This window comes from Sciurus vulgaris (genome assembly GCF_902686455.1).
Source record: "Sciurus vulgaris genome assembly, chromosome: 6".
NCBI lineage: Eukaryota > Metazoa > Chordata > Mammalia > Rodentia > Sciuridae > Sciurus > Sciurus vulgaris.
The window spans coordinates 159,988,262-160,268,635 of NC_136466.1; the positions used below are offsets into that span (position 1 = coordinate 159,988,262).

At 43.8% G+C, this 280,374-nt stretch overlaps 3 protein-coding genes and 1 long non-coding RNA gene across 11 annotated transcripts; 2 read left to right on the plus strand and 2 right to left on the minus strand.

Moving 5' to 3' along the window:
- Positions 1-89,034: 89,034 nt before the first annotated feature.
- Positions 89,035-94,147, minus strand: LOC306663934 (uncharacterized protein). 6 transcript variants are annotated; one of them, XM_079144587.1, is made up of 4 exons: positions 93,480-94,147; positions 91,603-91,733; positions 90,494-90,520; positions 89,035-89,617 (listed from the first exon to the last, which is right to left on the minus strand). In XM_079144587.1, exons 1-4 carry the CDS (start codon positions 94,140-94,142, stop codon positions 89,569-89,571), a joined length of 870 nt encoding a protein of 289 aa, XP_079000713.1. In that variant the 5' UTR covers positions 94,143-94,147; the 3' UTR covers positions 89,035-89,568. The 6 variants fall into 6 exon arrangements, 3 of the variants coding, with proteins under 3 accessions (XP_079000713.1, XP_079000714.1, XP_079000715.1); XR_013764593.1 differs by lacking the exon at positions 89,035-89,617 and adding an exon at positions 90,920-91,011 and having other exon boundaries at positions 90,504-90,520; XR_013764592.1 differs by having other exon boundaries at positions 90,494-91,011; positions 91,603-94,147.
- Positions 94,148-94,253: 106 nt separating this feature from the next.
- ANKH (ANKH inorganic pyrophosphate transport regulator) lies at positions 94,254-227,661 on the plus strand. Its single transcript, XM_079144578.1, is given in 13 exon segments — positions 94,254-94,636; positions 171,057-171,273; positions 181,260-181,309; positions 181,311-181,379; positions 184,687-184,770; positions 190,573-190,743; positions 192,463-192,597; positions 194,681-194,773; positions 198,421-198,516; positions 221,025-221,154; positions 223,742-223,865; positions 224,466-224,565; positions 225,650-227,661. Coding segments are annotated over 13 exon segments (1,479 nt in total). The 5' UTR covers positions 94,254-94,540; the 3' UTR covers positions 225,764-227,661.
- Positions 227,662-236,533: 8,872 nt separating this feature from the next.
- On the plus strand, positions 236,534-237,926 carry LOC306663937. The gene is made up of 2 exons (XR_013764595.1): positions 236,534-236,723; positions 237,279-237,926. It is a non-coding gene; the product is annotated as an uncharacterized lncRNA (long non-coding RNA).
- Positions 237,927-247,535: 9,609 nt separating this feature from the next.
- OTULIN (OTU deubiquitinase with linear linkage specificity) lies at positions 247,536-280,047 on the minus strand. 3 transcript variants are annotated; one of them, XM_079144584.1, is made up of 7 exons: positions 279,739-280,047; positions 272,468-272,544; positions 266,317-266,411; positions 262,544-262,687; positions 256,253-256,378; positions 252,056-252,325; positions 247,536-249,866 (listed from the first exon to the last, which is right to left on the minus strand). In XM_079144584.1, exons 1-7 carry the CDS (start codon positions 279,888-279,890, stop codon positions 249,672-249,674), a joined length of 1,059 nt encoding a protein of 352 aa, XP_079000710.1. In that variant the 5' UTR covers positions 279,891-280,047; the 3' UTR covers positions 247,536-249,671. The 3 variants fall into 3 exon arrangements, with proteins under 3 accessions (XP_079000710.1, XP_079000711.1, XP_079000712.1); XM_079144585.1 differs by lacking the exon at positions 279,739-280,047 and adding an exon at positions 276,499-279,718; XM_079144586.1 differs by lacking the exon at positions 272,468-272,544 and having other exon boundaries at positions 279,739-279,871.
- Between the last annotated feature and the right edge of the window lie 327 nt (positions 280,048-280,374).

Sequence of the window (280,374 nt, forward strand, 5' to 3'; positions counted from 1 at the left end):
GACTAGCACTTTGGATATAAATAAAATAAGAAAAGGTGGATAGGAAAGGATGGGATGGAACGAGATAGGATGTGTAGGAAGGAAAGAGGAGAAGAGAGAATGGGTAATATGGGATAGATGGGATCAGATAGGATTGGATAGGTCAGGTTGGATAGGATAGAATAGAGAATGGATGGGAGAGGCAAAAATGAACAGGATGCCGGGGGAGAGGATGCTCCGGATTGGACTGGAGAAAATGGATTGGATGGGATAGGAGATACCATGTGTAAAAAAGGGGAGAGGTGGTCTGTGAGACTTGGAAGTTTGGTGTGTAGTTGAGTGTGCATACATACACAAATGTGATCATGTTCTCAGCTGCAATGTAAAATGGATCTTTCATAATTAAAAAGTTTGGTAATAGTTTGATCGTAGAAATGAGTAATAGCATATACCAGGTGTGGTGGCACATGCCTGTGATCCCAGTGGTGCAGGAGACTGAGGCAGGAGAATCTCAAGTTCAAAGCCAGCCTCAGCAAAAGCGAGGTGCTAAGCAACTCAGTGAGACCCTGTCTCTAAATAAATTACAAAATAGGGCTGGGCATGTGGCTCAGTGGTTGAGTGCCCCTGAGTTCAGTCCCCAGTACCCGCCCTCCCCGCCAACAAAATGAGTTACAGCATAGCAGCGAGACTTCTCTAGACAGAAGACTGGTGGTCTCCAGTCTTTCACTCTTAGACAAAGAACCGCTTGTGTTGTCTTAGAATTTCATCACCATGATTATCCAGCAGTGTTGGGAAATGAGGGGAGCCCACCGTGGCTGAGCAGAGCTTCTCCACACTGTGATTCTCTGCAGTGTGGACTTGCCGGAATATTGTCGAACCATGTGTTCTGGGGTTGAAGGAGGAGAAATCCGACAAACCCCAGGACTTATTTTCAAGATTTCTCAGAAATAGTGTGTCCAGGCCACCCCACACCTCACTCAGCCCCCATGAGCAAACACCCAGGCACCCTGCCCTGGTCCAGCTTCTGATGACCACCCCTGGGCAAACCAATGAGCAGAGTGTGCATTTTCAGTTACAAATGTTGTTTTAAGAAAACACTTAAGTATTACTTTCCAAGAAAATGGTTACAGGCAGTTCAAACCCAGACATTCCCATTTGTGTTTTCATCTTCCATCAAGACCAAAGGGCTGTTAGGAAAATTTTCCTTTCTATGCAGCAGGTTTACCACCACACACTGAAAGGACACAGGACTGGCCAGCAGAAGGCCCTCACCCCTCCCAGCGGCTCTGTCCCGCTCCTGCGTTGAAGTTCACGGATGTGCACGGGGATGCCTGGGCTCCCCGCCCACTGACACGCAGGATGAGCAAGTCTCCTTCTTTATTCAGGCAAGAATATTGCAAAGCTGCTGCTGTTTTATCCTTCTTAGAACTCTCTCAAGATAATTTTGTCATGAGAATAAAGATCAAAATCATTCCTTCCCCTTTTCCTCTTTATGTTCAGTGATAGGATTCGGAAGCCTTAAAAAAAAAAAGTCCAGGGTTTTACAGAAACACCATGCTCAGGAAATATCAAAGCAGTTCACCAGGTGCTTACTATGTTATAACACAGAACTTGGTTTTTAAGTTACGTTTGACAAAATGCAGCTACATAAGAGAAGAGAGGATCAAAATAGGTTTTGACAGAAGAACTTCTACAATCCCACTTGACAAACCATATTTAACAAATAAATTTTGAGTAATTTCTTCCCTTCATGTTGCACTTTTGTTAAGTCAACACTTAATGACCACAGAATAGAATCTAAGCCTAAATTCAAATTTATTTCTTTTCTTATTGAGAGTATATTACATTCATTCTCATTGCATTCATTTTGTATATTCCAATACAACATACACTAAAGACTATAAAATTACTAAAGAAATTATATCAAGTCACATTTAACATTATTCTGCCTATTTTAAAAATGATGCTGATCCATAATGCAGGGGAGGGATGAATGGAGGAACTTTGGATTGGGTAGAGGGGAGTGAAGGGAGGAAAGGGGACAGGAGAGTGAGAAAGATGGTGGAATGAGATTGACATCATTATACTAGGTACTTTGTGATCACACAAATGGTGTGACTCTACGTCATACACAGCCAGAGAAATGAATAGTTGTGCTCTCTTCAGGTAAAATGAATCAAAATGCATTCTGCTGTCCGTACAACTAATTAGAACAAATAAAAAAATTTAACAATTTTTAAAAAATAAAAAATGAGGCAATACATTCATTAGTATTTATCAAAGAGGATTAAAATCAGCATGCTATAGCTATACAACCACCTCAATATTTATAGCAACACAATTCACAATAGCCAATTGTGGAATCTGCCCAGATACCATCAATAGATGAATGGATCAAGAAATTGTGGTATAAATACGACATAGCGTCTTAGCCATAAAGAAGAATGAAGTAATGGCATTTACCAGTAAATGGATGGAAATGGAGAACATCATGCTAAGCGAAATAAGCCAAACTCAGAAAAACAAGGGTTGAAAGTTTTCTCTCATAGGTGAAAGCTAACGCAAAGTAAGAGGGGGAAATGGGGAATGGAATATTTTGTTGAGAATGTTCTGTAATGCTGGCTTTCTTTTTGTAAATTCTTTTAGCTTTTGTTTATCATGGAAGGATTTTATTTCATCGTCAAATTTGAAGGTAAGTTTTGCTGGGTATAAGATTCTTGGTTGGCATCCATTTTCTTTCAGGGCTTGAAAAATGTTGTTCCAGGACCTTCTAGCTTTTAGGGTCTGGATTGAAAAATCTGCTGATATGCGTATTGGTTTCCCCCTGAATGTAATTTGGTTCTTTTCTCTCACAGCCTTTAAAATTCTGTCTTTATTTTGTATGTTAGGTATTTTCATTATAATGTGCCTTGGTGTGGGTCTGTTGTAATTTTGTGTATTTGGAGTCCTGTAAGCCTCTTGAACTTGATTTTCCATTTCATTCTTCAGATTTGGGAAATTTTCTGATATTATTTCATTGAATAGGTTGTTCATTCCTTTGGCTTGTTTCTCTAGGCCTTCCTCAATCCCAATAATTCTTAAATTTGGCCTTTTCATAATATCCCATAGTTCTTGTAGATTCTGTTCATGATTTCTTACCATCTTCTCTGTTTGTTCAGCTTTGTTTTCAAGGTTAAATATTTTGTCTTCAATGTCTGAGGTTCTGTCTTCCAGGTGTTCTATCCTATTGGATATGCTTTCTATGGAGTTCTTAATTTGGTTTATTGTTTCCTTCATGTCAAGGATTTCTGTTTGGTTTTTTTTCAATATCTCTAACTCTTTATTGAAATGATCTTTTGCTTCCTGTATTTGCTCTTTTAACTGTCGATTGGTGCGATCAATCAATGCTTGCATTTGCTCTTTCATCTCATCATTCAATGCTTGCATTTGCTCTTTCATCTCCTCGTTTGCTTCTCTGATCATTTTAATTATGTACATTCTGAACTCCTTTTCTGTCATTTCTTCTGCCATGCTGTCATTGGGTTTTATTGATGTAACATCTAGATTTGTTTGCAGCATTTTCTTTCCTTGTTTTCTCATGTTGTTCAGATATCAGTGGACCGCTGAGATATTGCAGATTTCCTCTGTTGATTTACAATGACCCTGAAGATTTCTATATATATCCCCTCTTAGCCTTCAGTAGGCTGAAGTCTTGGAGGAGGTTGATAATGCGGTGCTCCACAAGGAAGCTGCCTCTCTAGGAGTGGTGGCCTTCAGGTGGGGTATATTCCCTGCTAGTGGGCAGAGGTGCCTCCACTTGTTGACCAATGGTCATCCAAAGGGGACCTAGGCTGTGGGCTGAGGCAAGGCCTGTTTGGGCCTGAGCCTCTGGTTTTACTGTCCTTGTGGGAAACCTCACCCAGCAGGGAAGACTCACCCGGTGGGGAGGTCTCGCTGGTCAGTTTCCTCCTAGAGGTTCCCCTCAATTTACATCTACTGCCTGGGCTGGGCTGCCTTCCTCTGCAAAGTTTCCAGGGGCCCGGCCCTACCTCCTGGGCCTGGGAGCCTCACCCTTCGCAGATGAATCTCCTTAGGCTGCCCCTCCTCAGAGAATTTGCCCATAGGCCTGGAACCTTCGCTCCGCCCTAAGCCTGTCTCTGTGCGGCTCTTCCACCCAGAAGCCTCCTAGATCCTGGGACCCTGTTCTGCACCTAATCGCCTGGCTGCGTGGCCCCTCCTCTGAGCAGCCACCTGTGGCCCCGAACAATCGCTCTGAGTCCCAGAGACCCGCCACAGGCCTCTTCCTCCAGACAGCTGCCCAGTATGCCGGTGCGGTCACTAGGAGTCCAAGAAACTCACTTCGTGCCTCCTCCTCCCACCAACCACCCGTAGCCCGGGGCAATCAATCACTCCGAGTCGAAGTGACCCTGCCCGTTCCTCCTCCTTCTCCAGATAACCCCCCGGGTGTTCAGGAGCAGTCCCTCTGAGTGGCTCTGAATCCACGTGACCCGCTGCACGGGTCCTCTGGGCCACCGCCCGGAGCTCTGGTGTGGTCCTTCAAGACCAAGCGTCCCACCACGCTTCTCCTCCAGGCAGCCCCCCTGTGTTCAGGAGCTGTCACTTTAAGACCAAATAACTCACCACTCGCCTTCTCCTCTGAGCAGCCGCCTGGAGCGCTAATGCAGTCACTGCGAGTCCAAAGGACCCGCCGCGCTCCTTCTCCTCCTTCTCCGGGCAGGCCCCGGGGTTCAGAAGTGGTCAGGGTCCAAACAGCTCGCCACGCAGCCCCTTCTCTGGCAACCGCCTGTAGTTCCCGTATAGTCGCCCGAATCCAAGCGGCTGCTCCTCTTCCTCCTCGTCCTCAGGGCAGGCCCCGGGGTTCAGAAGCGTCGTTCTGATTCCAAACAGCTCGCCGCGCGGCTTCTCCTCTGGCAACCGCCTGCAGCTCTGGCGCAGTCTCTCCGAATCCAAGTGGCCACGCTCCTCTCCTCCTCCTCAGGGCAGGCCCTGGTGTCCTGAGTCCACACAGTTCTCCCCGCCTCTCCTCCCCCGGGCAGCCGCCGGAGCCCCAGTGGCAGCTCCGAGTCCCAGCGCTGTGCCAAGCGGCCTCCTCTATGGCGCTCCAGCGGGGGGAGGGGCGTCTCGCCGGCAGTTCTACTTCACAAAGTTTCCTGCGTTCCGGGACCCCCGTCCCATCCGGGATGCCCCCCCAGGGGGTGAGAGTCACCCGGCTACTTTGAGTTGGTCCCAAGCGTCTCAATATCTCCTCTCTTGAATCCTGAGTTCTGGAGCAACACGTAATGCAGCCACCCTCTAGGCCGCCATCTTGAAAACCTCGGAAATGGGGAATGGGAAGATCAGTGGAATAGAAGGTAGAGAACAAGAGGGAAGGAGGAGGGATGGAAAAGGGGAGGAAATATGGATTCAATTTAACAAAATCGTGTTATATGCATATCTAAAGGTACCGAAGGGAATTTCAGCTTTATGTATAGGTAGAAAGCACCAATCGAAAATAAATAAATAAAGGAGTGAAAGGAAGACCAGTTGAGTAGAGGAGGGAGAATGGGGGAGGGGAGGAAAGCCAGGGGCGGTGGGGATTGGAATCAAATTCCTTGCATGGATGATTTTGTCAAAATTATACCAACCACTGTGTATAACTGTGCTGCTCTAATGAAAAGAAAAGGAAATGAGGCAACGGTAAAAGTTTCTACGTAATAAAGATGGGTCGGCCACATGAATATCTTACACTTTTGTCCCTCTGTTCTCCCCGCCCCCACACACTCACACACATTCTCTTCGTTCTAAAAGGAAACATTTGAAAGTAAGGAATGCATACTCACAAAAATCTCGTTCATTCTCATGTCATTTGAATCCAGGGTTCTCCACAACTGATCCAGATCCTACATGCCCAAGGCCATTCCCTGCACAGGAAGCAAAGGAAGAGAAGAAAAGGGAAGGCTGGTGGAGAAGACAGGTACTCATTCTGCGCAGCTGGTGTGAAAAAGGAGAAAGTTCTGCCCTAGGCACCAGTGTCCCCAGCTCAGAGGCATAAGGACCATGATGACAAGCTGGGCAGGGCCTGGGCTTTCTCTCACACCAGGACTCCATGGGGCGTCAGAGCCAGGGGGTGCCAGCGACCCTCAGGACTGATGCTGCTCGTAATGAGCACCCTCAGTGGCATCTCCAGGTAATGCCACTCAAGCCAGAGGAGGGTTCCCATGATCAAAGAAGAACGGTGAATCTTAGGTGTCAACATGGCAAGGATCTAACACCCGTTATTAGATCGAACACTGTTTTGGGAGCTGCTGGAAGCTGTTTTGCAAACATGGTTAAGAGCTGCAGTCAGTTGGCTTTAGAAAAAGGAGATTATCCTCTATAACCTGAGTGGGCCTCAGCCAATCCATAGAAACGGAGGTTTCCCAGTGAAAGAAGAGATCCCACCTGTCAACCACAGCACCAGCGCTGGCCTGGCAGAGTTTAGTCCACTCTTCCTGATGGCCTACCGTAAGCAGGCAGACCGGCCAGCCCCACAGTGGCTGGTCCTGTTTCTCTGGCGCAATCCTGACTGCTACACCCATCTACTGGTCTTAGATGCTATCAATCTTTTTCATCTAAAAATAGTCTCTCTTCATGCCCTAAATTTTAGATGGTGCCATCTCCAGAAACATTGATTTTTAAAGCTGTAGAACACCGAGAAGCAGACCTTTAAATGAGAGCTAGTAAGAATATACTCTGCACAACCAACCAGTCCCAGTTTCTACCCAGTTTAAAAGACACTTGAAATGACTCCTTATTCCAGTTGGTTTCCATTATTTTTAAATGGTTTCCGTCTTTCAAGGCGGAAAGGAACATGTATGGAATATGGTTTCTGAAATGCCACCAAAACCAAAGTCATCTAAAATAAGTTTGACTATGAATGCTTAAATGAAATTGAAATTGGTTTCAACCCATTTCCCAAATTGCAGATGTGCCTCTGATAATTCCACCTAACCTTCCTTATTTTGGTAGTTTCCTGGAGGGTTTTTCTCCCTGTGTCTAAGAAGGAAGTTTTACTCTTAAATTTTACACACAAACTATCACTGATGCGCCTTAACGGTCCTGTGCTCGCCACGAAAACTACAACTTTTCCTTCTGCTACATTCCTCTTTAGCCAAAATAGGCCCCTAGGACGGGGTGGTTTTATTTTGTTCCATCATAAGAGAGTTTAATATAAGCTTGTCAGGAAAAGAGACAGCAGTGACAGTTAAATGGAAAGTGGCACCAATTAATGTATTTATAGAATACCAGGCACAAACACACAACAGATGGGAAGAGTATTTATACACGGGAAAACACATCGAGCTTCGGCGGTAGTGGATTTGCCCAAAGGCCTGTGCCCCTGACAAATAATCAGTGAGAGAAAACCCCAAATATCAAAGGAGCATAAAATGAGGTCATTTTCCCACCACCTGACTTCCCCTGGACCAGTCTTGCAGCCGAGGAGGTGGTGGCAAAGCGCCAAAGGTGATCAGAAAATGGGTCGGAACACCATCAGTGACCTATCCAGCTTTCGCCGGGCAGTCTGAGCACCTGTGGCTCTGGTTTTGGGAACAATGGAAAGATCCCCACTCTGTGCTCTGGACACTGCCCAGGCGTGATCCTACACTGGCAGACTGCCTTTCTCTTCTTTGCTTCTTTCTCTCTGCCACATGGTGCCTCTCCCAGCCCGCCATTCCTGCTCTTAAGGAATAATCTAATATCTGTCATATATTGAGGTCCGTGTGTTCCCGTGGGCTCTCGGCTGTAGGATCTGTTCCTTACAGGAGGGACTCTGGCATCGGTAGAGGTCGGGGTGGGGAAGGTGAGAAGGTAATTTACGGCTAGAGGACCTCCCGGTTCCTGGACAGCTCTCAGAGTCACCTCTGCATTATTTGTGTCACTCTGGAGCTGCAGAAGGAGGTCTAGGAAGGAGATGCTCTCTTATCCCATAAGACAGCTTGGAAGAAAGAGGGTCTGGAGCTGGCAATGGGGTCTCTGGAACAAGGCAAGCTCTCTCCCACATATATTTCCACATATGAACTCTAAGCCACACATGCTAGTTGGTTTCTTAAATGACCCAAGGTTTCCCCTACATCAGAAGATACATGCATGAAAAGCATAATTACAGGACTTTCAATGCTGGCTGTAATGGAGTTGTTTTAAAATGATTTTATTATAGTTAATAGCATGTATTGTTGCACAAAGCAGTGGGTTGCTTTGTGACATTTTCAAATGAGCAGTCCACATGGTTTGATTGTATTCACCCTCTCCGTTACTTTCTCTTACCTCCCCTCCTCCAGTCTCTTTTCCCTTCCCTGATGGTCCCCTTTCTCCTATCATGCCCTCTTGTTTTTTCCCCTAGATTCCTCATATGAGAGAAAACACATGATACTTGTCTTTCTGAGATTAGCTTGTTCTGCTTAACGTGATGTCCAGTTCCATCCATTCTCCCATGAATAATGCAATTTTATTCTTTCTTATGGCTGAAGAGTACTCCACTATGTATGCATTCTGTATTTTCTTTACACATTTCTGTTGAGGTGCTTCTAAGCTGGTTCTATGACTTGGTTGATGCGAATATTGCCAAGAAAACATGGGCGTGCAGGTCTTTTTGTATGCGATTTTGATAGCTGGATCATATGGTTGTTCTATTCTTAATTTTTGAGGAATCCCCACACTGTCTTCCATAGTGGTTGCACTAATTTACATTCCTACCAATACTGCGTAAGTGTTCCTTTTTCCCCAAATCTTCACCAGCAATTTTTTACTTTTGTTTTCTTGATGATGGTCGTTCAACCCGGGATGAGATAGAATCTCAATGCAATTTTGATTTGCATTTCTCTGATGGCTACAGATGTTGAGTGTTTTTTTCATTTATTTATTGGCAACTTGTACTTCTTTTGAGAAGCCTCAGTTCTTCTCCTTTGCCTAATTATTGACTGAATTACCAAAAGAGTATTTATGTAGTTCTTTTTATATTCTGAATACTAATCCTCTCAAATGAAAGGCTAGCAAAGATTTAATCCCATTCTGTAGGCAATGTCTTCACCTGTTGGTTGTTTCCTTGCTGAGCAGAAACTTTTTACTTTGAGGTAATCCCATCTGTCAACTCTTGATATTATTTCCTTGAGTCTTATTCATGAAATCGTTACATATACCAACATCTGATGGAGTAGTCTTTTAAAAGGAAAACTAAATAACAGATAAAATCTTCTTCTGTTTAAAGGCAAAGGAGAACCGCCAAGACATCCAGGCAGAATGTGAGCACTACTTCAAAGAAGAGAAGCCTTAGGAGTGAACCAACTTTCACAACCCAAGTTCACCTTCAGGGCAGGTATCAGTTCTTGGTACTGAACTAGAGCCTGAGAAATTGGGCAGAAGGTGCTCTTGTCAGAGAAGCCAGCAGAACTTCAAGCAATTTTACAGGAGTAGGAAGAGAGAATGAGGTTGGAGACTACAAAGGCAGCTTTGAGAGGCCAAAGGGAAGAGGAGGACAAGAATGAATCCAGCTGTCAGCAGTGGATTTCCCCATGTGTCCAAAGACATAAAATCCAGATAGGATCGATGAGGTTCACATGTATGTAAATCTAAATGAATAGTAATTCTACAAAATAGTAATAATATCTTGTGGCTACTTAAATGCATGGATAATTGGACTATGTGATGACAAAATAGCAAAATGAAAGGCATGGTCCATGGAGCTGAAGTACTTTCAAGTCTTAGAGCTGTCTTAGAAGAGGTAAAGCGCTCGTGTTAGACTGGAATAAGAGCAAGCTTTTGAATCCCTAGGATAGCTTCCCCCAAAATAGCATAGGAACAACTTAGAAGAAAATTCTTGTTTAAAAAAAATTATTAGAGGGGAAGATGAAAAAATTTTAAGACACTTAGAAGAGAAAATGTCTAAATGGGAAGGATGAAGGGTTAATTAAGTACATGGAGCATTTTGAGGAGCCGAGGTGGAAAGTAGGGAGCCTCCCACTCTACTGACATAGCAGGGTTCTAGTTGAAGGCAGGCCAGGGTGGTCATATGCCAAGGGTAAGAGGTGAGCAATTCCATCAGATAAGGGGGCAGATTGGATTTCAAAGGATCCTCTCTAACTAGCTAGAGGGAATCCTCTCTAAACTGGCTCAGCAAGATTCTGCCACCACTGAACTCTGCAGACCCAGCAAGGACAATGGCTAAGGTCAAGATCTGGTGGAGAAGAGGATTCAGAGGAGCCTAATGAAAGTGTGAGCAAGGAGAGAACTTTGTCCACCTCAGATGACTTCCAGAAGGGATTTCTCCAAACGGCTAAAGAATAAATGATGCCAACATTAACGAACTTTTCTACAGGATGTAAAAAAAGAAGCGACAGCGCCTTACACGTTTAATGAGGCCAGCATAAACTGGACACCAAAATCTGAAAAACACATCACACAGAAAAAAAAGAAGAAAGAGAAAAATTGCACATCAATCTCTCTCATCAGGAAGAGGACCCTAGAGAAAAGCAGCATGACATCTAGGAGCAGGATAGCACCAAGGGCTTGGCCTTGCTCTTCCAAGAGCTGGCCTGGCACCCACATCAAGACTCCATATTCTCCCACTGAACAAAACCTATTTCACAGAGCAGCATATAAGGGTGCTTTGTAGCCTTGACGGATCAAGACAAAGTAATCCCACTTCGTGTCCATGCAGTATACAAAGACATGTTCAAACCGTGCCTACTGCTTCTTTATCAATTACAACCGTGACTTCAATCTACTCTTCCAGTTGTTCAGATAAGATTATTAAAATCTCTATTATAGAATTCCTCACTTTCTGACAGTATGATGGGAGCAAAGCTCTCCTTCCTTACACTCTCCCTGAAAACATCAAATCCTATAGTAAAACCTTCCTAACTCCCTCTTTCTGAAACATGCTTCCTATTATGTGCATTCTCTCTTCTGACAATGAGCAATAAATCCAACTTAGACTTCAAATGCATTCCTGGTGGTCTTTGACTAAAGGATATTAGCATTTACTAAAGCATTTATCAAACATTTACATATCAAATCCATCAGCACACAAAAATAACAATATATTACAACCAAGTTAGGGGGATTCCAGGAATGGAATTCAAGATTAGCTTAATCTTCAAATGTCATTCAATGTGCCTGTAGAAAAGAGGCCCCAGGTAACTCCCTAGCCTCTTCCACCTTGTAAGGACAAGGGCCATATCTGAAAGCCATATGTGCTCCGGGAAGAGGCCCGCACCAGACACCCGGGTCTTGGACTTCCCAGCCTCCAGAACTGTGAGAAATAAATTTCTGCTCTTTATAAGAAAAAAAAAAAAAAAGTCAGTGCAATTCATCACATAAGCAAGAAAAGAAATGTGACATGATCCTAGTAACAAATGCACAAATTGCAGCTGATGAAATTTAGTATTTACTCATGTTAACAAAAATGCAAACTCTTGCCAGATGCAATGGCATACATCTGTAATCCCAGTGGTTTGGGAGGCTGAGGCAGGAGGATTAAGAGTTCAGAGTCAGCCTCAGCAACTTAGTGAGACCCTAAGCATATGACTGAAATCTTGTCTCCAAATAAAATACTAAAAAGGGCTGGGGATGTGGCTCAGTGAGTAAGTATCCCTGGGTTCAATCCCCAGTACAAAAAAAAAAAGCAAACTCTTAGCAGGGTTAGAATAAAACTTCTTTTGTCTTAATATACAGACCTACAAAAACTACGCATCAAGCCTCAAACTTCATGGTAAAATTTGAAAAAAACTTCCTCCAATATAGAGAATAAAATAAGTATTGCCACTATGATCACTTTTAACTGATCACAATAACTAGAGATATTAGTCACTGTTATAATGCAAGAAAATAGCTAGAAAAAAATCCTGACAAAGATTTATAAGACTCTTACATGGAAATTTACAAATATTGAGGAGAAATATTTAAAATCTTTTTTAAAAATTATTTTTTATTTAAATTTTATTTTTACAGACTGCATTTTGATTCATTGTACTCAAATGGGGTACAACTTTTCATTTCTATGGTTGTACATGATGTAGATTCACACCATTCATGTAATTGTATATATACATAGGGTAATACTGTCTGTCTCATTCTACTATCTTTCCTTCCCCCAAACCTAAATTAGTAAAAAGCTATGCCAAAACAAGCTAGGCCATTCTAATGAATTGAAAAATTTAATATTACAAAGGTATAAGCTATTCCCAAGTAAATCTATATAATAGCTTTTTTTGTGAAAATTGCAATCTAATGTAAAACTTATATGGAAATACAGAAGTTCAAGAACAATTGAGACCATCTACAAGAAGAAAAAACTTGAGGTTTTACATGAGCAGATGCCAAGACACATTACAAAGCTAAGGCAACTCAAGAGAGTAAGGTATTAGTTCAAGGACAAAACAATGGACCTATGGAACAGAGGGTGTAGCAGAAACTGTCACTTGATTGCTGACAAAGGTAACGCACCAGTCCAATGAAGAAAGAAAGACCTTTTCAATAAACTGCACTGGGCAGACTAGAATCTATGAAAAAGAAAATCTTAAAATCTCTACTTCACATCTTATCTAAAAATCAACCCCAGGTGGATTGTAGCCATAAAAATAAATATAAACACAATAGAGATTCTAGGGATGGGAGAAGGAGAATATCTTCATGACCTTGAGGTAGGCAAAGTATTTTTGGGGTTTTGTTTTTGTTTTTGCTTTTGTTTTTGTTTTTGTAACTGGGGGTTGAACCCAGGGGCATTTAACCACTGAACCACATCCCCAGTCCTTTTTATTTCTTTTATTTTGAGACAAAGTTTCACTCATTTGCTTGGGGCCCTGCTAAGTTGCTGAGGCTGACTTTGAACTTGCAATCCTCCTGTGTTAGCCTCCTGAGCTGTTGGGATTATAGGCATGCGCCATCATGCCCAGGAAGCAAAAGAATGTTTAAAGACACCACAGTGATAAAGACAAATGAACTGATGGATAAATTCAACTACATTACAAATAAGAATTTCAACCAGAAGAATGAGGAATTATATTCCCTTTATGTATGATGTGTCAAAGTGCATGCTACTGTCATACATAACTGATTAAAACAAGTAAAATATATGATAAATAAGAATTTCAAGAGTATGGAATATAAACATGATTTATTATTCTATGTGTGTATGCATTTTCCTTTGTTTTTTAGTTCAATGGGAAACAGAAAACATTTTGATACACAAATTCAATTAAATTGTAAAATATATTTGCAAAAGAATAATAGAAAAAATAAACAAATTGATAATTTTGGTTCACAGAAAAGACACCATCAGTAAAGTGAAAATGGAAATGACAGACTGGAGAAAATATTTGTAAGGCACATATATCCAACAAATTACTCATATATAGAAAACATAAAACTTCTTATAAGCCAGAAACCAATAGAAAAATACACAGACTTGAACACGTACTTTACCAAAAGAACATCCAAATGACTGTTCAACATACAAAAATTTTTGTCAATATTTGTCATGAAAATGTGCAATGAGATGTCACCATATACCTACTAGACACCAGTTTCAGGCGAGAGTATCTACCAAATAGATTTTTCTTTTTTTGGTGGGGGAGTACTAGGGATTGAACTCAGGGGCACTTGACCCCTGAGCCACATCCCCAGCTCTATTTGGTATTTTGTTTAGAGATAGGATCTCACTGAGTTGCTAAGTGCCTCACTTTAGCAGAGGCTGGCTTTGAACTTGAGATCCTCCTGCTTCAACCTCCCGAGCCTCTGGGATTACGGGCATGTGCCACCATGCCCAACTCCAAGTGGATTTTTCAAAGACTGCTCTTAGAAAGTAAATTAGTACAAGCAATTGGAAACAGCCTGGCCATATCCACTAGTGGTGAATTCATGCTTCCCCATGGCAGCAAGGCTTCTTGCAAGTACATCCCTAAAGCGAATGAGTACATGTGTGTAGCAAAGGGCATGCACCAGAGTGCTCAGAGACGCACCCTACATAGCAACCAAAAGCTAGAAACAACTCAGAAGTCCACCAACAGTAAACTGGCAAATTGTGGTTTATTTCATATAATAGAAGCTGAGGAAAAATGAGAAAAAACAAATCCACCATGTGTCATGGCATAAATGCATCTCAAGGCAATATGCTGGATTTAAAAAGAAAAAAATGAGACAGACATCTTTACCCTCTGTACATGTATGATTACACAAATGGTTTGAATCTACATCGTGCACAACCATAGAAATGAAATGATGTACCCCATTTGTGTACAATGAAAAAAAAATAAAAAATAAATTAAAAAAATAGAGAACCTGAAGAATACCTGCTTTCTAACTTCATTTATACAAAATTCAAAAGTCTGCAAAACTATAATCAGTGACTGAAATCAGGATATTAATTCACTTAGGAAGTAGGGCTGGAAAATCCCAGGGAAGTGTTCTAAGGAGGATTCTGAGTTGACAGAAATGTTCCATAGCTTGGCCTGGGTGGCATTTATAACATGTATTCACCTTGAAAAATTCACCACATGCTTTCCTCTTCTCTTGTACACTTTAATAAAAAAGTCTATTCTTATTTATTTCTTTTTATTTATTTATTGCTAAGGATTGAAGTCAGGGACTTGTGTATGCTAAGCACATGTTCTATTGAACTACACTCCCAGCCCCAAAAGTTTATTTTTTTTAATGCATGTTTACTACTGTATAAAAATGAGAGTAAATGTGAAAGGAAAATAATTTTCTTCAAAAATACATAAATGAAAAAAAAAAATACATAAATGTAGGACTAAGGAAGTGTTAGTTTTGCCTGAAATTTTAATTGGGAATTTTGGGAGACTAGAAGACTATACAAATGCTCAAATTACTTCCAAAGTCACTACACAATTCCTTTGAGTCTTTATAGTGACCTTTTGTTGCTTTATTTCTCTTTCCATTCTTTCCACCTAATTTTCTAAACGCCCTAAGAAATCTACATAATACAATAAACAAACTGTGCTCCTTGTCACTGGATCATTGACATCACATCCAGGCCTGAGCAAAAATAATTAAACTCTTAAACCCAAATCTCCCTCCCCTAACTCTCTCAGTGTCACCGGAAGCATTACAATGGCCCAGAAATGGAAACCTGTGTCTGGCCGATTGTGCTGAGGGATGTCACGAGGGCTCACTGTGGCATGGCCAAGGGCCAGGCTTCCAGGGCACAGTCCCTCAACAGGAAGAACTCGCCCTCATCCTGGCCCTTCCAGCGTGGCCTATGTTGATCCCACTGCACAAAAGAGCTCTTTTAGGTTTCAGAGGAGAGAGTAAAGAAGGAAATGGGTAACACACCAGGGAAACGCTCCTGAATTTAAATTCTAACTAGTTGTTTCATACCAGGCAGCTCACGGTGCCTATCTGCACTCAGTGTCTTGCTCTGTAAAGTGGACCTCTGCCTGCATGGTCACTAATTCCCTTCCCAGCGTGAAGTTCCCTGGTACCCTGGGGAAGCCTCCAAGGTGACTTTCGTTTGCATTGTTCGTTGGTCTTAAACCCAGCTTGACACCTTGGCACTCGGGCTCTGAGGCAGCACCACGTGCTGGCTCTCTTCTCAGGATGGTTTGTTCCAATGGTTCCTCACACTTACTGGAACACTAACTAGACGTGTTGAAAAGCCGCCATCCTTCACGTCTTCCCTGCCAGGGAACTCAGGTTTTGAGGACCTAAATCTGTGTTCCCTCTGCTGGAGACTCAACCGGGCATTTGTACTGTTGAAGCTCCTGACTTCTGTTTTGTTTTGTTTTGTTTTGTTTTCCACATAACACTTAATTAAATAGTCCACAGTAATAATTAGTATTCTTAAACAAAGCCAAAAAATTTTAAAAAGCACAATTCTTTTAATCCAACTGATTAAATGATCATTAAACAGGAAGGAAATTTTTAGTTCTGTTTTCCCAAATATTTGGACAGAATGTGGTTTCCAATTAGGGGCATGTTAAATTGTTCTGTGCAGAATTTAAAACCTGTATCCAATTAACATGTTATAGGAATGGAAATCTGTCTACTCGCGTCTCCCTGTATGGACACACTAGACGGCCTTCAACCTTAATTGTTGTGAGCATGATATGCCCAATGTGGTTACAAGCTCCCAATCACTAGGGACCAGGTACAGATGGCTACCTTGCCATCCCAAGTCACACCCCACTCTTCACACTTCACAAGCCAGTACTATCAACAGCTTTGTGTTTCTCAAAATAGCCCAAGGGCGGACTGCACAGTCATTGAGAGCTTACTGGTGCCAAACGCTCCTCTAAGCACGGGATATACACCAATGCACAAAAATAGACACAACTGTTGACTACCTGGGCACGATACCCCGGGACGATGTTTAAAATCAACCATCATCAAAGCTCCTCTTGACTAAGTGAATGCCTGTCTATATCTTCAGTTTTGAAAAGAGCTCATTAATTTAGGACTTGGGGGCTGAACAGAGGAAGCAGTATTATCGTTCAGGGTGACTTCCATGTTACTGAGGCCGACCATATAAGACTCAAAGGACGCCAATGAAAAAGACAATATGCAGCAGGGAAACAATCTCTTGTAAAGAACTCATACTCTAGGTTTATGAACTAAGTCATGATAATTAAGATTTAAGAAGTACAGTGCTTTCCTGGAGAAGAACAGATATACATAGAAGCAGGAGTCTTTGTCACCTCCTTGGTCTGGTACAACATGGTGGGGGAGAAACCTGTGACCCTTAAGAAAGCTAAGAGATTTATGACGATGGAGTTCAGAAGATGCTCTGATTGGTGGAGAAGAAGAATAGTTCTTTTAGATCTTGTTTTGAACTTGGTTCTTACAAAGTTTTTCTTTTTTTTTTTTTTTTTTTTTTTTTTGTAGGTTCCAGAGGAGGAGTCTAGGGAGAGTCAGCGGCTCCAGGGCTCGTGAGCAGCCAACACCAGCGGCCAAGAATGCAGGAGAGGCCGGGTGAAGCCCAGGTGAGTGACAGAGGGCAGGGAGTGAGGCAACCAGACACTGGCACTCTCAACGTCAAGTGCTGATCGTTCCCTGTGTGGGCAAAAAACCCTCTGCAGGGAATTCCAAAAATGCCCTATTATTTGATCAAGTACAATGACCACTTTGAGAATGGGTACATATGTTATGATTTGTTTAAAACAAACCCCATGACGTAATTCATATATTTCTCTAATCAAAAAAACAACGAAAGAAGAATACAACCCAGAAATAAGTGCTGTGCTTTGCACTGGACAGAAAGGCTTGCTGTGAGATCCGCATCGCCTGCAGAACCGTGTGTCTGAAAGCCCACACCATTTATCTGGAGCAGAGTGCAACTTTTAGGAGAAACAACAGAGATCAAAGGGTTAAGAAGTCTGTGTAAAGGAAATTTTTTTCAGCTTCAAAGAAGAATGAAATTATGGAATTTGCTGGTAAATGGATGGAGTTGGAGAATATCATGCTAAGTGAAGTAAGCCAATCCCAAAAAACCAAAGGCCAAATATTTTTTCTGATCTGCGGATGCTAATTCACAATAATGGGGAGAGGGCGCTAGGGAAGAATAGAGTTACTTTAGATCAGGCAGAGGGGAGTGAAGGGATGGGAAGGGGTATGAGGGTAGGAAGGATAATAGAGTGAAACAGACATTATTACCTCATATACCTATATGACTGCATGGCCGATGCGATCCTACAATATGTACAATCAGAAAAACGAGAGATTACACTCTATTTGTGTATGATCTATCAAAATGAATAAATGCATTCTACTGTAATATACAACTAATTAAGTAGAACAAATTTTTAAAATTTTTTAATTTTTCCCCCAGTACTAGAGATCGAACCCAGGGCCACTCTACCACTGAGCTACATCCCCAGCTCATTCTATTTTTTATTTTAAGACCGGGTCTTACCAAGTTGCCCAGACTGACCTTGAACTTGTGGTGCTCTTGCCTCAGCCTCCCAAGTTACTGGGATTTCAGGTGTGTGCCACCAAGCCAGGCATGACACACATTCTGTATAGCACCAGGTAAGTGCTTCCCCAGGGCAGCAGCTAGAGTAATCAGATACCTGACAGATTTTCCTCAGAAAAGTCCTTTGTTCTGTGCTCCTGACTTACGTCTGTTTGTTCATTTGATGTGTGTTGTAAAGAAAGCGAGGCAGAGTTAGGGAAGGTGAGAATTTGAACGATGCACGAATCTCTGCAACTCTCAAGGCGGCTTTGTCTGACTGGTTACAAGGCCCTTGGGCTGAATTAATGCATGTGTGTTTAAGGCTCTGGTGTTTCTGTTCAGGTACTTCACTCATAGTTGGTTAAATAGAGTCTCACTTCTATGAAAAGTTCAACCCCAATGCAGTTCTGTTTCACACCAATATTTCAAAGTACAAATCACTCCAGGTAACAACTCATTTCCTAAGCATGAATCCCTCAAGTGGTATACACATATTGGTGAAAACTCATCTGAATCCTAAACAACAACAAATCTGAACTTAAACTTCAACATCCCTAGATGATTTTAGGAAGCCATTCAATAATGTGGTCTTGTCATCTCTCCAACCTACGCTTCTGAGGATTTGATAAATGTCACTTTGGTGAGTAAGGTGAAGAGGCCAAACTATATTTAATGTGACTTCTGTAAGGAGCTGTCAGACCGGGGGATTTGAAGTCAGGTAACCCTTGCGCTTTGTCTCAGTGAATACCTGTGGATCACGCAACGCCCTCAAGACCATGAAATGGGGAGGGGACAACTCTGAATTAGGGCACGAGGATTTGGCTGTCAAACGAACTTCTGACTTTGTTTACCTTAACTACTGTTTATTTATTTTTGCTTAATGGAACTAAAAGTATATCAGATGACCTCATTCTCAAATTCTGCCTGTTAAATGGTAATGGGATAATGAATTCAGAAGGTTATTTTTGAACCAAGCTGATGTCACAGTTCCAAACTGCTGAGCTGTCATTTATGCTGAGAAGTGAAAAAGATAACCCAGAAACAATGTCTAAGATAAAAAGTACATTTGATTTGATAGGATAGTTTTCCACAGCAAATGAAGAACATGCCCTCCATGACTATAGGCATCCTGGGTCGATGAGCACAGGAGGGGAGATTTTCATCTAGATGTGGTCTCTTCATTTAAGCACAGAAGGTGAGAGAAGCAGAGCATCCAGGTACCTGTTTCAGGATATTACACCAGGTACTTCACTTCCTTGTACCTTCAAGCCATAATGTGCTCTGGGAGGAATTAATGTTCCCTTGAAGCTAAATATAATGCTAAAAAGATGACTGCAGTCAATGAAGGAAGTATCTACCACTTTTATCTTCTTCTAATTCCAAAGCATAATGGAAGAATAGTGTCTGTCAGAGATCTCTACCTTCTCTATATTAAAAACAAAAATGAAAGGCAAGGAACATGCTGTGAATATAAATTTTCAGAAAATATTTTCATAGAAGCATATGATAAGGATGTTGTTCTCCAATAGAGAAAAAAAGTTAATGTAATGAATGACTTGAGTTAGGAGCATTTAAAAATAATCTCTCTTGATTAATTTGTCAACCTCAAGCTTCTTCTTATTTTGAAGCTCTTTACCATGATACCATGATGTTTGTAAGGACAACATTACGGAGTTTTTCAAAAAGACATATTCCAGGCTCTGTAAAAGGGTTCTTGCTAGGCATTTTGAGATTACAGGATGGAAGCTTCTACAAAAGAAACGAGAAAAAGCTACTCAGGTACGACTGCTAGGAAACATGGAGAACTTTTTCCTAGAACCTCTTGGAATCATTACCCTCCGTCCCATTTAGATAACTATTAGTCATAGTTCATGGTTAAATGATCAGTAGATGTTTCTCTGGAGAGCTTTTGTGCTTTGTCATAAGCACACTGAGTTATTTTTGCTGCAACATCAAAAGTTCACTCAAATGTAAAAAGGGACAGAAATCAGTAAAAGCCAAATGCCTGCAAGCTGAGCTGCACGTGATACTATGACCAAATTCTAATCATCCAGCGAAGCAGAACATAGCGGTTTAGGTAGCTTGTACAGACCAGAAATTTACCAGATTATCTGCATTGGTAGTGGCAGCTTTGGGTTCTCAAATATTTCCTCCAGGGCACTGAACTCTAGAAATCGTTCTTCATACCAGTGTGGCTAAGATGACGAACACCATAAACAACTTCCTTTGGTTGAATACGTAGATGAGGACATGAAATAAATAAGGATTTTCTTGTTCCAGCAAGCTTCCATTAGGAAGAACATTTCCATTGCATCAAAACATATATAATGTAGCCAGGCATGGCGGTGTACACCTATAATCCCAGTGGCTCAGGAGGCTGAGTAGGGACCAGCCGTTCAAAGTCAGCCTCAGCAATGACGAGGCACTAAGCAACTCAGTGAGACCCCGACTCTAAATAAAACACAAAATAGGTCTCAGGGTGTGGCTCAACGGTCAAGTGCCCCTGAGTTCATTACCTGGCAACCCCCCAAAAAATATATAATTTCTCGCTGACTACAGCTTTTTTATCAGGTAGTAATTGTTCCTTCACCAAGGAAGAGCTAGGAATGCCCCTTCTTGCTGGGTTGTCCATTAACACAGGGCGACAGTGTTCCTCTGGATTAACTATAGGCTGCTACATAGGTAGCAGCTGAAAGAGAATCCATAATTGCACAGGACTAAGGAAACACAACTTCATTTCTTTCCTTTCAAGAACTTCAGAAATGCAAAAGTCACATCAGATACATCTAATCCTCTCTTGGGATACTTCAGCTATAGTTTTTCCCTTACAAGTGCCAGAAGAGTAGACGTTCTCTTTTATCTCAATGGCTTCAATTAAAATTGTTGACCCAGTCTTACGGAGAAACAGAGAATGCGTGCAGGGCTTAAAATGTATTGCAACAGGACTTTGTCTTTTCATGCATCAAAACAAGGCTGACATTTCCTGGCTCCACCAAACTTTCCAGCCTGTTATTTCCCCAAGAAATGATAAGTTTCTTGTCACAAAGATGCACAGTTCCTCAACCCTGTGTCTCTCCAACCTCTGTCCTCCCACATCACAATAGGAAAGGGCACTACGTAAGAATCTCAAAATAAGCCAACTAGTGTGGCAACAGAACAGGGACTATACTCTCAGTTTCTTCACCTGGGTGAAAAAAAGTACAAAATGACAGCTATATTTTGTCATCTCCTTCAATCAAGCAGACCTCTGAGAGTCTCTCTGCTGGAATGGAAGTTACGTAGTGTCAAATGGCTCAATCCTTCTTCCAATCTGCCGTATGCAGAGGTCTTGGTGATGGACTCCCTAAAAAGATTCTACTCCAATGGTTAGCCATATTATATTAGCTTCATGTTGCAACAATTAACTTGTGAAGACAAAATATTTACTTAGCTCATGGTTCTGGAAGTTCAAGTCCAAGGCCCAGCAGCCCCATTGGTTTGGGCCTGTGGTGGGGTCAAAGAGGGCAAGGCAGAGAGAGCATGCTGGAACAAACTGCTTCCATCCCCATCCAGGAAGCAGAAAGAGAGAACAGGACCAGGGTCCCACAGTCTCTTTCAGAGGCAGAGAAATACCTGGAATGAGTGAAGGGGGAAAGACCTCTTTTTCTATCTTTTGCACATGCAAAACAAGAAAATGTTTAAAGACTGAAAGAAAAGCTTGATGCAAGTGTGATTGAAAATCATTTTAATAACTCTTTCCACAGTTCTTTATGCTGTGAAAAGCATTTTATTTTTTTAAATTTTTTACAGACTACATTTTGACCCATTGTACACAAATTGGGTACATCATTTTGTTTCTATGGTTGTACATGAGGTAGATTCATACCACTCATGGAATCATACGTGTCCTTAGGGTAACGATGTCTGTCTCATTCCACCGTTTTTCATACCCCCTCCTCCTTTCCCTCTATGTAATCTAAAGTTCCTCCATTCTTCTCTCACCCTCAGCCCTCCACCCCCATTATGTATCATCGTCCACTTATCAGGGAACACATTTGGCCTTTGGATTTTGGGGATTGGCTTGTTTCACTTAGCATGATTTCAAAGTGCTTTCACGGCCATTGTCCTGGGATTCAGGGAGGTCCTATACTAACTTCTGTTAACAAAAAAATTAAATAAACTATGATTTAGTGAAGACACACCTATGACTAAAACCTAGATCCCCTGGTTTGCCTCTCGATGCTTTTTCTGTTTTTATAATGTCCGTGGCTTGGGGTTCAGTAGCAGAGTGAAAATGGCATGAGCTTTGATTCCAGCTCTGCACCAACCATGACAGACTGACCACAGTCCCTTAGGCTGACTTCTTGTAGCTGGTGCAGAGTAGGCATTCACAGGGGACCTTCATTACAGTAATTTCCCCTTCTGCTAGGGGGACATGTTACGAGACCCACAGAGGATTCCTGAAAATAAGGGAGAAGGATTATTAACTGTAAGGTCCTGCTCAAATCAGACAAGTAACCTTCAGAACCTTCACCTAAATTAAACCATGCCTGATTTTTAACCACCATTACCTTTAGCCCTTGCAATCATAAATGGCATTCACGTGATGAAGCATGTTCATGTACGAGCTTTTATTATCTCATTGATTGCTTATCAAGGACGTGTCCAGGAGTAAAACCATTCCTAATGAGAAGAGTTATCCTGCTCAGTTCCTGCTGGTTCCTGGAAATTAGTCCAGTTACAGTCATATCTTAGGGACTTCCCACACGTGTGGGTCCTGGTGGCTCTGAGGTGGTCCCGGGTGGCCTCACTGGCATGACATCTGAGAGGGGCACAAAGATGGACCAAAAGATCTAGGCTGAGACCTGATCCTCTTCACCCTGTTGAGCGTGAACCTAAACCTCTCAGGCAGCTCAGTCCTGGCCACACTGGATTCGGGTTGGCCTCAGTCCAGCCTCAGGACAGCAGGAGGGGCCACTCTAGAAGAGCACCTGGGAAGATGGAGGGCAGCAGCCCTGAAGATGGACTCTGACCTCATTTTCCTCACCAATGGCAATCCGGCTTATAGCACAGAAGAGCAAAAATTTCTCTTGCTGCTAACTTTCTTTCATAACAAAGCAGTAATAATGATGAGGATAAAAATTCAAATGATCCTCATGGTTCTAGTTAAAATACCTAGCCACCTCTCTCGGTGTGCCTAAAACAGTCCTAGTTTATGCCTATTGTCCTGGTATAATTAATAATATTTCCCTCCTTCCTTAATGGTTTCTTGGTTTGGGTAATGAAGAAAGAGGTCTCCCAAGATTGAGTTGCTTAGGAAATGACCATCTATTCCCTGGACTAAATATTTACCAGTTGAGCCATCTTCAAATCAGCCCCATGAAGGCTCTTGTAGAAGAAAAATATCAATCCAATTTTACAGGGATGATACTGTGATGTTCAGCGTTCTCTCTCTTCTTCATCAGAAATGCACCAGAAGAACTCTATTTTAGAAGGATGATCCCAGCAACTTGGGAGGCTAAGGCAAGTTTGAGACCAGCTGAGCAACTTCGTGAGGTTCTGTCTCAAAGCAGAACAGGACTGGGGAGGTGACTCAGGGGTCATGACCCCGGGGTTCAATACCTAGTACTGGGGAAAAAAGCCCTCTATTAAGATTGTTTTATCATTTCACGTAATGACTCATTTCCCAACATTGACAAGGAATGAAATACATGATGTAAACATAAAACCCATGAACCTGAAAACTTTCCCTTCTGAGAACTTTAAAATTTTTTGCTTATAGGACTTCCTATGTATACTGAGTACTTCATGCTAAACGTAGTTTTGTCTTTCATCTAAATCAAAGCCATGATAGAAGTCTATTAATTATACGGCCCCCAGCAGCCCAGAGTGTCCCATCCCCATTACCCCGACCTGCAGTGGCCAGAGGTCCATGGGAAGGGTGCCCCAGAGAGCCTAGGAGCAGGGCTGGGAAATAGACTCTAGAAGAAGGAGGAGGAAAGGGAGGAGGGGAAGAAAGAGAGAAGGAAGGGGAGGAGGGGGAGGAAGAGGAGGAAGAGGAGGAAGAGGGGAAGGAGGAAGAGGAGGAAGGCGAGGAGGAGGAGGGGGAGGAGGAAGAGGAGGAAGGCGAGGAGGAGGAGGGGGAGGAGGAAGAGGAGGAAGGCGAGGAGGAGGAGGGGGAGGAGAGTTGCCGGTTGCATCATTGCATTAGGGGGCAACGTGATAATGCCACAGGGCCACTGAAGGAATAATTGTCATTTCACTTTTCACTGAATTCCTTTAAACTCTGCTTTTTTCCATGTTCTCCCTTTTTGCCAACTGCCATTTCTCCAACTGTCTGCTATTGGCAGTTCCAAATTCTATCGCCTTTTAAAATTCATTATACGTAACTAAAAAGACCAAGAAGAGTCTAAGGAAATCACCACACTTACTGGATTGGTAGCCCTAATTTTAAAAACAATCCTGAGTCAGTGGGCTCCCATCAGAAAGAAGATCCGCTTCTTTTAGAGTAAGACCCAGCCTTGAGCCAATGGTGGTCTCCCCGCTGGGGGACCCCTCTAATATTTCTACGTCCTTAATGATGTATATCTCATGCAGTAAATTTGCCCAAAAGTCTAACCTCAGAAAAAGTGGAACATTGTCAAATCACTGACTTTAGTTCGTGAATTGTGACAGATGGGAATTTTCCTGCAAAATCCATTCCCTGCTGTAGAAAGTTGGATAGCCATGGTGAAAACTAACACCCTTGTCTGACTGCTGCCTCGCCACTGCAGTTCAGTATTTTAAAGAAAGTTTTAGGCAGGGCAATTTGGCAAGAAAACAAACAAAAGTTACCTAAATTGGAAAGGAAAAAATAAAACCGTATTTTCTTGCAAACGACATGATTCTATGTATAGAAAATCCCAGATAAACTATTTAAAATTATGAGAGCTAATAAATTCAGCAGAGTTGCAGGGTACCAAACCAACACAGAAAAATAAGCTGTATTTTGAAAGACTTTGTGTAATACCTGTGCTATTCCTTAAATTATTATATATAATTCACCAGGATGACCTTTGGAAACAAAGTTTTCTTTGTAAGAAAGATTTTAAGTAAAAAAAATCCAATTTTTGACAAATAAAGAGAATGGGGATATAGCTCAGTTGGCAAAGGGCACAAAGGCACCACAAAAACAATCAAAAAAACAAATAAAGGAAAATATATGATTCCAAAAAAAAAAAAAATTCAACAATCCAAAAAGAAAACTAAGAGATCAACTCCATTTACAGTAGTATCCAAAAAAATAGAAACTCGGTAATAAAGTTAACCCATGAGGTGTACACTGAAAACTAAGAAACGTTACTCAAAGACACGAAAAAAGAACTAAATAAATGAAGAGACATCAGTGTTCATGAAAGGAAGACTTAAGACTGTAAAGGTGACTGCACTCCCCAAAGAGAGCTACACATTTAATGCAATCCCTATCAAAATTCCAATGGCAATTTTTACAGAAATTAAAAATTCCATCCTTAAATCCACATAGAATAACAAGTGGCTCTGAATAGCCAAAATAATAAAAAATAAAGTTAGAAGACTCACACTTTATGATTTTCAAACCTACTAGGCTACTGTAACAAAACAATGCAGAGCTAGGAGTTTACCTCACTGGAGAGTGCCTCCTAACAAATGGAGATCTGGACTCAATCACATGCTCATGTACACACACACACACATACATCTGTGCACACACACAAATGTAGCAGAATAAAGGTACACATGTAGACCAATGGTTTAGAATTAACAGGGCTGAAATGAACTATAATATTTATGACCAGTTACTCTTTGACAAGACTACCAAGATCATTCCATAGGAAAAGAATATTCTCTTCAACAAATAGTTTTGGAAAAACCATATAATTATATACGGAAGAATGAAGTTGGACCCCTTCCTCATTCCATGATAAAAAATTAACTGAGAGAAGATCAATGATCTAAGGAGCTAAAAATATAAAAATATTGGAAGAAACCAGAGGTGAATTTTCATGATTTTAGATTTGGCAATGATTACATAGATTTGACACCTAAGTCATCAGCAATAAAAGAAAAAACAGTGATTTGGACTTCATAAAACATTAGAACACTTTTTAGGATGTTATGGAGAGAGAAAAAAGACAACCTAAAGAATTGGAGAAAATGGTGGTTCCATTCCAGGTTTTCTGAGGAATCTCCATATTGCTTTCCATAATGGTTGCACCAATTTGCATTACCACCAGCAATGTATGAGTGTATTTTTTCCCCCCATATCCTCACCATTTGTATTTTTGATAATTGCTATTCTGACTGGGGTGAGATGAAATCTTAGAGTAGTTTTGATTTGCATTTCTCTAATTGCTAAAGATGTTGTACATTTATGGAACCACCATTTGACCCAACTATCCCACTTCTTGGTTTATACCCAAAGGACTTAAAATCAGCATATTACAGGGATGTAGTCACATCAATGTTTATAGAAGTTCGATTCACCATCACTAAATGATGGAACCAACCTAGGTGTCCTTCAACAAATGAATGGATTTTTAAAAATGTGATAATACCCATTCTAATTGGTGTAAGATGAAATCTTAGAGTTGTTTTAATTTACATTTCTCTAATTACTAGAGATGCTGAACACTTTTTCATATATTTATTAATTGCCTGTATGTCTTCTTCTGTAAAGTGTCTGTTCAGTTCCTTGGCACATTTATTGATAGGGTTCTTTGTATTTTTGGTGTAAAGTTTTGTAAGTTCTTTATAAATTTTGGAGATTAGTGCTCTATCTGAAGTGCGTGTGGAAAAGATTTTCTCCCACTCTGTAGGCTCTCTCTTCACATTCTTGATTGTATCCTTTGCGGAGAAAAAGCTTTTTAGTTTGAGTCCATCCCATTTATTGATTCTTGCTTTGATCTCTTATGCTTTGGGAGTCTCACTGAGGAAGTCTGATCCTAATCCAACATGATGAAGATTTGAGCCACTTTGTCTTCTATTAGGTGCAGGGTCTCTGGTCTAATTCCTATGTGGGGAGTGAGAGAAGAATGGGGAAACTTTTGATTATGTAGACGGAAATGGGGGGGTTTGAAAAATGGTGGAATGAGACAGACATCATTACCCTATGTACATGTATGATTCTATGAATGGTATGAATCTATATCATGTACAACCATAGAAACGAAATGATGTACCCCATTTGTGTACAATGAATCAAAATGCAGTCTGTAAAAAAATTTTAAAAATATATTTTTTTAAAATATGTGATATATGTATATATATATATATATATATATATATATATATGATGGAATATTACTCAGCCTTAAAGAAAAATGAAATGATGCATTTGCAGGTAAATGGATGGAGCTGGAGAATATCATGCTAAATGAAATAAGCCAATCCCAAAAAGTCAAAAGTTGAATGTTTTCTCTGATATGCAGATGCTAATTTATAATGTCAAGGAGGGTAGGAAAGAATAGAGTTATTTTATATTAGGCAGAGGGGATTGAAAGGAGGGAAGTGGGTACAGGGATAGGAAGAATAGTAGAATGAAACAGACATTATTAAATTTAAAAATAAATAAACAGAGTATATCATTGAAAAAATAAAATTGGAGAAAAGATCTGCAAATCAAATATCTGAGGAGAGCTTAGGACCCAGGTAAATGAACAATTGTTGTAGCACAAGAACAAAAAGATAAAAAGCTTGGTTTTAAAATGGACAAAGAATTTGAAAGATGTTTCTCTAAAGAAGATATACAAATGGCTAACAAGTACATAATAATATTTTAAAGCATCGATCATTAAAGAAATACAAATAATAGTCACAATGGAATACTTCTTTGCACACCAGAATGACTGTACCCAAAATAAGAAAAACTGTGTTGGTAAGGATGAGAAGAAAAAGGAACCCTTATACATTGCTGATGAAAAGTTAATGCTGAGCCACTGTGGATAACAGTTTGATGATTCCTTAAACAATAAACACAGAACTGTCCTATGACCCAGCCAGTCCACTCCCAGGCGTATACCTAAAAGAACTGAAAACAGGCCTTCAAACAAAAACTGGTTCACAAAGGCTCATGGAAGCACTAGTTACAACAGCCAAAAGGTGGGAAAAAAATGTCTATCAAATAATGAATGGATAAACAAACTGTGGCATATTCCTACAGAGAAATATTATTCAACAATGAAATAGAACAAGTTACTGATCATGCTACACATAGGCAAACCTTGAAAGCATTAGGCTAAGTGAAAGAAGCCAGGCACAAAGTTACATACTATATGATTCTTTTAAGTGAAACATCCAAAGCACAAATCCCCAGGGACAGACAGCAGATAGGCAGTTCCCAGGGATGGAGGAGAGGAGGGGGAGTGACCGCTATATGGTCTGTTCTTCTGGGGTAATGAAAAAGTTTTCAAACTAGAGAGAGGAGGTGGCTCATGACATTACAAATGCACTAAGCACCACTAAGTTGTGCACTTCTAAACAGTTCACTGCAGATTTCACTTGGGTGAAAGATAAATCCATTAAGTTGTTGGTAATAGTACATTTTTTTAAAATTTATTTTTATTGTAAACAAATGGGATACATGTTGTTTCTGTTTATACATGGAGTAACAACACACCATTTGCATAATCATACATTTACATAGGGTAATGATGTTTGGTTCATTCTGTTATTGTTTCCTTCCCCCCACCCCTCCCACCACTCTTTTCCCTCTATACAGTCCCTCCTTCCTCCATTCTTGCCCCCCTCCCACTCCCCATTATGTGTCACCATCCGCTTATCAGTGAGATCATTCGTCCTTTGGTTTTTCGAGATTGGCTTATCTCATTGAGCATGATATTCTCCAATTTCATCCATTTACCAGCAAATGCCATAATTTTATTATTCTTCATAGCTGAGTAATATTCCATTGTGTATATATATATATATCACATATATATATATATCATATATATATGTATATATATATATATATATATCGCAGTTTCTTTATCCATTCATCAATTGAAGGACATCTAGGTTGGTTCCACAATCTGTCTATTGTGAATTGAGCAGCTATGAACACTGATGTGGCTGTATTTCTGTAGTATGCTGATTTTAAGTCCTGTGGGTATAGGCCGAGAAGTGGGATAGCTGGATCAAACAGTGGGTTCATTCCAAGTTTTCTAAGGAATCTCCACACTGCTTTCCAGAGTGGCTGCACTAATTTGCATCCCCACCAGCAATGTATGAGTGTACCTTTTTCCCCACGTTCTCTCCAACACCTGTTGTTGCTTGAATTCTTGATAATTGCCATTCTCCCTTTTTTGCATGCTAACATCCAATTTCTTTTGATTACACTCTCACCCTTTCTATTATCTAGAACTTCTCTATATTCTTTTCTTATCCCATTAACAGCCACATTCTACATCCCTCTGCATCCTCTTTGTCCTCCATTAGAAACTGTAGACCTTATTGCAAATCTGTTTGTTTCATTGAAGATAATATTTGAACTCATTCTGTTTATTATGACAATTTTGTTATTGTCCCCATAGGGGCTATTTGGTCTAGGATTGCATAGTGTCTGAACTGGGCACTGCTAATATTGATCTCCCCTTAAAGAAAGGGTTTTGGAAACCTATAGGGCCACTATAAGCCTATAGAGGGGAATCTGCAATACCCCAGATCTGCACTGCTAGAGGGGAAGATACATGAACAACATGAAAAAACAAGGGAAGAAAATGATCCAAACAAACCTAGATTCTATATTAATAGAATCCAGTGACAGTATGTTAAAAGATGGTAAGAAATCATGACCAGAACCTCCAAGAACTATGGGACATCATGAAAAGAACAAATTTAAGAATTATCAGGATTGAGGAAGGCACAGAGATACAGACCAAAGGAATGAACAACCTACTCAATGAAATAACAGCAGAAAATTTCCCAAACCTGAAGAATAAAATGGAAAATCAAATACAAGAGGCTTACCGAACACCAAATGCACAAAATCACAACAGGTCCACACCAAGGCACATTATAATGAAAATGCCTATCATACAAAATAAAGATAGGATTTTGAAGGCTGCGAGAGAAAAACATCAGATTAAAAGTAGGGAGAGACCAATACGGAGAGCAGCAGATTTCTCAGCCCAGACTCTAAAAGCAAGAAGGGCCTGGAACAACATATTTCAAGCTCTGAAAGAACATGGTTGCCAACCAAGAATCCTATAACCAGCAAAACTAACCTTCAGGTTTGAAGATGAAATAAAATCCTTCCATTATAAACAAAAGTTAAAAGAATTTACAAATAGAAAGCCTGTGCTACAGAATGTTCTCAACAAAATATTCCATGAGGAGGAAAAGAAAAACAACAATGTAGGTCAGCAAAGTGGGGAACTACCTTAGAGAAAAATCCATTCAAACGAGAAGGCAAGTCAAGTTAAAAACCAAAAATAAGCCAAATGACTGGGAATACAAAACATATCTCAATAATAACCCTGAATGTTAATGACCTAAACTCATCAATCAAAAGACATAGACTGGCAGAATGGATTAAAAAGAAAGACCCAACAATATGCTGCCTGCAAGAGACTCATCTCATAGAAAAAGACATCCACAGACTAAAGGTGAAAGGATGAGAAAAAACCTACCACACACATGGACTCAGTAAAAGAGTGGGGGTTTCCATCCTTATATCAGATAAAGTGGACTTCAAGCCAAAGTTAGTCAGAAGGGATCAAGAAGGACATTTCATACTGCTTAAGGGAAACATAAATCAGGAAGACATAATGATTGTAAATATTTATGCCCCAAACAATGGTGCATCCCTGTACATCAAACAACTCCTTCTCAATTCCAGGAATCAAATAGACCACAACACAATAATTCTGGGTGACTTTAACACACCACTGTCACTACTAGATAGATCTTCCAAACAAAAACTAAAAAATAAACCATAGAACTCAATAACACAATCAATACCTAGATTTAACAGACATACATAGAATATTCCATCCATCAATGAGCAAATTCACTTTCTTCTCAGCAGCATATGGAACCTTCTCAAAAATAGACCATATGTTATGCCTCAAAGCAGCCCTTAGGAAATGCAAAAAAATAGAGATGCTGCCTTGTGTTCTATCAGATCATAATGGACTGAGAGTAGAAATCAATGACAAAATAAAAAACAAAAATTACTCCAACACCTGGAGACTAAATAATATGCTATTGAATGAAACATGGATAACAGAAAACATCAGGGAGGAGATAAAAAAATTCTTAGAGGTCAATGAGTACGACGATACAATATATCAAAATCTCTGGGACACTATGAAAGCAATACTAAGAGGGAAATTCATTGCATGGAGAACATTCCAGAAAAGAATGAAAAGTCAACAACTAAATGACCTAACATTACAGCTCAAAGCCCTAGAAAAAGAACAGAACAACACCAAAAGTAGGAGAAGACAGGAAATAATTAAAATCAGAGCTGAAATCAATGAAATTGAAACAAAAGAAACTATTCAAAAAATTGATATAACAAAAAGTTGGTTCTTTGAGAAAGTAAACAAAATAGATAAACCCTTAGCCACACTAACAAAGAGAAGGAGAGAGAAAACTCAAATTACTAAATTTCGTGATGAAAAAGGAAATATCACGTCAGACACCACTGAGCCACAGAACATAATGAGAAGCTACTTTGAAAATCTGTATTCCAACAAAATAGAAAGTACTGAAGACATTGACAAATTTCTAGAGACATATGCTCCTCCCAAACTGAACCAGGAGGATATACACAATTTAAGCAGATCAATATCAAGCAATGAAATAGAAGAAGCCATTAAAAACCTACCATCCAAGAAAAGCCCAGGACCATACGGATTCTCAGCTGAGTTCTACAAGACCTTCAAAGAGGAACTCATTCCAATACTTCTCAAAGTATTCCAGGAAATAGAAAAGAAGGGTACCCTACCAAACTCATTCTATGAAGCTAATATCACCCTCATACCCAAACCAGGAAAAGACACATCAAGGAAAGAAAATTTTAGACCAATATCCTTGATGAATATAGATGCAAAGATCCTTATCAAAATACTGGCAAACCATATCCAAAAACATATTAAGAAAATTGTGTACCACGATCAAGTGGGTTTCATCCCTGGAATGCAAGGATGGTTTAACATCCATAAACCAATAAACGTAATCCATCATGTCAATAGACTTAAGGATAAGAATCATATGGTTACTTCAATTGACGCAGAAACAGCGTTGGACAAAATACAACACCCCTTCATGCTCAAAACACTAGAAAAAATAGGGATAGTAGGAACATACCTGAACATTGTAAAGGCTATTTATGTTAAGCACATGGCCAACATCATTCTTAATGGAGAAGAACTGAAAGCATTCCCTTTAAAAACAAAACAAGACAGGGATGTCCTCTTTCACCACTTCTATTCAACATTGTCCTCGAAACTCTAGCCAGAGCAATTAGGCAGCCTAAAGACATTAAAGGGATACGAATAGGAAAAGAGGAACTTAAGCTGTCACTATTTGCTGATGACCTAGTTCTCTATTTAGAGGATCCAAAAAATTCCTCCAGAAAACTTCTAGACCTCATCAATGAATTCAGCAATATAGCAGGCTATAAAATCAACACGCATAAATCTAAAGCATTTTTATATATAAGCGATGAAACATGTGAAAGGGAAATGAGGAAAACAACTCCATTTGCAATAGCCTCAAAAAAATAAAATAAAATACTTGGGAATCAATCTAACCAGAAAGGTGAAAGATCTCTACAATGAAAACTACAAAACATTAAAGAAATTGAAGAACTTAGAAGATGGAAAGATCTCCATGTTCATGGATAGGCAGAATTAATATTGTCAAAATGGCAATACTTCCAAAGGTGCTATACAGATTTAATGCAATTCCAATTAAAATCCCTATGGCATTTCTCATGGAAACAGAAAAAGTAATCATGAAATTCATGTGGAAGAACAAAAGACTCAGAATTGCCAAAGCAATCTTGGGCAGGGAGAGTGAAGCAGGAGGTATCACAATACCAGATCTTAAACTCTACTATAGAGCAATAGTAACAAAAATGGCATGGGATTAGCACCAAAATAGACAGGTAGACCAATGGCACAGGATAGAAGACACAGAGACATATCCACATAAGTACAGTGAACAAAGGTGCCAAAAATATGCAATGGAGAAAAGATAGCCTCTTCAACAAATGGTGCTGGCAAAACTGAAAATCCATGTGCAGCAAAATGAAATTAAACCCCTATCACTCACCCTGTACAAAATTCAACTCAAAATGGATCAAGGATCTAAGAATTAGATCTGAGACCCTTCACCAAATAGTAGAAAAAGTAGGCCCACTCTGGAAAGCAGTATGAAGATTCCTGCGAAAACTTGGAATGGACCCACCATTTGACCCAGCTATCCCACTCCTCTGTTTATACCCAAAGGACTTAAAATCAGCATGCTACAGTTATACAACAATATCAATGTTCATAGCAGCTCAATTCACAATAGCTAGATTGTGGAACCAACCTAGATGCCCATCAATTGACAAATGGATAAAGAAACTGTGATATATATATATCACATATATATATATATATATATACACACACAATGGAATATTACTCAGCTATAAAGAAGAATAAAATTATTTACTGGTAAATGGATGAAATTGTAAAATATCATGCTAAGTGAAGTAGGCCAAGCCCAAAAAACCAGAGGCTGAATGTTTTCTCTGATAAGTGCATGACAATATATAATGAGGGAGGGTGATGGGGGAAGGGAAGAATGAGGAACTTTAGAAGGTGTAGAGGAAAATGGGGTGGAAGTGGGTGGAGAACAGAAACACAGTATAATGAAACAGACAGTATTACCTGTGTACATGTATGATTACATAAATGGTATGAATCTACATCCTGAACAACCACAGAAATGAAAAGTTGTACCCCATTTGTGTACAGTGAATCAAAATGCAGTCTGAAAAAATAAAAAAGATTTTAATAATAAAAAAAGTTACTTTTAAAACTGACAATAAGTTGTTGAAAGAATTGACCAAAAATAGATATCAAGTAAGGCATTTTCCCAGTGTTATTTTAAAAAGAAAATTGCTCCCACAATAACATATTGACATGAGCCCAAATGTGGAAAATTTCTTGTCAGAGCCCAATTTGCCTGTTAAGTGTTTGTAATGGCTGAATTGTCTCTACAAAAGAAAGAAATCAGAACACAACCCACCCCGCAATTCTCAGTGCCACCCAGAGAAAGTCCTTGCATGTTCCTCAGAGGACTCGAACATGAGCAACGGTGAAGCAGCAGATACAAAGAGGGAAGAGGAGGGAACAAAAATAAGAGACTGGATAAAAATGTGAACGAGAGTCTCTGCTGGAAAATGGGTTCCTTGGCTGCTCCTCACTGGACTACAGATTACTGATCTCCATCAAAATGCCTTTCAGTTAAGTCCGAGCCAGGAGGCTGGGGCAAAAATTCCCAGCGCCATTTCCTGAAGAGAGGATCCTTACAGTTGGGGAGGGAATTGGACAAAGGCAACGTGGGTGAGCCAACCTCCGGATGGGGGACAAACTCCTTCTCCTTGTCTCCAGCCCAGGTTTGTCCTACACCGGTACTTGGTGGATGCCCTGGGCTGCTCTCTGTTCTTTTCTCTCACTAGTGCATGTCAGTCCTACGGAATGGGCTTCAGGGTGGCGTATTCACATCCACGTAGAACACGCTTGGCTCATTTCCACCCCCTCTGGACTCCTGGCCCTGCCCTCCCCACACACCTCCTCTTCTCTATTAGCCTCCCTTCTAGTTTTATGTCCTCTTTCCCCGCCCCAACCCCCAGATTCCACGTGAGAGAAAACACACAAAACTAGTCTTTCTGTGTCTGACTTATTTTGCTTAATGGATGATCTCCAGTTCCATCCATTACCCTACAAAGCCATAATTTCGTTCTTCTTTTTTTGTTGTTGTTTATTCTATTTAGTTATACATGATAGCTGAATGCATTTTGATTCATTGTACATGAACGGGATACAACTTTTCATTTATCTAGATGGACACAACTTACAGTCACACCATTCATGTGATCTTACGTGTAATTAGGGTAATGATGTCTGTCTCATTCCACCATCTTTCCTTCCCCCGCCCCCTCCCTCTCCTCATTTCCCTCTATACCATCCAACATTTCTCCATTCTTCACTAAGGCCTTCCCGGCCCCATCATATATCAGCATCCACCTATCAGAGAAAACATTCAGCGTTTGGTTTTGGGGGTTTGGCTTATTTCACTTACCATGATATTCTCCAATTTCATCCATTTACCTGCAAATGCCATGATTTTATTCTTCTTTATGGCTGAATAATATTTCATTGTGTATATATACCACAGTTTCTTTGTCTATTCATCTATTGAAGGCCAACTAGGTTGGTTCCACAATCTAACTATTGTGAACTGAGCTGCTAGAAACATGATGTGACTATGTCACTGTAATATGCTCATTTGAAGTATAGACTGAGGAATGCAATAACTGGGTCAAATGGTGGTTCCATTTCAAGTTTTCTGAGGAATCTCCACATTGCTTTCCAGAGTGGCTGCACCAATTTGCAATCCCACCAGCAATGTATGAGTGTACCTTTTTCCCACATCCTGACCAACACCTATTGTTGCTTATATTCTTTATTATAGCCATTCTAATTGGGGTGAGATGTAATCTTAGGGTGGTTTTGATTTCCATTTCTCTTATTACTAGAGGTGTTGAACATTTCTTCATATATCTGCTGATCACTTGTATATCTTCCTCTGTGAAGTGCCTGCTCAGTTCCTTAGCCCATTTATTGATTGGATTTGTTCTTCTTTATGGCTTAATAAAATTCCATTTCATGCACACGCACGCGCACACACACACACACACACACACACACACACACAGGCACATTTTCTTTGTCCATTTATCTAAGGACAGCACCTAGGTCGATTCATGTGGCGATCATGAATTGTGCCATGATGAAGCAGCAGCATTATCACCACAGTACCCTGAATTTAGTTCCCTCAGACACATATACCAAGGCATGATGTGACTGGATCCATTAATTTTTAATTGTGGAAAACACACATAACATAAAATATTACCATTTCACTAACTTAAAGTGTCCAATTCAATGTCATTCAGTACATTTACAATACTCTGCAACTATTACCACTATCAAGTTCCTAAGCACTTGATCACCCTAGAAAAGAACCCAGACTCATCAAACAGTCATGAAGTCCTGCCTAACTTTCATCCCACTCACCAGCTTTTGGCCTCTATGGATTTACCTATTTTGGATTTGGGGTGGGGACGGCAGGAGACTTGGGATGTAACACAGGGGCACTTACCACTGAGCCACATCCCCAGCTCTTTTATTTATTTATTTATTCATTCATTCATTCATTCATTCATTCATTCATTCATTCATTCATTCATTTATTTATTTATTTATTTATTTATTTATTTATTTATTTATTTATTTATTTTGAGGCTGGGTCTTACTAAGTTGCTTAGGGTCTAGCTAAGTTGCTGAGGTTTGCCTCAAACTTGTGATCCTCTTGTCTCAGCCTCCCTAGATGCTTCTTATGATAGAATTTTATAATATGTGACCTTTGTGCCTGGCTTCTTTCAGTTAGCATAATGTTTTCAAGGTTCATCTGTAGTGGGATTTGTATCTGTATTTCATTCTTTTATGGCTAAATAATAATTCAGGATATGAATTACTAAGGTCTGTTTATCCATTTACCTTTTAATGGACATTTGAGCTATTTCCACCTTGGGCTATTGTGAATAGTGCTTCTGTGAACATTCATGCACAAGTTTTTGTTTCAACATCTGTTTCCGATTCTCTTGGATACATATCTTGGAATGGGATTGCTGGGTCACATGGTAATTCTATGTTTGACTTATTGAGGAACTACCAAACTGCTTTCCATGGTGGCTAAACCATTTTAGATTCCCACTAGCAATCTATGAGTCACACTTTTTATGTCTTCAAGTTTGGGGGTCCATTATAAAGTCATTCAGAAGGTTTTTCAACCAATATGATTTTTTATTTTGTTTTCTGATGATTTTGCATGTTCTACAGTATTTATAATAACAAAAAGTAAGAAATAAATATTAGAATAAATTGATTTGTCTAAATCAAGAATGCCAAATAATGACATAAATCTATTCAGTCTCTTTACTACTGCATATAATAATCCTTCAATCTTGGTATAGATAAATAATAGCTATTTTGACCGTTTCCCAAGTTCACTTGACCAAGAAACACTCTCATGACCTAGCAGGAACTAAAGTAAAATAGTTTTGAGTTGCTAAAAGAAATGATTTAAAATTTAATTGACATTTTGTAAACTTTTTAAGAAAGCAAAAAAATTGGGAATTTTTTAAATTTTTAAGATATAGTTAGAAAGAAAAATGACTGCGAAGTCCAGTCTTGATCTAAGGTATAGCATAAATAATAACTGCTACACATGGATAATCAGCACTGACCATTTGCTGCTTACGAGACACTGCACTGGTTTCCATTTCACATTCAAAGCAATCCTTTGAGGTCTCTGATTCTGATTCTTTCACTCCATAAGTGACCTTTTGATCCAGCTATCCCACTCCTCGTTTTATACCCAAAGGACTTAAAATAAACTTATTACAGTAATGCAGCCACATCCATGTTCATAGCAGCTCAATTCACAATAGCTAGATTGTGGAACCAACCTAGATGTCCTTCAACAGATGGACAGATAAAGAAACTGTGGTATATATACACGATGGAATATTATCAACCATAAAGAAGAATAAAATTATGGCATTTGCAGGTAAATAGATGGAACTGGAGAATATCATGGTTAGTGAAATAAGCCAATCCCAAAAAAACAAAGGCTAAATGTTTTCCCTGATAAGTGGATGATGATATATAATGGGGTGAAGGGTGGGGAGTGAGAGAAGAATGGAGAAACTTTGGATTACATAGAGGGAAATGAGAGGGGGTGGGGGCAGGGGTATGAAAGATGGTGGAATGAGACAGACATCCTTACCCTATGTACATGTGTGATTACACAAATGGTGTGAATCTACATTGTGTACAACCATGGAAGCGAAAAGCTGTACCCCACTTGTGTAAATGAATCAAAATGCAGCCTGTAAAAATAAAAAAAAATTTAAAAATTAGAAAGAAGAAGAAAATGAGACAGGTTAAATAACTTGCTCAAAGTGAACATGAGTCACTGGACTTTGGGTTTGAACTGATTTCATTATCCTAAATCCCAGAATCTCAAAAACTCCAAGTCCACACTTTTATAACTTGAAAAGTCCTGTTTCTTAGCGGTGCACTGTGACAAAGAAAGAAATGTAAACTGCTGGTGTTATGATATTTGTATAAATAGGAGTTGTTACTTTAAAATGTATTATTCATTTCCGAATAATTTTTATAAAAACCAAACTGATTATTGTCTTTGAAGTATTCCTATTTTAGCTCCTTTATATTAGACATAATTGGAGTGTCAGAACATAGCACAGGTCAGTAGTCTTCAAAGATGGTATTCAGGGCCCGGGGATGAGCTTAGCTGTAGAGCACTTGCCCAGCATGCACAAGGCCCTGGGTTCAATCCCAGGGCCGCAGGGGAAATAATAATGAGCCAGTGGAAGGCTGTCATGGTCTCACTGATGGATGGAATGTCACGCATGTTAAGTCTTCTGACATCCAAATTTTAAATACAATTTAGGGAGCAAAAAAAAAAAAAAGAAAAATCCATGGTAGCATTTCCTTCATATGGAATAGCTTATGGCATCTCATAGAACCAAATGGAAACTTTTACTAAACCATTTGAATGAAAATTCACCCAGAATGCTTCCAGTGAACCCCTTCGGCACGAGGAGACAGCAGTGAGAATCCTGTCTCCTGCTAGGTGTACGCGTGTTTTCCACTTAAAGCAGAGTCATTCGTTCTTACCGTGAAGACTCTATATTCCCAAAACTTTCTTTCCTCGTTCATTATGTAGACCTGGAATCCCCCAGAAATAGTTTTTTTTGGAAAGCTCTAAGAGGAGAAGATAAAAATGTGATTCACTTTCTGATCTTTTTGAAGTAAATAAAGAAATATAGGCCCATTCAGATTTTGCGCTTTATAACATAGCTTTCCTCAAATTATATTGTTACATTATTTGTGTGTACAAACATGTAAAAATGAATTTCACTATTGTATAAAATAATAATGCACTAATTAAAAAAAAGAAGAAGAAAAACCAGCCTGCCTCAGGAATTTCATTATAGTAAGGAAAAATGGGTTGATAGGGAATAATTAGAATTTAAACTATTTATAAAGAAATGTAATCCTCTTCAATCCGGATAAAGTTATCATGACTTGACATTATCCAGGATTGGAAGTCAGTCTTCCCTTCAATAATAAAAATATTGTGGGTCAGAGGAGACTAAAAGGAGTTAAGCAGCTAAAACATCTGGAAATCACAACAATCCAAAGGTACCAATAATAATATTTTGTTTCCATGGAGCAACTTGCAGCTAAGATGCTCATAGCTGAGTACAGTCAGAGACACAGTCCTCTAGAAGTTCTTTGGATGCACAGAGTAGGACTTCAGGTGGTGAAGGCCGATGGTGGGTACTGGTGGTAGAGGAGGTTTGGAAGGAAGAAAGCCACTGAAGAAATGGTGATGCAGGCAAACGGGCAACTTCCACTTTTCATGCTCACTCCCCTCCCAAGCTCTGAGCCAGTGGTCCCCTGCAGAGCCCCAAGCAAGGGCCTCTGCCCCAGAGGAAACCCTGTCACCCAGTTCAGCAGAAGTCCCATCCTAATTTAGAGTCACCATCCCTAATAATTTATGGGCCCATTTTTTAATATAATGAAATTCCTGAGGCAGGAGCTGGTTGTATTTTTTTTTTAAGTATATATTTTTAGATGTCCATGGACCTTTATTTATTTATTTATATACTTACTTATTTATATGTGGTGCTGAGAATCAAACCCAGTGCCTCACATGTGCTAGGCAAGTGCTCTACCACTGAGCTACAACCCCATCCCCATGTGTTTCTTCTTTTTTATTGGTGCATTATAATTTTACATAATAGTGGAATTCATTGTTATGTGTTTGTACACACAAACAGCATAACAATATAATTTGATGCAAGCTACTTTACTAAGAAAAGGGGTTTGTTTAGCTCACAGTTAAACAGCGTGCACAGGCTCTGCACAGGCCCCTTGGCTGCATTACAGCATACTGGAGCACATGCATGGGTCTGCGTGGTCCCTCTCCCCCTCCTTTTAAGACACCAGAATTCAATCATGGGGTCTCCATCCAAGTGGCTCAATCTGATCACTTCCAAAAGATCCCACTTCTATAGCCATAGTTGGATAAAGTTTCCAATCTCTTATTCCATTAAGCCTTTGAGGATTAAACTCCTGCATGAGTTCAGTGCGAACAACCATATTCAAACCATCGCAGTAGGCATCTGACAATTTTGCTCTCACGTTGACTAAGATGGCACCTCTCCCAGAGGGTATTGGACTCCCAAAAGAATTGACCTCTCCTAGGGAGAATTGTAGGGAAGTAGTAGAGGGAGCCTGGGAGGCTAGAAAGGACACAACTGGAAGGCAGGAAATCTGTACCCTTTTGGAACTGACCACCAGACATTCTTCCTGAACCCTCATTCCATTGTCTTTTTACAAAGCAAAGGGTTTGAAGGGATGGTCTCGAAGTTCTCCCATTCTACACTAGAAGACCCCAGGAGGACGATGGTGCCTTCCCATTGCTGGTGAGCTGGAGGCCAGCTCTGCCTGTGGACAAACAGGGCAGACAGAGGCGATGACTAGGTGGCAAGCACAGGGTGAGTCAGCCTGGAGGTCAGGAGAGGCCGGCCAGCCGGAACTCGGCCCACACTGGGTAAGGATGTGTGGGCGGAGGAGAACTGTTCTCTCACACCAGATCTCTCACCACAGCTGTCTGTACTTCACCTTCCTTGCCCATCCTGGGAGATGAGAAGCAATGAGTAAAAAAACATTCAAAAGGAAAAGGTGGTGATTAAGCCCTCTAATTACAAAGGGGACTCTGCCACTCTCCAGTGGTGAAGCCATTAACTTCACCAGGGCTTCCGGACATCTCAGTCTCTTGCCTGTATGTGAAAGATGCCAGACTTCCACCCAAAGGTGAAATGACTGATACAGATCCCCAGATAATTCTGATCTATTTCCTGAAAAAAAGAACGTGGAATTTTTTTTTTTTTTAATAGCCACTTCATCCATCATACTCTGCACCTTCTCCCTGTGACTGAAGACCCACGTGCAACAACATTAGCAAACCTCTTTGCCCTCGCACCTGGTTTTAAATTTAGGCTGAAGAGTAAAAAGTTTTATTGTGTACTTGTTTTCAATAGTCCAAAGTTTATGACAGTGGAGGAGTGTGTTTCCTAATTTCCTAATTTTTGTTTGTAATGGAAGCCACAGGTAGATGTTTAAAGCAAGAATAACAAGCTGACACCTCTCCTTCCTGTGCTTGAAATGATAGGAAGTGATTTATAAGCTGACATCAGGGTCAGCTCAGCGAAGCAACATCACCTTTTGCTGCATTTGATGAGCATGATCTAAAACTCTTGGCAAACTGAAATAAAAAGTATAGTCTTTATTGTTTAAAAAAAAGAGAATCACAATTCCAGAAAGTTTTTAAAAATTAAGAGAATTAAATATGTGTGTACGTATATATAAAATATTTAAAATTTACATTTAAATATTATATTATTTAAATATTATATATTGATTATATATTAAAATGTATTTATATGTATCCTTTTTAAAATACAGGCTTACATGTAAAATTGAGAGTCATCTCAATTAGGTGCTGATTGTCTATAACTCAAATCTTTAGGGAGTAAGTAATTGCTAGAGAGAACGAGGGAAGTTTGACAATGAGAAGCTAATGTTATTTTTACTAACCTCTAAAACTCAGATATGGACTACACCTGAATGTAAAATACTAAATGCAATCATTGCAATGAAAAGTTTAATAAAACAATAAAAACCTTATTGCCTAGTGAAGATCAAGCCCATTTTCCAACAATTGATTAATTCAAATAGAATTCCCCACCTTTTTGATTTTGGCCCAATTTAATCCCTCTACAGAAAATTGCAAAAGTTCTATTTAAGAGTGTGGCAAACCACCAATTCAAGCGAAGTTTAGATCTTACGTAATAGAAACTCCCAAATATTTGTTGATTAACTATCTTACAATGTTACTTTATGCCATTCACATTAACCAAAAAGTATTGTCTTGCCCCCAAAATAGAGTAGCCTGTTTGAATGTCATTAGACATACATGGATAAAAACCTAGGCATCATCAAATCAATACAACTCAATTTATTTGAAATATAGAGCACTGAACTTTCAAAGGACAGTGGTCAAATAGCCACCACCTCCAAGAATCAAGAAAGGAAGGGGGAAGTGCTGGGGAGTGATATTGTTCAAATTATATTATTATACTGTGTATTGTGTACGAGTGGGAAGACCCAGCAACAAATGTTATCAGTACGTACAACGAAAAAGCACCAATTAAAAATGAGGGGGGAAAATGTTCAAAACTCCCACCTGTGGATGATAGAATTATAATGTAACATCATCACAGACGATTACAAAGCCATTGGCAAGGCGAAGAGGAGGTAGAGCAATGGCCTTGGAACATCTCCAGGGACGGTACTGAGTGCAAAAGATAAGCGGCAGGGGCATATTCAGAGCCTAACTCTGTAATCTACAAAAATGCTCATAAAGAACCTAATCAAGCCTGTGTCTAAATGTCCATATACATGTATTCCTGTGACATGTGTACTCATACACGGTTTTATATATATATATATATATATATATATATATATATATATATATGTGGTTAGGTAGAAAACAGTACTAAAGGGTGCACACCAGATTGCTAGCACTTTTCCTGGGGAGTTAGAAGGTGGGAACTGTAGATAGGTACAGAGGGTAGAAGAAAAAGGAAAAAGGAGATTGAGCCAAAAAGCATGATTCCATTTGTGTAAAAGTATATGTGTGTGTGTGTGTGTGTGTGTGTGTGTGTGTGTATCAAAGAGACTAGAAAGAATAGAGACATATCCATAAACGTATAGGGATGGCTTTGGAATATTTTTTAAATGTTACAGAGAAACATCTAATATGATCCTCTTTTTTTATTTTTGAAGATCGCTTTAGTCCTTTTTATAAAATGAACACTTTCTCATTGCAAAATATATCGGAAAAATAGAAGCAGAAGAAAAAAAAAGTTCTATCATTCCAACAGGTATGAGCATCAAGTTCCTGAAGTACGTCCTTCTGGAGCTTCTCGTTAGGGAACTTGGGCTGCTGCACACTCTGCTATCATCTCCCTGTCTCCCGTCAAATTTAACGATCAATGTCAGCGAGGTGTTCCCTCTTGGCTGACCTGGCCTCCCCATCTCTCATAAGCACAGGAGTTGCCAACACACCTCCTTCTCCTCTCACCTACCTGCTGATCTATCCCGCCTCCTCAGCCCCCGACAGGAGCACGAAGAAAATTCTAGGCCCCATCCACACCTCGAAAGCTGGAGCAACTCGGGCTCATGAAAGCCTGGCCCCTCCCTGTTTCCTAGTTTACTTCAATGTGGCTGTCCCCAGCGGTCCCCAGCTGTCCCCAGCTGTCCCCAGCTGCCCAGGAAGCCAACCAACTACAAGACCATCTCCAGGATAACATAAAATTAGAGCAAATCCCCAGCTCTCCGTGTTCTCAATTAAACGACGTGCTCCTTTCTCTGGATTCTCTTCCAGAAACACAAGACGTCTTCTTCCTTCCCTTTCTGGGTCTTTCTCAGCCTCTTCTCCCAAGTCACTCCTGAACAGAAGAGGCGGGTTTCAGACCATGATTTGCTATTTGGGGGAATCCAGGGCAAAACTTGGTCTTCAAGCCTATTATTTGGCAGCAAAAGCCTATTTTGAATGTCAGAAGCGGATAATTGCCTAAATTTCCTTGGACAACTTTTGTTAGGTCTCCAGATCCCCATTTACTCATCCCAGGGCTATGTCCTAGAGGCAGACCAGGGATTGGGTTACTTACCAAAAAGAGCACATAGAGAGCACAGAGACTTTTCCCTAACAGTGTTCTGTTTCACAAAGAAACCCTTCATGAGCATCAATCCAAGCCTAACCAATCCAAGCCTATTCCTGGCTGCATTGCAAGGTCATTAGTTATGCTACAAAGTAATTTAAACAGAAAAGCAATCCTCACCCTCCAGAAAACAAACCAACCCTAAAATCAGAAGGTGTGCCTCTCAGGGATGAGAATCTCTTCCTTTCTTATGGCTAAGATTCAGGCTGGGGCTCCCACAACAAAAGACAGATTAGCAAGAAAAGCGCACATGAATTTATTTAATATAACTGCCAGGAGGTATGGGAACCTTCAGAAATTAAGACCTAAAACCATTAGTGAAGTGTGTCTTGTTTATGCTAGGTTTGATGAAGAAATAGGTAGTTGTAGAGAAATACAACTGGATAAATGTACAAAACCCAATTCTTCTGTGTCCTGTGTCTTTGAAGACAAGGATGCTGTTTTCCTGCAAGTCCAAGGACAGCAGGAAAAGACCCTCTCGAATCAGAGTCTGATGATGTGCTTCCAAGAAGGGGAAAAGGGGAAGATGTGAGTGGTCCTCAGGCTTCTGCTGTTTTCTCAAATGGCAGAGGCCATATTTTGGGTAGCATGACTCCCATTGTACGCAAGAAAGCAGACACTCTCCTTAAACAGGCCAACAAGCACAGTTTAAAGGATGTCATCAAGTGCCAGGCGTGGTGGCGTACACCTGTAATCCCAGTGACTCGGGAGGCTAAGGCAGGAGGATCGAAAGATCGAAGCCAGCCTCAGCAGTTTAGCGAGGCCCTAAGCAACTTAGTGAGACCTTGTCTTTAAATAAAATCTAAAAAATGGGCTGTGGAGGTGGCTCAGTGGTTAAGTTCCCTTGGGTTCAACACTTGGTACCAAAAAAAAAAAAAAAAATCATCAAGATCATCAAGTTACTTAGTTTTATCTAATTAAAATGTTGGATAAAATATTGGTTTTCAAAATGTGATGATAAAGAGAGGTAGAACTCAAAAATCTCAGGTCCAGATGTGGAATAATCAAAAGGCGCCCAGAGGGAGTGCCCTGCATGATGCCATAGGAACTGGGCCTTAGCTTTTCCTTCAGCCAAACAGGCCCATGTGGGGACAGCCAAACCAAATGGGCTCCATCGCCGCCCAGGGACAGGAAGCGCCACAGGGCAGGACCTACAGGAAAGGGCTGTGGCAAGGACAGAGCTCAGGTACCCGGACTAGACCAGAGGGCCCGGAGGAGCTTCCAGGTCCTTGTGGAGAAGTCAGACCGTGGCCCTCACGGGTGCAGGTCAGAACGTGAGCAAAGCCAAGGCCGGAAATCGGGACCAAGCCCCGCAGTAACAGGAAAGTCCAGGTCAGAGGCAAGCAGGAGGCTGGGACTGAGCTCGGGACTCTGATGGCAAGAAGGCAGCCCACAGGGCAGGGCATGAAGTGACTTCTTGGAAGTGGACCGGCCGTGGCATGCCCTCTGACTTACTTCAAGCAACCTTCCTGGCAAGGGCATATAATGGCTGGCAGGCAAGTGTGACCACCAGAGGAGGGACAGGCCTGACCCCGTTAGCCACTGCAGCAAATCTCTGGGGAAACTTCCTGGTTCCAGCAGAGAGCCAGGGAGTTCATGGGAGTTCAGGAGCAAGTGGAAGCCACACTGCCTGAAGAACAAAGGGGATCCTGACACCAGGCGTCCCCCGTCTCTGCCAGAGCCACAAACGCCAGCAGCCACAGGAGTTAGGACCAATGAGGCATTCATGAATTTTAAGGTACCTCTAATCACAAAAGCCTTTCTGCATGAGAATCAAAGTTATAGGGCAGTGTGCTCCTGGAATGTGTGGCCATTTATAGCCAAAGAAGAGACAGAGACAGAGACAGGGACAGTTAGAAGCTGTAATACTAGGACAGTTGGAAAAGGTACAATGACTTCCTAGGTGCAAAAATGTGGAATTAAATGCCATTTCAATAGGTCTCTAATAAGTATGGAAAGAAAGACACTGTGGAACCAGATGGTGCTCAGAAATTCAAAAACAATGAATATAGCAGCCTTCTCAAAAAGCCGGTTCCTAGCAATTGCTGGTGGCTGGCCAACATTCTCAGCTGGAAACTATAAACTCACTTTATTTGGGGACATCTAAGGCCTCAGGGCAGGATGTGATGAGTCCAATAAGTGCGGATGGTCCTCCCTGCAAACTTTTCCAGAATGCACCACCTCCAGACCCATCTCATCCCGCATTTGAGTCAGCCCTCCTCAGTTCTCACCTGAATCACAGAAACAGCCTCCCAAATGCAGGTCGACCTCAGCCCTCCACCCCGACCCCCAGGGGCTTCTCTGTACCATGGAAGTACCAAACTGGTGTGCCAGGGGTTCTCTCTCCTGTGCCCGGAAAGCCCTCCTGGTCCCAGGTGGGTGGATCCCCTGTGCACACGTGCAACGCCCACCCTGAGGAAGGGGAGAAGGGGGACGTGTGCGCACGGTCTGCAAAACACCTGCCATCCCACGCCCGCCCTGCGCTGGGCTCCTAGCTCAGCCGCCTGGGCTTCATGTTTGGCTCCAGCATAGGGGTGGTATTTATGAAGTGCTTCTCTGTCCTCCTCTGGCATGCAAAACTTCAATTCATTAAGTTTTCCCTCTCTCCCTCCATTTCTCCTTTTATTCTTGTAATAAACATCAGTGGCCGCATAATACGTGCCAGCCTAGATTCTCAGTTTGGGGTAGCACACTAAACCAGTACGGACAGCACTGTGGTGGCCTCTACCCTGGATGGCTCACTGCCATGACCCGCAGCAACTTTAAGCACAAGAGTGGCAGGACCAGAGAGAAGGAATATTTTGTGACTGGCCTGCACTGAGGCCACATGTCTGAAGAATTCTCTTAGGGGAAACTCACCTGGAACTGGTTTTCGATATTGGCTTTTGCATCTGGCACAATACGCTTGTCTCTCTTTTCCCCTGGTCTAACTTCCTGGCTCCTGGACCATCTCAGGACGGGGACACTGACACCCTCGCCTATCCTGGGCAGCCCCTGAAGTTGTTCCGTCCAGAGTGTTCCCTCTTTTGGCCCTAAGTATCACCACAGGACATCAGCTGAGCATCAGCTGTCACAAAGGATCTCCCAGGGTCACTCTTTTCTGCCATAAAGTGTGAAAACAGCTTTAAATTTTCGGAGACTTGAGTTCCGACCCTCATTCACTCAACAGCTGTGTGACCTTAGCCAAGCTGATTCATATCTCTGAGCCTCTGAAAACAGAGAATTGTAAGAACTGTCACAAACATGCAGATTACCCTGTCCTTTGTGCTTCACAAACATTACCCAACCCAAGGCTCCCAAAGTCCCCTCAGAGGACATTCTACAGACGATGAACGAAACCGAGGCACAGAGAGGTGAGTGCCAGGGTCGGGATAGGAGGAACACAGGCACTCTCTCTCCAGAGCCCAAGTTCTCAGAAGCCCTACCACCTCGCCTCCTGGCCTGTGGACAACAGGGTCCACGTGAGGGGCAGCTGGGGACCACCAGTGCTTCCCCAGGCGCCACTCGCCATCATTGCCCACCACCTCCAGAGAAGCTGGGATGAACTTTCCAGGTCTGGGTCGCCCTTCAGGATTCAAATGCACTTAGACAAAGTACAAGGAACCTAAAATATTGAAAAACAAGCCTTTATTTTACCTCCTCCTAGAAGAGCTTGTGGCCCCATGAGACATGAGGAGCTCGCTGAGTGTCGCCTGCTACTTTAAGGCAGCTCTTCAAGAGTAAGTAAAAAGCACTGCGTTCTTTATCACTGCCCTCTGCAGCCCTGGGGCTCCCTGAGTCAACCAGCAGTGCTGCAGACCCTCCCTGGCAAGATGGCTGTGGTGAAAGGCTCAGCTCTGGGATCTGGCAGCCTGGTGACTGCTGGCCATTACCACAAAACCACCAAAGGGTGGTCTTGCAGGGTAATATCTGCGCATTGCACCTTTGCGCAGAGCAATGCTTAAGCCATAGGAATCCGTTCCACAGCCAGCTGGGACCAACCTCTTCAGGACTGCTGGAGACATGTACCCTGCAGACCCACGGTGTGGGTTCTTACTTCTCTCCTTACAGTCCTGGAAGAGCCGCTGGTCTAGTGAAGGAGGGTGGACTTTGGAATCAAACAAGCCTGGCCTCCGCTCCATTCTGTCCCCTACCAGATGGGTGGCCGTGACCCTGTAATTGAACTTCTCTGGGCCTGTCCCCTCATCGACAAAACAGCCAGAACAAAACCACTTTGCTGGATTGCTTCAAAATTGAAAGGAAATATGGTGGCCAGATCATAAGAGTGTCTGCAGCCGGGGAGACATTCAACAAATACGTCTGACTTTATTTAAAAAGTTCAAATCCTTTGATATGACCATTTTTCCAGGTCTCCGTTTTATTTACAATTTAGCGGTGTTCATAAGAGATTTTTACAAGAGGCATAAAGGATATTTATACCCAAAGTATAGAAAATTCTGCTGCTCTCCACTATCCAGACTGTCCACACATCTCTAGTACAATTATAACTGTTAGTCATGACCGTGACCCTCGAGCCACTGCTGTCTACTGAAGTTATCTTCTGAATCATCGGAAAAAAAAAAAAAAACAGATTGAATTATGTTTTAAGTGGCATGTTTTCAAAAGTATGTTATGCTGTTTGGGGGATGCACATTTGCCAAGGATACTCCTTCTGTTATTTGAAGACTTAGTCAAATTCCCCACCCCACCCCATTCCTTGTTAATCTCTAACTCTAACAAGAGTTAATGAAGCTAGTTCACCCACTCAAGGTTAGAAAACACAAACCTTCAAAGAAAGTTGTTCGGTAGTCAAAGATTCAGCAGGAAGTGGGTGGAACACACAGACCAGGGGAACCCCAAGTGAATACTCGCCTGACCCCTCTGCCACCTCCAATCTCCTTTTCTTCCCTCCCACTGATTGCACCCAACAGGAGGCCCTGCAGCAAGAGTCACCACTGATGTAACCAGACCTGCAGGGCACAGGCACACTAAAAAAGGAAAAGAGTGGATTCTGAGGGGCAACAAAATATTCTTACCCCACCGTCCAGTGATAGACTGTTGCCATGAGGAAAGTCATTCATTTGTTAATTAGTTACAGTGTAATGGCTTAAAATCCTCTGACATACACAGAAAGCTTAAAAAGCAACCATATAATCATGTAGATATCACTTTCTGAATCCCTAGAATAAGTTGGACTGCATTATGTTCCTTCAGAAGTCTTGATGTCATATCTGCTTGCCACACCAGCATTTCCACTGCACTGAAACTTCTGCTTCTGCACGTTTTCAAAAATCATGCATGAAAATTACAGAAGACTGGGTGGACCTCTCCAAAACTATGCAACTTTGTAACCAGAGTCCTCACAAAAGCAATAATTGGTTCCTGGGGAGATAACTTGAAGAGACCAGGCAGGTAGCTCAGCCTAATGGGAAGCTCTGTTAGGGAGGCTGAGGCAGGAGGATCTCAAGTTCAAAACCAGCCTCAGCAAAAGTGAGGCACTGGGCAACTCAGTGAGACTCTGTCCCTAAATAAAATACAAAAGAGGGCTGGGGATGTGGCTCAGTGACCAAGTGTCTCTAAGTTCAATCCCCAGTACAAAAAAAAAAAAAAAAAAAATCCCCAGGAGAGTGGCAGGGTACACATATTAGCAACACTTGAACACTTCAGAGCAGAGTTGTAGAGTGCAGAGGCATGCAGAGGAGGCAGGAAGAGGAAGCCTGTGGGCTGCCTGGAGATGGGCCCAGAGTCCCATTTCTCAAAAAAGGTGCCCCAGAAACAGGCCCTTATTTTAATTCTCTTACAATACAGCCAAAAGTCTCTTGCTCCTTGGACATGGATGAGTCAAAGTTTTCTAGATGAAGGTGTTAGCTCCACTCGCTTTCCTGGTGCAGGAAAATCATGAAGGAACCAAGATGACTCCCACACAGTAGCACTGTCTGTCACCAGGGCTTCACTGACCAGGAAGGGGAAAAAGAGGCTGAGCAGATTTGGAAAGGCACAGACTGAGTTTAGGGCTGACATTATTCCCTTAGCCACAGATTGCAGGCGAGGAAACTCAGGTCTCAAAAGCCCACATTACAGTAAAATAGATGGCCGGTGTACCTGCCAGTATTTGTTCAGCGTATCAGATTGTACCCACAAAGCTTACCAGGACTATTCCACCTGAATTCTCCTACCCTCACCCCTAAGCTATGCTTAGTTGGCAGCAGGGTGACTTTATCACATGTGGCATACCATTCCTGGTCAAAGGCCGTCAGTGCCCCTCCAGACCTTTGTGGTGGATGAAATCCATGCTCCATAATTTCACACACAAGTCACATTTTCAGCGATGTCCTTTCCAAGGGCATCTTTTCCAAACCAAACCCAAGAGCCCTCTAGCCCTCCATCATTTACTCCCTGCCCATCCCCTTTCCCTGCTCCTCTTGACTCTTCCCAGTGCCCACTTCTGCCAGGAAAGGCCAGGGATAAGGACCCGCAGGCAGGAGACAAGAAAGGGATAAAACAAGGATCACATTCCTGATGAGCCTGATCATTATCTGCGGATTAACTGTACGGACTTAGCATCTGTTCTCAGATTAAATTATGCAGCTTGAAAGTGTTCCGTGATTCACCCAGGATTGCCACATACTGGAATGTAGGCTTCAGGAAATTTTTATCAAATTACATATTTCCATGTCTTTCTTCACTCACTCATCAAGTTTTCCAGAATCATAGGGTCAAAGATGAGTCCTTATTTTCTTGCATTAAAAATGGATATCAGAAGCCTATGAGTATACAAATGGAGAAAAAATAATGGCTGTCAATCTGTTCTCTGTCATTTGAATGAAATATCTGAGACGGGGTAACTTATTTAAAAAACAAAAGGAGGCTTATTTTGTCTCATGATTCCAGTACTAGGTCAAAAAAATCCATGTCTGGTGGTGGTCTTCTTGTTGACAGAGTCCCACGGCAGCACATGGTAACACATAGGAAGAGACAGGGACCACACGTGTGCATGTGTGTGCGCCTCTCTGGGGGCCCTGCTGTGTGGCTCCGATACCAAAACTCCAGTAGGCATCATCCAATCAGGAGCTCTCTTCTTTGGGGCTTCCTAGGCTTTCCTTTGAAATCCTGGTGGAAGCTACCCTGACCCCCAACCCTTGCATTCTGCACATCTATAAAACCAGCTCCATGCAGACATCAGGGTCTTCCGCTGAGGAGACTGTGCCTGGGCCTTTTGGAAACACCACTGCAGACACAGCACCTGGCCCACTGAAATCCAGGGGCAAATTTCCAACTCCATGGAGAGTGCCCTGGCTCAGCCCCTAAAACCATTCTTCCCTGGAAGTCTTCTGGGTCTGTGAAGGGAGGAAGGAGCAACCTCAAAGATTTCCGAGACACTCCAAGGCTTTTTCCAACTGTCGCTGTGAGCAGCATTCCTGCTATTCTCTTTAGAAAGCAGCTGCTTGTCTGTGCCCTCCTCTCCTGAACACTCCTTTTTTAACCAGGCTATGAATTTTCCAAATCTTTCTGCTATGCTTCTTTTGTTCCTGAGTCTCACTATCAATCCGACCAAAGCAAACAATAATACCCATGCCACAGCCTGGATCCTTTCCTATCTTGAACTCTCTTCCAACAGACAAATTAGTTCATCATTTTCAGGTTTGGCTTCCATAGTCTTAGGACATGGACACAATGCAGCCAAGTTCTTTGCCATGGTATAATAAGGCTGGCCTTTGCAGTTTTCAACAGAGCGCTCATTTCCATCTGAAATTAGTTCCCTGTCCACTTGGCTTCCAAGCCTTCACCAGAATCACTTGTGATGGTCCAGTTACAGCATTCTAAATTTGTGCTAACCTCCTCCTCCACACTTCCAGCCTTTGCCCATTGCCCAATTCCAAAGCCACTTCCACATTTTCAGTTATTTGTTATTAGCAACAACACCCCTGCTCAGTACCAATTTTATCTCTTAGTTTGTTTTCTGTTACTCTAATGAAACACCTGAGGCTCCGTGAGTTATGAAGAACAGAGGCTTATTTTAGCTCACACTTTTAGAGGTCCAAGTTTGAGGGCCTACCTCTGCTGATGGCCTTAGTGTGGCAGAGTCCCAAGGTGGACACAGGACATCACATTAATAAGAAGCAGGGAAAGCACATGTGTCTCCTCTGGTCTCTTTTCTTTTTCTTATAAAGTTACCAGGATCTGATCATGGGGGCGCCACCCTGATGACCTTGGATCGCAGCCCAAAGGCCCCACCTCTAAACACCATAATCAGATTAAATTTCTTCCCTCTTAATATCTCATGAGAGAGACTAAATTTCAACACATGAACCCTTGGGGGACACAGAAGCTACCCCCACACCACAGCAGTGGGGATGTTGTCTCCCTGGGATTCTCCGTACTTTTGTGTCTTTGTCAGGTGCTCATGCCGGGCCAGTGCTGGAGATACTTACAAGTGCATCTGTGCTTCACATCGTACCAGCTGTGGGTGGAATGGCAGCCCAGGACCCTCTGTAGACACCTTGGCGAGTGATCATCCTGTCCTCTCTGCCCTGCCTTTTGCTTGACTGGGCTTTATCAGAGGATGAGGTAAAACCAGCGAGGCCCTCCCCCATCTCCTGAGACATTCTGTGCGTCCACTCTCCATCTCTACACCTCGCTCCCCACTTACTGGCCCCATGCGTTATCTGACATGGCTGCTGGTGAGCATCCAGCAAATCAAATGGATCAAAACCCATCTAGGTTCCCAAATTTGTTAAGGATGCTGATCTCAGTACTTTAAGCTCCAACTCTTCCATCGACTTCCATTGACTGAACAGACACCATTCCATGGACCCCGTTTTTTACCTGGTTATGTTCCTCTAACCACTGATAATCCAGAAAAAAATGGTAGTAAGTTTCACAGGGGAAAATAACGAGAGGGAGTTGGGGAAGCTTCCATGAGCAAATAAGTTTTGGGAAAGACAGGATTATATACAGAAATGTCTTCTGGAAGTGACTTTGACTAGGATTTGTGAGACCATCTCTAAGAGCGGCACTTGTCCACGTTTGTTAAGTGGGCTAGAGGACGCGGAGAAGACTTTGACCGTGAGAAGGAGGTCCTATGCAGACCGGGTTTATGAAAAGACATTTTTCTATTGTAACCATTGTTTTGTGTGTGCATTTTATTTCTCATTACTGTATATATAGTTGAAAATGCTAAGTACTTTTTTTGAAATATCTAGGCTTTCTAGATGTTCTATAGTGTCTGATGTATGTTAAAAGTAGAAGTGGTAAAATACAACACATTCTGTAGATTTCTTTTTGTTAAAATTCTTAAGAAATGTTTTGGGGTGCAATCACTAAACCCCCTGTCGAGTAACATGGAGTTGTGTGCTGGTCCTTGGGTGCGCTTACCATGAGCTAAGGGTTATACCTTATGTCTCTGGGTTTTGTTTTACTTTGCTGTGCACATAGTGTATATAAAGGACAAATGAGCCCTCATTTACAGTGTCTTCCTAGATGTTACCGAGGTTGCCAGTCTATGAAAAAAGTAGAATTAGTAAATAAATTTTGTACATTTTGTGTTAAAATTCCTAGGAAGGATCGTCTTCCGAAAATTTGAGCATTATAGCCCAATAAGTTGGTGAAGGGCCAGAATGCTTATATTTTGAAGACATTTTCAAATTAGAACTATTGTTACATGTGTGCAGTTTATTCAAGACTGTTGTGTACATAGTGGATAAATTGAGTCCTTACTTGAAACATCGAGTCTGTCTTGATGTTTAGAAGTGCCCAATGTATGCAAAATGTGGAGGTAGTAAAATATCACTTTGTAAATATCTTTTTGCTGAAATTCATATGAAATAGTCTTTTGGAATGGAACTGTTAAAGCACCTCTGTGAGCAATATAAAAAAAGACAGGATTATACAGATATGAAAAGATATCCTTGCTTCAGGACTTCTCCTCATCTTTATTTTAAGGTGTACTGTGATTCTCCCTCCATAAAGGGGCCATAATATGCAGGGCTTCTCTTCCCATTGCCCTCCTTGTTCATAATGATGGTTAATTTTATGTGTCACTTTGGAGAGTATTTTGGATTGAGATTAATATTTAAATCAGCGGACTGTGAGTAAAAAAGTTTGCCCCGCATAATGTGGGCAGGCCTCATCCCCACACTCTGAACAGAACAGAGAGACTGATTTACCTAAGCCAGAAGGGGCTCTCCAGCAACCACCTTCCAACTTCCTCAGCACGGTTGGGACCCCAGGTCTCCAGCCTACTGGTCCTATCACGGATTTTGGACTTCAGTCTCCATAGTCAGATGGAGTAACCCTGGTTAGCACTGCAGAAAAGTATGTTTGCTTTCTTCATGAAACAACTATTAACCTTTGGTGATACACTAGGAATCTAAAAAGAATAATTGCCTAGGGAAATACACCATAAACCAGAGCCCAATAGAAGACGTGTTGTCTCACAAACACAGAGTATCAGTAAGAAGGGAATCTGGAAAAGAGCGAAGAACTCTAGAGCAATTATTTAACACCACCGGTTGTGAAGATTTCCTATCACCAGGCCATTCTCAGGATAATTTCTACACCCCTCCATAGTTGCTAACTCATTTACATATCTCAAAAAATAAAATTGTGACACAAGGGTAAGCTTGGGTTCAGGAATTTTTAAAAGAGTCTTCTTCATTTGGCACCACTCTGTCCCATTATACATGCATAACTGTTTCTCTCTGAGTGTTAGTTTTCACGAGTGCAAGAGCCCAGTCTGTGACGCATTGATGCTGACAGACATTCCATGACAGTGCCCGGATCTGGCGTGACTCATCCGGCAAGCTCAGACTGCTCGCCCACCACTCCATGTGCTGAAAGACAGTTTGCAAAGGAATTTTCAGTTGTCCTCCTCATCCCCTAGCCTCTAACAGCCTCGTCCTTATGCAAAACATACCAGTTGAGCAACAGTACTAAGACAAATACAAATCCCTTGCTAAAATGCATGATAAAATCATAAAGGGCATCAGGTATTTCAGTGATACAATTAACACTACCTTCATTCCCATCTTGAGCAAAGGCCATAACCCTTTTTTGCTAGAGTTAGAAAGATTCCTTCCCCATTGGAATTTATTGTTTCAGTCACTAACATCCTGCGACTAAAATAACTATATAGTTCTAAAATATTTCTAATGTCCAGGAAGTTCTTCCCCCAGAAGGGGAGAGAAAATTAAACATTTATTTATCAACCATTTATAAATAAAAAGATTTCAGTTTTAGAAATCCTACTTTTCTAGAGCAAGCCCTTATGGGGATTTCTTTTCCACTACACAGCTAATACTTGCATAGACTCATGAAGTGTCTTTCTTTTTACAGGCGATACTAATAAATCATCCACTACAAGACAATTTTAAATATATCAGATTTCTAAAATTCTACAAAGTATTGTTCTGAATGATGGTGGAGGGGTGACATTTGAAGAACATAAGCCTTCAGATCTCCCCAGAGATTGATGGCTCTGATGGATCAGGCAAACCTAGGAGCAGATCAGATTAGAACACTTTGAAGTTGGGCTTTCCAGACCAAAATGCCAAATTCCACCAATGATTATTCCAGAACTCCTCTAAAGCCAGGTTCTTTTACATAATTACAAGAAAGAGGCAAATGAGAAAATGTGGCCTTAGAGAGCATTATCCCCACAAAGGTCACATGAAGGTGGAGTGCCCTTCAGTTTAGAGGAAAACTTGGTCATGGTTTTTCTATGTCCTTAGGCATCATATGCAGCTCTTCAAATAATGCCCTTGTCGCTCTGATTCCAGCCAGAGATTAGTCAGCATTTCTAAAAGAGCACTGGATTATTACTAAGATATACGATCCTTTCTTTTCATATTACATCTGGATTCTATTAATATGGCAGCAAGGTATTAAAATAGCTGCTGTATATCACCATTTGTGAATTTTACAATGGTTAAAATGGTCCTTGAATAGAAATTTAAAATATTTTTCAAGTAGTTTGAGTCTCCAGCATTGAAAGTAACTAAATAATGGGAAATGTATTATTTCAATTGAGAGTCTTTTATAGAAAAGTAATGGGTTTGGAAAAGTCCTTAAGGCAACTAACTCTATTTGAACAAAAGTCACAAGACTAAGAAAGAGCTCAATAATGACAATTCTCATTCTATAACTTGTAAGAAATCAGGCAGGGATTTCTTAAGGCTTGATGAGAGGTTACCCACATGTTGATTTTTATTAGCACCTGGTTAAAAAAAAAGCAAGGAAATCCAAACTCAAGAACACCTTGTCCTATCAGCTTACTTTAAAGATACACTCAGGGCTGGGGATATAGCTCAGTTGGTTGAGTGCTTGCCTTGCAAGCACAAGGCCCTGGGTTCAATCCCCAGCACCGCCTAAATAAATAAATAAATAATAAAGATACGCTCATTCCCGTGTTCGACAAAACCCAGTTCACAATAGCCAAGTCTATAATCTACCTAGGCATCCATCAACAGACGAATGAATAAAGAAAATGTGTGTACACACCATGGAGGTTTTATTTGGTTTTTGTAACACTGGGAATTGAACCCTGGGGTGCTTTATCACTGAGCAATATCCCCCAACCCTTTTTTTTTTGAAACAGGTCTCTTTTTGCTTAGGGTCTCCCTAAGTTGCCAGGCCCCTGCCCAGGACTTGTGGTCCTCCTTCAGCCTCCCAAGGCTCTGGGATTACAGGTGGACACCATCATGCTCTACTCCACAATGGAGTTTTAGTCCAAATAAGAAAGAAATGATATGATTTGCAAGAAACTGGATTAAACTAGAGAGCATAATGTTATACAAAACTAACCAGACTCAGAAGGACAAGAACTGTAAGTTTTTCTCTCATATGTGGACGTTAGTAGGACAAGGAGAGAAATAAAGATGTCATGAAAGTAAAAGGGAGAATAATAGTAGGTTAGAAGAAGGGCACAGGAGGGGAGAGGAGAGTAATGAGCAGAACTGGGAGGGAAACGGATCAAATTATGTTATAGTCGTGTGTCTATGTGCCACCACAAGTCACCATTCATAATTAATATGCACCCAAAAGGAAGAGCACCTTGCTCTGAAGCAGTTCCCAGATTTACTGTTACCCATGAGGCCAGCCCTGAGGAGGGAAAATCCCACTGATAAACAACCTCACAGGGACCTGCTCATAGCTACCAAGAGTCGGGTGATGTGGAACACAGAGCAAGTGACATAGCATCTGTCACCGAAAATGAGGCCATTTTTGCAGCACCCAAAAGTGAAGCTGGTAATGCAGAGAAGGAGGAAAAGATAAATGATTTTTTACAGAATAGTTTTGACAGATAAGCAACTTCTCACCTGTCACTGAGATAGAAATATTTTCTAAGGGATCTGCACAGAAGAAACAGCAGCTAAAGACAATTTAGACTCACTCCTTCATTCAAGCTTACATGTGCCCTTTATTCTAAAAATGTGTCCATTTATTTTATCCATTTATTTAAAATTATTTTATCTACTTCACACCCCTGAGTGGGGTCTTTGACTCAGCTCTGTAACCAGAGACACTGCAAGAGAAGAAAGAGCCTACTCAAGTTCACCAAATTCAATGGACTCCACATTGAGATTAGAACTCATGTCCCCTGATCCTTGATCTTATTCTAACACTTACAGGGAATTTTCTGATCTTTTAAAATTCAAAAATCACTGTTTTGACTTTTTTTTTTTTTTTTTTTTTTCAGTACTGGGGGATTGAACACAGGGCCTTGTGCTTACAAGGAAAGCACTCTACCAACCTACTTTTTGATAATTAAAAAAAATTAAGAAGTCATCTAAGAAGCAGTGAAACCATATTGCTTATTGTTCAGTGACTGAACTTGGAACCTGTGCCTGCTACAAGATAGTGTTATGAATGTAAGACAGGCGCTGACAAAAAAGGTTGGATTCGGACATTATAAATGTACATAATTTTAAAAGTGCCCAAAAAAATTATCTTCAAAGAAATACCTAAAATTTGAGGGATCCCTGAAATGTGATATGGAGACCTCGAGAGGCCATATAGCTTACCAAATAATTGGTTAGGGCTCCCTAAAACACCATGAGTTTCCACCTTCAGATATGATAGGCACTGTCCCCTGGGACACCTATTTTCTTGAAAGCTGGTGGAGTCAGCCCAGTTCTCAAGTATGAGGAGTTGGGTGTCCTCACTCTGTGGCCCAGAAACTACAACTGAGAAGGCAGCAAGGCTTGAGCTTGCCCAAAGGAGACTTAAACCGCGTCACTCAGCCAGAGTGATTCTATCTTCAGCTCCTGGGCCTCGCGTCTGAATTCCATCCTCCATGCAGAAAAGCACCAGAGTCATTTCAAACTGGAGGCCGTGTGCAAGCTAAGCATTGAAGGTGTGCGTGAAGGGGCACACGGCTAACCCTCACCTGGCCACGTATGGACACCCCTCCAGCCATAAGAAAACAGAAAGGGCCTTTTCACCATCAAGCTAGTTCAAAGCAACACCATACACAAAAAGTAAATTGCCATCACAAAAGAAGATACTTTCACTGGACACCTTGTGTTTTGTCTGCAGATTTGATTTATGTGACAAATACCTTTTACTCTTTTTAGTGCTTTGAGCTGAAATCCTTTACATTCCTTTTGATGTTGTGTAACCAAAAGGCAATTTACTCGCTGTGTGTGCACTCTGTGTAAAAACTACAGTCTAGAGATGAATAAAGTGGACCCTAGGAGTCTCTCTAGGAGTTTACGGTCTAGAGAGAAAACCAGCTTGGGGCATGTCTGACAGTTCTGAAATAGGAAGACGGCATCGAGTGCTGTAGGGTGCACCCAGACTGTGGCTTGAGGGAGGTGAGCGTGTGGGAGATTCTCCCAGAAATTAGAGGAGACTGAAACTGAGGCCAGGCAGGGAGTCAGGAATAAGCCAGGGCTGAGCAGAAGGACCTGACATTCAAAAACTTTGTGCATCAGACAAACTAGTTTAATTGACTTTATTCTCTACAGGATAATAAGAATAGTACCCTAGCTGGGCATGGTGGCCCACGCCTGTAATCCCAGCAACTTGGGAGGCAGAGGCAGGAGGATGGAGAGCTCAAAACCAGTCTCAGCAACTTAGTAAGGCCCTAAACAATCCATCAAGACCCTGTCTCTAAATGAAATACTAAAAAGGACTGGGGATGTGCTCAGTTATTAAGTGCCCCTGGATTCAATCCAGGTACCAAAAAAGAAAGAAAGAAAAGCACCTTAGTGGCTCCTGGCCTTTGGCTTAGCCACTCTCTGCAGAAGGCCAGAAGACTGAGATGAACATACTGTGGCTTGGCTGGATGACTCCAGGGACAACTCTGTGCTCATGTGTTCAGCATTAAACTGAATTAAAAAGGACAACTGTGGGGGTGGGGGGTGGGGGGAGTCTGACGTAGCCAGGGAACTAAATTGGGCGGCACCAGGCAAGAAGTAATGAAGGCCTGGGCCAGGTGGGGGCCACGGAGCTGGGAACGCCCTACGCAGTCTCTGAGAATAAACACGCTCCCATGTTATTCAGTGAAAACATAGAAGGGACAGCAATAACATCCTAACCACAACAGAGAACCGGCAAGCGCAGGCCCACCAAATAGGGGGTCTCTCTTCCCTTAGCTGTTTAGCAAAGGAGCCAGGGACCGTCTGAAGAGGGCCAGATCCCTGGCCGGGGCTTCTTCCCTTCATGCAGGAGGCAAAGACCAATCAGTTCTGCTCAGTTAATCTATACTGTTGGCAACTATTGTGTTCACCATATCTCACTGAATACTGGGGGTCAAAGGGACGGATCAAAGCAGCATGTCCTTGAGGAAATACAACCCACAGGCTAAAAACAAGCTTACAGAACAAGGACAGCATTAATAGTAACACAAGCTCATGGTCCACCTGTCCTTGCGCTGGCAGCCATGCGTGTGTGGAAAGACTGTCCTTCCCTCATGATGCTCACACATCAATGGAGAGACAGACATCAAACACCACTGACCCAGATAAAGCCAGAATCACAAACCACAAAGCATCCCAAGCAAAACCACAAGATGCTATGATACTATAAATCGGAGTCCAGACACAGAGGCATCAAAGACAACCTTTTCTGAAGATGTGAAGTTTTTAAGTCCTTCTCGATGATTCCAGTGAGACAGAGTTAGGGAGAGAGCTGGGGTGGAATCTGCTCGGTCAGGAGCCATTTCCAGGAAGAAGCAGCCTATTCTACACCAAGGCAACAGCATGTGCAAAGACCCTGAGATCAGGGAAATGTTCTGTGTTTGAGCTCAAGGAGGAAGGTCAAGGAGGCCAGAAGGAGAGAATTCTCATGAAGTGAAACTGGGTAGGCTTGTGAGTCATGGTGAGACTGTAGCTATTTATCCTGAGAACAGAGGAAGGCAGCTACCTTTTTACTTTAAAATGTTGAATAGATGGAAATCTTACAGTTGGGTGTACAAATAATGCCTGCTTTATAGATGTGTAAGTTTAAAAGCAATTCAGTCTAAGTAGGTGAAATGCTCTGTCCAAATAGATGGGGGGATATTTCTACAAATAACCTGGGAATAAATATGTGGCTATAGCAAATACATGTTACATGTACATTAACAGGCTGGGACTGAACCATTAGGTCCCCCACTGACCCACACCGTACTCATCAATACCCCTTAAATGGAACCAGTTTTGGACATGGTGAGGTACTCCCATTTAGAAGGGAATTTTGCCACTTACAGTGAACACAGCTGGATTATTGAACAACCACTTAGGATGAATACATCTTTTTTGCTGAGAATATTGTCCCTGGCTTCCTATTGATACAAGACAGCCACAACTACAAAATAACAGGTTGTCCTTCCTCTGGGAAGGAAGACTGTAGTCTGTGTGTTAGCCACAGTGTAGGAGGTGGTGAGCAGTGACAAGACGGGCCTTCAGCCTAGTGACTGGAAGTGACTGCATTCACCAGGGGGGGGCTGGCTCTGAGCTCTGAGGTTTCCACAGGAGGGAAATCGCCCACCAGGGCTGCACTCCAGCCAGAAGCCACGCCCTTCCTGAGTTTTGAACTACTGCTAGAGGAAACCCAGAAGAAAACAGGCCCAGAGGACCAGGAAAAACAAATTAGTAATAGAGATGGGTGAGTTCAGGAGTCTTCACCTCCGATTAAAGGACTTTAAAATCAGAAAGCCTCTCATGTGCTCCTGACGAGTGAGTGAAGTGCTCTAACCCTTTAGAAAACCAGTTTGTCAACAGACCTTAATAGTCTTCAGTAATTTAATAGTCTTAAATAGGGCACATGCATTTGAACTATAACTCAATTCCTAGTCATTTACCTTAGGAAATAATCAGAAATATACAATATTCACAGCCCCATTATTCAAAGTGACCGAAAGGTGGAAACAGTATATGTGTCCAGTTACAGACAAATAACAGAATAGATTTTAGGATGTGCAAAAGAGGAATTGTTTTTTAGCCATGAATAATCATGATTTGGGTTTCAAATTGTTTTATTTTTAGACAACATACACAACACATTTTTCTTTTTCTTTAAAAGCAACTCATCCACCCCAAATCAATCATGGTCAAGATAAAGCCAGCGCTCAATGCTGGGTCAGACCCGTTTGTCTTGAGCCTGGTGTCATGCGGATGACAAACAGCAGCCAGCAATGACAGCTGGCAGAGCCTAAGTAATTGCCAAGTCTGCTTACGTCTTTGCATCTCCAAGCCATCCTTAAAGGAAAGAACACACAGGGCCACCCCATCTTCACAGTCATTCAGGGGAACAGCCCTGCCATCCTGAGTCTCCTTGTCACCAACAACCATCGGGCGGTTCTGAAGTTAACAAGGGTGTGTCTACTTTGTTCTGCAGTCTCTGTCAGAAGTCTTCACACTGTCTGGTCTCCGCCTTCAAGTACACCTTCAAGTGATTCCGTGTACAATCGATTCCATGTGCTTCTTGTAGGCTTCTGCTCTGAAGCTGGCTTCTTGCTCACGATGGTTCAGGATTCAACAGCAGGGATCACTGTGCTTCCAGAACCTTCACCCTTAGGCTCTGCCGCTCAGGCATTTCCACCATGAGTGAGCCCTAGGTGCTCCCTGGGTCCTACTGATGATCTTCCCCGCCCCCTCCAGGCACTGCCTGCCCACCATCTCCTGGATCTTGTAAATGCAAAAGAACATCTCATGGTGGCTGACGGTAGAGGGTCACAGTGGCAGCAAGAGGAAGACAGTCCTGGCTTAGCAGGAGCCGGGAGCAAGCTTCTGGGGAGTGGGAAAGTGGGAAGAATAGCTGACGATCTTGTCTTTGAAGAATATTTAATGACATGAGAAAATATAAGACCTAACGGTCAAAATCATTGTAGAAGACTATATACAGTGCCATTTCACATACACATCGACACACATCAGAGTAGGACAAAATGATTATATGAGTATAACTGAGGACAGGTTACTTTTTAAAATGCTTTTTATTTTCTGAATTTTCCATAATGGGCATGAAAGAGTTTGTTTTTGCAGGTGAGTACTGGGGATTGAACTCAAGGGCACTCGACCACTGAGCCACATCCCCAGCCCTATTTTGTATTTTATTTAAAGACAGGGTCACACTGAGTTGCTTAGCACCTCTCTTTTGCTGAGGCTGGCTTTGAACTCACAATCCTCCTGCCTCAACCTCCTGAGCTGCTGGGATTACAGGTGTGAGCCACCGTACCCACACCTGGCAAAAGTATTTTTTAAAAAGGGCTGGGGAAAAAGTACAGGGAAATAATAGACTTTCCCCCAACCAACAATCAACAGTTGTTTTGTTTCAGATGTTCAGTAGAGGAATTGAATGTTGTAAGTGAAGTTTGAGTCCCATTTGTTCCCAGTTCCACCCCGACTGAGTACCCTTCTGTCTAGCCTGTGCTCTTGTACTTTTTAGAAGCTCCTTCTTTCATATGCTACTAGGAGGGGGAGGCAGGAAGACCACAAAGTTCAAGATCAACCTGGCAACTAGCAAGACCATGTCTCAAAGTAAAATAAAAGGGTCGGGGGATGTAGCTCAGTGATGGAGCACTTTCCTAGTCCATATAAGGTCATGAGTTCAGTCCACAGCACTGAAAACATAATGTTGCTCTTTGTGTTCTTCAAAGGTTTTTGTAAATTTTCTCACACTGTGGCTTATTCTTTTCTTTTTTATTTTATTTTTTATTGGTTCACAATAGTTGTACATAATCATGGTATTTTGTTACACATCCATACATGTCTTCAATAGAGCGATATAATTTGGCCCGTATCCTACCACTCCCCAGTATTTCTCTTTTCCTTCCCTCCTCCCCCGACCATCCCTTTGTTCTACGCTATTGATTTTCTTTTAATTTTCGTGAGATCCCTCGACCTTTCTTTTCCTTTTTCCTTTCTAACTTCCACATGAGAAAAAATATACATGACCCTTGCCCTTTGAATTTGGCTTACTTCACTTACCACGATGTTCTCAAGTTCCCTCCATTTTCCTATAACTGACATAATTTCATTTTTGTCTATGGCTGAATAAAACTGTTGTATATCTATACATTTACCTTGTCCATTCAGCCACTGATGGACGCCAAGGCTGGTTCCATAGTCTGGCTATTGTGAACTGTGCTGCTGTAAACATGTGTGTGCATTTATCACTGCAGTTGGAGCACTTTAACTCTTTAGGATAAACACCAAGGAGTGGTATAGCTGGGTCATGGGGGGTTCCACACCTAGTCTTGGGAGGAACGTCCACACCGATTGCCATAGTGGTTGTACTAATTTACATCCTGCCAACAGTGTGAAAGTGTTCCTTTTTCTGGCTTTCTCTTCACTAAACATGAGGTCTCTGTGAGCCTTGTCATGAGCTCTGTGTCAGACCAACTCATTTATTTGAAGTGCTGCAGAGTCTTCATCAAACAAATAACCCACACTTAACCTACCCATTCACTGGCTCATGGACAGTTTCCAATTTTCACCTATTACAAATAATGCTGCAATTATTCAGAGTCTCTATAATCAGGGGCCAGGAATTTTAGGTTTAAAACATCAGCAGTCTAAACTGGAGAGGTGCTGGAGGATTCTACTAAACCTACTGAAGGAACATTCCTATTCCCCAGTCCGGGCTTTTACTCACTTTCCAAGCCACTGCTGGGCCTGGACATCTGGAACAGCTCCCCCATGCCTTCGTCCGGAAGTCATAAACAGCTGAAGATCATGTGAAACACAACCACCTTATCACCTTATTGGATCTTCACAACAACCTCATGACTTGGTACTGTTGTGAGTTCCACTTTTCACTGGAGGATGAGGTTCAGAGAGGTTAAGACCTTTTGCAAAGTCACACAGCCAGTAAGAGGTGGAGCTAGACTCAAACCCTTTGAAGCAGTGACTCCAAAGTCCACATTCCTAACCCCGGTGCTGGCACCCTTAATGTTCCGCAGGCCCAAACCTTATCTCAGGTTCTATTTTACAACCTCGCCTCTCCCCTGCTTGAAGGGAGAGGAGCAAGGCCATCCTGGATCTGGACTCTGGCTCCTCTCCTTGGTTATCAACCACTCCAGCTACTGTGCTCAAATTGCTTTGTCCTCTTGATCACTATTCCCCACACCTCCCCCAATCTATGTTTGTATTTAATTCTAATCTTGCAGAATTTATGTATTTGTTGACCACTCAAATCCTGAGTGTGTAACACGAGTTCCCTTGATGCCTGGCACTATATCCCTTGGCACTTTGAAACTTACATGTTTTTTCTTTTTTCCAGACCTTTTCCCTGACCTTCTCCCTGATCTTCATTTCCCTAAACTTCTCCTCCCTGATCTTATCCTCTCTGAATCAACTCTGTAAAAACCCCCCTCTTCTGATTATGGGCAGAATCACAGCCTCTGGGACAGGAGTCCCCTGTGTTTCTTCTTTGCTAGCAAAGCAATACACCTTCTTTTCCCTTTTTCTCAAAACTGTGTCCTCATTATTGGATGGGCATTGGGGACAAGGACCAGAGTCCTGGTTCTTTCTCCTGTGGTGCTAATGTCATGCCACTAAACAGGGGAGAATAGGAAATAAAGCGGGAAACTTGCAAGTGATCCTTGGGTCCTCATTGAAAGTCTGTCTAACTGGTGCAAGGAGGAGTCTCCTTGACAACAGAAGTAAATAAAAAACAGGCCAGCATATGGGAGACACGTGCCGTGAACATCCACCTGTCAGGGTCAGAGACTCCTCTGCGGTTGTCGAGATCATTGCTCAATTTGTTGCTGAAAACTCGGAACCTGCCCAGCATGCCAATCCGGTCACAAGGACATGGGGTTTTGAGAAAAAGAAAAAAGTTTTATTTCTTTGCTAGCAGAGGAGATGCACAGGGGACTCCTGTTCCAGAGGCTGTGATTCTGCCCATCGGCAGGAATAGGGGACTTTTAAAGAGGTGACTCAAAGGCTGCATTCCGCATGTTCTCTGTCAGAGTTGTTAATCTGAGAGAGAATCATTTCTGAGATCTTCTGCCATCCCCAAAGCCTGGATTACTTTGTCCCTGTGGGGGTAGGTGTGTGCTCAAGGACAGATAACTCTGCCTGGAATGGGGAAAAATCCTGCTTCCCCTGAGATTAGGGAGGGGGAGAGATGAGGGAGGAGCAGGGGGAGAGGAAGAGAAAGACAAGGAATGTTCCCCAAAGCTGGTGAGTTAAAGGCTTAGTCCCCAGCACAGCGGTGTTCGGAGGTGGGACTTCTGGAAGTCATCCATCACAAGGGCTCTAACATCGACAATGGATTAACCCGTTGCTGGATTAACAGTTGGGGAGGTCATAGAAACTGCAGGTGTATGGTTAGTTCCAGGAAGTAGATCACTGGGGGCCCACGCCTTGGAAGGGCTTATCTTGTCCCCGGCCCCTTCCTGTGACTCTCTCTGCTTCCCACTACAGGAGGTCAGCAGCTTTGCTCTGCCATGCCCCTCTGCCATGTTTCTGCCTCACTTCAGGCCCAGGATCAATGGAGCCAGGTGACCATAGGCTGAAACCTGAAGCCATAAACCAAAATAAATATTTCCTTCTCTAAGTTGATCTTCCAGTTACTTTGTCACAGTGATGACAAACTGACTAACACAGGGCTTATGGACAGCCTTGGGATGGGAACCAAGGAAATGATTAGAGATTTACAGCCTTCAGCCCTGCTATCCTGGAGGAGAGGGAGGCTAAAAGTTGAGCTGCTCGCCAGTGACCAATTATTTAATCAAGAAGCTTGTGTGAGGAAGACTCCATTTAAGGAACAACAACAGAGCAGTGTTTGGAAAGCAGAACATTTGGAGGAGTTAAGAGGATTGTGTACCGAGAGGTCATGGAAACACCATGTCCTTTCCCCATAATTTGCCCTATACATTGCTTCCATTTTACTGTTCACCCATATCCTTTGTAACATCCTTTGCAATAAGCCAGTAAATGTAAAAAATAAAATAAAATAAAAAAATCAGGTGCAGTGCATATTGATGTCAGTCATTAAGATAAAGTTGGGCAGTCCTGTTGCTCAAATTTATTTTTCAAAATCTTTTATGTGTGGTGAGTTTGGTTTTTTCCCTGCTTATTCTATCAGTTACTGAGAGAGGAGTGCTGTGAACGTCCTAGCTGTGATGTGGTCTGTTTATTTGCCCTTTTAGCTTCTCATGGCTTAAAGCTATTTTGCTAGTTGGACACACTTCAGGTCACTTCTGAGTTCCTCTAGAACAGCTCATTTCACCAGCGAGAATCATCCCTCTTTCCTGACGGGCCTTACCTGCAGTCTGCTTGATCTGGCACTAACAGCCACAACAGCCTCTGCTGGTTTGCTGATTATTCTCCATATTCTCCTCTATTGTTTCACGCTTCATTATACTCCACTTTTTTTACATTCAATTCTGCATCTCCAGATAAGCTAATTTTGAAAACATAAAAAGAATAAAGTATGTGTCATATAAAGAGCCTGAAGTTGCTTCTCCTCCTGCACAATGATCTCTGTCTTCTTAATTGCAGTCTTCGGTCCCTGTCCTAGTTTCCTAGGGCTGCCATAACAAATCACCAAAAACTCAGTGACTACAGGAATTTACTCTGGGCTCTGGGTGCTGCAAGTCCAAAACCAAGGTGTTGTGATGACTTGGAACGTGGGATCTCACCAGAACTCTTTGGCTTCCTCCCCCAGAAATACATTGTGGGTCCGTCTTCTTGGTTGCCTGTGTCTTGGTTTCATTGTGGAACCTAGGAAGAAACCCAGAAGAGGAGTTTTGGGGTGTGGCTCATGAAATTTTAGACTCCATTGCCATTTCACGAGAAGGGAAGAGGAAAAAGGAAAGCAGAATTTAGTAAGTACCTATTGTCTTTTTATGTGTTTGTCCTCAAAAACACCCTGAGGCAGGAGACTGTGGGAACTCCTTTCTTTTTAAACTTTTTTCCTTGAGGCACCTGGCTTCAGCAAGAGCATGTAAAATATTTTCCACCCGGAGAAAGCACTCTAATTCTTAGCCCACGTGTGCAATGTGACTATATAAAGCTAAGTAGCCTCCAATTTGGGGGGAGCTTGTTCTTCAGAACTGGAGGGGATCCTGCCATTTCTCCAGGATGGCGCCCAGCCTTGGAGCTCAGTTTCCTTGCTAATGCCACCCCTCATCTGGTGCCTGAGAAGGGACTCTCCGCTCTATTATCCAGATATCTTTAGCCTGTTTCAGAAAGTGTTGCTTGACATCCAAGAATGGCTTCTAGAGTATTTCTCACAGGTTCTAAAGATGTCCCAAATAGGGCCCCATGTTGTACAGTGCAGTGGTGATGGCATTGGACCAGGTGGAACTTTCTACCGGGCCAGGCTGTTCCAGATGAACAATCATTTATCCAGATACCTTCCTGGTTTCTCTTTATTCTTCAATTAATTAATTTGTTATTGGGGATTGAACCTAGGGATGCTTAACCTCTGAGCTGCATCCCCAGCCCTTTTTAATTTTTATTTTGAGACAGGGCCTCACTAAGTTGCAGAAGCTGGCCTTGAACTTGCCAGCCTCCTGCCTCAACCTCCCGAGTTGCTGGGATTACAGACATGTACCACTGCGCCAGCTACTAGTTGTTTTTTTGCTTTGTTTTGTTTGGTTTTAAATTTTCCCTAAGCAACTTTGTGAGACCCTGTCTCAAAATGAAATTTAAAATATCCAAACCAACAGTGTATAAAAAAGAGGAATAAGAACAGGTGACTTTCCTGCCTCTAAGCCTTCCTTATGGAGAAACACCATGGAATGTTAACAATTGTTTGCAACATTTTAGGTTCTTTGATGGAAGTCTTGACCTGTCCTAAGGATTCAGATGACCAAGAAGCCCCATTTCCCCCAGGAGTTGGAGTGAGGCTGAACGTGAAGGCCTTCCAAGTGAACAGGTCCTGGGCCCTCCCGGGGCCAGCGGAGTCAGAGGCTGGCCGACACTGACTGGGTGGCAGTGCTAACTGGCTAAAGGCCACACTTTCTCCTTTTTTTTCCCTCATTTCCAAAGCTTCTGCTGTGTGGGTGAATAAAATGAAGTATGCAAAGTATTTAAAAATACAAGAAGAATGCAGTCATTTTTAAACCAATAGACTTACTATTTTCATAGAGGAAGAAGAGAGGGGGCAGCAGGACTTTGCTTCCTTGGAAGGCTCAAGGAAGAACCTTCCTCGTATATCCTCAATCAAGGGAACAAGAAGCCATGCATCCACCCTTTTAGCTCCTCAGTGGAGTTAAGCTGTCCATTAGAACACCACAAATTGAAATAAATGTGTTGTTACCACTTATCATAATCAGGATGCATTGCCTTTCCCGGATTTAGGGCGGTGACTTCTGTGCGTGCTTTTTCTTTGGGAAGGTTTCAGCTGTGTCCTATTTCTACCACTCTTCACAGCTTCGTTTTGATTTTTGGGTGTCTGAAGTCTTTCCATTCTGTCTCCAGGGTTATATAAAGGACTAATCAGCCTGCTGCCCCATTTTTCTAGCCAAACACCTGCAAAAACACTTTACAAAGCCTCCCAGACTATAAAATGTGAAGCTCATGATCATTATGGCCCTGTTAGCAAAGAAAAAAGAGCACAGTACCTGTTGGGTAGGCAAACAAAAGTGTCTGTCTGCAGCAATAACGTGTAGAATAAAAATCAGACTCTTGGGTCTGGTTTCAAAGCTGCTCAGAGTCTAAGTCCTTCCTGTCTTCCAACCAAACACTGCAATCGGCATCACAGGAAACCCTGTGTTCCATCTGCCCCAGAGGATCCCACAGAAAAAGCCCTGCGCTTTCATACGCACTCCTTTTCATCTGAAAGAGATGCACTACATCTCGATCTGCCCTACTTAATGGCTAACATAGCAAATATTTTTAGGCCATCTTTCTGGACCCCATTCCTGAAAGTTCAATGCAAACCCTTCGTGTTCCATGAAGTCCCGTCCCAGCTGAGACAGACCTCTCCCTTCTCGTTTCTTTTGCATCTCTCTTCAGCCCTCCATCATTTTTTTAACCTTTTTCTAGAGTTATGCACAAATGAGTCTCATACCCCTTCTTGACTGTGAGTCCCCTAAGAGCAGGAGCTCCGTCTAACTTGTTACCACCTTGTCAAATATCAGGTTCGCTCCGGGGAGACAGATGTTGAGGGCGTGCATCTTCTTGGTGTCTTGAACTCAGAGAACACTTGTATTCAAAATGCACAAATACTTCAATCCTGCACTCCCCTACGAGCCAAGAAAACAATATAAATTTGGTCCCTATCCTTGGATCACATCTCTCACAGTGAAATGATATTCCTGGACTATTATCTCTTTTGCCAACCAGAACCCTGTCATTATTGAAAAGCAGATGTGAATGTTACCAGATTTGACACTTGACCATAAGTAATTTCAACATCGTCTGGTTTGGTGGGGGTGGGGGGAACCAGTATGCAACAGAAACAATAAACCCATTACAGCATTATATCACATCATTATCCCAGAGAATTTAATCACATTCAATCTTTCCAATGCTGCTCTAAAGCTTCATAAAGGTGGCTTTTAACTTTTGAGCTACTTAGCAATGAGGGGTAATTTTACTATCATGGCTTAGAATACTGTTGGCTATAAACTGTGTCAAGAGTTTATTGGGTACAATGATTCATGACTCACCTGGGGGACAATAAAGACTAGGTCAGCCCCGCCCACACAGAGGCCTCCTCGGGTCATGGTTAGCGCATCACCCGGCAGTGTATCTTCTGCGCTGCCACTTACATGACCACATTCTTTTTGTAGTTGTGACACCAGAATAATTTTGCTCTGTTGGGCTGAGGGATGTGAAGTGTGGGCAAGGGAACCCAAGATCACCTGTATCTGTCATTCCAATCACCTGATGATGGTGAGAGAGGCAGGCCTGTGACCCTACCCTTTCTGGGTTAGAGAAACCTTAGGAATTCCATCAGCTCCTCTGCCACTTCCCCTTAGAAACTGGACTTTTTCTGATGACCTCGTGAGGGTTTGATTGTGGTGGTTGGTGTGTGTATGGTTTTTGTGTTTATTTTGGATCGGGTTTTTGCCTCAAGGTAGATCAACAGGTGAAATTTGCCTTCCCCATGTTTTTATCCTTTTTGTTCAGCTTCATCTGGGCATCCCATTACTGATGACACTCTTGCCAGCCCTGTTCCCTCAGCTGCAGACCCTGGCCTGCTCAGGCAGTGCCCCTTCCCCTCCCTCTCCTCACCTCTTTTCCTTCACCCTATCCAGAAATTCTTGCTGCCTTGTTCTAAACCTCTATAAATGAAACTCTCTAAGCAGGAATTTTCTATTCCTTCCAAGAAAATGAAGTAGTCTGTGTGCTATGGTTTAAATGCTTATGTCCCTCCCCGCAAAAAAAAAAAAAAAAAAAAAAAATTATGTTAAAACTTAACCCCAGGGCCTGGGGCTATAGCTCAGAGGCAGAGCACTTGCCTAGCATGTGTGAGGCCCTGGGTTTGATCCTTAGCACCACATAAAAATGAAACAAATAAAATAAAGGCATACTGTCCATCTACAACTACAAAAAAAAAAAAAATTAAAAAACAAAAACAAGAAACAACAACAACCAAAAAAAAAAAAAAAAACCTAACCCCAGAGTTTGGCATTTGGAGGTGGAGCCTTTGGGGAGGTGATAGGTCATGACAGCGGCCCCCTTATGAATGGGATTGTGTCCTAACAACAGAGACCCCAGAGAGCTAGTTTGTTCCTTCCACCATGTAAGAAGGACAGGGTAAAAAAAAATGCTTTTTTGGAGAACAGTATGAGCTCTCCTCAGACACAGGACCTGCAAGCACCTTGACCCCGGACTTCCCAGCCTCCAGAACTGTGAATGATAAATTAACCTGGTCTAGGTTGTGTTGCTAGAGCAGCCCAAGGAGACTACGACACCGTGCTGGTGGAAGAAAGGCACACGACACCCAGGGTCCTCTTCCCACCCAGCCCACACTCACAAGGGGCCCACTCAAAAAGGGTGTTCCTTTAGTGAATTTGGCTTTTGAAACAAGGGCTGCTCAGAATACATGGGTATGGTGGGAAGAGGGCTATTTATGAGCAGGAATTTTTACTGCAGTCTCAAAATTATCCACTAAAGGTACCTGCCTACTTACTCTCAAACAGGCGCTCAGTTGTTTATAGCTTCCTGCTTTCTCTAGCGTAGTCATTCCCAGACACTGGGATTTCATAGTCTTAAAAAAAGAACAATAGGATTCCAAATGAGTATGGTCAGTCTATTTTGCCAAGTAAGAATGCTTGAAATGCTGGGCATGGTGGCGCACACCTGTCATCCCAGTGACTAGAGAGGCTGAGGCAGGAGGATCACAAGTTGGAGACCAGCCTGGGCAATTTAGTGAGAGACCCTGTCTGGAAATAAGAAATAAAAAGGGCTGGCTGGGGATGTAGCACCCCTGGTTTCCATCTCCAGTAACAAAAAATAAAAGAATGAAAGAAAGAAAACAATGCTTGAAACAACCACCACAGTCAATTACTATCACCTTTACTTCATGAAAGAAAGGTCGTTTGACCATGAAAAAAAAAATGGACATTATTCCATAGTTAAGGTAGTTCTTTAATTGAAGAAAGTTAACGTTATATTGCTATTTTCCCCTTATCAAGGACTGATGAATACTTGGTTCTGAGCTGGCACCAACCAATGGACCAGAATTGGGATATCAGGACATCAGCACATTTAGCCAAAGCTAAGATTAGCCACCTCTGTTTTGCAGCTAATGGTGAATGAGATTCACTGTGGGTGCATTTACTCATTTGGACATCCAAAAGAGTTTAGGAAGTTTCAAAAAATAGAGACAAATGCATCTGCTTGGGAGGCCCAAATCCTCCACTCTTGCAACTTAGCAAGACCCTGTCTCAAAATAAAAATAAAAAGGGCTGGGATGTGGCTCAGCAGTAAATCGTTCCTGGGTTCAATCCTCAGTACCTAAAAAATAAAAAGGAAATGAGGATTAGCCAAAGTTCTCTGCTTTAACAAATCAGTAATTTGTAACTAGAACTGTCTGGAAATGGTTACTGGGACTGTAATTTGTAAGTACAAATGTTACTAAGACCCCTAAAACATGGACCTTTTCCTTCAAAGGGTCCACCATCTACAGGAGGCCCCTGCCAAGGACAGCCAGAGATATCAAACCCAGCATTAGGACAGAGACAAATGCTGTTGTGGAAGCCAAGGGGGCTTTAGAGGTTAAGAGTAAAGAAAAGTGAATAAGAGAGGCCTTTCAGGGACTGTGAGGTCCAGGCACACTCTTAAGGGACATAAGATTAAAACAAAACAGTAATAACCAATTAGACTCTTAAATGAGAATTTGCTATGCCTAAAATGGGCAGGTCTGGCAGACTAAGTGCCCACCCCCCACCCCCCACCCCCGTGATCCTGGGCCAGCTGCTTACTGAGTGAAGAAGTGGCTTTCTTCACAGCTATCATTTCTGTGGCCTCCTAGCCTCCATTCTATTCTAGTTGCCTTAAGGAAATCCCTCCCTGACAATTCAGAGAAGTGAGCTTTCAGTTCAAAAGGAAAGAGAAGTTGCAGTGGATAGTTTTAAAGGAAATCCTCAACATAAAACTGCTAGGGAAAGCCAGGTATCTGGGAGACTGAGCCCCAGCGTACCTGGCCCCTCGCTACTCAGGGTGGTCCTCTGTCGAGCAGTGTGGTATCACCGGGAACTCAGCCCAGCCAACAGTGCTGATGAAAGTCTGCATCTAAATGAGATCCCTCGAGCGCCGGTTAAGCACTCTGGGGTTGAAAAGCAACACCACAGCCCAAGTCTTGGAGAATAAAAGAAAAATCACCCCAAAGTGGGCAGCATGAAAGCCCTTCAATCTGACTTGGATGGACCTAACCTTAACTTGCTTGTATTTATTGCTGTCTGCATGCATTACAGATGAATGGCTGTCAACCAGAGAAGGACTCTATGCTGCTTAACACTCCCACCATGACCTTATTTATATTTCTAGGCCACCTGTACTTTCTGTCTCTTTTGTTTTTGTATTTACAAAACAAAGCTCAGAGACATTACATGGCTTGCTGGGACTACACGGGTCCTCTGGTTCAAGTTCAGGCTCCTTCATTGAGCCAAGCAGACCATCACCTGCCAAGCTGAGAAGATGGTCCCACCTGCAGGGTTCAGACTCCATGTGAACCAGGACCAGTCAGTTTCAGAGCCTGTTGCCCCTATCTTCAGACCCTGAGTTTCCATTATCAGCACCATTCAGTCCATGGGTTCTAAACTGCCTGACAGGCCTTCTCCCCACTACTTCCAATTCTTCATCCTTTAAGTACAGCTTACATACGACCACCAGAAACCAGCTCTTGGTAGCCTCGTTGGTTAACTCAGACTTTGGATTTTGTCAGCAAGGTCCCTATGGGATTCCTCTTTACGTTCCTCACAAGCCTACTTCATGCCTCTTGGGGCGGAGTTGAGTAGTGGAGACTGACAGATACTAGGGCGGCTACTGAACAAACCAGAAAAGCTGCAACAATCTGGACAAGAGGCGAAAGCAGTAAGGGCAAGAACTGGGGCTGGGAGTGTAGCTCAGTGGCAGAGTGCTCACCTGGCACACGCAAGCATCCTCCACATGGGGGCGGGGGCAGCAGGGTCAAGGACTGAGTGAATTAGAAACACCCTGAGCCAGGCACCATGGCGTATACCTGTAAACCCCAGGAATCAGGAGGCTGAGGCAGGAGGATCTCAAGTTCAAAGCCAGCCTCAGCAACTTAGTGAGGCCCTAAGCAACTCAGTAAGACAAAATTTTAAAAATTTTTTTGAAATGGCTGGGGATGGGGCTCAGTGGTTAAGTGCCCTTAAATTCCTGAAATGCAGAGGCTTGAGCAGACTGGCTGGCAAAGGTAGGACTTGAGGAAACAAGCCAGGGGTCCTGCTTCCTGCCATATCAGGGGGCTCCAAGGATTAAAATGGAAGGCTGAATGGCATCAGGAAGTGAATCCAGGCACCCTGGCTCTTCACAGGCAGAAGGGGAACCTCAATGTTGGTAGAATCATCTAGACATTGAGCTAGGGGCTTTACATTTGGCACCTCTTTGACTTCCCTGTGACACTCCAAGGTCAGTATTATGACTCACATGTCACATGAGGCTGAGGCTAAATTAAGGAAAATTGCCAAGGTCACACAACCAGTAACTGGCAGAATCAGTTTCCCCCAGGAGCCTGATGCCGAGCACATTCTCATTCCACTTCACTGTGGGACACAGAGACCTGCAAGGAGGGATCGCAGAGGGATCAAAAAAGTTAAAAAAAAAAAAAAAAAAAAAAAAAAAAAAAAAAAACCTTTTTGAACCTCTGGCACGATGACATGATGCTCAAAAAAGTTCATATTCTGCAGGTCAGGGTGTAGTTCAGAGGTGGATCATGTGCTTAGCATGATCAAGGCCATGGGTTCAATTTCCAGCACCCAAATTTCAGATCAGGGAGTGTTTCCAATTTTTGGATCAAGAATGTTCAACCAGGAATATCTGTGCAAATATTCCAAAAATCCCAAATCTGAAACCCTTCTGGTCTCAAGCGTTCTGGATATGGGACGCTCAATCTGTGTTCTCTTGAATGGGGATTATAACAAATGCTTGCTAGAGCAGACACCTGAAGAAGACCACACCATCAACCTCTAGTTCCTTCCCCTGGCTTTTTTTACCCCAGTACTGGGAGTTGAACCCAAGGCCTTGAATTGAAAGGAAAGCACCATATCACTGAACTATATCCCAACCCTTTTTTGTGGTGTTGTTGTTTTGTTTTGTTTTGTTTTTCACATAAGAGATTTTATTAAGCAGATCGGCAGAGTGTCTGCCTTCAGGGTGAGAGAGAGAGAGAGAGAGAGAAAGAGAGAGAGAGAGAGAGAAGAAGAAGGAAGAGGAGGAGGAGGAGGAGGAAGAGGAGGAGGAGGAGGAGGAGAGAGCCCCAACCCTTTTTATTTCGCTTTTTAAGACAGGGTCTCACAAAATTGCCCAGACCCACCTCCAACTTGGGAGTCTCCTGCCTCAGCCTCCCAAGTAGCTGGGATTGCAGGCATGAGCCACCATGCCTGGTTCCCATTATTTTGGAGTATAATAATGTATAGTAGGTTGAATGGTGGCCTCTCAAATATGCCCAAATCCTAAGTCCTGGAGGTTGTGAACGTGATCTTATTCAAATGAACAATGTATGTAGATAGTTAAGTTAGTAATCTCCAGAGGAGATGGTCCTGGATTTAAGATGGGCCCTAAATACCATCACAGTGTCCTTTCAGAGAGAGGCAGAGAGAGATTTAACAGAGACACAGAGAAGAAAACGTGTGAGGACAGAGACAGAGATTGGATTTCTATGGCCGAACCAGGGAATGCCTGTCACCACCCAAAGCTGGAAGAGGCAGGGAACAATTCTCCCTGGAAGTCTTGAGAGGGAGCATGGCCTATTTACACTGTGATTTTGAACTTCTGACCTCCAGAACTGTGAGAGAATAAATCCTTATTGCTTTGAACCCTCAGGATTGTGGTGATTTATTACAGCAGCCCTAGAAAACCCATTCAACACCAAAATCAACAATCTTTCATTTTTTAACTATCATCTAAAAATCTATATTGGCACCAAGAACCTATAAAACTCACTCTAAATCCATTTATCTTTGGAATGAGAAACCCCAGATTTGGAAATCTATGTTCAAAGTATTGAGAAATTTCAGTAAGAAATACAAGTAAGAAATTAATTTATGTATATATGTGTATGTATACATGCGTGTGTGTGTGTGTGTGTGTGAGTGTGTGTAGGGCAGTTTGTTAACCACTTTGTTCTCAAGAGGAGGAAACAGAAAATGCCTTTTTATGCAAAATATTTTATAGTGCATAGATAACATTATTTAGGAATGAGGATTATTGATGCTATTCCTATAGTATCCTAATTAGCTTTTCTTTACTGTGCACTAAGCATAAAGGAAAGAAAACGAAACAAAACCAACAGAAAGAGCTTAGATTTCACCCACAAATCTGTGTTGTAGCCTGCAATCTGTCAGAAAAGCCTGCAAAGCCCCCGCTGAATTTTTTGGTGCAAACACATTTTATTTTGAGCCTTTCTCTCTCATGCTAATAAGAAATTTTTAAGCAATCATGAGCTAAAACGGAAGATAAGTGGTAAAGCAGGCTTCTCCTAAATGCTCTACATTCTCCTCACTCTGGCCTCATTTTGAATCATTCTCAGAAAACTCTGCCATAATCTTTCATCCTCCAAACGGAGCTGAGCTAGGCTTCTTCACTGGAGCATGGCCACATGCTACCTGGGAGTTGTCACAAAGTCCCAGATCTCACAAACCAGAAGTAGGAAGAGGAATGTGTGACCAGGGTAGTCCTGGTCACAGAGCAGGGGACTCCAGGGTCAAAAGGTCCAAGTGTGACTCTAGTTCTCATTGTTTTTTGTTTTTTGGTTTTTTTTTTTTTCAATTGAAACATGTATTTATTGCAAAGGATCCTTTTCATAACATCCTGGAAAGATCCTTTTGAGAAACCACTTTTTTGACGCTAAACTAACATGAAACTAAGCATATTAATCCCTTTACTTTGGATGTTAAGAAGCTTAGGATATTATCTTCCAATTCTTGAAGCTCTCAAAGTATGCATTTCTCTTCCTCTTATCTCTAGCTTCCATTCTCCTGTCTTTTTCTTTCACTTGAATTCTGTTTCATTTCAATCTTCCAAGTTACAAGTTATCTTAGCTTATTCTCATTTTGAATGAGTACCCACCTTCAGTAGCTTCCTAAGAAAGGGCAAAGGCTGTATATGACAAAACAAATATATAAGAAAACATCAAACTGGAAAACACTGACATAATTTCCTTTAAAATCAGGAATGAGACATGGCGGCTTACCCACCACTCCTATTAAATGCAGTACTTGACATTTTAGCCAGAGCAATTAGACAAGAAATAAAAACATACAAATAGGAAAGGAAGTCAAATTATCCCTTTTTGCTGACAGTTCTATACACAGAAAATCCTAAGGGCCACATCAGAAGTTGACTAGTATGGCCGTTTTAACACTAATTCTCCCAGTACACAAACATGGGGAAGGTCTTTCCATCTCATAATGGCTTCTTCAATTTCTTTCCAGGTTTGTTCTGTTTTTGTCTGAAGTGAATAAGATAATTTTCCTAATTTCAACAAGTTCATTAATAATAGTGTTTAGAAAAGCTACTGATTTTCCTAAGTTAATTCTGTATCCAGCTACATCACTAGTTCAATTGTTTTGAATTGGTTAAGACTAGTTTTGTGACTTAATATATGGTCTATCTGAGAAGGACTCATATGTTGATAAAAATGACCATGTATTCTGCAGCTGTTGGGTGGAATATTCTACAAATGTCTATAATGTCCATTTGATCAAAAGTATAGTTGAACTGATATTTGATTTTTTTTTTCCTGGATGACCCAGTCAATGGTCAGAATAGGGTACTGAAGTCACCCACTATTACTCTTTTGGGCCTATCTCTTCATGTCTAGTAGCATTTGTTCATCTTCTGGTTGTTTTGAATATTCTGTTCATTCATTCGCCTTACATACTTAATAGTTCATGATATTGACAATGTTTGATTCTTCCCTATTTCTCATTTGCATATCTACTCTTCTAATCAGATTTATTCTTTTACATGTTCTTATGATTGTTCTTATGATTGTCCTTCCTCTTCTTGTAGGACTCCCATAAGTATGTTTTGTAATGTAGTTCTAGTGGTCACGAAGTCCCTTAGTTCATGGTTATCTTGGAAGGTCTTTATTTATCCATCAATTCTAAAGGATTGGTGAATACAATACTCTTGGTTGGCAATTTGTCTTGCAGGACTTCAAATACATGGATCCACAGCCTTCTGGCATTTAGAGTTCCTTCTGAGAACTCTGCAGTTAGTCTAATGTGTTTGCCTTAAATGTGACTTAACACTTCTCTTTTGCTGCTTTTAATATTCTTTGTTCATCCAGTATGTTTGACAATTTAACTGTAATGTGTGTCAAGGAAAAGTTCCTTTCTTATCACATCTATCTGGGGTTCTAAAAATGCTTCATGTTGTGTGGATGTCCATGTCCTTCTCAAGATTTGGGAAATCTGGTGCTATTATTTCATTAAATAGGTTTCTCATGCCTTCAACCTGTAGCTCTTCTCCCTTGGGTATGCCAATGAACTGGATATTTGATCCTTTAATGTTGTCCCAAATCTCCTGTATGGCTATACCATGCTTCCTCAATTTTATTTCTCTACTTCTGACTGAGCATAACATTTCAAAAGTCTCATCTTCATTATCTGTTATTCTTTCTTTTATTTTATTCACTCTAATGGTGAGAATTCCAACTGAATTTTCTATCTGACTTATTGAGTTCTTCAGGTCTTTCTTGAATTGTTTTGTTAATTCATCCAGCTGTTTCTATCCTCTCTGATTTCATTTACTGCTTTTAACATCATTCTTCTGAAAGATTCTCTGTATAGCAGTTCATCCATTTTGATACCTTTGGAATCTGTAACTGGAGAGTTATGAACTTTTGGAGGTGTCCTATTATGGTTAATCATATTTTGTGTGCTTCTAGGTTAAGATTTACCAATCTGTTCAGTTGAACTCTCTTCCACTTTTATGTGATGGCCTTCTTAGTGGGTGGCTTTCTATTGATGATATGTCCTATGATGTTAAATTATTGTGTAATATTGAGTTTATTTCCAATTAAACTCTAGTGTAATGTCCCAGGGTTTCTTAGGGGGTCTGAACATAATGCATGCCATATTGGAGTCTGAGGTACCCACTATCTGTGCAGGTCTCACAAGAATGGGAACCCTCTCAAAATTCAGGCAGGTGTAGTATAGGCAGCAAGTACATGGAGGTACACCCTCTGGAAATCCCTACTAGGTGGTGGAAGTTTCTACAGGCACTGTTGATATTGGCTCTATTACACAAAAGCAATTCTGATGCTGATTACTCCAATTATGGTGAAGGGCCTTAAGTTCCTGTTTCATGGGGAAAGTCAAGGATGAAAATCACAGCTTCCCCTCTGTGGTACTCACATCCAGTCTTGCCAGGAATGCACAATCTAACATATGAGTGTGACTGATGCAGAGATGTGGTATCCACAACAGTTGTATTATTTCTCTCTGCTGTTATTGTTAGAGTATCCACCCAGGAACAGAGCTTCAGACTTCCACTTGAGGGCACATCATTGACTAGGAGTTTTTGACCTTTATATTCTTTTAAGTTGAAATATCCACCAAGATTTGACCAGAACTTGGTTGTGGTTAGAACTGGGTACAATTCCTCAGCGGGGCTGGGAGTATAGTTCAGTGACAGAGCACCTGCCCAAGGCACATGCAGTCCCAGGATCAATTTCCAGTAAGATTTACATGATTCACATCATCATCCCCCAAGGCTACCTTTACCCCACATCTAACTTTTCAGTAGTTTCCTCAGCCCACCCTGGGGAAACCGCCCGAACTAAAATTAGAAACCAGCGTGGTGCATGCTCAGGTGCGCGCCCTCATTGTTTAGTAATGTGATCCTAGGCAAGTTCTTTTCTTTTCTATTTTTTCATACCAGGAATTGAACCTAGGGGCACTTAAACATTGATTCACATCCCCAGACCTTTTTATTTTTAATTTAGAGACAGGGTCTTGCTAAATTGCTTAGGGCCTTGCTAAGTTGCTGAGGCTGGCTTTGAACTTGCAATCCTCCTGCCTCGGCCTCCCAAGTTTCTGGGATTACTGCACTCAGCATTTTGTTTTTTAATTGATAATTTAACATCGCATATTTTTGTGTACAACATAAGGTTTAATATAGGCGTACATTGTGGAATGTTAAATCAAGCTAGGTAACATATGTATCACCTCATATTCTTCTTATTATTATTTTTTAGTGAGAACACTTCAAATCTGCTCTCAGCAATTTCCAAATATACAATATGTCATTATTAACTATAGTCGACATGCTGTGTAATAGATCTCTTGAACTTATTCCTCCTGGCTAATAGATTTTGTACCTTTGAGTTTGACATTTTTAGTCTCCCCCTATAGGTAAGATCAGGTGCTGTTTTATTGCCCTGTGACTGGCTCATTTCACTTATGTTAAGATCCCAGCATTTTCTTCTTTTTTTGAAGACCAAATAGTATCCCGTTGTGTGTGTATATCACATTTTCTTTAACCACTCTTTGGTTGATGGACAGTAGGTGGATTCCCAATCTTGACTATTGTAAATAACGCTACAGTGAACATGGGAGAAGACATCATCTATTCACCCCTCTGATTTCAGATTTTTGGATATATAACCAGTAGTGGGATTGTTGGATCCTATGGTCGTTCTGGTTTTAATTTTTGAGGAACCTCCATACTTTTTTCCATTCAGGCAAGTTACATAAGCCTCTCTGAGTCTTGGCTTCCTCATTTGTAGAACAAAGATAATAATAGTGTTCATAAAGTTTTGAAATCCATGTTGCTAAACCCTGTGGTCAATCTCAGTTCTCATCTTAGTGTATCAGTGTTCTTGGTCACTTTCTTCATTTTCTATCAAAACGAGCTCTCCTGGGTTTCCACCTCCTTGAATCCCCTTAGCATTTGTGCCCCTCCTATAGGTGGAGATTGGAGCACTTAGCGTTTGTTCCTTGGACCCCACATCTTCTCCCTCTCCAGGCTGTCTCTTCCTAGCCTGTGGCCTTACCTGTCACCTCTAAGTGAAGGCTCCTGCACTGTGATTCCCGCCTCTCTCTGAGCTCCAGGCTACTTCATCCCCTCAAGTCCCTATGACAGCTCTACCTGCTGTCGAGCAAGCCACACAATTGACACATCTGCTCCAAACTCCGGATTTCCACCTCCAGGATGGTTCAGCTCCTCCTCCCATGCTAAGCAGACAGGAAATGGTACCCTTAGCTCGGGCTCAAGTCCAAACGTAGATGTCATCTGAGCCTTTTCTGTTGCTCTCACACCACATTCAAATCCATCTTAACAGGTTCGGTTTTGGTTTGGCTTGACTACTGGGGTCAGATCCACTAATCCATCTTCTTGGAGATTCATAGCGGTTGATTTATGTATTATAGTTATTGCTAACACACACACACACATACACACACACACACACACACACACACACACACACATATTCACATATATATTTTGTAATGCTGGGGGTTGAACCCAGGGCCTTGAGCATGCAAGGCAAGCACTCTACCAACCGAGCTATAATCCCCAGTCCAAATCCATCTTATTCTTGCTGCAACTTGGGAGAATATACAAAATCCACTGCTCCTCATTTCCTCTGAAGTTTTAGCTCAGGGCTTCAAGCCACCACATCTCCCTCCTAGACTGTTGCAGTAGCCTCTGACCTGCCTCCTACCTCCAACCCCTGCCCCTAACCTGTCTTTTTTCCAACAAGCAGGCAGAGTGATTCCTTAAAATCTGCATCTGTGTATGTTCCTGATCAACACACTCTAAATGGCTTCCGCATTTTACTCAGACCCTCAGCACCCCAAGGGCTCATCCCCCACCACTTTCCCCTTGCCAAGTCTTTCCAGTCAGGGTCAGACTGTCAGCTCTGCTTGGAAAGCACACGGACACCCACTCCACAGAGCAACCTCTCTGGGAGCCCCTGTCTGCCTATCCCCTGGTTCCAGTGATTTTCCCTCTTAGAACTCCCCTACTTGGTATTGTATATGTATGTGTTTGTCGTCTGTTTCTTTCCCTACTAAAACTCAAGCTCCATGAGAGCAGGGGCTTTCATTCATTGCTGTGTCCTTGGAACCTGGAAAGCTGTTTGATATTTTAACTGTTGGTCAATCGCATGAATAATTGAGTGAGGTAATGCATGTAAAGTTTGGCATGAAGCATATAATTGATAAATGTCACCCGCTGCTGGCCTCCTTCTTTTTATCAGTAGTGATCATGTGCCCGGGAACTCTGCACATCTCGCCTGCTCTCTTAGCCCTACAACTTTTTGGCCTTCCCATTCTCTTGCCCATTCTTCTCCACCAGAGGCTAAGAATGGTAAGAAGAAAGTGACAGAGATTACTATGGCAAGAAAGAATGTCCCTGGCTAACCCTCCTCTCCTGTCACCAGGTTTGACTCTGCCAGATAGACACAGAAATCGGATGGTGGGACTAGATGGCCTTCAAGTAGAATCACCAAATGTTCCGAATGTGGGTTTCTGTGGCTTTTTTGGTTTTGGTTTGGTTTTGGTTTTTTGCAGTAGTAAGGATTGAACCCAGAGACACTGTAGACTGTCACATCCCCAGTCCTTTTTATTTTTTTTATTTTGAAACATGGTCTCACTAAGCTGAAAAGGCTGGCCTCAGATTTACAATCCTCCTGCCTCAGACTCCTCAGTTGCTGGGATTACAGGTGTATGCCACCCACCTGCCCCTGAATGTGTTTTTTGAACAGCCTCACTATAAATAATGTGTTCTGTGACTTTTATATACTAGCCAAAACTTAATTATTTTCTGCCTCCCATGATGCCTTCCAGACTGATGCTGAAAAGTAGCCCAAAATGGTATTTTTTGCTCAGAACACACAATCCATCTTCCTTTTAATGACCATTATGCTGTTTTGGAGATTGTATAAATTTACATATATGGAATTTTGTGGGATTAACTTAGAAAAACCCTGAGAAAAGCAAACCAAAAAAACTTGTAGGGTTATGCACATTGGTAACTGGGATACAAATCTAACTCATTATTGATCCATGCATTTTTTTTTTTTTTTTTTTGAGCTTTGTGCTACTTGTTCTGCATGAACAAATCAAACAGAAGCAAACACATACTCTGCACACCATTGCTTTCGAAGATCATAGAAGAGTCCTTGGAAGACACTGGAGCAGGGACAAGATGTTTCTCTTTCCTTCTGGGATGTGACCTTTCGCCATCAGTCCCTCCAAGCTGGTCTGCAGCCAAACCACCCCAAGATAAGGACTGTCAGTCAGCGCGCTTCATGGACACCTGTTACGGGCAGACAGCTCCGGCTAGTGTCGGGTCTAGTGTCAGGTTCAAACCAAACGCCCACCTGTGGGCCCAGTGCTGGGAGGGACCTGGAAAGTTACTGAACCAAAGGCCAGGAGGACTGGCTCTCAGCCCCAAGCCAGCTGATCCCTCATCTACCCTGAGGACAAAACACTCTTGGGGAGACAAATTGGCCGTAACTCAAGGAAACCAGACCCTCTGGAGGGGCTAATCCCTTTAAAGCATGACTGGAACATTTTGGGCTGGACATTTTACTGGAAAACAAACAACTTCACGGTTCATCTCCATCCAAAACAAGTCTCCCTGTGAGCAGCCCAGCCACTGCCTCCACCCCAGGTCTGGCCACACCTGAAGCCTCTTCCTGAAGCTCCAGTCCTCACCTTGACCACGTGAACCACAGCCTGGCTCGTCCCAACTTCTGGCCTGCTCCCGACCCCGGCCCCCGCCTGCGTGGTGTCCTACCTCAGTCTGGTTGGGGCTGCCTCCCTAAGCAATCCACCTCCAGATATTGCCCAAACCCTGCATGGATGTATATGGTCAAGTCAGGGGAGCAGAAGAGTCTAGCAGCTGAGAGAGCTGGCTTTGGAATTGGAGACCAAAAATCTCATTTCTACCATGTTTCAGTCAACTTTTTCACTGCTGTAACCAAAAAACTTGACAAGAACAACAGAGAGGAGGAAATGTTTATCTAGTGCCCACAGTTTCAGAGGTCTCAGTCCACAGATGGCCAATTCCATTGCTCGGGGCCCAAGGTGAGGAAGACTATCATGGTGGAAAAGTGTGGTGGAGGAAAACAGCTCAGGACCTGGCACCAGGAAGCAGAGGAAGGGGGTGGGTGTGAGTGCTTCTTTCACCAGGGACAAAATATAAATTCCAAAGGCAAGTCCCTAGTGACCCACCTCCTCCTGTCACACCTTGCATGCCTATAGTTACCACCCAGTTAATTCATGTCAGTGGGTTAAGCCATTGATTATAGAAAAAGGGAAAGCAGAGGAATAAACACCTTGGGCTCGGTAACCTGGAACACTATGTTTTGTGCCAGCTATCTAGGGGAAGTCTGTGAAAGGTCAGCTGTGGACACCTTGGCCATGCCTTGTCCTACGGGTAGCTGAATCCAGGTGCAATCCCTTTCTCTGGCAGTCACGTGTGTGTGTGTGTGTGTGTGTGTGTGTGTGTGTGTGTGTGTAGGGGATAGTCTGCAAGGTGCAGTCCTTGGATCCTACTACCTTATTACTAGGAAATGGAAATGCAGAAGAGTCAGTCACTGGGCAGTCTGCTTGTGTGTTTAGCTGAAGGTGGCCACTTATGGTTTAGATGTGAGATGTCCCCCAAGAGCTCAGGTGTGAGACAATGCAAGAAGGTTTGGAGGTGGAATGATTAGATTAGCTCTGCTTCTTCTGTAAAAAGAGAGATTCTGGGTGGGGTCCCTCTACTAGAACATGACCCCATGGTGGGTTACAGCTCTGTCCAACCTAAGAATGAATCACCACAAGATGCAGAGAGAACAGAGAGCCTTTGCAAATATACACACAGGATTTTGAAGATTAAGTAGGAAAAAAAGAATGTGAAATTTCCCCCATTACTGTTTCCATGTTAATTAGATGTTATGATAATGTTTTGGAACATTTGGTTAAACAAAATACATTAAACTTAATCCTACCCTTTTTACTTTATGATTTTAATGAAACTTGGTGCAGTAGGTTAAATATTGCCATGCAAGCATATCTATTTCCTAATTCCCAGAACCTGAGAACGTCACTTATGTGGAAAAAGGGTCAATATTTCCTTTTATGGAAAAAAAATTGAGATTGACTATGAACCTGATGTCAGTATCTCCGTGATGTACAGGGTGACTGGTTGTAACCTTGACTCATTCTGCTGGACGGAGTATAACTGGGATAGGTGGGCTTTATTAGAAGCTAGAACTAGTTGATTTCTCTTACCTTCTATCAAAAGAATCAACAAGGATTCTTTTCCTAAGTTAGTTATGGAAAGTCAGAATGACTTTGTGTGTGTGGTACTAAGGATTGAACCCAGGGCCTTGGCACGTTAAGCAAGTGCCCTACCCCAGAGCTACAGCCCCAGCCTGCAACCGACATGAAGAGACACTGGAAAGGCTGGGGGTAGGGCTACAGTCAAGGCAACCTCATCACTTCTCCAGCTGGAGCCGGTGACCCCTGCCTTCTGGGAAACCCTCACTCCCTCCTGTCTCTTCTCCCATGCCAAGGGCACAGGGTCTAATTGCAAGTTGTCCCTCTCTCCTTTATTTCTGAGACACCACCTCCATGGCTGCTCTTTTTCCTTGCCTCTTCCTTTTAAACTAAAGCAGGTTATACTATTGGACTAAATCATTTCTAAAATTCTTTGAAGTTGGGCTGTGGATATAGCTCAGTCTAGCACTTGCTTAGAATGTGCAAGGCCCCTGATCTGATTCCCAACACTGCAAAAAGTAAAATAAAATAAAATTCCTGGAAATCTTGCTATTTTGTGATTCTGAATCTCTTTCATGGTCCTTACCACTCTACCAGTGAGACCCAAGTATTTCCAGCCTGCACATGTTCTGGAATCTCTCAAGTAAATCCTTCCCTTCTAAGCAACACAGAGTCTAGCTTCCCTTGCAAAGTAATTTCAGACAAGAAGCACTATAGACAGATGTCATAGTGCATAGTCTCCCAGCAACCCCAGGAGACTGAGACAGGGTGATAGTAAGTTCAAGGCTAGCCTCAGCAATTTACTGAGACCCTGTTTCAAAATAAAAACAGACAAACAAAGGGCTTGGGGTGTGGCTTGAGTTCAATCACCAGTACAAAAAAAAAAAAGGAAGAAGAGAAAGAATGAGTAGTTTCAATCAATGCCTCCGTTCCTCAATTTCATCACGTACAAAATGGGGGTGATGATCCCTACCTTGGAGGATCTCGAAGAGTGCATGTAACAATGACTGTGACCTGCATAACACTTTTCGTGGTATGTAAAAAAATGCTCAGTCCAGGAGTTGTCAATAATAACCGGGAAATAGCAGTGCACACTTTTACATTCCAACCTTTCCTGAGCCTCACTGGTCCTTTGCTAGCCACCTATGTGCTAAATATCAGCTCCATAATCTCATTCCTTTGGCACCTTTGCTGAGCTCTGAATTCACTCCCCAAGTTCCCCTTTCTCTCTGACCCGCCCATGTTTTGGTTAATGCTGTGACACCCCTCCTATTATGGTTTGGGTTTTAAAAGTCCCCAAAAGGCCATGTGTTGAAGACTGGGTCACCTGCCTGTGGCACTACTGGGAGGTGATAGGACCTTTAAGAGGTGGCGCCCTGTGGGAGGAAGATGGGTCTCTGGGGATTTGCTCTTGGAGAAATAGCCCCTCCGTGTCTCTTTGCTTTCTAGTCAACATGAGGTGAGCAGCCCTCCTTTGCCACATGATTCTGCTGTGATTTACTGCCTCACCAGGGGCCCAAAAGCAACAGGGCCAAGTGACTGAAACCTTGAGCCACGATAAACTTTTCCTCCCTATAAGTTGATTTTTCTGTCATAGTGATGGAAACGTAACACACCTCCTGCAGTGGGCCGAAGCGTTCTCCACAAGGTCCGTGCCACCGAGCTTATGCTCAGGAGCCCCGGGTGGGCTTCACCAAGGGACCATCTTTGGAAACATTACCACCTCTTGCCTTCTCAGCTGTGGATTCTTCCAGCCCCTCTTGTTTCTGTGTAAATCTACTGATGAGACCGGAGCAGAGTTGGGTTGCTTCCTGTCAAATCCAACTTCCACTGAGAGATCGTGTTTCCCCATTTATAGTTACTGTCTAAAATAGAGTTTGTATCCAGAACACTGGGAACAGTACTCCCCGCCCCCACCCATGCTTTTGCTTTCCATGATTTCAAGTGCCCACAGCCAACCACTGTCTTAAAATAAAGTCCAGAAGAAATTTTGAGAGTGAACCCACGTTCACATAATTTTAATACAGCATATTTTTAGTTGTTTTATTACAATATTTAATAATATTCATTATTAAACAAGAGATTATCAATCTCTTACTGTTCCTGATATATAAATTGAACTTTGCCATAGGTATGTATGTATGTATGTATAGGAAAAATGAAGGTCCATCTAGGGCTTAGGGCTACCCAAGGTTTCAGGTTTCCACACAGGGTCTTGGAAGGTGCAAAGAGAATCCATAGCCCATACAGCTGAGGTTGTTTGTGTGACCTGCATTGGAATCTCCTGCAGTTCTTGTGAAAATGCGGTTCTCCCAGGACTCACCCCCATCCTACAGTCTCAATCACCAACCCTAGGTGAGGGCTGAAACCGCACACTAAACGTACAAAGTTTAAGAAGTCCTAGCACAGCAATTAATGTCTTTTAAGTCATGAGTATCAGGATTGGAGTACCAACATTGCTGCTTATTAGTTGTGAGAGTCTAGACAATTTAATTAACCTTGTTACGAATACTTCTACTTACACAAATATATACTCTCACATACAAAGAAAGAAATGGTAGTAAACTCATAGGATTACTTTGAAGATTAACAAGATTACACCCTCTGTCCTTGCTAAGTGCACATTAGTTCTGGTGGCTTTCTTGTAGAATCTTTTGGATTTTCTATGTCAATCATCATGTCATCTATGAATAAGAACTTAGTTTTTCTTTCCAATGTTTGCCTTTTGTTTGCTTTATGTGCCTGGTCTCACTGGCTAGGATCTTCACTACAGTATCGGAGTATTCAAAGAGCCCATCTGCCCTGTTCCTCATTTTATGGGATCACGTCTGATTTGTTCAATGCTGTAACACATTCGGCATCTTGTACAACACCTGGCACATAGTGGAACTCCGAAGAAGTTGCTGAATAAATTAAGCAAAGTTAACTGATCTATATAGGAATAAAAATGACATTGGTCTCATTGTAAATGAAACCAATCTATTGAATCACAAATAAAAGCCTATAATTAGTAGGGGAATATCATCTTGAAATCAGGAGCAGTTCCAAGTGTAAAAATCCTCTAATGGAAAAACAAAATCTCCTAATGGGGTTCAGGAATTTAGGGATAAGCCATGTGCGTCACGTGTGCTGATACTGCACGGCTTGCTTGGCTGATGAATTCACACCTACTCTGAATTAGTAAACCTGAAAAGGAGAAACCGTTCTGATTAAAATGCAGGGAGAGTCCAGAAAACTGTGGCTGCTCTATCTCTTTCCTGAGATCCAAAGTCTAAGGGAGCAGGAGAATCTGGTCTCTATCTATTATCAGAATGCTAAAGAGACGTAGTCAGTATTAACTGTGTGGCAAAAAAGATAACATATTTGTCATCCAGAGATTAAAGGTAAAAACATAAAAACTTGGGAAAACTGAGCTCAAATGTATTATTTCACATATATTATTGTTGTTGTGAGAAGCAGGAGGAGGTGAAAGGAGATGGAAGAGCATTTAAATAGGCCCCACCTCACAAGAGTTAATATTTTGGGGTAGACAGCAGACTGATATGCTAGAAATGGAAACTAATGCAGCTATTACTCTTTTTGCCAAAACATAAAATGAAAAAGAAATGATCAAAGTGAAGCTAAAGGTATCTCTGTGAAAGATATAATATTTCAAAGAGCTTTTAAAAATTAACAGACCCTGGATACAGCAAGAATAAAAATTTAAGCTTTATTAAATATTTTTTAAATACAGCACTTTTTTGTTAGTCTGGTCATTTAAATAAAGCAAGCAGAAGTTGAAGAGAGGGAAAAGGAGAATGGAAAGCAGTTATATTTCGATCTTGGTTACAGCTCTCTGTTCCATTCTGTTCATGAAGAATTGCCAAACCTCAGGTTTGCACAGCCAGGATGAATTATAAAAATTCATCATAAAAATTACTTTTTATATTTCACCATAATGAGCCAAATACAAAGCCCTGAATTATCAAATGCTCACCTGTATAAAGCAACTTACTTTCAAAATCCCAAGTCAGTTTGTGGAAGTGGCGTCATTTTTGTGTGGCAAGGACAGAGATCATTCCAAAACTTGATTCTGCTTTTAGGCCACTTTTTAGTGGCAGGAGTGAGTTAATGGTTTACTAATGCACAATGCCATCGGGTTACATAATGACCTGGCAATGTAACTCTCCAAATGTTTTATTGTCTAGCAATTACAAAGACATAAAAATTCATAAAAGTTCATAAGGCAAATATCTGTGATTTGATTGAAGCTGCATCAAATCCTTTCCTTGGAATAAAAATGGGGGAAAAAATTGTATGATGTTTTCATCTGCAATCCACAATTTTTCTATTTATTTAATTTTATTATTTCAACATGTAAAACATGAATGTTTCCAAAGCCAAAATCAGATAATAAGGTACATTCAGAGAAGTCTCTCTTCCATTCTTATTCCACTCTGTTCTTTTCCTCCCGTTATAGATAAACCTATAATCAATGTTGGGCTTATTCTCTAGTGTGTTTTTCTAAAATATAAGCAAATTCACATGCACACATGCTCTTCTCACCTACATTCATATTTCTCTCCCTTTTTGTCTGCCCCCTATAGTATGTCAGTTTATGGTTTGGCATGTTGCTTTCTCACTTAAAATATTCTGAAGATCACTCCATTATCAGTATGTAGAAATCTTCCCTGTTTCTTTTGAAAGCACATTTTGAAGCCTTTGTGTGATCTCTTTGAAATATTATTAAAGAAGTCATTAAGCCCGGTGTGGCAGCCCATGCCTATAATCCCAGTGACATGGGAGGCTGAGGCAGGAGGATCACAAGTTCAAGGCCAGCCTCAGCAATTCATCAAGACCCTAAACAACTTAGTGAGACCCTGCTTTAAAATAAAAAAAATAAAAAAAGAAGACTGGGAGGTGGCTCAGTGGTAAAGCATTCCTGGGTTCAATTCCCAGGACCAAAGAGAAAGAAAAAGAGAGGGAGAGAGAGAGAGAAAGGTCATTAAAAGTAAGAACTGTAACTCTTGGCAGAATTTAACTAGCTAGTTCTAGCTCATCTACAGAAAATTTCAGTTTGGGGATAATTTACTCCTGCCAGTCACCTCCTGCCTCCAACTATAGACATGTGCTGGGAGTATAAAAACTGACTTTGATCACTCACCCCAGCAAACTGCAACTAGGATTTGGGCTGAAACGACACAGAGATAGCAAAAGTAAAAGTTACAATTGGAGAAAGGGAGACACTTCTCTTCTTGCTCGCTCTCTCTGGAAGCTAAAATCTGGACAGAAATCATGACATCAACTAGAGGATGATGTTTTATGGACACCATTAAATAGGTTAGAACTGAAGACTTCCCCTTGCCATGGAGCAAACCGTAGTAGGTCCAGGTGCAGAGCTCTGAGGCCTGGATTTATATCTGTCCACTCTATGTGGGCAGCTCATGACATGTTTGAAAATCAGATATCAATCTCCAGGACTGAGCCTTCCATCAGAACTGTCAAATACATTGATTATACTAAATACAGAATATAGGGTAATTAGGTGTGCCCAGTGTAGATGATTCCATCCGATCAAGCTTATGCCAACCTGCATGGCTTCTGCTTCCGAACCACGTTCACCACTTCAATCCCAATGGGATGCCATTGGGTCCCTCATGTCAAGGTCTGAGTTACAGAGTTCTAGAACCCGAGAGTCAGAAGCATGATACTGAATTCCGTCCTTGGTAACAGATTGCTCCTTGAGGGTAACTGGAACTTATTCATTTAAGAGCAAGTGAGGGATTGGGTGTCGAGTGGGGATGGGGAATCAGACCTTTGTTATGTTTATTCTTTTTGCATTAGCTTCTTCAAAATTTGGGCTTAACAATAATTTTGGGCACTAAAATGATACGATATTGCTGATCATTTATGAAGCTGTTTGGCAAAAAGAAACTTTTCATGCTCCAGAATCAATGCTAATTTGCTCTTTCAGTCTTCTAAATTTTTTTCTTTGTCGTGTGTGTGTGTGTGTGTGTGTGTGTGTGTGTGTTTGCAACATCTCCAGCCCTTTTATTTTGAGACAGTCTCACTTAAATTGCTTATGCCCTCACTAAATTGCTGAGGCTGGCCTTGAACTTGTGATCCTCCTGCCTCACCCTTCTCAACCATGGGGATTACAGGCATGCACCACCAAGCCTAGCTAAAAATATTTTTTAAAAACGTCTTTTTTATAAACTTACATATTCTCATTACGTTAAACATAGAAAAGTACAAAAAGAAAGTAATAATTACCTGTATTCATTCCACACAGTTATCATAATGACTGTAAGTTGTTGAGCATATATTCTATTTTCTCCCAGCATTTTTTCCTGTATGTACATATGTACACTGTTGAATGTAGAGTCTTTAAATTTTGTACTTGGCTAAAAGCAATCAAATATAACTTTTAAAAAGAGAAGACAAAGCCGTATCATCCAAAAGGTGAATCTAATTTGAATAACTCTGGGATCTCTTCTTGACTTCTGAGTTATTTGGAAAACTTTCCACTCGTTATTATTTGTATTATAGAATTATCTTTTCAAACAACTGCAAAGTTTAAAGCAGACAGAACTCCCTTTAAATTCTGTTATCTGATTTTGACTGATGCTACATTCACTTTCACAAATCTCAAAAGTATTCTTTGATTTAATTAAAGATGACATGAAATCACTCATTTAAAAGTATGCTTTTAAAATACACAAGGATAACATTTTTTTTATTTTTTTGATACTGGTAATGGAACCCAGGGCCTTCTGCAAACTAGACAAGCACTCTACCACTGAACTACATCCCAGCCCTGGATAACAGCCTTTGGATCACTAGAAATTTCTCACAGTTGTGATCAAAAGTGTGCTTTTACATTACCAACTGCAGGGAAGTGGCAGACCCTGTCTAGAGACCAGTGAAAGCAAACTGGCCTTGATGAGGATCGATCTAGAACCTCATCAATCCTACATTCTACACAAAGGTCGTGTCATTAGATCGCTTTAAGTGAAATGAGCCTGTGAAAACCTAGACTAAAAGAATGACTCAATCAGGAGGCCATATTTGCTTTGCAAAAAGAATTCTTTCCCAGAGAATTCCTTTAAATAACTCTGTATACTTAAAGTCACTGTCAACTCCATTGAAACACACCTTTCAGGAACTTGCTCCTACAGAGAGTAACCTACACAAGAATTTCCTGGTTTGCTGGAAAATCTTTTATATGTTACTGTTTGACACATTTAACACAATAAATAACGACTAAAGCTTCCTTTTGATTATAGGCAATATCATGTGGGGTTACATGCAGTTGGGAGGTAAATTAGCTTTCCTTGTTCAGATTATGTAGAATTTAAAGACTATTTTCGAAGGGCAAAAAATTCAGCAATATTTAACACTTTCAATACTGTTGTGAAATACCTGCATCAGAACCCTGAGGTCTCAAGCTCACTATTCACATGAAGCTTTACAAAGTTAAATGTGAGGTAATAGGTTCATTTCTAAGCATAAAGTACATCATTATTTTCAATAATAAGCTACTTTAATTCGTTATGCTTATTAAACTTAAAAATAATGTAAGGGTTACAAAATAAGTGCAGGGCAGCCTACAGAACTTGCCCAGCCCAGTACAAGATTAAAACGCAAGGCCCCTTGTGCTCAAATTAAAGAGTTTCAAGAGCACAACAGCAGAGGGCTACACCAATGACAAGTCCTGCTAAGTGCCAGGCCCGAGGTGACTGCACAGGTCACATGCCCATGAAGCCAGTCCTGCAAAGAGGCCCTTGTCATTCCCCAGGATGCACCTTCCCCTGGTAGTGAGGTGGGGCGGGGGCGGATGCTGGCTTTGGCGTACAGTTGAGTTTTAGGGAAGCCTCTCAGCACGTCAACTAATTATCTGGAAATCACCATGGACACAGTATTATAAAACGGAATTTTCTTTCTTTCTCTTTAAAGAAAGGCTTTACGAGGTGGCTTTTTCTTTTTCGAACAATAGTTGCACAATGTTAGCAAACTGCTAGGGACAAGTCTGAGCTCCTCCGAAGGCAGCCGGCCCGGGCTTGGGAGCCTGCAGGGTCCCTGCTGCCCTCTATTTCCCCAAAGGGAAGCGGGCCACCGCCGCCCCTGGAAATCCTGAAAGAGAGGCTTACTTCCCGGCAACCTTGGGCTCTCTGGCCCGCGGCACCTCCATTTCTCCCGGTTCCCCAGCTCCGCGAAGCCGTCTGCAGAGCCGGCCGGGAGCTCCTCGCCGCTCCTCTCCGCCCACCTCCAGGCCAGCGGCCCTGGGAAGGGGTTCGGCGGCTCCCGCCCGGGGGTCGGGGGCCCTCCCCGTCCCGCAGCCTCCGGACCTGCGCCCGGACCCCAACTCGCGCGATCCCGCTCTGGTTGCCTGCCCGGGTTCCCGGTCGTCCCGAGGCCCTGGTCCTCCCGGGATGACGCGGAGACACGAGGGCCGGCCGCGAAGCCAAGGCGGCCCGGGGCCTTAAGATGGCCCAGGGCCCTGCCTTCCCCCGCCGCCCTTCGCGCGCGCCGGGTCCCCAGGCCTCCGCGCCGCGCCCCGGCCCCGCTTGCCCTGCCGGCTGCGCCGCCGCCCCTGGGTCGGCAGAGGCACCGCGGCGAGTCCCACCCCGTGCGCCCGGACGCGGCTGCGGCGGCCCGTGGCCTGTGCGTGCGCAGCGCCCCCGGCGGCCGAGCGGAGCGCAGGCGGCGGCGGGCGGGGGAGGAGGCCGCGGTGCGCCCGGCCCGGCCCCCTCCCCGGTGCCCCCAGCCCCGCCCGGGTCGCCGGCGGTGTCCGCGCCTCCGCGCCCGCCCATGATTTCCTCCGCGCGGCGGCGGCGGCGGCAGCGGCGGCGCCTCGTGCGCGCGGTTATTTATTTATTTCCGGGCCCCAGAGCGCTTATAATGGAGCCGCTGTCAGCAGAACCTTCTGCTGCCGCCGCCGCCGCCGCCGTCCCTCCTCTTTTTTTTCCCGGCAGATCTTTGTTGTGTGGGAGGGCAGCAGGGATGGACTTGAGCTTGCGGATCTCCTGCTAGAGCAGCCGCGCTTGGAGAGGGCGCCGCAGCCGCGAGGAGGAGCCGCCGCCGCCGCCGCCGCCCCGAGGCCCCGCCGGACGCGGCCTCCGTCCGCCCGCGCCCCCCGCTCGCCCCTTGCCTCCCTGCAGAGTCCCCTCGCGGCGGCAGATGTGTGTGGGGTCAGCCCACGGTGGGGACTATGGTGAAATTCCCGGCGCTCACGCACTACTGGCCCCTGATCCGGTTCCTGGTGCCCCTGGGCATCACCAACATAGCGATCGACTTCGGGGAGCAGGTAAGCCCCGGACGCGCCCCCTGCCCGCCCGGGCAGCGCCGCCCGCGCCCTGCACCCTGCGCCCTGCTAGCTCTGCCTGGGCCTTAGACGCCAGGCGCCGGGGGATGGACCGGAGGGGATCACCTGCTCCGAGACCCTTTTCCCCTGGAACATTTGGTTGGGTTTGCAGCTTGTCAAGGATGACTTTTCCAGCACCCCGTTCCCTCTCTCCCTCCCAGTTATTCAAGGGACTTTTCCAGCTCTCTCTGGAAAATGGTAAAAGACCAAAGACCGGGTGGTGTGAACTTCACCTATAGAAGGGGTTTGAGTGCACAGGAGGCGTATTATGTAATTTGAGATTATGTAAACCCCAGGTCCTCAACTCAAATGTACTTTCTAGTAGCTTAAGTGCTGGGGTTTTACTTACCCACAGCTGGTAGGGACGAGGATGGTGGGGAGATTTTGTCTTATAATGTGTACAAGTTAATTTTCCAGGTACTTCTAATTTTTAAATTGTTGTTAACATAGCCTAGGAGTAGGGGTGTCCCGAACGAGTCTTGTTATTTCGACCATTGACTGTTTTCTCTGTACTCTGGGGTTTTTGACACCCGCCCCCAGGCCTTGGACCACTAAAAAGGGGGGAACACATTTATGTTTGGTGTTGCCTTCCCGTCCTTGTTTCTTATGTTTTTCTCCATGTGGCGTCATTGCAAATCTAGCGCTGCAGGCTCTCAAGCGGCAGGGTACTGTACCAGGCGCTTTGCCTGTGGGGACCGTTTTTTTTTGTTTTTTTTTTTTTTTCCATAGGGCCTCTGGCGGGATGCAATTACATTCTAAGGCCCAGGAAGAGAATATGGGGATGGGACCTGCATATTTTTACAAGTCTAACATACAACTACTTTTTGCTAATTGATTCTTTTCTCCTCTTTATTGTGCTTCAAAGAAGTTAGACTAAAATATTCTTCTATTTGGTAGAGGTTTTTTTTTTTTCTTTTCTTTAATTGTAGTTCTAGAGGGATGGACACATGTAGGTCCGGCCACCCAGTGGGCAGGTGTACTATGCCTCAATGTGGTGATGGTTAATAAGTAATATACAAACCCTAAGTTGGAGAGGTGACTGGGGAGTACAAAGATAAATGCAGCCACGGTTTTGCATGCTTTGGAGATGGTTAAGGAATGCAGAATTAAAAATTAAAGCATCTCATTATCTTTCACGCCTCTGACTTGTCAAAGAACAAAAGGACAGCAAATGATTTTAATGTTTCTTGGCTGAGGGTTTTTTTATGATTATAACACCAATTTGTGATGCCTTCAGAAAATGTGAACAGAACTTTTAGAATGGAAATGCTATGTGCAAGATTGCACTGAAAGTTGAATAAGCTCCACGTATGTGGCCACATAAAGGAATCACACGCTGATGGTCTCAGAGCTCTTAGCATGTGTGGAAGGGGGGCTACCAAGAGGCCTTGCAGCGTGTTCTGTGCGGTGCTCCTGACAGTCTCCACCAACATCATCTCTCTGTATGATCATGCAAACCAGACGCTGCGTAGACAACATTATCATAATGTACGTAGATTTCTCTGTTATTTTTATAGCTCGATCAGAAAGGAAATCCATGTTATGGAGAATTTATTCTCGAAAAATGTATTATCACTTTTTTTGTGGCTTTGACAGAGATGTTGAGGGTGGGCTTGAATTCTATACCAAAGAAAAATGTCATGGAATAGAATGGCCTGCTGTTTAATATTGAACATAAATACCATAGGAAAGAATGAGAATATATCTATTATTGCAGAAACTAGTGATCTTCTAGGTATGTAAAACACTTTATGATAACTGCATATGGAATTATCCTTTTGTCTCCATTCTTACAGGTTGCAAATCTAAAACATTATTCACTTACATTCATTGAGCACCTAGTATGTGCTTATAATATTTCAGCACATGTTATATCTGAGGGAAGAATGGGAACTTTAAACAAGGCAAGTCATTTGCCCAAGACCACATAGGCAGTAAATGGCAGAACTGAAGTTCAAGTTCACACCCACCTGGCCCTTATCCCTCCACTGTGTGCTTCCTCTAGTTAGGTTTACACAATTAAATTTATCCAGGGTTCTTAGAAACTTGGAAATAATTTCGAGCTTGTCAGATTCTCAGCCTAGGTCTAAATTAAATCTTGTTATATTTTGAAGTTTGAAGACTCAACAGATATAGGACAATCTGAAAGAAGACTCCCAAGAAAAGAAAATTATAACCAAAATGTTTGTTATTCAAATAATTAAATCAAAACTGTATCTTATTTTAAAAAGGTTGGCACAGCCATTGATCAAGGGGAGAAAATGAACAAGTGATAACCTCAAGATAAAATTATTTAAAGTTGATGTTTATCATTAGGTCGTTACAGGTTGCTAAGGGAAGAAGAATGATTCTGCTTATACTTTAAAGACCCATGGGTCTGTTTGATTTCACCATGCTCAAAGGACTATTGTTTGTTTAAAATTAAACTTTAAACAAAATTCCTGATCTCCTTTAATGCCCAAACCACCAGATTATGTAGAATAAATTAGAGAACTCTTTTGAAAGGTACTTAGTAGCACTTAAAACGTTAAGGACTCCTTTGCTGTAAAGACTTTGAAAAAGGAAAGAAAGTTGCAATTGCTCTCAATTAAGAGGAAAATTGTTCTTCAAAGGGTCCCATAATCCACTCTCCAGCCTCACGAGGTAATGTCCCCTATTCAGATGGCTCTGAATGAGTCACAGAATTTGATAGGGTCCAGTAGGATCCTTCCAAGATCCAGGGTGTTTGTCTGTGAATGAAGAGTTTTGCATATGGATTGTTACAGTTACTGGAGATGTGTAACAAGAATGTTAAGATGTTTCCTCAGCCCACCCTTTCTAATGAACTCTAGAGTCAGGTTTCCAAGTATAAGAGGGTCTCAAATTATGAATCTCACAAAAATGGGAAAGAGAGAGGGAGGGAGAGAGAGAGAGAGAAGAATGAGGAGGGGGGGGGAGGAGGGGAGAGGAGAGAGACAGAGAGGAAGAGGAAAGAGAAAGGGAGAGAGGGAGAGAAGCCCCCCCAAAAGAGGTTAATGCATGTTCTTCCTGTCTACTGAGTAGAGAACCACACCGCCCCCCCCCCCAAAAAAAAAAAAAAAAAAAAAAAAAAAAACCAGAAACAAACAAAAAATTCCCATTAGACCACTAAGTATGGGAATGAACGAGGGTGAGTATAGAATGGGAAGCAGCTTACTGGGGCTTCCTTACTGGGAAGGGGCTCTTCATCCAGGGTCACTGAGCCAGAGGAGCGACTACCCCAGGCCAAGCTTGCCTTGAGTAATAGTAATCCAAGCATCCTTTTTTGATCCACTTTCCAAGATGCTTAAAAACAGGAATGTAAATCTCAAGCTCTCTCTCAGTACTGTAGGGAGACTTCTGTTTTTGTCTTCTACCCAGTCTAATCTCTATTAATGAAGTAAATTTCAAAATAATTGTTTTTTTTTTCTCATTATAAAAGTAATATATGCCTGTTGTTTAAAGTTTGGTAAATACTGAAAAGGGGTGGGGGCAGTACCTCTAATTACTCTCTGAAGAGAAACTCCTTTAATAATTTGGATCTCTCTTACTAACCTGTTTTTTAAAATCAAATTGAAGTAGTGTGTGTGTGTGTGTGTGTGAGAGAGAGAGAGAGAGATCAAAGAACACAAGCATTCTTCCCATTAAAGTCATTAAAATGTTTAAATATGATTTTTAGAGGCAGTGTAATATTTGACGACCTGAGCGTGCTGTAATCCCTCTTGCTGTGTATTGTGCTGTTGTTTAAATGTGGAGGTTTCTTGTTTGTTCTTGGGTAATGTAAAGTTTCAGTGGACATCCTTGTGCCAAGGGGATGGCGTGCTTTCTCCATCCACCTTGGACTTTCTGCCTGGCCTGCTTTGATCCCTATTTCAGCTTCTCGTTCATACATAGAAAATGAGGTCACACCTTCCTTGCTATCTGAACTTAGTCAAGGACACTGTGACCTCCTCAGTGCAGTTGATCTTCACTTCCCAGCTATGTTTCCCAAGTCTCTTTGGATGTCCATCTACAATTAAAAGTTACTTCTTTTTAGATGGCTTGGGTAAGTAGGTTGTTTCAAGAGCCACAAAGGTATAATCCTGTGGTTAGTAGCTTGACTCATTGTTGATCTGTTGAGGTGGTTTGATGACCAGCCTAAATGCTGCTCTGTCAGAATGCTTCTTTCCAGGAGTGTCCATCACACCTGGAATCAGGTCTGCGTGTCTTTCTAACAGCAGTTTTTGAAGCATGTGGTACAACATTGTTCCCATGCCACGGCACCTGTCAGATGCGACAAGCGTAGTTTTAACATTAGTGGTCACTCATTTGGTTTCCATTTCTTTTCATTTTCTTGGTGTGTGTGATCCCATGCCCACTGACCCCCGTTCCCAGTGCTGGGAGTTGATCCCAGAGCCTCAGCCTGCTAGGTAAGCCTCCACCAGTAGCTGCACCCCAGCCTGGCTGTTTTGTTTTGTTTGAAATGAGCCAAGCTGGCCTCAGACTCCTGGGCTCAAGTGCTCCTCCTGCCTCTGCCTCCTGGGTAGTGGGGACTTCAGGCGTGTGCCATTGCACCCTGATTTCCTTGTTGGATTTGAGTGATAGGCCAGGTCATGTTGGACTGTGGGGAGGAGAGACCCTGGAGTGTCTGTCCTGTGTGAGTTGGAATAAATAAAAATCTTTAAACTCCTGGCATAGCGTACCTAAGTGACTCGGGTTGGATTTTTTTTTTTTAATAAATCAGGTATTTTTGAACACCTGTGATTCCAGTTGCTATGTAGAAAACCCTATTTTCTGCAGCCTTATCTGGATAGGAGCTACCCACATGAGTGAATTTTCTTGATAATTGAAGTTGACCCATTTAAGTGTAAACCATTGAGTTTTCTTTTTTTTTTTTTAGTATGAGAACTAATGATGTTGACCATCTTAACCTATATTGCACAGTTCTCTACTTTAGTAAATAAATGTAAAATATGACGTAACATTTTTGGAGACCTGTGAATGCCTGTCTTGTGCTGAGCAGTCAAGGATACCCTGACAAGTGACATGCAAAATACTGAGCAGAGTTTGACAGCTCGCGGGAACTGGCTTTGGCCAGACCTGAGCCCCGTGTGGCCATTACTCCTGTGGGCCTTGTGAGACCACTGGATGTGTGGTGGGGATTTTAAAAGAATATTTTGAGGTCATGTATCCGCTTTTATCATTTTTCTCCTAACCAGTTGCTGACTATTATTTTTTTTCTTCTTGCTGCATGGGGTGTCCACCTAACCACTTCAATAACAACAACAAAAACAGAACAAAAAATAGCCAATATGCGTTAAATTCTTCTAAATTTTCTTCACCAGGTGTGCTCTAGGCCAGAAACTAAAATTCTCTAAAATACCAAGAAAAATTAAGAATGAGTAACTTTCCCAAAGGAGACCCCCTTTGGGAAAGAACATGTACCACAGTGTGACACTTGTTTTCCTTCACTAATTTTTTTTTTTTTTTTTTTTTTTTTTTTGTATCAGAGACTGAACCCAGGGGTGCTCTACTACTGAGCCACATCCCCAGCCCTTTTTACTTTTTAGTTTGAGACAGGGTCTTGCTCAGTTGCTTGGGGCCTCACTAAATTGCTGAAGCTGGCCTTGAACTTGCCATCCTCCTACCCCAGCCTCCCAAGTTGCTGGGTTTAAAAGGATTACAGGTGTCCATGTCCTGCCACGCCCAGGTTTTCCTTCGCTAATTTTACTTCTGTTCAAGAAAAATTCTAAAGTTAATGTCACTGAAGGATCCTTCGAACAAGAGAAGGGAGCATTGCCATCTTTGACACAGCCCCCACCCTCAAATCGCTTACATCTAGGTTAAAAGCCAAACAAACAGCCATACTTAGGAAGCCTTGCTTTACAGTCAGAAAGCCAAAGCAAGCTGTCTCACTGGACAGCGCAGCTTGTGCCCGGCGCTCAGCCACTGCTGCCCAGCGGTGAGTCTGGGGCTGGTGGCAAAGCAGCCAGGTGTCTGGACAGGGTTCAGTTCTCCTGGGAGGTCGCAGCCCTGCCTCTTCCCTCTCGATGCTCTGGTCATCCAGGTGGATAGCACTGACCTACAGAGATAAAGACACGACAGGCTGGGTCCGCAGGCAGCATCCTATGAAGCTGTACAGACACAGGGTTTGTTTTTGTTTGCTTGCTTTTGCTATTTCCATGGCTTTGGGGTCATTCAGGTCCTAGTCCAACAAGCAAATACCACTCATGGTACTGTGGGAAGAGATGAGCTTAAAGTGAAACAGACAACATTAAAGACTTCTCTCCGTCAACTGGAAGGTGTAGGCTCCACAAGTTGATACGATTGCCTCTTTGTACCAAGCATGTTTCTAAGCCCATCCTGGGAAGGCAGATGGCTTGGTTATCTGTCAGAGCCAAAGCAGGTATTTATTACCATAGATAAAGACTTACCTAGAAACAGCCTATACATCTGGGTCAGGAAACGGCATGGGGTCCTTCGCTACAGATTGACCAGCTCTTGGGAAGTATGCATTTTGCTTTAAGTTAGCTTGCAGGTTCCTGATCTTATTTTATTTTTTATTCATTTGTTTGTGGGACTGGGGATGAAACCCAGGGGCTTCATTCTCAGTTCTTTTAAGTTTTTATTTTGGGACAGGGTCCTACTAAATTGCCCAGGCTGGCCTTGAACTTTCAATCCTCCTCCTCAGCCTCCAGAGTAATTGAGATAACAGGTGTGCACCCCTGCACCCGCTTATTTTTAGATTTTTAAGGGTGTTTTCATGGGACTAGTTTGGCGAGGCTTCTGGTGATTGTGACATCCTTGGCACTGTGAAAGGACTGCTTTTCTGCACAGAGGTCACATTTTGGGTAATAATCTGTAGTCTTCTGGGCTGGAGTTGTAGCTCAGAGGTAAGAGTGCTTGCCTAGTATGTGTGAGGCTCAGGGCTCAATTCTCAGCACCTCATATAAATAAAGAAAATAAAGGGTTGTTGACAACTAAATAAAAATATTTTTAAAAAGAAAAAAATTTTCTCCAGTCTTCTTCCCAGTGTGAATGACATCTTTCCCAGGCCTCAAGGCAAGATGTGTAAAGCTCCTTATCCTGCAACACAGGAGGTAGGGCAGTGCCTGAGTACCTCCCTCCCAGCCCATTGTCACCTCCTGGCCCCCTCGGCCCCTCCCACCTGCACCAAGATGAGCAGCAGTGAGGACCTTTGACTGGGGCTTGGGGGGGGGGGGGGGGCGGGAGTTACAGAGCAGGAATGCCGAATAGGAAGCCGAAGGTGACTTGAGGGACGAAGCCAACCTCAAGACATCTAGCCAGAATTAAATGACTAGAAAACAATCTGTGGGTAGTTTCATGAGATTTTTTCAAGGGAGCAAGATCAGGCTAGAACGAGGAGGGCAGAAGTCAACTTTGGGATGACAGTTTCCGGAATGTTTTGTAAAGGTAACTTATTTTGTGAGTGACCCAAAGAGCAGTATCTTTGGAAGCTTTCCGGTGCTATAATTCTGTGTGGGCATTTATGCCGAGGCTTGGTTGCTCCAATTTATTTTCTTGAACTAAAATGGTAGTGAGTCCACATCGGCAAGCTTCTCAGAGTCCCTGCTCTGTTTTTATAAAACATGACATTAAGTCGAGGGAAGTATTTGAGTCCCTGACTACCATGTTCTAATTTGCCATTTGGCCTAGGTGTGGCTGTTTTGTTTCTAAGACTGTGTTTAAGATGGTAAGAAGTTGGTGTGCTCTTTAGTAAACAACTCAGCAAGCTCTTGGCCACTGGGTCATGCATTTTAATTTGGAGAATCTGAAATAGCAGATCACACACACACACACACACACACACACACACACACACACAACAAAACCTGACTTCTAAATGTCTTGGTTTGGCAGGAAATTCACCATAGCTAGAATGTGCGGCCTCCCACAATATGTGGCCCAAACTTGACATTTTGTAAAGACAAACTGTGCAAAGGAGAGTAACAAATAACCACGCTTAATAGGAAAGTAGTAAGTCACCTCTTGGTGGTCCTAGCCACGTCCAGCACCACAGTAACCCAGAAGGTAGCCTGCAGCCAACCTGATGAGGGCGTCAACTGCAGACCTGATGCCCAGATAGCACAGGCTCCCTCATGCCTTCCAGAGACCTCATTGTTTCTTTGGGGTGGGGCGGATTGGGATGCAGCTTTGCATCACCTGGGAAGACACCTGTCCTGTCCTGGAGCCGGACCTGCAACAGGACACACCCGTTTCTACTCCCACACAGACGTTCCACCACCCAGGTTCACACTACTGGGACTGATTCCTCAGTGTGGGCTGGTGCCCTGGCCTTGCAGGTGGTCAGCCCACCACATGTTTTCCAGACCCTCCCAGGAAACCAGAGCTTCGGCAGTGAATAGAAAGGGATCTGGGCCTACTTCCAGGGCCACGAGAGACCCACCCCGGGCCTAACGCCGCTGTGAGCATCCATGGCTGCATTGCAGGATCCCCTTTGTTTTCCTGTAGTTCTTGTTTACTCTGATGTGGGTTCTTTCAAAGAGGGGCTGGGGACACTGTTTTTCTTTTTTTTAAAAAAAGTGAAGTATAATTTATATACAGTGGTTATACATAGCTCCAAAGTGTACAAGTCCATTAGTTTTAATAGATGACAAATGCACAGCCATGCCAATCCACACCCCGTCAGGATATGCAACATTTCCATCAGCCCAGAAGGTTCCCTGGTCCCTGGTGCCCCACTACTGTCCTTTTCTTTTCCAGTCCTGGGGATTGAACCCATGGGCACTTTACCACTGGGCTATATCTCTAGTCCTTTTTATTTTTATTCTGAGGCAGGGTCTTATTCAGTTGCCTAGACTGGCCTCAAACTTGTCATCCTCCTGCCTCAGCCTCCCAAGTAGCTTGGATTACAGGCACCTGCCACCTCACCCCGCTTTAAGGACTTTTTGACCACCTCCCCTCTATTCTGATTTCTGTCTTGGCCTTTGTCACTACTTGTACAAAATGGCATACCTTGAATACCCAGGGTCAGGGCTGCTCCTTGTTATTAGAGTGTATAGCACCTTTTTTCCTCCCTATTCCAAACTACAGCTTTTAGTAGCATTTAGATAGGCAAAGAGTTTTTTCTTTCTTTCTTTTTTATTTTTTTGGTACCAGGGATTGAACGCGGGGGCACTCAACCACTGAGCCACACCCCCAGTCCTTGTTTGTATTTTTTTTTACAGACAGCATCTTACTGAGTTGCTTAGCACCTCTGTCCTTGAGGCTGGCTTTGAACTTGCAGTCTTCCTGCCTCCCGAGCCACTAGGTTTACAGGTGTGGGCCACCAGGGTTGGCCTAACTTTTTCTTTTAATTTGCACTATTTGATGTTTTAAATTCTCCTGGTGATAAATGTCTTAAATTTTATGAACTGCTGATCATTTGAAGATTCAGACATAGTTAAAAATTAAATTTGTTTTTAAAAAGCAAACATGAAACAAATCATGGCATACACATACAAGGGAGTATTATTCAGGTTTGAAAAGGAATGAAATTATGATGTACATTACAATATTGGAGACCCTTGAAGACATTCGCTAAGTGAACTAATTTTCAGATGCAAAAATACAACTGTGGTGTGATTCTCCATGTATGAGGCCCCTTAATCGGTAGTATTCAGAGAAGTGGAAGATAGACCAGTGCTTATAGGGCGGGGGAAAGGGGAATAGGGAATTGTTTCCCTTTTATATTGAGATGATAAAAAGTCCTAGAGATGGGATGGTGGTGATGGTTGTACCATAATGTGCATGTCTTCAATGCTACTGACCTGTACACTTAAAAATTATTAAAATGATAAATTTTTATATTATGTATATTTTCTCAAAAAATCTTAAAGTAACATCATAAGCTACTATAATAACATGCAGTATCTCCTTTTATCTTCCTTTTAAAAGGATACCCATTAAAAATAAACCTTATTAATTTTATTCTAGTTATGGACATAGTTCATTTTTATTATAGAAAAAAAGAAAATACAGGTTATCAAGAAGAAAAGAAGAATCTCAGGCAAGCCCAGCCCTGGAGACCTGTATCTTGTGGGCACCGTCTCATCTCATTTCTGTGCCTACAGACACGTTAGAACAGAATCGTAACCTTTTTCTACTTTGCATCATAGGCAATTTCCTTTGACCGAAATACTCATTTGAGATGTGATGGTTGACGGGTGGCATTCTGTCACATGGTATGCCACTGTTCCTCTAACCAGGTCTCTGAGTTACATGTTCAGGTGGTTTCTGTTTCATTCCTTATTATACGTGGTGTTAAGAAACTTTTTTGCACACAAATCTTTGTACATGTCTGTCCCTTTGGATTAACAGCTAGGAGTCCCGGTCACATGCATGCGCCTTTTCAAGGCTTGTGCTGAGTGATGCTGAATTTTGCTGTAGAAAGTTGCCCTGGTATCCCTTGGAGACACTGAATTTGGATGTGTTCCTGTTCCTGGCACACAGTGAATGTTCCTTCCCTGCGATCTATTTTATGGCATGTCACTTCTACATGGAGAATCTGCATTTTAGTTCTCAAGCCATAGGAAGTTGAATTTCTTCATATAATTGCTTTTATTAAAAGCATGCTTTAATGCTGATCAATTGATTATTTCACAATATAACATTTTAGAACTGTTCCTAGACTTTCCTTCTTTTCAGTAAGCATGTTTGGTAACAAATATGTCCTGCCTGAGGACCAGACACAAATTCAGTTAGTTCCACTGGCCTCTCCCTGGGAAGATGTCAGTTTTTGCAGGTTTCAAGGCAGAGAAGAGTACCTTCTTCCTCTGAGTTCCTGGATGCTCAGGAAGTTTTGCTTCCTTGCAAACACATAGGTGGGAAGAAAGCAAAAGGTCCAACTCTTCCTCTGAGCCAGGCCCTGCCCTGGGTAAGGGGCCTCCACTGTGGACAGTCCCCCGCCCTTCCTTAGAGAAGAATGGATCAAGGACATAGCTTGTGGAGCCAGGCCTGTCTGATAGATGGCTCACGCTCAGAGTCCCAGGCGAGTGTTTGGTGTTGACAACGTTCTAGAGAAATACGGTTAGTGATAGAGGAAGAGGAAGGCAAGGTATTTCTTCCCTTTATTGTCACACTGGTCTTGGCTTCCATTTTCCCTGGTCTTGCCCGTTAGAGCCTACCTTGGAGGAAAGGGGATGAGAAAAGGGAGACCGGAAGGGCTCCTGCCGATGAGGGAGTCATCTGTGTTCCTGTGGCTTTTTCTCTGCTACCGGCAGCAGCGAGCAAGCTGATCAGAGCACAGGGTACAGAAAGAACCCAGAGTCCTGGATCCCACCTCTGTTTCTGCATCCAATGACTGTGTCCTTGAGCAAAGACCTTGACCTCTGTGGGCTTCTGCTTTCCTAACTGTCCAATGGTGGGGATAAAGGAGCGAACCACTTTTTTGGATTGTAGACCAAACGGATGCAAAAGTGCTTTGAGAAATAAGAAGTGTAGTTTGTATGAAGGCAGCTTTGCTAAGCCGCCTAGCCTAGCTCGCTGCAGTCACACCTGTTGACCTATTTACTTTTGCACATACTGGACTACCCCATTTTAAAAAAAAATTCATTTAATAATTCACGTTACGGGGATTTGTTAAACTTGAGCCGGCTGGGTCAGGGACAAGCAGAACCATACAGATGACAGATGCTGAGGACACTGAAATTGTGTAAATTGTGTAGCATGTATGTCAGCATGTCACTTTTTTTTTTTCCACTTTGGGGAAAAGACATTTAAGGCTGGATTTTTTTTTTTTTTTTTTCCAGTAGAGTTCTTTCTTAATTGAGTTTACTAGGGTTTAAGTAGCATGCTTTTTGAAATGTTAAATTTCCTTTTCATTATAGTCTGCTCTTGATGCAAAAATGGCAGCAGGGTTGCGCTTGGTCCATGGACCCCTTGAGACCAAACCTTTCTCAGTTTTATCAGCAATTGTGACAGTAACACACAAAGATACTTTTAAACAACATATGATGCCTGCCTAATGAACTAAAAGATGTAACTCACTCTCCCAGGCACTTGTACATTTTGGAGTTTTTCTACTGTCAAAGAATGGGAAATATGGACCACAGAGGGCAAGAGTGCATTCAGAGCTCATTCATTCAGCAAAAGTTTCTTGGACAACTATGTACAATGGCCCAGCACAGTACTAGTCACTAAAGATAGAGTTTGGGAGCCGGGTGTGGAGGTACATGCCTATAGTCCTGGCTACTCATAGTAAGGCTGATCGCTTGAGCCGGGAGTTTGAGGCCAACCTGGACCAGACAGTGAAACAGTATCTCAAACATTAAAAAAAAAAAAAAAAAAAAAAATGATTTGGGAAAAGGATAGGGGCTTCATTCCCATCAAGCAACTCTATCTAGTAGGGCATATGAACAGCAAATACGGTTGGCGCTAAGAGGGACAGGACAGAAGATTGCTCTGGAATCCTGCCGGAGGCGTCCTTACCCCTCCTGAAGGACTAGGGACATGTTGTGTTCAAGCTGAGACCTGAAGGGAATAGTATGTCCCCGTTCTAGAAAGCAAGAGCATTCCGGTTGAGGAATGAATGATGCTTTGTGTGCTTGGGGCAGGAACAGGACCAGGAGAGTGGCAGGAGGTGAGGATGACTGGGGAAGGAGACTGGATTGGGAGGGCCGGTCAGGGCAGAGTTGGGACTTGATCCTGAGCAGCGTGGAATGCCGAAGTGTTCTCAGGAGGGTGCGGTGTGCTCAGATTTGCATGTTTCACAGGTAATTTTGGTTTCAGTGCGGTTAATGAATTAGAGGGAGGTGAGACTCTGGGGTATGTGGTAACCACCAGGGAAATGGCAGTAGTCTGGAATAGAGTCAGGCAGAGGAAGGGCTGACCGGGAAGCCAATCTGGATTGGGTGGGGTGGGAGAGGGTGGGGTATTTTTTAAATGTCGGATGAGAGTGAAGAGTCCTGTTTCAACCATTGTTAATTTGTTAATAGGTTTAGTGAAATGTTTGAAATTGCTTGCAAATTAGGGAGAGTGAACAATGACAATTACAATAAATAGTTAGTATCTGGATTTCTCTTTCTCCCCGTAACAACTTCAGTACCTTCCATGTAAATGAAAGCTTTTCTAGATCTTCTTTTTACCTAAATGCAAATGCTGTGAATATTTATTTGTTCCTTTAAAATATAAAAATGCTTTCTTATAATACTGTCAGTTCCCAGCCAAAGCCTTAATGAAAAAATGATATGGAAAATTCAAAACAATTTGTGAATATTTGGCATTGGAATACATTAGGACGTTAGAGAAAGCAAATTTATCTGCATCATCGTCATCACGCTCTGCTAAGGATAATATTACAGTTGGACCAGGTGCCTGGTGACAGCAGAGAGATGCCATCTGGAATTAAATTTACAATCTCCTTGGTTTGTTCTGTCTTTCTGTATATTAAATGTTTGCTGTGTAAACAGTAGGGAGTGGACTCACCTTAGAGGATTTCCTTTTATGGTTTTGTTTTAGGTGTTGGTTGTTGTTAGTATTATCTACAGTTTAGTAGTGGTGACATAAAATTCATTTGGAATACATTTCCCTGTTAAAATAAGGTTATACATTGTGATTAGATTTCTACACTACTCTGCTGTAGTTGTGTAACCCCTAATGTTATTAAACTACATTTACAATGAGTAGTGGTAGCAAGCCATACTTCTAGAATAGTTGTAATTGGGAAAGCCGTATTATTGATAAATACATATGTTTTTTCTCTTTAAAAAAGTTGCTTTAATTACCATATAAGGTGGTGATACAGTTTGTGGGGGGTGGTTTGGTGTCAAAGGCCTTAGAGACTGAATTAACTTAAAACCAAGCCAGTTTCAGGAGCACACACCTGTAATCCTAGCTCCTCAGGAGCCTGAAGAAGGAGGATCCTAAATTCAAGTCCAGTCTGGACAATTTAGTGAGACCCTGTCTCAAAATAAAAAGGGCTGGAATGTAACTCAGTGGTTGAGGGTACCCTGGGTTCAGTGTCCAGTACTGCTAGATGAATAAATAGATAAGTAAAATCCAGAGTAGATCTAAATGCACAAGACTCTTAGCTGTGATCAAGATCATGTGGAAGCTCAGAACCAAGAGAGGAATGGGAGGCACGCTCCCAGAGGGGTACCTCGGCAGGACTTGGAGGCAAGTAGGATGGTCCTGAGATGGATCTCCTGCGGTAGAATTCACAGGTGGGACTGAGGGAACGTCTCGGGGGCCGGGGTGCCCTACAGAATATTCCAGGGCATCTTGCATGCTAGTCTTGCACCCAGGGCAGCTTGGGTGTGCCGAAATGGAAAGTGGGATAAGAAAGAGTGTGTGCCTTCTGCCGTTTGCAGGGAAGCACCTTCTTTTGAGGGTCACCAGTCATGGCCTGTAACTTGCTGCAATATAAAATATTGGAGCCGTGAGTTTCTGCTGCTTGAGCCACATGTAAAGCAGCTTAAAATATCTTAGCATTGGAGGTAACTCCCATTTCTTAGAGAACTGCTTGCTCTGATTTTCACTATCGGTAGCGACTTGGACTTTAAAATTCATGTCCCTGCCCTGTAATTTATTTGTGAACTAATCATGTCCTGTGTGCCTGGCAAGTTTCCAAGGACCTTACCACTTCCATCTTGGGTTTCATTTTCCTTAGCCAGCCCTTCAGTGGCATTCAGTTCTATGTGTGTGTGATTGCTGTGCTTTCTAGTGAGAGTAAAATTTAAAAATACCTGTATCCATCAGTTTAGGCTTACCTGTTATCTCCATTCAGTTGAGATATAGATAAATAGATAGATATGCATGTATGTGTGTATACATATATGCATATATATTTTTTTCTGCAAAATAGGGCAATAGAAACATTTAATGTGAGAGGTCCCCAAAATACTAGGAAATTCAGTATTTAAAAATGAGAATTTGGTAAGTGAAAAATCTTTTTTGTAACTGGTCCATATCCATTTTGTACAAGGACTATCTCTAGTTATATGTATTATGGGCCATACTTTTTATTTATTTATTTATTTTTTAGAATCAATCGTGTCATCTCCAATGTAAGACAAATAGTTTTGAACTGAGGGTATAGAAAACAATTACTTAACCCATTCTTTTATCTTTTTAGTTCAGCAGTAGTGGACAGTTATTTCAGGATGCCACAAAATGAGCATTACCCTCCTTGCCTGGTGCCTACTTCACATTTGTAGAGCTCTTCACATTTTGTGGAGTGTATTCTCATTAACTGCAGTAGTTCCTCCACAGTCCAATGGTCTGCCCAGAAGCAGAGCAGGCTGTCCCAGAGGCTGTCTACAGAGGCGTCTGGAAAGTCCACTGGCCTCAGACCACCTTAATTCCCTCCTTCGAGATGAGGCCCTTCTCCCTTCCACCCTGCATGGCGCTTCTTAACAGGGCTCCTCTCTGAGCCTGGTGGGGGATCTGGGCTCCGGTGCTAGTGTCCGAGACCTGACCAGGAGAGCAGAGAGCTGCTGACAGCCTGCAGTCGGGCTCCCAGCTCCCAGCCGGCCTCTCCTTTCTGAGGGTGCAGGTGTCCTGAGTCCCCTCTCCCTCTTCTCTCGAGAGCTGTGCTCTATCACAATGAAGAAAGCGAGGTCGCTGCTGCCGCACTGAGCCGTGGCCTCCACACAGCCTCTGCAGGACGCGGCATGGCTGGTGGGACAGCCCTGGTGCCCCGGGATCCGCAGTCACCTTTGTTGCTCTCTGGTTAGGCATTCCGAGCACAAGGCTGCGACTTGCACCCTGCCTGCCCCTGCCCCCCTGCCCTTCCCCAAACGTGAGCACGATTCCTTTCCCATCTAGACCCGAGTCAGTGTTCTGAAACTCTAACCGAGGTGAGCTCTGGGCTTCGGCCGCCTCGCCTCTGGCAGACGTGGCCGTTTCCCTGCTTTTCAGCACCTTGTCATAAATCAGGTGGGTTTTAAAGGGTTTTTTTTTTTTTTTTTTTCCTTGCAAGCACTCATGAGCTTCAGATCAAGTCCCCGGGTCGCCGCCGGATGGCATGCCTTCTCTCCACAGCAGGAGGGTCCAGAGGAGGCAGAGCCATTGAGTTTGCTCTCTGCCACCCTCCTGGGCAGTGCCACGCACCCCCTCTTACACGGGACGTTACACCTCTGTCCCCATCTCCCATGAGCCCAAGGCAGAGCTGCCGTAGGATTCCACCTGCTACTCCGGTCCCACCTTCCCACCCATCGCACTCAGCACACAGTAGGAGCTTCATGAGGGCTTGAGTGAATGAGGCAAAGGGCTGCCTGAGAAGCGAGGCACCCCACGTGATTTTGCCAAGGCTAGGGAAGAGGCTCCTGTCTTCCGTCCCCACGGAGGGTTTATTAGCTGTTTTCCTAACCGCACACCTTGGCACACACGTAGCGCAGGGTCTGTGGCCAAGAAGCTGACAGCACGTTACTGTGTAAGTTGGACGTCTCCTTCCCTCCCCACCAGCAAGGAGCTCCCTTCAGTGTGAATCTGGAACCAGATGGGGAGTTAGTGGTGGCCTGAACACATTTGCTAACCGGTCCTAACATAGGTGCCAGTGAGACCAGCCCCTGTGAAAAACAGTTATTCTTGTATTTGGTGAGAAATAGATTTCTTTTTTCTGCCTTTCTTATTTTTTCTTTTTGCTATAGTGGGATGGAATCCAAGGCCTCATACACGCTAGGCAAGCTCTCTACTACTGAGTCGCATTCCCAGATCTTTTTAAATTAGTTGCTAAGGCTGACCTCAAACTTTTGATCCTCCTGCCTCAGCCTCCTGAGTCACTGGAATCGTGGGTGTGCACCACCATGCCTGGCAGAGAAGTTATTTTCTGGTGAAAGGAAACATGAGTTTTCTGTGCTGCAATTTCACCTTAGGGAATAAAGTCAGGGGACTTGGCTTATAGAAGGGCTCTCTGTTCAGGAGAAAGTCAGCCCTGGCGGTCCATCAAGGGGAGGGGAGAGGGTAAAGCAGGTGGGGATGCAGAGAGGGCTCAGGACCACCCAGCCCTGAGGGGCCACAGGGAAGACCAGCTTCTCCTGAGCATGCACATCCAGGGGACCATGAAACCAGTATCTTCCTGGATGGCCCTCTTGTTTGAGTGACAAGTACAAATCTTCATCTGGGCCAGAGGGATGGTCCCCTCCAACTGCGGTTCCACAGACTGAATAACCTGGTGTGAGAGGCAACATTCACAGGAAGGGTTGTTACTATGTTTGTCATTGTCTCCCCTAAGTGCATTCTGTGCCATGCTTTGTGCTTGAAGTCCTCCGACGGCTATGGCCAAACCAAGAAGCTTTTAATGTGTCATCAACTGTCAGAGCAACGAGACCTGGACATAGAGTAACACTGAAGTCACAGTAATCTCATAGCTAGCAAACAATACTTCTTACAGAGCCCCCGCCCACCGATAACCGTGCGGCTTCGGGAGCTGTGGTAGTTTTTGGTGCAGGCATTGCGGACAGCCATGGTTGCGGACTGACTCGCTGTACGTAGTTCACATAGCACGGGGGGAAGCCCTCTGCTGTAGGGATTTTGACTTTGTTGCATCACTTACAGTTGCACAAAGGTAAGAGCATGCCCAGAAATAGAACCAGAACACTGTCCCTCCCCCAAGTCTAGATGGCATGATGAAAGAAAGCATAGCTGGGACTTACCTGTGGGCAAATCTAGCAGAGAAGAAAGCTGATCCCTAGCAGGAGCCAGTCCCTTAGCGCCTGGGTAGAGGCGTAAATCCAGAGGGACGAGGGCAGGAATCAGCTATGTTTTTACAACATAGCTCTGTTTGTAAACTAAACCCTGCCCCTCCCCACCCCAACCCAGAGCAGTAATACCTACTTGTTTGGGATTATTTTAAAACCAATGTTTCCTTTCTGAGGTTATTAAATCATTGGTTACATAACCTTGGCAACATTTTGATAGTTTTCTGTTGTATAAGGTTTCCCTGAGCATGATATAAAATACTTACAGACTGTTTGAAATAATCCAGATTATTTTTTAAATGGGATGGAGTTCAGGTTGTTGTTGTTGTTGTTTTAATGCAAAAACAAGACCTTAGAAAACATAGCAGTGGGCGCTTCTGAAATAAAGCTCCCCCAAGACTAGAGGACAGGCAGGTTCCTTGGGACTCCAGACTCCACACTGTAGAATCAGTTGATGTCACTGTGACTTCCCAAAATGTAGAAATGACATTTATCCATGTGCTTTTGTTTTTCCCAGGGCTGGACAGCAGTGAAAGCATCTTTCTTCCTTCATCTCCATTTAGAGGGTTTGGGGGAGTTTGTCGATTGGTCTTTGTTTACTTGGGGGGAGGGAGAGAAGTGAGATGGGGGTCGAAATAAAGGGGAATAAATAAATTTAGCTCTTTCAACAGATCACTAAAAATAATTAATAACATCTCTCCTTCACAATAAACTGTTCTCTTCCTGATAATTATTAATGCTTCTTGCAAAAAGCTACATTAATGACGAAGTTTTTCTAGTTCATTGAATGGAGCAATAAGTTTAAAAAAGAAAATTGAAATGCCAGTTGAATTTTCTGTTGTCATTTTCCTAGTGTCATGTAGTGAGCAGTGGTTCTTTGAAAGTTTATGGTTCTCCTACACTGAGTAGGAGAAAATCTCTTTGTTGTCAGGAGACTGGGTCCCAATCTATAGGTACAGAATAAACCAACTCTTGGTCTACCAATCCACATCCTTTGGCAGCCTGAGCAGTACATTGTCACTCAGTTCAGGTGGCCCCTGGCAGCAGTTATGAGCCTAAGGACTGATGAAACCAAGGCCCAGCCTGCCAGAGCTGGTTTCAGGAACAGGGAGGAGGGCCTGGTGCACCCTCCATGACGGCAGCCCCTGTTTAGCTAGCAGCCCTGTGAACTTGCTCCTTGATCTACTGCAGCCTGGGCTCCCAGAGGACCCCAGGGTCTTGTGCAGTCAGGCATCACGGAGCACCTCAGCTCCACAGCAAGGAGGCTTCTTCAAAACCAGTAACAGTGCTCTTTTTCCTTAGGGACCCCTACGTCTTTTCTCCTGGCCTCTTCATCATTCATTTCGAGGTGTCCACTTTTCCCCCAATATGGTTGAAAATAACACGGCGCACCTTGTGCTTCTGTCAACAACTCCGTGCCTTTTGTGGTTTGTCAGCTCCCTTCCAGTTGCTAATGCTTGGGCCCTGCACCTTACAAGGTAAACTGTGAAACTGTCATTGGAAAATCCCAATCCTGAGTGTCATTATTAGCAGAACATGCCACTATGCGTCAGATGTGTATACTTTCTCAGAAGTTACTCGTGGTGGCTGATGTGAACGTGATCGCTGGTGGAGACAGCTCAAGGGACAGTCAGTTGCTTACCTGGGCTTTGCTACCACCACTCCATTGCCCACATGGGAAACAGTTCAAAGACAAACCCTTTAAAAAACAGAGTGACTCAGCATCTCATAACATGAGTTCTTAAATAAATCTTGTAGTCATAGCCCAGACTTGACTGTTAGGCTGTATGCCTATAAAGGCAGTTGTTAACTGTGCTCTGTGCATGAGGCCTTGCTTGCTGTAGGGAAAACTCAAGGTGACTTGTGGCAATGCTGCCTTAAGTACCTGACTTGTAGAAATAATATTCTCAGACACTGAGGTAACAGTCTTTAAACTTTTAAAATTGTAACCACTTCCTAGCAGTGTGACACTGCTGCATCAAAATAGGAGGTTTACTAGAAGTTCAGAGTTAGTGAGAAGCCTAGGCAGGGGTTTTCTGTGGCCATGTTTGCAGAATTGGCAAAGTAATGTATCATCTTTGACTCGTAGCTACTCGGTCATCTTGCATCTATGATCTTTGGCCAGTGTTCTAAGTCATTAAAGTTTCTGGTGTACCTGAGAGTCCAGTGCAGGGAGAATCAAATGAGGCTCAGCCTGGCTTCCTCAGCTAGGGTTGGACCAAGGGAAACACCAGCTCTGTGCCGCACCTCCGAGGACTGGACCCACAGTAACTTCTTTTCAACTCAAGTCCTCATGGAGGTTGCTCAGAAGGTCCTGCAAGCTTGGGACCATGTGGTGAGAGCAGGAGGCACTACAGTCTTACAAGGAAATCCCACGATAGCTCTTCCTGCACAAACACAACTAAACACACACAAATCTTTCTGTTTAATTCATATTATGCTATCTTCTCTTGTCTTTTTAAAATGAAGCTAAGTAGGTTAAAAAAAAAAAAAAAAAAAAAACAGGTTTTCTTCTGCCAATAGTAACACCTTCAAGACATCCATACTGTGGTTTCAGGCAGAGGATAGGTGGACTGCTCATTTATTCATCCAGACTAGACTCTTGGCACATTTACTAATTAAACAGAGGTTAAAAACAATACTCACTTTTGTTCTTTCCCAAAATAAAATGTGTGTGTGTGGGGGGGTAGGTCTATTAGAAAGCATATTCCTATCAACACCATTAATCTGGGTAGGTAGCTTATTCATAAAAGTCTTCTTTGAAAGTTCAGATGTAGAGAAGGAGCTTTCTTTCTTTTTTTCCTTGCACGCTTAAGTAAGCAGGAATAGAATTGCAGGAAGAAACTGATAATATGATAGGTTAGTAGGAATTTCTTCCCCTACCCAAAGAAACATTTTTAAGTAGAAAATTGATACCAACCCTGTGGTTCCAATCTTCCCTGAAAGACTCCCAGAAACTGAGACAAAGCAAAAGCATTGCTCTGTATAAAGAAAAGTGGGGGAACATGAAAGACAGAAAAACTCTCAGACTCAAAATGAACACGACATATCCGTAAAGTCTGAGGACAGTGCCCACATACATCCCGAGTCTGCAAGCTTCTTTTGTGCCCCTGTGAAGCAGAAGGTCAGAAATGGTGGAAGAGTCTTGTCTTTAAGCAGCACCTGTGTCTAGCTGGTCCAGCTTCCCTGGGCAGTCGGAAAGAGAGAGGCTACCTTTGATCCCTGCTGTTTCTCCAGATCTCTGAATTGTAGCTAAGATGTGCTAATGAAGGCTACACAGCTCCCGAGAAAGCTTAGCAAAGTGAGAGCAAGCAGAGTACTGGAAGACAGCAATTTAGGTAGAAATAGCAGTAATGGCCTAATGTCTTTATGAGAAGGAAGGGAAGTTTGTGTCTTTTGAAACTGGTAGCCAAGAAATTTGGCAAAAGCTCTGAAATGCTGTGTATCTCTAGAAACACCTTAGGTCAACAGTAAGGTCAGAGAAACCTAGTAAGTGGAACAAAATTCTGCTTTTTGAAAACAAACAAGCCTATTTGCTCATTGTGCAGAGAGAGTATGGACTATTGGAAAGGTACACAAGATTCAACCGGGATAGTTTAAAAAGTAGACTTTAGGTTGCACCTGACTTCCCGGAGCTCCGGCCTGAGGCAGGGTGAGACAGATCATTGCCATCCAGCTGACAAAGTGATTCTGCTCCACAGTCCATTTACTCGTCTGCTCTACTGTGGTGCTGTTGTAACATAGTATCTGGTACAGAAAGATCACATTTGGGCATCTAAAAGAGTTTATCCCTACTTCCCTGTATGCAGAATGAGTGCCCACTGTGTGAACTGTGCTGTGGAAGTTCTGCCACTGGAAGTCAGGACTTTATTATTATCCTAAGCTGTCCTTCCTTTCTGATTGTCTTATCCACTCTTTCATAGTGATGGTCCATCTCCTCCCTCACCTCGAGAACAAGCCTAGAGCCAGAGCACATGGAGGAAGTAAGTGCAGGGTTGTTAGGATGAGACAAGAGAAGAGAGCCCACCTTGATCTTGAGTTTCCTCCTTCCGCCTGTTCAGTTTCGTCTTCTGATCAGGGTCTGCTCCACTGCTCTTGCTTTGGCATTTCATACTTCATCTTTTCTGTGACAGTGAGATGGGCTCCTTAATTTTTTCTCTTTGGCCAATCCCTGATGGTTGTTTGGGAAGGGAGCTCACTGCTGGGGTCTGGTGCATTTTATAAGAGGAGAAGCCCAGTGGGACAGACTTTGTTAGGGGGCTGAGTGGCCCAGGAGATTTTCAGCTTTTGATCTGCAGGCGTTTATCATTTTCGGGGGGCAACATCTGCAGACCTCAGTTGCTGCCCGGCATCTGGCCACAGCTCAACTCATGGGCCCCTTACCCCACAGCCCTCAGCAGGCTTAGTGGTCCTACAGCACAACCACAAGGGAACAGAGCATGCCCAGGTAGGGGTGGTTGGGCGGACGGGTTTCCTATCTCGGAATCTTCACGTGTACTGCTTGTAATGTTCAGAACATTCTGCTCTGGGTGCAGAAAGGGTGGATAGTCACCATTCGTGCGTGACCTGACACTCCTGCCAGGCTCACGAGCACTTCGTGAACAGAGGAGACTCTTCCACGTTTGTCATTCAGACTTGGGCTAGACAGAAGACTCCCCCTCCTGCCCCGCAGCTTGACCCATTCCAAGTCCAGCCCAAGACCCTTAGCTCAGTGTTTTCTCAGGATGCTGTGAACTGAAGCCTTTCCCACTCCATATGTGGACCATCCATTTCTTTTTGTTCCCCCAACTTTTGTGCAGATCGACACATAGCCAGTTCCTAGGGGAGATTCTAGAAGGGATTTATGTCCGTCCCATAAGCCTAGCCATGCCAGCCAGGACTGAGCCACAAGACCATCCTGTAATCCAGCGACAGTGTTGAACTGGCTCAGACCTGCCATGCCAGTGTCCTTGGGGTGGTGCTCGCCCCTCCGTAGTGGCCTCAGTGTTGCATGTGAGGGATCCTGCATGCCCGTCACATACGTCCCCCGCCAAGCTCCCGGGGCAGTTCCAAGCATGTTCTGAGGGGTGAAGGCAGAGCAGTCACAGGGAGGGTGTCCGACTGTTGGGTTACAAAACAGCTAACACACATGAATGTGGGGCAGCCTGGGTCCTTTTTCTGTGGCTCCCTCAGAAATCCCGCTTCTCCAGTCATTTTCCATGATGTAGGTACCCTTGGAGTCACCTTCCAGGATGCACCTTGGCTACCTTTAGGTGTCTCCTCTTGGGCTGATGATGAACAAGGCTGCCAGGGCACTGTTAGTTAGCTGGGGGAAACCCGTTGAACCTGAGAAATCAGTAGAATTTTAAAGCAGAGAATTTGAAAATGGAGTACTTGCTAAATCAAGTCATTTGTCATTTCTAGAAACCATCTTACAAAGCAAATTCCTAAGCATTGAATTTTGCTTGAAACAGGCGACTAAACAAACCCTTCGAACAACTATTACAAATCAACAAATGATCAGCTTGATTTACCTTGGACCCCAAATCTAATACGGTAGAAACCAAATTAGGAAAGTCGAAATTTGGTGGAGCTCTGAATCCAGAAAATAATTTGTTTGTGATTTTTCCATGTTCAATAGTCTCCTTCCCAGAAAATCATAGCAGAAGCAGTTTTGTTTTTTAGAAGCAACTTTCTGTCCTAAGCTGACATGGAAGGTGGTAGACAGATATATCCTGTGACAATGACATAACATTCCTTCTTTAAAATCTTTAAACCTTATTCTGGATACAGAAAGAAAAAAAGGAACTCTTATATTTAAATGCTGTGGAAATTTCTTGCACTGGTCAGACCCTCCACTTGTTGAGGATAAAAGATGTTGGGGTCCCTTCAGGAGCAAACCCGAATGATGAGGAGGAAAGCAAGCGCAATCCCCACCACTCTTGGGACAGGAGCCGCCTTCTTAAGACATGAAGAACTTCTCATGTATTCCCTTACTCATCCTGACCCTCTCTGACACTTGTAGAGGGGTGTGGCTGAATGTCTTGGAGAAGGCCACCAAGACACTTATTAGGTTCAAGCGCAGAAAGGACGATACTGGTGACTTTCTGTGGTTGGTTCTGATGTTGGTTGGATGGTTCTTTGCAGTTGAGTTAGTTTTGGCCTCTGATGGGAAGTGAATGGGCTTCCACTTTTATATCCCTTCCCAGGTCCCACAGACAGCCCAACGTACATAAAGTATCTTATTCATGGTGCAAAATTAGAATATGGAGGATGAAAAGCTAAAAGCAAGTGCCATTAGGAGTCTGATTGTGTCATCCTGTGTTCCATAGTTTCTTCTAGGAAAAAGAGAATCTAGGGATGGCGCTTTGTAGCCTTGATTGCAACATGAAGGTAACATGAGCTGGGACACTGATCAAAATCTAGACAGCCTTGGAATCAAAACTGAACAAAAGTCCTTTATTATGCTGAAGGGGCGGGGAAGGAACCTGTGTTTGTGTTGCTGTTGTTGTTGTTCTTAACTGATAAAACTGTAAGATTTGAGGCCAGATGCTTGGCTACGGCAGAGCTGCCGATACACCTGTACTATTCTTCAGGAAGCCCCGTGAGACCTGAACCGTGTGTGTTTTCACCCTTATGAAGTTTCAGCTCGTCTCTGTTAGCGCTCTTTTTTCTGTCTTCACTACATTTGATATTCAGGATTAAAATAAAGTAACGTAATTGTTCCTTTCCAGGAATGAAACATCAGTCCGTATCTTCCTGAACTCAGCTCTTAGGCCTAAGTCTAAGGATTCAAGGCCGGAGGTGAAAATGCAAGGTGGCCAGACTGGCTCCATATACACGTCACTCCCTTGTCCAGCCCTTGGTGACTTTTAAGATATTTGCTGCATTGAGCAAACACAGTATGGGGCTCCATTTGCTCAAAGTGCCATAAAGATGGAGTCGGATCACTGGGTCAGAATGGCTCAGATTTTCATGGATCACTTTTCACTTGGGTTATTGTTGAAAGAGTGTGTGATGTTGTTCACAACCCCTGGTTCCCAGGGCTCAGGCCCTGGGTGATCGTTGCCTTCATGTGGATAGTGATTTCGTCCCTTGGCCAACAGACACACAGCTCAGGGGCCAGGAGGGACTTGGCTGGATTTTTGCCTGGACACACCTGCAGTTTGTATACACTGGCAGAAAAATTCACACCACGGAGTGTTTTGTTATGCTCATTAAGAGACTTATTGACAAAATAAACTATTTCTAAACTTTCCTTTATCCGAAAGCATGCAAAGAGTCATCTGCCAAATCAAACAGTCCCGTTGGTGTGGACCGGAAGCCCCCAGGGCCTGCCTGCTTGTTTGTTGCAGCTTGTCCCCTCGGTCTCCTCTGTGGTCACCCGCACAGGGGTGTGGCCCCGGCTGCTGCAGCCCACACTTGCCACCTCAGGCCTTTTCATTCCAAGCTCGCACCTGAGAAGGGCACGGCTCCTGAGTCGGAGAGACGTGTGGGTTGGGGAGTTGGAAAGGACAACTGCGTAACGTGATCCTGTCAGGAGACAGAGGGCAGAGGGCGGCTGGGTAAGCAGAAAGACCAACAGGAAAAGTCACCTGTAGCCAGCAGAAGCATCTGCCAGGAGCGTAGCAGCCAAGAATGTGCAGTACTGTGGTATCAGAGTTTCTGATGGAAACCAGGATTCGCGCTCCATTTGCCACCAAACACACCAAGACATCTGCAAGATTAATGGCCCGATTGAAAAAATGGGTTTCCAGTCAATAGTGCTGGATTTGGAAAGCTTTTTAACACGAACCAGGCTGGCCATGGGCAGGAACTGTCAGGTTTTTCAAAGGGTTCGTTCTACAGTGGGACAGACTCTGTCAAGAGACAAATTATTCTGATGCTTAACCAGAGGTGCCACATCCATCTCTTCTGGCAACATTCATCTCCTTTAGTCTCAACAAAATTAAAAATATATGTGGAAGCACTTTAAAAAATTTAAAAAGCTCAGTACAAATCCAGAATGTTTTTTTAAACCTTGTTAAAAAGACTGTATCCCTATAAAAATGAAAATGCATTTCACTAGTATCAGAAGTAATGATGATCCTGCATGATTTATTGAAGTTAGTAACATTAACAATAAAAACACAACTTCTCTCCACTTTGGCTGTCTTCTCAAGAGCAGCGATAACAGTGGTTACAGTTGCACAGCCTGACTGTGGTCTGGTGCCTTCTGTGTACCAACTTAGCCTCTGAATAACCCCACGGGGCAGCTACTATTGTTATTCTTTCTCAAAATAAGGACACCAGGGTACAAAAAGTGGGCTTGCCTAAGACTTCACAATGGATTTTTTTTTTGAGAATCTCAAGAAAGTCCCTAGTAAATCCCCAGAATATACGGGGCTTTCCTCCATCATAACAATGTCCTCTTCTCCCTGTCGTCCTTGAGCCTGGTTGCCTTTACTGTTGCTGGCATCAGTGGTGATAATGGCCATGCCCTTCACTTATGAAGGGCATGTGACTCTTGACAGTGTGCAGATTGGGCATTGTAAGGCTGCTGTCCCGGGTGATGCAGGTCTTGTTACTATCTCATTTTACAGATGGGGAGACTTAGGTTAATTTGTTAGATAACGTGTCCAGGGTCAGACAGCAGAGCTCTTATCTGTGCCCAGGCAGGCTAACGGTCACAGCACACGGTCCTTTCATTGTACTTTCAAATTTCGTACAGAATCGCTCTGCTCTGCCTCTTTGGTTTCCAGATGGCTGGCATTTGTAGGAAGGGAGTGTGTTCTGAATGTGGGCCAGGTGGGGCACAGAGTGAGAGCGTGTCGTCGTGACCCCACCTAATCCCGGGCTGTTCTGTTGGGTTTCCTAATTCCTTCCTGCTGCCAACTCTAAGGCAGTTGAAAAGAGAGAAGGTGGCATGGTGCTGAGGACACAGAGCCCCCACAGTCCCCTGCACGTCAGTAATTGTCTCACCTGAATGAAGGAATGATCCACCAAGGGGTGTGGTTTTGCATGAGGTAGTTTGCTATTTCGCCTAGTATTATACAAGCTAAGAAGAGCCTGCAGGCCAACCTGGCCCTGTTCCCTCCAGCCCCACACTGGCCTGTCCACAAAGGAAAACATCTTGGCTATTCTGGAAGGGCTCTGGCACGTATCCGCACTTGCCTTTGGCATTGTGCAACAGTGAATGCCGCACAGAATCCTCCCCCTTAATTCTGAACTGATCCTGGACCCCATACCCAGACTAGGGAAAGAGCGGGCAAGAATCTTGTTTCCATGTCCCTTGCTCCGAGTGTTTCACAGGCTGGCTTTTCTAACAGCCGCACAGGCTCTGCAGGGCAGCAGATGAGAGCTTTTGCTAGCCTGCTGCTGGTTACCGTGAACAGCCCACACCTTGTCCTGAGCTTTCCAGAGCAGAGGCTTTTGACTGCTGAGACAGGTACCTCATTATTAAGCCAGTTCTTCTCTTCAGTTTTAGTTCTCGGGTAGAACTTCCAAAATATGTGGCTGTGCTGGGACATAAGAGTGGAATAGGTGTTTCCACCTGCCTCTGGGACATCTGAAGACACGACCCCTCTCCAGCGCTACCGCCTGTGATGGTTCTGCGTGCTGCCGGGCCTGTTGTTGGAGTGTCCCACGGAGCAGGCTGGCCAAGCCCCGTGTCCAGCAGAGCAGCACTGGGACTTCATGGACAGACGGAAGCAGTAGTCCCAGAAATCCTCACTCAGTCCCCCATGCATGGCTAGACAGGTTTTAATTGTCTGTTGGAAGGTAGGCTGGAAATAATTTTTGTGGATTAAATTTCTCCTTTTCAAAAAGAGTAGGTGTTAGTATGTTTCCCAGTGTCTCGATGATGGCGTGTTCTTCTTCACAGCTGTGGCAGGAGAACAACTGTCATTGCCTCCTCCTCTGAACCTGTTTCAGCCTCTCTGCTCCAGATGTTACCTGCAAAGATGGTATTTCCAACAGTCCCACAAGCTATATGGGTAGCACTGGGTACAAGCTTGAAAACTAAGCATGGATAGTAATTAAAACCTAGCTTAACCTTTGTTGGAAACTTACCCACTCTCTCTCTTCCTTCAGCACTTTTAAATAAGTCTATTAGATTATCCCATTAATTCTAGGTGACCTGAACAGGTCTCTAAATCAGATTCTTTTCTGAGTACAATCTGTTCGTTTTTACTTCCCCCTGTATCTAACTACCCTTTGAAATATTAACTGGCAATTTGATGATTGGCTTTAGTTGTTGAATTTTTTAGAAAGGATACTGCTTGCTTACAATCTAGGAATATTTTCCCCTCATTGAGTCTGTTTTTGGAGCTTAGGACACATGAACATAGTAGAAATAATATTTATTTGCAACTGGAAAGTTATCAGAATTTTCACCGAGACAAATTTTATTTATGTCCATGGCAGCGACCTTTTAATCACTTTTATGTTTTTGTTTGTTTTATGTGTTTTGGTTTTAGAAGTATGTTCTCTTTTGGAAAGATCACTACTTAAGGACTGATCTCTTACTATGATTCTTAGACCAGAAAATATTTTAAAAACATGTATTTGGTATAACACTATTAATCTAAAAATTCCTTTTCTTGGAAGGGCTTTGCCAGGAAATTTCACTGTGATCTTGAGTAGAACTGGCACAGTTGCTATTATGAACTGTTGAGAAATACCATAGAAAATTGGAAATTTCAGTGGGCAAAGATTTTTATTCCCAGAAAAAATTTAGGGAATGTTTTAAAAGCAAAATACCTTGCCTAAACTATTAATTTTTGTTCTTTAAAGGTTATTTCTCTTTCTTGTTTTTGTTAATAGTTTAATTCAGTGATGAATGACTTTTTAAATTTTTTTTAGTTGCCAATGTTTTTTTTTTTTAGTTTATTTTTTTGATTTATATGTGGTGCTGAGGAGCGAACCCAGTGCCTCATACATGCTAGGCAAGTGCTGTACTACTGAGCCACAACCCCAGCCCCGATGAATGACTTTTGTCTATGGGAAATAATCTATGGTTTGGTAACTTCTATGGTTTGGTAACTTGGTAACTTAAAAGATTAATTTTCTAGTTGATGAAAGATTGTTTTCAATTCTGCAAATACCTTAGTTGCATGTGTTTCCTACGTGTGCGGTAGGATAGTGAATCTTTTGACCCCTGTGGTAGTTGGGGCAGTGTTCTGTTGACTGCAGTAAAGATGGTTTCCTGCCCTGGGATTCTCAGGGGACATCTTGCAGAGCCCTCCTCAGGCATTGGGGTGTATACACCTTTAACACCATGGTAATCACTGCTATAAATAGATGCCGCATAATGACGCTCTGACCAACGATTGACTGCATGCATGACGGTGGTCCCTTAGCAATTATATAGCCTAGTGACATTGTAGTCATTTTAGTTCATGTAAAGAACATTCTCTGATATTCATGGAGTGGCAAACTCTCCCAATGATACATTTCTCAGAACCTATCCTGATCATTAAGTGACCCATACTGTGTATCTTCTCTCTTTTATTTCTCTCCACAATGCTGTGAGGCAGGTATTTTTTTTTTTTTCCATAGGTAAGGAAAGTGAAACACAAAGAGTTTAAGAAATCTGAAGTACACAGTCATTCAAGTTGAGGATCCTGGGTGGGGTGCAAACTGCAGTCTAGCCCTAGAATTCATACCCTCAACCACCAGTCTAGACTGACTTTTAAATACAAATGTGCAGCACACCATTTCCTTTGGCTCCCTGAGACTCCCCTGTAAAGATGGTCTTTGGACAGCATTGAGTCTCAGCCTTTGTTATAGTTCTCCACTTATCCAGACCACTGTCCTAAGACCTATTTATTTGGGATCCTGATCACTTTGCAATGTGGCACATTGTGTCAAGGTTCTCCTTCACTCAGATTATCCTTATTTCAGCAGAGGCCTTTAGGTTACAGTGCCAGGGTCTGAAATGGTAGCATAGTTGCCATTGTCTCCAGCTAGGTGGAGGAGCCACCTGTGGCCAGAGAGCACCTGGGGCGCACCTCATATCACACCGCGTCCCCTGTTCCAGCACAGAGTGTGCTTGTTACCTACAAACTGCAGATTCATCACCACATTTCCAGGCATTGGGGCAACATCCTACTCTTTTTCTGTTTTCCTTTTTGTGGTGCTGGTGACTGAACCCAGAGCTTCGAACATACTGAAAGAATGCTCTGCCACTGAGCTACACCCCTAGCCACACCCCACTGCTTCAAGCTACCATCTACTTTATGCTATTTGGAAAAGGCACCCAGGTAAACTCACTTCCCAAGTAGAGATTAACAATACACAACTGGTCAGCATGAATACTGCACAGGGATATTTCCTAGCAAGTTTGCTTTTTATCATAGTGCAGTTCTTTGGGCCTGTACCATGGAGTCAAACCATCATCAATATGGAAAATATGCTTGTGAAAACGTTGCATGGCCTAGACTCTGGACACACTGGTGGAAAATACTAGTTTATTAAAGTTATGCACAGCACCTTGCATTGTGTCCAAATCAAAAGTAAAACGATAAGTTAGAAATGGTGTTGCCCAAGTCCGTGTCTGTGTCCTCATGTGGTAGTCATTCAGAGGAAGCAGTTCCAAAGCCTGGGCCTCAACTGCAGTTTTAGTTGGTCGATGACTCCTCTTATCCATTACAAAGAGGCAAACAACAGAATTCAGAAGGACTTATTTGCTACCAGGTAAGCATTCTTCTTGCTTGATCTAGTCAAAAATTCAGTATGACTCTATGAAATATGTTTCACTATTACTTCTTTACCATCAATTTACAGAGGAGGAAGCAGGCTCGGGGAATGAGGAGAGTCACGTGGCCAGCGGGTGGTGAAGCCAGGCTCTGAACTCAAGTTAATTCAGTTAATTCACTTTTAGCCACCATTATACTGCATGTAACCAGAAACAGCTTATTTTGATAAAGAGATGCCCAAAGTCATCTCTGTTTTTCTTTCTCAATTGTGGTGGTCAGGTTTCTAGAAATAATCCAATCAAACCATCAAAAACTGAATATACAGTGCAGTTAAGAATCAGCCTCTACTGGAAAATGTCAAAGTTGTACAAATAGTACAGGCTCTGAGATACGAAAGGAAAAGTGTCAAATCCCTGCTTTATAAATAAACTGCCAAATGCTTAGGAAGGATGTGTTTGGGCGAGCTGCCTGTTCTCCTGCAGCAAATCAACAGGAATGCCTGACGTGTGATCTAGAATTCACTTCTGCCAAGCTAGTGTTGCTCAGGCATTACGCATCATGTGTGTTGAAAAAAACCTCCTCCCAGAATCTCACTAAATAGGAAGAGCTGTCGCACATTCCCTGTGTTTTCCTTAGTCAGGGACCTGAGACAACATAGGTTGTCCTTCCAATCCTCAGGATAAATAAGATAGAATTCATAAAGGAGCCTAGTGTTCTCATTGGAGTTCATCATCTTGTAACTGAATAATAATTTCAGACAGGAAACACCAGCCTCACCTCTAAAGTGTTCATTCTCAATAGAGGAAAGCTGGCTGTTTTGTATAAATCAGAGAATTATCACCGTGTGGTTGGTTCTGGCTTTGCAGTTTCCGCAGGTGATGGGGAAGACCCCTTACTGTTCTTGACCTGCCTGGTGGATGGAGGGATAAGTTAGCATGAGGGAAGCCCAGTGTTGTAACTTGGAAAGCACCTTGTGCACCTCGGGTGAGTGTGAATGCTGCACTCGCAGCCCTGGGACAGACTGAGGACATCACTGAAGGATGAATCGTAAGCATGTACTTTTAAATGGGCGTAGAAGCGGAAATTGCTACATGGAAGTTTTCCCGTGTATTTGAGGCTGCCCTTCAAAATGATCTTCTTTTATACCTGGGCTCACTGGGCAGCGTGTTTTCCTAGCACAGTGCCATATCAGACCAAGGATATATTGCTTGCGGCTTGCTCCCCTTGTTGGCTCCTTTGTGCCATTTACACTCACCCATACAGACACAAATAACCCAAGGAGGGGGCGACATGAATAGGAAGTCAGGAAAGCATGCCCCTGTGCCCAGGGAAGAGGCCAAACCAAACACACCTCTGGGCTGTGGGGGAAGGAAGTGGCTGGAAGGATATTCCCTGATGGGTTAGGATATTTAAAAGTGGAGTGGGAATGAATGTGTGTTTGTGTGTACGTGTGCCACTTTAGTGACAAAAAGCAACATGGCTAACTTAGGAAAAATAGTTTGGTCATAACTAAAAGAGAACAGCAACAATAGATTCAACCAAGATGGCAAGAAGCAGTGAAGGATCTTAAGATTGTTGGCTCTTCCCCAAACTGCCTCCCACTGATGATTTTCATAATCCCTGTCCAGGAAAGAATCTAGCTGACCCTCACTGGTATAGCATGGAATTGCCACTTTACCCCCAGCATTTAGCCTGCTTGGCATTCAGAAGCCACCAGTGGTCCTGGCTTGCCTGGCACTAGCCTGGTTTCAGCCCTGAAAGTCCCACATACCTGCAAGCCCTCAGTAAAGTTGGTCAGCTGCTCATTCTCAAGGTGGCCCCTGTCAAATCTTTTTCTCAGTATGGCTTAGTGAAAAGGTGGTTAAAACATTCTTTTTTTCTTTTTGTGGACATCCTTTGAGCTAAAGTGATGTCTTTTGGTAATGAGAATGTCCAAAGGAAACTGTATCTTCTATTATTCCCTATGCTGAACCATGTCTAAGGTGATAAATCTCCAAAATGTGTTTAAAGGCATGTGTAAGCCTCTCAAATATTTTTTTACATTAAGATTTACTATTTAATGACACTGTCAGTGGTATGTTCACAATCAATTTCCTTTCAACTCCAACCTGCACAGTGTTGCGATTTGTGGTTCAAGAGAACCCCTGGAAGAGATGCTGCCCCAAGACACAGCATCCCGTGGAACTGTGCCCTGCAGCGGGGACAAGTCAGAGGCAAACCGGCCCTTGAGTCATCCCCAGGATCCAGGCCCCCTTTACCAGTCCTAGAAACCTTCCCCTCTCCTTTCTCCTCCAAGAGACGCCAGCTTCCCATGTTTGTGGCTTCCCTCCTGCTTTCGAAGAGGAGGCGAATGTACAATGATAAAGACTCCAGCAGAGCGAACCCTCCAGGAAGGATTGCACTGACTTCCTTATCCTGGAACCACCATGATTTGGCCCATAAATTTGCAGCAAAATGCCCAGGCCACTTCCCCAGGCCTCTGATCACCCCTATGGTCCTCAGTGACCCCAGGATGCCTGAGTATTGTCAAGATTTTTTACCAATTTTGGAGAAACCAGAACTCTTTCTTTCAGTGAATGTTTAAATACATTCTAATCATTTGCAGAGATCAGGGATTCAAGAAAAGAAAAACAATCTCTGAAAATATCTCCACTCCAAAGTGGTGTTCCCACCTGAATTTCGGTGCCAAGGTCTTCCTCTTGAATTGATCAAAATCAAGAATGGTACAGGACCATTTTTGTGAAAGAGGTCCTATTTGGGCTACAGATGGAACTGGCATCCTGTGTCTAACTCAGGAGACCCGTGGAGGAGCCCTAAAATAAAGAGTGAAAACTGCATAGAAACCAAACTGACAGTCAACACTCTTCATTCCTGGTTGGAGAAATCCTAAAGTTTCAATGCACCATGTGTTTTTAACAACAAGAATATGTTCTGAAAAATGCATCATTAGCCGATTTTGTCAGTCATTTCCTGAACACCCCAGAGCGCTCTTGCACAAAACTGATGGTACAGCCTATGACACACCGAGGCTACTTGGGCTAGCCTACTACTCCACTGTCCTGTGTGCAGTCCATTGTTGACCAAAGTGATTATGCAGTGCACAGTGTGTGTAAGGCACTTAGATGTTCAGCACCCAGTAAAAACATCCACTGTTACTGTTACTGAAATGCGGTTGAGTCGCACCTAAGGGAGGGAAGGAAGGGAAAGCCGTGGAGTTGGCCCTGCTGACTGTCAGTGCCCACAGGCTGACTTCTCAGGTATCCAGCGTAGTCCAAGCTTCTTTCTTTGGTGGCATAGCCGGGGTATTTGGGGTGACCTGACTCCATGCAGGCATCCAGGGATCTTGAATCCTTGAATATAATAGTTCTGCATTCTAGGGCCTCTGAGTTCTGCACTCATTTGCAGAAGCCAGCCAGTGGGTGGCGGGGTGATGGTGGGGGCCAGGCCCCCATTCCCACACTTCCCGCATTCCATTGGCTCCACCTTTCCCACCTTTCACTGGCCTCCCCTACCCACAGAGGAAACTGGGAAATGTAGTTTAACTGTGCACACAGGAAGCAGAGGAGAGCTTGGATAAACCAATAGCCAGTTGATGATTTTTCACTTCACTAATGGCTTCACTATAAAGCATGGGTAATTTTTTCAGTTTTATTTTAAGAGTTAATATTCAAATCGCCCTTATTTGGCAGGCAACATGCAAATTATAATGTTCATGTGGGAATTCAGCTACATTATGAATAAAATAAGATCTATGGGGAACTTGGTGTGTACTGAAATACTAAGTACTTTACGTACTTGTTTGATCTTCTTTAATAAGATTGAACTTATTTAATTCCCACTGTAGCTCCTATGAGGTGGCTACAAGAATTATCTACATTTGATGAAGAAACTGAATCACAGAGAAATCGTTAATCCAAGTGACAGAATGTGAGTTAATGAAGAATCACAGGCAGGATTAATAGAGCTGTTAGTTGATCTTGTTTGTTGTCCCTTTAATCCATAACCTGAAAAAAAATTGGTAGTGAGAGAATTTTAGTTGTTTACTCTGTTTTCTGTTTAGAGGAGGCCAAATCCAGCTATATTGCAAAAGTGTATATAAAGTACAGGGTGTTCACTTGTTCTGGTACAGCTCCCATTAATTTGTCATGAGCTGGTTGGCATGTCTAGAAAATCTAATGCACATGTGCATGGAAAAACACACAGTAGTGTGTACTTTGTCATTGGGTTTACTTTATTTGCTTATTGGGTTAACCATGCATATATTGCACTTATCTGAAAAAGTGGCTTTAGGGTCTTACAACTGTGCTCTTTAGTTATTCCTTGAAAAAATCACCCTTCATTGGATCTGCAGTTATTATTTTAACCATAGAGGTTAAATGACTCAAGTCACTGATATTTGAGCTGTAATTTTTTTGCATATACTATGACAGATAAAGAAAGATAAGGCACAATTCTATAAACCCCTGTAAATGGACAGTGTTAAGACTGATCTTAGAATTAGGTGCCTATTTCTTAAAAGATTCTGCCTGATCGGTTTGGATGAGTCAGCCCTTTGCTGACTTTATCAGTTCCATTGATTCAGGTCCCTCTATGGAACTAAGAAATGTTTGTAAAAGCTTTGAGACATGGAGATTTAAATAGATGTTAGATGGAAGCAGCCCCAGATGTGTAATAGTACAAAGACTTTGGCAGGCCGTGGAATAGAGTTTCTATGTGCTCACCGATCTACTTCAACACTTCTGGCCAAGTCACAGGACAGGTGAAGGTGGCCCCATCCTTTGCGGCCTCAACTACTTTTTGAAAACCTCTGTAAGGGCAGCCAAATGAAGAAAGCGCCTGTTCCTCAGGATTTCTTTGACCATGTGGGTGGTGGTGGTCGGTTTCCATGCTGCTTTGTTTAGATTTTATAAAAACCTGAGGAACAATTAGAGACTGTCTAATCTCTACATGACTAACAGCTGGTAGCCCCATGCCCTGTTCACTTCTAGATATCAAAGCATTTTCCACTGTGAAGTTATTATTCTTTATCACATTTGTTCTTTGAAAGAAGTAATTTTCATTGAGTTGAAAAGGGAATCTAGCCATGAGGCACTGATAGGATATTTGACAGGCCAGGTTTCAGGTCAGGGGCCAGGCGGAAAATAGAAGTATCCAGGGCCAACTTCTTGGGCTGAAGCCGTGGTAATTTAGTGGGGACTTCGGACTTGGGACCTCATTCTTAGAGCCAGGGTCCCTTTTACAACACAGAGGCAAACGGGAGTGTCGGCAATTACTCATATCAGTCATTAAATAACTTCCCACACTGCGGGACTTCTCATCATATTTATTAACCCCATTGTTGGCCCTTTTCATTGTTACAACATGGCTGTTCTCATTCCATGAACTGGTATTAAGGATCTTGTTTGGTTCTCTGGCATAATGAGCTGCTGAGTTTTAGATTTCATAAACCTGGACCTGCATTATTCTTCCTAATTCAGATGTAGTTTAATTTTAACACGAAGGAAGAAAGGATATCTCCTTTCTTCTATTCTTGGGGAAGGGGTCAACTGGTCATTATTGCCCTTTAGGCTCTTGTCCAGTTTTGGTTTTGGTTTTGGTTTCCAAGCAAGAATAAGTTATGTGCAGCAGATAAATCACACCAGGCCAGGTCTGCTCAATTCTATTTCCTTATTTCATATATATACATATATATTTTTTCCAATGAGAAATTTGAGGGATATCCATCATTTAAAAATTTTTCCCTATTAGTATTTCATTGAAACCTTTCCCCCTTTCTTTTAAGGAAGGATGGTCCTGATGGGGGATAAAAAAATGATTTTGGCCTTTATATTTGTGGAGCCAAATGTAATGGAGATGGTTTTGTCCTGCAGTCTGGCGTCTGGGGCTCTGCAGACTCCTGGTCAGTGTGAGATATTCTTACAAACCACCTACTTGCTCAGTGGGCTTCTGGCTGCTGCTGTTTATTTGGGTTACAGCAGCACAGGAAGAAAGGCATGTTTAAATGTGGAAACGACTGTGTATGCATCATAGGCTATGAACTTGGAAGTCATTTGTGAATTTCGATCTCCAGTTTTCTGGAAAAGGTCTGCTTTTCCTCTATCATTCTCCCAATTACTGAATTATTTATAAGAGGATCACCCACTCCAACTCCATGCTGTATTGCTTTCTTGCTATATATCCTTGTAAATTCTTTATTTCCAGGGCAAATTATTTATGTTATAAATAATCTCTCATATTTAATATTTATCTTTAATTATTCTTGTTATTCCTGATATTTGGGGTGATAGATACACTGACACTTAAGTTCTAAGCAATAAAATAATTGAACAAAGCTTATTTTCTAATAATGTGGTAGAAAACAGTCTAGGTTCAGCTGTCTGATTATCCAGGCAACTGTTCCAGTAATCTCTGAAGTTCATACTTTGCCCTTTGCGGCAAATATAGTCAATGTCAAATGTGTGAGTGTTAGGTTTTATTTAGTGTTGTAAAATTACATAAGAGTGTAATTAATATCACCAAGCCCAGATAACCTCATATTAATTTTAGTACTAGTGGTATTACATGGCAGATACATAGGGCACAAGAAAAGGGCAAAAGTGGCTTTTGTGTACTTCTTGGATTTGAAAATTTCCGTTGTTTGTTGGCAGAGTTTTTACTACTGTGGTTAGTATTGGTGCTAAATGCATGCTGTATGTCATGAAAAATAAAGGCCACTACCTTTTATTTATGGTAAAAAGATTATATAACAGAATTGAATCCCTATCAGAGCAGATGGGCCCATTGTAGGGTCATTATGTGATTCTGCTAGTGTGCTATTTCTGGAGTGTGAAGTATTCATTCTGTTCATATGGCTACGAGAAAACAACCTCCCCCAAGGAAATGTCTCATGCAGCACTGTCCAACAGAAATGTCACATGAGCCACATAGGAAACTCGAAATTTTCTAGTGGCCCCATTTAAAAAAAAAAAAAAGTAAACAGGTGAAATAAATTTTAATATTATATTAAACCCACCATATCCAAAATATGATCATTTTAACATGCAATCAAAACATTTTACATTTATTCCTTTTTTAAGACAAGTCTTTGAAATCCAGCGCATGTTTCCACTTAAAGCCTATCTCTGTTCAGACTCGCCACTTTTCAAGTGCTCAGGAGCCAGCTGTGGGCTGTGCTGGCTGTGCTGGGCAGCACAAGTCTGCTAGTCTCAGAAAGTGAGTCCTCTGATGGTTTGATGGCAGCTTCAGGAGGAAGAGAGGGAGCCTGTGACATGTCCATTCATTTGCAGAAAACTAAATGTCACTTCTTGAAAAGGAAAATGTTGACAGGGCTTTCTGGAAAATATAACTATTTCTGGTGTTTATTTGCACAGGTTGAATGCTGTTCCACAGCAGAGCTGACTATTTTCAAGGAGTAAAAAAAAAAAGGGGGGGGGGGGGAGAAGCCTCTGATTTAATATTAGTCATTTCCTCAAGGAAATTAAAAATTCACACCAGAGAGCCTTAATGTAAAGTATTCCTTTCTTCACTCACTCACCTGGGTCTGCTCTTGTCATGGCCACATGGATGGGATAGGATAGGAGTTTGAGACTCCAGTTATAGGTGTAGTACTTTCTTTAATTTTTAGATTACTTTTCAACTAAAGGCTGTTTATATTATATCAACCTTTTTCTCCTGAAAATAGAAAAGCATGCTTAAACATTTATAGAAGATTTATGGTATTGTTTTTGTTTTGTTTTGTTTTTTTGTACTGTGGATTGAACCCAGAGCGCTTGACCACTGAGTCACATCCCCAGACCCTTTTTTATTTTTTATTTAGAAACAGGGTCTTGGTGAGTTGCTGAGACTGGCTTTAAACTCATGATCCTCCAGTCTCAGCCTCCCAAGACACTGGAATTACAGGCGTGCACCACCGCACCCTACTAAGGTTTCTGTTTGATTGCTTTCAGAAGCTTCAAAGCCCTCACTTATACTTGTAAACCATAATTTACTGAAAACAATGAGTGTTTACTCATACCAGAACTAGTCACAAGTTCTATCTGATCCCATTGTCCTCCCTGGGGCGTCTCTGGAATGCTGGCTATTTGATGCCACTCATCTTCAGAGGGTCATTCCAAGTGAAGGGATAACTAACTCTGACTCCCCAGCCAGTTACTAGGGTTGTTGTCAACCAGAAGCTATGGCTTTTGAGTTCATGACTGTTGATTGGAGGTAGAGGTTTTATTAGATTATTACCATCAAGAGATTATTAATAGAGGTATCTGCTCAGAAGTAACTTGAAATGTATCTACGGAACCACAAATCTGTCTCCCATATGATGTTGGGCTCTCCTAACATCTTGACATGTTCTTAGAGTAAGCAATAATGATTCCTTGATGGAACTGCTGGGAGGCTCCTCTGAGCTGCTTTTTCAACCTTGACCTTCTGGGTCTGTCCTTGCTTGGCCTGCCTATAGCAAGAATCCTGCTAAGAATCTAAAAATTGCTTGAGTGAGGATCCTCCCACCCTTGGTATCTGGTCACCCTGGGTATCTGATTAAGTTCCCAGTCATGGATTGTCCTCAGGAAGAATTCCTCTACCCCCACATGTCCTCTTAGTAATTTCCATCCACAGATCCCTTCACTCTTCTGGTTGACAATAGATCCCCACATATTCTTTTATTTAGTCAGCCCAGTCCCATAGAGCTGACCCTTATTACAATAGAGTCTTCCTATTATAATAGAACCGAATAGAGTCTTCCTTACCATTTTAACAAGTGTCAAAAGACCTTTTTTCTTTAACAAAATGACTCACAGGTTGCATAAAAAGCACATGTATTAAAACTTAAGGGCAGTTTTATTGTAGAAAAATACACAGTTAAGTTCTTATTTCACCCCATTCAAGGAGCTAAAAAATACTACCGTAGTCAGGCTAATGTAAATTCTGTGGTTAGATATGAAGCCCACACTTAGAAAATTCACTGTTTATTAATCCATATATATACATATTTTATTATACTTGAATGAAAGGGTAAAAACTGACCTAAAGATTCAAAAAATTATTTTTTAGGAAATCCTGAGTTTCCCTAGTCCCAATCTTATAGAATGTTTTGATTTAGTGGGAAAATGGCACATTTCTATCAGTTGTCCTTAATTCACAACTTGGTGTTCAGCATGCATCACCTGCTGATGTTGTACACCGAGTTGCAGAGATTTTTAGATTAGGCTTAGTGTATTTTAATCCACTTGTAGGAAATCACTGGGGGCAGGGGAGGGCGCATGCACTGGCTCTCTCTAGAAATCCACCCCCTGAAGTGAAGGTGATACAAACTACCTGGTAACCTCAGACAGCCCCTTTTACCAAGGAGAAGACCTCCTTATTTAAATATTAGTAGTGTTTATTTCGTTGGAAAGTTCAGGCCCTTGTTTTTCACAACCATGTGACAGTATTAACATCCCAGATAGACACAGATGCATTGTGTGTCGGCCAGTTTCCTGCCAAATGTCTTTACTCAGTGCATAGTTATCTTAGAAATAGGTGGAGAGAGCAGAATAATAATGTAATCTTGGTATATTCTTTTTCTGAAGATAATTATGGAAACTTCTCAGAGAGCTACTCTTTAAGACTATATCAGTTCCTTCAGAATGCAGGGTGCAGTGCCCATTCCTGACGGGCGAGGGGTTCACTCATGCTGGCAGCCTGATCAATAATTTCCTAATCAGAGCTGAGTCATTAGTGCCTCATGGTGAGGCCACTCTCAATCACTATGTTTAAACCTCAGTAAAATGCTGTGCAATTATTTTTAGACTAGAGTATTTCATGATTTCAGGAAACTAGCTCTTTCCAAAAGCAGAACTTAAATTTAAACTGTAGGTGATGGCATTTGTTCAAGGTATCCCCTACTAAGTGTTCATTGAGTGCGTATTTCAAAATGTCCTAGACCAGAATGATAATGTTTCACTGAGGCTTTTCATACCTTTGTGAAAAAGAAGAATCAAGGGCAGAATTGCTACATTCCCATTAGGAAAGTGGTAACTTGAGACTAAGGTCACGTGAAAGCCAATGTGCGTGAATGCATGACTCTTTTATTTTTCTCCTTGTGCTCCTTTAAAAAAAAAAAAAAAAAGATAAAATGGTGCCAGGAGGAAGAAATGGGCCAGATGGGGGACTTACCATCTGCCCTACTGGTTCTGCTGGAAAGTGATTAAGACTTAAATATGGAGATGGTCAAACTCTGGGCTTCCATGTTGAAGAGAGCAGGAAGGAGACATGAGCTGCAGGCGTGCAGTGAATTACAATTATTGGTACAGACAAGGAGCAAAATGTTCCTGGCAGTGGGTTTCTTTAAATCCCACTCTTTCTGCAGCAACTTTTGCGTTTTAGATCTTACTGTTCCTGTTACAACAAGCTCCTGTGGAGTGGCGAGTTGACACCTCTATCCAGGTGGAACTTGTCTCTGCTGAGTGCCGATGATACAGGGCATGTGGCTGTGTCTGAGACTTGGCTGCCACTGGAAAATGGCTTTCTTGACACAATACCCTGGGGAAATAAGCAGCCTTTTGATTCTTCACACTTGTGAACCTAAACATATAAAACGATGGCAGGTGTCACACTTTGTGAAGCCAAGTCTGTCTTCTTGTCTGGCTCTGCGGAGGTTAAATACAGGAGGAGGTTAGAGAGTAAGAAGAAAGCTGGTTAGACTATCTCCAGGGAAGGCAGTGTCTAAAAGGGGGAAGATCAATTTAACACGACAGATGTGTTCTTACAGTAGTTCAGGAACACCTCTATTCCTTCTTAAATTCATTTTAGCTTTTTATCCTTTCAGTCCTTTTTTGCTCTTCTTTTGATCCTTGCATTTCACTGATTTACACTCGTGTTTAACAGTTTCCATCACTTGTGCATCACACGTGGACACCTACCACCATCAACCAGCCCCACGCGGGGCCAGACAGCCTCTGACACATCTCACGCCAGGCTGCCAGAGTGCGCCACGGAAAACCAAACAGAATCAGTAAGCTTTGATTCATCATTTCTGCCCTGCAGTGTCCAAGCCTAGACTCTCACACGATACATCCTTTCCATCTGCCTATTTGGCAAAAACAACAGAAAAAGGAGAACTCATGTCTCAAGGAATTGAAGCATTTTATCCAGTGAAATGTTTGAATTTAGAAAAAAAAATCACACCCCAGAATCATCAAGGCAGATTTCATATTCATTTTTAATTTCATATTCATTTTTAACAGAAACGTGCAGCAGTCTGTTTATTAAAGATCCATAGACTAAAGTAAAAGCACTCGCTCCCAGCCTGTGGCCCTCCCTTCGTTCCGTCACATCCTGAGTGAGTGTTTTTCTTTCCCCAGTGGGACAGTTTGTTTGCAGTCACATTGCCTATCGGCCAGAGCTTGGCAGGGCCTGCGGTGCCGACTGCCCTGCCACTTGGTTGGGAGAATTTTTGAGAGGCTTTTCTTAGAGACAGACCGGCCTGCAACAGAGCCTGCTGAGGAATGGCCAGGTGTACTTGACATGAGTGTTCCAGAAATCATGGCGGAAACACTTGGGCCTCGGAAGGTATTGACAGCTCAGGAGAAAAACCTTTTGTGATCGAGTAGAGCCAGAGGCACGAGTCAGCCCCCAGACTCTCTTAAGATGGTCATGATTCATCCTCACTTCTAAGTTTGACACTTGCTGAGCTGAACCACTCTCCTGCCGAGTTCTGTCCTCTCATGCCTCAAGTCACTCTGGTGCTAAATCAAATTTGGGAGCGAAAGCGCTATGAGAAAGAAAGAATCATCAACACAGCGATTTGAGGTTCAGACGGAATTCAACTCAGACCCACTGAAGGTGGCTTCTGTCTCATTTCTTCAAACTTATAAGCCAAGCTCTCTTTTATCTTGGATCTGAGGAAACTGAGGCCCAGAGATGTGACTTGCCAAAGGAAACACACTCAACTGTGGCAGATCCAGCAGTGAAATGTCCTCTCCTAAGACACCAACCTCTTTCCTCCAGCCACTTTAAGTCAACAAAGTAAAGGAAAATGTTTTTTGGTTTGAAAAATAAAGAAATTCAGCATAGCATGCTTTTCACGAGAATGAGAACTGGAGATATTTCATACCTAAGTTAAGGATTTTTTACCAGTTTATCTTCAGAGCTTTTCAAACTGATACCAAAAATGCCTTTAGCCAGAAACCAGGATTGAGCAGCTTTGTGAATTAGGATGTACAAAAAGAAAAATAGAGGACTGGAGTTCAGAATTGGCATTCCCAACAATAAATCTGTCCACCTTGGGCCTTGTGACTGGTGTGTTGACCAGAGCCCTTGATCTTTATCTCAAGAGTGACTGGACTCAACCAGGCAAGATTGGGACCCTTTCTGACCTGAGTTTAGTGGTAAAGTCAACTCTCCATATCCCAGAGCTTCTGTACCTGCAGATTAAATCAACCTTCCAATCAGAAATATCCAGGGGGAAGAAAATGGTATCTCTGCTGAACATGTACAGACTTCTTGACATTTTCTAAACACTAGAGTGTTTAGATTTACAGAACATTTAGTTGGGTGGGTGCTATTAGTAATCTTGAGATGATTTTAAAGTATACAAGAAGATGTGCATAGGTCATATGAAAATATTGCGCCATTTTTTTTATAAGGAACTTGTGCTCCTCTGGATCTTGGTACCCAAGCACGGGTCCTGCAGCCGATTCAAGGGATGACTTGTATTTGGTCTGCATCTGCTGAGGCCTCTTGGGCACGGTGGTCACTGTGTCTCTCTGCCTCGTGGCCCCTGTCTCTGTGGATTTGCTTGGCATTCCTTTTTCTGTTGGTGTATAAGGCCCAGCTGTGGGACTCATCTGATAAAGAATACTGCTTGGTAGGAGCTCAGGAATGTTTTGTCCTTCATGAAAACTGACTCAGGCATGAGAAGCAAAGAACTGGCACACTTGTCAGGAAATGTAGAAACCACAAGGTTCTCTGGGAAATTTTGCAGACCTTAAGTTCTTTATGTTTTTATAATAACAAGTGGAGAAAGTACAGTTGAAGCAAGTAAGACTGCAGATGAAACATGTGACTATCAGTGGGCAGATTCCAGCCAGTGGTCGTTGGCTTGCCAGACACACATGCACACTTGCTCACTCACACTCATACATGCAGATGAGCTTCGCCCCCCTGGTGAACCCGTGAGAAAAACAGCCCCTCACGATAGCACGACGAGCATCCACTCTTAAGTGTCTGCATGCGGGTCAGCCTGGGAGACACACTGTCTGTAAAGCATCAGCCCAGAGTACTGCTCCAGCCCAGTAGGTCTCATTATGTGGAAGGTATGAAGGTGAAACCATGTTCTCATACTGCTCCAGAAAGTCACAGACCTAGAACATTGTGCATGATTTTTCCCGGTAGAATTACAAAAATTCCAGATGGCCAAGTGACATGTTCAGAAGGATAGTAATGAGAGGCTAGCAAATAAGAACATACTTCCAGGGTTAGGAATCTTCAGACCAGAAACACTGGAACTCTGTCAAACACTCCAGTTCTGTCTGTAAGTATGAGAGGGAAAAAAGGGCTTATTTAGTAAATATTGGCATTCTGAGGTTAAGAGAAACCTCTCCATAAAATCTGAAGGAAGTACACTTTTCTTTAGAGAGGGGAGGGAGTGAAAACTGGATTAGGCTGCTGTTAGTGAACTCAGTGGCTCCAGGAGGTGTGGAGATTGAAGTTAGGGCTGCATGGGTAGAGTTTTAGATGGGCAGGTCCAAGGCATGTCCTTGAATTAGAGTCTAGGACTGCTGTGAGAAGCATCTTGGTGTCAGAAACAGACTGCGTTAAGCTGGCAAAAAAATAGGCTCTGACTTAAACCATCCACTTTGGGGTTTATTCATTTACATTTTTGGACACCTGATAATTTGCCAGAAGCTGAGCTAGTACGTTGATGTCTGTGTCTCTCACTCCCCCTCTGTCTCTCACACACACACACACACACACACACACACACACACACACACACACACACACATGCAGACACCTGCCCTCGTGTCATTTGTGATCTAGTGAAGGAGGAAAACAGAATTACTTTTAAAAGCCCATGTAGGAATGAAATAAAGGTCAGAAAGTTATTCAGAGACTGACAGTTGTCTGTGAAGACATTGAGAAAGGCAGTGTTGGTTCTGGTGTGAGTGGGATAAATTAGGAAAGTAGAGGAGGGTAGCCACCTGAGGAGGTGCTTCGGGTACAGAGGGGCCAGTGGCAGGTGTATGCCTGGGCTGGGTGGTAGTCAGGGAGAGCAGGGGCAGAGGCAGGGACAGAGCATAGAGCAAGCTGAAAGAGCATGACAGATCACCCACGGACATGAGTTGACATATGTTGTTGGCAGTGGGAGGCCTTCGAGGGTTTTGGAGCTGGAAGTGGTGGATCTTGTCTGTTTGGGGAAGGAGATGCTGAAAAACCGTAAAGCAGTTAGAGAGCCGAGAGACTAGGCGGAGCTGAGAGGCTGTGGCCAACATGCGAATCAGGGGTCTTGTCCTCCTGAAGCACAGCCTCTGAGAGGTGCCCTGCAGGGGTCCCAGGGAAGCTCCAGGCATTCACGGCCATCCTGGTGCCCACCAGTGCGTTTCTTCTCCTCTGCACGTCAGGGGTTCCACCTCAACAGTACAAGGCCGAGGATGCTAGTACACTTTTTTCCCCCCTGGGTTATGGTCTTGCTGTCTTACCTGGGCTGTGTCCCTTACTCCTGGATTCAAGTGATCCTGTCGTCTCAGCCTCTGAGTAGCTGGGCCTGGCTGTGACACATTTTAATTTGTTTATCCTTCCTTCCTTCCTTCTTTCTTTTTCCCTTCCTTCCTTCCTTCCTTCCTTCCTTCCTTCCTTCCTTCCTTCCTTCCTTCCTTCCTTCCTTCCTTCTTTCCTTTCTTCTTTCTTTCTTTCTTTCTTTCTTTCTTTCTTTCTTTCTTTCTTTCTTTCTTTCTTTCTTCCTATTACATATTCTGAATATATTTTGGCCAAAAAAACTCTGTAATAACCACCTGAACTTAACATTTTCCTAAGAAATTCAGGTGACGATTTATTACTAATCTGCACAATGCTTTTGCCAAAATTATGTTTTAAATATGGACCTCCTCTTTACCTATGGATTTATCTTATCTGTGGACCTAATTTTAAACCACCCTCTATCATTCTAGGAGCTACATGTACTGAGAAATGGGTCGTGCTAACCACGGTCCTGCCCCTCCCTGTGTAAATATGACTGGGGTGACCACACTGGATAGAACAGACCCTGGCCCCTCTCACCACGACAGCACTCATTTCACACTGTGCTGCGTTCACACTGCTTGTCGCACGCCTGACAGATAGACTGTCCATGACTAGAGGGCAAGCCGGTACTTTCTATTCATTTTTTAGTTAAAGAAAAATTATTCCTTCACATTAAGGGGAAAAGTTAATTCTGACACTTATTAAACAGTAAAGACCATGAATATTCAGGACCATTTCCAGAGGTGTCAATATGATCCCAACCGCAAATAGAAGAAGTAGAGATTGATAGTCTGCTGCCCCTGGAGGGCACCTGGCAGCGGTGAGCAGAGTGAGGTGTCAGTAATGGAGGATTACGAAGAGCAGACATGGAGTGCAGGAAGATTCTTGCTAAACCAACCTAATCCAGGGCTTGGGTATCAGGAGTAGGGGATGAGCGAGGTCGTGGCTCAGTGGTAATGCACCGCCTGGCACAGGTGAGGCACTGGATTCAACCCTTGGCACCACATAAAGATAAATAAATAAAAGAAAGACATGCTATCATCTACAACTAATATGTATCTATCTATCTATCTATCTATCTATATATATATGTATATATATATATATATATATATATTTTTTTTAAGAGTAGGGAATGAGGAACTTCATCAAATAGCAAAGGTGTTTGGATTTTAAAGTGGGGCATTCTCACTAAATAGACGCAGTAGGGTCCTTGCTGCCACCGGACTGGGCAAGCTGAAGCCTGGGCCTAAGGACAAGTCCAGGAGGGGGCTCAGGGAAGCCGGACAGAAGTTTAGTCAAGGGGAGAGCCTTGCCAACCACAAGTCAGCGTTTCAAACAAGTGTTTCTGGAGATTCCTTATGCCCAGGTACTATTTCCAGACCCGGATGTGTCACAGACTTTGTGCTTCTCACGTCCCAGGTGTTACCATGGGCAGAGAGAGGTCTAGGGCATGGCCCCCATCAGAAGCACTCGCCCCAAATTCGATGACTCATTTTACTGACATTTTGGCAAAAAATAAATAAATAAATAAAGTTTAGAGTTTTCATTTTAACCTAAGGAAACATTAACCCTTAAAGAAAAATCTGTTTTCCCTTCATAATTTTCAAACTTTCTAGGTCCTTTTCTATTTTCTTTTAAAGGACAAAGACACTACCTTCAGGATCAAATGATGAAAAGTGTCTTAGCAAAAAATAGACATATAGATGGAAGTAGGGAAGAATGAACCATGAGAAATAGTACTGTGAATTGAACGAGGACCATGTAGTATTTTCTATAGTCAGACTTGAAAAAGTACCCCCGATGAGCATCTGTGGTACCATTTATTTGTCCTGATGCTTGTAAGCCTTGAAGAATTAGGAATAGAAATAAGGCAGGTTGTATTGAGCAAGGGCTCTTTAGGAACAAAGAAGGTGATACCCCAACTCTGGGGCCTGGCTGCTGTGGGTGATTTGGTTGGAAAAGCTTACTCATGCTCAGTCATTTGTCAGGAGAAAACAGGAGTCTAGGGAAAGGTGATAAAGTTCCTCCTTGAGGTAAACCCAGGGACAACAGGGGAAGAAGTTTTGAAGTTTCACCTGAAATACAAGCAAGTTAATCTATTAGTAAACTAAAATTTCCATGGATTGCAAATCAAAGTGTCAGTTATTCTTTTTGCTGTTGTTTCACTATGCAAGGTTAATTCTTTGCTTATATTGGAGGACAACGTGTGACACAATCAGAATGCTCCTAAGCTGTTAGTTCCAGCAGTACACACCCACAAGGCAAATCAAAAGGAACCCAGTATACTGGGATTTTTATGACCTGAAACCAGCAGGTCATAACACCATCCTGGTGGACCCGAAGGCTTTGCTGGGGCAGTGTGGTGGGTGTGGGGGGTGCAGTTGTCAGAGAAAAGTCCTGGTCCTGTCCTCCCCTTCCCATCTCTGTGCTGAGTTAGGTCATCCCTGACTTTCCTTGTGTGTGAAGATGGACATGAAGTAACTGAGCTTCTGTCTCCAGCAGAGTGGAGACTTTGGAAAGCCCAGTGCCTGCTTTGTTGCCAGCGCAGTCTGCAACTCAGGGCAATGCATTGATTCACTTAGGAGGACGTGTCGTCTGCACCAGAGGGATCGTGACCTGTACTTGCACAAACATGATTTATCTTTTACTTTTTATAGTCCATTTGTTCCTCGCCTACCTTCTTCACCCCACAGTGCCCTCATGAGATCATAATTCTCTGTAAAATGGCCTTTTGTCACCATGGAAATGATAGCATTGAATCTGGAATTTTATGAATGCACTGTCCCATCCAGTGGGCTAGGCGAATAAGAGGTTGAAGCATGACCTTGACAGTGATTTGCAAGGTTTCATTTCTCCCTAAGTCTCTTTTTCTTTTGCAGACTTTTATATTTAGTTATGAAAAGTCCATCCTAGAATAATAAGTCAGGGAGTCAGACAAGTAATGGCTTCTGAGGGGACAGAAAGTAGATGTGAAACATGTAGCTGTCTCTGTGGTTTCTCAGGGCTGCAAAAAATTCCCAAAACCTGAAATTACCAGGATAAATAACCAGGCACTAAGTTTATGGTTAATGTAAGTCATGTCCCTTAGGTACTTTAAATTCCAAATCAATGGAAGTTAATTCTGAACTTAACAGTGCAACTGTGGGCAAGTACGTTCCCTGCTATTGTAGCTTACATTTTAAAAAGTTCCAAACCCCCAAGCTTTCATAATGTTATTCTTCTTTTCCATGAAATTCAGACTTGCATCTTCCTTCCCTCGGAGGGGCTCAGAAGTTGTTGGTGTCACACAATGCCCAGGAAGTCAGAATAACAGCCACCGGAGCAACCAGGGACTGAAAACAGAGTCCGTGTCTGTGGCTTGAATTCAGCTGGCATCCAAAAACTAACTTCCTGTGTAGGCTTCTTTGTGAGCAAAATCTTGGTTTCAGATCTTAATTTTGTTTTGGCTGCAGAAGGCCAGTGCCCACTCTAGGGTCACCCTGAGACCAGGCTGACTCAGAGGAAGGATCCTCCTATTGAGTCATCACCCCACTTCCTGTGAGTCCTGAGTTTTCTCTGGAGGCCTCCCTTGCAATGCTGCCTGAACTTAGCCTGGAAGGTCTGGGCAACCCAGGAAGATGAGAATCCAATGTTCACAGGTCCTATAGACTTCTGCATCTCAAACCTACAGAAAATCATCTTTTCATTTCATGAACACTGGATTTAAGGAGGCCTAGAGAGTGGTGGAGGGAAAAAAATCAAGAGCTTTCTGTGATGATGTATGCTCATCTCATCAGAGCATTTACACTCTGCCCCTTCTCCCTTCAGCGTGCCGCTGTGTCAGCATGCAGGCTTTCTGCAAGGAGACCCCGTGCTTGCCTTCTAGGGCTTTCTCATCTATACAGTGGCCCTTCTGCGAGTGCATGTAAACACATGCACACAAAAGTGGAATGTATTTCACAGCCTGTTCTGGTTATTGACCAGAAAACAATGCTCAGGTGATAGTATAATCCCTAAGAAAACAATGCTCAGGTGATAGTATAATCTCTAAGCCCTCATAGATTCACCATGTTGACTTGACCACATGATGGGGATTATCATGACAGACCACCCAGGACGGCCACGTAGGTGTGACTGGGTAACTGAGACTTGCTGATAGTGGTTTAGTGCCTGGGAAAGAGGAGGTGCGAGAAACATTTTCTCACCTGTAATGAAAGATTAAAAATAAGACTTGGCTGTATAGAGGGAAAAGAGAGGTAGAAGGGGTGGGGAGGAAGGAAAAAATAATGGAATGAATCAAACATCATTACCCTATGTAAATGTATGATTGTGCAAATGGTATGCTGTTACTCCATGTACAAACAGAAACAACATGTATCCCATTTGTTTACAATAAAAATAAATTTTAAAAAATAAATAAATAAGACTTGGTTGGTGGTGTGTAGTGCTGAGGATTGAACCCAGGACCTCACTCTTGCTGGACAAGCACCCTACCTCTGAGGGCTGTGGACCCCTGTCTTTCAAACCTTTATTTTATTTTGAGACCAGGTCTTGCTAAGTTGTCCAGGCTAGTCTCAAACTTTCCATCCTCCTGCCTCAGTTTCCTAAGTCACTGGGATTACAGGTGCACCCCACTATGCCCAGGCTCTTTTTGTTTTAGTTAAAAGTATATTTCCCCAATACATGACAACCAGTGTTATTCAGAATGTGGAAAATTCACCTTATAACTAAAACAACTTGGAAGGGAGACCAATAGAGTAGAGGAAGGACATCGAGAAGGTGGGAGGGAGGGAGGCCATGGAGAAGTCTAACCGATTATACTATATCCATGTATAAATATACCACAATCTAGGTGGGGGTGACCCCATCTATTTAATTCTATAATTTTAATAATAATATATGCAATGCACTAATTAAAATAATAATAATAGAAGGGAGAACTTTACAGTAGAAGAAAGTGGATCGGGGAGGGAAAGGGAACATGCCTGGGAATGAGATCGACGGAGTTGTCATGTGCACGAATGGATAGGCCATAATGAATCCCGCTACTATGATCATAAATGCACCAGTTTTAAAGACCTTTAAAAATCACATGGACTTCTTGAGGCAGAGAATTCTCCAGTGCAAAGGCCCCACAGGCCATGTTTCTTCCTCTTCCTCTTATTACTTTATCAGGAATCGGTTTGGGGACTCACCGCCTTATCCAGTGTTTCCTTTTTCTACTTACAAGCGGTTATAAGAGGACAGTTAAAACCACCGATGTCCTCGGAGGGGTCACATCTAATAGAGAAGCCCCTTCCCATTGGCAGGACCACCAAGAGGAAGACACAGGAACTCTGCTCTGTTCCTGGCAGTTCAGAGGCATCCCTGCCCTCCTAGCATGGGCGTGGCGGGGGGGGGCGGATTCAATTGTACTCCCAGGTAACTGTTGAGTAGTAATTATTAAATTTGGGGTGAACATTCCTTTTAAAACACTCAAGTATCTTGTTTTAATCCTGAATAAACAGCAGGCTTATATGGATTGACTTTCCCCTCAGCCCTTTTTTTTTTTTTTAATTCTTCTTAGTTATGATACAACACCCGGATATGCCTTGACATAATCACAAAAGCACGGACCCCAGCTCACTCGGGCTCGGTCCCCAGCACTTCCCCCGCCCCCCCCCCCCCGCGCCCCCTCCCTCCACTCGGCTAATCCCTCTTCAACCCAGTTACAGTCCATGGTTTTTCCCTTCATTAGTGTCCTGTGGGTACACCTGCTGCTGGGATCCACCATGCCACGTCCATACGTGCACATAGGGAAGTGTGTTTGGAGTATTTTGTTTGTGGAAGGAGGAGCCCAGTTGGAAGGAGGAAGAGATGCTTCATGGGGGATAAGCCCCTTTAACTGACCAATGTTTTACTTTTATTCAGTTGTTATTGAATTAAGCAGGTTGTATCCTAAGTGTTTTCAGGGCAAGAATGTTGAAATGGCAGAAGAGTGGAAGAATCCTATTTTGTGATTACGAAGCTGCCCCCAAGTTGTATGTAACTATGTATCTACTTGTGTTATATGTATATTAACTATGTATCTACTTGTATTAATTATGTGTCTACTTTGTGTCACATACTTATATTAACTATGTCTACCTATTAACTATGTATCTACTTATATTAACTGTGTATCTACTTTGTATAATGTAAGTTTTATACACTTACCTAGATTGTAAACAAGTCAGAAATGACCTCTTAATGTTACATGTATCTTCTCAAAACACTTAGCTAAGTGATAACACAGGTACTTAGACACACAGCCTTTTGGGTCTGGAAGACTTCAGAACAGCCTGAGCCGCCCCTGGTTAGACAGGGAGTTTGACTGTACTGAGGCGAGCAGCAGTGCCTGCTAGTCTGTGGCAGTGTTATTTCAACTTCTGAGACAAGGGAAGGTGGATATTTTGCATTGTTTAGAACCATCTACAAAATTTTTATATATCCAGCTTTGATAACATGCCAACTAGTCCGTGTGAACCACCATCTGATTGTGGGGGAAAATGTACACATTGGGTCCATAGTCAACAACAAGGTCATTAAAGAAGGCCAGGCCAATGCTATGCTTGCAAGCTAGATACCTCAGAAAATGAGAGCAAGAAAGACTAAGCTGAAAAGTCAGTCCTTGGTCATCTCTAGTGGTCTCAGGCTAACCTTCACATATACTGAGAATCAAATAGAGGACCTCAAAGGACATCAGAATCACACAAAGTGACCCAGTGACTTCCACAGTATCCCAAAACCACTTGTGCCAGAGAAAGAACTAGATCCTAGGCCTGCCGATTTACCACCCAGCATCCCCTATTTGAACCATCAGTGAGCACTGATCATGAGTCTTCATCCCCTGCTCAAATAATATGAAAGTATCCATTTCCTCTGCCGTATACACACCTAGAGAGAGTATATTCTGTTTAGAAAAGTCCAAAGTGATTTTACAAAATTTTGTTCTGTCTTCAACCCTGATGAGTCTCCAGCCACATTTCCAGTCCGTCCCTGACAATTACTTTACTTTCACTGAAGAAGCCAAGCAATCAGAGCGGCACGTACTCTTACCGTGGCCACCTCCTTCCCTGCTTCATTCTTGTCTCCCAATCAGAGACTAGAAAACTTCTCTTCTTTCTGCCATTCGACAAATAGAGGCAGCTCTGCTCACCTCGAACTCTGAGCCACCTGTGAAGGTAGAAAGCGCACCCTCAGAGAGTAGCTGAGAGGGCAGGTATGGAGCTGAGGAGTCCACTACAGGCCAGGATTCAGACGGGCTCTCTTGATTTGAGCTGCGTTGTGCCGCCTGGGGTGATCTCTTTGTCTTTGGCATACGGAATCAGACAAATAATAGGATCGACTCCGTATGGTTTTTTGTTTTTTCCTTTTGGCAGTGCTGGGGATTGAACCCAGGGTCTTGCACATGCTCAGCCAGCTCTCTACCACTGAGCTACAGCTCCAGCCTCATCGTAAGATCATCGTAGGACAAGTGGTGAAGCTCGTCACACATGCCTTGCTGATAGCAAATGGTTATCGTTGCTGTTGCCTCTGCCACTGCTGCTGTTGCTGCTGCAGCTGTTGGTTTTAAGGAGTGTAGAGTTAGAGGGAGCTGGAGAGGTGTCAAAGAGGAGCTCGGGAAGGAGCACTTGGGTGGAGAGGGAACAGATGTGAACATCACCATGGTCATAGGACAAAGATCAGGGGAGTATAAAGCAAGAAGAGGTATAAGATATAATAATTTAAGGCTAAAGAGAAAAGATATTAAAATGGGACATTGACACTAAAGACCTTAAAGAGCTTAAAGTCCGAGGCCTTCAGCTCCTGCCTTACAAAGCAGCTCCATCATAGGGCTTTCAACGTCTTGACCACCCGACAATAATACATCTTACATTACAACTCAGTATACGTGCACACACTGTCACCCAAGCATCTAAACAATGTGCAAGCGTGGGAAGGAGCCCATCAAACCAACTTTATGTAGAAGGAGAAGAGTGGTGGAAAGTGAGACCCGAGCTTTGGAGGGCTGGTGCAGACATCCTCCTTCCTGGCATTCCAGTTGGATCTTCTTGCCCCACCCTGCCTTGCTTCACAGTGGAGCTGAGGTCAGGACAGCATTCCCCAAAGTGTCCCAAGGAGGATTGTGTGACATAGCCTCAAAGACAGGGTCCTAAAGGCAAAAACATGGGAAACTAATGCCATTGTCCCTTTGGAGATTTAAAGCACACATTGGCAGATTAAAGTCTGAGAAATTCTGTAGTTTAAAAAAAAAATTAACTTAGTTTCCTACAGTAACTTCAACACACACACACACATGCACACACACACACGCAAGCATACATTTTATCTCGAAAGGCATAGATATAAATTTCTTTGTAAAATATCAAATCAAAACATTGGATTTTTTTCAGCTGAGGTCCACTCTGACAATCTAGAAGAAACATGTGTCCAAAATTATTTTAATTATAAAAGGCTCTGTGAAATAGGACACTAGTAAGGTATCAGGTTGTAATGAATAATTAATCAACCCTACAGTCTCGGGACTCAGATCAAAATATTTGTTTTTCTACATTTTTTAGCTGTAATCTGCTTTTGCAACATCCCTTGTACAATCCTTATTTGAAAAGAGTGAGGGTTTGCTTAAAGAACCCAGCATTTATGCCAGGGATTGTGGTGCACACCTTTAATCCCAGCAACTTGGGAGGCTGAAGCAGGAGGATTGCAAGTTCAAATACAGTCTCAGCAACTTCCTGAGGCTCTAAGCAGTGTAGTGAGACCTTGTCTCAAAATTTAAAAAGGGGGCTGGGGATGTGGCTCAGTGGTTAAGCGCCCTGGGTTCCACCCTGGTCAAAAAAAAAAAAAAAAAGGAAAAAGAAATTCAGCATTGTCTGTCTTGGTTTTTAAATTTGCTATTAATTAATTTCATGATTTTGTTATTATTTTCACTTAAAATGAGCTTAGGGACCACAAACTGTTGTTACAGGGGTTTCTTGAACTCAGGATAAAAGCTGTATTTATTTATTTTGTCAAATGCAGAAAATTCTGCCTAATCAAACAGTGGCCGGCAGTGTTTCATCAGTCACAACTGGATGTCACTGTCATTGTTGAAGGCGCATTTTTTTCTACCCTCGTGTTGTTAAGTATATTTTTTTATGCTTGGCAGTAATGACTCCAAGTTGGTGACTAAACTTCAGATTGCCATCAGCATGCCACCGAGAAAATGGAAAATATTTTTGTGCACAAACATGAAGGACTCAGCTCCAAAAAAAGAGCAGCTGTTTGCCCTAGTGTATGGCCAGTGAGATGCCGTGGGCAGACGCACAATGGACCAGGCCGGGTCAGGCATTTTTGTCTCCGACAGACAGTATGAGACACACACTGTTTTTCTGCACCCCCTTCTAGTTCATTATCTCGGAAAATGCACAGGACAGCCATGGAAACACAGGAGTCTGCCTTCCACAGCATAGAAGGAATTCCATTTCTGTTGCTCACCTTGTACAGAAGCAAATGCAATATATATTTCTTTGAAGTCCTAGGACAATGTAATGCTAAATGCAGCCTTAACATAATTCCCAGAAAAGAAAACTGGTCGCTTCCAAGCCTTGGATTGCAAATTAGGAAACCATATCTGTTAAAAAAGCAAGCTCATTATACCATGACTTGCAGCGGGCTCTCTCATGGGCTTATTATGCTTGTCAGCTCCATGAGCAAGATAATTAACTGTACCTTAAGAAGTGATCTGCCTTTGGGAGCCAACTTTTAACCACGGCACATTTCCAAATTACAGCAGTTAATAAATCTGGGGACATTTATCTTTAGACTGTGATCTAACAGTAAACAAAGGAGTTCTTATGGTAGGAGATCTGTTAGGTAATTAGCGTGAGAAAGAAGAAAGGAGAAGGAGAGAAGAGGCACTTATTTCATCAGGCACCTCAAACCCCTACATCGTCCCTGTGCTGCACTAACTACCGAGTTCCCTTTCCTGGTCAGGGCTGCTCTCTGCCCCACCTCCCTGCTCCCAGGGAAGTGCACTATGCCTTGGATCCTTCACCAGCAGCTGCTGCATTCAGTTCCAGCTTGAGAAATTCAAGTCTCCACTGTGGCTAAAATGGTGTCGTTGGAAAATAGGTTCTGCTGCCCCAGAATGGGCTGGTGTTCCCTGGACACTCCCCAACAGTACTTTCCTGCAAAACTCGCAAGGATTCCCTGGAGTTGGCACACCAGTTATCCTTTGCTTGAAAGAATGGAGTCCTGCAGTTAGTGGCATTGACTCCCTCCGCGGCCTTGGAGAGTTGGTTCTCACCCGTGTAAACAGATCTTAATGATATTTCTGTTTATCCCAGCCCAAGACTGCTATCAGATAAGTGTTAGCTTAGCAAACACATTTGCTTTACAGGCCAGAATGCATCATTGGTTAGCATTACTTCTTCCACTTAGAGAAAAACATTTTTCATCCCGTGGGCGGTGGCTCCATTCATTGTTCAACAGTCAGCAACACAAAAATGCAATGATAGCAGATGTCCAGGGAGAGGTCTCACTGCCCCAGGAAGAAGGCGAGGGACAGGAGATAGCTCCTGCCAGGCCCTCATTTGCCGCCTCCCAGGCCACCCAGCTGACCAGCCCCATAGTCACCACTTGCAAACTTCCCCAAAAGACTCATCTGGGACTGGATTTTTTTCCAGGACAAGAGTTGCTGAGGCAGTAAGGTGGGACAGCCACGCTGAGACCTGTAGCAACTGTTCCTGTAAATCCTGGTTCTGGCCACCCGACCTTTACCTGTTGCTTTGCCTCCTCTTCCCCTAGGCATCTCCTCCTCAATCTTTTACCACTGCCCCTCTGGGGAACTCTACTACTAGATGTCCAGTGGTCTCACTGGCCTCTGATCCTACAATTCTTACCCTGCTGCCAGTTCTGCATGGGCTCTGCACCCTGGGAATCTGGAAAATTCCCATGAGCTACTGGGTGAAGTCACCAAAGGCAAAGAGCCTTTAGGGGTCTGGTGCTGGCCATGCTTGGGGTCCAGGATAAGTGGGATCTTGTGAACTGTTGCTGCACATGTGCAGAATTGATGTGAGTTGACTGAGGACAAAGGCGTGTCCTTGTTGGGTCTTCAGCATCTCACAGTGTCCCTCTAAGCGTCTTCTAAGCCCCGAGTTCTTAGATTGGTGTCAGGGTCAAGGCAGACTGAACCGCCCCCCTTCATACTTGGATAAGAATGTCCACCTCTCCTTTAGTTTAGGCTTCTTGGTAACTAAGTATTGGTTTGTTTTTCATCTTGTGTGACTTCAAGAATGGGTAGTCAGCCCAGGTAGAGTTTCCAGCTGGCGTTCCCCAGTAGCCAGTCGTAGGTGGGGATACCCTGCTGCTGCCTCTGCCAGCAGCCCTGAAATATTCTCTCCTTTAGTCCATGTTCATTGACAACCTTGATGCAGGATAAAGTGGGTACAATCCTCCCTGGGGGAGATTAGCACAGGGAAGGGGGTGCTGGCCGCAGACTTGTATCTCACATAAAAATACATGTTGTCACCTATCCTTTTCCCAGCTTCAGCATAGGTCCCAGGGGAGCCTCTCTTGCCTGGGTGCTGTGACAGGAGTTGGCTTCTGATTCTGTTGACTTACCGCTCTGTCCCTTGTGCACATCCCACTGGCCCAGTCTCCTCACCCAGGCCCACAGTCTTTCCTGTTGCCTGTCACACCGAATCTGAACTCTGCCCTGGTGCACACTTCTCTTACCTGGATACCAGACTCCCCTTCACCCCTCCCTGAGCCCAGAGCAGGCTGAGCTTGGTCGCTCCCACCACCCTGCTCAAAGCCCTCAGCCTCCTCCGCAGATCCAGGACCCGTCTCTGTGCTCCTCGAGCACACAGTGTGCTCTCAGCAGCTCAGTGTCCTTCGTATGTTCTATATTATTATTGCAATCCTCTCTGAAGGCACAGGGTCTGCTCTGTGGTCCTTGCTTTGAACAGCACCAGGCACATGATAGATTCTGAGCAAATTCATTCGTTTAGTGGTTGCTGCATGGCCCAGTCTTACTCTGGCACCTGTGTGGCAGAGATTTGCTGGCCTCTTAAGGAAGAGTTGGGCTGGTCCCCAGCAGAGGCCTGGGGAAGACTTACCTTCATGAGGTATGGCAGAAGCTGCTTTTGCCAACGTGAAACCAGTGCTTCACTGCACGCACTCTGCACACCTCCTGCCAAGCGGTCAGATCCATGAGGAGAAATGCTGAGTGAGGAGAAGTTTGCTTGGTTTTGCTTAACTTCTGTCTGGGTGGCTGCATTTATTCAAAACTGAGTTTTACTCACTTTTTAAAGCAAGAGAGCCCTGTTTTTAGAAAGAATCTGTAAAGGTTTAGCAAAGATAGAGGACCCCAGCTAAGCTGCAGAGGGATTGGGGAGAGAAGGCACTTTGAGACTGACTTTGTTGAGTCTGTAATTTTGCATTTTTAAGGAAATATCTAGTCGGCTTCTGCAGTTCCTCTTCTTGCTGTCCCTCTCCTTCCTGCAGAGCAGGATAAGTAAATCTCAAACAGTCTGGGTGAGCATGGGAACTGCTGGAGGGCTCAGCTTATCCATCCACCCCAGAGTTAGGGGCCTCCCCATCCCCCTCCAGACCACACTAAGGGGTTATACAAGTGTGACCCGAGAGATGGGGGAAGTGACTTTTGGTCTGAACCTGTCCCCAGGCTGTGGCATTCTTAGGAGTCAATACTTTCCAGAAGGCTTCCAGATATGCCAGAGGTCTCATGCCTCGTGTTCTGTCTTCCCTGAGCCAAAACTGCATCCTGAGATCTGCTAGGATCCTTGGGGTTCCTGACAAACCAGAGTGTTTAATTTAGGACTCATGCCTCCAAACCCTGGCATTGCCACTGTCCTTGTTCACGGAGGCTGAGTGTTGATGATTGCCTCCATGGTACATAATATTAACTAACCCGAAACTCTGCCCCACATCCCCCCTCCCCCCAGGAGACAGATTTGGGAAAGCATTCCTATTTCACTCTATTTCACTGAGGATACTGGTTCTCAGAGAAGTTGTCATACACCTAGGATAGCACAGCTGGAATATGGGGAAACTCAGATACAAACCTTGGAGTTCACAGGCTTTTCAACTTCTTTGTTGGATTTAGACACCAAAACCCCATAAACCCAGTCTCCCCATCTTTCACAAGAGCTAAGACCCCATTCTTACTGGATTTTCAGATCAAATAAAATGTGATAACTTAAGAGAAAATGCCCAGCACAGACCCTTGTACATACATCGAAGGGTACTTGAAAACAATTCTGCTAATCTTTTTAGGGATGAATGTGAAAATAATTTTATAGTTCTACTTAGCAAGTTTCTTTAAAAGATATTTGACAAAAAGAGAAAAAGAAGAGTAAATAAGTAATTTGGTCTCATTCCAGATATATTTTAAGGTTCTATCCCTCTTCAAAATTTACAGCCAATGTCAACAAACACTTAGTTAGTCTAATCTTTTTGTGGTCTGCATAGAAGGTGGATTGCGTGTTTTTCAAAGTTAGGACTTCCTGTTTTTCCCAGATCAGTGTTTTTCTCTTTGAATTCTTCAATTTTTGCATCAGCCAAAAAACATGTAACAGTCACACAGGACTAGTCTCTGGTTCCTTGTGTGCTTGAGAGGATTAAAAGCTAGGTGATAAAATAGCTTGTCATGGTTTATCTGTTTAGTTTACGTCCATCTTTACTGGGAGTAAATAACAATAGAGAAGTATTTTTGTTCTGAAAGACTGGGGGGGAATCTTAATGTGTTTTAACTTGTGAGAAGCATCATATGCTATATTGTGGAATTAAAAGGCATCAGAAAGCTTCCTTTAAAGCATATGTAAACTGTATCATCAGCATGATTAATTTTATACAATGAGAAGATCTGTGTCCTACACAAGGTACAGAATTATCATTGTTTTCATCCTTAAAGTGCAATTTTAAAAAAGCTGCATTTGGTCATTTTGAAGTTTAACAAATAACCCTGGGAGAGTCCTCTGAATAAAATAAGAAGGAATGTTTGCTCTGGTGTATTTCTTAGTGTCCAGGAGCAGTTGCCAAGCCAAAGTACTGAACTCTTCAGAAAATTTCTGAAGAGACACAGCTTGGAAAGGGGGTTCAGCTTTTTCATCCCTGCCAATCTGGAGGCACAGCACTGGCTTAGAGTAACTGTACTGGACCCAAGTGAGACTCAGGACTACTAAATTTGCTTTCAAAAAGTACACTTAAGCCAGAGAAAGCCTCAGAGTGAGACTTGGTTAAATAGTGCTTACATCGAGATTGGAATGATGCTTAAAATCCTAAAGAAAGGTGGTTCTATATAATGCCAAGTGGGTTTAGTTGAAGTTACACCTAAAGAGCCCCAGTTAACCTCGTGACATGGGAAACGTGCATTTCCCCCCCTTCGCATGGTTATTTGGAGCGCATTCCATAAAACTTAGTTCTTTACTGGGGATTGAACCCAGAGGCACTTTACCACTGAGCCACATCCCTTGCCCTTTTTATTTTGAGATGGGGTCTTGCTAAGTTGCTTAGAGCCTCATGAAGTTGCTAAGGCTGGCTTTGAACTTGTGGTCCTCCTGCCTCAGCCTCCCAAGCTGCTAAGACACAGGTGTGTGCCACCACACCTGGCTCATAAACCTTAGTTCTGAAGGTCCCCTTTCCAGTCATTTTGGTCAACTGGAGTTCTCATCCCACCTGTGAATTGTCTAGTCTTCCACCCACATCTGAGCTTGTTTCAGTGGCAGTCTCCATCTTTCCCGTCTTCTCCCCATCTTCTGCATCTTGAGCTCCTTGAGTCTGTTCTTTTTTTTCTCATACAAATGTGTCCTGATCCTTAAGACAGTTAATCAGCAACTGTTACGTACCGACCCCCAGTTCTAAGGTTTGCGAGCACGTTGTCTGCCTGGGACTGTGCTGTCCACTGACCCTGGTACACAAGGTGGTGGCCATAGAAAGTCAACACAGGCATGGATCAGGCATGACCATGGTGTCAGGCAGACACATTCGCTAAGCGTATCTGTTATGGTTTGGATGTGAGGTGTCCCCCAAAAGCTCACGTGTGAGACAGTGCAAGAAAGTTCAGAGGAAAAATGATTGGGTTGTAATCCAATCAGTGAATTAATCCCCTGATAGGGATTAACTGAGTGGTAACTGAAGTGATAGGTTGTGGCTGGAGGAGGTGGGCAGTGGGTGTGTCTATGGGGTATACATTCTGTATCTCAAGAGTGAAGATCCTCTCTCTCTGCTTTCTGATCAACATATGAGCCATTTCCCTCCACCATACTTTTCTGCCATGATGTTCAGCCTCACCTTGAGCCCCAAGGAATGGAGCCAACTGCCTATGGACAGAGACCTCTGAAACCCTGAGCCCTCAAACATTTACCTTCTCTACATTGTTCTGATGGGATCCCACTGTTCTGATGGGATCATTCGGTCATAGCAGTGGAAAAGCTGACTACAACAATACCTGAATGAATGAATGAATGAATGAATGAATGAATGAATGAATGAGAATGTTCTGTGCATCTTTGAACCATGACAGTGGTACCTGAACTGAGAACAGCTGAGGGGCTCAGCTGGGTTAGAGGAGGATTCCTGGGAGGGCAGTGACTTGATCTTGTGCTGCGAGGATAGGCAGCAGGTGCTGCCAGACATTCAGTTGGCATTTCATCCAGGTTAAGATAACAGCAAGGAAGTTCAGAGAGGGGGCTTTAAAATCTAGAGGTTTAACCAGGCAGGACTGATAGTCCTGTTAAGTTCCTCAGACTCTGCAAAGCCTTCAGTGACCTGCAGACTGGGTTAGATGACTTTGTGCTCCGAAGTGTGTTGCAATTGTTTTACCTATTTGTAAACAAATCTTGACTTAAGCGTGACATCAAAAACTGAGGAAACAGGCCCTGAAGAGTTTGAACAAGTGTCAGCAGGAGGGGAAGTTGAGCAAAGAGAAGATTCCTGCATTTTCTCATGCCCAAAGATGTAGGTTTGGGAACCTCACTGCTGACCTTTGGCCAGCGCCCAGCTCCTAGCGTTTGGCCTCGTGTTCACCACTGTTGGAAATCATCAAGGAGGCGAACAGGGAGGCCTCTGCTTGGAGCTGTCCTCCCAAGTGATCGCTAAAACCATGCCCGCTGCAACACATCAGCATTTTCTCTGTGGAGTGGTTAGTTGGCTTTGCAGCCTAGCAACTTAGATATTTCATTTATTTTATGTGCCTTGATAAAAGTGCATTTATTTTCATCATTATAAACAATAAAAATAACATCTTCTCTTTGTAACAAGTAAAACAATGCAGATGTGTGTAGAGTTAATGACTCCCCCCTTCCTGCTCCTTTTACTCCCAGCTTAAATAGCCAGTCGTAGCAGCTTGGTTCAGATCTCCCCCCCCCCCCGCCCCCCATTACACAAATGTATGTATTTCCATGTTCTTGAGAGTCTTTGAATTTTTTTTTAACAGAATGCACTCTATTGCCTGAGGCATGACTTCCTTGGCTTGCCACTGTGTGGTGGGGGTCCTGCTAGCTCAGTACACTTGGCTTCACTTCCTGCTTCTTGTGTAACATCCCGCTATGGGGATCTGTCATGATTACTCAGCCTTTCCCACGGTGGACAGTCGGAGTGTTGTCAGCTGTCTGACATTACAAAGAGTCTTTAATGACATCTTTGTATGCATGTCATCATGTCCTGGTGCATGTGTTTAGATAGATTTCCAAAGGGATTATCGGATCAAGGAGTTGGCACACTTTAATACCTCCTGACATGTTCTTTTTCCTCAACGTCATGGCAGTTTACACACCTGCCAATAATATGAAATTCGCTGTCGCCCTTATCGAGGCGAGCACTAGATTTTATCAGTGGTTTTAATTTTTTCGTGGGCTAGCAGTCTCACCTCAGTTGTCCCAGTGCCTGCGGTTGAGGTGGGCCCCCTTTCCGTGGACGCACCCCACTGCTGCCCTGTGAGCTGCCTTCTCCAGGTTCTCCGTCAGGTGAGGCCAGTACTCCTCACTGGACTCCATGTCTTTCTTGACTTTTCTCCCGTATGAAGTTAAAAATCATTTTGCCTGGGTCCAGGTGAACATCTAAATTCAGAAAGATCCCTTGACATATTCATGATGTTGTCTGCTCCTCAGTAAACACAGTTTGGTGCTTCTCCATTTTATTTGGATTTTCCTTTATGTATACTGACAAAATGTTATTTTTTTTTTCCTTTAGGAATACTTGTTGAATTATTCCCAAGAAATTTAGGGTTTTGTCTCTCTTGTAATGGGAGAGAGGCAACCCACTTCCCTCTGCCTAATCCAAAGTACCTCTATTCTTCTAGTCCTGCACCATTGTGAATTAGCATCCACATATCAGAGAAAACATTCGACCTTTGGATTTTTGGGATTGGCTTATGTCACTTAGCATGATATTCTCCAGTTCCATCCATTTACCAGCAAATGCCTTAATTTCAATCTTTCATAAGCCTGAGTAATATTCCATTGTTAACACAGGTTCTTTATAAGGGCCTCCAGGTCCCCAAACAAAACAGCCATGTTATAGAAATGAGCATTTCCTTGTGAATGTTTGGAAGGTCATACTCCTTGCTGTGTGAGGAGGACACGCACACCCCTTCCCCTGCTTGGCCAGGCCGATGGCACTGGAGGCGCTTGTCCTGCACTCTTCCCCTCCACCGTCTCCCACTGGCTTTAGAGGGAGGGCGAGCACCAGACTAGCAGGCCCTTATAGGAACCAAGATCTTTGGGCAAGGCCTGGAGTCTCTCTGAGCCTCAGTTTCCTTGTCTACAGTTGGGGAGTTTCAGTACTTACCCTGTTGTTTTGGTGCTAGATAAAACCAGCGAGAACATGAGTGAATTCCTGTCCGATCTTGCAGGGCGGCTACCTAAGAAGCTGTCCTCCTTCCTGTGACCTGTGAGCACTCCTGGAAGGGATCGCTGCGCCCTGCCAGCAGATTTCCCTCTGATGCAGCAGCACCCTTGCAGGTGGGCTGAGTGGACCAGGCTGGAAGATGTTTCCTTCCCCTGTCCCGTTGTCCCCTCACCCACGTAGGTGAAAGGACTAGAGCAAGAGGGTTTCATAACATTCTGGGCTACTGATTTTCAAAGATACAAGTGCTACATGGTAGGGAATTTGGATTGACAGAATGAAGCTCAGCAGGTGCATTTGCTACCTCCTATACTGTGTGTATGAACCAGTAATGGAGAAACATGTCCATTTGCCTATCTTTAGATATTTTCAAAGGACTTTAATTTTATCTACATTGTTCTTTAGCCTATTACTTTATTATATCATGTTTTTCTGGGTGAAAAATGTTAAGCATAAACCATGGTTGTAGCTTTAAAGACAACACAAATTTAGGCTGTGCAACTCTCAAATCTCAGCTGCAGCTAATGAGGCTGTTGGATGCTTCTCTGCTTAGTCTGTGCCTGACAGTGTCCTTCATTCTTTTCTGGAACATGCTCTGGATGGCTTAATTCAGCAGCATGATTCTACTTGGCCTTGAATTCCATAAACCAATCATTTGGACCAATAACAGCAGTGGGGGTGGGGAGGTGGTAACACAGGGGTGGGGGGATGACAGGCCTCCTGTAGAAAACACTGAAGCAGCTTCGTCACAATTAACTGTCTGTTTGAGGCTCACTGGGACCCCTGCCCAGCGTGTGCCCCTCTGTGTGTGCGTGTCGTGTGTGTAGAACAGAGGGCCCTTGCTTTGTTCTGCGGTGGTTTCTCGTGTCTTTACCGTTATGGGCCATGTTCTGTTCCTAGCAGACTGGGCTTGGTAGGGCTCATCATGGGACAGATGGACAAGCTTGTTCAGTGACCGCTTGTAACTTTCTCGTATTCATCTCTGAAAAACAATCATGTCAAAAGTCCCAGATCCTTGCAATTCATTCACAAGACTTGGTGTGTGCCAGTATATTAAATTCCAACAGTGAGTTTAACTGGACCCCCCATGCAGAAGTAAATGAGTCCTGTAACTGAGAAGCAAATAAAAACATTAAATAAGGCAGGCCTGGTGGCTCACACCTATAATCCCAGAAACTTGGGAGGTTAAGGCAAGAGGATCTTAAGTTCAAGGCCAGCCTCAGCAACTTAGTGAGACCATCTCAAAATAAAAAATTAAAAGGACTGGGGATGGGGCTGGGGTTGTGGCTCAGTGGTAGAGCGCTTGCCTAGCATGTGTGAGGCACTGGGTTCCATCCTCAGCACCACATAAAAATAAAGGCATCGTGTCCATCTACAACTAAAAGAGAGTGGGGGCTGGGGATGCAGCTCAGTGGTTAAGTACCCCGGGCTAAATTCCTAGTACCCCCCCCACCAAAAAAAAAAAAGGCACCACTAAGCAAGTTAGTCATGAGGCTGAGAGGATGATGCATTAACCCGCGTGGCAAGGAGCCCGCGACCATTCTTGTCCACGTCTCTACCAGGCCTCCGTAGAGAGAGCTCAGTATCCCACCTGCTGTGGATGGCGCAGCCCGTGCTGAGCCCTGCTGGCCGCCTGCACAGGGCTGTGTTCACAAGCCTCGAGCTCTTTTGAGCTGCACAGTACTGATTGCAGAGCATCACTGACCTGGTCTCTTCTGTTCATTTTCTTGGGGTGACTTGAATGCATGATGTCTTCAGCCACACTTGGCTCATCCTTCAGTTATACTGTAATATTGTCACATGGTACTGTTTTTAAAATCATCTTTACTTTAGGATCTTTGGAATTGTTTTCATAAAAATGGTCTTTTTCCAAAAGTTCTCTTTGATCTGATGGCTAGTCCTCTCTGTTGGAAGTATGGGTATGAGGCAGACTTGGGCCCCACCTGGAGTATTAATCAAAGTGAAAGGAGGATTTGGTCTTCAGCTAACAGAGGGAGGCTTACAAGCTCTAGTGGACAGCTCTGTGGAGTCTTCTCCCAGCTGTATGTCCACCCGGGCAAGTGACCTGGCCTCTCCATGCAACAGACCATCACTAGCAAGTCAGAATAATGGCAGCTTCCTCCCAGGGTCATGAGGAGAAGAGCAGCTCTCACAGCGGTGTCTGCCCAGGCCAGGGAGCGTGAGCGTCATTGGATTTGACAAGGTCCAAATGCGAATAGGCGTCCCTTTTCCTTCACTTGGTACACACGCATTTAGGAAAGTCATTGGAAGGCTACAAGTGACACATCTCAGTGTTGCAGCTAAGTCGGAAAAAGGAGTGGAGGTTCAGAGCTGCTCAGAGACCCCTCGCCAAGGTTTAGGTAGTAGAGTAACCAAGGAAAAAAATCTGTCACCACCTGGGGAAAAGTAAGTGTGAACAATGGTAGACTCCCAGGATCCCAGACTTAATCTTTTATTCCAGACTATTATTTATAGAGTTGTTGTTGTTGTTGTTTCTAAGCATAAAATCCTTTAAAACTCAGTTCTAAAGTGAATCGACATATTCTTGAAGTATCAACCAAGAAATATCATTTGGGGCCATGTATCTTAATAAAAATCTAAAAGATTAACAGAAAATATGGGAATTTCGGTAACAGTAAAGATGTGAGCTCAAGGTGAGGAATATGTACAAGTTTTCAGGTGGCACAGAAGCATTTGGGTTTAAAAGGATACTCAAAGTTTTGTGGCAATATTCCTTTTTTGTTAAGCTTTCCACCATCTCCAATGTAGATTGAATGTGTTCAGGTGAACAGGTTCATGTTTCCAAGAAAGATCAGGAGGATTTGGGGAGGGTCCTGTGACACTCAAATATACCCTGTCATGGAGAGAAGAAGAGGGCATCCTCTTTTGTCCCCAGACACACTGGAGAGACCAGCGGGAGAAGCTGAGGCAGCCACACTTCGTCACATCTGTTGAAGGGTTTGTCTCTGTCCTTTATAGAAACTCTCCTTTGGGTTTGTGAAGTGACGTGTTTTGGCCTGCTGGGGTCATTGGGGTTTTCAGGAAGCATTAACTGGGGACAACACTGCACAGAGCGGCCACCTTACTCCCCGGCTGCTGGCCCCTTGGCCACAGCCTCTGTGTGGGTGTCAAGTTCATGCTGGAGCACCCGCTAAGCAGAGCCAGGCTGCCTCGTCTGGAGCAGTGTAGATCCTCGAGGACCTAAGACAGAGCTGGAAAACTACCGAGAAGACAAATGATCTAATTTAACCCAAACCACTTTTTAAAATACAGACCCACAGAACAATAACAGTGGAAAATTACAGGACCCAGCTCTGGAGAAGAGTGTAGGCCAAAGTGACCGACTCCCCCGTCCTGGGAAGAGGCTGTCTCCTCAGGTGGCTGCAGCTACATGTGGACTTCTGAATTTCCCACACTTCCACCAATGTGAATTTTCTGATTACCGTGGGTTTAAGGGAGTTTTTTTTTTTTTTTTTTTTTTAACTATTTTTACCTGCTACGGTGGCCGGTTGACTTCATGGCATAATAGGTGTAACAGACAGATGGGAGCTGTAGACGGGGAGTCATCTTTTATCAAAGGAATTAGAGGACAGTGTGGCTATTTCCTGGCAAGACAAAAGAGAACAGTCTCTCTAATGCAGGATGAAGCAAGCAAAGATTCATCTTACCGAAAATCTTGAAATGGGACTTTTCATATTTCATATAATAATCTCTTGGTATTTAAGGAACAGTACCCATTTCCAGCTGGACACCTTGTTGTGGAAGAATGTGAAAAGCATTTCCATCTGAGCGACACGATCGTTTCCCCACGTGACTGTGGACGTCAGATCCAGGATCAGGCCCCAGGCCCTTTGCACCTCCTCAGTGGCACAGCCATCCGCTTGAATATCAGCTGCCCTCACATGTACCCATTTTTCAGAATATGGAGATTACCGCCCTGGTATCAGTCAGTGGCACACCCAGACCTGTGTTTCGTTTGTTTAGTTAACGGTGCTGGGACGAAACTCAGGGCGAGGCAAGTGCTCCACCCTGACACACCCACCACACACTCCACCCTGCACAGGGTTTCCTGGGTTTTCCAGGGTCCAGTCAGAAAAACTGTCTCGTCCTTTGAATCTAGACCTGATTTTCTTCTTACAGTAGTTAACTTCTGCTACAAAGTTTGACTCCACAAAGGGCAGTTTGTCCTGTATCCCAAAAAAAGTGCAGAAACAGAGTCGAAAACTGTGCTTAAGCTTTACCTTTCAAAGGCTAACGGTGTGGCCCCAGGCCGCCTTCCCTTTGTGCCTGCGGGTCTGCAGGTAAGCAGCCTCCTGGGTGCCCCGCCAAACTAGCAAGGCAAGCCCCTGCCTGTCCATTGAGAGCATCCCAGAACTACAGGGACGTGGACAGCAGTACTGTCACCACTTGGCCTGTTCCAAGCATGTGGATTCCACCAGAAGTCATGTGGGCGGCTTTTGAAAACTAAACCTGCAGTTGGCGGAGTCTGTTCACGAATAACCCAGTGTAAGTCCCAAGGCAGGCGGCATGGCATCCTTCACGTGCCGAGTTCAGCTCTTCACGTGTCAGCAGATGCAGGAAAACCAGCCCCCGCCCCAGACATTAACAGCCTGGAAAGGTGGCCCACCAAGTGGACAGGCCACCGGCGCTCACCCTGGTGCATGCAGCACGGGGGCTGGGGTGTGGGCAGAGGGCCACAGGGCACAGAGGGAGGGAAGGTGGACGGGGTAACTGCAGGGAGGGTGGAGGTGAGAGAAGGCCTCTCTGAGACTTGGAGGTGGGAGAGGTGTCTTCAGCGTGAACCTTGAAAAGAAGGAGCCACCAAGTCACAAAGATCAGACAGGAGGGAAGACGCTGAGTTTGACCAAGTCTCCTGAAAAGATCAGCGGGACATAGGTGCTGAGCCCCAGATGGGTGGCCCCAGACCCGCCTGGTCCCACTGGCCTCTCCATTGTTACGGCAGTGAGGTGGTGAGGAAGGGCTTGGGCTAGGGGACGTGTCTGGGGTTGTGGGTGGTGGTCTCTTTTGTTTTAGGAGAAAGAACCGCAAGCAATTGAGTCTACCCGACGAGGCCTTCCTGCAGATGGTGTAGGGGCTGAGGCCATCCGCTGAGTGGGGCCACCTGGGAGCAGGGAGGGACAGAAGGGGGGCCCACAGGCCAGCCAAGCAGCCGTCAGCCCCTCTGAGGCTGAGACCGGCGTGTGCAGGGGCGTCGGGCCGTGTTGTCTCGTATGGCTCCAGCAGCTCTGAGAGTGGAATGGGGGAGCTCAGATGAATCCAGGGTGGAGCTCCCAGGTCTGCCGAGGCGAGTGTGGGGGTGGGAGGGGTGTGGCTCGGTGACAACCGTGGAACAGAGGCTAGAGGAACAGGAAGGGAAGACGGGGGACCCGAGAGGGAGGAGTCCAGTGTGACCAGCTTGATGAACTTTAGACCCACGAGGTGGCCAAAGATTGCAGCCAGAGGGTTCCACTGGCATCCAGATTTGAGTGGTGGATCAACTCTAAATGAAGAAGCCGGTGTCGCCGTAAGGGTGGTGGCTTGAGCGTCGCAGAGAAGGTCACTGGCGTGGAACTGACAGACTGTCAGCGGGTTGAATGTTAGCTTTTGAAACTTTCCCCCAGAGCTGAGGCGCAGACAGGGTCACAAGTCGTGTGGCACGATGCCCGGTGAAGGTCAGAGGGACTAGACGGGACCTGCCTCCTCTATCTGACATTCTACGGGGCATCTCTGAGGGTAGTTGAAATTAGATGGGAACGTGGCTGGGTGGAGTGAGTCTCTCAGAAGCAGCAATTCTATAAAAGAGCAGAGAAGGAATGATCAGAAGCCAACAGGGAAACCCAAACTGCTCACCCCACTCTAGAACTGGAAGGTGGGGGAACCTGAGCCAAAGCAGCTGCGGGGCCCTTGCCCTCACCCTCACCCTCCTTTTGCTCAGCTCTAGTGAGCTGTTCAGACCCCGTAAGGAATTTCAACTGGTGGGTGGACCAAAGGCTGTGCAGGCCACTCTCGGGAGGAGTGGGAATTTGATGAGCATGACCGAGGCAGACCCCAGGGACTTCACTGGGTCAAAACCCCAGGGAGAATGGCAAAGGAAGGTCATCATCCAGACAAGCCTGCTCCTCTGTTATTCTGGCATGCTTGCCTTTCATTGACTCTGACTTCGTACCAAGTCCAGAAAAATAACCTGTCTACACGTCAGCACCTCACAGTCTTCCCTGTGCACCAGACCTGCTCTCGGGGAGGACTCTCTGTCCATGTGGCCCCAGAGGACAACCACCTTCTTTCCCCCTTGAAGGGATCTTTGCACTGACATCAGCATAAAATGACTGGCAGGTTGGGGGGGAGTTGGTGACTTGTCCCAAAGAATTTCAGTCTGTAGTGTAGAGATTTTGCTGGTCTCCGGATTCCAAATTTAAAATGTCAGGAAATCTTCACTGATCTAGACAACTCATACCAGAGAGATCAGTTCATACCTGGGGGATTTGGTAGCCATTTCCACGGAGGTTGGAGTTTTTACTTTTTAATATCCTGTCGTTTTGCAATCTTACGGTGGGGGAAAAGATCGGGCAGCAGAACACCATGAACCTGGGAGATAAGATATGAAGGGGTATGTGACCCACTTGGAGCTTTCTAGAGGCAGCTGTGCTTCTCAAACATTCCCGGCCCTCACCCCCAGGGCATGGGGTCTGATGTATCAGAAAAGGCCCAGGCTGCACAGTCCGGGATCAGAACCCAGCTGTTCTAATCTGAAGTCACATGTCTTTACTTTGCAAAGCACAAGGACATTTAGGAACTTCCCTTTAAACAGCAAGTGGCCTTCTGTGTTTATGAAAGTCTTGGGCTGGAACCCTGCCTCAGGGCCTCGTTCATTCCAAAGACCTCTCAGACCCTTGCCAGCTGAGTCTCAAGGCCATGGCTAGTCCTCCTTGCCAGCCACAGCACCTGTCCTTCCTAAGCTGGCTAGAGCTACAGCTGTACTGGGGTTGGCACTGGTGAGAAAATGAGCTAGCCATTGGCCACCAAATGGCAGCCCCATCGCACAACTTCACACAGAAGCCTTACACATCCTTGACGTGTTTCCAGAGAGCCTCAGGGCTCATAGCTTCTCTTGTGCTGGGCTAGCTCACACGTGGGGTAAAGGCGCAGAGTCAAGACCCAGACTCCGGGAGTTGGGTGGAAGCAGGCTTATGGCGAGCAGCCTGCAAACTCATTTATTGTGGGAACAGCTATACATTTTATAGGTTTCTTGCCCGATCACAATGTGCTATGGGGGATCAGACCACCAGGTTCCTATACAGGTTCCCTAGGTAACACTGAGTCAACTTGGGGCAGTTGTGTACTTTCCTAGGTGACCGAAGCAGAACGCTTCTCCCTGCAAGTTTTCCTTACACACTTGAGATGTTCACTGCTGCCAGCCAAGAACTAGGATTTCTCCCAACAAGGGCTGAGTCTTAGGCTGTTTCTCTCCCTCTCTGTATCCTTTTCAGATGACCTCACTTAGTTCTCTGACTTTAAATACCATCTACATCGCACATGCTCCACCAACCAGCAACCCTGTGCTCCAGACTCCTGGAACCAACTCTCCGACTTGACTTCTCTCTTTGGAATTCTAGTGGGCATCTCAAAGGCAGTACCAGTCTGCCCAGGGCACCCTGGCCTTTCCTGACCTCCACCCCCATCTCCCCACCTCTGTAAAGAGCTGCACCACTGGTCCAGTGACTCAAACTAAGAAGATTCAACATGCATCCACGGTCTCTCCCTGGCCCTCATGTCCACCACGTCATCCACCTCCACATCTGATGACCAGTGCCCAAACACCCTCCCATCAAGCTACTTCTCTCATCTCCTCTGCTCCACCTCATCCAAGTCTCCTCCTTCCCGGTCTGAACTCCTGCAGAGCTCTTGACTGCCTGCCTCTGCCCGTCCCTCTCCAGACCACTCTTGTCCCTATAGCTGGCAAGAGCCTCTGTGCCCTCTGCCATGGCCTTTCCTGAATCCTCACAAGACACATTCCTCGCCTGACCCAGAATGAGCTCAACATCATCTGCTTTTCCAAACTCACCTTCTCCCCTTCATTTCTCGCTCTGGCCTCTTTCTGTTCCTTTAACACCAAACCTCCTGGAGGCCTCTGGTCTCCTTCAGCTCATCACCTTGTTCTTGTCCATTCCTGTTCTTTGGGTCTCAACTTGAATGTCACCTCTGTAGAGGGGTCGCCTTGTCTATGTCCGTAAGCTCCCCAAGGAATATCCAGCTGATTAGCATCTATTTTTCAGGATGCATCACAGTAAATGATTATACCGCTTGTGTGCATGTTACTCCATTCGTTCAGTGTTTATGGATCATATATCATGTGATGCTCTGTCGTGTCATAGGTCTGCGGTGTTGCAGTAAAACACAGCCCCCTGCTCCCTGGAGCTAACATTCAGGTAGAGGAAGTGGACACAAAGACAAATATCAGAGAAGCACGTGGTACATCAGGTAGTGAACAACAGGCTGTGAAGAAAAGCAGGACAAGTAAACAGACAAGAGATGCAGACAGTAGGGGCCTGAGGACAGGCAGGATCTGAGGACGGGTAAGAAACCGCCTCAAATAAATGGGTGGTGGGTGGTCAATTTGATAAGTGGTTCTGAAGAAATGTGAACTGTTTTAAGGAAACTAATTTTGATTCTTCTCTCACATCCTAAGTTCCATGAAGTCAAAAATTAGATGTGCAAGGCAGGGCACAGTGGTGCACACCTGCAATCCCAGCAACTCAGGAGACTGAGGCAGGAAGATGGCAAGTTTGAAGCCCTCTGCAAATGAGCAAGACCTTGTCTCAAAATAAAAAATAGAGAAAGGCTTGGGGATGTGGCTCAGGGGTCAAGCACCCCTGGGTTCAATGCCCAGCACCAAAATAAATAAATAAAAGTTAAGTGTGCAAATGAAGCCATAAACGGGAATGAAGTTATCTTATATGAGGATGGGTAAGAAAGGCAAAGGCTAGAAGTATGGAAACTTACTCCATAAAGTGGTGGTAGACATATTATTATCCCTGGTATCAAAATAAAATCATGACATTATAGGTGGACAAATTGGGGGAAATACTTGCTTTATAAATGGGAATTTAAAAAGGCAAATAACATTACTATATTGCTTGTCCTCAATTCTGAAATTTTTTCTCTTGCATTTTAATATTTCTTGAAATCAGGATGAGATTTATAGATGATGTACACATTTAATCTGATCATGAAAAACATTAAGTCAATGGTTTATCTTCCAAGCAATACCATCTCATAGTTGAAAGCTGATTTTTAAAAGTTTGTAGAAATTAGTATGAACATTAACATTCTTGGTAGAATACAGCTAATTTGATTGTTTATTCAGTAGATATTGGAGGGCTTACCACACCCTTCACTTACAGTGATAAAGAAAATAGACAAAAGCCCTTGCTTTCAGATGTCTTGTCTAAGCCAGTCACTGCTTGGTGCCCTGTACGCCACCTGCCCATGTCTCATTTAGGATCAGCAGGGTTATTTCAGGGAGAGTAAGTTCCTTGACCACTCAGCAGTTAAGTGTGGAAGCAGATTCCATCTCAAGCCTGCATGCCTCTGAACCCTGTGCTCTTTCCTGAAATTGCCATAATTGTTGAGCTAAATGAAACTTTCTCACTCGTCTTTCGGGCAGAGCTATCATTACCTGTGTTCTCTCTCCTCCCCCGACCCTTCAGTGCTAGGTTTAGGACTTAAATCAAGGAACTGATGGTGGAAATAGAAAGCATTGCAACAGAGGCCCCAGCCAGGGCTGATTTTTTTTTTTTTTTTAAGCAAAAAATGAAGTTTTGCCAAGAAGACACATAAACAATCTAGTCCTGTATTATTTAGTTGCACTACTAGGTGCATTCGAAACTTGTGACAAATAATATCTATTGTTTAAATTTTAACTTGCATTTGACAGGTAAAAACAAGTAAACAATCCACAATTTCAGATTTGGGGAAGATGGGAATGAAAAAGAATAAAACTAGACACAGTTTTCAATGTCTGTGAGACAAGTAATTAGAAGCTGTCCTAAATAGAGTTCTCTAGAAGCAGAATCGGTATGCGTGGCCTCTTGTGCATTGTGATTTAATGAGCAAGTGCTTTCAGGAGGAGGAGAAGAAGTCAGAATGGGGTTCTGGGGAGAAGTTAAGCAAAGATTGGTCTCCCCTGGAGACTTCCCTCTGGTCTCATAGGAACTCCAGGGCATGAACCTTAGCAGAGTGGCTCACATAGAAGCAGGGAGCTCATCTTCTCTCCCTTGTGTCAGTCAGTCATTACCTTCCTGCTGTCTGGGGGTCCAGTGGGGGTCAGTTGTGTTTAATCCATGCAAAAGGGCTGGGGTACTTCTTCCTGAGAAGGAGGCGTCTGTGAACCACAGCTCCCAGCAGCTGGGGATGGGTGCACTTCCTGGTATTGGGTGTCCAGGTGGGGTACCAAGTTCAAAAGGAATTGATTTGGTCATTGATTAAGCGATAAGTTTTGATACATAGCAGGAGCCCTTGAACTAGATATGCCTGTTGAACACAGAATTTATTGTCAGGGAGTTTCTTGCTTTTATGTTGCTTTAGAGTGTTAAGGTGTCAGTCAACTTGACAGAAGGGAAAATTTGTTTCTAAGGGAGGCATCATAGCAGGGGTGCTCTGCAGAGGCTAAGAAGGTGCTCATGTGCCAGATGTAGTGACACACGCCTGTAATTCCAGCTGCTCTGGAGCATCTTGAGTTCAAAACCAGCCTCAACAACTTAGTGAGGCCCTAAGCAACTCAGTGAGACCCTGTCTCTAAATAAAATACAAAATAGGGCTGGGACGTGGCTCAGTGTCGGAGTGCCCAAGTTCAATCCCTAGTACCTAAAAAAAAAAAAAAAAAAAGAAAAGAAAAGAAAAGAAGGGGCTCATAGAGGTTTTCAGGTTTTTACTGGAAAAAAAGGGGAAGGAGAGGTTTTCAGGTTATTACTGAAAAAAAAGGGGAAGGAGAATTAGAGACATAATTGGAAACAATTATCAGGAGCTAGTTTATGTAATGCCAGCTTTGTCGGGAGGATGACAGTGACTCCCTACAGCTAGCATACATTTTTATTGTAGTCTTTTCCAAAATCATTTTTACATATTGGTATTTTCCTCTATCTCTTTTCCCCTAATAGGCTCTGCAAAGACTGTTCAACTCTGTCAGTGTCCATGGTATCAGTCAGCATGTCTCCTGGGAAAGTGAATGGAACACAGCACAGGCAGAGACTGGGCCCTTGGGTTTTGCTGGCTCATTCCACCTGTGCTTGGGTCAGTGCGTGCTGGAGTGTATTGAATGAGAGACCAAAACCTAGATCAGCCTTTGACACTGAGGAATGCTTTCAGAGTACATGAAATACCTCCTTTCATAGATTCTGAGCCTCCCCCCACCACACACACACACACACACACATTTTAGCATCTGCAGTCTGGATGCGTCTTACAATTGGCCTCCAATCATAATTGGGAGCACTTTTTCTTTCTTGGTGGTATATAAATTAGTAATGTACCTTATGATCGATAGTGTCTTAGAGTCAATGAAACACAACAGATTGGGCTTATTTATTTTGTTGTAATATAGTATGATTCCTAAATATTATGTGCATCTGAAGATTTATCCTTGAATATATTTGTTATATTCAGCCTTCACTCCTTCAAGCTCCTATGGGCTCACTTAGTGTTTGCAAATAAACTTTAGCAAGTATAGCACGGTAGCACTCAGACTGTGCTATAATCTTATGTTCGTAGGGAAAATTATGAACTGTTACCTACTTAATACAAATAGAGAACAGACAGGAAAAAATGCATTTCTTTCATTTCTTCTACTTTGAGTTTATATAAGTAGAGACTGAATATTGAATATGGGTATTATGAATGTCTTCATTGGATGAATGAAAATGGCAGGCAAAGACTTTAGCATGTCATTGATGGTGGACAGATGCCGTTCTATTTGTCAAAATCCACAGAATGTATAATACTGTGAGTGAGCCCTGATGTAAACTATGATCTTCGAGTGATAATGATGTAGCAAGGGTTCATCAATTGTAACAAATACAGCAGTGTGGGGCTAGGGGTAAATGGGAACTCTGTAATTTCCACCCAGTTTTACCATGAATCTAAAACTGCTCTTAAAGTCTGTGGTGTGTGTGTGTGTATGTGTGTGTGTGTGTGTGTGTGTGTGTGTGTGTGTGTATGATGGAATATTTCTCAGCTTCAAAGAATGAAATTGTGGCATTTGCTCAAATGAATGGAGCTGGAGAATATCATGCTAAGCGAAATAAGCCAATCCCAAAAAATCAAAAGCTGAATGTTTTCTCTGATATGCAGATGCTAATTCACAATAAGGGGTGGGGCTGCTAGGGAAGAATAGAGTTACTTTTTATTAGGTAGAGAGGAATGAAAGGAGGGGGAGGGGTATGAGGGTAGGAAGGATAGTAGAGTGAAACAGACATTATTACCTCATGTACATATAAGACTGCATGGCTCTGTGATCCTCAATATGTACCATCAGAAAAATGAGAAATTATACTCCATTTCTGTATGATTTATCAAAATGCATAAATGCATTCTACTGTCACATACAACTAATTAGAACAAATTATTTTTTTTTTTTTAAAGTCTGTAAGAACACCCACTCTTTTGGATGCTAACTTTCTTGCTTGGTTGCCTGGTCCTAAGGACAGGTGATGTTCTGGAGGGATTTTAGGCAGAGTGCCATCCACCTGCACACCTATTCCTACCATCAGCAGCATTATCTAGTTGTCTGCTAGGTGGGAGAGTTAGTTTGGAAATGGTATCTGGATGATTAGGTGGTCAGAACATTCAATGACTGCATCATCCTGAATGTCATTGTAATCCTTCCAAAGGTGTTCTTTTCATACATATTGGTCTGCACAGAGTCCAGAAACGTATTTCAAGTTAAAGTACAGCAAGAATCAGATGATTCTATGCAATGCCTTTTTCATAGCATAGGACTCATTCTGCCAGGAAGGACACTTACATAGTATGTCAGTTTACCCAGGAACACTTGAACATGTGCACATACACCTTCTTTAAAGTAAAAATCATCACTCGTCTAAACAGGTTGGTTCACTTCCAGAATCCTGTTGCTATTAAGTACATTCAACCTACCAATAAAATTTAACATAAGGTGTTTTTTTTTTTTTTTAAGATCAACTTTTAACCAAAATTTTATAGGATTGTTTTCTAGTATATTGTTTTCTAGTATTGTTTTCAAAATACTTACTGGGGTTTTTATTTCCCCTGTTACTTTAGCCCCAATAAACAGGTATCTCCCCCACAAAAAGATTCTCAAACTGAAGCCAATATGGATGAAAATGAAAACCTTTATCAAATTACAGTGAGCTTTACCCTACAAGCTGCTTAGCGTTTCTATAGGAACACGATCTGCAGAGTGTCGTGTTAGAGGTGTGATTCCGCAGAGATGAGACTCCATTTCTAATGCCATTTGTGGCTTTTTCCACTTCACAGGCCTTGAACCGGGGCATTGCTGCTGTCAAGGAAGATGCAGTTGAAATGCTGGCCAGCTACGGGCTGGCCTATTCCCTGATGAAGTTCTTCACGGGCCCCATGAGTGACTTTAAGAACGTGGGCCTGGTGTTTGTGAACAGCAAGCGAGACAGGACCAAAGCCGTCCTGTGCATGGTGGTAGCTGGCGCTGTGGCCGCTGTCTTTCACACCCTGATCGGTAAGCTCTGCCGGAGCCGGGCAACTAGCTTTGGTCATTTCTTACTCCTCTTCATGGATTTGAACGTATATCCTGAAATGAATGATTTCTTCAGCAATTATCAAATGTTTTTCATGAAAATTTTTCAGGGGAGAGAAGGATGGGAGTTTGTGTTCCCAGCTCAAGAAAATAACTGTAATTTTTCTGGAAAACTTTAGTTTTGTGTCTCTGACTCTTGAAATCAGAGAAGAAAATTTCATCAATAGGTGATCGGACCTAGTAAGGTGCACAAAATATCAGCATTTGTTAGAGACATGTGTGTGTAATTGCACTGAGAATAAAAGTAGAATGATTCTTATTTAGAATTAATACTGATCAATAGTGAGGACAGGGGCTGGGAAGATAGCTCAGTCGGTAGAGTGCTCGCCTTGTAAGCACAAGGCCCTGGGTTCAATCCCCAGCACCAAAAAAAAAAAAAAAAAAACAGTGAGGACAAATGACAGGTTGTTTTATTTATTAAAATCAGTTCGTCCTAGGGCTCCTCTCTGCTGTTTTATTCAAAGCCAAGAGACTAAGCCTAACATTCTTTCCCTGAAACAAGCAAGTTGGATCACACTTACAGTAACTAACTGCCTGCAGCTTCACCGGGACAGGGAAGAGCTCATCCCTTCACGGTGGGGTTCTCATTCCGTTGCCTTCTAGGTCATAAAACCCCAATATTGTGATCTCAGAATTTCTGGGCTTTCAAACGGCCTTGCTGCCCTTGGCATAGCATCTGCCGAAGCTGGTCACATAAACTGGCTTCATAAACCCATGTGTACCTTAAAAACATTGCTGGTCATATGAGAAGCATGGATGTCAGTGGTGAAGGGGAGGCGGGAAGAAGAACCCAGACCTCTTACAGTGTATTTGCAGGAGCTAATGTTTACTCACTTAATTGTGAATCTCAAAGTACATGGCGTGAGCCATTTGTGGTTTTCCTTCTTTGTATGGCATAGAATTCTATTCCGAGGGCAGTGTGCAGAAGCAGGTCTGCCAATGGGTCAGTCTCCCAGCCAGCACTGATACTGACCACTTCATCTGAGCCCAGAGCCTCTGGCTGTGGGCAGGTAGGGTGTCTCCTCTCTTTCCCTCAGTTTTTGCCCTAAATGCCAACCATGAGTGTTTGAAGAAAATTTTTGCTGCTAGATTTGATCTGGGCCATTTCCAAAGATGATTGTATGTATTGAGAAAATTCCATCCATTTTTAAAGCAAGGGGCCTTATCTAAATAAGTAATTTAGTTCCCTTTTTGCTTGGATCTCTAAATAAACCCATCCATTTCCTATTTTAGCCATGGGTGAATGAGACTTTGGGATAAATAGTAAATTACTATCTGTCAATAACTGGGGAGGAAAAAAGCTGAGCATACTGTGTTATTGAAACTGGTGGAGGAAATTGTAGTCATTGAAATAAAACTGAATATCACTATCCAACTCAAATCTAAGTTTCTTGCTTTTAAAGTAGAATCATAAAGTATTAAATTTAAACCCAAAGGGTTCTACATTTCATTTACATTTAATAATCACTTTTATCACATTTGATTTCTTTTTACAGTTAAAACTTTTATTCCTTGCCTCAAACAGATGATTTCTTGAGTTGCAAAGAAAGTACTTATCAATTTCTTTGAACACCTACAACTCAAATTTTAAAGCTTTCCCTCTCCTAGATTGCCAGACTCATTTTATTTTACGCCCCACTATTCATTTGCTTTCTCGTTTTCTGCTGTCTATGCTGGTCTTTCTCCCACTTCCTTTTTTAATGCTATGTAAGATCTGGTCCACTCTTTGTTTTCCATAATCATGACCATAAATCCACAAAGGGACATTGCTATCTCTCCATCCGCCAACTCTTCCTGTTACCATTTCCTACATCAGTGAACATTTCCCCTTCCAATTCCAGTCTCTACTTTATGTGCCACCTACTGTAAGATACTTAGTCCCCTTTTTACTTCTTAGTACTACCAAAGACAGCTGCTTACATTTCTTCTTTGACAGTCAGCTCTTGGATAACTGTGCTTGTGACAGGGGAATATTGACATAGATAAAACAAAAACACAAGTACTCCAAATGTGCTTGGCGTGAGAAGCCATTGCCTGATCTGAGGCTGTCTTCCTAATCGTCTCTGTCTGGACTGATAGTGAAATGAGCATGTATTCTCTGCATGAACAGCCCCCAAGTGGGATCTGCAGTTAGCAAGAAGTTACACGTTACAGATTCACCATGCTGGATTCACAGAGTGGAAATGTGTACTGGAGAGATCTAGCTTTAAACTTAATTTTTCTATATTCGTTTTTTAAACAATACTAGTCGGATTGCCTTATGCATTTCTTGAGGTGCTGTTTCTCCATCACTTTAAAGAACTTATTTCCTTTCCTCAAGTTCGTCTCACTTTTCAGTGGCACTTATGTAAGGACACATGAGGGCATAAAGGCCTTGTGGATTAGCTCTGAGAGGATGAGTTGGATTTCAGCACCACCCTTTCTAATTTTTGCCTTCTCTTTGATGCAAAATGGAGTCAAGCCTTTGACCCTGTGCTCTAAATTGACATTTTGCTACATCCATATGAAATTCCCAGTGGTCGCCCTTCCTGCCTACTTCACTTCTGTTCCTGTCTAGCATCAGACTTGGTTCATGACCGTTCATGGCAATTTGCATTTTTTCAGTTTAATCTTCTTTCCTTTTTGTTGTGATTTCTACTTTACCTATTGGTTTTACCCTTTCAGGTATTAGTATCTCTTCCCAGCATAATGCCTCCTGTACATTTGATGAATATTTCTCCTTTTAGATATTATAAAACTGGTAAATGCATCCATTTCCCTGTGTGGTATTGTTAAATATGAAGTGAGACATTTTTACTACACAGATCACGTCATCAGGATCACTAGAGCTCGCCAGCCTACTCTGAACGGTGGGGGTTTTTATTTATGAATCACCCACCCCCGACTGCGAGACCGAGAACGGCCCTTCGTTTCAGTCACTTTGCAGTGGTCCTGTCCTCGCTGTCCTGTGCGGTGGTTCAGCAACACATGATCACGCATATCACTTCAGGACCTGTCGATCAAAAGTTGGGACTAGACATGAAACAGGAACAAAAGAGAGGGTGGCCAGAGACACCCTCTCCCTGCGCAGATGTGGCTGAGCGGAAGCGAGTGTGGTTTCTGGGACCCCGACACAAGCTGTCTTCAGCCGGTGAGCGCGTTCAGAGAAGGCAGAAGTGAAGGACCGCCAGGGCCGGGGGGTTTCGACGCCCTCCTGCCCCTGAGAGAGCAGAGTGGCCCGGGGGGGGGGTGAGAAGACGACGGGAAGCAGGCGGGTCCCTGCCCTCACGGCCAGAGGAAAAGAAGCAGCAGAGTCCAGTGCCGCCCGCAGCAGGGGCTACAGTGGACGCCCTGTGCTCAGGCAGATGGGTAACCAGGTAAAGGGGATTTGGACCCCGAGACTAGGAAGAGCTCTGTTGACTCCGTGGGAAGCCAAAGGGAGGGCAGAGGAGGCACAGCGTAGAGAGAGGGAGCCAATCAGGAGGGCATCGAGGCGCAGCTGTGGGCTTTTCTGTTTGTTCGTGTTTGTTTGTTACAATATCTCAGAGACGACCTTATTGAATGAGGCAAATTCGTTCTTGCGTTCACATGCGTTTAACACAGCTTCAACCAGTAGAGGTCAATGTGTTCTTCTTAATTACATCATTTATAACTTCATGGTTTCTTTGTACAAGGAATTAGAGTGTCTGCCCGTCTCCTCGGTTGTGGACTCGTGCCTTGGTCGGGTTCTCTGTGATTTCTCTCAAGGTCTGTGTATTCCCATGATTCTTCTGGGCATTGCAAAAATCCTGGTTCCCAGTGTGTGTGATCTTCTCTAGCTTAGATTTTCACCAGTCCAGATGAACGTGAGCACTTAGATTTTCCAGTATTTACTAATAATCTAGCCATCCCTGGGGGATCGTCGTCACTTAGAAACCATTTCAAATGTGACCATCCCCAGGATATGTAGCTCCTCCCTTTCACAGAGGATGTCCTCTGTGCTCATCAGCTAATGGGTCACAGAAGGACAAGTGAAGTAGGCTCAGGTCAAAGGACACTAAAAGCTTTTGGTAGTGTCATCCGGTATTAATTGTGTTTGTCACCGACATAGGAAATGACCTTTTGCTGGGCTCTCTTCATTACATTTGCTGTAGTTAAGGAATTCTTGTGCATTGTGTTTCATATTTTTTCCGACTTACTTTTCTTTCTGGACCCCACAGATAGGCACAGCACTCTCCCATCTTTGGGGCATGGGCACCTAGGTGTGGGGTTCCCCAGGCGTGGCTGGAGCAGATTCCATGTCCTCGAGGGCTTCCCCGGAAATGCCCATAGGGCTCACAGGGAAGGTGGCTGCAGACCAGTGCTCAGTATCACCTCCCACCCCACGGCAGTGGGACAGATGAGTAGACATTCGGAGCTGCGCTGCATCTGACAGACCTGAAGCCTAGGAGGTTCACTGGCCCCAAAGCTCCTGTCCATTCTATGCATACCCACAGCCTGGCTCTGGCTACCAGAGGGCAGGGGCCTCGGGAATATTTCTTGGCCCTCTTGGGCAACTGCCAATTAGTATCGCCTTTTAAGCTTAATTATAGGCATGACTGCTGCCGTGGCTCACCCACGAGACACCATTTCTAACAGCCACAGAGCAGCGATTTGCTGCCATGGCACTGTAATTCAGGCCAGCGGTCATGGTGCAGGTGAGACCCTGTTTCTCACTCTTGTGAATCTAGGAGAGGAAAACTGGCTGACCCTGCATTTCTTTCATTTGGATCCACACTAATTTTACCTGCAAGGAAATTAGTCTTTCCTGACCGCCTGAGTTACAGAGCACTAGGAACCAGAGCTGCGGATTTCAGCCTTCTCTCCACGTCCATTCTCCACAGTGACCTGCAAGGCCTTGCCCGTGTTCCCAAGCAGCCTGGGCAGTCAGCAGGACTCGGGCAACTAAACGTCGTAGGTTCTGTGTACCAGTCTTCTCTTTTTAAACTTTTCCTTATTCATGTGTTATAAGCAAGCCCTGTAAAGTCCAAATGGGTCCGATTTAACATAATTCACATTTGAAAAGGTGCTGGGGATGAACAGTTTCAGTAGACTATCACCATTTGTTGTTATCTTAAAAACCATACCAATACTCAGAGGCTCAAAGCACAAGCATTTATTTTTGCTCACCAGACCATGGGCCAACTGTGTGGTTCTTTTGGGCTTGGCTGGGCTACTTGCTGCCTCCATGGTCAACTGAGGGTCAGGAGGTGGCTGAGCAGATCTTGGGGGGGAGGGGCTTCCTGGGTGTGCTCAGCTGGCCGTAGGCTGGCCCAGGTGACTCTGCTGGACAGCTGAGCTCTCTTCCACACAGTCTCTGTGGTCTAGTGGCACTGCCTGGACTTTTGGAGATGCCGTGTCCAGACTCCAAGCAGGGGATAGAGGCTACTAGGTGTCCTGAAGCCAAGAAGCAGGGTGGCGCTCCATCACCTCCAGTGCACACCACCCACCTGAGCACATGGCAGACCAGCCAGGATCCAGGGGTGGGAATATAAATTCCAGCTTTTGACAGGAAAACCAAAGGTGGAGATGTAAGGACAAAAGGATAATCGAGAATTTTTATAGTCACTCATTTTGGAGATGATGGATTTGTACATTTATTCGATTGACATTTATCAAACACTTTCTGTGCATTTGGTAAACACTGGCATGAATCAGACTTGTTCTCTAGACAGAAGCAGGTACCAATGATAGAGTATGATCCCACTCCATCAAGTCTTTTTGGGGAGTCGGGGTACCAAGGATTGAACTCAGGGGCACTCAGCCACTGAGCGACATCCCCAGCCCTATTTTGTATTTTATTTAGAGACAGGGTCTCACCGAGTTGCTTAGCACCTCGCATTTGCTGTGGCTGCCTTCTTCTGCCTCAGCCTCCCGAGCTGCTGGGATTACAGGTGTACATCACTGTGCCCGGCTCTATTAGGTCTTAATACCAATGAGGTAGGATTTTTGTTCTTGTGTTATAATTTCACATTCACTTTAGTTATATCAGGCACAGGTTTATGATAGTGCTTCCAGACCTGGGCCATGTTGGTACTTACCATCCCCAGGTTTTCCTGGCACGGATCGGAGTTGGGTGACATGTCAGTGTCCCATGTAGAAAACCATCACCTTCACAGCTGGGCTAGTCAGCACAGTGCTAATACATAAAAGTCATTCGATATGTATTTGTGAAGTGGTTTAAATGTGGTTACTAGCCCTATAAATAAATACGCACACTTTGGAAATGATGCTTTAGAAACCTGGGGGTGAAGCTGCCTCTTCCTATGAACAGCCTTGGGTCAGTAAACAGTACTGGTGAGACTTTGAAGCATTGACAACTTGGGAATTTGAATTAAAAGAAGGGGAGTCAATTTTGTATATTGGAAACGCCCATATTATCCTGTTTCTGCAATGAAGGGGAGGACTTTTTCTCAGTCCCTATGGGAAAGTGTATGTAAATAGACTATTATCATCAATGTTAATATTTTGTGGTTTACAATAAGTGCTAGTAACCACTGGATGAGCAAGTTTGGGAACCACTGATTCCAGAAAGGTCTGTTGTCCTGGTTGGCTGAGGTCAGAGGAGCTGTAGACTTGAAGGCCCTCCTGTCTCTCCTTGTTTGTGCAGGGTTGGAGCCACCTACCTGTAAACAGGTCAAGTCAGCGTCCTCTTGGCATTACACTATCATAAAACTTGCTTACCTCTGTTCAGAACCCTCATTTAATTTAGTTTTATAACTTTCTGCCCTTCATGAGGAACACACAAGTTGTTTCAGGACAGCCTTGGCATGGAAGCTGAAGGTCACTCAGTGTGGCTAAGGCAGCTGGCCTGGTAATTATGGACTCCATCAAAGCACTTCAAGCAAATCACCCCCAGCCAACTGCTCTCACTGGAAATAGCTGGAACGAGCCAAGGGCTGGCACTGGAGGGAGGGAGTTGGGGGGCGGAGGAGACATGGAAGCAGGTGCTAGGATTTTACACTCACCGCTCCCAGGTGGAAACAACCTCTGTAGTAGAAATCAGAAATCTACCATGAAAAGGAGGAAAAGTCTCTTTCTTTGGCCTCCAGATTTCTCCCACGTAACTGAAAGGGGAAGAGACTAAAATGAAAAGAAGCAAAAGCAGCCTTGCGCCCTTAAGTCCCCTGTGCCCTGGCACCTGGGGTGGGGAGGAGCCCGCAGGCCCTGCGCTAAGAGGAGGGAAGGGCTCCTATGTCTCCCAGGGGCAGAAGGCCCAGGAGCTCCTCCCAGGAAGAAAGGGTGGGGAGCCCTGAGGCCCTCCCGTTCCCCATAAACTCCGTGGCCTCTTCCAGTTCCCTGCATACGGGCATCATTTTGATGTCTTAGTCAAAATCGCGAGTAAGAGGCGATTTAGAGGGATTTAGAGGGAGGGGAGAAGCTCACTTCCGTTGGTCACTAGTCCTGCTCTCCGCCACGCAAGCCCAGGTGTCCATCTTCCCTTGCCACCACCCCAGAACCTAACTTGGAAATTCACTCTCCCTCCCTTCTCAGAAGGGCCTGTTCTCATTTGTCAGGGCTGCTGTAACGAAGCACCACAAACCGGGAGACTCAACTATAGAAACGTGCTGTCTCGGAATCTTGGAGGCTGAAAGCTCAAGACCAAAGTGTCGGCAGGGCTACTTCCACCTGCCCTGGCTTCCTCCTCCTCAGAGACCCTGTCCTGTGCCTCTTCCCTGGCTTTGGTCGGTGGGGGGGTTTGCTGGCAACCTGTGGCATGTAAGGATGTCACCCCAGCTCTGCCTTCATCCTGATGTGGTTCCCTGTGTGTATCCAGATTTCCCCTTTTGAGAAGGACACCATCACACTAGATTGGGAGGCCTCACCACTTACCTAATTACACCTGCAGTGACCCTCTTGTCACATGAGGTCACATCCTGAGGTTGGAGGTTAGGATTTCAGCGTCTGAATTTTGAGGAGACCTGGTTTGACCCACAACACTACCTTCTTGGCCTCTGCCTTGCCCCAGTCCCATGTCCCTGCTTAGGTCACTTCAGGCAAGGCCACTCAGCTGGCATTTTGCACTGACTGTAACCTTCCCAGGGAACTGTGGCTCATGAGCTGCTCGCAGCCAGCCCCACACTGCTGCACGTGACCGTGTGCCCCCCTCTCCCCCAGCACGGCGCCTTTCTTGTCGCCCCTGCCAGGGTAGGCACAGTGGAGCAGTAGGTGAACTGTCCCCTGCAGGTTCCTGCACAGTGAGCATTTGTTGACTGAATGAAAACAACTCCACAAATAAACAGCAGCGACAAACTTTGAGGCAGAATTTCCACAGCTCAGCACCCAGAGTAGACCTGTGTGTGGCTCAGCAGCGTCTTCATTCTGGCTTTGCGCCTCAGTTGGCAGAGCACTGTGGGGGTTCACCCTGACCTGCAGACAGACTGTCGCTCTCCCGTGCTGCCTTCCAGGGTCAGCTCAGGCCTCCTCTCTCCACTCCCCATCTTTGTAGGATTTCTGGTCCAAATGACAGGGACATCACAGCCGTCCCTTGCCGTGCCTCGCCCACCTTCTCTGTCTCTTCTTTCTGCCCAGTGATGCCCACTCTTCCAGCTTTCTCCTCTTGCTCCCACAGTGGCCTCCATGGCCTTGCCACCCTGCCCACCTGCCGCTGGCCTCTTGATTTTACACTTCCGTCCCTCCTTGGAGGATGGGAACTTTCCTCCAGCCCCTCCTGCCCTCACCAACTCCAGCCCCACCTCGCTGTATGGAAACCGTGGCCATCCCAGCCCACTACACCTTGAAGCCACCTGCTTGAACCCTGCAGCCTCCGGGGGCATTTCAGCATCCCCATGACCTCACGTGCTCCAGAATTCCTGTAATTCAAGGCTAATCCTGATAAAGATTGGAGCATTACTTCACTTTGCCAATTAAGGTGGTAATAAGTCATCCTCTAAACTTTGACATGTGGGAGGATTCCTATTTCACATAAAGTGAGGCTGCCCTCTAGCTCCACCTGATTTCGGATTGGCTTCTGTGGTTGTCAAATGCACATTCCTAATCCCAGTTACGAGAGAGAGCAGAGGGACCACTTAGTGTTGCAGCACTTAGAAAACGCGGAAAGCACGTAGATTAGTATTTTCACGTACAGCCTTAGCTACGTCAGTGAGGTTGAAAATTGCCCATGTTTCATTGAACGTTTGCTGATGGTATTTGTCAGGACGCTGAGCTAACGCACTGGGGCGGCCTGCGTCTTTCTCCCGTAACTACTGGGCATGTTCACCTTGAACCGCCCACAGGGGTGGAGGGCCGGCTATTTCCAGTCCCGCACTGTGGCAAACCCTGACATAGGAGAGACTTCCAGAGTACCTCCTGCACGTCATTTTCCAGCATGTAAGCCTTCACCCAGAGTTGCCACTCTCCTGCCGACAAAGTAGAAGGACTGACAAGTGTGAAAAGCTTGCTTTAGAACTTGTATGGAAAGGCATGTTAACATCTGGAAATTTCCTCTTAGTAAATAACTAATATGTGCAAACATTTAACTTCAGATCTGTCCATCAAGCGTTCTTTTGTAGTATCAAAATAATATAAATGTGCAACAGTAGGAGGTTGCTAGTAAGTCAACCTACATGAAAGAATTCAGTTCATGGAGAAGAATTCAGTGACTTGGCATGCAGAGGCATATCATGGAAATACGGTCTGGTTGTCAGAAGAGCATACGTAGTAGGATCCCATCATTATGTCAAGGTACACACAAACTCTACACAACCATAAAAGAACTGGGCAAAGAGCCCAGAGTGTTAGCTGTGACCCTTTCTGGGTAGAGGGATGAGATTATAGATGATTTTCTTATCATTTTTCTAATTTTTTACAGCAAACACATGTCACATTTAAAATTATTTTAAAGTTCTTAAAAGGCATGGGAAAATATCTGTTTCTAATATTCTCATACATGTCTTTTTGACCCTTTGCAGCTTATAGTGACTTAGGCTACTACATTATCAATAAACTGCACCATGTGGACCGAGTCGGTGGGGAGTAAGACCAGAAGGGCCTTCCTGTATCTTGCTGCCTTCCCTTTTATGGATGCCATGGTAAGTGGGAGAAACTCTTCACTTTTCTCTTGTAAATGACAGAATATGCATAACATGAAATGTACCATTTTAACTGTTATGTGTACAGCTCCGTGGCATGAAGAACATTCGTGGTTTCGTACAATCTATCTGGAGAGCTCTTTTCATTTTGCAGAACCCAAACTCCATATCCATCAAGCAGTAATTCTAATTTCCCCTTCCCCCTTTCCCTGGACCACCATTCTGCTTTCTGTCTCCATGAATTTGACAACTTTAGATACCTCAGATAAGTGAAGTCATGGCGTGTTTGTACTTCTGTGGCTGGTTTATTTCACTGTGCATGATATCCTCAAGGTCCGTCCATGTGGAAGCACATGTCAGATTTCCTTCCTGGGTATGGCACGCTGTGCCTATCCATCCATTAGCACTCCTTCTGCATGGTTGTGTGTCTGTGGCCACTAACACTGCTATTTGCATGGGTGTACCAGTACCTCTGTGGGTCCCTACATTCAGTTCTATCGGATACATAACCAGAAATGGAATTGATCATATGGTAATTGTTTTTTCTTTTTGGTGCTACAAATGGACCCAGGGCCTTGTGTGTGCTCATACGCACTTGCTCTGCCACCGAGCTACATCCCAATCTATTTTTTTACTTTCTAGAGGAACCATCATACCGATTTCCTTGACTTCTAAGCAGTCCAACTTCTTTCAATTTATTTTATGAGAATTTTCTGTATTTGCCACAAGTTTTGCCAAGCAGAAAGAAAGCCCATTTGAAAAATTTGATTCAAATATAAAGTTCTGTTCTGATATCTTCAGGACTGAGCCATCAGAATAGGTCTCTGATAACTTACCACTTGTGTAGCCTACATTCCCGAAGCTGTAAAATAAGAATCTCCTGAACAAACCAGTAGGATTTCGTTACTTTAGTACCAGCTCTACTACGTTAGCTAAGGACTGTTCATGTCTGTGAATCACGATACCAAAAATGGTGCTGTTTTTCTTTCCATCTGGTACAGATATAAAGAGACTTAGCACACAAAAATTTCCAGTAATGTCTGATGCTGGAAAATAAGCCCTTTTTTTGGGCTTTGTTCTAAATTACTTTTGGAAGGAGACTTAAGAATACGTTGGTCTGCATACCTTTATTGTTCCCTACCTCCAGTTTAACGTGTGATAGACACAGAAGTAGTTGAACTCTGTGTGGAGGTGAGGCCATGCCCCAAACCCCGGAGCAGACAGGCAGGTCAAACATCCCTGCTGAAGGCCTTCGGAAGTCTTAGGTGGCCTGTGGTCAGATTATTGCCTGGCCTCGGTGGCTCTGATGACTTTCTACTGGTCTGCAAGGAAACCTTAAATATTAAACTAGTTGTGACACAAAGCTTCTGGTTCTCAGTGTGGGGATGTCCCTGTAGGTGAGAGATTGGGTCATCAGTACACTTGCACCTGTACCTTCTTCTTACCTGTTGCTAAGTGGGGTGGGGGCACCATCCCTGCAGCCTGTCCTGCCCTCCAGGAGCACAGGGCTTTGTCACGGGTTAGAGAACTGAATGAAGCACCTTTATCACATTTCTGAAAGAGTTAAGACCTGACCCTGGCTGAGGCCACCATGCCACTGTACTGTCTGTCCTCCTTCTGAGCTGGAAGTGGGGACCTAAATACAGAGCACTAATTATATAGTGAATTCCAGGAACGGGGACTGTTAGCAAAAGTGACTCGCGGACTCTCAAAATACTCTGTCTCCCACTGTCCTTCAATTCTGTTTGTCATGAGAGAATTTCAAAAACAGTACAGGTTGAGCATACCTCATCCAAAAATCCAAAATCCTGAATGCTCCAAACTCCAAAATTTCTGGAACACGAACATGACACCCCATCTGGAATATTCCGCAACTGATCTCAGGCGAAACTATGTTTCATGCACAAATTTTTTGAAATATTGTACGAATTTACTTTTAGGGCTATGTATATAAGGTATGTATAATGAATTTCATGTTCAGACTTAGGTTTCAACCTCAAGATACCTCATTCTAATGTATGATCACGTTCCAAAATCTAAAAAAATTTCAAAATCTGAAATACTTCTAGTGTCAAGCATTTTGGTGAGGGAGTCTCATTCTGTACAGCACCAGCACATTGTTGACTGGTAACTTTTCTTCCATGTTTTAAGTCCCCCAAAGACCTTAACATAACAGTAGGAGAACTGCTAATAAAAACTAAAATAATGAGCATTTACAATGAGCAGGTCATCTCTGTCCTCTCCCACCTACACACACATATGTACCCGAGAGTTGGTTGGAGAGATAATATTTGGAAGCTGGGAAGCTTATTATCCAGATGGCTTTCGATAACAGTCAGCCCACAGGTGATGTTTGCAAATGTTATCTATGGTTTGTATTTCTTTTAACATTTGGCATCCTGCGCCTCTGAGCTGAGGACATAGACACAGACCTGGGGGATAGATCAGACTTATCTGATTGTGTCCATCTCAGATGGAATTTTATTTCTAAATCAGTCTAAAGGTAAGAAGGACCATCAGTCCCTAAGCGGATCCTATCGAGAACACCCAGCCTTCTCCAACCCGGCTGCAGGGCTTTGGGTTGCCTGCTGTTATAGCTCTTTTCATCCTAACTTCCCTTAAAGACACAAAGGGCCAGATCAGATCCTGCCCAAACCTGAAGAAAATAGCAGAACCTCAATCAGCTAGTGGGAACAGGCATGGCTGTAATCCGCTTAACTAAGCCGGGGCCCTGGTTGTAACTTGCTTCCTGGAAAGATGGGTTGCATCTGGGATTCACACTGCTCCAAGAGTGATTGTGTTTTCTCCACTATTGCTATTTATTTAGCTTCCTGCCAGGCATGCAAACAGAATGAGTACACTAGTCTGCATCTAACTGTACTCACTCTTCCACTTAAAAATCGAATGTGGAGCTAGCCTCCCAGATCCGTAACTAGCTGAAGATTTATCAAATCTGTGCTGCTGCCAGGTGCAGTGGCACATGCCTGTAATCCCAGCAGCTTGGGAGGCTGAGGCAGGAGGATCTTGAGTTCAAAGCCAGCCTCAGCAACTTAATGAGGCCCTAAGCAACTCACTGAGACCCTGTCTCTAAATACAAAATAGGGTTGGGGGTGTGGCTCAGTGGTCGAGTGCCCCTGAGTTCAATCCCTGGTACACACGTACACATACACACACACACACAAAACCTGTGCTGCTAAGACTTGGGGGGCAGGTATAAAGTGTATTTCCGGAATGCCCAGTAAATCATAATGAGAAGCAGGAGAGTCCCAACCGTGTATCTCATGGCAGATTCTTTTCTTTCTGGCAGGCGTGGACCCATGCTGGCATTCTCTTAAAACACAAATACAGTTTCCTGGTGGGATGTGCCTCAATCTCAGACGTCATAGCTCAGGTAACTGCAGTCTTTGTGTCAATTAGAGGTCCTCGAGGTCACCTGGTGTAACAGAGCTGACCCATGGTGCCATATTTACATTCAGGCACGGCCTGGGGGCGGCTCAGTGGTAGAGCGCTTGCCTAGCATGCACTGGGCCTGGGTTCCACCCGGTGCTGGGGCTGGTGGGAGGGATGCATTCACACTAGCTCAGCAGCACTGTTACATCAAACGTGGACTTGGACAAACCACAGATGATAAGAGAAGGAAACCTCCTGTAAACAAACGGCACTCTACCGCTGCACCACACGCCCAGTCTTTTCATTTTTATCTTGAGACAGGGCCTTTCTGGGTTGCCGAGGCCAGCCTTGAACTTGCAATGCCCCGCCTCAGCCTCCAGCGTTGCTGGGATTACCCATGTGCCCACCACACCCCACCTCCTGACCATTATTTCTGAAGAATGTGCATGTAACAGACTTCAGCCTCACACCTGGTACATGGTAGATGATCACAGTGTTGGGCGCTTGGCCAAGTGCCCTCGGCATGGTCTAGCCGTGCGCAGCCTGTCACTCGATTCCCGAGTGAGCACTTAGGAATTATTCTTAAAGGGTGTTTCTTATGCGGTTTCCATAGAGAGCTGCCGTTCACACGTCATATTCTCACATTTAAAAAGAACCGGGGGACTGGAGTTGTGGCTCAGTGGCCCAGCACTTGCCTGGCAGGTGTGAGGCCCTGGGTTCCATAGTCAGTACCACATACAAATAAGTAAAAGATCCAATGACAACTAAAACAAATATTTTTAAAAAGAAGAATCAGGAGTGGCTTCACTCTCTGTTCCTGATGTCTGAGGAGGAGGCTGCCCCTCTCCTGCTGGGTCCAGATCTGAGGGCCACACCCAGGCCTGGTTTTCTCCTCTTCCCTTCTTCTTCCACTGAGGATGTCACACAAAAGCGTCAGTGGAAAATCATATTTCATTCCTATGATTTGTCAGTCAGGCTCAGTTCCTCCAATCGGGACTCAGTAGAATGATTCCTTATGGAGGGGTTTCGACCATAATCTCTAAGCGCCCTTCCAAATTCTCGAACTTCATTCTAGAACATTCCCATGCATTGCCCCTCCTCTGCTCCCTCATCTCTAAGCCACCTCTTTGAAATAATCTGCTGTTGAGCTGTTAGATTTACCTCCCAATAGACCAAAAGTTAAACTTCCAAATTAATTGCATTTCCTCCGTGGATCACTGTTAGCGTCATTTAAATCAGTCCTTGCTAACGCGGTGCGCACCTGGGGACGGCTGGCGTCGGCTCCGATAGGCGTCCCACTCCTAGGCTCCTTCCCGTCTTGCCTGCAGCACCTGCTGAGAGATGAGCTTCTTTGCTGGCTCCTTAATTTGAGGTGAAGAAAGCACCTCGGCATCAGCCACTCACGAGCACCTGTACAAGTGAATTATTTTGAGGACAAAAAGAAAAATAAAACAGAAGAAAGTGTGTCACTTTGCCTAAAATAAACACAGTAGTCATCCAACGGCAGAAGAAACAGCTACTCCCAAAAACGCCCCCAGCCGTCTCCTGGCTGGTTTCGGCCGATCTTGGCCCTGCTTGTGGAATAAGCAGATCTGGTTAGAAGAAGCAAGTGGGGCTGACGGCAGATGCCATCTGGCCTCAGGCAGTTCCTGGTGGAGTGGTTATTTTAAACCTCCTTGTTTGAGTTCCTACCGCAACTTGGTTGGGAGAGTAAATTCCATTTTTGTTCCTAAGTCTCCCTCCCGCTTCCCGAGCTTCACGTCTCCCGTTACCTGAAAGCCCCTGGTGGTTATGTGATTTGGTGATTCGTAGATGGATCTATGCAGCACTGGCTAGTGAGCTATCGCCAGTGATAAAATGAAATCTGTGAATAATGCCTTGAGTTTCAGTGGCAACTCTCATTAAAAAAAATAATAATAGCAACTACCCTAAGCTAATTGATTTCACACAATAATACAAAAAAAGTCCTTGGTTTGGTTCAAACAGGATACTTTCTGGGTCACCATTGTTATAACATGGTTTCAGTTGTTAGGATTGATGGGATTGCCAAGGGATTTAGGAGAAATATTCCTGTTTTGCTTTATTTCATGTTCATCTTGGCTTTCTTAGCTTGCTCAGTATTGAAGTGAGAATCCGCTTGAGGTCATTTGTGCTCCCTGGGACCTTCTGTCCTCTGCCCTCTGTGCTGTCATCTGCCCTTGCCCTGAGGTCAGCAAGACCCCAGATCAGAATCTCCAGCATTATTGTCAGTTCTTTTATCTGCTACTCTTTTCTCTCTTTTTATCTTCTGGCAAAATCCCAGCCCTGAATGGAACCCATGTTGTGCACCCTCCTCCACCTGCCCCGGGAAGCTAAGGCTTCTACGGAAACTTGCCCAGGGCACGGAGGACCAAATCACAAGTGCCAAACCTCCTCACTCCCCGCAGCTGTCTCCTAGGAACTGTTTCCGAGGGTCTCCATCTACCACTCACTTCCAGCAAAGACCTCCATTCCTGCATCATGGAGAAAATTGAACCTAACTTATGCCCACTATGGAGCAGTGTGGTGTGTCCCCCAGAGGTTCATGTGCTGGAGGCCTGGCCCTGTGTGCTGGTGTGCTTAGTGGGGCTCAGACCATTGGGGGAATGCCCTTGGAAGCAATTGTGGGGTTCCAGTGTCTCTCTGTTTTCCTGTTCTCAAGGGGTGATCATTTCCCCCTATCCATGTTCCCGTGGTTGCCATCAGCCATAATAGCCGTAATATGGCACAGCCAAAACAGGAGGAGGGGCCCTTGACGGAGCCCTTGCTAGAGCCCACACCATGCTGTCTGGACTTTCAGCCTCTAGAACTGTGAGTTAAGTAAACCTCTTTAAACTTTAATACATATAAAGTTAGCCTGCCTCAGTTATTTTGTTATAACAACAAAAACAGACTGATACTATACTCTAGGTTAATAACATTTATAACATGCTCCCTATTAAATATCTGCATCCTCTCCCTTCTCCTCAGAGTCCCCAAACAAGGCTATCCAAGTGTCTCAGTGGTATTTCTACTTAGATCCTTCAAAGGTGTCTTTGGCCTAAATTAAAAAACTTCTGTATGAAGCATTTTTCTCTGAGTAAATTGGTGGCATTGCCATCTGTTCAGAAACCCAGGAGCCACCCTTGAAAGGTGCCCTTTAGCACCAGGACTTAGATGTTACTCCTAGACCTGTCTTGGTCTGCCATCTCTGCTGCTCTGCCTGGTCTGAGGGGCCACCCTTGCCAGCTAAATGCTGAGAGGCTCCCTGGCCCTCTGCCCACCTTCCCTGCTCCCTCCACTCTTCCCCCAGGGCCATAGTGGACTTTTCTCAGTGAAATTCTCACTGTCTCACCACCCGCTTAAAAAATTGCATCCTGGCATTCTTGATAAAAATCCCAACCCTGATCTCGGCCTCACAGGGTGCTGAAGACTGACAGGCTGCAGCTGCAGCCCAGCATGCACCTCTCCCCACTTGCTCTCTGGTCTGCCAACCACAGGTCCTGGGCATGGAAGAGCCATCTCCTCAGGGTCTTTGTGGGTCTGCTCCTTCTGCCCAGGAGGAAGGCTCTGCCTGGGTTTCCCACCTCCCTCCCACCCTGACCCCTGCCCACTCCTGGCCCAGACAGCTCCCAGCAGGGACACCTCCTCCCCTGCTGCTCCACGCTCTGTCCTTCTCCACCTCATCTGCCTCACTGCAGGCTGGCTGGGGACACTCACTGGATCATTGTATGATGAGCATGTCTGCCGTCTCCATCAGAATGACAGCCCCAGAACAGACCCTATTATCACTGAACCGGCACCTGGCACAGGGCCAGCAGATGCCAGCTCTCCCTGGGAAAATGCTGTCCACCGGTTTCCTCAGAAAACAACCTGATGTGTTTTTGATGGCTCGATCAGATTCAGAATTGTAATTCTGGGTTGAAATGCAAAGGGTGCACATGATATTTTGAGGTGATAAATGATACATTCTGCCCTGAAGACATCAGCCCTATCACACATGCTGGGCCACGTGGCATCAATCTGTCAGAAAGTCAGGGGAGGCTGGCGACATCTTCACCGTGGCCTTGGGAACTCCACTGGCTGAGTCCTGCACCCTCCCTCCCTCCCACCCCGGTCCACTCGGCACTTCGGGATGCTGTCTTGTCATCGCCCCACTTATTTACTCTTTGGCTGTGTCTTTCCTTTTCTCTCATCCAAGTCCTCCTCCTCGGCCCCACTTGCTCCTCAGGCTTCTGTCTTGCACGGCCATCCTGACAGCCTGGGCTTTCCTAGACTCGGCAGAGGATGCATCGATCTTCACGTATTCATTTTTCAAACAGTTTGCAGCCCCTAAACATCCCGTTGTGGCGTAGGCTGTGGGTTTTGCAGAATGTGAAGCTTGCTGTGGTTATTCTTCCTCCGGGTCTGCACGTGAGGGCACCCTAGGAGACTTAGATCAGGTAAATCAGCCGGCATTGTGTCTGCGTCACAAAGCTCCAATCCTCTGCTCCACACGTGCAATCTGGCTAGGCATCTTTCCGTTAACACGCTATGGTGGGTCCACTTGGAAGCAGCAATCACAGGGAGCGTCGTGGGCATCCTGCTTCCATCAGTGAGTGGCACTGTGTCCCTGGCAAGTGTGTGTGAGTGAGTGTGAGTGCCGCTCCGATGTGTGTCCACTAACGTGGCCTGTGCTTCTGGCAGGCAGGTCACATCCATGTGGCACCTCTGTGCTCTGGGCTGCCCTGAGGACTGAGTGGCAAGGTCAGCCTCACTGGGCTTCAGAACGACAGCCTGGGCACATGTATCAGTCTGTGCCAAGAGCAAACCACCCCAGCGTCTGAGACTTGGATTTCGCTCAGAAGAGTTCTCTCCATGGCTGCTGCTCCGAGTTCCCTGTGGCGGTGGGAATCACAGACTCCTGGGACCACAGATCCTGGCCTGGCTGCGGCTCATTTTGCAGCTTGCTTCCTCACTGCGTCTTGATGATGCAGCAGTCACGGTGACTCTTGGGCCAGGATGGCCCAGTGGCATCAGATCTGACCTGTTTATTTTCCCATGGATACTTGGCCATGGGAGTTGTCGGTCAGGAATAAACCCCCTGCCCAATAAGCCTATTTTTTCATGAAGTATGCTTCCAGAATCTTCTGAGCATGGGTCCCAGGCAGTCTCTGGGCAGAGGCTCCTCTGATTCTCTGATTTCTGCTGGATGGGGAAGTTAATAAATTGTTAAATTTGCTCTGGAGATTGTACCATTCAATAGAGATGGTGTTTGTTATGATTTTCACCTTTTACGCTCTGATAATTTCAACCCCTTCTACTTGTATAAGTTAATACTTAAGTTTTAACTATTTTATAGTAATTCCTGGGGGTGCATCTGGCAGCATAGTGACTTCCATTCTATGGATGTTCTTGTCCATCTGTCTGTGCTTTACCACTGACCACCAGTGCTTCTTCCTCAGGTGCCAGTTACATGTGCAGCCCAGTAACCAGCCTCCACAGGAGAAAGCTCTACCATGTTTGGGGAGGGAGGTTGGGAGGCCAGAGAGTCTAGATATTTCTTAAGCATTATCCTTAACCAGAGTCACTGTGAAAGGAACCTTAACGGTGGATCTAAGAAAACCAGGGGCGAGTTCCTCCCATGAACCCCAACACCTGCACAGCAGTTGGAGGAGAGCAACGTGGAGCCCCGCTCGTGTTTCAGGGCTCTCCCTCAAAGTCGAGGTCCTCGCTGGGGAGGCTGGGTGCGCACCCTGCTGCCCGGCCCCTCCACCTGCTGACCGGCCCCTCCTCCTGCTGACCGGCCCCTCCTCCCCTCTCGCAGGTTGTTTTCGTAGCCATTTTGCTGCACAGTCACCTGGAATGCCGGGAACCCCTGCTCATCCCCATCCTCTCCTTGTACATGGGTGCCCTCGTGCGCTGCACCACCCTGTGCCTGGGCTACTACAAGAACATCCACGACATCATCCCTGACCGGAGCGGACCAGAGCTGGGGGTACGTCCTCACCTGCGAGTGGAAGGCTGCTTTCCACACCTGTACACAGTAGGCACTCAATACCATGGGCACCTGCTCCATGAGGTCGTTCCCAGCGGCCCGGTGCCCGGTGTCCTCAGGGAAAGATGGTTAGTGAACTCCAGGAGTGATCTCAGAGGTCACTGGGCAGCCTCCCCACTGCCCCGCGAGGAGACCGAGACACAGCACCTGGGTCAGGCCGCGGATGGGAACCACACTCAAGCCTCGTTTACTCTCCGTTGTAGGTTATTCTGCAGTCAAGAAAGTGTTAGGACCCCTGGCGCCTTGGAGCCCACATTTTATGACTTCTAGTCTCAGAGCTGACATCTAGACTTCATTCATAACGTCTGTTCAGCCAGCCTCAGCCTCTTGTTCGTGAACCTACTTCCTAGAGACCGAACAGAGCCTTAGGTAGCTCAGGGTAGCAGGGGTTTTGAGCTCTACCTTTGAGCAGCTTTCTAGCCCATGTAGCAGGTAAGACCAACACAGAAGCAGCATTGGACATGAATCCGAGATAGCACCTGAGCTTTAATGAGAGTGTAAGAGGCTCCAAAGCCAGGGAAGGAACGTGGGACTGTCTAGGAAGCTCCTTGGAGGAGTCAGGTTTGGCCTTGCCTTGGAAGTTGAATAAGAAACAAGCAAGAGTCAGATACAGATCTTCTCCCCATGGCCAGTCTGTTCGTCCCAAGTATGAACAGTATCTGATGTATTTAACGCTAATTTTTCCACTCACAGGTGTTAGACATCGTTGGGTTTCTTTCCATTTTGCTGTCAGGCAGATGAGCATGCCCCTGTGTAGCCCTGAATAACTCCCCAATCTCCACCACACCGCACCTAGACCACACATCACTTTTGTCATGTCAGAACACTAATCACGTTGACCACTTACCTCCACCTGAGGTCAGCCCCTCAGGGGAATCCTCCCCTGTTATTTCCACCACTGAGCCAACCACATCAAATTGGTCCTTACAGTAACAATCCATCTCTCAACATTCAACCACCAGCAAAGGGAAATAAATCAAAGTGGCTGAGATGATTCCATGACGTAACTCAAACCCTTTCGAAGAATCAAAACCCAAAGAGCACGGCGAAAGCCAGGCTTTACCAGGAGTACATACCTTGGCTGCAGAGGTCTCGGGAAATTACTTTTCTTTCTTCTGTTTTGCTTATACTTCTGAGTAGCTTGTGTGCCTTCTGTGAAAACTTTGAAAGTAAGAACCTCTGTAGTCAATTCTCAGAGTGCAGAAATAATTAGGCACATTGATATATGCTGACTGATTCCAAAGTAGTTCATCATAATTTTCTATTTCTAAGAGCAGCCTCCTACTGACATGGCTTCTAGCCAGTCAGTGTGGTGATATAAACAAAGACTAATTTCAAACCCGTTTCTCAGGCCGTTGGCCTGGGTTATACCTTGGCTAGAGATTCCCTGTATAGAGGATTGGGGCTAAGAACCATCAGGCTTCCGTGCCTGTGTTGATTTCACATTAGCTTGCCAACTGTCTGAATTAATTTCTAATAATACTATCCATTTTATTTTAATTCAATCTGTCTTGTCTACAGAGGCATTTCCTTATATTACTGTTAAGTGTAGTGAATTGACTCATGATTAGCATAAAGTGGAAAAGTTTTGATTCTAAGCTGATTTTTCTGTTGTATTTCTGGGGTTTAGCAAACTTTTATCTCCATTTCTTAATGCAGGGAGATGCGACAATACGAAAGATGCTGAGCTTCTGGTGGCCTTTGGCTCTGATTTTGGCCACACAGAGAATCAGCAGGCCCATTGTCAACCTCTTTGTTTCCCGGGACCTTGGTGGCAGTTCTGCAGCTACAGAGGTAGGCACTTGGGGGTGGGGATGGGGGGCTTTTGCAATCACCTTCTTGGGGGGAAAGAGGATTAGAATTTATTTCCAGTTCATCTCAAGAGCTGTAGTGATTCTGCAATATTAAATCATGGAAGTTGTAGTAGGAAGCCAGGAAGGGCTCGTTCTGTGACTTATGACCACGTAATTTTAAGCCCTTATGATTATGGAACATCTGCTTCATCCTCATTCTCAGAGGAAGGCCCAGAAGGGAAAGGTGAAGGGACAGGAGTAGCTAGCCACCGGGTGAGTATTAGAGCCAGGTCTTCTGACCCCCGCACAGTGGCTTGCCATGCCTCCATGGCGGTGGCACGTGGCCTGTTCCCTGTCGTTGCAGAGAATGATGGAATATGTCATGTGGTCACAGGTGGGACAGTACCGGAGGGAGCAGGGCCAGCGCCTCCGTTCTGACCCTGCCCACCCTCACCTGCGTGTCACCCCCTGCAGCACATGCACCCACCCATCAGGACCTACCGTGCTTCTTGGCAATCTGCCTTCCTCAAATGAGGCTGCCCTGTATTTACTCTCTCACAACTCAAGAAGTTTATCTGGAAACTGGCAGCTACTCCAAAGACGGAGTTGACTCATTTTTTCCCTCTTTTCAAGCTGTATGAACAAATAGAATGACTTCATTTGTTTCCTCCTCCTCAGCCTTCTGGAGAATCAATTCCATCCCTGGCATGGCCGATCCTCGAGGAAGGCTGGTGGCTGCTCATTAGGCCTCCTGTTTATAAGGGTGGCTTTTGCCGAAGCGCAGAGCCCTGGCCTGCCTGTTAGCAGGGCTCCAGCCTGGAGCATCCTGCCAGTTTCCATGTCCTGGAAGCTGCTCACATTGGCTGGCAGGGGAAGCCCGTAAATCAAAAGCAGAATGCTTTCTCTCCCCTCAGCCTGCTCCTGGACTTTGTTTTCTGAGTCATGGATGTCCTCTTGGGTGGCTTCTGTAACAGCCACTTTTTATTTGAATGCTTCAGATTTCCCAGAAAAAGTATCGGACCCCCATGACCTGTGTACTGGAGTCCCATCTTCCCCTTCAAACAAATAAACAAAAATAAATAGCAAATACTGTGGTAGAGCCATTTGATAACTGCTGGCAGTGGCATAGGGGCACAGCGTGCCGGGTACACAGCTGACACTTAGCCAGTGTCTACTTATGTGGCAGTATCTGTGTGCACTTCATCAACTCCTGTCAACCCTGTGAGGTGAGTGTTAATATTCTCACTGTTCTGCTGGAGGAACAGAGAGGAAGTCCCTGGAGGGCTCATGTCACACAGCTGGTGAGCTGTGGGGTGGAGGTTGGATGAGGGGTGCCTCTTCACGGCTCTGTACTGTGCCCCCCACTCACCACACTGCCACATGGCACCACATGCATGTTCCTGGCATGCAGGGCCCTGCGGCTCTGCTCACTGAGAAGGTGCAGGCTTCTTCCTCCAGGTGCGTTTGAGTCCAGCGGGGCCAGGAAGGAGCTCCAGGTGCCGTCTTCTACTTTTCCTTTTCATTCACATAAGAAAAGAAACTTTCATTTTTGTGGAAATATAGGGATAGCTTTTCCTATATGGAATATTTATTAATTTTACTAAATTAAAAATGTTAATTTGGCCATGCTAGCTGAGTATCCTGGAATGAGTTGAGGTAGAAAGTAGCTCAAAGCTACAAACACAGTGTCAGTCACCGTGAAGGACAGAATGGGGCTGGAGAGGTGGGTTCTGAGCAGCCTCCAAAGAGCAGCGGGGGCTCCCAATTTCATTTTGAGACTCAACAACTGGCCTGAAATAGAGAGAATTTATTTGGGCCCAAGGGCAAAAACAAAGATTCTGGATTCTGAGGAACCCAGGCTGAAACCGCAGCTTCCCCAGCCAGTGCTCCGGGCCCGCTTCTCCCTGGATTCATATAGGGTCACTTCCTCCTGGAGCCACCTCTGCTCCATTCCGAGCCATCCTGTGGCTGCAGGATGCTGCTCCCCAGCGTGGTGGGATCTGCTGCTGGCCTGTCACGTGGTGCTGCGGCCACTGGAGAGCATGTGGACACCCACCCTCATGCTGCCCTTCTTCCTCCTGCAGGCGGTGGCAATTTTGACAGCGACATACCCCGTGGGTCACATGCCATATGGTTGGTTGACAGAAATCCGTGCCGTCTATCCTGCTTTTGACAAGGTGAGACCTGAGTGGCTGGTGTCAGGAGCATGCTTTCCACACGACCGTTTGACAGACAGGGTCTCTGAGGAGGAGCACGGCTGCTTCTCAACCCCACGTCCCTTTTAGGGTTAACTCAGGGTTGGGGGTGTTGACGGCCACTGTGGGGAATTCCCTGTGAAAACAGGGCGCACTAAGCTTACGTTGATGCTTCTCCAAACTGATACTCCTGTGGCCACTTTTAGGTTATTCCTATTGAGAAATTGCTTGCTTGCAAAAGGAAAAACAAACTCTCAAAAACACTTAACATATTGTATTTTGTTTCTGTGGTTTGTTTCCTTAAACTACTACCTTGTTGACCTGGTACCAGATGGCTAAAGTACAGCCATGAACCTGGGGCCTTGAGCTCACAGGCACATAGGTGGCTGTCTTTCTGTGGCTGGGTGACACACGCCCACACGGCCGGTGCAGCAAGACCGATGCAGCCCACTTACTCCTGCTGAAAGCCTCGGTGGCAGCAGCTCTGTCCCTGCCCGGCTGCTGGCCCCACCACGGGAAGAACCTAACCCTTCTGACCATCCTGCTTATCATTCAGCAAATATCTCTTTCATGACAGCTACGTGATTTGAATCTATAAGCCTTTCCAAATGACTAGCCAAACATATCAAAACTAACATGCAAGGTTTTAAAAGGAAAAATGAGAAGAAGCGAACAGCCTGCCCCTTGTACCGTTCCTTAATAGTGCTGCTGTGTCTTTAATTTCCATAGTCCTAGCTCAGCGCCATTGCTAACACCGCTTTATCTTAGCCCAACAACAGCTCTGGGACGTGAGGAAAGCCCATGACTGGTGTGCACTGCAGGCCAGGCCTGGCCAACTAGGCAGTTTGGGCTCTGAATCTGGCTAACACTGGAACCTCTCTTTCCTGCCCCTCCTCCTTCACCCCAATTTCCCATGGGTACAAGACCCTGGGGAGCCACACAAGCAAGGCCAAGCTGGAGGCTACAGCCTCCCCTTTCCTTTGCATAGCCACCTCCTCTAAAATGCCCCCCTGAAATGGGGCCTGAGCTTCTGAGAGGGGCCAAGACCTGTGGAGTGGGGACCCGGGGAGATGCCAAATCCACCTCACCCCCACCTCACAGAGCATCTCAGATGGGGCTGAGGTGGAGAGAGAGGGACCATTCACTGTTCAGCCACCTCCTCCTCTGCTCCTGGAGGCCACAGGCAGGACTTGGTTCATGTTAGTTCGTGCTTGTGTGAGAATACATGCCCCCTTCTCTGACCTCCTCTCTGACGTTCCTCCACACTGCCCAGCCCCCTGGGGTCTTCTGTGTCCCAGTCACCTTCCTCCGCTGTCCCTGTGTGCCCATGCTCACCCATGAACTCTAATCCACCTCCACACAGTGGAGATCCCAGCGGGCAAGCCAGCATGAGATAGCGGGTAGAACTCCTCAGCAGCCTGTCCGTAGCGCCCACCGCCTGCTGCAGACAGTCACACGCAGCTTCCAGGTGCACAGCTTCTGGGAATGTTCTTGATTACAGCCCCATGGGGAGACTGGATGGAGGAGGTCTGAGTCACTTGCAGGAGGAGGGGACACCCTGTGTTGAGCGGGTTTATGCAGTCTAGGGATAAAAATCACTTTTTTCATTTCAGGGACCAGGCATATAGAGGAAAACCAAAATGGATATTATTCTTCTTGCTAATTCTCAGTTCTTGCTCTGGAGAATAGGATTATATACTGCAATTTGATGTCATAGGCAGGTGCTGAAACGGCACAGCCTCCTGGCGAGGAAAGTCCCATCCGAAACTGGTTTTGGCCATCTTGAAATAATAAAGCTGAACAATATCACACTGTATGGCTTAGTAAGAGCATCCAAGGAAAACATTGCTTTGTTCTTAATCACAAGGGTTAGGAACTATGAAAATATCCCTTTAATGAGCGCACCTCTGGCCAGAAACTTGAGTTACTCAGAATCCCTTTAAAATCTCGCCCACTGTTTCCACTCATTCCAGGGAGGACACCAAACCACGACGGGAATACCAATATCTAGCCCCAATATCTTGGACCCTCTGGGTGAACTGCTAGAATTTATTGCCTTGACCATTAAAGTTAAGAACAAAAGACTTGTGGGGTCCAGATTAGGAGATTTAAATTTTCTCTAAGGTTCAGCTATCATCCATGAAAGAGTATGCTTCTGAACACATCAGGCCAACAAAACGAAAGAACCATGCTAATTTAATGATGCGTGTGAGTTCATTTCAGTCACATTTGCAGAAATGTTTGCTATTTTACAAATAAAATATTTGCTGTTTCACCAATAAACGTGCCCCTGCAGAACCTAGCACATTGCCATTAGCACGGGTGGAGCGTGTTGTGAGGTGGCCTGGTCCCCTGGGTGTGGCCCCCCTTCCACTCCACCACCAGGGCACCCTCTTACAGGCCCCTGGGGTGGATGAGAGGTCACCGGCATGGTGGGATGTGTGTGGTCTCTTATTCAGAAAAGCAGACGTGCTTTAGAGATGAGAATTTTAAAATGTACAGTCACTCAGAGGTTTGTGCTGGTGGCATCCACGAGGGGAAGAGAGATGACCTGAACTTCCACAGTGAAGGAATCGCGGGCATCTCCCCAGAGCTCCTGTACTCGCTGTGCGTGAGTCTGTCTCATTAGGCAGGATGTGGAGCCAGGTGTTGTGGACTGTTTTTGTTTGTCAGTTCTGGGACTAATTGGATCCGTAACGAGGCAGGGGTTCATTCCCTCTGCTGATTCTCCTGGCTGTGGGGCTGACGCTGGTTTTGATGGGGTGAGGATCGTACTTGGCAGTGGTACTGCCAGAGCCTCAGCAGACCTCAAATTAGCAGCCCGTGAGAGGACATCTGAGCCACCTGCAGTACTGGCTGAAACTTCAGTGTAGCAAATGCTCTTTGAAGACCTTCTCTACCAGAGAAGATTGTACTCGGAACTTCAGGGCCGGAGAGGGCAAGATGCACAGTGCTTGATCTCAGAGGTACGCAGCCTCATGGGGACGGAACGTGTCCCAGGACTCGGGCTCCACCCTGAGAGAGCCCTGGGGTCAACAGTACAGAAGGCAAGACCGGAAGGATGGCCTGGAGGCCGCAGGTCAGAGAGGTTTTGGGTACAGATGGGCTGGGGAGATGATGGCTCTTGAGAGGCGGTTCAAGAAGCAGGAGCAAGAAGAAGGAAAGCACAGGTCTGCCGGGGAGAGCAAGGAGCCCCGTCGGGGAGGCAGGTGGAAAGACAGTGGAAAAGTGAGTCTGGGTCCAGCTGTGTGGGGCCTTGAGTGCCTGGGAAATTTCCGTTCATTTGGTAGGGAGGAGAGGAGCCCAGCATCAGGGAACAGAGCTGTGGCAATTAAGGAGGCAACCCTGGGGACCAGACAGCAGCTGCTGGGCTGGGAGGGGCAGCCTCAGACCCAGCGCTTGGGAAAAGACTGAATGAGTCCAGAATTCGCCCTGGTTAACATGGCAGGAACCTGACAGCCGTCTGAGAGACCCAAGGTGACAGCCATCTTCCCTGCTGTCACTTGGAATCGGTACTTCAGTCTCATCAGGGAAAACAGGATGCTCTTTGAGACCCTAGGGGGTCAGGGGGTCAGCCAAGGATAACCAGGGCCCCATCACCACTGCCTTCTCTCGTTCTCTTTCCCCAGAATAACCCCAGCAATAAACTGGTGAACACAAGCAACACCGTCACGGCCGCCCACATCAAGAAGTTCACGTTCGTCTGCATGGCCTTGTCTCTGACGGTAAGGAAAGACAGTGTGCAAGCCCCTCTTCCTCCCTCTCTCTCTCTCTCTCTCTCTCTCCCTCCCTCTCCCTCCCTCCCTCTCCCCCTCCCCCTCTCTCTCCCTCTCCCCCCCCCCCCCGTTTTGTAAATAGGGAAATCGCTGTTTTAAAGGAAGCAATCATGTGTTCCATAATGTGGTGCTATGCTATGCCAAATTCATCAATACCCTCTTCAAAACATTTTATCCCCTAAATGTGAATGGCTATTCAGTGAGGCCATCAAATCTAGAAATAAAGGTTCCCTCCTTCTGGCATTTCTCAGGGCTTCTAACTGATCAAGAAAGTCAGACTTTGCCTTCAATTTGAAAAATACTCTTGTCTTGCTAAACTATTTCCAGCCCAATTTTTAAACATCCAAAACCAACTTTATAACCATTTCCTGTCCCTTTCCCAAATCTAATTGGCATTTTTTCTGTTTCCCTAGTAAAAGTTCCTTTCCTGTTATATTATACTGATGTCACCATAATTTGTCCCTCTCTGTTGAGTACCCCCTGGATCCCAAGCCCTGTCTGCCTAAGATAGAGCTGTGAACAACTGTGGGTGACGGCTGTTCGGGCATCTGTGGGTGACCAGGTGCACATCGTTAAATGACAACATATGCCCTTCTCTTATCACCGTCCCATGAGGAATTCAAATGTATAAGATAAAATTCAAAAATGGGGAAAATATGTATGTTTTATAATCCAAGGACATGGTAAATAATTTCAGGTGGTTCATAACATCTATCAACTGTAGCCAAAAACATGTCTACGCAACCTTACCTGGCAAATTGTGCCCTTGGGTTACAAAGATGGAGATGAGACGAGGAGAAAAAACTTGGGATCAGGCATGGTAGTGCACACCGGTCACTCCAGTGGAGTTCAAAGGCAGCCTCAGCAACTTAGCGAGGCCCTAAGCAACTCAGCGAGACTCTGTCATTAAATAAAATACAAAAGAAGGGCTGGGGATGTGGCTCAGTGGTCAAGCACACCTGGGTTCAATCCCCGGTACCAAAGGAAAAAGGGGGGGGGGCGGTCTTTTGAACCCAGTTCGGTTTTCCTTGCTTGCGTCGTGGCTGCCCCTTTCCCGTTAAGTCCCGTAGAATATGTCCCTGTGTATGTAGGCGCGTCACAGAAGTGCCTGGTGCGCAGCAGGCGTCATCAACCATCAGTGAGGACTGAAGTTTTCTAAGGTGCCGGGTGGTGCTGAGGGCAGGACCACAGTGAGGGCCACCCGACCCTGACCACCAGTTAGCTTGTCACACCTGTTAGTGGCCTTGAAAATCAAGCCCCACACATCGGAACCCTTCCCAGACCTGCCTCCCAGCCTGCAGCTGCATATTCGATGCACCCATCCACCACCTGAGTAGGCTGTGACAGGGACAGCTCGAGACAGCGGCCCGTCGCGGAAGGCCTCTGACCCCTCTGAGTCACAGCTCCGCGTCCTTAACTGCCCATCACCACTGACGGGGCCCCTCGCACCCGTCTGTCCCTTGTGAGGTGGGGCTGTCCAAAGCCTCTTCAGGCTTCCACCCTGGGAAGCTCTGATGGCTGGCTGGAGTGGGGCTGGTGACCCCAGGCAGCCCTGCCCCTCCATTGGCATTCTCTCTTTCTACGGTGTGCAAGTTTTTCCATAGTTCCCCAAAATATTAGCAAAACACTGAACAACTTTGAAACTGTTTAAAAGAGTATTTTAGGAAAAAACAGAGAAGTTTCTATTCTAGGAACAGACCTCAGCTTTTGGAGACTTTGTTAAATGACTGGGAGTTGAAGGTTGAGTCGAGTCCGCACCGGCTCTGTGACTTGGACTTCATGCGCATAGAAAGCCAGTGGCTCCTGCCCATGCCGGACCTGCCGCGGAGGCCCACCTCCTGCCTTCCTCCCCACATGAACACCTTCCCACGGCTGGAATGCCTGTGATGAGAGCTTTACTGCACCGGGTCTGAGGACAGTCCCGCTCTCTCGTGGTTCATGGGGAATGATTTGCATGTGCACATTCATAGTGCTGGGCGTGGTGTGCACACCTGCAATCCCAGCTACTGGGGCGCAGGTGGGAGGACTGTGCATTCAAGGCCAACCTGGGCAACATGGGGAGACCTGCCCTCCCCCCCAAAAAAAAGAAAGAAAAAGAAAATAGAAAAAAAATACTCCATAGCGAGTTCATTTTGAAGTGGACTTTGGATCTGGAAAAATGCTTACGTCTCTTAGGTAGAGAGGTTTATGTATTTAATTATTCTACTCCTAGATTGAAAAGCCATCTATAACTAGAAGTACCTCAGAAAATTTTCACCTGAGAAATAAAAGACTCAGAATTCTTTTTTGGAAGAGAACTTGGAGATGAACTGGTCAAAACCTATAATTTTTCAGAAAAGGAAATGACTCAGACAGAACAGGCGGCTTATCCAAGTACCCAGTAGTAAAACTGGCCAGAACTCAGCTCTCCTGGGCCCTGTCCTGTGCACTGTCCTGTTCCCAAAGAGTCAGAACAAACACTGGTCCTCAGGCCCCAGACTGGAGCACTTGACATCATGCTTAACAAAATGGTGGCTTCATCAACGTGAGAAGCCCTGCGGTTGGAGTTTGCAGCTTACAAAGTTCTCACAATCGGTATCCTTAGGGTGATTGAATCAGTCGATCCCGCGACTTGGCTAGAGGAATTGCCATCCAAACACATGTAGAAAAACATAAAGCCAGGTTCTTACAAATTCGCCGTGACGCTTGCTTTCACTTGCCAGATTCATTCTTCCACATTCACTGCCGCTCCTGGGCTCTGAGCTCCATGGGGCCTGCCACGTGGTCCCTCGGGTCTGCCATCCTGCCTGGTAGCAGGGGCACAGTAGGTGGGCAACCAGCCAGCTCTCAACTGGGGAAAGGGTCAGCAAGACACACCCCACCCCGCTGCCTTCCTGAGCCACAGCCTCTTAACTTATGCTCAGGTTTTTCTATTTTTAAAGCTTCTAGGAGGCCCTTTACTCTTGAATCTATTTCTATTGTTTGACTTTTAAAACATCTTAATGTGTGGAAATTAACGTAGCAGGGGTCATGGAGACAAACTCAGGAGCAGAGAGCTCTCTGTTTATTCCAGGGGATGATTCTGTGTATAAAGTGTGAGCCTCATTATGACTACAGCTTCCTATGAATCACTGAACAGTTATATGATTTCCTGTGCTTGGCTCTTTGGGGAAGTTAGCTCTTGTCCCTGAGTCTTAAAGAGGGCTGACCCATTGGCCCTGCAGACACTCAGTGACACAATGATGCTAACTGCATTTGGGAGTTTGTTTTGTTTTGGTACCAGAGATTGAACCAAGGGGGTGCTTAACCACTGAGACACATCCCCAGCCCTTTATATATTTTCTTTTGAGACAGGGTCTCTCTAAGTTGCCGAGGCTAGCCTCAAACTTGCAATCCTCCTGCCTCAGTCTCCCAAGTTGCTAGGGTTATGGTTGTGCACCACCAAGCTCAGCACTACCTGCATTTTGAAGAGAAACTTTTACTGTCCAGAACAAAATTCATCCTTTCCATCATAAAGGACTCCTTTTCAGGCCATGATATTTTGGCTTGACCTATGAAGAATACTACTGTCACTTTTGACAATGAGAGACTGATATTTCAGTGTACTGCAATGACATGTGTTCCCTATTATAGATCTTCCATTTAAGTTTGAAGGATCTACCTACTCCAAAAGTTGCTTCCACCCTCATATTTTTACCCAAAAAGGTGTTTTTTAATCACTAGGTTTCAAGAAAAGCGACTAATATCCTCTGCCCAGTTGGAAGAACTGGTGAATTCAGGAGGAGCCTAGAGCAGAGAAACAGGAGTGGGTTTCTGTTTCTGTGAGCATCTTGCTTTCACTCCTTCAAAGATGCTCCACGGGAGATGCTGACTGATCTCACTATCCGAAGAGAATGAGGATAGGGAAAGGGGCATCTTTAGCCAGTTCAAAAGATTTGCTTTAAAATGGTAGACTGGCATACAAAAATGGACCCCCTCGAGAGCCACGGGGAGTGGGCATGATACAGACTGAGATTAGCAAGGCGACTGAAGACCGGCGAGCTGCTGTCTGAAGTGAAGGACATCATGGTCCAAAAATATATACAGAGTAAAGCCATCTGGAAGGACAGCTTCACAGGGTGTGCTTGCTCTAGGAAGCAAGCCAGTCGTCGCCACACAGGGGAGACTCAATTACAGACGGCGGTCCAGACTCAGAGGAGAGGGCAGAACCTCGAGCAGCAGAGGCTGCTGGTACGGTGTCCTGGCAGATGGCCTCTTAGTCCTGAAGCTGCCTATAGAGCGTGGTCCCTGTTGCCAGTGTTCCTGGCTGCAGACACAGTGACAGAGTGTCCTGAGAAGCTGTGCGTCTGTAGCTAGTCAGGATCGTGAGCTGAGAAGGGTGTCAGCGACCTGCTGCCCAGAGGGGAGCTTCAGGGAAGGACACCAGCCACGCTAGCGTATGGGACCTGCCTCTGCATGCCCCAGTGAGGCCCATCCTGATCCCCCAGGACTCTAGACTTGAGGGTGATTCCAGGCTGCGCCAGGGTGAGGTACGTCTTTCCAACAGGACTGCTGATGGGGAGAAGGGTCCAGAAGGGTCACCGACCCCCCCCCAGTGCCTGGATTTCAGGCCATTTTGCTGAAAGTCAACAAATCAGGCTGCTAAATTGACCAAATTTGCCAGTTTACCCAAAACATGTCTTTTTTTTTTTTTTTTTTAACTTTCTGAAGTTCGTGACACCCATGCTAAATGGAGAAGCTTGAATGGTTTTGGTGGCTTACAGTTGACCAATTTTCATTTTGACTTCACCAACAGCGTTTTAAGAGCATTTGGTGTTTCTCTTCTTAAGCTCCCTGCTGTTTCAGCTTTAGAGAGCTGGTGCCAAGAGCCGGGGCCCCTCTGGTTCAGGACATGGAGAAGAATCCATGCAAAGCACAGGCTGCTGCCGCCAAGGCCTCCCCAGACCCTCTGTACACAATGGACATGGGCATCCGTCCAGATGGATCCTGGCAGGCAGAGCCAGCAGGGCACTTTTATGCAGTGGACAGCCTACACAGCCATACCCAGCACCCCCTGGATGCCAACCCCAAGAAAGTCAGAGGAGCGAGAGAGCAAAGATCAGGAAAGGGAGAGAGACTGAGTGGGCTAAAGGCCGGGAGAAGAGAAAGAGACAGTGTTTGTTCACAAAAGAGGGAGCCTGCCACAGAAAGAAGGGCAGAACGGGGTACAGACAGGCGGGGGGAATGTAGAGCCAGCGGCTCCAGGCTCTCACAGTCCTCTGCAGCTCTGCCAATCCTTCCAGTACAAGTTGCTATAAACTTACAAGAATTTAAGAAAGACGTAGTTTTAAAAAGTCAATGAATTTGACAAACTGTCAGTTGGCAAATCAATTATTCCGCAGACTGATTTTCGACGTACTGACCTGTTCCAAGAAGGTGGGTGAGGACCAAGCATGGTGGCACACACTTGTCATCCTGGCTACTAGGGAGGCTGAGACAGAAGGATCTCAAGTTTGAGGCCAGCCTCAGCAACTTAGCAAGACCCTGTTTCAAAATGAAAAGTAAAAAGGGCTCCATGGTAGAGTGTTTGTCTAGGGTGTGTGAGGCCCTGGGTTCAGTCCCCAGAACTGGAAAAAAAAAAATAGTGCATGCATGGTATGTAACTCCCAGCAGGCTTTGCACATGCACATTCAGTTTATGCCCATGTCATGAGACTGTGCCAGGACCTCAGACTGCATCTTGTGGGCCACCCAGGAACTGACCTCGCTCAACTTCAACAGTGGAGGAGGGGCATGTGGGGTGGGGGTGTCGCTGTCAGAGGGAAGGCCAATAGGGAAGCCTCCCAGATGCCATCCAACTGCAGTGCCTCACACAGCTGGACCCAGGGGCATCTGAGGTCAGTGGCTGTCAGTATTTAAGGATCCAGTTCCTTTTTAAAAAACTTTTACTGGTGCATCAACTATACCTCATAGAGGAGCTGGTTGCGGCATATTCGAATGTGCGTTAAACAAAACTTGGTCAATTTCACACCAGCACCTCCTTTTGACCGCGCCCCGCTCTCCCCTGATGGCTTCCTCTACCCTAGTGGCTTTCCCTTACATTTTCATGAGGTCTCTCCCCCCCCCCCTTTTTTCTCTCTAACTTCCACATATAAGAGAAAATATCCGACCTTGACTTTCTGAGTCTGGCCTATTTCGCTTAACACGATGCTCTCCAGTTCCATCCATTGTCCTGAAAATGACATAATTTTGTTCATCTCTGTGGCTGAATAAAACTCCATGTGTGTATATGCCACATTTTCTGTGTCCCTTCATCTGTCAGCAGACACCTAGGCTGGTTCCATCCTTGACTATTGGAATCGAGTTTTGGTAAACATGGGTAGGCTTGTACTACTGAATATGCTGTCTTTAATTCTTTAGAATAAATATAATCAGTGCTATAGCTGGTCCTATGATTGTTCCATTGTGAGGTTTTTGAGGAACCTCCTTACTGATTTCCATAGTGGCTATGCTAATTTGCACTGTCCCCAACAGTGTACAAGTATTCCTTTTCCACATAGTTGCCAGCATTCATTGTAATTTGTATTCTTGATAATTGCCATTCTGACTGGAGAGGTGTAGGGGTGCCAGGCTAGCTCGGCGCAGGTAAGAGCCACGTAGTCAGAACCCAGACCCCAGGAGTTGGGTAAAAGCAGGCTTGTGGTGAGCAACTTACAAACTCATTTATTGCAGGAAAAACAAAACATTTTATAGACTTTCAACCCAATCACAATGTACCACGGGGGATCAGACCACCAGGCCCCTATACAGGTTCCCTTGGTAACACTAGGTCAATTTGGGGGCAGTTGTTTACATTCCTAGGTGGTCAGAGCGGAATGCTCCTCTCTGCAAGTTTACACACTTGAGACATTAACTGCTGCGAGCCAAGAACTAGGATTTCTCCTAACAGAGAGGGAATCTCAGTGTGGTTTTGATTTGCGTTTCCCTGATTGTTAAAGAAATTGAAGCTTTTTTTTCATATGTTTGTTGGCTCTTTGTACTACTTATTTTGAGAAGTATCTATTTAGTTCAGTTGTCCATGTATTGAATGAGTTGTTTTAGTTTTCTGGTGTTGTTTAGTTTGTTGGAGTTCTTTATATATTCTGAATATTAATCCTCTGTGGGAAGAGTAGCTGGCAAAACTTTTCTCCCATTCTGGAGTTCTCTCTTCATACTGTTGTTTCCTTTGATGTGCAAAAACTTTTTAATTTGATGCCATTCTATTATTGGTTCTTGGAGTTATTTCCTGGGCTATCAGGGTCCTACCAAGGAAGTCATGCCTGCCTGTATGTTACAGTGTTGACCCTATAAGTTTTCTTGTAGCATTTGCATTTTCTGGTTTTATTCTTAAGTTGTTGAAGGATCTGATTCTTTAAAGAATGTTAAAATAGATTTTCATTCTTGATCTTTCTGAGTCTTGCCTTTTGCAGTTAGTAAGAGAGAAAAAAAAAAGAGACCGTGAACCAATCCTAGGACCTTCTATTCTGATTATTATGGGTTACAGTGTGTTATGTCTGCCAAATAGTCATGCATGGAAGTGCTAAAACCCACTACCTCAAATGTAATCTTATTTTGGAAACAGGGCTTTGATGAGGTTCTGAGCCTGGGAGCAGCGTTGCATACTTGTGATCCCAGCTACTCCAGAGGCTGAAAGTTCGAGAATAGCCTCAACAACTTAGTGAGGCCCTATTTAAAAATAGAAAATGATAAAGACTGGGGCTGTAGCCCAGGGTAGAGCACCCCTGGGTTCAATCCCCAGTACTGGGGAGAGGGGGGAGAGAAGAGGTTCTGGCAGGTGACGGGGGTCCTGACCCAGGATGACCAATATTCCTAATAAGGGAGCTAAGATGACACCAGAGATGATAATTTATCAGAGATTGCACTGTGTTCTTGGCTCTTTTGTTCTTGCATGAAAAGATTTCAAGTGAGACTTAGTAAAAGTATAGCAAAGTTTATTAGAAGAGAAGGAAGAAGAGGGAGCACCTCAGGGAGAGGGTGGATCCACCCAGAGAGGAGAGTGACAGCACATTTCTTTTGTGACAGCTTACTTCTTTGTGGCCTGGATTTTTACTGCAGTAGGAGGGAGATTGTTAGAAGTTCCCACCCAAGTCTCACCACTGGGCTCTAGGTTAGCTAACAACCAAAGGGTAACTCTTGGCCATTTAGGCCTGGCTGACAGGTCCTGGCTGGCAGTGGTTTTTATTTACGGTGGGTGGGCTCGATCTTAATCATCCTGCTTTCCTCTCTGGGAATCTCTCGTCTGTGTTCATGTAGAATGTTGAATTTAAGACATCTTGGCAGTTGGGCCCTTCGGTACAAACATCTTTGTCCTCCTCTGAATTTATCTATCTTCCTCCTGTTGCAAGAGGAATAGCTTATAGAGCTGAAAGAACAGCCAGGGTCCTGAAGCAGCTATTGTGTCAGACCTTGAGGCACCACTGAGGCATTAACTGAGCAGCTCTATGCTAAGTGTTTTCTTAATCCTGACCCTGTTCATGTCTAACTGCTATCTCACGTTCTCTTAAGGAGGGAAGTTTGGGCACAGGTGCAGGGAGCACGTCATGCAAAGGCTGGAGTTCAGTGACCACAGCAGAGGAACTCCAGATGCGGGGGAAGCCTGGACTCTTCCCCAGGACCCCCAGAGGGAGCATGGTTGTGCCCACAGGTGATTTCCACTCCACAGCTGTAAAACACTAACTTCCTGTTGTTCTGAGCCACCCACTTGTATTTGTCACAGCAATCTTGACAAACTAATACGCTGATGTTTCCAAGACCAAGGAATCTTGTTATCGCTGAGACCAAATGGACTGATTAACCAGAATTTTAGCTATTCAACTGACTTTTGTTTCTAAATTCTCCATTCCTCTAGTTTATATAAGACACTATTATTTTATTTCCAGATTCTCCGTGTGAATAGAGGATTCGCTAAGAAATACCATGCATTGCAGGGCTATGCCCGCATTCATGGGTTTAATTGTATCTTTGCTGATGGTTCTTTGGGGTAGAGGGTTATTGGCATCATAGCATCTGATAGAAGTAAGTACCAATGGTAGATTTAGATTACTTGGCTTGTTTTCATTCTTCTTTTCATTAATTGAGTAATCCAGTGTGTTGCAACTGGGCCCTCACAGAGCCCAGGACTAACCCATGCCACTAGTAACACTGAAAAGCTAACATCTTTTTTCCAATTTTTAGAAAACAAAGCAAGTTTCTAGTATTTTATCCAGTTGTATTTATTCTCCCAAATTGTCTCAATCTTGATCCTTCACTGTTCCTCACTTGAATCTTATAAATTGTATCAGTACATGCTCTGCTGCCAATAACATAATGCCACAAACCTGTAACATTTTAATGAAAGGAGATTTAGTTTGGCTTATGGTTCAGGAGGCCCGAGGTCAAGAGCCCACATCTGGTGATGATCTTCTGCTGACAGAGTCTCAAGGTGGTGCAGGGTCACTTAGTGGTAGGTAGGAGTCCATGTATCTGTGTGATCAGAGGCCTCTCCCTCTTCTTACACAGCACCAGTATTGAATTGTCAGCATCGGTCACTCTGATGACCTTATCCAGTCACCTCCCAAGGCCCCCTCCACACACCATGGTCAGATTAAGTTCCACCCTCTCAGTACTCACGGTGGGAATGAAGCTTTCAACACAGGAACCTCTGGGGCATATGCACACCATATCCAAATCATAGCCTGAGTTATAAAAATGACTCGTTTTCGCTTTAGTGGATCGGTCCCCATGTGCGCTGAGTGGCACAGGGGGACAATGAGTTTATCCCAGGGCTGCCAAGCCACGCTGCTCCCAGCCCCTCCGCACTCTGGGAGGCTAGGTCTGGCCATGCCTCCCTGCACGAGGCCTGGCGCGGCCCCACCCAAGCCCCACTGCTCCACAGGCCCCCTCCATGTTTCACTGGAGCCAGAGCAGATTTACACAGGGCCAGTGTGGCTCAGCAGAGCCATCGCCCCACACAATGCAAAGGGTCTCTGGAGGGCCTGATGAACGGGCTTCAGGAAGAAGGCCTCGGGACTCTCTGCAACTGTTCAAAAGATTGTTTTCATGAGCTCAGCTTAACTGGAGAAAAACAAAAGCAGTCTGGGGCACATGGCGGGGGTGCCAGTGTGGGAAGCAGACATCAGATCCCCCGGGCTCGGCCTGACAATCACGGGAAACGTGGAGGAGAACACAGGATGTGGTGGAGTGCCGCTGGTGGTGGAGTGCCGCTGGCCCGGGGCTCAGGGCCACCTGGGCTCCGCCTGGGAGCTCTTCCTAGCAGCCTGAGACTCTTGACTGATTCACTTGCACATCAGTATCTCAAAAATGACCCAGTAGGCAGAGTTCGTCAAGCAGCTGTGCGCTGAGCACAAGGAGGACCTCCCGTTAGAATTCGAAAGGGCCCTGTGCACGCTGGCTAAGTAAGCAATCATTTGACCCTGGACAGAAGAAAAAAAGCTCCCTGGCCTTGCAGAGGGGCAGAGGGGCTTCGCCAGGTTGGCTCTGCCAGGGGCTGGGTGTGCCCAGGCCGTGCAGGCTGCACTTAGCAGGGCCGCTGGAAAGCCCAGTCACTTTCGCCCCAAGAAAGCCTTCGCTCGCAGCATTCATTTCCTCTTAAGGCACGCCACTGCACTGGCAGCTCTGTGTCGGGTGGCCACCCTGTTCACGGTCTTCATGGTGCCATGAGGGGGTCATTATATCCCTCCTGAGCCCACTGCAAGGCCAGAAGATCCACAATGTGCTGCTGAAAAAAACAGCATATGTGGTAAATAATGGTGCCTCAGAACCTGGCTCGCCACTAGTCAAGTGCCATGATCCTTCCTGGGCAGAGCCCTTAACGGATGCCCTTGAAGAGTGAATTGACCCTTACCAAAAAGAAATTTCCAGAGGGCCAGGTGCACTCACTGGAGTCAACATCTCTGATCCCTGGCCTTGGAATTGGTTCCATTGCAGGGCTGCTTGTCCCACTGTGCAGCCCTGGGGCTCTCCTGACACTTGACTGCCTCTCTGTTGATGCAAGAGAAGGGGCAAGGCCAGGGCACCTAGTCCAAGCTCCTGTCCAGGGCTGCAGGGCACAGTGCTTACGGAGGTGGTCCTGGGACCACAGGGCCTGGGTCCAAATCCCAGCTCCATCACTCGCCCATTGAGAACTCCAAGAAAGCAACTTAAAGAAGTAAGCCTTGGTTTCCCAGCTCCACGTGGAGATGGCACGAATTACGCACTTCGTAAAGACTTTGAGAGGGGTGATAGCTTAGTGGAGTGCCTGGCATATCCTGTAAGCAAAGACTGCCGGCTCGCCTGGTGGCCCGGAGCCCCAACACACAGGATTTAGATGACGAGAAGATGGCGAGGAGTGGAAATAAGTGGCTATCAGTACACTTAATGGCAACGCATAATATCTATGTATCCTTCTGAATTCCTGTGGATTCATTTTGAGGGTGTATTAAAAAATCAGTGCCTTGATAAATAGAGGTATAGAACCTTCGATAGCTTCAGAAAAAGCATATTTACTAACTGTGGTATAGGGAGTGAGTCTTTTGGGTGGTCTTGATACAGCCTACTATAGGCAACAAATGATTTAGAGTACATGTATTTAAGTACAGCCTCTCCTTATCCACAGATTCACTCTCTGTCATTTCAGTCGCCTGCAGTCAACAACCTTCTAAAAATACGAAATGGAAAAATTTACAGAAATAACAATTCTTTTTTTTTACATTCTTTATTTGCTCTTTTGAGGTATACATGACAGTATAGTGTATTCTGACATATCATGCATACGTGGAGTACAGCTTCCCATTCTTGTGGTTTGCGTTATGTGGAGTTTCGCTGGTCGGGTGTTCATGTGTGAACGCAGGCAGGTGAAGTCCGATTCAGTCCACTGCCTTTCCCAGTCCTTCCTCCTCCCTTCCCTTCATTCCCCTTTGGCTAATCACTGAACTTCTGTCCTTCTCTCCCCCACCCCTTTTTTTGTGCCAGCTTCTGCATGTCAGAGAGAACAGTCCACCTTTGGTTTTAGGGGATTGGCTTAAGAAAGAAAGGATGCCTAAGTTTACATTGTGTGCCCCTCTGAACTTCACACCAAGATCTCACGCCGTCCTGCCTCGTCCTGCCCAGGGCGTGGATCTTCCCTCTGTCCCGCGTATCCACACAGCCCGTGCTCCCACCTGGGTGTGGAGCAGGTGTGTGCCCCTTGCAGGGCGGCCCTGAGGGAGAAGGTCGCACTGTTCCTATGGCAAGAGCCGAGAGGATCACTGCAGCTCCTCCCCATCTCTGTACCAAGACACAGTCCTTTCCTTTCCTCCTCTCTTTCACATTGAGCCTCCCTGAGTACACAGAGCACAACCCGAATCAGGCCTGACCCGGTCGGTCTCACGGACCAGGGCTGTCCAGTTTGACTTACGCTTTTCATTAATGCCCAGTCAGGCTACGCTGTTTTGTTTTCTTGAATTAGCCACTTGGCACTCTTGCCAGCACTATCATGACACCTGGTAAGCTCCAATTGACTGTACTCTTGTGACAATCCAGGACTGGCCCCATCTGGAGCTCATCTTTTGGGTATTTGCCAAGCAGGGCCCTCCTGGCCTCTCCCCAAGCCTGGGCTTCCCCGTCGCAGCCGCGAGTACCTTCACCACATGGGTGTTTGTGATCTGAGCCTCTGTGCTTCTCAAATCAAGCAAAAAGCCTGCTATCCCTCTCGTCCACTTCCCTCTTCAGCTCCTCTTAGCCATGTTTCCTACCCCTCCCAGATTTAAGGTGGCCCCTGTCTTGGTCTGCTCTGTGCCACCATAACAGAGCATCTCAGACGGGGTAATTTATAAACCATAGAGATTTATTGCTTCTGGTTCACAGTCTGAGAAACCCAAGGTGGAGGGCTAGCATCTTGCCACATCACCCCACGGAGGAAGGGCACAGCATGGGAGAGAAAGAGGCAAAAGGAGCTGAACTTGTCCTTTTACAAGGGCCAACTCAGAAATGACCGCGGTCCTCTGGAAATGAACCCCTTTAATGCCTGCCCCCACTGGGGCCACCTCCCACCCTCCTCAGGCAGAGGTGGCACGTCACTCGGCTTTGCCATCAGTTGCTTCTGCCTCTGTCTCAAATGCTTTTGGGCTGGCAGGTGCCTCCATACCAACCTCACCCAGGTGCAAACAGGTGCCCCTCGCCTGTGCCCCCAGCACCTGGGTCTTGCCTTCCAGTTCATCAGGCACATTAGCACCTGGCCTGGTCCAGGCGATCAGAAGCCTGACGGCCACAGTCCTAGACTCATCTGGGCTGCCAGGACTGGGAGGGAGCCGGCAGATGACCCGTGCAGGGCGTGTTTGCTGGCTGCATCCATACCCCTTCCGCTCCAGCCCCCGGACTGCCTTCAGGTGCTTGTCTCCCTCCTCACTGGCCTGTTCAGGTCGTGTGGAGAGAAGTTCTCTTTTGAGCGCTTTCTAGTCTCCTGGGTTCTCTGGCACTCTCAGATCACACTTGCCTCTTATGGACAGATTTTGAAATGCTTTCTTTGTGCCCGCCCCTCCCGCCATCCCCGGCTCTGTGAATTCAGAGGGGTCATGGTCACCCTCTCTCACGGCAGATTTAGTCCAGCGAGGCTGTCCCCTGGCTTGTCTTCGCTTCTCCTGATCAGCTGTCTGGAAGGGATGAGGCTGAGCTGCTGGGACGAGGAGGGCGTGGCCTCCAGACCTGCCGAGATCCCTGTTTCCTTCTCTCCATGGAAAGCCAGGCCTGGAATCGTGCCCCAGCCGGCCGTCTCTCTCTGAGGCTTGACCAGCTGCCCCAGGCCAGGAAGGAGAGGGGGTCCCCACAGAACGGAAGGTGGAGGTGTTTGGTATTTAGATCATCTTGCACCTAGAGTTTCAGGACTTCAGGTCTCAGAGGAACCCAGCCAGGAAGGAGTAGAAGCTTCAGGAAAACCTGCTGGGCCCAGGTCCTCCCTGTGACGGAGCAGCTCGCCCATGCTCCTGCTGGGCAACTCCTCAGGAAGCAGCGCCGTCCTGAAGGGGCAGCAGGGCAGGACAGTGCAGTATGGGTGCCCCAGCCCTCAGCAGAGCCAGACCGCTCCAGTCCTCGGCTCCTCTGGGGTCCGCGCCGGGCGCATACGGTGCGGTTGGAAGACAAGGCAGCGGGACCGAACACCTGCCTGGGAATTCAGCCGTCCTCAGCTTCCCCAGGCAGGAGGCCTCTCCCACAGCCTTGGTCCGAGTCCCCTCGCAGTTCAGGATGAACTCCTCAGCTGCCATCTTGGCCGGCTGTCCATGATTCACAGGTAGGGTCTCCAGTGCTTGGGTCACGCCTAGGTCGCATCCCATTGTTCACACAAAGCTGCACCCCAGTAAAGCCTGTGGGTTCCCGTCCTCTGTGTGCCTGAAGGCAGAGAGCCCACTGCCCCGCAGGACCTTATCCTGGTGGCTCTGTTTTCCAAGTTAAAGTTTGAGTTCCCGAGAATGACCTAGTCTCACCTTCCTGTCCCTAAACTTACCCTCAGGCGTGGCTGTCACTCAGCCACCCTGGGCCATACCCGGGCCTGTTCCAGCCGTGGCACCATGCTGGCCACTGGTCTAGAACAAAGGCAGCCTGTTCCAGGCTTTGTTTCTGCTGGGTGCCCCGCCCGCGTGCCATGAGGTGGTGACTACTGCCTCATTGTTCCCATTATCCAGCAGAATAAAATAACTCTCTGTCATGGGGATAAAAAAGGAGCAAAGGTAAATGAACAGAATTCACAGTTTTCTCATATCAAGCGCTGCCTTCCTATGGCAGGAACATTCCGCGCCTTAGGACATCCAGGAGACAGGGAGCCACTGAGATCTGCAAGTCCCGAGGCCTGGGTTAAACTCTTGGCCCTAAGGTGACCTGGGGCAGGTCTCCCTATGCCTGTAGAGTCTGTGACCTCATCAGAGATGAGCAAAGAATGATTCAACTATCCCGGGATTGTATGAGAATCAAATGAGAAAACATGGAAAGCTCTTGGCCTGTGCAAAGTAATTGGTAAGAGTATCTTCCCATGGAAACTCTTTCCCTCATTCTTCTTTCTAGAAGCTTCCATCGTCCAACATTCGCTTTTTAAGTCAGCATGCCTTGTAGATTTGAGAGATTGATTCATTCATTGGTGTCTCAGGACAGATTAAAATAATTAAGACTAGTGCCTAAAATTCTACCTAAACCCTGAGCATAAAATGCCAGTGCAAGTCCACATGTGTATTTTTAAAAATTATCAGAATGAGTAATCAAGCTGTACTATTATGAGCAGATTCCAATTTGTTTCCTTAGTATTTTTTTTAATTGTGGTTAAATACACATAGCATACAATTCACCCTCTTAACCTTTCTTGACTGTACATTTAAATATACTTATCCAGTCGTGGTACAATAACCACCACGCAGTCACAGAATGCCACCTTGCAGGGCAGCAGGCCCATGTCTATAAATTACAACTACTCCAGAGGCTGAGGCAGGAGGATTCCAGGTTTGAAGCCAGCCTGGGCAACTTGACCCTGTCTCAGAATAAAAAAATAAAAACCAGGCACAGTGGCTCACACCTGTAATCCCAGCAGCTGAGGAGGCCGAAGCAGGATTGTAGGTTCAAGGCTAGCCTTGGCAACTTAATGAGCCTCTGGCTCAAAATGTTAAAAAAAAAAAAAAAAAAGCGGGGCGGGGCACTGTGTAGCTCAGCAGTAAAGCATCCTTGGGATCAATCTCCAATACCACAAAAAAGAAAGAAAAAAAAGAACTCTTCACTTCATGTTGCAAAATTGAAACTCTACCCCCAAGTCAAAATCCAAGTTGACTGTTAACAATCAAGGAAAAGGAAAAATTAACAGAAGCTGGTATGTGGAACTTTCTAAATATTCTTCAGGTCGGGTAAGAATATGAAAGAATCCAGCATTGTGTGGGTGTACTGTACGGCTTGGTGCATGGCGCCCCCTGCTGCTTAAGGTGGGTTATTTCTTCCAACTGGTACTGTGTGCCCAAGAATTTTGTCTTAGATCTGAAAGATACCCGTAACTTCATGAAGTGCATGTATTTGACTATTTCATTAAACTTAAACCATAGAAGGGTTGACTAAGCTTTCATATTTTTAAAAGGGATCATGCAACCACATCTTAAAATGCTTATTTTTTTTTTACCGTGAACGTGGTTTAACAAGTGACGGTCGTATCCTACTCCCTTATAGAAGTATTCAAGGTAGATGAGTAATAATAATTATGACTATCACAAGCCAGAAGCAGAATACTGGATACAAAAATACTTTCTCATATGCTTTTCCAAGCTTCCTAGCATAGAAAACATATCCTCAACTCTATTGGATTCTCTCAGTAATATATTTGTTTACTATACTTCATTTGGTCTGCTAAAATTCTGCCTGCCGGAGCTTACCTAAGAAGCTCTAAAGATAGCAAATCAGTGTGCCTTCACACTGAGTGACTCAGGACAATTTCCCAGAATGCTGAATGCTGACACCCATCCATCAGCCACCTCCTGAAGTTTCCCTTCCCTTTGAAACGGGACACAGCACATGTGAAGATCCCCCTTTACAGGGGTCTGTTTTATTTAAAACTTTTTTCTGCTAAAGTGTATACATGTTTAACAAGTTTATATGTGTGTGTGCACATGTGGACACTCTTGGGGAAATAATGGGGAAGTGTGAAAAAATGGGGTCATTCCTCATCTCACCACCTACACATGACTCCACTGTCAACATTTCATTGCACTCCAAGGAAACCTTTTACAACCATACGGTGGACACTGAGGGATCATGTGCACGTGCCCGCTCCAAGATAGACGCCAGGTGCTGTGTGCGTGTTTCTTAGTGGAGGAATTGGGACGTTGATTCACTTTGTGGAGTCAAGTCCTCACCCCTGTGCGGACCAGTCCAAACAGTTGGCAGACGGGCTCCCCTGGGGAGAGCAGCCCTGTGAGGAGGCATGATTGCAGAGGTGAGGGGCTGAGCCCAGAACGCTGGGAACACCCGAGGCGAATGCAGAGGAGACCCAGGTGGTGAGTGAACCCGGCAGGCGGGCTGCAGAGCCAGGGTCAGCTGCAGCCCCTCCTCCTTCTGCCCTGTGCTGCTGGGCAAGCCAGTGGGGATTTAAACGTGATTAAACATATAGCAAACCTTCCTAGGTAAAGGCTCCAAGTAAAAATGATGTCCAGGGCCAAACAGCGGCAGGTGGTTTACTTTTTCTCACTGCAGGGGATAAGAATCTCATTTACAACTAAGCCTGATGATTCAGGTAGTGGGGAAAGCCTGGTGAGTTCCCCAGAAGTATGGCCATCGGCCTTTGGAAATCAAGTCAAAACCAGAGCACTAGCTGCACTTCAGTGGTCCTGAGGACGGGCAGCAAGGGGCTGCCGGCTATGGCTGGGTCTCTGTTCTCTGAGTTCAAATGCTGATGAAGACAACCAGCTTCCCCAATCCTAGTCCCAACTGCTGTCCACATAAGTCAAGTTGATCTTGACCTTGGTTTTTGCACCGTCAAGTTACTTTTTCCTTCTCTGCCTTCTGGGCTCTTTGGAAGGAGGTTACACTGGTGGGTAGAAAGGAGCGCGCCAGCCACCTCAGAGAGGAATAGGTAATGGGGTATTTAAAGTTCTGTGGAGATTTGTCCCGTCTCCTCCACTTGTTGCTGTAGGCCACCATGGACTCGTGAGTATTTATTGTATTCTTTGGGTTATAATTAGTACTATGTTCCAGCTTTGGCTATTTGAAGCTCCTGTGGCCGGCTCCTTTGTCTCCTGGACATGTCCCATTTGTCTCGTAGGCACTTTCTTGCTTCCTGGCACAACAGACACTCCAGGCTGATTCGCTTGTATATTCCCAACCCTAGTCCTAGAATAAGTCATTTCTCCAAGGAGTTCTGTTTCCTTTGATCGGAGAATAAATAGAAAAACCAAGACCTGGGCACAGGGTGGGCTGTCCTGTTCTGAAGGCTGCCTCCTAGTGAGAAAACCCAACCCCTCAGCTGTTCAGAGAAACAAACCATGTTCATTGTCAACAGGTCATGAGGTTTGTGTTCTTCTTTGGAAAAGTTGGTGTCACCAGGCTCTGCAAATATTTGAAGAACACAGTGTGTCCTGGTCGACTGGGAGGACATGTTCTGAGGCAGCTCTAGGTGGCTGAACTCGGTTAGAATGACACTTTGCCTGAAATATTCTTTGTCAAGTTAACTTTTCAGACTTCTTATTTTCCAAAAGAGTGGTCCAGTTATTATGCTAGGAGTCAGTGTGTTGTTCAGGGAAAGCTGTCCTGCAGATAGGTCAGCTTTCAGCTTTTAGCAAACACCATGCCTGCTTTTAAGTTGTTTGTATTCCATTTAGGACATTGCAGGAAATATGCATTTGTTGAGGAACTTGCTGGAAGGCAGCAAGGCAAGATTTTCATAGCAGAAGCATGGCAAAGGCTTCAGAGACTCCAGGGGAAGAGACAGACGGAGCTATGGTAACTACAGTGTTCCTTCCCTTTAGCTACTAGTGATTGTTCAGTCCCAGACCAGACTGATGGTTTTCATGGAAGATCCAGTCTGGGCCCCAGGTGTGTGTGTGGTTGAAAACTCTGAAGAAGTGCCTCTGTGGCGTGTGACTTTGATGAGAGGCTTTTGGGGTATGCCTGGCACAGGTGGACAGTAGATAGAAAACAGTGAGTTAGAAGTCCGAGTCACACGGTGGAACTCTAGACATGGAACACTGAGCCACCATCCCAGGACGCTCCTATGAAGGTCCATCAAGCCTTAACACTGTGGTTGTATCCAAGTGTCAGATCTGTGTTCACCGCCCAGCTTTGCTGACATTCGTGTGTGTCCAGTGACGTGAGCATGCCCACCACCATTGTTCCTCTTATTAGACTCCCTCCTCCAAAGGACAGCTGCTCGTTTCCTATGAGACAGCAGAAAGCCTCCAGGGGAACATTACCCAGGAGGGGAGGCCTCGCCTGGCTCGTTTGCTGCAGAAGCGCGCACGGCATCCTTCTCTCTGACATGCAGTCGCACGCTCCTCTCTCCTTAGTTTCTTGTAATTTAAAAGCCATTTTACAGTGATTTTGCAAACCCCGGGGAGATTGCAACATGCGTCTGAGGCATTATCTCACATTCAGATTATCCTTGGCTACAAGATAAAGCATGCTAATGAGTCTCCTGGAAGCTTAAATTTTGAGTGGAATATGGCCTCCGTCTGTCATTCTAACCATGAGAGGAACACAGAATGGCTCAGCCTCCCTAGGTCCTGAGGCACCGATTCATCCCACACTTGGGGATGGTGCTCCTTTATCTCAATTGTTTAGAGCTTTACTGCTATGGGAAAAAATTAGGGCCTAATGTAAAAGCCAGTAGGAGGGTTGATCATCCTATTTTGGAGGATGGGGTATAGGCAGGAATAAATTGTATCCCAGCACCATGCATCGGGTTGCTTTGGAGTTATTATATGAAATTCTTGCCACGCTTGGGCTGTGGCCATGAGTGATATCATTTTAGACCAGTAGCTTTGCAGTGGGAAAAGATGACAGGCCACTTGTCCAGGGATCTCAAGTAATAAAGTCCCTGAGCTCCAAGCTGCTAGATCTGAGGGAGTATTTTTCCCTTCCTGTCAAAATTGCGTGAGTACGGCAGCAAGTGATAGGATTAAAGGATAGCACATCTGCCGTTCTTGAAAACCGCTGGGATGTACTTCCCAGATGCTGAAAATACAAACAGAACATTCTAGTGCATTTATAAAGTGAAACATTTATAACAGATCCTCCAAGGTATTTTTTAAGTGTTTAAACATGACATAGTAAATAGGACCAGCCTATTCCATGAAACGTAATTTACCCAAAGCATAAAGGATATTATATTCTAAAATTTCAGTATTCTGTTTTCATACATGACTGTAATTCACTTTATAATATATTCAGTTTTATGTCAGAGAAGAATCACTTGTGTTTTAGGATCAGGATAGAGGTATTTGATGGAACTGGCATGTATTTAACATTATCTTCCAAAGTCATATCACGACATTTTTTTCATTCAGGATTTTAAAATCAGCACAAAGTTTTAAAGATTCTGTTAAGGACTGTCACCAAGAGCCCTGCCCCAGCCCGCCTCTCCCTGAGTTTTTCTTCTGGCCCTACTTCCTCCACAACTCCTTCAGCTCTTCAGATGGATCACGACTATGTAAACTTGGAATAAGAGGGGAAATCATTTTGCTACACCATGACAGCTAAGTCCTGATTCCCTTCCTTTCTCAAACATCTTTAATTTTTTTCTGAACTCGTCTTAATGGTCATTTTTCTTAGCTCTTCGGGTGCTTAAATATATTATTCCATTTTCCTCGTTTGTGTAAGTCCCCTGTCGTATATAGAGCCGTGGTAGGCTTCCTGTCTGCCCCACCCTCTGAAGGAAGTGACTCTCTGGACCTTGCTTCAGGCTCCGGTGCAGATCCATGACTTGTGCACCTGCAGCAGCCTTCCTGGGATTGCCGCTCACCTCCATCCTAGAGATGAGGTGCCCCCTGCTTTTTTCTTGTGTTCTGAGCCTGTGTTATTTCCTTCTTCCCCTGTGACTCCCCTGCTTTTTCAGAGCATACTCCCAGGAGCAACTTCTTTTTTTTTTTTTTTTTTTTTTTTTTTTTTTTTTTTTTTTTTTTGGGTGGGGGGTACTGGGGATTGAGCCCAAGGGCACTTTACCACTTAGCCACATCCCCGGTCCTTTTTATTTTTGAGACAGTTTTCACTAAATTGCCAAGGGTCTCACCAAGATGCTGAGGCTGTCCTCAAACTTGGTATCCTCTTGCCTTGGCCTCCTGAGTTGCTGGGTTTACAGATGTAACACTGCTCCCAGCCCCCAGTAGCTTCTTGAAAAAGTATCAGTGGAAGGTAAAATTTTTGAGGCCTTAATTAGTAAAAATATCCTACTTTTAAATAGCCTTCAGCTGGGGCTGTGGCTTAGTGGTGGTGTGCTTGCCTAATAATGCAGAAGACCCTGGGTTCAATCCTCAGCACAAAAAAAGTAAAAGGGGTCTTCCATCTCCTGGACCTCCGCTACATCGTGGCCCTTTCTGTCTTTCAGCTCTGAGAGGTTCACTCTTCCCTCTTTCTGGAATTCCTTGAATAGTGGACCTTTAGTTTATTGTAATTGTCTCTCCTGTACTCCTCACATCTTTAGCGCTAAGTGGTAAACTTCCCTAACTTCATCTTACTGTCACTAATGAATTTTCATTTCTGCTTTCTTTCTAATCCCCAGTTCATTTTGGTCCTGTGTCTTTTTTTAAAATAACATTTTCATTCTGTTTTTGTTTCCTGGATGTAGTTCTCTCATCTCTGAGAATGTCAACAGGGAAGATTTTATTTCTTCCTCTGTATATATTGTGCTTTCTCTCCCCCACCCCCCTTCCTTTGTTCCGACCTCTTCAGGAGCCTCTGGTTGTCTATAAGTGGAGCATTTAGAAAGTTCTTAGAAGCTGTAGATGCTGGGGTACGATTTATCACCTGCATAGATCTCTCACTGATGGCTCGTCCAGTGGGGCTACTTCTTCAGGAGCCTTGAATTTTCAGGTCTTCCTTCTTGGTCTGATCAGATTCCTTGGAAACTACTCTGGCTCTCTTTACTGGGAGACTCAACTGGTTTCCTGTGTCCTGGGAGCCAAGTGAAAGAAGGCAGGGATAGTTAATAGGTCCCCTTTCCCTCAGTCCCCGTTTCTGCCTTCCATCATGCCAGGAACCTCATGTTTTATCTTATCCAGGAATAAATCCCACGTCCTGCTGTTTGGGAGGCGTAACTGCCGGCCGTGCAAGGGAACTGTGCCTGAATTGCTTACCGCTAGATTTCCAGGGGCTGGCTCTGGCCTGCCGTTACCCCACTTCCTCATCTATAGAAAGGGGAAGTAGAAAGAGAACTCAGCTTTCCTGTCAGCGTAGGATTCCGTTCTCTTGAGTCTGTTTAAATCTCTTTTCCACTTGCCTATCTTCTTTCCAAAGTTCCAGATGTTTGGCTACTGTCTCTTCCCTTATTCTCTTAACTAGGCCCTGAAAAGTTTATCAATGGGTAATTACTGTAAATATTAGGATTTCCTTTATTATCCTGGGTGCTCATTCAGCATGGTTCTATGCATGCCCAGATGCTTTCAGGTCACTTTCTCCTATTCTGTTGAGGTTATAAAATCAATGTACCTGTCCACCTAGAACTGAGCTGTGCACTGGCTAAGCCTCCACGAGAGCACACTAGTCTTCACTCGCGGTTTACCCATTCAGATGTGACCCACAGTGGATGTGCCACCTCTGTCCCACACAGGTTCTCTTTGGGTCACCTCCTTTGGATGAGCACCTCCTTTGGCTGGTAAGCAAGGCAGGGCCGTGCAGCCATGGCCTGTTGTGACAGTCACCTGATGGAGCAGTTCTGCCACCTTCCAGACCTCCTCAGGTCCGTGGCACCTGGAACTCTGTAATTTCACCCATTTATGCCTTTTCCTCACAACCCTGCTCAACATTATTTCCCCTCAGCTCTGCTTTGTGATGTTCTGGACCCCCAACGTCTCTGAGAAAATCTTGATAGACATCATAGGTGTCGACTTCGCCTTCGCAGAACTCTGCGTCGTTCCTCTGCGCATCTTCTCCTTCTTCCCGGTGCCAGGTAAGGGACGGAGAATGAAGGAGCATTCCCACTGGCCCTCACGCCCAGGGAGATCTTCCTTTGGAAAAGTCTGTGACCACATCACCAACAAAATATAAAATTTCACGATGGATTAAAAAGATGCAAAGATATTAGCCAGTAGGTAGAGAGTTCAAGAAATGAGGCATAATTTTATTTTATGATTTTTAGTTGCAAAGAAAATAAAAAGAAAGCAGACCCAAAAGAGTAGCATATGGAGTTTTGGGTCAACAAGAGAACTGCCGTCTGTCTTGATTGTGGTTGTGGTTACTTATATTTATGCATGAATTACAACTTTTAGAATTCTACACTAAATATTAAACCAATTTTACAATATGATAATTTAAAAAGTAAAAATTTTTTAAAAAGGAAAATAGAGTAAAATTACTGCTAAAATTTGGAGATGTACAAATAAAGAACTCTTAGACCAAAGATTCCAGGGGCAAGTTGAGGCCATTTTGCATATGATCAGAAAAGAATATACCCAGAGTGAAAACATAAGCCGGTTTGAAAATCACTAAGCCGATTTAGTAACATTAGGTATACTATACAAAATGAGGTAGTTTGACATAAAATGAGAAAATAGGTCAGGGAATGGTGGTTAGTATTTCACCATTGCTGTAACAAATGTACAGCACAGATATATGTGTACTGTATTATAGTTTGTATATGACAAGTGCTTGCATATCTATACCCTGTTTCTAGAAATAATTTGCCTAGTTGGTAACTGGTTGCATGTGGGAAGCAGGACAGGGGCCTGGAAAGTTGTGATCAGAGGAAGATCCTCGTACTCTATTTCCTTTTGTACCTTTTAAATCCTATAGTGTGTGCCTGTCACCTAGTCAAAAATAAATTCCCAGGGCTTGGGATGTAGCTCAGTGGTAGAACATGTGCTTAGCATGAGCAAGGTCTTGGTTTCATTCCCAGCACTAAAAAAGAAAGAAAAATTAATTGCCAAAAGTTCCACCTACGTCAGTAAACTTCAAAGCCAGATTCTACAAGGCTGCAATTAGCCTAACATCTGAGCCGCAGAGTTAGTCCAGGCCAGGGCTGACAGCACATCTCCCAGTCTTGTCTGGTTCTCAAGTTAGGCAGCAGGTAGCCCCCACTCTTAGGTGCCAAGTCTTCTTGGAGGACAAGTCCTTTGTCACTTTTAGGGTTATTGCTGGAATGGAGGAAATGACCCAGACCACCACAGTGGGATGGTGTCTGGTCTTTGTGGGGCAGACACTGGCCAAGCCAAGCTTTGGAAGGTGGTATCAGTCAGTGGAGGCAGTGTTGAACTGCCCGCAGATGTGACCTGAGGAGGGGCCGAGGAGTCTGGAAGCTCCAGCTGGGACCAGGCTATCTCTGGGTGTGTGAGTCACCTTCAGTCTCTTCTTGACTCCACTTCCTGCCTGTAAGAAGAGCTTCCAGATAGCTGTCAGGCCCCTTCTCTGCTTGTGCAATCTTGTGTCTGAGCCACCAGATCAGACTAGGCCTTGACCCTTACCTTCTCCCTTGGCCACATTTAAGTGGGTCTGTGCCTAAAAGAAGAAAATGAGTTTCATTGATATAACCCTTCTACCTCCTGGGAAGGCAGGACAACAGCAAGAACAGGGGTGAGCTCAGGGGTAGAGTGCTTGCCTAGCCCTGGTTCAATGCCCTACTCCATGAGGGCTTGGGGTGAGGGGCAGTGCAGCAGGTTCTGCCTTCCAGACAGACCAGCCCGGGAAGCCAGTGCTTCCCAGGAGCAAGCACTTCCTCCTCCAAGAGCCTTTGCTGGTGCTGCCTGCATGGGACTGAGGCTCCCCTCCCTTCCAGGTCTTGGCCCTACTCTCCCTCAAACCCCGTCCAGTTCCATCTCAATCTGCACTCTAGGGCAGTTCTCACTGGCGCCCGCCATGCAGTGCCTGACCACCTGCAGCCTCCTTCACACTCAGGCTGGCAGCCATGCCCTCCTGCAGTCTGGGTGGGGAGGGGGCGCAGCGAATGTGTGCATGGTCACTATGAAAAGGCATCAGATCTTACTGGCTGCACCCTGAAGGGGAGGAGAAAGGGCCGTGCCCGGGGTTGGAGTGGACAGGACTGGCTCTGGGAACATGATGGGAAGTTCCCTCTTCTTTCCCCACTGCTCACATCCCACACCTCTCTACTGAGTGGAGACAGCTGTGGGGCCAACCGGAGCTCACCCGGCATAAAATTTGCTTTATTTGCAGGGGGTGGGGGGGAGTTGCCTTCTAGAGGTGGATGGTCAGGATGGGGGTAGGGGTGGCAGGACTATATCACAGGTGCAAGTGGGGTCCGCAGGAAGATGGTGATCACTACAGAGCAAGAGACCTGCCTGCATCCAGCCATGTGGACCCTGAAGGCTCTGAGGAGGCAGGAAGCCTGGGTGGAATAGGGACTGAGCCCAACCTGACTCAGAAGCAGGTATCAGCAACTCCAGCAGGAAGGCCAGGGCCACAGCAGCAAGGCCTGGGTCCCAGGCTGTCCCTGGGTCTTGGAGGTGCTGCCCTGGGTCAAGGTGACAAGTGAGAAGCAGGGCTGAAGCAAGGCACAGCTGACAAATCCTTCGCTCTCTCCACAGTCACTGTGAGGGCCCATCTGACAGGGTGGCTGATGACACTGAAGAAAACCTTTGTCCTGGCGCCTAGCTCCGTGCTGCGGATCATCGTCCTCATCACCAGCCTCGTGGTCCTGCCCTACTTAGGGTATGGCATTGGGGGATTTGCAGCCAGGGGCCTTCTGCCACTTAAGTACTCTGCCCAGAGCCTTAAAAATCTGCACTTTGAGGTGAAACCCCTGAGCCTCTTAGAGGTAGACGTTCAGCAGGGTGTTGTCTGACTGGCAGCAGGAAAAGGCTCTTGAGACCCATGCCAGCCCACGGGATGCCTAGCACCTGCTGTGGCACTGCAGGCAGTGTGCTGGGCCCCCAGGATTTGCAGGAGGGTGGACACCAAAAGGAAGGGAGGAACTGTCCCTGCCCTTGAGCTCCCATCCCTCTGGGTGTGGGGACATGCTATGGGATCACAAGTGAGAGAGACGTGCATGGCTGAGCTGAGGATGGAGGACCCTGCCCTGCTGGTCCCAAGGGAGACAGCTTAGCCTTGGGTTCCAGGTTCCTCCTCCCAGATGGGTGATTGTTAGGTGCAGCTCTTTCTGAACCCAGTGAATCAAGAATGTGGTTCACTTGTCCCTCTCTAGGCTACAACTTTCCTGGGTTCCAGTAACCTCAGTTGGGTTTTGGCATCTGCTGTTTTGTGGCTCAATTTGGCTTTAACAGATAAACCACCTTGTGTTCTCACCTCCAGGGTGCATGGAGCCACCCTGGGTGTGGGCTCCCTCCTCGCAGGGTTCGTGGGAGAATCCACCATGGTCGCCATTGCAGCCTGCTACGTCTATCGGAAACAGGTGAGACACAATGGCAGCAGAACTGCAAAGCCTCCTCCCAGGTGTCCTGAGTCTGCGCCACACGTGCACAGGGACAACGATGGCGGGCACTCCACCTTTATCCCATCCTTCCAGGGTCTGCACCCTCAGGGCCAGTGTCACGTCACGTCGGTCAGCTTTAAGTAACAGCAGGGAAGCCACGCTTCTGAAATAGGCTCTTCCTTATATCCCACCCTGTTTCAAAAGGCAGCCATACTTCTCAGAAGAGACAACCAAAGGATGGACGTGTACAGTCCTACCTCCTGGTATTAACTCTAGAGAACTGAAAAACATAGCCACTAAGTAACAGTTTTGACCATGAAAAAAAAAAAACCCTGGAAAGGTGACTCTTCTTACAGCCAGATTCCTCCCTAGTCCTTATAAACACAGACCAAATCACCAAGGTGTGGCTAATTTAGAAAATGTGAGGTGATTAGGACATTCTCCCTGTCTTTGCCTCTACAGCTCCTTCCCTCTCCAGCCCTCCTCCAGGAAGCCTTCCCTGCCGCTGCTAGACGCCCCACTCCCCGCTGCCTCGGCACTCTCCCACGCAGGGGTACATGCTCAACATGCTGGCACACGGCTGGCCTACCCTGCAGGCAGGGTCATCAAGCCCTGCGGGGGTGTGAGCAAGAGTGAGAGCCCAGGGCTGTCCCAGAGAGGACCCACTGATGACAGAACAGGGAGGAGTGTTCTAGAACATGAGATTCAAAGATTTAGGGGGAGGAGGCAAATAGTTTACAGGTGGCCATGAGGGTAGCAGGGAGCATTGGCGACAGAACTGCAAAGAACAGCCTCCAGTTGAAAGTGCTGCAGGAAGGGGAGTCAGAGTCCCAGAGCGCAGAGGTAGGGAGGTGAGAGATGGCGTCCCCCTGAGTGCCTAGCACCGCCTCAGGCACACCACAGGTGAGAGGAGTATGCGGAGCTAAGATGCAGCTGGTGAGCCACCCCAACCCTAGGCGAGACCCGCGTCTGCAGTGAGAGGTCCCGGCAGACTCTCCTGCTCGCGGTTCTGCTGTCCTGTCCCCTGTGGCAGCCCCACACTAACGAGTCTTCTTTGGTCTAGAAAAAGAAGATGGAGAACGAGTCAGCCACCGAGGGGGAAGACTCTGCCATGACCGACATGCCTCCAACAGAGGAGGTGACAGACATCGTAGAAATGAGAGAGGAGACTGACTAAGGCACAGGACACCACGGGCACTGCAGGGACAGCTGGGATGGCACTTCAGCATCATCCCCTCCCTCTCCCATGTGTTTCCTTCTTTTTTTTTGGTAACGAGAGGCCTTGCTTCAAAGGCTCCATGTAAATTCTCTAGCATACTGGGTATGCTCACACTGACGTGGGGACCTACAGGAAGGTCTTCCCTGCCGCTTTATAAACAGACGAAACCACCGACTCCTGCCCCTGCTTCCTGAAAACCCAGAAGACGGAGCCGCCTCGTAGTCGGGTTTCTACTCCTCCCTCGGACAATCTCCACTCGGAACCAAAGGACTGCGGCTGTGCCATCGCCTCTCGGGCCACCACTGCCCAGCAGGCCACGGACTCTTTCCTGTCCCACTTGGTCGCTTGAAGAATCAGCAGGTTGAAGTTCAGCCTCTGACTTGCTTCCCGGTGACAAGGCTGTAAGAGATGTAGCCTGGCGGCCAGCCTCACCTCCCTCCCACCATGGAGTCCTAGATCACCTGCAGACGGTGAGCAACGGGCTGCAGCCGAGCCGCCTGCACACTGAGGAACAGATCTGTGACCACACCAGGCCAACGTGCGGAAATACTCTACCGGAGCGTTTGCAGCGCCGTCGGAGCAGCAGACTGACGTGATCACTAGCATCTCACTTTTCGTTTTCCTAGATCCGAGTGGGCTGTCACACCCCACGTGTGTGTACACAAGCTACCTTTTTACAGCCGTCACAAAAGCGCATCCCGCAACGCGTCAGCGTCCCTCCGCATGACTTGCCCCAGGCTTGCTTTTCACCCCTTTCCTGAAGATGGCACTAGAGCGAGCTAAACGGAGCCTTCTCACTTTCCATGTAGTTTTTACGATGAACTGAAGCTTTAAGTCATATCTAGCACTCTAATGCCAGGTTGCTGTCTCATAACTTTTAAAGTAGATTTATTACCTGGTTCTGCCATTCCTAGGCACGCCTCTGCGGTACAGGTAATTCGGAGTGTACTACGGTACTTCCCTCTCACACACCATAAAGCAAGACATTTTATAAACAATTATCAAAGTCACTATGTGATATTCCCTGAAATAATGCATTGGAAATCCATTTAGTGCAGTATATTTTTCTAAGTTTTGGAAAGCGGGTTTTTTCCTTTAAAAAATTATGGACACAGTTCACTAAATTCTTGTTTTAGTCAAAATAACTAGACTGAAAGAACCTAAACAAAAAAAAATATTTTAAAGATATAAATATATGCTGTATATGTTATGTAATTTATTTTAGGCTATAATACATTTCCTATTTTCGCATTTTCAATAAAATGTCTCTAATACGATACGGTGATTGCTTGCGTGTTCCACATACCTGCAGCTGAATCGTATTGTATCACTGACCATTGTATCTTATTTGTAGCAGTTTTGCCAAGTCCCTTGTTTGTATATGAATGTAAGGGTCCGTAAATGACCAGAGAACTACTGTGGGTCATGGGTAACCCAGGAATAAACTGCTGTGTGGACAACAGTGGGAATGAAAGTGTAAGCTGGAAGGCAAAAGAGAAAAAAAAAAAAAAAAAAAAAAGCAGTCCTTGTGTTTCTCGTTTTCAGTGCTGTGTAACCATACTGTTCCTCAGAGAAAAAATACTGCAAGGGCATAAAGTTGGCTGTGAACCTCACAGGGTTGCAGTCTCATTTCTGGGCACCCCATGCCCCTCAGATGTGCCCACATGGACAAGTCCTTACATGCTTCCTCAGAGTGGCTTTTCCTCCATTTACGTGTATGAGTGCTGAACATTAGGATGTGTAGCTGCTTCAGGGTGGTTTCAGGGGCAGATCTGAAAAGATGAAAAAAAAAATCTAATTGTATTGGCTTTTTAAAAGTACATGACTAGAAAATTAAACAGCAGTATTTTTTAACATGTGTGACTATTTCATGCTTCTGGGGTTAAAAAGCAAAATGAAAAAGCAAACCCTTTCTCATTCAATCCAGGGGAAATCAGACTCCTTATCATGCAATTAGGACACGCAATTATAACTCCAGAGACACCTTCAGTGATAAAGATGAATGGGCCATCATGTTACTTTGGCGTTCCCAAGAACCCAAGAAGCAACACAGTCCCCTACCGCAGCTCCGGAGCTGTGACTGTGTAGCGCTTGTTCGAACCCTCTACCTTGAAGCACAGGCTTCTTCATGTATTTCCTTCACCTTGGCTGCAACAACTTGGCCTTATAAGCATCTGAACTCTGAAGGCAGAACCCTGAGCTGGCATGTTCTGTTTTCACCAATAATTTCATCCTCCAGATAGGGACAAGGCACAGGGGAGAGGGGGCACTTCTTCCCACATTTCAGTCATTAGGGGCAATCCTTCAAATTTGCTAACCCAAGAAATGTTCCAACATGTTTACCTTAGTGCAGTTCGTTCGGCCGACAGATTCAGAAGAGCACTGTGCCTGTGAGATTCACACAAGGACTGTGGAAAGACCAAGTGTGTCTTTCTCAAGGTAAAGAGATTGCTTATAGCCAAATGCAATCTAAAAAAAAACTACAAGGACACAAAGCAGATTTCCATCTAAATACTCAGAAATGAATTTGTGTGGCTCAAAACAAAGCCTTAGGTAAGGATTTTCTGAGCACACTGTGTCTTTAAGACACCAGAGAATTGAGCAAACCGAACTAGATGAGGCCTGCTCCACGAAGTCATGAAAAGATTGGACCTGCTGGCCACAGCTCAGAGAGGTTGAGAGATTTGCATGTTGGCGGAAAACCCTCACCCATTGAGGATTCATCCATGGGCGCTCAAGGCCCCCTGTTTATAGTGCTGAGTAAAAGCCAGTCCCCTACTCGCTGCCTGCATTGAGCCTGTTTTGTGCCAAAGCTGCTGCTCTGGTTTTGCTTTTCAGCATTAGCAGGTAGTTCTGCTTGGAATGCCCAAGGAGCCTCAGGAGTGAACACTTCCCACTGGCTAAGCTATATCAGAGGCTCAGTGAAACTTGGATGTGGCAGTTGCAGCACTTCATTCTTCACTGAGTCTTCCCAAGAACAACCTTGGAGGAGCAGGGGACCAGAAGCCCAGGAGGAAGGGCACCTGGGACTCCCTAGGAAGTAATAAAGCTGGGATAGGTCTTCAGACTCCAAGAACATCCTCACTTGGAGCCCTTTCTGGATTTGGCAGGGTTGGGACAGTCGTGACATGTCCCAATTATGAGAAAAGTTATTCAATTGTATCTTTAGAGGAGGAAGTGTGAAAAGCCAGCTGCTCCCACCCTGCTAATTATTCCATCTGGGGAGTCTCTTCTTCTGAAGGGGCGGGGTATGGGAAGAACTTCTTTGTAATTCTCCAAGGGCCCTTGACTCAATTGTTTCCCCCTTCAGACCAAAGTGGAGAATGACAGTGTGCAAAGTAGAAAGTATATTGTTGCAATTCAATTGTTACCTTGAGAAATGCACATTTCTCAAGGGAGATACTTGCCTAACATGTTTAATGCCCTGGGTCTGATCCCATGCATAAATAAATAAATAAATATATATTTTAAGATGGAAATTTAATTCAGTAAATCTGAGTATAACCAGCACCCAGAAAGATTATCATGTGCTGGTCTGTACCAACCAGCAAGTTTCTGGCCTCTCTCTCTGTAGGTGAGCTGCCCACTAAACTTATCATGAAGTCTTCATCCATCAAACTAGGGCACAGTCCAGGAAAAGGGTTTTTTTACATTCTAAGTTCTGCTCCCCGCCACCTTTCTTTGTAACTACAGTTGCACTGCAGTGCACTATAGTTGCACTGTAGAACTTTGGAAGCCGTGGTGGCTTCAGGGCTGAGATGTGCACACTGCACATTCAGCCGGCAGCTCCTGCCTGCATTCCCCACACCACCGACTCCCACACGGCTCCCACAGGGTGCTTTATAAAAAGCATTTGAACCGTAGAAAAGCATGTTTTTGAGTAATGTGTTTGGTAAACATCCAAGATACTACACTGTGTGGTTATTTTGAATCTCTATTTCTGTCATTTGAAACAGCAAAACATCAGGTGACTCATCAGCTGATCTAACCACACATAAAACAGGATGTAGAGAAAATCTGAAGGGAAAACATAAAAAAAGGCCCTGCTACCTGCCCTTTCAGAGGCCGAACATCCAAAATTACTACATAAATGTTCAGAATGAGAGAAATTACATTATGCAATCAAAATAACCCAAATGCCACTCAGGAGTCAGAAAAGGTAACAAATTATATACTTTGCTATCTGATTTCCAAAGGAAAAAAATAATGAGATGAAGAGAACTTGCTTTAAGTTTAAACTTCATTTTCTCTGCAAGAGGGGAGGTTAAGGTCTGTCATCTGTTGTAATTTTCTGCTAGGAAGAACACCTACATCAAAAGAAAAAAAATTCTCAAAGTAGTTTCAGAGAAAGTATAACCAATACCTTCAAAAATATTTATTTAATCTTACAGATAAATTTTTCTCTGCCTCGTTTTCAACCAACTAGGGTCGCAAAGACTTCATATACACTTACATGTACTTTTGTAGGTGGTGTGGGCTACACACAGATTCGGTGAGTGTTTTTTTATATAGTACCCTTTTTTAAGTTAGCTTATGTAATTTCAAGTGCACTTTACTAACAAAACTTGATATCAGCCTCTATAATATGGACATTTAAACAAAAGCACACAAGAACTAGGAATCCTTTTTCCAGAAATATGAGGTTTCTATAGGTTAAAGAAGGGAGAAGATGAGGACAGACCAGCTAAAAATGGTTGTACCATTAAATGTACAACTTCATGGAAATTCCCTGATGTGGAGATTGGTCATTCCTTTAAGCTTTTAAAGACAGATGCTCCCTACTATAAGCCCTGGTCACAGTGCCTTTGTAGTAAAGAAAACATTATGGCCAGGTCGATTCCAGTTCCCTGAAGTTGGGGCTATAAACTGCAAGGCCCCACAGATTGAAAGAACTAATTCCCAAAGTTCAAGTTCATACTGTAAGGCCCCCAAAAAAGGGCCCCCAACTCTGTCCCATGGATGGACGGCAACCCCAATCAACCACAGGAGGCGTCACTTGATGCAAACCGCAAGAGGTGTTTATTCCAGCGCGCTGGGACCCAACTCGAGGAGTCGAGTCCCTAGCAGAAAATCTTGTAGGTTTATAAAGGCAGAAACCACACATCGGGAGGGGTCGCACATGAAAGGGAAAAGGGGGACAAAGCTGCCGGGAAATTTCAAAGGGGGTCTGGGTTTGCTGATAACATACAACATGTTTCACAATGTTTTACAACAGGGCGTAGATTCTGGTCAATAGTTTCTGGTAATCATTCTGTTTGATCACTATCTGGCTATCTGGCTCAATTTACCCTTTTATTCTCTGTTTGGGGCTGTTTCTTGGAACAGTTTTAAGGGCTTTGTTCCCATTCCTGGGAGGGTGACCTTAGGGAGTTGAGATGACTGGGAGGGTGACCTTAGGGAGTTAAGATAACTGGGAGGGTGACCTCAGACAGCTTAAAAAAATGTCCATTCTTTCATTTCCCCATTTTCTTTTCTGGTAAGTTCTAATCATGGAACTTCTGTCTCTATATACTCTTCACCAAAGCTATTTCCATGGCAGAGGGACTGGTATTATTGCCTGAGCATTAGTACCTGTACAGCACTTATTCTTTCCCTGATGAAGGTGACTAGGCGATTTTAGGCAGGCAAGAGCCGAGGGGGCGGGCCACCAATTAGCAGCCCCTTGTTTGCAGTCCTTGATAAACAGTCCTTGATAAAGGCAGGTAAATTTGGTAATCAATGGCCTCCAGAGATCCTTGACATTCCATTCTTCCAGGGGCAGTCTCCAACTTGCAGAGGCAGATGACCTCATGGCTTCATTTCCTCGATTTGACCCGATCCCCTATTTCTACACTAACTGCCTATTCCCAATTCTGTCTTCATTCCCCGCTTTAGCTTTAGGAACCCATAACTGCTTGTTAAGGAAATGAAAAGGGGCGTCGGTCATTCTGGCTGCTTCGAAGCTGAATGGGGGCAGCGAGGGGCAAGCAGTTTGGAGTTCCTTCTTTTTAAAAATCGGGTCAATCGAGGGGTCCCAGGAAGAAGCCTGGTTGGGGAAGAGCAGGTTGTAAAGTCATCTGGGGGTGGCTGCTTCTATGATAGAAGAACAAAAAGACATGAGTACTGAAATGAGATTAGCACAAAGTAAATGTTGCAGCATCTGAAACATGCCACTGAGTATCATGAAAATGACAGAAGTTAATCTCTCACCAGGAGGTGAAAGAACTGAGAAATTGTTCCCATAACTAGGCCTAGCAAAGGCTGGAGAGGACAAGGCCTTCATTTGGGGACTTTAACATTGCCATAGATGTCCCTAAAAAATATAGTTAAGCTACTTAATGTCATCTGATTTTGTAAAATATCCCTTTATTGGTATAACCTGTGTTTAGTAGAGATCTCTATACTTCTGTTACTTAGAAATAGATAATCATACTGGCAAACATAGATTAAGTCTACCTGTGTAGCTTAGGAAGGTCTGCAGGCCTTAAACTGACTAAAAACTTCTGACTCTGGCAGTTTCTCTGATAGTTATCAGGCTACATCTAAAGTTACATTTAACTATTATTTCCTTTAAATGCCCAAGAATGGCTATACTTTGGTTTTAACTGTTTTGCTGGGTGTCTAAGATCAAGCTGGTCAAATTGACCTGGTTCCTGTCTTGTTAAAGAGTCAGCTGAGTCCCACAGGGGTCACTCGTACAGAACTTAAGAGCGGCTCCTTAGCTCCACCAGTGACTTTGGTTAGGCAGGGTCTCTTGATGGGGTGACTTCCTTTAGAAACATCAAGGGATGTTTCCCCTTTTCCATGACCCTCCTCTGCAGCAGATGCACTGGATGATTTTTCATCCTCTAGTCAACAATCTCCTTGATCAGGAGGTTGTGTGACCCAGAGTTGCAACGCTCCTTAGAGAAGTTCTCTTATTCCCTGGGTTCAGGCTAATGTTGAGGGCAAGACCCAAATATGGACTTTTCTTGACCTCTGTATTTAACTCCAATTTCTAAGTTTGATCTTAATTATCCAGCAAGCCAGTCTCACCAGTCATAAATTAAGAGTAATGGGCTTTAACTTTAATGTCCATAACTTTACAGTTATTTACCCTTTTATCTAACTGGAGACTGCATTAGTACTGGAAGTTACCACTATCTATTCTATAGGTGATGGCTTATTATCACAAGTTACCTAGGTTGTTTGTTCTTGGAGCAGCTACTTCTGCAAAACATTAACAGGTAACAGTTTTACAAAATGAAATTAGCAAGAGTAAAAAAATATATTCAGCTTGTATAATAGCTATCTTGAATTTCGATTGAGAACTACATTCTATCCCCTATTTGAGATCACAGTACTTTTACAACAAGAACCAATCTTTTGACTATAACTTTAAATAAGCTGAAGTCTGGCTTATTTTGGAGTCACTCTAACATGCAGTAAGGTGGGAGGCAGAGCCTTATCTCAGGTAAGGCAGGGCTCTTTACAGATCTTAAGTGTTCTAATTCTGATGTTGATCTTTGCTTCTTCCTTAAATATCATTAAGTAGTTTACATATACTGTTTCCTGAGTCTATATAAACTTTATAATTAACACAATTTAACATAGTATCTAAAACATGAATCAAAGAAAGGCTGAAAGAGCTTTTGTTATTTCCACAATCCGAGAGTGCTGGGACTCGAACCCAGGCCTCCCGCTTGAGAGTCAGGAACTCTACGTACGAGATGAGCTAAATGGCCTGCACTGAGAGAGCTTTTAACTTTCCTTTTGTGATTAAATGGCAAAATGTTTTCATGTTTCTTTCATGTTTCACAATATTAACCTTTAAACAATCAGACTCTAATGTTTAGAAATACATTTACATTTGAAATTCTTTATCCCAGTGTAAAAAGTAACAAATTTTACACATACCCTATTGATAGCAGGTCCTATAATAGAACATTAAATGATAGAAATAAATCCCCAATAAAATTTACTCTTTATAAGATTAAGATTACCATTACAGACAAGTTTAATCTGGAGGATAGCAGAGCTTAATAAATTAGTTGCTTTAAAAACTTGTGGTCCTGAAAAATATGAACACATTTAATATACAACTAGTGACCATTTCACAAATACCTTGACACTTTTATCTTACCAAATTGAGTTTTTAAAGAGAAATGTATACTCTGTAACAAAGTACAATACTCTATAATAGTTGTTTAATCATAATTGTATACACCCCAATTTTTAAGACTAATTGTTCTAAAGAATAAAACTTAATAGACACAAAGTTAAGAGTAAATTAGTGTTTCAAATCCTTGTCATTTTACCATGTCATTCTACCATATAGATTAAACTTTGGTTTATATCAGAACGTTAGTATTTCACCTTAGGAAAAACCTTCAATAGTTTTAGCTGTCTCACATACATATAACCAACTTAGTTACACACAAACTTGTTGAAACTTGCCTTTTACTTACACAGACTTTCTTAGCACTTACTTAGACCCTCATGTATTTCATCACACAAGCACTTTCTTACCCAGAAACATTTCCTTTTTCCTTTTACTAAATATATTTCCATACCCAGAACCTTTTATTTTCTCTTTCCTACTCGTTGACCCCTTTTTGTTCACATTCTGAAACAACTCTTATGAAATTTCTGAATTTAGATAAATTACTCTATTTTAATAAGATTAAATATTCTGTTGTTTATAGTACTCTAATTGAAACACAGTTGAAACTTTTGGGACCCTTTGTATATAGAATTGCACTTGTTAGGACATACTCTTAGTAACCTTGTTTTTAGTTTAGTGATGACACAAAGCAAGTTTAAACCCTTTTATTTACCAACCTATGAAAACACCAATAATGTTTAAGTATGATACCCCATGGAATTCAAGGAGTTAAAAGTACTCGATGTTATTTAACAATTAGCATTTTAACTTTGTAAATTAATCAGATGTCTCTACAAACACATTAGAGTAATCCCATACATGTTAACTCTAATTCACTTATTCTGTAAAAACCAAGATATCAGACAAGTGTCCTGAACAGTATTTGCTGTCTCTTCCCTGTTGAAGAAAAGTCCTAGAAACAATTGATATTAGACATTTTATTAACATCAATATTTTATTAGCTTGACCACCTAGAGACTTGCAAGTTATTTTCAAAGACATTTTACTCTTATTAGTTTACCCAATTTGAACCTTTTTAAATCACGTGAATTAAAAGTATCTGGATCCATTTTTAAATCTTAATTTTAGGAGCGCTCAGTTTTGATACAGACAAAACATGACATCAGACAGCACAACATACAAATAACACAAAATCAAGCCCTTGTAACTTCATAGGTGAATCTCCATTGCAGTGTAACAGATGTTCAAAAACTCTAGTTGAATAAAAAATAGAACTGGTCAAAAAAATCATGAGCTCAAAAAAACATATAATTAAAAAAAACCAAGAGTCCTGGAAAAAAATCATACGGCCGTTAATTACTTTAGTAAAGTACCATAAAATTTACTTTGCTGGAGTTTTAAAGACTCTTTTTACCTTTTCTTTCCCTGGGTTTGAGACCGGTCTCCTACTGAGCCTTTAGGCTTCTTTTATTTATATTTCAATGCAAGCCTGGACTGAGATCTGGAAGGATCTAACAGGTTTTAACAGAAACTCTGTGTCTAAGGCATTTTAGCCATCTCATCAGGACAGGTTGGATGTTAAAATTATGAGACCTTATTTTTCATTACTTTTGAGACTGAAGCTACTTTGCTAAGTTACCCTTTAGGGCTGTTGGGAGGGGGAGTCCAGAGAAGGAACCTTTGGGGTCCACCCGAGAGTAGCCCGGGCCCAGAACCCCCCAGTTGTTCCAACCCTTCCTCCACCTCCGCCACAAACACACAACAGAACCAGATACAGACGGGCGCCAATCTCTGATCCACCAATTGAACCCCATCAGCGCCCTTACCGACGGAGACTACCAGGCGTCCCTGGCTCTCCTTCCACCCTTAGGGCGTCCCCCAGGGCTGCAACCTGTGGCCCCCCAGGCACGTCTACCGGCCACTGTCCGGCCCCTCTCACGAGTCACCGAACGGCTGCCACCGAAACCGAAAGCGCGCTCACAGAACCAGACCAACTAACAAAACACAAGACAAAGACAGACAACTTCGGGGTACCCCTTCTTACCTCCAAGGTCGACTCCGCGGATGAGGGGGGCCGTCTTATCCCGGACGAGCCCCCAAATGTAAGGCCCCCAAAAAAGGGCCCCCAACTCTGTCCCATGGATGGACGGCAACCCCAATCAACCACAGGAGGCGTCACTTGATGCAAACCGCAAGAGGTGTTTATTCCAGCGCGCTGGGACCCAACTCGAGGAGTCGAGTCCCTAGCAGAAAATCTTGTAGGTTTATAAAGGCAGAAACCACACATCGGGAGGGGTCGCACATGAAAGGGAAAAGGGGGACAAAGCTGCCGGGAAATTTCAAAGGGGGTCTGGGTTTGCTGATAACATACAACATGTTTCACAATGTTTTACAACAGGGCGTAGATTCTGGTCAATAGTTTCTGGTAATCATTCTGTTTGATCACTATCTGGCTATCTGGCTCAATTTACCCTTTTATTCTCTGTTTGGGGCTGTTTCTTGGAACAGTTTTAAGGGCTTTGTTCCCATTCCTGGGAGGGTGACCTTAGGGAGTTGAGATGACTGGGAGGGTGACCTTAGGGAGTTAAGATAACTGGGAGGGTGACCTCAGACAGCTTAAAAAAATGTCCATTCTTTCAATACCACCCCTGTATCACAAAGCAGATACAAGGTAAATATCACCACCAATTACCCAGCACCGGCCATGTCCCATGAAGCAGGCCCATTAACCCAGGGCTGCTATATCCTCAAGGCTTTTGACAGCAAATACCTTGTTTCTTGGATTCAGTATTTGTCTTGACAGGATAAATCTCTAAGGCTGGTATTGATACCGCCGTTTACCGGTGCCGAGTTCTGCTCCTTCTAATGTCGAAGATTGAACACTAGAGAAGCACGCCAAGGCAAGCATATTGAGCAGGTTTTATTTAAAGGTAATAATACAGACTTCTCCCGGCAGGGAGAAGGGGGCCATGGCTGATGTTCTAAAGTCCCAAGAAGTGAGTGCACCCTACATCTTTTATAGGTTAAATTCTCTTTTGTTCTCCAGTTCTCTCCCCCCCCCCCCCCCTTATCTCTCCTTCCTGCCTACGTGACTAGGCTTGGTTTTGCATTAAGTGAGAAGCCATGGGCAGGGGGAGGGACAAGGTGATTCAGGCAGGCAAGGGCCCAGGGGGCATTAATTAGCAGCTCCTTGCTTGCAGTTCTTGATAAAGGCAGGTAAATTTGGTAATCAATGGGCTCCGGAGATCCTTGACATTCCATTCTTCCAGGGGCAGTTTCCAACTTCCAGAGGCAGATGATTTTATGGCCTCCATTTCCTCGATTTGACCCGATCCCCTATTTCTACACTAACTACCTGTTCCCAATTCTGGCTTCAGTATGACCAAAAAGCCAAATAGCTTCACAAAATGGGCAGAGTCAAACCCAAGATTTTCTGTCCAGTACCAAAAAGCCCCTGCTCATCCTCTGAAGGACAGCTTCCAAGCTGGAGGCCGCAGGCCCACAGCATGCCTTCCACAGGACTCCCATCTCTCAGGCCCCACCTGGCCCCACCTGGACCACTGGTCCAAGGAGAGGCTTGAGTCACTATTGTGAAGGCCTCTTCCTGGTCTAATACATGGGATCTAGTTTCAGAACACCATATGAGATCCGACAGGGAAAAAATAAAGTTACCTCAGTCTTCATTTCAGATGTGAACATTAGCAGCAATCCAGATTTTTCTTTTTTCTTTTAACAAAATTAAGTCGACAGGGAGCCATTTCTCTACCTGTGTGGTGGTTGTTAGCCTACAGGCTTTTCAGTTTCACATCAAAACTATGGGTTTAATTTAAACTGTTGAAATCAATTGCATTAAAATTTTTGTGTAGTCTTTGATTAAAACTGACTGAGGGTCAGTGTGAATATATGCTTTATTCAAACAAGCATTGTTTATATATTTAATAGATGGAAGTTTTTGCATTGTTAAGAGCATTTATATAATTCTGTTTTTCAGGTTTTTAAAATTTGTACCCATATACTTCAAATAGGTTTTATACTTTACTTTAAATAAAGTTTATTAAACAGTTCGCAGATAATTGAGATTGCTTTTAGTTTCTTCATTTTCTTATTCTAATCTTCAATGTAAGAGCAAAAGGACGGGAAACAGATCTTAACGGATTCAGAGAAGGCTTTATTCATTTGTGGACTCAGGCAATGTCAGGACACATTTTCTGGATGCGAAAAATGGGTCTCAGTTGGGGGGGGGATTTTGGTTTTATAGGTACAATGAGGATGATGTAATCATTGGAAGCTACACGTGCAGTTTTGACCATCAGGGACTAGTTGTACAGGTTAAAACTAGACCCTGAGGGATGAGTACTCATACCCTGCCCATTGTTATTCGCTCTGCTTTGATTTAGGATTAATTTGCCATGGGGGAAGGTCAAGGTCAGTATCCACCCCTTTCCTTTAGGGCACATTATTACCAGGAAATGGTGCACTGGGAGAGGTTTAATGTTTGGCCAATTCCCGCCCCTGCCTCCCGCCACACGTTCCTCCATTTTCTTGGGGAGCAGTCTTCTAGGAATATTATTTTCCATAACCCTTCAAATAGTCTATTTACTCACAGATTACTTGATTTTCTAATCCCGACTATAATTTCCCTCTTTCAGTTTTACAGGAGATATTAAAATTTGACCCTTTGCTTTGGTAGCTAAAACCTCTAAGCACTGGGATAAGTCTCCTACTCTCTGTCTTATTTAAATATAACTATTGCTTCAGCTTTTATTCTGTACTAAAATGATTTTTACTTCTACAATTTCAGTAATACTGAAAGTACTTCCCTGAACCCTAACTTCTCCACCTCCCTCTTACAGTGGGAATCCCAAAATCAGACACGTGTTAACCAAATGTGAGAAAAGCAGAATCAAACTCCTCCAGCCCACATCTAAGAGTCTTGCTCCTACCAATCTTTATATAAGAACTTTTTTTTTTTTTTTTTTTTTGGTACTGGGGATTGACCCCAGGAGTGCTCTACCACTGAGCTATGTTCCCAGCCCTTTTTAGTTTTTGAAACAAGTCCTCAGTAAGTTGCTGAGGCTGGTCTCAAAGTTGCAATCCTCCTGCCTCAGCCTCCCAAATCACCAGGATTATAAGTTTATGCCACCATGCCCAGCATTACTCTAAAAATATATCTTCACCTCAAAGATGGCTCTTAGTTTTCTAGCCTCCTCATATTACATGAAGTGTTTTATTACAGACATATAGCCCCTAAGATTATGAGCATCCCAGTGACTTGTTCGAGATTGAGGTCTTTCTTTTCTGCTCTATTACAGCGTGTATCCGAGCTCTCAGTCCTACCCCTACTGTGCTTTCCTTACACAAAGTTCCATGTCTTTGAACTTTGCAGGTGCCATTTTTGTTTCCACTCAGTTCTTGGGACATGCCTCTCTTCATCCCAGCAGTGTCGGGAATGTTTGGTTCTTGGCTGCCTTGAAGACATATGGAGCTGTGCTGACCCAAGCGCTGTTTACTTTTCCTGCAGGGCCCAGCAATACCATGAGGGGCAAGTTGTAACCCCACCCCCACCCCAGGCTGTCCCATCATCTCTGTCAGGATGAGTCATATGTATCACCTCCTCCACAACCACCCACATCTGTGGGCTTCTTCCAGCCCCATGAGCTATCTCCTAGTAGCTCTCCCCTGCACCCCTTCCTGCGTATCCTGTCATCCCACTGGCCTCAGGGTGGAGTTTTGATCAGACCATGGAGAAAACCACCCTCCCCCAAGCTTTCCCTTTTGACACTATCGAAAGCAGTGCTGGGGTGGAGGGGAAATTGGCCTTGCTTGTATCTTTCATTCTGCCCTCTTGCCTGAACAATGCATGCCAGTAAATGCCTTGCTCATTTCACAGCTGAACACACTGGTGTTCCAACAAAAGGAAAAAATAATGAACTGTGCATCCATTTTCTGTCTCCACTGCTTATTAGCCCTGAGTCAGGCAAGAGACTAGTGCCCTGGATCAGCCTCCTGTCCTCTGGGACAGTTTTTATGATCTCCTGGGATATTAGGATTTGCAGTATGATTGGTGGCTGTTCAGGAAGACAGGTGCCATGTCTGCTAAGCTTCCAAGTCACAGGAAAACATTTCAGTCAATGAATCTATGAATGGTTTGGTTTCCTTCAACAAAGGAAAAAACTAGAGCTTTCATGAAACAAAGTCGAATCTTATCTCGGGTTCAGAAACCCTCGAGCCCAAAGACAAAAACAGAATTAACAGATGCAGTGATTATTTTCAAACTCTATGCTGTACACCTAAGACTCCTGTCAGAACTTTCATCTGTCTTATGGTGAAAGTTCTCTTGGTGTAAAGAATGTGGCCAAGGACAACTGGCCATCTGTGGAGAGACTCTTGCAAGTTCATGGTGAAAAAGCAAGAGCTCCTCCTCCTCCTCACCCAGCAAGGCCACAACTTAAACCAGCTGGTTCTTCCACCTCTGCCCCAGATGCCTCCGACACCAGGAAACAGTAGCCCTCCTCAGCCTGCAACTATGCTTCCCAATGCTTCTTAATTCAACTCTGGAAAAGAATGAAAGTGGTCCAAGACACCTGTCACCTTAGTTGGGGAATCCAGTTCTACAGGCTTCCAGGGCCTCAATCTGGGCCTGTTTCCAGTACTAAACACACCCTGGTGATCCCCAAGTCTGTTTTCCAGTCCTGACTTGTTCCTAAGCTTCAGACCTGCATACTCAGTCACCTCCCAACATCTCCTCTGGGGGTTCCAGAGAGGCCTTGGTCTCATAGCCCCTCCCTGCACACCTCCTGCCCACCCCTCCCACCTTCTCCTATCCAACTTCCTATCAGAGCAATCACATCAGCAGCCACTCAAGAACCTGCTCCACATCCACTCAAGACCCTAACCCCATCGGTGCTGTTCCCTGGTCTCTCCCACGTCTAGCTTCCCTTGTAGCCCCACAGCTTACCTCAGATGCTCCTGCTCCCCTTGGGCCTGGGTGTTACAGAAGGCTCCAGGTCTTTCTTCTCTAGGCTTGTTTGTCCCTAGGATATGATGTGAGTGACACCTCCGAGAGTTGTGCAGCACCCCACGTACTCAGCCATTCCCAGAAATCCCCTCATTTACCTGCTCCCCTTCCCCCACTCTAGAGACAATGCTAAGACACCCCAGCCTGCTTTTCTAGGCTGGCCATTCTTGCTCTGGGCATGGATGGTTGCAAGGCCAGCCTGGCACGTCTGTGGGAGTACATCATCCTACCCAGGCTCTGCACGGAAATCAAGAACCTAGCCAGCATGCAGGATTAACAGCTAATGAGAAGCAGCAACAAAAACCAGGGGCTCCTAATGGTGAACCAGCTTCCTGCTCCGGAGTCTTAATTCTCTGTCATCTCCCATCCACAACAAGGGCACAAAGGACCAAGACATTTTTTTTAGAAAGAGAATTTGCAGAGATGGTTTCTAGGCAGAGAGCTGCACAGAGTCCCATCCCATTCAAGGGTGTGTCTTGGTTGGAGGGAACCTCTTAATAACTGAGTGACAGGGCTTTTCAGGGGCCAAGAGCTTGAACTGGCCCCTTGAGTGCCAGGAATCAGGGAGCTGGTATCTGCCTCACCTGCTGAGTCTGATGGAAAAGGTGCACTGAGGCTGCCTGGCACAAGGCAAGCATGACAGGGCAGAGGTGCGTATCCTTCCCTTGACTTAGACCTGGCAATAGTGATCACCAGGTGGGCCTGGGGTCATCTTCAGGCCTGTCCAACAGCACTACATTGGGGGAGGGAGGAGCAGTGCTCCATAGAACGAAGCTGGGTTATCACTGGATTCTGAGGAGCTGCCCAGGAAGAAGTAGGTCCGAGTACAGAGTACTGGCACATTGGAACAGCTGTCAATGAGAAGCTCTGAAGTGGGGACAAAGGGTGGGGGACAAAGGGGTCTTCAAAGATCCCTGGAAGTACCCCATGAGAAAAGAATGTGAGCTAAGCCCTGCGCAGGCCCAGGCTCCCCAGGGAGGCCAGTTTAGGACAACTGTCAAGAGCTAAGACCTTTGCTCTCCCTCACCTTGTCTCCTTCCTCTCCTTTCAACTCTGGAGGGCCAGACAGGGCAAGCCATTCATTAGTCATGGCTCTAACAGGACATTCCAATTTCTTAAGAAGAAAAGGGGTATGATTTCACCCTTGAACACTCCTAAATGTCCATGTACTGAAGGCTTGGCTCCCAGGGCAGGGATATCGGGAGGTGGCAGAATATTTAAGAGGTGGTGCCTGGTGGGAGGTCTTTAGGTCACGGGGTCAGCCCTTGAAAGGGACTAGAGGACCCTCATCTCTTCTTCTCTTTTGCTTCCTGGCCATGAGACGAGTGGTTTGTTCCATGACATGCTCCTGCCATGACATGCTGCCTCACCACAGGTCTAAATGCAATGGGTCTTTCCTATTGTGAGCTGGAACCTCGAAAACCGAGTCAAAAATTTTCTTTGTAAGTTGATTATCTAAGGTATTTGTTATAGTGGCAGAGAGCTAACACAAATAGCATTTGGCAAATTAATATGACTATAAGCTCTATTAGCCAGAGTACTCAGCAAAGTCCCAGGATGCCTTGAGTTAAATTTTCATCCAGGGGCAGGGAAAGTTTTCCCACTGAATACATCTTGAACAATGGAAGTTCTAAAAAATGAAGTTGCCTTGCGATTTCATCCCTGGAATCACATATAGTTCGGCTCACTTGTTAGGAATAACAGGAGCTCTGTGAGGGTTGGTGAAAGCTGGGGAGGGCTGGGTGGGCAGAAGGGAGTTGAGAGGGCTGGACCTTGACTGGATTATTATTGCTTCCCTGAGCTTGGAAGCAAGCCTAGCTCAGAGTAGGTACTCTGGTGAAAGGACAAAGGTAGTTCCACCTTTCTCCCCTGAACATGCTCTGACCCCAGGACTCCTGCACAATGGCCCTCCCCACAGTCTCTATCTTCAAGGTCCTTTTCTTATCTCTGAAGGTCAAACCCTCCACAAAGTAAGATAACCTGAGTTATTGTTTCTTGCAACCAAAGAGCTCAGGAGGATAACCAATTGCCCCTCAGTCTGCCTTTGCTTCTCACTGCTCCTGTCCCTACAAAAACTCTTCTGTGAAATCCAAACATAAAAACCAAAGATAGTTAGAATGTATAACTGCTAGGCAAGGGACATGAACAGATGGCTCCCAGAAAATGACCTGCAAGTGGCTTGTACAAATGAACACATGCTCCACCTTACTCGTAAAGAAATGCAAATTGAACTTCCAACTCTCAGCTCAGCAAAGATCACAAACTTTGATAAAGCTCGTGTTGGCAAGGACCTACATCAAGGGGATCACTCTGCAGGACAATCTGACAAGATGTTTCAAGCACATACTCAACTAGTGAAAGAGCTATGTAACAGGCACAGGCAACCGAACCCAAACAAAAGGAGGAGAGAACAACTCAAGAGAAGTGGCAGAAAAAATGGCCAAGCTTCAAGCAAGGCAGAGGGGTGAGTGGAAACGCACTGGATAAATACCTTTGTGTTTTAAACACACATAAAGCAGCTGGGCTTCTTTACCATTTGGTAGTTGTAAAAACCTTCAGAAGGGCTTCCAGAAGACCTACTGTCAGGACCATGGTTTTTTCTCTCCACTCCTAGGGTGAAAGAAGACCAAGGAGGAAGAAATACAAGAAGTACTGGCCTCGAAGTTGAGCTGAGCACCATAACTCAGACAAGCAGAGGAAGAAAGTGTATTTATACGCAACACTGAAAAAGCTGATGAACCCACATGAAGGGGACAGTGGAGGAGGAGAAGGGTTTGTGGCTGCTGTTTATCATAGGACTTTTTGCTCTCATTACCAGCTTGGCACTGTTTTCTAAGGGATGCTCAAACCCTAGCCAGTAGATCCTTCCCAAGCCCAGCACCGTTCTGCAAGACTTCCAGACCCAACAGTTCTTTGATTAAGAGGAAAGCATAACTCTGCTGGTTCATTTTTCATTCTCTACTCTTGAGATACCTGTGAAAACCTTGCCCCATCTTTAGATTATTAACTTCTTTCAGTGACATCATAACTCATATGCAACACATACAAGTTCTTGCTATCACATTTCCAGTAGTTGAAATGGTTCAGAGATCTAAGATATTCTGCACACAGCAGGCCTTTCTCAGCAAACACACAGCAAGGCTGGGTCAGGATTTTGGCAGCAGAACCTCCTCTTGCAGGCCCCACGGAATCTTCCTCTAAGTCTGTTACATGCTGGCGTCTCACTTAATCCACACCGCATCTGAGATAAGATTGTGCAAGGCAGAGCTGAAGACACTGAGATTTAAGGGGGTTCAGTAATTCACCTCTACTCACCTTGTTAGAAACGGGTAGTGGGACTGCTCTCTAATCCAGACCTAAGTCCAAAATTATGCACCATTTCTGAAGGTATGTGCTAATCACTTCACCTCATCTGACTCCAGCTCTGCCCAGTAACACCTCCCCAGAATTGATTCTTTCACTCCAAAGGGCAGGGGTAAGGTCAAGAGTCAGTCTCTGGACATCACAGGCCTGCCTAAGGGTGCTAGAAATTCAAAGCATCTAAACACAATCTGCCAGAGTCCTCAAAAGCAGGCATTTAACTACAGTGACACAGCCAGGCTTCTGAGTTTTATTTTGATTTTATTTCGAGTTATTTATTTTTACAATCCTCTGCAGCCAGGTTTGCTAAAAGGGATCAACAGCAAAACCCCGGAGTAGGATTGCTCTCACTCCATAAGCCAGGTATCTGGATGAGTTTTGCCAGTGGGAAGCAAGGCCCCAAACTGTCCAGAACCTCAGAAGCATATTTTTCAAAACAGGAGAAATTTCTGATGAGTTCAGACATCTTACAGTATAAACAGAGATGATGCTAAACAAGCCAGGGGCTGGCACAGTCAGGTTCACACGGGCTCAGCCTTCATGGTAGATTCCCCCATGGAAGAAAAACACCATCAACTCTGGCAGATGTTATAAAATTGGGTTATTATCCTCCTCAAATTCATAATATAGAAAGTTAGCAGCTGCCAAAAACAGGTAACAATACCAAGAGTTTTATAAACACAAAGAAAATGAGAAGAGAGTTCATTAAATACATTCATTTTGGCTTTCTTCCCATATTGAAATACTCCAATGTCATTAACATCACTGTGGATTCCTGAGGTTCTCATAAAGGGTACTGAATTTTTAGCACCACTTATGTGAATACAGAACAAGGCATTTTTCAACATGTAAGTGAAAGTTCCTAAAGCTAAGTACAAAAAATTATTTTGAAGTATAATTGGGCTTGAGCACCCTCGGTTACTAGGAAAATGATTACCAAGACTGTGGATATTTTCAGTCCAGTGTCCTTTCCTTTTATTGACCCATATTTGGCAATTTCATTCCTGACCCAAGTTATCCCAAGAAATCATTGAGATTAACTGAAATTAAACCCAATCAGTATCCTCCTCCATTAACACTACTGAAGCCTCTGAGCTTCATGTTTAAATATATAGGTGGCTCTAAAGCTGCCTGGGAAGAGAGAGACATAATAAATGGCCTACTGATAGGATATTTCAGTATGATTAACACATTTCCAGACACAATGGCCACTGTATTTGAAGTATGCATACCAATTCATTTTACCATTCCCAATAATAAATTTTAATTTGTTGTTTTAAAAAAAACACACAATCACATGTGTCCACCCTCCCAGAATACTACTGGGTCCCAAGCTATTGGGCCACTGCACACATAAAGGGAATGCAGTGACTGCAGGCCAGTGTGCATGGGTACACATACAGAAAGTTAGCCTCACCTACCTTTTCTGGTCATGGCCAAGCCCACCTTGCTCCTACAGCTACTACCTTCCAAGAAAAGCCAGGGGTGGCAAATAACCAAACCAATTGAGTTTGGTGCTTTTCATGGCTCTAGGTTATAAAGTGAATTGCAAGATCATTAATCATCAGCTGCCTATGTCCTTCCCCACATACTCACTAAACCACCACACAGCTTGGTAGGGACTCCCGGGTCTTTCCCTCCCACTGGGAGAGATCATGCTTCCATATAAGCTATGCATCAAAGACTGTACTTCTCTTAAGTAGAGGACTTGCATTTTAGAAATAGGAATTTATGGAATCTATGCACATTAGTCCTCCATTCATCCAGATTCTTCTCCTTTTAAAACCCAAGCACAACTAAAAAGAACCAATTAAAAAAAAAAAAAAAGAAAAAAACAAAAACAAAAAAAAACTAAGCACAGAAGTGTATATTGTTTGTTTTTATGACATTTTGAAGTTTATTCTAAAATCACTTCCTCCTCTTTCAGCTCATTCTCATAGTTCCTTAGGCCATTTTTAAATTCCTTGACATTGCACCCTGCCTTTGCTAAACTATTTGGGGATTCTATGTGTTTTACCCACACTTCAGATTCACCTCACGTGCACTGAAGGCTTTCTTTTTATTTTTCTAGCAGTCACAGAACTTAAATTAAGGCATTTCTGTGCATACCTACAAGTGATTCCCCAGTGGTTTATGCTTCTGAAAATATTTTCTGGTCTTCAAAGGGGAGAAACTACAAGGACTGCTTAAGAAAAATACAAAAATGACCAAGCCATATTTGAACATCAAAAGAAGACTCAACTATGTAAGTTCTATGTATATGTTCAGATGGTATGAGTGTTATATCATTAAGGGGAAACAGCATCTCAATCATTAACTGGAAGGTCTTCAAAAAAATAGACTACTAACTCTTAGAATAGCACCCTGGGATGAAGGGGAGGACAGGAAGAACAACACAACCTCTTACCAAAAGAAGAAGAAAAAAAGATGAAGCCCATAAATGCTTCTTCCAACAGAGATGTTACCAATTAATGTGGCCTGAGATTTTTCCTGATAAACTCTAAAACCTGGGGGCGGGGCGGTGGAACAAAAGGATTCAAAACCAATGTCTGCTTTCATTAATCAAAGAAAACACCTTATTAGACATTAAAAGAATATACCACAGAATATACCACAGTGTAGTAAGAGTGTAAGTGGCTATATAAAGAAAACAGGATTTATCCTGCTCTGTGCACCTAAAACATTTTCATATGCCATATTTTAGGGAAGAGGAACGGCAACACTGTAGACCAAACCCACACACACCAAAATCAAAAGCTGGAGATCATTGCTGCTGCTTGTTCCCTGACGCTGCTATCACTGATCCTAGTGCAAGAGTGGATGTGAAACATCCAGAAGTTCAGACGAGGAGGAGATTCTAAAAACATTCTGGAAAAGCAATGTAAATTCCATGGGACATTAACAGAGAAATGCTTTTAGGTTTAAATGTACCTTAAATGAGCTCAAAGGTTTAAGTCAGGCCTGCTTAACGTGTAAATAATTTTTCTTCCAATACCACAGGGCCTCAGAACTTCTGAAATCTTGCAATAAACTGAGACAAAAAGTAAACATAACGTAATTTTCACTACCTTGTCTTTTTCTAGAACATCTTACCACTTTAAAGATGCCTCTAACTAGATTATTCTCTTGAATCCATTTTTATTTTAATTCAATTTCTATTCTGTTAATGTCACTCCACCAGCTCCACCAGCTCAAGACCAAGAATGAGAAATGAAATTAAAACTCTGGGCAACTGAAATTGCTTACTGCAACAAAAATATGTATATATATAGTGGACTAATCATTTCTATTTTATTAAGTGCTATTTCTTTGAAAGCTTTCTCTGATGTTATGATTCTGCTAAACCTGGATGACAGTCTGATAGCAGAGTCTGACAAGGTCTTTGGACAAAAAGTAACATCAAATAAATATGCCTTTCTAAATTTTTACCAATGTGGTGGCTAAGACAATTTCTGCACATACTCTAACAATATCAGATAAAAGAACTAGATTTAAATATAAAATATAAGCAAATTGCCAAGAAGTCCAGTTCAAGTTCACTAAGATTAGAACATTTTCAAAATGCATTAATCATAAATTTTAATATTGTATTATTCAAATTCAATAATGTATATGAATCAATGATCAGATTCAATATATCCCAATCCCTACTGCCATTTATACCCTAAATATTTCAAGCTGTGTTCTAAAAAATGCTCAAAAATGAATGGTAAACATTTCCTGTTACATAGTTATAAATACTAAAACAAAGTATCAAAGCCAAGAAGTCATTGTTACTACTTTAATTTGGCTTTTAGGTACCTCCTTATTCAAGATACCACTGTATTTCACTGTGAAAAGCACAAAGCCTCTCCAAAGTATTCACACACATTTAGAGAATTTGATTCAACACACTAATCAATAAATGTCTAGTAAAATGTGGTGAATATCACCAAGAAGGTAATAGGAAAAGTACTAATGTAACAGTCTGAATACTTTGGGCATGCTGAACTTTCTTAACTAAAACTTTATTTTTAATTAACAGAAAAGCAGATTTTCAAAGGTTTGACCCTCCCCCAAAACCAGAGTAGATAACTTATTAATCATATTAAATTAGATCAAGTAGAATTTAATTATTATAACATAAGCTCAGTACTTGAGGGAAACACCACCTCCACAAATGTTGAGCCAAGTCAGGTGCTGCCAACAGAATACTGAAGAGTGATGTGTCTGGTTCACACGGACAATGACCAGAGTCCACATCCCTTGCAGACACCACAGGTTGAGGCAGACCAGCTCGGCAGCACTGCCCCTTCAGCAGCTCCAGTCAGTAACTCGCCTGTTCCTAGCAGGCCAATGCTGCTTCTCTCAGGCTGCCCGAGCCAAATCAAGGACACATGCAGCTCAGCCACACTTCTGCACCCATGTTTACTATACACTTTGTTTTATCTTACTCAGGAAAAATATCAGGGTGGTTGCTGTTATTTATCCCCGCCAGGACCAAACATGAATCCATTACATGGATTCGACAATGATGCTACCTTAAACACAGCATAAAAAGGGCACAGGAAGATCAGGAGACCAGCTTGTGTCCACCTCTGATCTCTGAGCAGTGATGGAATCACAAGGCCTTAGATTCCTTCTCTAAAAACACGGGTGGATATAAACTCTGTTCTAACTATAAAACTGTGATTCTTTGGAACTTTAGAATAATTAACAGCCCCTGATGCTAGAGTACAACTAAAAGAAACATTCATCCACACTAACAAGGTACCACCTGCACCATGTCCCACACTCTGGTACACTGGGAACAGAAGACACCTGTCACATTCCCATGGAGTAAAATGGTCTAGATTCTCCTGCAGTTCCTCCAACCTTCAAAAAAGGCTCCAAACAACCCACTCTGGAGCCCAATGCTTTATTTTCTATGAGACAATCTGCTTAAAATAGCATTACTAATACGTAAATCCAAATCACCACTCATTCCTCCATAAGATGAGAATATCAGAGGATGCTACGACTGTGCTATTAACAAACCTATCCCAGAATTGTACCACTTAAGCAGACTGCATAGAAAGATCACTACAGAGACCCATTACCAAAAAAAAAAAAAAAAAAGACCATCTTAAAACTTAAAAGCCAGTAGAGAGAATTTTGATTTGAGACATAAACATATTCTTCAAAATAAGTTTCTTCCAATACAAAAGTATTTTGCCTTATGGAGATGCAGTCTGCACCTTCCAACAGGTCTGCTCTGAAGGCCCCAATGAAACACACTGGGTCCCAGATAAGGGAAAACAGTTCTTCTTATTATGAAAAGTTAGTCTTCAGAACACCCCAGTCCAACTTGGCTCTTAGGGGCCCAAGCTGAGGAGCTCTCTGTGCACTTTTGCCATTTCTCCAGGCTGTCCAGGCAGGTGTCTCTCTCACAGACTTGTCTCCTCACATACTCTGACAGGGATATTATAGTGCCGATCATCCTCAGCAATGAGGGTCACCACTGGCCAGTCCTTGGGTGGGTCAGTGGGATAGACTGTGATGAACTCCTCAGTGTTGTATTTGGACAGCCGGTACACCTGGATGGTGTGGCGCACAGCATAGGCAAGAAGGAACATTTCAACCTGGGAAGAAAAGCAAACGGGATTCTTAAGGAGCCACACCAAAAGACGGGGCCTAATACCATGCTCCATTCATTGTCCCTGACAGCACTCAGTAGTGGCTTATACTGCAACTTTTCTCCTCCTTTCTTTGGGACACAACCCCAATTCTTATTAAAAAAATAATGATAAAATTTTTTTTTAAAAAAGCAGATAGTCAAGAATGGAGCATATATTTGGTATGGACCCATATCCAGAATATATAAAGAACACTTATAACTCAATAATTTAAAAAACAACCAGCTTAAATACTGGGTAAAGGATTTCAAAGATGTCTCCAAGAAGATATGCAAGTGGCCACATTAGCACATGAAAAGCTGTTCAACATCCTAAATAATTAGAGAAATGCAAATCGAAACCACAATGAGATATCACCTCAAATCCACTAGAATGGCTACAATAAAAAAGCCAGATGACAATGGGGAGTAACTTCTTAAAGGATACAGGGTTTTCTTCAGGGGTGATGAAAATATTTTGGGACTTCACATGGGTGATGCACTACATGTCAATGAGTTATACACTTTGAAATGATTATTTATGTTATGTGAACTTCAACTCAATTTTTTAAAAAGAAAGTAAAAATGATGGTGAAGATATGGAGAAACGGGACACTAATTCATGGCTGGTGGGAATGGAAAATGGCACAAACTACTATAAAATGCAGTTTGGCTATTCCTCAAAATGTTTAACAAAGGATCACTATTTGCCCCAGCAGCTCTACTCTTAGGCATATATCCAAGAGAACATGTGTCTACACAAAAAATGTCCAAAGCAGGATTATTCTTAATAACTAGAAGGTGTAAGCAACCTGAATACCCACAAACTGATAAATCAATCAATACAATATAGTCATACAATGGGATGTTACTTTTCAATAAAAAGGAATGAAGTACTGATCCATGCTGCAGTATGGATGAATCTTAAAAACAATATGCTCAACGGAGGAAGCCAGTCACAAAAGACCACCACTGTATGATTCCATTTATATGAAATGCCCAGAATAGGCAAATCTAGAGAGAGAGAGTAGCTTTGTGGTTTCCCAGGGCTACACAGAAGAGAGAATAACTGCTAATGGGATTGGGGCATATTTTGGGGGTGGTAAATTGGTCTAAAATTAGACTGCGAGTGCTAATTTCAAAACTTTAAAAGGGTGAACATGTTGGTATGTAAATTACATTTCAAGAAAGCTATTAAAAGAATGGACACAGCAGACCTTGTAGGATCTCAGAAAGACTAACTTCAGTCTAACATGCAAACCACACTCTCCTAGGTTTTTTATTGCCAAACATTAGCAAAGGTTCAGGAGATGTAAGCAACCCGCATCATGTATACAGATAATTTTTTAAGCATTCTGCCTGGCCCAGCAGGGACACACTGAGAAAAACAATGGAACAGATGGATGGCTAGAGGGGAACTCAACTCCACTCTCTACTCCTCGCAGTATCCGTCCTGGCACCAGGGCCTTTTCAGGAAGAAGTGGTATGAGAGCCTGCCATGTAAGGAGGAAGGGGCACTTTGGATGGACAGCCTCAGGGCTTCTTTAAGGGTTGGCTATTCAGGTGTGGTGACTCAACTGCTGGCTTTAAGGACAGGACTGTTTGGGCATCCACATAAGACCCAAGAGAGCCTGCACTCTACTGACAACAGCTGCCATGATTAAACAAGACCTGCAAATGGCTCCTCCACATGCTTCATTTATGTCTAGCCTTGCAGAGCCAAGGGTACTAACCACATCCATCACCCTGAAGAAGAAAGCCCAGGATGATATTGGTAGAGGCTATAAAACAGGTCTGCACATCTTCAACAGGCCTCACCTAACAGGGAAAAGCTCAATTCCCCTCCTCTTTCAAGTGGAGTAGATTTAGTGACTGGCTTCTAACAAACAGAATATGGTATAAGCAACAGTGTGTGACTTCTCTGCTTGGATCACTCTTGAGAAAAGTCAGCTGTCATGTCATGAGGACAGCCAAGAAGCCCTGGGGTTGACTTCCCTTCTTCCCAGGGAAGACTGTAGTCCCAAATAGCATGAGTGCAACCTCATGTGACCCTCAGCTACAACCCCATAAGCTGCTCCTGAATTCCTGACCTACAAACATTGTGAGATGCCTGGCACTGCTGGTTTGAGGTAATGCACTTCCAAAGACACAACTCACCTGTTCAAGGCCACCAGTGTGTCCCACCTGGTTTAAGTGGTTCCTCAGCAGCTGTCCAGGGTCATTTGATGTGTCCCGAGCAAACAGGAGCACAGAGAAAAATGGTACTTCCTTTCCCTTCTCTTTATCATCATATAGTTCAATGGCTCTGTTTAGCATGAGAAATTTTACAGCTTCGTAGAGGCAGTATTCTTCTTCTTCATTTGTAAACAGTTCATCACAAGCCATCTGCCTTGCTTCAGCAGTTCTCATTTCAGCCAGGCTTGCCCACTACAATAAGGAAGTTATGTAATAATTAGAATTTTTGTTCTAAAAATCCCTGGTATACTTATACACTATGAATACAGAATTATGTTCAAAATCAGGGACTATAAGTCATCCTAAGGCTCACAATGTTTTAAGTTTCCAGGTCAATCAATGGTACTCCTGAGATTATACAACTCCTTATTCAGCCTTTCCCTGGTTAATTTGAAACAGAAGCACAATACGATAAGGAGAAGCACTGGGCCATGGGATGAAATTCTGACTCCTCTAACTTCCCCGGGGATGGGACTGAACTGACAGTTGGAGATACTTAAGGAAAAGCTGATGTGTCCATGTGGGGCCTGAGTGTGGAGCTGTAGTGGGGAACTATAATTACCTTTTGAAGGACTTTCAAAAAAAGTGACCACCCAGAAACACAAAGCCCTCCAAAATGGAAGATGGTAAGGAAGACTGTGGGATCTTTAGTTCACTAAACTTACCCTCTAACCTATTAAAAATATACTTGAGCTTCAAATAGATAAATCCATTCTGGAAATTCTTATTGATTCCTGATTAAGAATAAAGAAGAATATCAGGTATTTAGCTAACACAGGCAAACAAAGTGAACAAGAAAAAGCACATATATGTGCTTTTTTAAAAAATATTTTTGAAGGTGGATGTGATACCTTTATTTTATTTACTTTTATGTGGTGCTGAGGATTAAACCCAATGCCTCACACATGCCAAGCAAGTACTCTATCACTGAGCTACTATCCCAGCCCAATATATGTGCTTTTAAGTTACAGTGAATAAGAAAAGAGAAGCCAACATAAATAATAGTCCTTAGTCAACAATTAGTATACTTTTCAAAAGCCATCAGAGATTTTAAATCCAAGAATAAATTCTAATGATAATGACTACACAGAATCTCCCAAATATTTGGGCTAAAAGCTAGAATATGTTGTCCACATTTCATATTTTCCAGAAGTAGACCAAGTTGGTAATTCAGAGCATGGCTTGAGTCAGAGAGTCAGGATGGAATCGAGGCCTCACCACCAAGCAGCCTGTGGCTTTTGTAGGGCAGTTAACCAACCTCTGGACCTTGTTTTCCTCACTATAAAACAGGGACAATCATAGCAACAACAATTTCATGGTTGTAGGAATAAAGAAACACAAGAAACTTTTAGTGTATACCATGGCACAGGGGACAGTAATACTGGTTGAGATAATTAATGAATGAATTTAATGTTGTTATAAACTGCCCTCACTTAAGCAGTCCCAAAAATGAGGGTTTAATTATAATAATCACACCTATAAAAGCAAAACTAGCATTTCATCAGATCCTACAAAAGATGGAAAGGAAATTGTAACCGATAGCTCTGCTAAAGCACTCTCCCACTTACTCACACAAGGCTACAGCCCTGCCCTCAACCCTCCACTGACCTGGGAGTAAAGAAGCACAGGCCTTCATTCTCCCAAAATCCTATGTTCCACTCCAACAGGTAATACGGATAGACTCCCACTTCCTTTCTCTCTTCCACTTTTTTACAGTGGAAGATGAAACTTCCTTTGACAGTGTACTTTTCAGTAAACATTTCTTATCTTTGTATTAAAAACTAAGTTTGAGGACGTCAAGGCCTCCAGTTTATTCATTCGACAAAGCATTTACCAAATGTCTATTATATGTCAGGTGTGGTTCTAAAGGACTAGGTGGCAAAGGAAAGAAGAAGGTGTCTGTCAGGGAGCTCAAAGTTTAACAAGGGCAAAGAGACAAAATCTGAGTGAAAAGATCACCACCTGAAGTACAGGACATGATATGAAGGACCTCATGTCTATTCCTCTTCACCTGACCCCTCCTCCACCAACAAAACCTCGAACAACTGATGGGCCCTAAACTCACTGTTTCTGCTGAGAGAACTCCAAGCTGCTCAAAGCAAGCAACTGAGAAGTCAGCGCAGGCCCACATACAAGCAGGACATCTAACCCAAAGGAGAGAGTAAAATCACAGAAATGGAGAATTTTAAACACCAAGCTTAAAACACCAGGAAAACAGATCAAGTTCTCCCTGAATTGCCTCAGATAAATTCTTAGGACAGTTTTCAAACAATAAGTTACTAAATCTCCTTATTGGGAAAGCATCAGAAACAAACATTTAAGAAATACAGATAGAATATTAAAGCATAATTGGGAAGAATTTAATAAGCCTGAGTTAGTTTTATTGCTAACATAAGAAATATAAACTAAATTCTATCTCTGAAACTTAAAATATGATTAGAAATATGATTAGAACAAAGATTACATTTGCTAAGGTTTCCCTTAAGAAAGTTAAATATATCATTATCTGATATACATATAGCGTCTTGTTCAAGAATAGATAATGATGATATTCCTCCGTTTTACTAAAGACTTCATGGGAAGAGTTTGCATTCATTTGAAATTTGAGATTCCATCTCACTCCAGTCATAATGGCAATTATACTTTGTATTAGGTAGAGAGGAGTGAAGGGAGGGGAAGGGATTTGGGGGTAGGAATGATAGAGTGAAATAGACATTATTTCTTCATGTACATATATGACTACATGACTGATGTGATCCTACAATATGAACAATCAGAAAAACTAAGAGATTACGCTCCATTTATGAATGATCTATCAAAATGTCTAAATACATTCTACTGTCATATACAACAAATTAGAACAAATTTAAAAAATGTTTAAAAGAATACAAGTAACAATAACAATGGCTGAGGGTGTGGGGTGAAAAGGTTCACTCATACATTGCTCGTGGAAGTGCAAACTGGTGTAACCACTCTGGAAAGCAGTATGGAGATTCCTTAGAAAACTTGGAATAGGGGCTGGGGAAATACATCAGTTGGTAGGCTGCTTGCATTGCAAGCACAAAAGAAAAGAAAAGAAAACTTGGAATGGAATCACCATTTGATCCAGTTATCCCACTCCTCGGTATTACCCAAAGAACTTAAAATCAGCATACTACAGTGACACGGCCACATAAATGTTTATAGCAGCTCAATTCACAATAGCTAAGCTATGGAACCAACCTAGGTGTCCTTCAACAGATGAATGAATAAAGAAAATATGGTACACAAACACAAGGGAATATTACTCAGTCATAAAGAAGAATGAAATTATGACATTTGCCAGTAAATGGATAGAACTGGAGACTTCATGCTAAGTGAAATAAGACAATCCCCAATAAGACAAACCAAAGGCAGAATGTTCTCTCTGATATGTGGATGCTAACACATAATAAGGGTTGGGGAGGGAAAAACAGCAGCCCACTGGATTAGACAAAGGGGAATGAAGGGAAGGGAGGTGGGATGGAAAAAGGAAAGACAGTAGAATGAATCAGATACAACTTTCCTATGTTCATATATGAATACATGACCAGTAAAACTCCATATCATGTACAACTGCAAAACAGGGTCCTAATAAGTTATACTCTATGTAGGTAAAATGTTAAAATACACTCTATTGTCATGTATATCTAAAAAATTTTTTTTAAAAATTCTAAGGCATTATATAGCTAATAATGCCCCTATATATCAAACTATATGAATTGCAGAAAAGCATATTGATAGAATCTATTCTTAAAAAAAAAAAAAAATCACCTAAAAACCAACCAATTTCAGCCTACAGAATCTGGAGCCTAAATAAAACTCTTTTCCTTATAAACTTAAATAAAAATAAATAAATCAGCCAAGGGTTGCCTGAGACAAGAGTTTTGCTATGTTACCCTGGCTAGACCCCACTTCTTGGGTACAAGCAATCCTCCTGCCTCTGCCTTCTGAGTGGCTGGGACTACAGGTGTACAGTGTAAACTGCTCAGTCAAGAACATTTGATGATCCACTGAATACAGACGAAGAACTGGCGAGCTGGGGAAATCAGGAGTGAGAGCTCTGCATTAATCAGAGGCAGGAAACCACATGGTCCAAACCTTCTTCCTTAGCAAGGTGAGAGATTCCTTAATTTTTTCAACCAGGTCCTGGCTCTTCCCATCAAATTTCAGCCCAAGTTTCCACTGCTTGATCCAGCTGTATTTGCTTATCAGTTTTTCTGGTAACTAGAATAGCAAGAAACAAGAGAGATAAAGAGGTGTTAATCTTTCAAGAAATCCACCACTTGATTCAAGCTGGAAGAAACCACAAAGCCTATAAAACCTTTATTTCCAGAATTAATTCCTGCAAGTCTATCATGTGGGTTTAGGCTGGAGGACTTAACTATGTTAAGTCAGGAACTTAAGAAGTACTACCATACAGAGGACTACCAGAGTGGACAGTGCTTTTGGTTGAGACACACAGAGTCCATCCTGCAGGACACCAACCACAGTCAGGCATATGTCACTGGAACTATAAGGATGAACTAAGATGACATCCATACCTCATCTTTACTGAACCCTGGGCTCACTGGCAGCCTCCCTAGTGCAGAGCTCAGAAGATGCTCCCAGCCATGGGGGTGGTCTTGGGTAAAATCAAAACCTGCTCCTTTCCTATTAGGAAACTAAAGCCCAATTTCTAAAAATTCACTAAAATGTGGGAAAAAAAATCTTTTTGTTAAAACAATATTAACATATATACTCCAAATTTTAACAAGCAAAGAAAAATACTGTTTATTTAACTGCCTAATGAATTCAACAAGATTTAAAGAAACAGAAAAAGAACTGATGATAAGCTGTTCTTTTTTTTTTTGAACCAACTTGTTCTTGAAAGTATGACCTCTAAAATAGTAGGGAGCTGATTTCTTGCTTTCTGGTTTGTTTTGGGGTTTTGTTTGTTTGTTTGTTTGTTTGTTCCTGGAGTATTTATCTGGTTTCTCTCTACTTATCAATAAGATATGAAGTTTGAAAGGCAAGCTAAGACAAAACTGGTGACTGGTGACAGCATGGGAAATTAGACTCTCCCAACAGCCATGGGTGTGTCAGGAGAAAAATCATATAATTAGACTAGGCATAGGCACGTCATTTCACTGCTATAAAATTTAGGGAAAAAAAAGTTCGCCTCTTGGTCAAAAGTTCTCTAAAGAATAAATCTTCCAGCATCCTATGTGGAACTTGTTTAACGGTTATAAATACAGTCATAAAGAAAGCCATGTGTTCATATCTAAAACTCAAAAGACCCTTTCATGTATGGTAATTCTGGTTGCACCTTCTCAGTCTACAGCAGTCATGTGAAACTGAAGTGGTTTCATCTCTACATAAAACAGAGCACAATAGGGATGTAAATGACTCCACTGTTACCACAGGGATGGCGACCTATACCACTTGCTAAGGGGAAGAGGCATCATCCTATGACAGGCGTTCAACACCTAAAGCTCTAACAGCCCAGCTCTGCGTCAGTAATGTCCTACACCTCAGCAACATGTGGGCACTTCTACCAAACCTGTAATTCAGTTTCAGCACCCAATGTGCCCTCAAGTGGAAACAAGGTGAAATCACAACCGGGCACGAAGAACTATTTTGTTCCAAGGTATAGAACATGTTAAAAAAAAAAAAAACAACTTAAATATAGTAATACATAACATAAATATGTAATCTACAATAGCAATGTAATCACAGTATAATAATTATAATATTAATTAACATCATTGGTATAATATATAAGCTCGGGATTATTTTCTACACCTACACCCTATCTTAATGCATTTGGGTCAATTCATTGAAGGTCTCGCAGAATTGAAAATATGAGATTTAAAGATCTAAGCAGAAATTATTGGCCCCACAGATGTGAGTGTGAAATGAGGTAAAAGGCAGTCAAAAACGTCAGCTGAGCGTCCTAAAAAGCAAGTACAAGAGTCAACTAAAATGTAAAGACCCCAAAAATCTAACCAACCACACAAAAGAACAAAGTCAGTTCCTCATTTCTTTCACTCACTGGTCAACCTGCTGCTAAGGTGATAATCCTCCTTAGGGTTATTTCCATATATATGGAAATCCTGGAGAAAGTTTTAAAATTGAGACCTGAAAACTATTAGGAACTATTAGGAAAAGAAAAGAAGTGTTAATTTTTTTTTTTATTCAGAAGAAAAAAAAAGTAAATATAACTTTAAATGCTCTCAGGGGCCAAAATTCTTGCAACACAAAAACAGCCATCCTTTTCTACTACACACAGAGACAGAACTTCTGTTAGAATAAAGGAAACTTAAGCAAGAAACAAGAATCAAATAAACAGTGATTATAAATATTTAAACAGTGAATAAATGGATTAGGTTTCACTTCATTTGCAGCTGTTTAAAACAAGTCTGTTTTTCTCTAGAAAATGCCTATAATTCTTGACATCATGATAGACGACAAATAACAAAATCATGTCATCCCCAAAATGAACTCACAAAATAAACCTTTGGTATTTTGCCCTAGCAAACACTGTAACAGGTCAACTCATTCAGAGACATTCTAAAACACGGCAAACTTGAAACCCAGACAGCCCCTGCTATAAAGGACACCTCCTCCTCAGGGATCAGAGGTGCTATCCCAAGTTTCAGAATAGCCGGACTAAGACATCTTCAAGGTTGGGATCAGGGTCAGATGAACAGACTGCAGTCAAACATAGAGATTGAGATCTGGACAGAAACAGAAACAACAAACAGGAAGCCCAGGCAGGGACAGGAGACGAGGAGGCAACTGAATTGTCAGGAGGGGAGGAAGGACAAAGCTCAAATCACAGGCAGGACAGAGCTAGCCCAGTGAAGCTGAGCAACAGCCAAAAGGAAGTTCAGGGTCTCCTCCTCTGAGCCCAGATTCAGGAGAGGGCTGTTCGGTCAGCTCTCCTGTTTCCCTTTAATATCCTGAAACCAGATGTGACCTATAGAAGAAGGAAGATGGCAAAATGCAACAGAGAACACCTCAACCTACAAACGAAAGCAGATACAGCTAGCTACAGGTTCCAGGTCTTGCACACTTGCTCACTCAAGGAAGCTCTTGTCAGAGTGGACTTTCTAAGGGAAGAGCTGATGGAGGAGCCAGACAGAAAAGGAATGGGAAAGCATCCACAGGAGGTCCAAGGGATGACCAAGAGGGAGTTAGAAGCAGTGTTTGGTCAAGCACAATAAGAGTAAGTCTGCATACCCTCTCCTTCCCTGACTGGCACCTCAAATACAAAGCTGGTGGTGAATATGTCACCCATCAGGTCTCAGGAGTGAGACAACAAAACAGACTGTCAAAAAAGTGTTCAAACCATGTTAAGTTCTAGGGGGCTAGAACATCGACACAGGGGTAAGTCTGTGTTGGTGGATGAGAGCAAAAAAAATAAGTGATTATTTTCAGTGGACATTCAGTAGAACCAAAGTTCAATAAATATAAATACTGAATGCACAGGCAGGTAACAATGCACCTTTTCTCTTTGACACAGGTCTCTCAACATTCAACAAAGTTTAGATGAAAAAATACCACCCCATGACCAACTAATTAGACTGTGCTCTCAAGAGAAAAATATGCTGGCTTATTCAGAGAAAGAAAAGGGAAGAAATTAGAAAGAGCACCTAGGAATTTAAAAACTCTGTACACAGTACTCAAATTAAGTCAGGAAAACCACACTGGAGTCCCATCACCCTCACATGCAACATATTCTAATACTGATCAGAGACAGAACACCATCTACCTACCCTATTTTTAATACGGCAAATATTATCCAAGCATACCCTATCAGGGCATACTTCTTTTTTTGTCTTCCCCTTTTTTTAATTTATTTTAATTAAAAATCATAAATGTACATAGGGCAATGTTGTTTGATTCATTCTGTTATTTTTTCCCTTCCCCCCACCCCTCCCACCCCTTTTCCCTCTATACAGTCCTTCCTTCCTCCATTCTTACCATCCTCCTTATCCCTAACCCTAAACCTAACCCTAACCCTAACGCTAACCCCTCCTACCCCCCCCTTATATGTCCTCATCCGCTTATCAGCGAGATCATTCGTCCTTTAGTTTTTTGAGATTGGCTTATCTCACTTAGCTTGATATCCTCCAATTTCATCCATTTGCCTGCAAATGCCATAATTTTATCATTCTTCATGGCGGAGTAATATTCCATTGTATATATATGCAGGGCATACTTCTGTAGGTTGTACTTCATATGTTTAATTACTTAGCACAATATTTGTACCAGAGATTCTTGAAAAATACAAGAATTCAAATTCAATGCCAAGCAGCTCCATAAACTTTAAAGTATCTCTTAAGGTTAAAGGTTCAACAGGAAACTTACCTAATATGGAGGAGGATTTTGTTGTAATATATAAATTAAGCTATGACCATACATAGCACATAAGCTAAAATACACCCCACAGAAGGTGAACTCAGTTTGCTTCCCTAGAGTGTCTTATATCCATCCACTGGCATGCTTTTGCCAACTGACCAACAATCCTGAAACATTTCACTGACTAGAAAACTTGGAATGGACCCACCATTTGACCCAGTTATCCTACTCCTTGGTTTATACCCAAAGGACTTAAAATCAGCATACTACAGTGATGCAGTCACATCAATGTTCATAGCAGCTCAATTAACAATAGCTAGATTGTGGAACCAACCGAAATGCTCTTCAATTGATGAGTGGATAAAGAAACTGTGGCATATATACACAATGGAATATTACTCAGCCATAAAGAAGAATAAAATTATGGCATTTGCTGGTAAATGGATGAAGCTGGAAAATATCATGCTAAGTGAAATAGGCCAAGCCCAAAAAACCAAAGGCCAAATGTTTTCTCTGATAAGTGGATGATATAACAAGAGGGGGTGGCAGGGGGTGGGGAAGAGAAGAATGAAGTAACTTTGGATTATGTAGAAGAAAATGCGGTGGGAGAGGGTGGGGGATGGAAAGACAAAATGAAACAGTATTACCCTATGTATATGTATGATTACATGAATGGTGTGAATCTACATTGTGTACAACCATAGAAATGGAAAGTTGTACCCCATTTGTATATAATGAATCAAAATGCAGTCTGTAAAAATTAAAAAAAAATAATAAAAAATAAGTAAATATCATCTGCAAAGGAAAAAATAGCTTAGTATATCAATTTGTTTTGGAATCTTCATATCAAAGACATAATAAATTAATACAAAAAAATCTGCTGAGGATGACATCTTCACTTAGAAGTAAATACCTTTCCCAGATGTCAGATTGCCAGTTTCATTAGGTATGATTTTATATTGTTTTATAAAATAGATCATCATAAAGCAGATAGCTGGAATCACTCACCAGTCTTGGTGTTGCCCTATAGAGTTGTATGATCCCTCATCCATCTAAAAAAGTTCTTACTAGCTTAGCCACCAATGAGTGTCCTTTAAAAGTTCTCTTTTTTTCTAGGCAAACATCATAGCTCCTTCTACTATTCCCAGAATGAGATGAGTCATCTTGGTCACATTCAAATCTCATACTGAAGATACAAGCACTCACCTCCATCCTCACAGCAGGCACAGACCAGCCCCGTTCAAATTGAGTTGTCACCACCTGATTCTTAGAAGCATTTCTTTTAAATGAGGCCAGGACTTTGTTATCGCTGCTGGCCAACACATTTCATGTGGGTGCACAGTGGGTTTGCAATTCATTAAAATCCCAATGTCTTTCTTTCCCTTTCATAAACTACTATTAGGCAGGTCTCCCACAGTTAGCACTTCAGAGTTTAGAGTGATTTATTTATTTATTTATTTATTTATTTATTTATTTATTTATTTATAGCACAGAGCTTTAGATTTTCTTCCAATTAATGTCACAATCTGTTCTGACTAATCATTACTATTATGTGATCTCTTCTGTGTCAAGACACATGGACCCCAGTGCATCTCTACCATGTAGAAGATTTAAAACACTAAAGAAGGCCAGGCCAGGGAGCCTCTCTCCACGTGATATTAACAATTTCAACACACAGAGGGTACTACTTCTTAAACTGCAGCTAAAATGAAAGAAATGTGTATTCTAAAACCCTGGCAGGTTCTCAAGTAGTAATATATACAGCCTACATAATGTAAACATCGAAAATGAAATCAAACTGTTCCTAAGTGATTCTTATGCAGTTTAAACATCTGTTTTCTAATTCAGCTTAATTGTTTAAGTTTTATCATTTTTCCCTCTGGGAGATAAATTATTTCTGGATATTTTACTATGAAATCATACCAGACACAAAAACTTGAATAAACCTACACGCTGATGTCATACTGCAGATACTATAAGCAGCAAAGGGAGTCTCCCCAAAACTCTCTGAAACACTGTGGACTCAAACCTGCAGCAACAGCGTACCAGCATGAGCTCCGGGTCCTGCAGCCAGAGGGGAAGCGAAGCCAGCTGGCTCATTGCCTGGAACAGCGTGGCCCTCAGTGCACAATAATTATCACCACGGACTCGCCTTATGGAGGTGAATTTCTGAGAAACCTCCTCGTAGCCCTGGGAGAAAGTATCAAAAAATTTTAAATGGTGGTTACTGGCTTCAGAGAGCAAGAAGAGTTCCATTCCTGTGTGTGTGTGGGGGGGGGAATCATCCTAAATCACTAGAAAAACGAAAACAAGACTGGCTGAATCCTTAATGAGACATTCAAATTCCTTCTTATTATTTCATTTATTTAAAAAATGTTAGTATTTGGGCTAGGTTGTAGCTCAGTGGCAGAACACTTACTTAGCATGCATGAGGCCCTAGGTTTGATCCCTAGCACCACAAAGATAGTATTTTACAAAACATCAACATACGTAACAGATGTAATAGACCTGATGCACAGAGTAAGAGCCAAGTATTCAAGCACTAGCCACCCCCAACATGGAGTCATATGCCCCTTTCTAAACAACTGCTAGAATACAGTTAACATTTTGGAAGGTTTAATCTGTTTTTAAACTGGTCTCAAAGTTTTTAATGAAGAGAATAGGAAAAAAGTTACTAAGTTTATATCCCCCATATTAAAAAATACACGAAAGTTCCAAATTTCCAAGGCTTATGTGTGTATGTACAGTCATGATGGTAATGATGGGAAGACATTCTGAGAAATGCATCACTAGGCAACTTTATCACTGTGCTAGAATCACAGAGTATCCTTGCACAAAGCATAACTAGGTTATATGGCCTCTTACTGGCAACATTAGCAATGGATTCTGTATGCTTAAAAACCATGATGAGATTAAATTAAGCACAAGAAATTATGCAATCAAGATACACAGTAAACATGAAACACATGAGGCTGCTTCTATCATAACATGGCATACTGTTTAATGGAAAACACTCTAAAACAATGATCCAAAGTATTGCAAAGTATAATAAAGGAAGTAAGTTAAATAGTAACTGTCACATATTATTGTTATCAAGCATTTTGTACTATACACAATGTATAATCATTTTATATGGTTGGTAGTACACTGAGTTAGTTAATACCAGCATCACCTTATACCACAGATCCATCAATGGGCAAATTTTTCTTCATATTAAATTTCTTCTTTCATAATCTTATAGGACCATAATTATATACGTGGTCTGTTATTGATCAATATGTTGTTATTAGGTATATGATTGTATGAGTGTGTGTGTAAAAATCTACATGCTAGAAAATGGATCATCTGTTAGACTTTATTTTTTTAAGTAAATTGAAATGTCACTTTTGCTCCGTCTGAAAGTAAAACAAGGAAATGAAAATGTTCAGAGCCATGCTTGGTCACTCAAAAACAGCCATCCAGGGTTGGGGTTGTGGCTCAGTAGAAGAGCACTTGCCTATCATGTGTGAGGCACTGGGTTCAATCATCAGCGCCACATATAAATAAAATAAAAAGGGTCCATCAACACTAAAAAATTAAAAAAAAAAAAAAAAAAAAAAAAAAAAACCCAGTCATCCAAATGGACTGTTTCAAAGCATATTTCAAAAAAGGACACCAAAAAATCCTAGTGACTGGTCCATAGACACGCACATGGTCCTGATTTCTCCAGCTGGACACTATTATCACTGGGACTGACTCTGCTGACCCCAAGTCCAGTCAGCCCCTTCACTAGTCCTGCTCTTGACAGTCACTTGAAACCCTACTTGCTACCCTGCATTTGTGCAAAGAAAAGGGTGTCTGTCACATTGGTGCAGGCACAATGCAGACTACCTCATCCTGCATGTCTAAGAACTAGAACCTTCTTATTAGTTGTTTTCAAAGTTTGTTATAGGATGCCATTCTACATGATTATGAGTACGTCTTTCCAATAATAAAAATTTGAAAGCTGTATTTGTATTTAGTGATCCAACCAACCAACATGTAAGGACCATCAGGCTGACTCACATCTACCAATACGTACCAGTTTCCTCTGATGGACCCCTAATTATCCTAGGAATATTTATAATGGCAAATGCGACTGGAACTGTACATTTCCAAATGCATAAATTAATCATACTATTTCAGAAATGAATCAAACTTTTAAAATTAAATTTGAATTTATACACATTTATACCCAAGAGTATCCAAACCAAAAGTTAGATAATTAGCAAATAAGGACCAAAATAAAATTGAGATCATTGCCAGGCACATTAGTTACCATGCTCTAATTAAGTCACAGGTTCTAATGAGATGTTCCTCAAATGAGGTGCTTTAATTATTTCTTCACTGACAGAAACCAAATCTTTTCTTTCCCTAGAATTAATGTCATAGATGGATAAGTTTAGTATGAGTTCCAAAATATGGAATATTTGGGTAACTTGAACATCTTTAATAATGGACTTTAAGATAACAACTACTTAAAGAGATCCTCCAAAGAAACTGAAGTCACAAAATAAAATTACAAGTCAGAGAAAGATAAGAAAATATAGTTTAGATACCTAGCTTTTTGGTTATCTAGTTTGACACAGGGCTGAAAGCTGGAGAATCTATAAGTAGCTAATAGCACAGTCAGCAAATAGCCCCCAAGTGTGAATATTTTTAACCTGGGCATGAACTGAGAGACCTAAATATTTTGTGATTGAGTATACTAATAAGTACCTAAAACACAAGAGTCTATACCAGACTTGCAAGAAGCAGGGCTTTCATGTGCTCTGAGGTTTACAGATGGCAGCTACATTTGACTGAAAGCCCAGAAGCAACAAGGGGACATGCTGAAAGATGAGTAATATTTCTAAAAAAACAAGTTACGAGGAAACGTGAATAAACGTATTCAAATATTTAAAAATTTTAAATTCTAAAGTTCTGAATGAAAACATTTAGCTATTTCTATCAAATATAACAGGTCAGTATCCCTAATACACAAGAAGTGCATTTGAATTTATACTGTAAACAATTCCAGAAAAAATAATCAAAAAATACAACCCAGAGGTTACAAGAGGTAGTAAAAATTTTAGGTGGACGCTGCTTTTTGTAGCTCACTGTTAAACAAAACTAGTAATAATTCCACACGGTTCAACCTACTAATAAAGAATGTTAGACTGGAGACACATTCTGAAGGTAGAGTCCATAAGGTCTGCTACTCAACAGGCCCTGCCCACAAGTGGGCCAAGGTGTCGGAGCCAGACCAAAACAACATCATGAGAGTCCCCAAGATCACCCCCCAGATCTTAGAGAATACCTTAGGGTTGCCAGTTTATACAAAGAAACTAAGAAGGGGCAGTTCCTGGGACACCCTAAATTAAGAAAGCAGCTCCAGATCCCTCTACATGGGGAATACAGAGGTTTCTAGGTCCCGAGAACTAGAGAGCATCTGAACAAACCCAAGGGGTATGGAATTAGCCTGCCCTTAACCTTAAGGCTTTTACAACACCAAGTTGAGAAGGGAATTCCCAAATGGCCCCAAAAGGACTACCAATAACTCATCCAAATCTGAGTAGTACAGTCATTTAAGGATTTGTCAAAGAAATTAAATTACTGAATAACTAAAGCTTGTTCTATAATAATATTGTGACTACAAACAAGGTCCTATCTATGAAGTTTGGTTCCTTATTTCTAAAATTAGAACACCAATATTTACCAAGTCTAATAGCTGTTGTCTTAATGAACGTCTAAAAATATAAAATGACATAACTTATGAGAGACTATTTATAAGACCTGGAACATGGACACCTCTGTTGTACCTTTTTCATACAGGTTGCTTTCTGTGTATTTCCCCTCCATTCCTTTTTGCAGTAGTCCATGATATCCATTTCAGGAGCCACACTTAATCTGGGTTCTGTCAAAGAATAAAAAAAAAAAAGGAACAAACCAAAACATAATCAAAATACAGCACTACTTGGGGTCATCCTTCCCTGCTCACTTTCTTGCTTCATTTTTTAAAATCCAGAACTCCACCACAGCCTATGCACCTAGTCCAGACCACCAATATCTCACCCCTAGTTAACCACGGTAGTCTCTTAATGGTTCTTCCTTGTCACCCCAACTCTGGAACATTCTCCACTTAAGTGGAGATGACCTCACTCCTGGGCTCAGAGTTTTCCAGGGGCCCCATCTTAAGTAAGGAGTCATGCCCCTGACTGCCTCTCTGACCTGTTTCTTCTACTCCCCCAACTGAATCTGCTCCTTCCCCCACCCTACAGCCTCCCCTGATACTCTTCTGAAAGCTCTGCCCTGTCCCTCAGGGCTGCCCACTCCTTTCTATGCAGGCCTCCAGGGTCACTTGATGCCCCTGTATCAGAATATCACAGTCCTTTGCTCTCTATTCCTCTTAAAACATTTTTATTTTTCTTCTTAGGACTTATTAACACCTGATGTATTTCTTTTTCTGTGTTCCCACACACACCTAATCACACAGTAAAATATGGGCTCCTTGAGGGCAGGGGCTTTGTTCTGTTTCCCAGGGGGGTCCTCAGCACCTAAAACTGCACTGACCCACAGGTGTCTGTCAATACTTTTCTAATCAAGAACAACAGCCTGAACTATAAGAAAATAATTTTAATTCAGTTTTTTATATCCATTATACAAAAAGTAACATATACTATAACAAATATATCATTTAATTGTTTGTATTTATTTATACCCTGTCCTGATCCCAAAACACTGTAACTGGTTGACAAAAAAACAGATAATAAGGACTCTATTAGTTGATTCATAGGCCTCATTTGACTAGTGACATATTCCCCAAAACTAAAAATATAATTCATGATCAAATAAATGCTAAGGATTGAAAAAAAAAAAAGTCTTAAAGATTTTCCTTGTTCGACATATGAAGTTTGGGATTTGAGTTTGTGGCAGATGAGTACACATGTTAGCATGTGTTTTTCAAGAAGAAAATAAGTTAAATTCTCAGGTATACCTTGACTTCCTTTAAGACATAAACCCAAAAGTACCTCAGAATATATTTACTCCGGAGGAAGTTGTACATAATTTCGTTCAATTCAATTCACCAAATATTTGGTAGGTGTCTAGTATGTGCCAAGCACCAAGCTAGGAACTGTCTATATGAAGACAGAGGTCCTGCCCTGAACTGACTTACAGACTACCGAAGAAGAAAAGACCACAGGCATTTACAAGCCAGTGTGTGATGGATGTCAAGGATCACCCTCCCTACAGTTTAAAGTAAATCAAATCTTCTTTTCCTAAAAGTAAACTCTAAAAACTCCCTATTTTTAAAAAATCTCCATGTGAATCTTTTTATAAAGAAAACAACTTTATATAAAAAGGAAAATTCTATTTATTCAGATAAACAGATATACTTAACTGTGGCATACACCAGGGTTAGCTTAAAAGTGAAACAGACCCCTTAGGTATGATATCTGGAGACAACCAACACAGTGCTGCACAGTCAATTCCTAGTAAAGACCTTTCATCTTTTAAACTCATGTATCTGCCTTTCCGCTCACTTTTCCAAAAAATAAGAACTTCAATGGGGGCACTTTCTGGGCCTTATGCTCCCACTAGGCAGGCGTCTTAGCCTGAACACAGTGCACACTCCCAGCACAGGAAGGGACCCCCAGACACAGTCTCCCTTCCTGCTCTTCCCACTGCTGTCCTTGATCCCACATAAAGACAAGACCTGGCCCCCCTGGGCAGATGGGGCAGACCCTCCACCTCAAGACTGAAGGGAGGAAATCAAGCCACCTGATGTACAGGCCTTCATGGGGGAGGGAGGGGGGAAATGTGGTACTTGCGTAGTCGGCAGCACCAAAATGTTACCTGAATTCCCATTCAGCTATTGTTCTCTGGGAGGATTCCAACTGCTGCTTCTTGCCATGTACTAGGCCAGAAGCTGGAGGCAAGGACCTCAAGCAGCTCACTGAGTACCACAGTCCTTTCCTTTACCTGCAAACTATATAGACTGCAATGGCTATTTCTAGAAAAGAACATTTCTAATGGTAAAAAAATAAAAATAAGGAAAGTTGGAAACCAGAGTGGCAAGTCTAGTCCTTAACCACCACGAGTGCCAAATACAAGAATCAGACCCTCAGAAAGGCAGAAATTAAAATTGAAACCCCTCCAGGGAGCTGGGATTCTCGGAGCAAGGACTAGGACAGGAATGTAAGTTTTTCTGGAATGGGTCAGAAAGGAAGTAACTCAGGCTTTAAGGCCGTAAGGTCTCTGTCACTATAACATCTTCACCATGAATGAAAGTCACCAAAAGCAATAGGTTAACTAAAAAATTTCATTAAAACTTCATTATAAAACCAGATGGCAATTTAGGTTTGAACTGGGAACCATGGTTTGCTGAACCCTAAACCAGGTGAAGTGTTTTCACCAACAAAGGGAGAGGATAAGAAAATTTTCTGGTTCAGTCTGGGCTTTGCTTCAGGGGAGGAAGCACTAATGAAGGATGTATTTCAGGAAGGGCAATGAACTCAGAAGGACTGAGATTCAAGGAGTATAAAGGGATCCATTTTACTCCGAGAATAAAGCTGAAGTTACAAGAACCACTAAAAAGCTTGAATGACTGTGTGCAGTACAATAACAGAACAAAATCACAACAGAGCCTGGAAAGTGGGAGAGAAAACAGTAGCTGAATATGCATCTTCTTTAGAAACATGGCTAAAAAAGGACTCTGCATCCTAAGTGAGTTGGAGCAACCACTGCAGTGAAGACCATACATCCTTGAAGTTTTATGAGTCCCAGGAACAAGTCAGGGTCACTTCAAAGAACATCTTCTTTAACTGTAGGGAAGAGTCACCAACTTCTTAGGAGGAAGACACAGAAATTATCAAAAACCCTACTGTGTACAGCCTCAAAACAAAATAAAATACTTAGGAATAAATCTAACCAAGGAGGTAAAATACCTCCACGATTAAAATTATAGAACTCTATAGAAAGAAACTGAAGAAAACACTAGGAGATGGAAAAACCTCCCATGTTCATGGATAGGTAGAATAAATATTATTTAAATGGTCATATTACCAAAAGCAATATACAAATTCATTGCAATCTCCATCAAAATACCAATGACATTCTTCACTGAACTAGCAAAAAAATTCTAAAATTCATTTGAAAGAATAAAAGACCTCAAAGAGTCAAAGCAATTCTAAGCCCCCCCCCAAAAAAAAAATTGCCAAAGGCATCACATTACCCAAATTACACTACAGAGCTATGGTAACAAAAACTGCATGGCACTGCCATAAAAACAGCCATACAGACCAATGGGACAGAAGACACAGAGACAAACCCACACAGATACAGTCACAGAATGCTTAACAAAGGCACCAAAAACATGTCAGAAAAAAGACAGACTTTTTAATAAATGGTGCTGGGAAAACTGGTTATCCACATGTAGAATGAGACTTGATCCCTATCTCTCACCCTGCACAAAAGTCAACTCAAAATGGGTCAAAAGTCTAGGAACTAGACCAGAAACTATGCAACTGCTAGAAGAAAATGCAGAGTCAACACTCCAACATACAGATGCAGGCAATGACTTCCTCAATAAAACTCCTAAAGCTCAGGAAATAACACCACCAAGAATATATGGGATGGCATCAAATTAAAGCTTATGCACAACAAAGGAAACAATTAAGAGTGTCAACAGAGAACCTATAGAAAGGGAGAAAATCTTTGCTATCTATTTTTCTGACTGAAGATTATATCCAGAAACACATGAAGAACTCAAAAAGCATCATAAAAGCAAATAATTCAATCAGTAAGTGGGCAAATGAACTAACTAGATACTTATCAAAAGAAGAAGCACAGTCAACAAATGTACGAAAAAAATGTTCAACATCTTTAACATTAGGAAAATGCAAATCAAAAGTACACTGACACCAAGCATGGTGGCACACACCTGTAATCCCAGCAGCTCAGGAGGCTGAGGCAGGATGATCACGAATTCAAAGCCAGTCTCAGCAAAAGCAAGGCACTAAGCAAATCAGTGAGATCCTGTCTCTAAATAAAATACAAATAGGGCTGGGGATGTGGCTCAGTGGTCAAGTGCCCCTAAGTTCAATCACCAGTATGCACCCCTCCAGCACCCCCAAAAAAGTACACTGACGTATCATCTTTTTCCAGAAAGAATTGCAGTCATCAAGGGCTGGAACTGTGGCTCAGTGGTGGAGTGCTTGCCTAGCATGTGTGAGGCACTGGGTTCGATTCTCAGCACCACACAGAAGTAAATAAAATAAAGGTCCATTAACAACTAAAACATAGATATTAAAAAAAAAAAAAAAAAAAAGAATTGCAGTCATCAAGAACACAAACAACAAATAGGCACAATCCTAGTGACTAGGAGGCTGAGGCAGGAGGATGAAAATTAGAGGCGAGCCGCAGCAACTTAGCAAAACCCTGTCTCAAATATACATTTTTTAAAAAGGGGGAGATATAGCTCAGAGGTAGAACATTCCTGGTATCGATCCCCAACATCACAACACACACACAAAGAATACAAGCAATAAGTGCTGATGGAGAGGATGTAAGGGAAAAGGAACAGTTTCATACTGTTGGTGGGTTTATAAATTAGTACAACCACTATGGAAATCAGTATAGAGGTTCTCAAAAGACTAGGACTGGAACCATGAAAGCACCATATGATTCAGCTGTACCACCCCTTGGTATTTATCCTAAAAAACTGGAAGTCAGCATACTAGAGTTAATACATGCATACTCATGTTTAAAGAAGCACAATTCACAATAGGCAAATTATGGAACAAGCCAAGGTGTCCACCAAAGGATGAACAGCTGAAGAAAATGTGGTACATACACACAGTGGAGTTTTACTCAGTCATAAAGAAAAATGAAATTATATTATTTGCAGGAAAACACAAACTTGAGAGCATTATGTTAAGTGAACTAAGCCAAACTCAGAAAGCCAAAAGAGTTCATACTGTTTTCTCTCATATTTGCAAGCTAGAGAGAAATAAATGGGAAAAAGGTGTGTTGGGGGATATCTCATGAAAACAGAAGGGAAACCAGTACAGTAGAGAAAGAAACCAGGGAGAAGGAGGAAGATGGAAAAAAGAGATACTAGGGAACCATATGACCAAATTATATTGTTATACTGTGTGCAAGTACAAATATGTAACAACAAATTCCACCTCTATGTATAATTATAATGCAACAATTTAAAAAAATGGAAAAAACCCTACTATGTATCATTTGTTCCTAATTACAATAATGCTTTGTTAACCATAAAATAAGCAGAAGCCAGTTCTCAAAACAAACCAGTAGAATACCTAAGTTACACAGGTAATGAGAAAGAAAATGCCATGTGACTACCTATGGAATATCCCCACTTGGCTTCTGTATAAGGCCTGCCAGCAAAGGATGTACTTGACTTATATCCCTGCTGGCCAAGTCTCCATGGACCACTGGAAGAGGTCAGGAGGAGCACCTCTCTCTCGGAAAAGGCCCTAGTGAAGGTAAAAAGAGTAGTTCTAACAAAGAAGAAGCATGGATGATGTGAAATCACAAAACAACAAGAACTGGCACTATTTATCCAGCAACCATTTTTTTTCAATCGGATTCACATGGCCATCTGCATGCAAAGATGTGCACAGCTAGTTTCAACTCTCCTAAGAATGTAATGAAATAAAAAAGAGAAGGTAGTGTCAGGAGATTAAAACAATCCTCTACAGGAACAAAAAAATGACATGAATGTAAAGGAAGAAGAGAGAATACTTGCACTGAAATTTCAAAACTTCAGAAACAGTCTTCCCTAAACAAACCTCAGCAAAATGAATAACACACATAAGACCAGACTCATAAGAATATGTCCTACAAAGTGTATGTCCAGATTTTATGAAAATGGATATACCAATTTAACTGCATGTTCTAGTGTAAACAGTAAGAACTCTATAAACAAAACAATTCCAAACATACCTGATGGCCCTCTTTCATGTATAAGCAATTCTTTCTCCTTTTCTATTTCATCTGCAGCACGGTACATGTCCTCCTCGCTGAAATCACACCAAAGTAGACATTTTTCAAACACTTGTTGCACTGACGTTTTCTGTTGCATCACAATATACAACTGCTTACAAAATGCATAGGACACTAAAAGCTTAACTTTTTTCACATTATGTGATAGCAATCTGATAAAATATGGGTTCTGTATCTTAGATGCTCATGTTTCTATCTCACTGCTGTCTTCTGCTTCAGAATTTCTTATAATATACATCACTAACTGATAACATGGCCCTAAGGCCATTTCAATTAACGTCTATTAATGCCTCAGCTGTATGTCTAGGCATCTGAACCTGTCTCTTATCAGTTAAGCTTCCAAAATGATTCTCTCAAGTTCTAAGGCTGGGAAGAGCGCTAATATAAGCATTTATATAGGAATGAGGGCAAATTATCAACCTTTGCAACATGTCACAAATGTAATAGTTACTCTAAAACTAAGGACAGGAGAACATCGATTAGAAGTCCACGAGCTAAAAATCCCCCTTGAGGCTCATCCTGCTCCCTAACTTCCACATTCAACCAACCACCTATGTTCTGTAGTGTTCCACATGCTTTAACTGCTATCACTACTATGGGCTTCTTACTCACATAATAGCTTCCTGAAGTGTCTCCAGTCTCTTTAGTAAACTAAAAAAATTACCAAGTATTAATTCCACTAGGTACTAAACAAAAATGAAGAACATGAACCCCTCTCCCTCAAGATTCACCCCAAAATGACAACACCAACTCCACCTTTCCTGAAAGCAGAAGACATGTGAAAGCCCAAACTGTTGGAAAGCAGACTGGTAAATGACTCTAGGAGGGAAGCCCAAGGCTAGTGGAGGGGCACCTATGGAAGGCAAGCTAGTAAACAGACAGAACCTAGAAAACCTCAAAAACTGGAAGCCCCAAGTCCTTCTGAGGGTATGGGAAGCACACTAAGCTAAAAACAAGGAGACTGGCCGACACCACATAAGGAACACTAAGACCCCCAACTTCTTGTACTTCATTGCATGCCATCCCCACACAAGTCAGTGGCAAGGCGCACTCCAGGCACAATGAAACGCAGGAAGGAAGCATTATCAGGCTTAAAAATAAAAGAGAATGACTAAGATGCTCCCACTGCCTAGTACACTTCCTAGTATAGCTGAGGGGAAAAGAGGGTCAGAGAGAGACAGATGAGGTGCTAGGAGAGCAGGACTCGGGTAGGAGTCTAACATGCCTCTGCTGAAATCATTCAATGGTTCTCACACACTCACAGGACTCAAGTCAAAATCTGCACCTCATCCTCCATCTATTCTAGCCTGGACTCCATTATGCCACTAGGCACTATGCTCCCTTCACTCCAAACACTTGACCAACACTACCCTACACTTTAAACCTGTGATCTACTTCAGGGGTTCTCTCTTCTTGAACAGTCCATACTCCTGACCTGCCTCTAGTCCATGCAAGCCGTACGGACATGCCTTCTACAGAGAGCAGTGGATGGAGTGAGGACCCAGGAATTAGACTGTCACAAGTTTAACCACCCTTCACTCCAGCTATATGTACAGTGGTTACTAGGGTAACTATACCTATCAGTGTCGAAGTTAACCACCCACAAAAAAATGACAGTAAGAGTATTCACTTCAAAGGACTGTGGTAAAAAGTAAAAATATGTAAAATAATACTTAATTCTCATACATGTACTGGTGGAGAATACTGATAAGCAATTTGCCCAATGATTATTTTTATTCCATTTTTTCCTCTCCAAATAAATGTGTATATGTGAGTGTTATTTAATGTTGTGAGGGAAAGGTACTTTCCTTGCTTTCTGACTCCATTGGGATTTCAAGCAAAAAATGTAACATCACCCCTGGAGCCTGGGCCAGAGTTAAAAGCAAACAGATTCACAAAGATATAAAATAAAATGTGACCAAATGTGTTCATTCTTTTCTTGCAGATTTAACAACATCTTTCCGCCTCTTTGCCAGTTTAGTCAACAAGAAACAGATCCTCTAAAGCAATCATTTAAGTGAATCACTTTCTAAATATCGCTATCAGAAGTATGTCTTAGGGCAAGGCACTTCCCCAATCTTGCCCTAGTTTTCTCATCTTCAAAATGAAAGACTAGAGATCGATAAAATCAACACGGTTCCTTTTCCAGGTCTTAGTTCTAACAGACTTCAAACAAGTTCTGTGGCTATTCTGCATGCACATCTGGTCCCACTTTGGTCCCCTCCTTTTTAATCTACAAAATAGAAAATGCAATCACAACATCAGTGCCCAGAGGAGGTTTTCTAAATAAGCACCTTACTGTATATCCAACAAATACAAATTCCTAAAAGGCCAACAGGAAGAAAACAAAAAGAAACAGAACAGGATAACTAAATGCAAAGAGAAGACAGAACAGAAAGGGAGATTTTGGGAAATAAAAAGCACTGACTCAGGACACAGTATTCAAAAGAAGCAAATCAGAAACTGATGAATAAAAGGCCCAGAGTATATGCAAATTACTTTAGCCACACTGGATTTCACTCAGATCCTGGGTAGTAATATTTGCTAGATTCCTTAGTCACCAAGGACATACGGAAATTGTAATATGGTCTTTAAAAATTATCCCAAAGATTTACCTACATGAAGGAAGAATAAGGTTTTTTGTGGTTGTTGTTTTGGTACCAGAGATTGAACCCAGGGGTGTCTAACCATTAGCCCATATGCCCAGCCCTTTTCATGTTTTGAGACAGGGTGTCTCTTAAGTCGCTGAGGTTGGCCTTGAACTCATGATCCTTCTGCCTCAGCCTCCCAAGCCATTGGGATTACAGGTGTGCCCCACCAAACCCAGTGAGAAAGGATAAGTTTTAAATTTAATGAAATTCAATCAACAGTCAAAGGAAGGCATTTAACAGCCAGAATGAAATATTTGTCCATCTAATATAAGGACAACAAGAATGGAAGGAAGATAAAAATAAATTTTAAAAATACTTAATTCAAACTTTTGCTTTAAATAACAAAATATTAAAGCTGAAAGTAATGACAAAATGAAATTACATTTAAAGCTGGGAATCTGAAATAAAGGGTTGGTTTGAATTTGTGTTATAGGAAGGAAAGATACTGAAGCAATGAAAGGGAAAGGGACACTACAAAATAAGAAAAAATTATCAAAGCTGAAGTTTCAAAAATCTGGCAGATTTTTTTGCATAAGTGTTGGGGTGGGGATGGGGAGGTATCCACCATGGCAGAAAAGGGGCCAATGAAGCCCAAAGACTTAGATGATCACCACAATAAAAAGTTTTCTTTTAGAAAATATGTTGGAAAACTGGTAAAGGTAAATAAAAGTCTTGGATGACCCAATTTCCTGGCTTCCAAGTCATGAAACCAAAATGCTAATAATTCCTAGTTAGAAAATTCTTAGTTTAACATTAATGTATTTTCAAGTTCTATTAAACAGAACTTAAACCAATTTTCTAGTAAGCTAGAGATAAAATATTTTATTTTTAATATTAAGGCAATATACCAAAGTGAGTAAGCTACATGACAATGCATACTAACTTACAAGGGCTCTTGCTGTTCAAAGACCTCCACACAATCTTCTGAAGACTTATTTTTATAATGCTATTATAAAGACAAAATTATACTATTTCCAAGAAAACCTGTAAGTTAAAAGCAGAGCTCAGTGAAGCAAAGACATTTCTGTGAAGCCAATTTTTCAATTTGATTCAAGTAAACATGTAACAATGAAAACAACACTAAAGTCTACATAGTTAATGAGACAGCATCCAAATCATTCACCATTATGAACCTTTGAACCAAGATGTCTTGGTTGTCTAAAAGAATTGAGTTTGGTTTTATTCACTCCTCTGAATTTCAGTCCTGCAGTTTATGCTTTAACTTGGCCTGTCCTAGACTAAAGGGCCAAGTAGTGAAATACAGACAACCAATGTGACACGCCTTCCCACACAAGCACAGGAAAAGCAAAGACCACTTACACCAATCTTTTTCCACTACTTAGTGGTTGCAGAGAGGGGTGATCGTCACATCAAATGCAGGCAAGTACCAGCACCCAGGCCAAAATTCCACCCTGCTTCTGCAAGTGGATGTCCCATGAATGGCTCATGCTGACCCAAATGACTTCCAGAGGTATGTGGGGACAACGCAGCCACCCTCAACAGTGAGGTTTGATTCTTAGAGACATCCTAGATCTGATCCCTAAAGTAGGCTCTTCATCAGAATGAGAAGGGAATGAGAGGGAATAGCTGTTACCCCACCATACTCACCTCATCCCACCCATACCCTAGGAACTCACAGGGTAGAAGAAAACATATCACACAAGAACAATGGTTTAATGCTTGGGAGGCGTGGGGAAGCAGGGCTCACAGCCTCTTTAAGAATCTAGTTTTCATTGAAACCTCGGGCCTGAGACATTCACAAATTTTGCCTTTGATTTCACAGGGCTTCACAGACAGTATGCCCTCCCAACACAGCCAGTCCATGAATTCCAGATGTGTGCGAGCCCTGTTCCACCCTCAGGAACATAAGAAGAGACATGGAGTAGTCTGTCTTCTCAATTCCCTGAACATTTCTGGCCTGGACATCAACTATGTCCTCAAGAACCACAGTGTGGCTTAGCTGAGTTAAAAGCAAGAGGCAGACCACAGAGTCAAATGTTGGTGCTAGGATAAGCAGGAGATAGAACATGGAGACTTAGCTAATGGGAGCAGCAGGGCATTCCAGAAAGTCCGTTAATGGTCTGATAGATCATTTGAAGACTTATTCAATTGGAACCCTAAGGTACCCTCTGAGTCACTCTTGGGCTTATCCAGGAGATGCCAACCAACCACAGTTTTCAAATGAGTCAATTTTCAAAAAGGAAAAAAGAAAGAAAAAGAACAATTGCAATGAGATTTAGAGTGCCGCCTGTTCATGTAGTTTACATGCCCCCCTCTCTCCTTTGTGAAATGCGGTGAGCTTTTTGGTAGAGTAACCTATGCTGCTAGGAGATGAGCCATACCTCACAACCTTCAGAGTCATATCCTAACTATATAAATCAGCTGCAGACAGTGGGCCATTAAGTGTATTCATAACTACTTTCCACTAAACATGCTAAAAATGACTCCACGGAATATCTCAAAACATTTGCAGGTTCATTATATTTCATAGTTTCAGATGCAAGTACTTTGATTCACCTGGGTGGAAAGAAAGGGCTTGGTTCTGATGACCAAAAGGATTTTTAAAAGGCTCTACACTAAGTTTACAATGAACTATTAATCAAGTAGGAATTTACATGCATGTCTATATATACTGCTGATTCAGAAAGATCAAATAGTACAGAAAATCCAAAACTTAAGACATTCAAAAGTTGACATCTGAAAAATTATACTCACTTTCCTATTTCTCCCATTTGATAATAATTAAAGGGAAATAAGATAATAAAAGGCAACAAAAAGCAAGGAGGAAAAGAAATTAAGATGCTAATAACACAATCCAGAACATCTATTCTGGGGAAAATGGGAGCTAAAGCTTGCTTTCATTATAATCATGTCCCTCAGCCTGGTTTTGCTGAGGAAGCCAGGAAGAGGGCCAAAGCATCAGGGGGGATCCATGACCCTGAAACCTACCATCAAGCTGGCCTAAGGAGTCTGTAACTGCTTCTTAATGTGTAAAATGACAAACCTATGCTAGGGGTTTTTTTAGATTCCTTTCAGCTTCAAGTCTACTGAGAAATGAAAGAGACACCTGTGCTATAACCTTTTCTTCAAGAAAGAGCTCCTTCCCACCGTGGCCCATTTCCACAGTGCTGACTCTAATCACATCCATCAGAAAACCTGCCAAATAACTAGGGGCACTTTTGGGAACATGGGCCTGGTTTCAAGTTTCTGCTTCTCTAAGGGGCTGTAACATTGCTCAGGTCAAGACTGAGGTACAGCACAGGAAAGGCAAGGCAGCAGGAAAGTGAAAGCAGGGTGATGCTAGCCTGGTGGTAGCAGCTGCTGCAACAGCGGCACTTAGGGAGGGGAGAGGCAAAGATGAAAGAGACCCCCTAGTTAGTCCTCTGCAGGGTCTGATGTAGGTCTCTAATGCAAACAGAATACTAGTAGTTACAGACCACATCAAATCATAACATGGGCCTCTACAGTGGTTTGAAATTTAAAGGGAAAAATCAGAAAGTGCCACCATTTAATAATGAGGATATTTCATGCAAAAGTCAGTGTATCTGGATTCTTTAGATACAGAAGATCCAACTCTAGGCTGGAGCCTAGGGGATACTGCCCCCAAAACAGACATTAGTTATCCAGGTAGCCAAGATAACACCTGGCCAATTGTACTAACTTTTAAGTTACTGGCCTACCTCTGGAGTTTGAGACCTCCTGCTCTAAATCTTTCCCACTGACCATTAACCCATTAAATGAATAATTACCACCACACTTGGGTACTCAATTAAAAGAGACTGTCAAAGTTCACTGTAAAACACTATGCAAGTGTATATCGTATATCTACAGAGCAGGCTTCCAAAGAAACCCTTTTAGCGATTAAGGCAGGAGCTCTAAAGGCACATATAAACGTGCCTTACAACTTAACTTCCCAGCCAATGAAAATATCTGGCAAACTGGTCGTCTGTGCTTTCGTCGATTTCAGAAGTCCATGGGCTAATGGGCCTATTTCTCTCAAGTGTAGAAAGTGCAACTCCAGTTCATACCCCTACGAGTCCTGCCATTTTTCTCACAGTTCGCAACGGAATTGCTCCGACCAGCACTGACTAGCGTTGTTTCAAAGTAAAGGACGGGACCACTAGTCAGGCCGTCACAGGGTAAAGTGACACGGGTCAGACTGCGTCCCAAGTCCGGCCAACAGTGGGACCAGCGGCGACTCGCCTCCCCGAGCAAACGCGTCGCGCCCTGCTGCCCTGCGGCTGGGACCGGGCGACCGTACTTCCTCCCCGCGCCAGGCTGGAGGAAAGAGCTACGAGGAATTGGCAATAAGACGCTCCTTGGGTTTGTTCCCCAAGTTTCCGGAGCTTCCTCAACTTCAGAAAGGGGCAGGCGTCGCGGCCGGGCGCGGGGAGGCGACGCCGCCCCGGGTCGTGACCAGAGAAGCGCCCTCGGGAAACACGGCCGTGCTCGGACCCGCCGAAGTCTCCGCATTCCTCGGTGAGGACGCCACGGAGCCCAGACCAGCCCTCCGCGGGGCACCCGGCCCGCCGCCGCCCGGCCCCCGCCCCGCGCACTCACGGCTCGGCCGGGCACCGCATCGCGGGCCGGGGCTGCCCGCCGGCCGCCGCCTTCCCGCCCTCCCGCGCCGCGGCCCCGGCCTCCCGCGCCGGCGTCTCGCCGCAGCTCGCGCCCGACCACGCTCCGGGCTGGGGCATGGTCCCTCGACTCATGCGGCCGTCCGCAGCGGCGGAGGACGAGCGGTGCCCAGGCGGTTCAGCAGCTCGGAGCGAACGGAGCCCCAGCTGTCCGGGCGCCCCTCCGTGGCCGCCGCCGCCGCTACCGGCGCTCCACTGGCGGCGTCTTCCGAGATCAGCGGAACGCTTCCGCGCGCGTCACTGCGGCCCGCCCGCGGCCTCTGACCCGCAGCCAGGGGGCGCGGCCGGAGGTGGGGCGTCCTGGGAAGCGGCGCGTGCGCATGCGCGGGTTCACCCGCCGCGGGGAAGGGGCTGGCGGCCCGGCCCGTGCCCTGCGCATGCTCGGTCCCCCAAGCTGCTGGCGGCGCTGTGAGTTCGCGGGTGGCTGCGGGCCCAGGGTGCCGGAGGGCGGGAGAGGATCGCCGGGTGGTGGGATCAGTGGTGGGTGAAGAGGCAGGCCGGTCGTGTGAGGCAGGGCTGAGGCGGGCGGGAGGCGCAGCGGCTGGCCCCGGCCTCGCGC

Excerpts from the sequence above, each read along its gene's own strand:
- OTULIN (XM_079144584.1), bottom strand. The coding sequence starts at position 279,890 with ATGAGTCGAGGGACCATGCCCCAGCCCGGAGCGTGGTCGGGCGCGAGC. Across the intron at positions 262,688-266,316 it reads AAGCAACCTGTATGAAAAAG|GGCTACGAGGAGGTTTCTCA; the intron begins GTACAACAGAGG and ends ACTTTCTCCCAG. Across the intron at positions 249,867-252,055 it reads ACACTGGTGGCCTTGAACAG|GTTGAAATGTTCCTTCTTGC; the intron begins GTGAGTTGTGTC and ends TTTTCTTCCCAG.
- LOC306663934 (XM_079144587.1), bottom strand. The coding sequence starts at position 94,142 with ATGGGCGGGCGCGGAGGCGCGGACACCGCCGGCGACCCGGGCGGGGCT. Across the intron at positions 91,734-93,479 it reads GAGCCCAAGGTTGCCGGGAA|CCAAGTACAAAATTTAAAGA; the intron begins GTAAGCCTCTCT and ends GATTGCTTTTAG. Across the intron at positions 90,521-91,602 it reads ACTGTGTGGAATGAATACAG|CCCAAATCCTAGTTGCAGTT; the intron begins GTAATTATTACT and ends GTGTCGTTTCAG.